The sequence below is a fragment of the Ranitomeya imitator genome, chromosome 2 (assembly GCF_032444005.1).
Source record: "Ranitomeya imitator isolate aRanImi1 chromosome 2, aRanImi1.pri, whole genome shotgun sequence".
NCBI classification, from domain to species: Eukaryota; Metazoa; Chordata; class Amphibia; order Anura; family Dendrobatidae; genus Ranitomeya; species Ranitomeya imitator.
This window is the reverse complement of record NC_091283.1, coordinates 386,839,495-387,107,359: the sequence shown is the minus strand read 5'-3', so window position 1 is coordinate 387,107,359 and position 267,865 is coordinate 386,839,495. Positions and strand designations below refer to the sequence as shown.

General features: G+C 43.6%; 5 protein-coding genes and 1 long non-coding RNA gene across 16 annotated transcripts; 2 read left to right on the top strand and 4 right to left on the bottom strand.

Annotated features, from left to right (window-relative positions):
- Positions 1–26,199: 26,199 nt before the first annotated feature.
- Positions 26,200–156,449, bottom strand: LOC138664128 (oocyte zinc finger protein XlCOF6-like). The gene is made up of 9 exons (XM_069750564.1): positions 156,396–156,449; positions 135,710–135,854; positions 135,405–135,584; positions 135,207–135,330; positions 135,027–135,127; positions 133,852–133,942; positions 94,829–95,317; positions 40,911–40,916; positions 26,200–29,586 (listed from the first exon to the last, which is right to left on the bottom strand). The coding sequence occupies exons 2-9, from the start codon at positions 135,785–135,787 to the stop codon at positions 28,868–28,870; spliced, it is 1,788 nt and encodes a 595-aa protein (XP_069606665.1). The 5' UTR covers positions 135,788–135,854; positions 156,396–156,449; the 3' UTR covers positions 26,200–28,867.
- On the bottom strand, positions 43,315–64,498 carry LOC138667880 (uncharacterized). Its single transcript, XM_069755961.1, has 7 exons — positions 64,445–64,498; positions 46,308–46,452; positions 46,003–46,182; positions 45,713–45,928; positions 44,234–44,324; positions 43,627–43,709; positions 43,315–43,443 (listed from the first exon to the last, which is right to left on the bottom strand). The coding sequence occupies exons 2-7, from the start codon at positions 46,383–46,385 to the stop codon at positions 43,315–43,317; spliced, it is 777 nt and encodes a 258-aa protein (XP_069612062.1). The 5' UTR covers positions 46,386–46,452; positions 64,445–64,498.
- LOC138664123 (uncharacterized) lies at positions 86,328–92,254 on the top strand. Of its 11 annotated transcripts, none has more exons than XR_011318296.1 (4): positions 86,328–88,235; positions 90,934–91,553; positions 91,625–91,703; positions 91,808–92,254. XR_011318296.1 is itself a non-coding variant. In XM_069750559.1 (4 exons), exons 3-4 carry the CDS (start codon positions 87,495–87,497, stop codon positions 90,946–90,948), a joined length of 756 nt encoding a protein of 251 aa, XP_069606660.1. In that variant the 5' UTR covers positions 86,328–86,653; positions 86,725–86,803; positions 86,908–87,494; the 3' UTR covers positions 90,949–92,254. The 11 variants fall into 11 exon arrangements, 5 of the variants coding, with proteins under 5 accessions (XP_069606660.1, XP_069606657.1, XP_069606658.1 ...); XM_069750559.1 differs by having other exon boundaries at positions 86,328–86,653; positions 86,725–86,803; positions 86,908–88,235; positions 90,934–92,254; XR_011318292.1 differs by having other exon boundaries at positions 90,934–91,241; positions 91,321–92,254.
- Positions 110,521–113,353, bottom strand: LOC138664129 (uncharacterized). Its single transcript, XR_011318298.1, has 3 exons — positions 113,217–113,353; positions 112,506–112,870; positions 110,521–112,159 (listed from the first exon to the last, which is right to left on the bottom strand). It is a non-coding gene; the product is annotated as an uncharacterized lncRNA (long non-coding RNA).
- Positions 144,529–155,945, bottom strand: LOC138667878 (uncharacterized). The gene is made up of 5 exons (XM_069755960.1): positions 155,862–155,945; positions 147,324–147,547; positions 147,069–147,187; positions 145,693–146,093; positions 144,529–144,952 (listed from the first exon to the last, which is right to left on the bottom strand). The coding sequence occupies exons 1-5, from the start codon at positions 155,943–155,945 to the stop codon at positions 144,875–144,877; spliced, it is 906 nt and encodes a 301-aa protein (XP_069612061.1). The 3' UTR covers positions 144,529–144,874.
- Positions 156,450–204,470: 48,021 nt separating the features above from the next.
- LOC138664111 (zinc finger protein 182-like) lies at positions 204,471–231,066 on the top strand. Its single transcript, XM_069750538.1, has 12 exons — positions 204,471–204,566; positions 205,143–205,290; positions 205,856–206,005; positions 206,135–206,314; positions 206,397–206,520; positions 206,604–206,701; positions 209,225–209,374; positions 209,504–209,680; positions 209,764–209,887; positions 209,973–210,070; positions 219,409–219,499; positions 228,711–231,066. The coding sequence occupies exons 3-12, from the start codon at positions 205,928–205,930 to the stop codon at positions 229,991–229,993; spliced, it is 2,403 nt and encodes an 800-aa protein (XP_069606639.1). The 5' UTR covers positions 204,471–204,566; positions 205,143–205,290; positions 205,856–205,927; the 3' UTR covers positions 229,994–231,066.
- The last annotated feature ends 36,799 nt before the right edge of the window (positions 231,067–267,865 follow it).

Below are 267,865 nucleotides of genomic sequence, written 5' to 3'. Positions count from 1 at the left end.
ACCATTGACACCAGCCAATTTTGCGTTCGAAACATCAAACAGTGTTCCCTCCCTTCTGAGCCCTGCCATGCACCCAAACAGTGGCTTTCCCCCACATACGGGGTATCGGTGTACTCAGAATAAATTGCACAACAAATTTTGTGGTCCATTTTCTCCTGTTACCCTTGTGAAAATAAAAAAGTTTTTTTTTAATGAAAAAACTTAAATGTTAATTTTTTCCTTCCACATTGCTTTAGTTCTCGTGAAGCACCTGAAGGGTTAATAAACTTCTTGAGTGTGGTTTTGAGAACCCTGAGGGGTACAGTTTTTAGAATAGTGTGACTTTTGGGCATTTTCTGTCATACTGATCCCCAAACTCACTTCAAATGTGAGGTGGTTCCTAAAAAAAATGGTTTTGTAAATTTTGTTGGAATAATGAGAAATTGCTGGTCAACTTTTAACCCTGATAAAGTCCTAACAAAAAAATTATGTTTCCTAAATTGTGCTGATGTAAAGTTGACATGTGGGAAATGTTATTTATTAACTATTTTGCGTGACACGACTCTGATTTAAGGGCACAAAAATTCAGTTTGGTAATTGCAAAATTTTCAACATTTTTGCCAAATATCACTTTTTACATAAATTAAATACAAGTCATATCAAAGAAATTTTCCCACTAACATGAAGTACAATATGTCCCGAAAAAGCATTCTCAGAATCAGTGGAATCCGTTGGAGCGTTCCAGAGCTATAACCTCATAAAGTGACAGTTGTCAGAATTGTAAAAATTGGCTTGGTCATTAAGTACAAAATTGCCTCTATCACTGAGGCTGTGTGCCCACGTTGCGTTTTTTAGGCATTTTTGCCACGTTGTTCCGCTGCGAAAATGCTTAAAAAACTCTTACAAAATGCATTCCATTATTTTTGATGGCATTCCACAATTGTTGTGGCCATGCTGCATTTTTTTTCGCAGCGGAAACGCATTGTGGAAAAAAAACGCAGCATGCTCATTAATTTTGCAGAATCATGGCGATTTTGCCGCTATAGACTTGTATTTAGACGCAGGACAAAAAAAAAGGCATGAAAAACGTGATAAAAACGCGACAAATATGCAAAAAACCCAGAAAAAGCTAGAAAAATGCAAGCAGATTTCCTGGCAAGGGAGTCCGGTTTTGATGAGGAAAATTCTGCTTACATTCTGCAACGTGGCCACATAACCCCTTAGGCTAAGATCTATTTTTCTATAGTCCCATCAGTAGCAGATGGTTTCCTCCCTATAATATTCCTTGCCTGCTAGTAAAAGTGTAAGATACACAAAGGGGTTAAGTTTGTGGCACTTTATATAGTGCTTCGGTATTAATTAAAATTTCCACCTGTCCTATCTGCAGGTGAAGAATTTCCCTTTGTTCTATGATACTGACAGGACTAACAAAATAGATTTATGTTACAGATCATCACTTTTGAATCATATCATGGTCCATGGAATTCTACCTGCCCTATTTCCGTACAAAATCTTCTATTTTGGACTCCCTTCCTAAGTCCAAGCTGGACTATCAAGTCGAATCCATACCTTAGAAAGCCAACACAAACAAGATCTCGATGCCATTACGTTCGCACACCTTTCCACAGCAAGACAGGAACTGCTTTTCCATAATAGATCAGAAATCACGATGCCTCAGAGAACGACTTATGATTCGCTTCTATCAATCCGGAAATAAAAGCGGCACATTATTGGCAAGAGCTATTAATCCATGTGCCCCTAACACATATATCCCTTTTATTAAAAGCAAGGAGGGAAGGAAGGTACACAACACAAGAGATATTCTTTCAAGCTTTAGTGACTATAACAGAGCTCTATACAACATAGCGGGTCATTATAAAGATTTACCGATCCTGTCACTACTCAATAAAATCAAAGCATATCTACAACAGAACAAAATAACCTCAATTTCAGAAGATAATCTGTTGGATCTAGAGAAAGCTTTCACACTGGAGGAAGTTTCTGAAACCATAAATGATCTAAAATAAGGGAAAACCCCTGGACCATATAGGTATTCATCTGGCATTTATAAGCAGTTTGCAACACTGCTGGGTCCGTTATTTCTTACAGTGTGCAACTTCATATCATCGGGAGGTTCCTTCCCTCCTTAGGCTCTCACTGCCCACATTACAGTGCTCCCCAAACCTGGCATGGATCTCTCCTCTTGCTGTAGCTACCACCCAATTTCCCTAATAAATTTAGATATCAAGATATATGCAAAGATGATTGCAAAAAGGCTGTGCCCGCTCCTTCCAGGATTGATTGATCAAGGCCAGGTTGGTTTCGTCCCGGGACGGGAGGCAAGAGATAATACTATTCGGACTATTTCAGTAATAGAGCAGGTAGGGAGAGGGACCCCATGTGCATCATGTCGATTGATGCTGAAAAAAGACTTCGACAGGGCGCACTGGGAATTTATATTTCAGACGCTAGAGGGAATTGGCTTGAAGGAAAACATGCTCCATAGGATTTCAGCATTATATACCTCCCCTAGCACGCAAGTTAAAATCAACGGCTTGCTATCAAACTCATTCCCAATTGGATTGGTACAAGGCAGAGTTGTCCACTTTCACCCCTCCTATACATACTAACAATGGAATATTTAGCAACTGCAATACGTAGCAACCTCTCAATTAACGATATAAAGCTTCAATCACAAGAGCACAAACTGTCACTTTTTGAAGATAATATCCTCCTATACATCACCTCCCCCACAATGAGTTTACCAAACATCTCGGAATAGCATACATTTTGCCTTTTAAGCAATTTTAAAATGAATTCCCACAAATCCGAGATATTAAACATATCACTACAACCATCCATGGTAGATCATCTAGCCACCTCATTCCCCTTCATATGGCGCTTTGAATAAATCTCCTATCTAGGAGTTAAAATAACAGCTAAAGTATCCCAGTTATATGAAGCAAATTTTAAGCCAGCCTGACACAAAGCTGAATTAGATCTAGAGAAATGGCATAAATTACAGTTATCATGGTTTGGTAGGGTAAAATGCAATTAAAATGAATTTACTAGCACATCTCTTATATTATTTCTAAGCAATTCCTCCATATCTACCCGCCTCCTTCACTCGCCTGAAAAAAAACGATTACTCGATTCGTCTGGTTGCATAATCGTGCACGCATTTCATATTTTTTATTAAGCCAACCTAAGAAAATTGGAGGTATCGACCTTCCAGACTTTGCATTGTATAGCTATGCTTCATTGGGAACATGCATTCTTGACTTATTCCATAACCAAAATAAGAAGTGGCTTGACTTTGAAAATTACCTTAACGGTCGTGAGTCTCAAATAATTCTCTTTTACACAAAAGGTAAAGAGCGTAGAAGCGCTTCGCTACCCTTCTTAACTAGAATCATTATATTACTCATCAAACAAAGAAATAGGGGTTTTCAAATCTCAATATCTCCTGGGCTACTGACTCCAATGTATAACAACCCAGCCTTTCACACAGGGGTAAAGAAGGTGAACTATTTAAACAAACATAGAAGTTCACAACCCATTATATGACTACGTAAATCAAACTGGAATAAAGTCTCCACAATAAATATTTCTAGGCGAAGAGCCACCTAGGGGTACTCAAAAGCTTTATCAATACTGTAGCTAAACAAACTGATATCAGTAGATACTTCTGTTGCCGGAGGATAGATCTAAGATCCTATTATTTACACTTCGGTCGTCGTTGTATTCGGTGTCACAGGAGAGGAGCTACAAGATTTTGTCAAGGTGGTACAGATGCCCCTCCATTGTCCATTCTATGTTCCGGACGACTCTGGATACTTGTTGGAGATGCCTAAAGGAAATAGGCACAATTATGGTTGCCAATTTTTGAACTTCACAACAAATTATCTATCTTGCAGATCCGACCTACAGCGGAGTTAGCTTTATTATCCTTAACCCCTTTACCCCAAGGGAGGTTTGCACGTTAATGACCGAGCCAATTTTTACAATTCTGACCACTGTCCCTTTATGAGGTTATAACTCTGGAATGCTTCAACGGATCCTGATGATTCTGACTGTTTTCTCGTGACATATTGTACTTCATGATAGTGGTAAAATTTATTTGATATTACCTGCATTTATTTGTGAAAAAAACACAAATGTGGCAAAAATTTTGAACATTTTGCCATTTTCCAACTTTGAATTTTTATGCCCTTAAATCACAGAGATATGTCACACAAAATACATAATAAGTAACATTTCCCACATTTCTACTTTACATCAGCACAATTTTGGAACCAAATTTTTTTTTGTTACATAGTTATAAGGGTAAAAAGTTGACCAGCAATTTCTCCATTTTTTTTTAGGGACTACATCACATTTGAAGTAACTTTGAGGGGTCTATATGATAGAAAAAACCCAAGTGTGACACCATTCTAAAAACTGTACCCCTCAAGGTGCTCAAAACCACATTCAAGAAGTTTATTAACCCTTCAGGTGTTTCACAGGAATTTTTGGAATGTTTTAAAAAAAATGAACATTTAACTTTTTTTTCACAAAAAATTTACCTCAGCTCCAATTTATTTTATTTTACCAAAGGTAACAGGAGAAATTGGACACCAAAAGTTGTTGTACAATTTGTCCTGAGTTAGCTGATACCCCACATGTGGGGGTAAACCACTGTTAGGATGCCTGACAGAGCTCGGAAGGGAAAGAGCGCCGTTTGAATTTTCAATACAAAATTGACCTGAATTGAGATAGGACACTATGTCGCGTTTGGAGTGCCCCTGATGTTCCTAAACATTAAAATCCCCCCACAAATGACTCCATTTTGGAAAGCAGACCCCCTAAGGAACTTATTTAGATGTGTGGTGAGCACTTTGACCCACTAAGTGCTACACGGAAATTTATAATGTAGAGCCTTAAAAATAAAAAATCATATTTTTTCACAAAAATGATCTTTTCGCCCCCAATTTTTTATTTTCCCAAGGGTAAGAGAAGAAATTGGACCCCAAAGTTGTTGTGAAATTTGTCCTGAGTACGCTGATACCCCATATGTGGTGGTAAACCATTGTTTGGGCGCATGGCAGAGCTCGGAAGGGAAAGAGCGCCGTTTGACTTTTCAGTGCGAAATTGACTGGAATTGAGACTGGACGCCATGTCGCGTTTGGAGAGCCCCTGATGTGCCTAAACATTGAAACCCCCCACAAGTGACATTATTTTGGAAAGTAGACCCCCTAAGGAACTTATCTAGATGTGCTGTGAGAACTTTGAACCCCCAAATGTTTCACTACAGTTTATAATGCAGAGCCGTGAAAATAAAAATAAATTTTTTTCCACAAAAATTATTTTTTATCCCCCAGTTTTGTATTTTCCCAATGGTAACAAGAGAAATTGGACCCCAAAAGTTGTTGTGCAATTTGTCCTGAGTACGCTGATACCCCAAGTGTGGGGGGGACCACCGTTTGGTGTTGGTAGAGCTCGGAAGGTGAGGAGGGCTGTTTGGAATGCAGACTTAGATGGATTGGTCTGCAGGTGTCACATTGCATTTGCAGAGCACCTGATGTACCTAAACAGTAGAAACCCCCCACAAGTGACCCCATATTGGAAACTAGACCCCCAAGGAACTTATCTAGATGTCTTGTGAGAACTTTGAACCCCCAAGTGTTTCACTACAGTTTATATCGCAGCGCTGTGAAAATAAAAAAATCCTTTTGTCCCACAAAAATTATCCCCCATTTTTTTATTTTCCCAAGGGTACCAAGAGAAATTGGACCCCAAAAGTTATTGTCCAATTTGTCCTGAGTATGCCGATACCCCATATGTTGGGGTAAACCCCTGTTTGGGCGCACGGGAGAGCTCGGAAGGGAAGGAGCACTGTTTTACTTTTTCAACACAGAATTGGCTGGAATTGAGTTCGGACGCATGTCACGTTTGGAGAGCCCCTGATGTGCCTAAACAGAGGAACCCCCCAATTCTAACTCCAACACTAACCCAAATACACCCCTAACCATAACCCGAACATGCCCCTAACCCTGATCCCAACCACACCCCTAACCCCAACACACCCCTAACCCTAATCCCAACCGTAATCACACCCTTAACTCCAACACACCCTAATCCTAATCCCAACCATAACCTAACCATACCCCTAACCCTGACACACCCCTAACCTTAATCTCAACCGTAAATGTAATCCAAACCCTAACCCTAACTTTAGCCCCAACACTAACCCTAACTTTAGCCCCAACCCCAACCCTAACTTTAGCCCAAACTCTAGCCCCAACCCTAACTTTAGCCCCAATCCTAACTGTAGCCCTAACCCTAACTTTAGGAGGGGTTTAATTTACTATTTATAGCGGGTTTTTTATAGTGGATTCTTATGATTAGCAGTTGTCACACACTAAAAGATGCCTTTTATTGCAAAAAATAGTTTTTGCATCTCCACATTTTGAGAGCTATAATTATTCCATATTTTGGTCCACAGAGTCATGTGTGGTCTTGTTTTTTGCGGGACGAGTTGACATTTGTATTAATACCATTTTTGGGCACATAACATTTTTGATCGCTTTTTATTCTGATTTTTGTGAGGCAGAATGACCAAAAACCAGCAATTCATGAATTCCTTTTGGGGGGGAGGGGGGGTGTTTATACCGTCCCGCTTTTGGTAAAATTGATAAAGCAGTTTTATTCTTCGGGTCAGTACAATTACAGCGATACCTCATTTATATTTTTTTTATGTTTTGGCGCTTTTATACAATAAAAAACTACTGTATTTTCCGGCGTATAAGATGACTGGGCGTATAAGACGACCCCCAACTTTTCCAGTTAAAATATAAAATCTTCTCAAAAGTCGGGGGTTGTCTTATATGGCGGGTGTCGTCTTATAGGGTGGGTGCGGAGCAATCTGCGGTCGACGTATATAGTGGGGGGGAGTGGTCCCGATGACGAGGTGAGGGAGCGCCTCACCAGGAAAGTGTAAGTGAAGCAAACTGTCAGCGTCTGGGATGCCAGGGGTATGTAAAAAAGAGAGAGCGGTGGTGTGCCTAGAAAAACACTCCTCTTTCACTCATCTGGCTTGCCCTTGTATCCTATTATCTCCTTCTCTGCCTCTGCTTCACTTACACCTTCCCGGTGAGGTGCCCCCTCACCTCGTCATTGGGACCGCTCCCCCCACAATATGCAGCGACCGCAGATTACTCCGCATCTGCTCTATAAGACGACACCTGGCGTATAAGACGACACCTGACTTTTGAGAAGATTTTCAGGGGTTAAAAAGTAATCTTATACGCCAGAAAATACAGTATTTTATGTAAAAAATAATTATTTTTGCATCGCTTTATTCTGAGGACTATAACTTTTTTATTTTTTCACTGAAGATGCTATATGGCGGCTTTTTTTTGCAGGACAAGATGACGTTTTCAGTGGTACCATGTTTATTTATATCCATCTTTTTGATTGCGTGTTGTTCCACTTTTTGTTCCGCAGTTTGATAATAAAGCGTTGTTTTTTGCCTCGTTTTAAATTTTTTTCTTTTATTGTGTTCACTGAAGGGGTTAACTAGTGGGACCGCTTTATAGGTCAGGTCGTTACGGACACGGCAATACTAAATATGTGTACTTTTATTTTTTTATTTAAAGAAATGTATTTATTGGAACAATTTTTTTTTCCTTTATTTAGGAATTTTTGTTTTTTTAAAAAAAGCAGGCGCTTGCAAGCCGCCTTCCTGCATGACCCAGAAGGAGCTCCGTGGCCATTTTGGATCTGGGGCCTGCAGGAAGGAGACTGAAGGAAACCCTCGGAACAACACGATCACATCGCGTTGTTCTGAGGGTCTCAGGGAAGCACGCAGGGAGCCCCCTCCCTGCACGATGCTTCCCTGTGCCGCCGGAACGCTGCGATCATGTTTGATCGCAGTGTTCCGGGAGTTAATGTGTCAGGAGTGGTCCGTGAAAGCTCATGGCACATAGCGCTGGATGTCAGCTGTAATAATCAGCTGACACCCGGCGGCAATCAGGGGCGCTCCCCCCGTGAGCGTGCCCGATCGCCTATGACGTACTATCCCATCCCTGGGAATTAAGTCCCAGGTCACCTCGACGGGATAGTACGTCTAATGGCAGAAAGGGGTTAAGTGATATATCGATATCCAAGTTTAAGAGGTGTCTTCTCAGACATTTTCTCACTGCCACCAGGAATTTGATTCTTCCATTCTGGAAGCAAGAGAAATCGCCTTCACATTCTGAATTCGTTGCGGAACTTAATGACAGAATGGTACAAATGATAGGTCAAGTTACGGGAGATTCTGATAAGATTTTTAGCACCAGGGCTCCCTGGATTGCTTTTAGAGAAACTCCAGATCTAGATTCTTGGCTGTGTGAATCTTAACTCATACCCATGAATAATTTGTGTGTCTTCATAACATGGTCAAAATGCATCTGGTTTGCGCCATCCAAAGAGAATTAATCATCTAGGTTTTCATCCCATCCTCTTTTTGGTTGGGAGGCTTGGGTCTGCTCGGTGGAGAAATCGAAGTTCCATATTCCCTATCCCACCTAACGTCATCCTATTCTCCTTCTCCTATTCCTTATCCTCTTTCTCCTACTTTCTACTTTTCCTCTCTATTCTATCTGAAACTCTGTTTTGCATATTCCGTTATGCAGAAATAAATATAGTTTAAGCTACTGTTGATATGTCATAAATTTTACTACATCTGATCTTATAACGCTAACAATTAATATTATTGAGGAGAACTTAAACAGGTTTAGGCCGGTTTCACACATCCTGATATTTCTAGTCCTGGAAAAACAGGTACCGGAGATACCCGTGTCATTGTGTGTAATACTTGCGGCACACGTGTAGCAACCATGTGCCGCATCAGTACCACATGGACAGCAGCCGGGAAGAAGCGCCGCTACAGTAAGCGCTGTTCCCCGCAGCAGGTGCTGAAGACAGCTCTCATCATTCTCCCTTGTTCTGCCAGCGATCGGCGCGAGCAGAGGAGAATGATGAGAGTTTTGCATGGTTGGTTAACGAAAATAGGGGGGAAGCCACGCTGGGTTTTTCATTCATTTATTTCATTATATCGCAGGTGGCGTCTGAGGAATACCCCGATCATCCGCTCCTGCTGTCACTGTTATTAGCAGCAGCAAGTGTCGAATGATGGGAGTAATAGTCCCAAAAGCCCCCACCTTCTGTCATCATTCTGACTTTAATATAACTCTTATCATTCTCCTCTGCTTGCACCGATCGTTTGCAGAGCAGGGGAGAATGATGAGAGCAATCTTCAGCATCTGCCGCCGGGGAACAGCGCTTACTGTAGCGCATCTTCCCTGGTGCTGATGCGTGTCACACAGATGACATCAATTTGTGTACTCCGTGTGCATTTGCTGATGGTAAAAAACAGACACACGGTCTGTAGAAACACACTGACATGTGCACAGACCCATTCATTTAAATGGGTCTACGTGTGTCATTGTCTCAGGTACGTGTGAAAACTGTGACCACACGTACCGAAGTCACAGATGTGTGAAAGAGGCCTTATTGTGGAGGAGGGTAAATGGTAAATATGGTAAGGGGGATGGCAAGTAATAATAAAACAAACAGTATTCACATTTTACACATATATATGGAATTAGTTAAGGATTTGCAGTTAACTTGAAGGACAGGGATGAAACTTTCCCTTTAAATGGCAACAAACACTCTCAGCTAAAACTGCTTAATTATGAATGGCTGCAGCCTCAGAAAACAACACATTTCATTGTTGGGGCCCAGTTGCCGCGGACGATGGAGCTCTTGAAGACTTTGTTGGTGCACATAGCAAAAAGCTAAACCGCCTACACAGATAGTCCTATTACAGTTGTGGCCAAAAGTATTGATACCCCTGCAATTCTGTCAGATAATACTCGGTTTCTTCCTTGCAAACACAAATTCTTTGTTATTATTATCTTCATTTAATTTGTTTTAAATGAAAAAACACAAAAAGAATTGTCCTAAAGCCAAATTGGATATAATTCCACACCAAACATAAAAAGGGTGGACAAAAGTATTGGCACTGTTCTAAAAATCATGTGATGCTTCTCTAATTTGTGTAATTAACAGCACCTGTAACTTACCTGTGGCACCTAACAGGTGTTGGCAATAACTAAATCATTTGTACTCATAAGTAAGAAAGTGTGCGGCACTCACCCCAAATTCTGCAGTGGAAAGCGTGAATTTTAATGGAAAACTTCAACAGATAAACATCCGTTACAACATAAGGTAAGCAGGAGGGTGCGGTGTTGGAGCTTGGACGACGGCCGTTTCGCACAGCAGGTGCTTCAACGGGTCCAGATGGTAGATTGCTACACGTCATTTCCTTATAAAGGTTTCTTGACGTGCAAGCGTTATTCAGAAAGTGAAAAATACATACATATCAAATGTGTGAAATAGTGACAAATTATAACATAATCTACATAAACAGAACCTGCAATATCAAGGATTAATGCAATTAGTATTTTATACAACATTAAATATTAAATATTCTTATTAGTAATATTGCTTTTTATATTTTACTTTTTAAGAGCTATATTTATAGTATTTTTCCGACCTATAATATTATAAAAATATAGACATGTCAAGCCTGTCGTTTAATCCTATCGGACCTTGTGCGTTAGCATTTAGGATCCATTTGGCTTCTTTTTGTAATAGTAGCCTATCTTGATCACCTCCCTGCGGGGGAAATTTAACTATTTCAATGCCTGCAAAACTGAGCAACTCAGGGTTGGTTTCATGTTTCTCTCTCATATGTTCTATTAGTCTTAGACAGCCTTTTCCCGTTCTAATTGAGTTATAGTGCTCTCTGAACCTCACAATCAAAGGTCTTATTGTCTTGCCGATATAGAAATACCGGCACGGACAGAACAAAACATATATCACATATTTGCTTTTACAGAAGATAAAATCTTTTACCCTATGTGTAATAGAACCTATTTTCAAAGGATTTTTTGTTACATGAAGGTGGCAGAATCTGCAATTGCCGCATTTATGGTTCCCTACAGCAGTATTACTAGTTAACCATGTATTTTTAGAAGACAATAATCTGTTATGCACCAATAAATCAGACAAATTGTGGGCACGCTTATATGCAAACTTTGGAGCATTTTTATATATTGATACAAGATCTTTATCTGTTTGTAATATGTGCCAGTTTTTTCTGATGGAGGCATGAATAGCCTTATCCATATTACTGTGCTTAAAACAGAATGAAAAATTACTGTCAATTTTTTTACCTTTATTTTTTCTTTTTAGAAAATCGGATTGAGTATATTTATTTATCCGAGTTTCGGCTTCTTTTAGTAGCTGTAAAGGGTAACCTCTTTTTAGGAAGCGGGTTTTTAATTCATTTACCTGTTTATTAAATGTTATATCGCTGTTATTAATTTTACGCAATCTCGTCATTTGGCTGTATGGCAGTCCTCTTTTTGTGTGCAAGGGATGTGCACTCCCGAAATGAAGAATATTATTGGTAGCAGTTTGCTTCCTAAATACTTTGGTAAAAATATTTCCTTCTATAATTTCCATTTTGACATCCAAATATTCGAGATTGTCATTCCCAAAACAATAGGTAAATCTCATATTTTCACTATTAGAGAGATTCAAATACTCCACAAATTCCTTAAACTCTATTTCATTACCATCCCATATGATCATAATGTCATCTACAAATCTAGTATAGAATCGAATATGCTTCAAGAAGGGGTTATTGATATTATTGACATATGTATCCTCAAATACTGCTAGGAACAAATTTGCATATGTACAAGAGATGGGCGTACCCATTGCAGTTCCAATTAGTTGTGTATACCATCTATCCATAAATTTAAATGAATTATTTGATAATATAAAATCCAAACTGTCTAATATAAATGCGATGATATCTGGATCTAATTCCCTTTTGAGTAGAATTGTTTGAATGGCCTGTATACCTTTTTCCTTTGGGATTCGGGTGAATAAATTCACTACATCAATAGATGCTAAAGCAAACGTAGGTTGCCAATCTACCTCTTTTAAGATTGATACTAATTCTCCCGAATCTTTAATATATGAAGGAATTGTTTGCAATAATGGTTTTAATAACCAATCCATATATTGAGACAGTGCTTCGGTTACAGAATTGATCCCTGAAATTATTGGGCGTCCTGGGGGTTCTTTTATATCTTTATGCACTTTTGGTATACTGTACCAATGGGGAAATTGCGGGTGTTCTAACAGTAAACTCTCTGCACGCTTTTTTGGAAGGATTCCTTTCTCAACATATTTCCTCAACAGCGATCTTAGTTTAAGTGTATATTTGTGGGTGGGATTATTTGGCAAAGCACAATAGGTGGTCTGGTCATTTAATTGTGTATATGCGTCTTTTATATAATACTCTTTATCTAACACAACAATATTACCTCCTTTGTCAGCTCTCCTGATAACGACATCGTCCCATTTTTGCAACTCTTTCAGAGCTATCAATTCGTTATTGCTAAGATTATTTATTGGGGCAGGATAAAGAACTGCTTCTACATCTTTTATGACCAAATCTTGGAAGAGATCGATGACGTTACCAGGAGAGGTAGGAGGCATAAATCGGGACTTAATACCGCCTCTAAATGATTTCATTTTGTCCATATTTACAGTCTGTGTGCCAGATGTATCATTTAGACTCAGTAGTAATGCGGCATCTTTGCTATCTTCATCTATTGCCGCTGGATATACCATAAATCCTAAAGCTCCAATCTCATTCTCTGCAAACATCGATGTTTCATGTAATATTTGGAAGTCAGATGTAGATGACACATATTTTTTATCTTTTTGGAAATATTTATGAAGATGGAGTTTTCTTATACTTTTATATAAATCAATCTTGAAACCTGTCAGATCAAATGATTCCGGGAGGCAATAATTAAGCCCTTTAGATAATAATGCTATATGGTCTGCATTTAAAGTTCTTTTTGACAGGTTTAAAACCTGCAGTCCATCTGTTGTTTCTTCTGTATCTGTCAAGTTTATCTCTTCCACGAAACTTGTTTTCGTTTTCCTTTGGGCATTGCGGTTTTTTCCTCCTCGTCTGATCTTTCTTCTAAAGGGATTGAACCGCTTGCTTTTACTGAAGTAATGGACTTAGGTTCACCTGTGTCCTCTGCAGCACTTGATTCGGAATCCGTAATCCAGCCGTCTTGCCTTTTCTTCTTATAGGCTTTTTTGCTTTTTTGATTGCGATTTTTATTGTAGTATGCAGATTGCTTTTTATTTTTGTTCCAATTAAAAATAGCTCCCATGTCGTAATCGGTTTTATCCCTTAAGAATTTTTCTTTCTTTTGTTGTTTAATTTCTATTTGCAGTAATGTTAATTTTCTTTCCAGTTTATTGTGAAAATTTTTGTTTTGATTATCTGTCACTCGGGAAGATAATTCTTTTTTGGCTTTCTCTAATTCTTGACATAAGATTGTATATTCTTTCTCATTTTGGGAAGTTACCAACAATAATAAACTGCGAGAGCACTGCAAATGAATTTTTTCCCATTCCTCTTGGAACGAACTGTCATGTTGAAACTGGGAGATTTCCTTGAAAACACGCAAACCTCTGGGCACTCTGTCACAGTCTATATATGATTTCAAAGATTTAATAGTCCAAAAAAGCCGCATCTCCTTTTCGGCAAGCACGCTAATTTTGGTTTCCAAGGTCTTCGTACTAATAATTTGAAGCTCATCCTTTAAATTGCAGTCTGCAAAAAACTCCACCGCACCCTCTCGCCCTGCTAAAATACCAAGGTTTTCCGATCCTGTATTCTCAGTGGAATCCATCTTTTCCGTATTATCATCCATGATTATTATTAGTCCTCAATGCAAAAACTTTTTAAGTATAAACTTGTATCAATCAAATCTGTGCTCTGTCCATCAACATGAAATTGATAATCCACATAGAGCTATAGAATAGGACGGCACTAGAGCGATACCATATACAGCAGTCAGGACTTGAGATGGGATCCAGAGTATTAGGCGTCACGCTTACTACGGGGTACTAGGTGCTCAGCAGCTGAAAACTAATAGTTCATTTGTACTCATAAGTAAGAAAGTGTGCGGCACTCACCCCAAATTCTGCAGTGGAAAGCGTGAATTTTAATGGAAAACTTCAACAGATAAACATCCGTTACAACATAAGGTAAGCAGGAGGGTGCGGTGTTGGAGCTTGGACGACGGCCGTTTCGCACAGCAGGTGCTTCAACGGGTCCAGATGGTAGATTGCTACACGTCATTTCCTTATAAAGGTTTCTTGACGTGCAAGCGTTATTCAGAAAGTGAAAAATACATACATATCAAATGTGTGAAATAGTGACAAATTATAACATAATCTACATAAACAGAACCTGCAATATCAAGGATTAATGCAATTAGTATTTTATACAACATTAAATATTAAATATTCTTATTAGTAATATTGCTTTTTATATTTTACTTTTTAAGAGCTATATTTATAGTATTTTTCCGACCTATAATATTATAAAAATATAGACATGTCAAGCCTGTCGTTTAATCCTATCGGACCTTGTGCGTTAGCATTTAGGATCCATTTGGCTTCTTTTTGTAATAGTAGCCTATCTTGATCACCTCCCTGCGGGGGAAATTTAACTATTTCAATGCCTGCAAAACTGAGCAACTCAGGGTTGGTTTCATGTTTCTCTCTCATATGTTCTATTAGTCTTAGACAGCCTTTTCCCGTTCTAATTGAGTTATAGTGCTCTCTGAACCTCACAATCAAAGGTCTTATTGTCTTGCCGATATAGAAATACCGGCACGGACAGAACAAAACATATATCACATATTTGCTTTTACAGAAGATAAAATCTTTTACCCTATGTGTAATAGAACCTATTTTCAAAGGATTTTTTGTTACATGAAGGTGGCAGAATCTGCAATTGCCGCATTTATGGTTCCCTACAGCAGTATTACTAGTTAACCATGTATTTTTAGAAGACAATAATCTGTTATGCACCAATAAATCAGACAAATTGTGGGCACGCTTATATGCAAACTTTGGAGCATTTTTATATATTGATACAAGATCTTTATCTGTTTGTAATATGTGCCAGTTTTTTCTGATGGAGGCATGAATAGCCTTATCCATATTACTGTGCTTAAAACAGAATGAAAAATTACTGTCAATTTTTTTACCTTTATTTTTTCTTTTTAGAAAATCGGATTGAGTATATTTATTTATCCGAGTTTCGGCTTCTTTTAGTAGCTGTAAAGGGTAACCTCTTTTTAGGAAGCGGGTTTTTAATTCATTTACCTGTTTATTAAATGTTATATCGCTGTTATTAATTTTACGCAATCTCGTCATTTGGCTGTATGGCAGTCCTCTTTTTGTGTGCAAGGGATGTGCACTCCCGAAATGAAGAATATTATTGGTAGCAGTTTGCTTCCTAAATACTTTGGTAAAAATATTTCCTTCTATAATTTCCATTTTGACATCCAAATATTCGAGATTGTCATTCCCAAAACAATAGGTAAATCTCATATTTTCACTATTAGAGAGATTCAAATACTCCACAAATTCCTTAAACTCTATTTCATTACCATCCCATATGATCATAATGTCATCTACAAATCTAGTATAGAATCGAATATGCTTCAAGAAGGGGTTATTGATATTATTGACATATGTATCCTCAAATACTGCTAGGAACAAATTTGCATATGTACAAGAGATGGGCGTACCCATTGCAGTTCCAATTAGTTGTGTATACCATCTATCCATAAATTTAAATGAATTATTTGATAATATAAAATCCAAACTGTCTAATATAAATGCGATGATATCTGGATCTAATTCCCTTTTGAGTAGAATTGTTTGAATGGCCTGTATACCTTTTTCCTTTGGGATTCGGGTGAATAAATTCACTACATCAATAGATGCTAAAGCAAACGTAGGTTGCCAATCTACCTCTTTTAAGATTGATACTAATTCTCCCGAATCTTTAATATATGAAGGAATTGTTTGCAATAATGGTTTTAATAACCAATCCATATATTGAGACAGTGCTTCGGTTACAGAATTGATCCCTGAAATTATTGGGCGTCCTGGGGGTTCTTTTATATCTTTATGCACTTTTGGTATACTGTACCAATGGGGAAATTGCGGGTGTTCTAACAGTAAACTCTCTGCACGCTTTTTTGGAAGGATTCCTTTCTCAACATATTTCCTCAACAGCGATCTTAGTTTAAGTGTATATTTGTGGGTGGGATTATTTGGCAAAGCACAATAGGTGGTCTGGTCATTAAATTGTGTATATGCGTCTTGGTACAGTATACCAAAAGTGCATAAAGATATAAAAGAACCCCCAGGACGCCCAATAATTTCAGGGATCAATTCTGTAACCGAAGCACTGTCTCAATATATGGATTGGTTATTAAAACCATTATTGCAAACAATTCCTTCATATATTAAAGATTCGGGAGAATTAGTATCAATCTTAAAAGAGGTAGATTGGCAACCTACGTTTGCTTTAGCATCTATTGATGTAGTGAATTTATTCACCCGAATCCCAAAGGAAAAAGGTATACAGGCCATTCAAACAATTCTACTCAAAAGGGAATTAGATCCAGATATCATCGCATTTATATTAGACAGTTTGGATTTTATATTATCAAATAATTCATTTAAATTTATGGATAGATGGTATACACAACTAATTGGAACTGCAATGGGTACGCCCATCTCTTGTACATATGCAAATTTGTTCCTAGCAGTATTTGAGGATACATATGTCAATAATATCAATAACCCCTTCTTGAAGCATATTCGATTCTATACTAGATTTGTAGATGACATTATGATCATATGGGATGGTAATGAAATAGAGTTTAAGGAATTTGTGGAGTATTTGAATCTCTCTAATAGTGAAAATATGAGATTTACCTATTGTTTTGGGAATGACAATCTCGAATATTTGGATGTCAAAATGGAAATTATAGAAGGAAATATTTTTACCAAAGTATTTAGGAAGCAAACTGCTACCAATAATATTCTTCATTTCGGGAGTGCACATCCCTTGCACACAAAAAGAGGACTGCCATACAGCCAAATGACGAGATTGCGTAAAATTAATAACAGCGATATAACATTTAATAAACAGGTAAATGAATTAAAAACCCGCTTCCTAAAAAGAGGTTACCCTTTACAGCTACTAAAAGAAGCCGAAACTCGGATAAATAAATATACTCAATCCGATTTTCTAAAAAGAAAAAATAAAGGTAAAAAAATTGACAGTAATTTTTCATTCTGTTTTAAGCACAGTAATATGGATAAGGCTATTCATGCCTCCATCAGAAAAAACTGGCACATATTACAAACAGATAAAGATCTTGTATCAATATATAAAAATGCTCCAAAGTTTGCATATAAGCGTGCCCACAATTTGTCTGATTTATTGGTGCATAACAGATTATTGTCTTCTAAAAATACATGGTTAACTAGTAATACTGCTGTAGGGAACCATAAATGCGGCAATTGCAGATTCTGCCACCTTCATGTAACAAAAAATCCTTTGAAAATAGGTTCTATTACACATAGGGTAAAAGATTTTATCTTCTGTAAAAGCAAATATGTGATATATGTTTTGTTCTGTCCGTGCCGGTATTTCTATATCGGCAAGACAATAAGACCTTTGATTGTGAGGTTCAGAGAGCACTATAACTCAATTAGAACGGGAAAAGGCTGTCTAAGACTAATAGAACATATGAGAGAGAAACATGAAACCAACCCTGAGTTGCTCAGTTTTGCAGGCATTGAAATAGTTAAATTTCCCCCGCAGGGAGGTGATCAAGATAGGCTACTATTACAAAAAGAAGCCAAATGGATCCTAAATGCTAACGCACAAGGTCCGATAGGATTAAACGACAGGCTTGACATGTCTATATTTTTATAATATTATAGGTCGGAAAAATACTATAAATATAGCTCTTAAAAAGTAAAATATAAAAAGCAATATTACTAATAAGAATATTTAATATTTAATGTTGTATAAAATACTAATTGCATTAATCCTTGATATTGCAGGTTCTGTTTATGTAGATTATGTTATAATTTGTCACTATTTCACACATTTGATATGTATGTATTTTTCACTTTCTGAATAACGCTTGCACGTCAAGAAACCTTTATAAGGAAATGACGTGTAGCAATCTACCATCTGGACCCGTTGAAGCACCTGCTGTGCGAAACGGCCGTCGTCCAAGCTCCAACACCGCACCCTCCTGCTTACCTTATGTTGTAACGGATGTTTATCTGTTGAAGTTTTCCATTAAAATTCACGCTTTCCACTGCAGAATTTGGGGTGAGTGCCGCACACTTTCTTACTTATGAGTACAAATGAACTATTAGTTTTCAGCTGCTGAGCACCTAGTACCCCGTAGTAAGCGTGACGCCTAATACTCTGGATCCCATCTCAAGTCCTGACTGCTGTATATGGTATCGCTCTAGTGCCGTCCTATTCTATAGCTCTATGTGGATTATCAATAACTAAATCACACTTGCAGCCAGTTGACATGGATTAAAGATGACTCAACCTCTGTCCTGTGTCCTTGTGTGTACCACATTGAGCACAGAGAAAAGAAAGAAGACCAAAGAACTGACCAAATTGTGAGGAAGCATGATCAATGTCAAGGCTATAAGTCCATCTCCAAAGACCTAAATGTTCCTGTGTCTACTGTGCGCAGTGTCATCAAGAAGTTTAAAGCCCATGGCACTGTGGCTAACCTCCCTAGATGTGGACGGAAAAGAAAAATTGACAAGAGATTTCAACGCAAGATTGTACAGATGTTGGATAAAGAACCTCGACTAACATCCAAACAAGTTCAAGCTGCCCTGCAGTCTGAGGGTACAACAGTGTCAACCCGTACTATCCGTCGGTGTCTGAATGAAAAGGGACTGTATGGTAGGAGACCCAGGAAGACCCCACTTCTTACCCCGAGACATAAAAAAGGCAGGCTGGAGTTTGCCAAAACTTACCTGAAAAAGACTAAAGAAGAATGTTCTCTGGTCAGATGAGACAAAAGTAGAGCTTTTTGGCCAAAGGCATCAACATAGAGTTTACAGGAGAAAAAAAGAGGCATTCAAAGAAAAGAACACGGTCTCTACAGTCAAACATGGCGGAGGTTTCCTGATGTTTTGAGGTTGCTTTGCTGCCTCTGGCACTGGACTGCTTGACCGTGTGCATGGCATTATGAAGTCTGAAGACTACCAACAAATTTTGCAGCATAATGTAGGGCCCAGTGTGAGAAAGCTGGGTCTCCCAGCGGTCATGGGTCTTCCAGCAGGACAATGACCTAAAACACACTTCAAAAAGCACTAGAAAATGGTTTGAGAGAAAGCACTGGAGACTTCTAAGGTGGCCAGCAATGAGTCCAGACCTGAATCCCATAGAACACCTGTGGAGAGATCTAAAAATGGCAGTTTGGAGATGGCACCCTTCAAATATCAGGGACCTGGAGCAGTTTGCCCAAGAAGAATGGTCTAAAATTCCAGCAGAGCATTGTAAGAAACTCATTGATGGTTACTGGAAGTGGTTGGTCGCAGTTATTATGGCTAAAGGTTGTGCAACCAAGTATTAGGCTGAGGGTGCCAATACTTTTGTCTGGCCCATTTTTGCAGTTTTGTGTGAAATGATCAATGTTTTGCTTTTTACTTCATTCTCTTTTGTGTTTCTTCATTTAAGACAAATTAAATGAAGATAATAATAACAAAGAATTTGTATTTGCAATCATTTTCAGGAAGAAACTGAGTAATATCTGACAGAATTGCAGGGGTGTCAATACTTTTGGCCACAACTGTATAGCTTCAAATGTGTGTGGAACTACCAGTGTCAGCAAGGCTCCCTTATAGAAAGTTTTTATTTATGTCTGTCCACAGTGGAACCACAAACCCCAGCAAGCTACTCGTTCTTTGAAGTAGCTGGTCTGTAGTCACACCGTTTTTCAGCCTTCGGTTTCAGGATTCACTCTCTTAGGAATGGGAGGCAGAATTCTCCTTTCTGTGAAGCCGGGTGGGGGGCATTCCCAGACCATCTGGCCAGTGTAGGGCTCTAATGCAATTACAAGGCTCACAGTCCTTCCACAGGGATTAGCAGAAGCATCCGTCTGCACACACTGGACTCTTCTCCTGTGGTGTTCTTGTCTCTCCTCAGTAATGGCTGACCGCCCACATGTTCCCTGGTCTCCTCTCATCCTCCTTTCTTCCTCAGCCTGCTCCCCCAATCAGTCTCTTCCTCTGCTGCTCCTCCTCCCCTATGATGCAGAGAGGAGCAATGTCTACTGGGAGTTGTAGTCCAGGGTAGTGCAGCAAGAGATTCATTAAAGGAAACCTGTCACCCCCAAAATCGAAGGTGAGCTAAGCCCACCGGCATCAGGGGCTTATCTACAGCATTCTGTAATAAGGAGGGCCCGGAGGAAACCCGTGCAAACCCGGAGAGAACATACAAACTCTTTGCAGATACTGCAGAATGTACGCTAGTGTTCGGTCACAGAACTCTACCCCAAGGACAGGGGGTTAGAGTCCCTCTAGACCCACTGGCGCACGGCACCACACCTGCGGTGCCAGGAAAAATGAAATAAATTTAGCGCACTTAGTGTGCGCAGCATTGCTTTGGCGAATGCCACTAACCACCCTAACTAGGCAGAGGAAAGCACAATAGTTGCGCATGGCGCTGCACTCGCGAACGCTGCTATTTTGACGCTGGAGAATCATGCTCAGTGCTGGTATGCACTTATCTCGCTTTATTTCAACTCCAATCACCCAGGCTCATGCAACAGTGATGTGGGTTTTTAGAAAATATATTGACGAGCATATGAATTTGTTTGGTGAGCAATCAACTTTGGGACTTCTGGGGTAATGAAAATTTGAATAAAATCAAAGGGAGTAAAATTAGCTGTATCAATTTTTATACCAGGGGCTGCTAAAAAAGGGGGAATTTGCGGGGAAAAGGTATCGCATACCACAGGATACCACAGTGAAGGGGGAACTATGGAACTTGGTCTGTCAGATCCGTGGAGGAATAGTCATCATTGCCTGAAAGGCAGATTATGTTTCAATGCCGGAGCATAGCAGGGTGAACGCCTACTCCACGGTGAACGTTCTGCAGGCCATTTTTATACTGTATATGCCTGCCTAACAAAAAGCCCAAACCTAATAGAACACTACTAGACTAAACCTAATTTAACACTACTAGACCTACACCTTTTTCAAACAAATTTTATTAACATTTTCGAATTTTACACACAAACAAGTTTACACACAAATTTGGAACAATCTTAGCAGTAGTATTAATATCAGTTTAACTATAGTTGCACCATTTCACACAATTAGTGGTTCATCAGGATAAAAGAGGATTCTAGAGAGAAATTGGTCAAGGTGTACAGATGTGCTGAAAAGTTTACACACCCCGGCAGAATTTTTGCTTTCTTGGCCTTTTTTTTAGACAATATGAATAACACCAAAACTTTTTCTCCACTCATGGTTAGTGGTTGGGTGTAGACATTTATTGCAAAACTACTGTGTTTTCTCTTTTTAAATCATAATGACAACCCAAAGCATCCAAATGACTCTGATCAAAAGTTTACATACCATGGTGATTTTGATCAGACACCAAAACCCAATATTTTACGACTCTGGGGCAATGAGGGAATAAGGCCCCTTAGCGACAACCGTTATAATGCGTATCGGCAGTCATTGAGGGGTTAAAATGAGGCACAAGAAGAAATATTTTGATAAAAATACATTTCTGTATTGAAATTTGTTAAATATTTAGTGAGATCAAACAATATTATTAGTCTTCAACACCGTACAAGGCTTTACTCCTTTAAGAAGGTTCTGCCAATGAAAATATAAATCCACACGTAGCTTGAGAGGATGGTAGCATCATAAAATAGGACTCAGCATGCTATAGATGGACAGCAGATGGTTGGTTTTAGCATATACATATAACATTGAATAAGAATGAGGGGGCTGCTCTTCCGGACAATCGCAGCCACACACAGTCTTCACAAATCTTCACCTTCCATTGACTCATGAAAAGATGGGTGAATATTCTCTACAACTGATTTAATGCACTGAAAATTATTGTTGGACCACTTAACAATAACTTCTTCAAGTATTCTGTATTTTTCTATAAGAACTACTTTATGAACACAACTCAATAAACCGCTATATTTTATATAAGAATTATCGCGAAGTCCTCCTGATGTACCAGATGGGGAATAAAAAATATTAAAAGAAATGTAAAGACTATCTCCTAAAAATATATATGTAATGCATATTTTTAACGGCCTTTGGCTTAATCTCGAGTCATGGCGGCTTTATGGATGAGAGATCTGTAGGAAGATTGAGCTTATGCAAGTCTAGATAGGTCCCCCAGGGTCTTCTCCACCATTATATTGATCGTATCAAGCCATTGGGTTGCTGGTCTTCCTCTTGGCCTTTTTCCTTTCATTCTTCCGACCATGAAGTCCTTCCCCAGTGATTGCTCTCTTTGTATGATTTCTCCAAAGTAGGCTAATTGTACTTCGGTGATTCTTGCTTTAAGTGACATGTCTGGCTTGATTTGTATTGCATATATTTAAGAAAAATATCACGACTCTGTTGGCTGTGCTTGGTTGCTGTCAAACCCCTCCCCGTGAAGCTCAGCTTACCCTTCAGATTGGTGGTGTTGGTCACGACTGGTGGACATACAGGAAAAATCATAGTATTTGGCATCTAAGGAGTTAACTTTTAAGTTTTGGTGTATATTATTAGGTATTTTTCACTGGGGGCGTGTACTTCTTCTACCTGTATGTTGACCAATTGACCAAAAGTTGACCAAAGTGCTGCTGAATTTAGCTGGGCCACATTACAAACCCTTCTAGCTCTCCTCCTTTCCTAGCAATGTCTGTTGTAGTCAGGGTGGATTTGATTTAAATCTAACTGATTTAAATCACGATTTAAATCACTAGTCAGTAAGGCTTGATTTAAATCAGTGATTTAAATCAAAGTTTCTACCTAAACTAGTTCTTGCTACTTTAACATGCAAGTAGATGAAGATTTTTAGAATCACTTTTTATATTACTTTTTTCTCCCCAGTTTAATGGGTTAACCATTCATATTTGGACACCACTGTTCTGTTAATAATAATTTAATGATTTAAATAGATTTATTCAACTGAAACAATAACAACATTACAGCATAAGTTATTTGCTTAAACAAACATCCATGTTTGTTAACTAATTTGGCTAAACAAAATATATATATATTATAAGAAACTTAGACTGTCAGCCCAGCCAACACATGAAAAACTTAAATACTACTGTCCCTGCTGTCCTCTGTAGCTCACTTGTCGTCATCTTCATCATCATCTTCTTCTTTGTTCCTATTCATAATCTGGAAAAGAAAAAACAAGCTTTCCTGCTTTATTGGGTCCCAACTGATTTCTCAATTTAGAATGAATGAGTCCAAAGGAAGAGAATATTCTTTCAACGCCTGCAGAAGAAGCTACTGCTGTTAAAAGTGAAATCATTACTTGAACAGTCTCTAAATCCAAGCGCTTAAGTGACTTCCACCAGTTTACTGGTGTGACCTTCCTTAAAATATCTTCAGCAAACATATATTTCTTGAATGGTTCCCCCTTAGCTCAAAGTTTCACTTTCATTTTCTTGTCTGCTTGCGCTTCCTCCTCCTCACACTTAGATTCACATTCTTCTTGTGTTCTGCAGATCTATTCCACTCCAAACAATCAGAAACATATTGTCTAACTTCTTGGACTTGGCACTGAAGGGGTTGATTCTGTATTCATAGGTTTGTAGAACAATAGGATTAAGGTCTTTTTCTCAACTCTGTTCATGTTGTAGCATTTTTGCCGTGAAGAAGAGGCTGGGACCTCTGCGGAGTCAAATTCAGTTTTGAGAACTGCGGAAGTAAAGCGAGCGTCTGTGATAATATAGGAGAGAAACTGCCCACTAATCCTACAGAAACCTCTGGAAGAGCATGGCATTGTGAATGTTACACATATACAGCCTTTATTCTACTGAGTTAAACAACTTAGCTTTATCTCATGATGGAAGAACCTTTGGATGGTAAAATATTTTCCTCAAAAAGCAGTTTATTGAAAAAAAAATCTGATTTAAATAAAAAAAATCCGATTTAAATAAAAAAAATCCGATTTTTTTTATTTAAAAAAAAAAAAACATTGATTTTTATCCATCCTGGTTGTAGTGCACCTTTTCCAACACTGCCTGTCCAGAGAAGAGTCACGCATCTGTCTGCTGTGTTCACAGCGTCTTGTAATCGTTCTGCAGGGAGAGCAGAGCTGGCTGTCATTACATCTCACAAATGAGAAGCTTGTTGTATCCTCACTGCAAAGAGATTTCAAGTAGCCCTGAGCACAACAGATATAAGTGTGACTCATCTCTGGACAGACAATGTGGCGAAGGGGAAGTACAGCAGAGGTTACCATGCTAATACAGGAAAGCTGTTGGAAGCGATTGTAATGTGACTGGCCCTCACTCAATATGGCAAGACCTCACTCCTCTCATTTATGAACAACTTCCTCTTGCAGCATCTCACTACTTTCATAGATCCATCCTGTAGAACCTCCCTCCTCTCATCTATGCACAACTTCACCTTACAGAACCTCACACCTATGCACAGCCTTATCCTGCTGTAAATCACTCCTTTATATACAACTATCTTACGACATCTCACTTATCTAATCTATACCCAGCATCATCATGCAGAATTTCAGTCCTCTCATCTGGGCACCTAGGTATTGTTTTTGTACTCTTCTCCTGACTAATATCATTCTACAATGAGATCCCTTTGCTGGGTCATAAGCGGTTTATGGACCATGGCTTCTGCTGTAAAATGGAACAAAAAAAGTCAGGAAAATAATAGTAGAACAGCAAAACTTTATATGGGGCTTATTGAAATCACTGTCACTAATGGCAACAGTCATGTTTTATCTTGAAAGCTGACGACTTTTTATTGTACTACTGGTTGAAGAAAGTGTTAGCTGAAAACTGGCAGTAGGTTTAGGAATTTATTTTTAGGAATTGCTTTTTTAGTCTATCTTCAATCCAAAAAGAGCCAAGTAGCTCATCTTTAATAATACCAGCCCATAGCAGTGCCCACCCCCAGCATACTGGCATTTGAGTCGAAGTGGATGTCTGTGTTCATTACTGATCCAGCCACGGGCCCATCCATTTGGTCTGTCAAGAGTCATTCTCATCTCATCAGTCCATAAAACTATTGAAAAATTTGTATTCAGATATTTTTTGTCATTTCAACTTCTGTGACTTGTTCACTGGGGTTCAGGTTTCAGCCTTCTTTACCTTGGCCATGTCTCTGATCCCTGAACACCTTGTACTTCTATGTCTATAGAGAGGTTGCAGTTCTGGACTATGACAGCACTGGAGGATAATGACTTCATGGTCGCTTCACGCTTGGTTCTTCTCAAATCTTTGGCCTTGGCAATTAATTTATATTTTTTCATATAAACATAGTTTTTGCGACCCTATTGACTATTTACAACAAAACTTTTTTTGGTTCTGTGATCATGTCCTAATATTTTACAAATTTCAAGAGTGCTACATCCCTCTGTAAGACTTGTAACAATTTTTAACTTTCATAGTCAGTTAAATCTCTTCTTTGATCCAGTTTTCTTGAGGAAGACAAGCTGACAAGGAGCTAACTACCTGTCTGTTCTGCCTGACTGCGATCTCTATTGGTTCAGAGTGGTCATGGCCAGCCCGTGTCGCAATTGTGCAGCTTCTGGTGATGTCACATCAACAAAGCAGTTCCTCCTCTTCCACCATTCCCTGTGGAAGGGGAGTCACTGCCGATGTCATGATCATTGACATCTGACTCACAGCTGCCTAACTGCAAATATATAGTGGTCAATCAGCATGACATCACCAGCGTAGCTCTGTTGACACGAAGTAAAGCAAAGCAGCGGATGCACTGCCAGAAGCAATCTGTAAATGCTCAGAGCCGGAAGAAATTGGTACTTAGGTAGGTCCACTATTTCAAAAATTGCTTAAGTTTTGGTGCTTTTTCATGAGACTATCCTGAAAATCGTGTGGCAGAGTAAAATCATCAAATGAAAAAAGATCCTGTGGACATAAACATTTCGACAAAAAGGATCAGAGTAAGATGTTGAGAATCATTCCAATGAGCAGGCAAAGCGCATTCAAGCAAATGGAAGCTTTATTTTTTTTGTAGTTTTCAATGACACCATTCACTTTCCTATACAAAATGTAGTGAAAATTGGGAAAGCAAATTCTAAATGTGATGGAACTACAAAAATACCCTGCAATTCCAATAATAGTTTCCAGTGCTTAATTTATTTTACTCAATTATATAGTGTTATTATTGCCGCAGCGCTTTAGACACATCATTATTACGGTCACCATTTGTGACTCACAATCTGCAGTTATGTACAAAATAATAACAGTGTATTGGAAATAACTGAGAAAAAGCTCAATCCCCATAATAGCATTTATTTCCATGTACACAAAGGCACTGGGAGCACCGCACATTCATTTCCAAAGGAAAACAAGAACAAAATATAAATTTTGAAATTTAAAATGAAGAAAAAAGGAATAATAGGCTGCTAAAAAAATAGCAGTTTCATTTACAAACTTGAATATTTACAGTATAAATTGAAATTTATTTCCAGACTTCGCTTTTCTGTTAATCACTGAACTAATATTTAGTTGTATAACCTTTCTATCTAATAACTGCTTTACATCTGTGTGGCATGGAGTCAACTAACATCTGACACCTGCGAACAGATATACCAGCCTAGGCTGACTGAACTACATTGGACAGTTGTTTTGCGTTCTTAGGTTTTGAAAAACAGCATTTTTGATGTCACTTCACAAATTTTTAAGTTGGGCTGAAGTCTGGACTGGCCATTTCATATCATCAATCATGCTGGTCTGGAACGAACCAGTATATTGCCCGCTTGCTGGTGTGTTAGGGGGTCATTGTCCTGTTGAGACAATTTCAAGGGCATTTCTTCTTCAGCATAAGGCAACTTGATCTTTCAGTGTTTTGATATATTCAAACTGGTCCACGGTGCCTGGTATGCAATAAATGGGCCCAATTCTACAGTATGAGAAACATCCTCCAAACCATTATGCTTGCACCTTCATGTTTTACAGTCTTCACAGTGTACTGTGCCTTGAATTCAGTGTTTAGGGTTGTCTCACAACTATCTGTGTTCTTTATACCCAATAAGAACAATCTTGCGCTCATCTGTCGATAGAATGTTGAGACACTTCTCTGTAGGCCGGTCAATGTGTTCTGGCAGGCAAACTGTAACCTTTTCAACACGTCTTATTTCAACAATGGTACTTTACGAGAGTTTCATGCAAATAGTTTGGCTTCTCGTAGGCATGTTCTGATTAATGAATTGTGAGTCCTGTGAGGGTATGTCCACACGTTCAGAATTGCATTAGTGTTGCTAGACTGCTGTTGTTTCTCACATAACCGTACATTCACTATCAGTATGTCTTTGGAATGTGGAGAACACAGAAGAAACCCACACAAACACGTGAATCACATACAGCTGTGGCAAAAATTAAGAGACCATCACATCAAGAGGATGATGTATAGTCACAAGCCATCAAACAAAGAAGAACTGCTTACATTTTTGCGCCAGGAGCAGTGTGAAAGACTGGTGGAAACGTGCCAAGAAGCATGAAAGCTGTGATTAAAAATCATGGTTATTCCACAAAATATTGATTTCTGAACTCTTCCTGAGTTAAAACATTAGCATTGTTGTTTCTAAATGATTATGATCTTGTTTTCTTTGCATTATTTGAGGTCTCAAAGCACTGGTTTTCTTTCTTAATTTTGACCATTTTTCTTTGTAAGAAAAAAAATACAAAATGTATTGCTTGGAACTTCGGAGACCTATTGTGAGAAGTTTATAGAATAAAAGAACAATTTACATTTTACTCAAAAATATACCTATAAAGAGAAAAATCAGACAAACTGAACATTTTGCAGTGGTCTCTTACATTTTGCCAGAGCTGAAGAAAGTCCTGGCAGATGTTGTCCTTGGTGGGATTTGAACACATGATCCCATCGCTGCAAAGCAACAGTGCTAACCACCAAGCTGAACTGTGATCATTGTGCAGTAAATATGATCTGGTATCATGATTCTTCATCAGTACAATTACATCAATACTGATCTAGTCTACTGGTCTAGTTTTATATTATTTTACGGGTAAAAAAAAAAAATCTTGTTTATGTTGTCATTTTCTGAAGTCCTCATTTTTATAGCCAATCTGGTTATTTTATTAATACCGTTTTGGAACAGAAAATATTTGTTTGCTTCTTATTGCATTTTGTTGCTGAGTTGTGGTGAACGAAAAACCACAATTCTGGCTTTTCAACAGCACTCTGTAGTAACCCATTGGTTCCAGGACAATGGAGGGGGGATGGGCATGGGGAACGGCACAACCAGTTTGTGCACTTTATCTGTCACTCTGAGTTTCACTGCAGTATTTAAGATAGCAGCAGGCAGGGGCATTCACTGACGTTGAAGGCAGCTGATGGCTGAATGACACAGCCATCATCTGCTGGGAATAGGGCATTACATTTGTAGGTAAAACTTTCCCCACATTCAAGTCTATGTGACTTGCAACAAAACTTAATGTATTTTAAAAAAACATTTCCCATATTTTGAGCAACAAATGATTACAATTCTTAATGTATACATTTTTTAACAAACATTTTCAATTGTGTATCATTTCTCCTATAGATATGTGACTTTACTATACCTTGTATGTTTTTCATATACATGTTATTAATAAACAAAAAAAGAAAAAAATAATAGCTACTTTGCTGTGTGAGTTCTCTCATGTCTAACAAGACTTAGTTTCCGATTAAAACATTTCCCACAATTTGAACAGAAAAATGGCTTCTCCCCAGTGTGAATTCTCTGATGTCTAACAAGAACAGATTTATCTGTAAAACATTTCCCACACTCTGAACAAATAAATGGCTTCTCCCCTCTGTGAATTCTATGATGACCAATAAGAGTTGATTTTGATGTAAAATCTTTCCCACATTCTGAACATGAAAATGGCTTCTCTCCTGTGTGATTTCTCAGATGTCTAAGAAGTGTTGATTTGTCTTTGAAATATTTCCCACATTCTGAACATGAAAATGGCTTTTCCCCTGTGTGAATTCTCTGATGTTTAACAAGATCAGATTTTGTAGAACAACAATTCCCACATTCTAAACATGAAAATGGCTTCTCCCCTGTGTGAATTCTCTGATGTTTAACAAGATCAGATTTTGTAGAACAACAATTCCCACATTCTGAACATGAAAACGGCTTTTCCCCTGTGTGAATTCTAAGATGTTCAACAAGATATGATTTCTGTGTAAAACTTTTATCACATTCTGAACATGAAAATGGCTTCTCCCCAGTATGAATTCTATGATGTGCAACAAGATATGATTTCTGTGTAAAACTTTTCCCACATTCTGAACATGAAAATGGCTTCTCCCCTGTGTGAATTGTCTGATGTCTAGCAAGAGCTGATTTGTCTGGAAAATATTTCCCACATAATGAACATGAAAATGTCTTCTTTCTCATGTGTGTTCTTTGATGTCCACCATCCCTTTTGTCGAAACATTTATTTTGCTTATCATTCTGTAATGAATCAGTGTTTAGAATCTTTTCCAAAGGATCAAATGATAAATCTTTAGTGTGAAGGACTGAGGGTATATCTGATATATTAGCATGGCCTTCATATATATCTGATGTGATATTATGATCATCTGCTTGAAAATCTGAAAAAAAAAAACATTTTTTTTTCAAAAACACTTCTTTGAAAATATATTAATTCAAATATATTACTAAATACTTTATAGCATAAAAATGTCTACAGTTTGTACTGCGCACATTGCATCTTCAGAGAGCAAGAGGTCTTGATCTCTAGTGCCAAATATTGGAATTAGCAGTCCAAAAAGTCAATATTGACCCTTCAATGAGCTTTTTCTACTTAGCCAAATCAGAATCTCTATTTGCACACATGTTTCAGGGTGTTGCCCCTCCTTAGTGCAAAGCAAGAGGTCCGATTTAGCTCTATGAGAAAACCGACTGGAGCCTAAGGGGTAACATCTCTTCTTGTGGAGAGTGAGATATGCATCTGACATGTCAGAGTAAAGAGACTTATAAGCCATGCAACGCTCCTCTGGGAAATTAAATATGCAAACTGTTCCTACAGAGAGGAAGAGGACCTCTAGTATCACCTATTGGAAGTAGCTATTCTTAAAGTCAATATTGATCCTATTATGAGCCTTGCCACATGACTTAGGATAAAGGCCAAATCAGAATCTCTATCCAGTCAGAGGCCTCATACATCCAAATCAGATCTCCTGCTTTGCGCTGACGAGGAGCAACACCCGAAACACGTTTCTGCAAATACAGATTCTGGTTTGGCTTTTACTCCAAGTCATGTGGCTTGGCTCGCTTTAAAAAATGATTGATACGGATATAAAAGCATGTTGCCAAGTGAGGTATCTCCATAGTTTATTTAAGGAAGAGCAAATCAGGGAAAACAGAGCTACCTGGTGGTCATGTAGGGGCTGTTATTCCTATGGCATTCAGAAATGTAATTCATGTAAATTATTGAAAAAAAAAGTGTTGACAGTGATCAGAAGACAATCTTTATGGCCAAGTGCACACAATCCAGAACTAGCAGCGCTTTCGACGCAGCATCCAAAGCGCTGCCGTCTATTGAACGCAGGTGACTATGCATGTGTTCATTGAACCGTGCGGATTAACAGCGCTCAATACATTCTACAGGAGAAATTTTTCTTGCAGAGACCAACGTCTCCACAAGAGAGATTGATATGCTGCGGTCTGGAAAGACACGCTGCACGTCAGTCTCCGCGGGCGAGTCTCGGGCGTCTGTGGATGCATACTGAGCATGGCATTTCTTGAAATCCCATCCACTATGCTGAAACATCTGTCCGCTGCGAGTTGGAGGCTGCATAAGTATGCAATGTCAAGCCTGCCGCGATTATTGATTGTCTGCACATACCCTTATAAATTGTAATACCGCCCACTTGGTGTAGCTAATGAGATGTGGGACTTGCGATAAAAAATATATCATCCGTTATACACACTACTAGAACTCTAAAGAAAAGAGTGTCCGAGAACACATCAGGGGCTCAATCAAATAACACAGTGTCTATCCATTTTCGCTGGGTGGAAAAGAGCCTCATCATTTCTTGATAAGTTAACACTAGCAATGTGTCTAGGTTAAATGTAATTGACATAAAAATGTTAACAAGCCCTCATGAGCAGAAGACTGGAAAAGAATGCGTCCATTACTAAAGGCAAAATGGACATTAGATCTTGATACACGAGTACCAAAAGGTATAAATGATAAGACGGATCTCCCTCTATTAGCATTTTATTATATTATTCTTTTCTTAATATTATGTCTTTCTGTGCTGTTCCAGTCTCTTTCCTACTGTGGGATAAGTGATTATTCACGCATTATGTAATCTACCAGCTTGTAATGTTCCCCACTTTTTGGGTAAAGGCGATGAACAAGCACAAAATGCTTTAGTTGTACAACCATACATATGTGTTTTTCTGTAGCACATACCTGCAATGAAATAATATAGAGTGACTAATACTAACATTTCAACCTTTCTACGTGACGATGGATTATGGCTATACAAATTTTTACTCCAAATATCCTCCAAAATCTCATCCTGTGGACCTGCAGGCCCATCCTATAAGGGGTGAATTTAACATACTTACCTCTTCTGAGCGGACACTTCTGAGTCATAGATAGGGCTAGGGCATATTATTATTTATTGACCCTCAGCTCCATCTCGAGCCATGGCAACTTGATGGTTGAACTCTCTGTAAGATTGATCTTGTGCAAACCTAAATAGATCCACCACTTCTCCGCTGTTATCTTGATTGTATCAAGCAATCAGGTTGCTAGTCTTCCTATTTGCATTGATCCTTCTATTCTTCCGACCATGATCTCCTTCTCCAGTGATTCCTCTCTTCGTATGACGTGTCCAAAGTCGGCAAGTCATAGATTCGTGATCCTTGCTTCAAGTGACATGTCTGGCTTGATTTGTTCCAAAAATGATTTGTTTTTCTTGCCATCCATGGTATTGATAACATCCTTTTCCAGCACCACATTTCCAAGGTGTTTATTTTTCTTCTGTCTTGTTTCTATATCATCATCATGACATCATGCTGACACTCCATAGTAAGTCCTTCATTCCATCTACATTTGTTGCTATCAATGTTGTGTCGTCAGTGTATTTAAGATTGTTGACGGTTGGCTTAGCAATTTTGAGTCCTTCTTTTTAGGCAAGTCCAACCTTCCTAAAATAGCTTCTGCATATGAATTGAAGAAAAATGGTGACACAATACAATGAACCATGCCTTGTCGCCATGTATCGTTCGGACTGTTGCTTCCTGGTCGATGTAAAGGTTCCTAATGGGGCTAATCAGATGGTTCAGCGCACCCATATCCTTCATGGTATTCTTAAGTTTCTGATGATCAACACAGTCAAAGGCTTTGCTGTAGTCCATGGAGCAAAAATAGATCTTGTTGTATTCTTTGGCCTTTTCCATTACCCATCTAATGTTAGTAATTACATCTCTTGTTCCCCTGCCTTTTCTGAAACCTGCTTGTTCCTGTGGCAGCTGTTTGTCAAAGTAAGGTTGTAGCCATCTTTGTAGGATCTTCAGTAGTAGTTTGCTGGAATAAGGTAGAAGCTCAATAGTCCGATTGTTTCCACAGTCGGTAGCATCTCCCTTCTTTAGAATAGGAATAATCTTGTCCAGTGCTTGGGCCACTTACCAGCGATCAATATCTGTTAATACAGGCACGTGAGGACATCCACTGCTGCTTCAGAAGACTTTATTAGCTCTCTTGGAAAATTGTCGAATGCAGGCGCTTTGTTATTTGAAAGAAGCTTTATTGCAGTAACAACTTCATCTTTCAAAATCAAAAAGAAAAACAGATTGCCGCACCAACCGCTAGTGAAAACACCTGTACATGTGTGTGTCAGATATCCAGCGTATATGCCACTTGCAGAACTTGGGTGCTGCCACAGAAATATAATCCATGAAATAGCAAAAAGTTTTTTCTTTTTGCTTTGAACTTGCCTAGCACACTGCGTAGTAGTGAGACACCGTATTAAGACACATTTGGTGTGGTATTGTCAGTGAACAATATTCCATAATGGATACAGAACCGTTGCCATTATCCACAGCACTTTTAGCAGGCAGGGAGAACGTGAATTCCTACTTCTCTGAGATTGAGCAGCAGGATGAAATCTTGTCATTAAGCACCAAATCTCTGGAACATAAATTGTTTAACCTGGCGGAAAGAGAGGTGAATCTCTTTTGGACGAACAATTCCCTGAAATCCTATGCGGACTGTGGCAGGGTCACACGGGGACTAAGAGTTTATAAAGATTTGTCCCAGTTCAGAGATAACACACAATTTGTGAAAGCTTGGGAATCAATTTTACTTAAATGTTCCCAAGACCTCTTACAGCTAGTATTGCAGCAAAACATCACTAATTATGATATTGTGAAGTCGGAGTTTATCAAAACTAAGGAAGAAATAAAAACTCGTTTAACGGAAAACCAATGGACTACTCTGGATAAGAAATTGGACAATAAGATGGTGGCAATCCAAGCGGATATAAAACAGCGTAAACGTGATAAATTTATACGCGACAAGACAGACTTTGATCAAGGACTGGTATTCTCTTGGAATAAAAATAGAAACGCACAAAACCACTGGAGATTTTCCAGACAAAGATCCAACAAGAATAATAAGTATAACAACAAAAAAAATCTTCAAAAGAGATTATTTTACCACAGACTTGGATTCTAGTAACGCAGAGGAACCAGTAGCAACAACCAGCAGGAATCCCCAGGATCACTCTCTGCTACCAGCAGCCCCTTTAGACGCAGGACGCGCCGAGGGGGTAGGAAGTACAGATCAAGAGAATCTAAGGAAAAGGAAACAAGTTTCGTGGAAACGACCCTCCCAGCAGCTGCACCAATAACAACGATTATCAATTTGACTTCTCATGAACTCAATGCGGCACATCAGTCACTTTTATTGAAAGAGTTAAATTTCGGTTTACGAGGAAAATTTGACATTGTCGAGTTTAAGATTGATTTGTTTAAGGCTGTAAGAAAAATTCACCTGTATAAGTCGTTTGCAACTTCATCTAGTATAGATACAAAGGTACACCCGGGGGAGGTTCCATGCACGGTGGGCCCTTTGGGGTTCATGGTAGATCATAACTCAGTTGACGATATTAGTAAAGATGCACAACTATTGCTCAGTTTAACTGATCCGGATGTGACAATGCGTATATCTACACCCTATACTAATACACCCTTCACAGGAGGAGTGCAATCTACGTATATGCCTCAAGTGACCCCTGGTAATCTCATAGATGTCTTTGAGAGACAAGTTCTACAGGAGGTGGAAGCCCTTATTTACCGTGAATCAATCCCTAACTTAACTCAAGCAGAACAGAGAGCATTAATGGACATAAAAAGTTGGTCGGACGTGGTTATCCGCACTGCGGACAAAGGAGGTGTGAGGAAAATGTATATCATAAGGCCATGTTCACACCATCCTTTTTTTAATGCGGAACCGCCGCGATTTTCCCGCTGCGGGTCCGCAGCTGTTTTCCATGCAGGGTACATTACAATGAACCCTATGGAAAACAGGAACTGCTGTGCCCACATTGCGGAAAATCGCGAAAAAAGCCGCGCTGAATAGCCGCGGTAAAAAAGAAGTACCATGTCACTTCTTTTTGCAGAACTGCAGCGGTTCTGCACCCATAGACCTCCATTGTGAGGTCAAACCCGCAGTAAAACCCGCAGATGAAAAAAATATCTGCGGGTTTTCTGCGGTTTGTGGTGCAGAACCGCTGCAGTGTCACCCCCCGTGCTCCGACGCCCCCCCTGTGCCCTCATCTCCCCCCTTATACTTACCCGGCCTCCCGGTGTCCGTCCGTCCGTCTTCTCCCTGGGCGCCGCCATCTTGCAAAATGGCGGGCGCATGCGCAGTGCGCCCGCCGAATCTGCCGGCCGGCAGATTCGTTCCAAAGTGCATTTTGATCACTGAGATATAACCTATCTCAGTGATCAAAATAAAAAAAATAGTAAATGACCCCCCCCCCCCCTTTGTCACCCCCATAGGTAGGGACAATAAAAAAATAAAGAAATTTTTTTTTTCCACTAAGGTTAGAATAGGGTTAGGGTTAGGGGTAGGGTTAGGGTATTTTCAGCCATTTTAACCCTAAAAAACTTCCTAGAAAACACACAGACTCTGCATAGAAAACTGCATCAAAAAACGCACTAAAAAAACGCATCAAAAAACGCATCAAACGCATGCGTTTTCTGCCAAGAGCTGCGGTTTTTAGTGCAGGGAAATCAGGAACGTGTGAACATGGCCTAAGTTAGTTTTCTTGCTAGCCTGCGTGGGCTAAGCCCCCCTTCTTGGAGTGATGCTGCAACAGTTTGTAGCTTCTCTTGCTCAAGGCTGTGGGCTAACAAGCCCCCCTTCCCTTTCACCCAGCCAAGAGCTGATCTGCCAATGTATGGGGAAAGAGAGGTTTTATTGCCGAAAGGAATTTACGACCGGCATTTCCTGTGTAAGCTCTTGTTCAGCTATAAGTGAAGTAGAAACTGCGAGGATCCATGAAAGATTCTTTGTTTAGTTTTTGTTAGATATTAGGCAAACGATTTAAGCTAGACATACGAAAATATGTATTCTTATTCTCACTCGGTGTACCTACCCATCCCTTGAAACTCGGGCTTCTAACTCCGTCTGGTAAAGAAGTAGGGTTTTCTCTGTAAATATGTATCCCAGATAGGACATATTTGATCTCATTAGAATGCTCACGTTAATCCGAGATGATTGATGGGTTTGTTAGAACTATAGTTAGTTAGTTAGTAAGTAAGGCCGAAAAAAGACATTTGTCCATCCAGTTCAGCCCATATTCCATCATAATAAATTCCCAGATCTACGTCCTTCTACAGAACCTAATTGCATGATACAATATTGTTCTGCTCCAGGAAGACATCCAGGCCTCTCTTGAACCCCTCGACTGAGTTCGCCATCACCACCTCCTCAGGCAAGCAATTCCAGATTCTCACTGCCCTAACAGTAAAGAATCCTCTTCTATGTTGGTGGAAAAACCTTCTCTCCTCCAGACGCAAAGAATGCCCCCTTGTGCCCGTCACCTTCCTTGGTATAAACAGATCCTCAGCGAGATATTTGTATTGTCCCCTTATATACTTATACATGGTTATTAGATCGCCCCTCAGTCGTCTTTTTTCTAGACTAAATAATCCTAATTTCGCTAATCTATCTGGGTATTGTAGTTCTCCCATCCCCTTTATTAATTTTGTTGCCCTCCTTTGTACTCTCTCTAGTTCCATTATATCCTTCCTGAGCACCGGTGCCCAAAACTGGACACAGTACTCCATGTGCGGTCTAACTAGGGATTTGTACAGAGGCAGTATAATGCTCTCATCATGTGTATCCAGACCTCTTTTAATGCACCCCATGATCCTGTTTGCCTTGGCAGCTGCTGCCTGGCACTGGCTGCTCCAGGTAAGTTTATCATTAACTAGGATCCCCAAGTCCTTCTCCCTGTCAGATTTACCCAGTGGTTTCCCATTCAGTGTGTAATGGTGACATTGATTCCTTCTTCCCATGTGTATAACCTTACATTTATCATTGTTAAACCTCATCTGCCACCTTTCAGCCCAAGTTTCCAACTTATCCAGATCCATCTGTAGCAGAATACTATCTTCTCTTGTATTAACTGCTTTACATAGTTTTGTATCATCTGCAAAAATCGATATTTTACTGTGTAAACCTTCTACCAGATCATTAATGAATATGTTGAAGAGAACAGGTCCCAATACTGACCCCTGCGGTACCCCACTGGTCACAGCGACCCAGTTAGAGACTATACCATTTATAACCACCCTCTGCTTTCTATCACTAAGCCAGTTACTAACCCATTTACACACATTTTCCCCCAGACCAAGCATTCTCATTTTGTGTACCAACCTCTTGTGCGGCACGGTATCAAACGCTTTGGAAAAATCGAGATATACCACGTCCAATGACTCACCGTGGTCCAGCCTATAGCTTACCTCTTCATAAAAACTGATTAGATTGGTTTGACAGGAGCGATTTCTCATAAACCCATGCTGATATGGAGTTAAACAGTTATTCTCATTGAGATAATCCAGAATAACATCCCTCAGAAACCCTTCAAATATTTTACCAACAATAGAGGTTAGACTTACTGGCCTATAATTTCCAGGTTCACTTTTAGAGCCCTTTTTGAATATTGGCACCACATTTGCTATGCGCCAATCCTGCGGAACAGACCCTGTCGCTATAGAGTCCCTAAAAATAAGAAATAATGGTTTATCTATTACATTACTTAGTTCTCTTAGTACTCGTGGGTGTATGCCATCCGGACCCGGAGATTTATCTATTTTAATCTTATTTAGCCGGTTTCGCACCTCTTCTTGGGTTAGATTGGTGACCCTTAATATAGGGTTTTCATTGTTTCTTGGGAAACTATGACGTGTTTTGTAGTGAAGTTATAGAAATTAGAGAAAATAGTTTAAAGTTTAGGCAGAATGTAGAGAGAGGAGGGTCTGGATAAGCCAGCCTTTCTGTGATGTCACAGCCTTAATGTTTTAAGTGTCTGGCAGGCTCTGAGGAGTCGCTTTCTGCTTGATTTCTTGTCTTCTCCTGGAAGAGCCCTGCACACGTCCAAATGAGCTGGGACGTATGGTTGCCTGTCATGCTTTAAACATGTGAGTGTTTCTTTTTCTCATTTATTCCCTTTATGTTGTAATTACCCTTGTACATATTTGCAATTGTCTCATTTGTAACATCTTTGTAAAATATTTTGATAAAACACTGCCTGAAACTTTTGATGGGGTATATTATTTAATACCAGTTCTTTCTCCTGTTCTAAACCGTACCCTAAGTCTTCTGAAGGGTAATACGCTACTGTTGTGTTGGGTTAGCTTCGGACCCGGTTAATCGAAGCTGGTGGCAGTGATACCGATAGTGTGCAGACTTTTGGGTGATGCTGAAGTGGCTGCGGGGTTGATAATTATTGTTCCTGCCTGAGTGGGAGTAGTTATCGCGTCGCTGCAGCGTGCCCAATAGCCAGTACATAGCAGGCAGCTTTTCTGGCGACTAATTACCCAGGGTGCAGTACCTAATCTGACCTGAGAGTAAGGGGGCGCCAGAGAGCTGCAAGTGTTAAGTGGAACTGTAAGCGGGATATACATAAATCCCTGCAGTTTGTGGTATATTGAAAGCAGTGGGATACCTAGAATAAGCCCCTGCTGTAAACTAAGAGGTCAATAGCCCTGTGTGTGTTGTTTCATCACATTGTAGCAGTGGAGGGATAACTAAGATAAGCCCCCCTGCACATGTGATAGCCGTCTGCTGGCCTAAAGTCACCTCAATCCGTGACGTAGGGGTGACGGTCACGGTGGAAATCCTGACCAATTGGTGACAGCGGTCAGGGGAATCGTGACAGGAGGTAATACGGTTCTCCTTTCAAAGGAGTTGTACATGAGGGAAGCTAATAGGCAATTACTGCAAACCAATACATATCAGCGGTTAGAAAATGATCCTACAAATAAATATAAAAATGATCTACGCTCCTTGTTGAGAACACAAGTGGAGATAGGAACTTTATCCAAAAAACAAGCAGAAAAATTACTTCCTGAGATCCCTCAAAAGCCCATTTGGTACCACGTCCCAAAAATCCACAAGTCAATAACAGAGCCACCTGGCCGTCCTATATTGTCGGGAATAGGCTCTATAACGGAGCCTTTGTCGCGCTATTTGGACTGGCTACTCCACCCATTGCTCTCTGATATTCCTTCATACATAAAGGATACAAAACATTTTTTGGAGGTGCTTAGGGGGTTCACATGGCAAGAGGGCTTTAATCTAACATCAATAGATGTAGAGAGCTTATATACTCGCATACCACAACAGTTGGCAGTAGAAGCGGTAAAGGATATTTTGTCATACACAACAACAGATGAGAATACAGTGAGGTTTATTAGTGATGGCATTTTTTTTGTAATAACACACAATGCGTTCCGTTTTGACTCCAGGTGGTACCTTCAAACAGATGGTACCGCCATGGGGACACCGGTCGCATGTACATTAGCCAACCTGTTTTTGGCGGTTTTTGAAAATCGGTATGTGTATACGGAAAGCAATCCCTTCTTAAAACATATCAAATTATACCTCCGTTTTGTGGATGATGTATTCATAATTTGGGATGGGGACAACCATACTTTTAATAGTTTTGTTGAGCATCTAGAGCAGACTAATAACATGAATATGAAGTTCACTTCAGTTTTTGGGGGGTTAAATTTGCAATTTTTGGATGTGAAGGTCAGTGCAGAGGAGGGGAGGTTAAACACAGAAATTTTTCGTAAGATTACAGCCACTAACTCCTTATTGCACTATAGGAGCGCACATCCACATTATATGAAGGATTCCCTCCCCTTCAGTCAGTTTTTAAGGGTTAAACGAGTGAACAGCGATCCAGAAAAAAGCAGACAACAGACCCGTGAGTTATATGACAGGTTCAGTGCTAGAGGTTATCCCCGGTCAACTTTAGATAAAGCCTTAAGGTACCTTCACACTCAGCGACGCTGCAGCGATACCGACAATGATGTCGATCGCTGCAGCGTCGCTGTTTGGCTGTGCAGGAGAAGTGCAGAGAAGCAGAGCGCCGGGGACAGACAGCGGTAGGTAAGTATGTAGTGTTTGTTTTTTTTACTTTTACACTGGTAACCAGGGTAAACATCGGGTTACTAAGCGCGGCCCTGCGCTTAGTAACCCGATGTTTACCCTGGTTACCAGTGAAGACATCGCTGGATCGGTGTCACACACGCCGATCCAGCGATGTCTGCAGGGAGTCCAGCGACGAAATAAAGTTCTGGACTTTCCTCAGCGACCAACGATCTCCCAGCAGGGGCGTGATCATTGGTCGCTGTCACACAGAACGATTTCCTTAACGATATCGTTGCTACATCACAAAAAGCAACGATATCGTTAACGATATCGTTATGTGTGAAGGTACCTTTAGTCAGGGCAGACAAATCAGATGTCAAATCCTCACAGGGAGCACATAAAGATAAAAGGCAGAAAAGATTTACTTTCAGTTTTTCCTTCGGTCCCTTGGATTCAGCAATAAGAACAGCAGTCAGGAAGAACTGGCACATTTTAGAAAGAGATCCTGCACTAACTGAACTGGCCAGCAGAGGCCCCTTATTTGTGTGCCGTCGGGGTAAGAATTTAAAAGACATTTTAGTCCATAATAATATCAGTACAACCCGATCTAATTGGCTTCAGGATGGGACTCCTCAAGGTAACTACAAATGCGGTCACTGCAATTTTTGTGGGTATCACATGATTGACAAACTAATAAGGCTAGGTCCTGTCACACATAAAGTGCAGCAGTTTATTTCGTGCAGGACCACATATGTGGAATATGCCTTGTTCTGCCCATGTGGATTTTACTATATTGGGAAAACTATTAGACCGTTGTTTGTGAGGTTCAGAGAACACTTCAATTCGATCAGCACTGGTAAGGGTGTCCCTCGGTTAATATCACATATGCGTTCACATCATGGAGGGGATTCGTCAGTTTTGAGATTTGCGGGACTAGAAAGAGTAGCTCTGTCTGATCGAGGAGATCATAATAAATTACTTCTGAGAAGAGAGGGGAAGTGGATCATGAGGGTTAATGCTACAGGACCCTTGGGGTTAAACGAGAGACTGGATATGTCAGTATATTTATAATGGAGAGTTGGCAATATAATATGATGTTGGTTGCACAGTTCATGTTCAAGATTTCATATTTATGTAAGGTGCTTATTCTCACATTGTTTTTAATCACTTTTATGTTGTGATTATGCAGGTGAGTGAGTGGCCACCTGGTGGTGGTTTCTGCTACATAGAGTCCTCTCACTCACACTCTGTATCAAGACCCGAGGAAGCGCAGCAGCGTGATACGATCGTCGTCTTTTTATATCACGTTTCTCCCTGCTATTTCTGCATTTGGCATGTGGCACAATAAAGACTGAATATTAGCAGATGGTGAGTTCCCACTTTTTTCTACAGTTTTTGTCATCTTTCAAAATGTTTGGTTCCTATTTATTTCCAGTCTCGGTTTCTTCCCAGATCACTGAGCCGTTCTAGTAGAGGTGCTCCGTGTATTCTTTCCTTGATCGTGTATGAGAGAAGATGAGGAAACATTTGTGTGTGGAAGACGTCAATACTCAGGAATGTATTCAAACATGCTGTTTTTGTATTAAATAAAATAACGCATGATTGAATAAACTTCTGAATATAGACATCTTCCATACACAGCGGCGTGGGAGGTATCCACAAATTTTTCCATATCTTCTAATTCATTGGTTTGACTACCCGTGGATCTGCAGCAGCTGTACAATGATTTAAAAAAGTTTTTAAATCATGTATCAGGTTAGCATAATCTGATTAATAATTATCATTGTATGTCGGATAAAACCCTATTTGCACTACTTTCTCCCTAGTGTTTCATGTTGGTGCATGAGGCACTCCCAATATACATAGCTGCCAAGTACGTGGCCTTTTTCTTGTTAGATATTATTAATTTTCTGACAATCTTCCTTGGTCTCGGGCTTTGTGCAAGATCAATCAGCTCAAAACTACGTGGTCAATGACCTGAAAAGAGCTGGGACCACAGTCTCAAACATTACCATTAGTAACACACTACGCCGTCATGCATTAAAACCTTGCAGGGCACGCAAGATCTCCCTGCCCACACCAGCACATGTCCAGACCCATTTTGAGGTTCACCAATTACCATGTGGATGACCCAAAGGAGGCAAGAGAGAAGGTATTGTGGTCAGATGAGATCAAGATAGAACTTTTTAGTATCAACTCCACTTGCCGTGTTTGGAGGAAGAAGGGCGAGTATGACCCCAAGAACACCATACCAACTGTAAAGCATGGTGGGGAAAACATCATACTTTAAAGGGCACCTTTCTGCTATGGGAACAGGACGACTGCACCGTATGGAAGGGAGGATAGATGGGGTCATGCATCGCAAGATTTTGGCCAATAACCTCATTCTCTCAGAAAGAGCATTGAAGATGTGTCATGGCTGGGTCTTCCAAGACAATGACCTAAAATACACAGCCAGGGAAACTAAGGAGTGGCTGTGTAAGAAGCATTTCAAGATCCTGGAGTGGCCTAGCCAATCTCCAGACCTGAACCCAATAGAAAATCTTTGGAGGGAGCTGAAATGCAACATTGACAAGTGATAGCCCCGAAACCTGAAAGATCTGGAGAAGATCTGTATGGAGAAGTGGGCCAAAATTCCTGCTGCAGTGTGTGCAAACTTGGTCAAGAACTACAGGAAATGTCTGACCTCTGTAACTGCAAACAAAGGTTTCTGTACCAAATATTACGTTCTGTTTTTCTATTGTATCAAATACTTATTTCATGCAATAAATTGCATATTCTTCTCTCCCCTACTTCCCTCCCCCTTCCGACTTTCGGTTTGTTTTCCTTTTGAATCAATGCAATTAGAACTGTAATAGGTATTTTGCTACACATCATCTCATAACCGCATACCAAGCATATGATAGTAGGCTTTGTTTAGTCTTTGTCATTAGTATGTATGCTTCCGGCAATATTTGAATTTATGTATGTAAAGATTTTATTTTTAATTCAATAAATACAAGGTTTAAAAATGCAAATTAATTATGTAAAAATCATACAATGTGATTTTCTGCATTCTTAAAGAGAATCTTTCACCACATCTGTCGCAGATTAAGTAACCTGTATAAGCCATAGCAGAGTGGTTTAAGAGAATAGTGGATAATAGTATAAAATGTAAACCACTAATCTAGCAAACAGTGATAAGGAGAGCTATACATGAATACTAGAAAAATCTATACACTAAATTATATAGCTAAAATATAGTGAATAATTATATATCTTTATTTCAAAAAAGGCATAAACGTAGGCACAGTGAGCTAGCTAGGGTGACAAAGCAGCAGGAAAGGTATTAGTTTCTAGGCAAAAAGATCCCATGTATAAACCTAAAAACCTGATATGCATTTGTCTTCAAACTAGTCGGAGTGCATTACACATACAATAAAACAGTAAAGTTGAAAAGACAGTGTTAATACCTGTGGTCATCTCCTCCTGCTGGACTGGTGCCAGATCCCAACACGTGTTTTGGCACGTTGCCTTCGTCAGGGGGTGTCACAGGTTGGAGACTGCTGAAGAGTCCTATCTCCTTATCAGATGCCTTGTTGTGGATAAATCATGTTTTATCACTTCATATTAATAACCTCTTCCAGGCTATAGGGTGGATGCTGCCTGAAAGATAACTCTCCAGAGCTTATTTTACATAAAGGAGGAGTACCAGTGTGATGTGTAATGGCCGCTCTCTGTTCTCCTGATCTCAATGCAGAGCTGTGTGCGATTATACCTGACACATCTGCATGTTCCTCTCAGCTTCAGTTTCCATCTTGCAGGCATACAGTTTTGCAATATTGTTGCAATACAGCAGAGCTGAGAGAGAAGCAAAAAATGTGTCTGCAAACACACAAATTAAATTTCTCTGATTCTGTGTTAGTTACTTGTGTTAGTTACTTGTCTCGCACTGGTATCACTGCCTTTCATTTAAAATAATCTCTGGAGGCAGAGATTTCTTCCAGGCAACATCCTCCACAGAGCCTGGAAGAGCTCATCTATATAAAGTGATAAAAGATGATTTCTCAACAACAAGGCATCTGAGATGAGGCATACAGGTATCACTCTCATCAGCATTCTATAACCTGTATGCCCATATTAATAGTTAAGGTAGGTCAAATGTGGTGACAGATTCCCTTTAACACTAGAAGTCCCAGAGAGGGGTCATTTAACATTTCTACCTTTGGAACCTTTGGAGCTCGAAATTTCTGGGACTTCTAGTGTTAAATTCCACATCACAATACTTTCTACGAGCAAACCCTAAAAAAATTCAACACCTAATTATACGGGCCTGTGATTGAGGAAAACCTGTGACGTCTCAGCATTTAGTGGCTACTACTCACCTGTGCAGTTATCTGCAGTAATCTCCTTTTTACACCGCTCATCACCCCTCACAAATGTCTCTGTAGAATTAATATGGGACAGGTATTTACCCTGAAAACAAATAAGTCACAGACAGATGAAGTTGTTTGAAGAACAAAAAAGATCATAAATGAACATGACAAAACTGAAGTAACAGCAGTAGTTATTGCATAGCTGCAGGTCTTATGTTTAAAGTGAACCTGTCAGCAGTTTTGGAAGATATAACCATCACCATTCAGGGCTTATACACAGCATTCTATAATGTTGTATATCTGCCCCAACTCGACCTGGAAGAACTGAAAAATAACTTTTATTATATTCACCTGCGGGGCGGTCGGGTCCGATGGGTGTCGCTGGTCTTGGTCCAGCGCCTCCCATCTTCTTATGATCGCCGTCCTCCTGCTTGCTTCTTGTGGATGGCGCGACCCTGCTCCCCGACATTATGCTCCTGTGCAGGCATACTTCTCTGTCCTTTTGAGGGCAGAGCAAAGTACTGCGGTGCGAAGGTGCCTGGGCTCTTTGACCTTTCCCTGCACCTGTGATCTGCAGTGCTTTGTGGGCGGCGATCATAAGAAAATGGGAGGCGCTGCACCAAGACCAGCGACATCCATTGGACCGGATGGGTGTCACATTATAGAATGCTGTGTATAAGCGCTGAAAGTTGGTGACCACATCTTATATCGGCCAAAACTGCTGACAGGTTCCCTTTAAATTCATCACAATTTCTGGTTGGCACTCAACAATAGTTAGAAGACTTTGGTGTTCTGTAGTAGTGGATGCCCCTCAAAATAATAGTGCAAAATACCATGGCACGCACTTAGGAAATTAAAGATTTGTTGGCAATTTAGCATATGGAAGTGATCAAGTCAGAGACAGGCCAAAACATTGTCCATCCTTTCCAAATCCTGTATAAACCCAACCTGTAGGCTCATAATGATAAATGAGGAGTCTCCATGATCAGAAAATGGTGAGAAGATCCAGACAACATCTAATGTCTATGATCAGCTTTATTCTCTCATCTCCACCAAGTATACAGCAAGTTAGATGTGCTTGGTTCTTACAGCTCCTACAAATTCTCCAACCAGCCTGAAATGTTGACACCCGAGAGGATGGTACATGTATTTAGCTTCTACCAAATTGCGACCTGCCCATCTACAAACTGAGGATTCATGGAAAACGAATCAGTTAATTAATTTTAACTGATCCGTTAAGGTCTAATTTATATATAGGAAAATATAAACTTTGGACAGGGCTGGTGAATCAAAGAAACTCAGTGTATAATACTGGTCGATAGAACAAGACTGAACACAAGACCTTCACACCCTGCTACCCATCATAAGGGAGATTTCATGACACCTTCTCTCCATCTACCTGATGATCCTGAGGAACATTGGGATATTCTTGTTTATAGTCCTGTGGAAGAAGAGGACGGGGACATCTCTCTGGTGTTGTCCTCTCACTGGATAGAACTGGAGGAAACACATACAGGGACTGAATTCATTATTTGCATACAGATAATTATACGCTTTGTACATTTTGTCTTGTCTATTACCTGGTGATGTGAGGGGCTGGGACATCTCCATCATGATGTCCTTGTATTGATTTTTGTGTCCTTCTAAATACTCCCACTCCTCCATGGAGAAATAGACGGTGACATCCTGACACCTTATAGGAACCTGACACATACAATGATATTATCATCCCCCCAATCCCTTCATAATGTTACAGTATAATGTCCCAGCAGTGTCACCTCTCCAGTCAGCAGCTCAATCATCTTGTAGGCGAGTTCTAGGATATTCTGGTAATTGATATCCTCATGTATCAGGGGGTGAGGTGGAGGCCCCATGATAGGGCTTAGGGGTCTTCCCCATCCCTCAGTCACAGGGGTCTGACAAAGCACATTAGAGGTCTTCTTCACTACTGTGTAATCCTAGTTATGGAGAGACACATTAATAAGTCTTACTACAGACATTTCCAGACTCCTCACCTCTCAACTTCTGTCTGTTATTCCCATAGATAAGAATGATGTAATGTGACGTCATCAGAATTTCTCACCTCTCCAGTAAGCCGGAAGAGGATCTCTAGGGTGAGGTGTAATATTCTCTCCATCATCTTGTCCCTGTTGCTATCCATATTTGACTGGTCTATTAGTACAATTCTCTGGAAGATCTCAACTGAGACGATCAAATATTGTAGGGACCTGAAGGGGGAAAAGATGAGGCAATGTAATAAAGATCCCATGCAATAATACAATTAGTGGAGCTAATAGGGGAAAACATATGCTGAGACACAATGTTTAGATCAGGGGTCTCAAACACGTGGCTTCTGAGGCTCTTTATGAGACCCACAGGCACTTTAGACCCATTGATGTTACTGGCACTGTTCAGGCATGTCAACACTTTCTTTCAGTTGAATGTGCTCTCTACACAATAATATCAATGCCAATCAGAAGCCAGCAGCTGACATGTGGTGACGGTGTATGATGTCATTGGTGTTCGTTTGGCTTTAGGCCATCTCCTCAGCACTCCTCTCTGTTCTCAGGCCATCTTAAGGCTGTCTGCTCAGCACTCATCTCTCTCCTGAGTCTGTCTCCTCGGCGTTTCTTTCTGCCCTCAGGCCACCTCCTCAGCGCTCCTCTCTGCCCTCAAGCCACCTCCTCAGCGCTCCTCTCTGCCCTCAAGCCGCCTCCTCAGCGCTCCTCTCTGCCCTCAGGCCACCTCCTCAGAGCTCCTCTCTGCCCTCAGACCACCTCCTCAGAGCTCCTCTCTTCCCTCAGGCCACCTCCTCAGAGCTCCTCTCTTCCCTCAGGCCACCTCCTCAGCGCTCCTCTGCCCTCAGGCTACATCCTCAGTGTTACTTTCTGCCCTCGACATGCCCCTGATGTGCCTAAACAGTGGAAACCCCCCTCAAATGACACCATTTGGGAAACTAGACCCCTTAGGGAACATATCTAGATATGTGGTAAGCAACTTGACCTCCCAGGTGCTTCACAGAAGTTTAGAACATTGATCAGTGAAAAAAACAAAACACATTTTTCCCCCAAAAAAATCTTTTTTTGCTTCCAATTTTAGCATTTTGATAAGAGTAACAGGAGAAAAATCGATACCCAATATGTGGAGGAAAACAACTGTTTGGGTGAATGACAGGGTTTGGAAGGGAAGGAGCACCATTTGACTTTTTTAATGCAAAATGTGCTCGAATAATTAGCGGACGCCATGTCGCACTTGGAGAGCCCTGATGTGCCTAAACAGTGGAAACCAGCCACAAGTGAAACCATTTTGGAAACTAGACCACTTAGGGAACTTATCTAGATGTCAATTGTCTATTGATCACCCCCTGGTGCTTCATAGAAGTTTGTAATGTTGAGCCTTGGAAAAAAAACAAAAACTTTTCCCACAAAAATCTTTATTAGCTCCAAATTTTGTATCTTCTCAAGAATAACAGGAGAAAATGGACCCCAAAATTTGTTGTGCAATTTCTTCTGAATTAACAGATAACCCATATGTGTTCGAAAACTATTTTGAGGCACAGTGCAAAGCTCAGAAGGGAAGGAGCACCATATTACAGTGCAGATTTTGCTGCACTGGTTTGAGGGTGCCATGCTACATTGGCAGAGCCCCTGAGGCACCATAACAGCAGAATCCCCATAAGTGACCCTATGTTACAAACTAAACCTCTTAATGAATTAATTTAGGCGTGCATTGATTATATTGATACAACAGGTGTGTTTTATACCACTGGGCAGTGAATAAAAAATAATTTATAATACTACCACCAAGATTGTGCATTAGCCCCAAGTTTTACATTTTCACACTTGGAAATGAGTAAAAATGGCACCAAAATTTATCCCACCATTTCTGCTAAATATTGAAATACCCAACATGTGGTACAGTACTGCTTAGCCACATGGCGAGACTTGTGAAGGCCCGGAGCGCTGTTTGCCTCTTGGAGCGCAAATTTTCATAGAATAGTTTGCGGACTCCACATAAAGAGTCCCTAAGTGCTAGAAAGCAGAATCTCCCCTCAATCAAACACATTTTGGAAATTATACCCCTTTGGGAATTTAGCTACAGGTGTAGTGACGATTTTGACTCCATGGGTGTTTTCCAGAAACAGGCAGTACTGGATGTTGCTGAGTGAAAATTGCAAATTGCCATTGTAGTGACCAGTATGCTGTAGTGACAAGTACGTTGCAGTCACCAGTACATTATGCCCAGCTCATGCTTCTCGAGACACACACCTGTAAATTAAGCGGCCTCTCATCACTACAGAAATGCCAAACATTTGGGCGCTAAATGTGGTTTAGACACACTGGGGCTCAGAAGGGAGGGGGTCATTTGGATTTGGGAGTGCAGAATTTACTGAATTTTTTTTGGGGGACGAGGAGCCATTTCGCTTTTGTGCTGCCAGTAACGTGGAAGCCCGCTATATTTCCGTTAACAGATAACGGACCTGCATGAGGACTTGCTTCTAATGTGGATTGAACTGACAGATGAAACCCCCCAGGGATCCATTCACTGTAATAAGGCAGCAGAGTAAGGGCAGTCTCACACGTCCAGATAATTCCGGTACCGGAAAAATCGGTACCGGAATTATCCGTGTCCGTGTGCCCCTGCGTTTCTGTGGCACATCAGTGTGGCACACGTGCGGCACACGTGTGCCGCCCGTGTGCCCACTGGGTACCACACGCACCGTGCAGGAGACAGCGCTAGAGATAAGCGCTGTCCCCCCCCACTGGTGCTGAAGCCGCCATTCATATCTTCTCGACAGCAGCGTTTTCTGTAGAGAAGATATGAATAATCGTGTTTAAAATAAAGATCCATGTGCCCACCCCCCTCCCACCCCCTGTGCGCCCCCCCCCCCCTCCTGTTATTAAAATACTCACCCGGCTCCCTCGCTGGCTGACGCTGCTTCCTGTCCTGGCCGCACCTTCTACTGTATGAGCGGTCACGTGGGAGGTGGAGCCGCATATTCATGACTGTAATCGGCGTCCCCACGTGACCGCATACAGGAGCTGCGGCCAGGACAGGAAGCAGCGCCAGCCACCGAGGGAGCCAGGTGAGTATTTTAATAACAGCGGGGGGGGAGGGGGAAGCGCACAGGGGGTGGGCACATGGATCTTTATTTTAAACACGATTATTCATATCTTCTCTACAGCAAACGCTGTGTGCGGTACGTGTTTTACACGGACCCATTGACTTTAATGGGTCCATGTAATCTGTGCGCTCCCACGAACACTGACATGTCTCCGTGTTTGGCACATGGAGACACGGTCCGCAAAAAATCAATGACATCTGCACAGATGCATTGATTTCAATGTGTCTACGTGTGTCAGTGGCTCCGGTACGTGAGGAAACTGTCACCTCACGTACCGGAGCCACTGACGTGTGAAACCGACCTTACTGTGGACTCCGTCTGGTCTCTGTTCAGCTTTGTCCTTTTTTTCCAAAAGTGCACAAAACTGTGGTTGACCGCGCTTTTATAGTCGTCTAAAAAGACGAACACCACCGGATCATAGGCCGGATGGGTCCACATTGTCTCCATCTGCCTCATTATAGGGAATATTCCACCTGGGATTCTGTCTGAATCATTTATTTCAGAGATTTACATGGAAACCCTGGTGTAAGTGCTCAATGCAGAGTAAATGTGAGCCAAGACCTACTGTGATCTTTGGGAGGCAGAATTAAAAAATCAACAGCAGGTAAAATTGGTTTTATTTATTTTTTACGCCGTTCAAGTCAGTGCGATTACAGCGATACCGGATTTATATTGGGTTTTTGTTTGGCTGCTGTCACACACTAAAAGACGCTTTTTATTGCAAAAAAACAGTTCTCTAGTATAAGTACATATAATATTTCCATATTTCAACCGACAGAGTCATTTGATGGCTTGTTATTTGAGAGACAAGTTCATGTTTTTATTAGTACCATTTTTAGGCACATGACATTTTTTGATCGATTTCTATTCCGATTTTTGGGTTATACAAAGAACACAAACCAGGAATTGTTTTTTGGGATTTTTTTTATACCAATCTGCATGTGGTAAAATTGATAAGGCAGCTTTATTCTTCATGTCAGTACGATTACAGTGATAACCCATTTATAACTTTTTTTTATGTTTTGGCGCTTTTACACAATAAAAACTTTTATAGAAAAAAATAATTATTTTTGTATCGCTTTATTCTGAGAGCTATAGCTGTTTTGTATTTGTTCGCTGATGGAGCTTTAGGACGGCTTATTTTACGTTTTCAGTGGTACAATTTTTTTTACATTTGTCTTTTTGATCGCGTTTTATTGCACTTTTTGTTCGGCGGTATGATCATAAAGCATTGTTTACTGCCTCGTGGTTTTTTTTTTTATATAGTGTTCACTGAAGGGGCTAACTAGTACAATAGTTTTATAGAGCGGATCTTTATGGATGCGGTGATACCAAATATGTGCACTTTTCTTTTAACATAAATAAATGTATGTGTTGGAATAATAGGTTTTCATTTTATGGTGTTTATTTGGAGATTTAAAAAAAAATAAAAATTAAAAAGTGTAAAAATATTTTAACTGTTTTACATTATCCCAGGATGGCACATCACTGTATTGTGACAGATCGCTGATCTGATGCTCTGCAATGCTTCTGCACTGCAAAACATCGAGGCAGTGTCTGACAGGCAGGGATGGAGGCATGTCAGCTCCTGGTTTTTGCAGGCGCTCACAGTTCTCCTTCCCTGAAGGACCCCAAGGCCATCTTATGGACAGGGGTCTCCATGGAGACCATCAGGACAACGCGATCACATCATTTTGTGCCGATGAAAGCATACAGGGAGACCCTTCTTGTGCGATCTCCTCGATGTCACTGTCATTACTGACAGCAGCATCACAGAGGTTAAACGCCAGCGATTGATGCTAGCATCGATCGTGGGCATTGCTGCAGAGTGTCAGCCATCATACAGAGCTGTTACCCACACCCGACTGCGGCAACGTACATGTACTGCGCTTTATGGAAACACAGCTCTCTTAACATCAGTGTTTGTAAACCATAACCAGGAATGGGTGAAAAATGCAGAAGTCGTGAAATTTTTCTATTATACTTTTTCCTTGATTGTTCCACCCATGCTTTTGATTTCCAAATACTGATATAATATACTGAACATGTGAACGTGGCCTTAGGCAGAGACCTTATGATCATGTGTCCGCTGGGTCTAAAAAAAAAAAAAAAAGCCTCGGCTGTGTGAAGCTTCTGCTCAACACACAACGCTCAGGCCATGTTCACACAATCCTTTTTTTAATGCGGAACCCCCGCGATTTTGCCGCTGCGAGTCCGCAGCTGTTTTCCATGCAGGGTACATTACAATGTACCCTATGGAAAACAGGAACTGCTGTGCCCACATTGCGGAAAATCCCGAAAAAAGCCGCGCTGAATAGCTGCGGTAAAAAAGAAGTACCATGTCACTTCTTTTTGCGGAACTGCAGCGGTTCTGCACTCATTGACCTCCATTGTGAGGTCAAACCCGCAGTAAAACCCGCAGACGAAAAAAATATCTGCGGGTTTTCTGCGGTTTGTGGTGCAGAACCGCTGCAGCAGGAAGTGCGTGGGCGGAGTGTGGCTGTCCCCCTGTGCCCCAATCCCACCCCCCCATGCTCCGATGCCACCCCCCGTGCTCCGACGCCCCCCCCCCCCGTGCCCTAATCTCCCCCCCTTATACTTACCGGGCCTCCCGGTGTCCGTCCGGCCGTCTTCTCCCTGGGCGCCGCCATCTTCCAAAATGGCGGGCGCATGCGCAGTGCGCCCGCCGAATCTGCCGGCCGGCAGATTCGTTCCGGGCACATTTTGAGCACTGTGATAACCACACAGTGATCAAAATAAAAAAAAAGGTAAATGCCCCCACCCCCCCTTTATCACCCCCATAGGTAGTAACAATAATAAAATAAAGAATTTCCCCCCCCCCCCACTACAGTTAGAACTAGGGTTAGGGGAAGGGTTAGGGTTAGGGGTAGGGTTAGGGTTAGGATTAGGGGTAGGGGTAGGGTTAGGGTATTTTCAGCCATTTTACCCTAAAAAAATTTCCTAGAAAACACACAGACTCTGCAGAGAAAACTGCATAAAAAACTGCACTAAAAACCGCATCAAAAACCGCATCAAAAAACGCACCAAAAAGCACCAAAAAACGCACCTGCGTTTTCTGCCAAGAGCTGCGGTTTTTAGTGCAGAAAAAACAGCAGGGAAATCAGGAACGTGTGAACATGGCCTCACGGCGCTCTGAGCGAACAGGAGAGAAGACAAATAGTGGTGATAACCAGATTCTGTCTTCTCATCAGGGGACACTCTGTGCTCTGCAGTATGAACTCAGCTGGTCAGTGCTTATGCTGCACAGAGCTATACTAATGAGGGCAGTGCAGTGAACTTGGCTCACCGCCTTGGACAGAGGGACAGAGACCCAAATCTGGGACTGTCCACTGGATCCTGGATGGTTCGGAGCAATGCCTGGAGGTCGGTGACACTTCGTGCTGTGTCATTGTCAATGGGTCGCATTTGGGGGCAGGATTCTGCCTTATATTTCACTGATAACAGGAGCCGAAGGAGGACAAAGCAGGATACATGCCACAAAGATGGCCTGAGCGCTGTGTGCCTTATGTCTGTCCCCCAGAATCTGTCGTCTACATGAATAATGGTGAAGATTGTCACTACATAAACTACATAAGTCACAGGGACTCCAGAAATATGGCTGAAGAGTGATGTAACTGAGGTTGCCACGGTGGTAGCCATGGCCAGGGGCTGGCTGGCACTTTTCAGCCAGGGGGGCAATCACAAGGCCCACAGAAGCAAGCTGACTGCAAAGACACGAGACTGGAACTAAGATTACTACATACATAGGTGAACTGAAAGGAGCTTACTAAAGAGATATGGGAGCAGAACGAAGCTTACTACAAGGCTATGGAAAAAGAACGGAGCTTACTACAGAGATAAGGGAGCAGGGCCAAGCTTTCACTTACTAAGTCTACTACATAGATAGAGCAACAAAACCAAGCCTCCTACGTAGATATGGGAACAGAAACAAGCTTACTGCATACTTATAGTACCTGAATCTATATTACTACATTAATACAGTACCAGAACCAAGCTTATTGCTTACATACGGTGCCATTACAAACATACCTACAACTCCAGAAACACGGACATGTAAAACACACAGTATGGCAGGGGCGTTGTTAGGGTCATAAAAGATCAGGGGCCCAAGCCCCAAAGTGCATTTCTCCCCATATGGCCATTTAAAATAGCATCTATACATGTATAATTAAAGTATACCACGGTTACTAACCAAAAACACACAATGCAATGACCAATATTATAAAATTACTGTTATAAAATGCCAAAATAATACGGCTACACAATGTCCACCACCATAACCACTACACAGCGAATACATAATATTATATTACCATTACCTCTACATAAAATACTTTATACAAAGTCCAATGATACCACCATGCACCTTCTACTACATAATGACTGAAACACATTACACTGTTACTAAATAAAAAAAAAAAGGAAAAAACGCTACTAAAGAGCAATAATAGCACCTTGTAGTAACAGTATATTGGTAGATCCCAGCCCTGCACATACATGTGATTACAGTACAGTCATATATAGTAACTTACAGATAACGTTCTTTCTGATTCGGGTGCCCCGAAAACTATTAATGTCCCCATTTATAACAAATAATGTCCTGAGTGCCCACCCAGCTCTGTATACAGTGGGTACAGAAAGTATTCAGACCCCTTTAAATTTTTCACTCTTTGTTACATTACAGCCATTTGGTAAATTCAAAAAAGTTATTTTTTCTAATTAATGTACACTCTACACCTCATCTGGACTGAAAAAAAAATTTAATAATTTTTGCAAATGTATTAAAAAAGAAAAACTGAAATATCCCATGGTCATAAGTATTCAGCCCCTTTACTCAGTATTGAGTAGAAGTACCCTTTTGAGCTAGTACAGCTATGAGTCTTCTTGGGAATGATGCCACAAGTTTTTCACACCTGGATTTGGGGATCCTCTGCCATTCTTCCTTGCAGATCCTCTCCAGTTCCGTCAGGTTGGATGGTGAACATTGGTGGGCAGCCAATTTCAGGTCTCTCCAGAGATGCTCAATTGGGTTTAGGTCATTGCTCTGGCTGGGCCAGTCAAGAATGGTCACAGAGTTGTTCTGAAGCCACTCCTTTGTTATTTTAGCTGTGTGCTTAGGGTCATTGTCTTGTTGGAAGGTGAACCTTCGGCCAAGTCAGGTCCAGAGCACTCTGGAAGAGGTTTTCATCCAGGATATCTCTGTACTTGGCCGAATTCATGTTTCCATCAATGAGAACCAGTCGTCCTATCCCTGCAGCTGAAAAACAGCCCCATAGCATGATGCTGCCGCCACGTTTCATTGTTGGGCAGGTGATGAGCAGTGCCTGATTTTCTGCACACATACCACTTAGAATTATCACCAAAAAGGTCTAACTTTATCTCATCACACCAGAGAATCTTATTTCTCATAGACTGGGAGTCCTTCATGTGTTTTTTTTTTAGCAAACTCTATGTTGGCTTTCATATGTCTTGCACTGAGGAGAGGCTTCCGTCGGGCCACTCTGCCATAAAGGCCCGACTGATGGAGGGCTGCAGTGATAGTTGACTTTGTGGAACTTTCTCTCATCTCCCTGCTGCATCTCTAGAGTTCAGCCACAGTGATCTTGGGCTTCTTCTTTACCTGTCTCACCAAGGCTCTTCTCCCATGATTGCTCAGTTTGGCTGGACGGCCAGGTCTAGGAAGACTTCTGGTGCTCCCAAACGTCTTCCATTTAAGGATTATGGAGGCCACTGTGCTCTTAGGGTATGTGCACACGTAGAAATGGTCCACTGCGGATTTTTCTGCAGCGAATTTGATAAATCCGCAGGCCAAAAACACTGCAGTTTTCCTGCGGATTCCACTGTGGTTTTACCCCTGCGGTTTTCTATTAGGGAGCAGGTGTAAAACTGCTGCGGATTCCGCACAAAGAATTGACATGCTGCGGAATGTAAACCGCTGCGTGCACTGCGGATTGCGTTTCCCGTAGGTTTACATTGTACTGTAAACGCATGGGAAACCACTGCGGACCCGCAGCTGTGGAAACACTGTGGATCTGCAACAAAATCCGCAGCATGTGAACATAGCCTTACATAACTAAGAGGGTCCCGGGGAGCGGCCAAGAGGGAGACTACAGGAGTCATTAATTATAACTGCAGCAATTATAAATATCGCTGATAGAAACAAGTCCGGTGTATAGAACCGCAGAGAGGTTTCCCCAGGAGACCCGTGCACTTCTCTCTATTCATCGTCTATGGCATACCTCCCAACCGTCACTCATTGTGCGGGACTGCCCCGATTTTGATGCTTGCCCCGGCTGTCCTGCACGGGACGCAGAGCTTCCCGCAGACAGAACAGTTGAATCTGCTGTCACACGCCCCCTTTTGTTAGGTCACGCCCCTTCCTCGTCGGTATGTTCCTGAGTCTTCCAGTGTGCCTCACAGTTCAGAGAGAGAGGGGACACCTGAGGTGAACATAACACAGCCGGACACAGCCTGGGTGCCGGCGGCAATGTAAGCAGCAGACCATGAGTGGACTGGAGGCTGCTAATGGGACAGATGCAGAGAGATCAGTGAGTAGTGGATGTCACAGAGATGACTCACTCCGTCCAGTGCATTGCGGAGGAGGAGCAGCAGCAGCTCCCTGGGAGAGAGTGACAACACTATCAATGTGGCTGCTTTATTTCCCCAGGCATAAAAGGGTTAAGCCCCTATGACAGTCAGTCACTGTATCATCATGTGCTAATTACAAGCTGCAGCTCCGCTCGGTACACACACGCGGCTGAGGCTCCGCTCAGTACACTTCGTACACAGACACACACACGCGGCTCCGCTCGGTACACTTTGTACACAGACACACACACGCGGCCCTGTTCGGTGCACCTCGTATACACACGCGGCTCCGCTCGCTGCACCTCGTACACACACGCGGCTCCGCTCGGTGCACCTCGTACACACACGCGGCTCCGCTCGGTGCACCTCGTACTGTGAAAGGTGTGCGGAGCGGAGTCGTGTGTAAGAGGTGTACGGAGCCAGGTGTACGGAGCACAGCCGCGTGTGTACGAGGTGTACGGAGTGGAGCAGCATGTGAAAGGAGTACGGAGCGGAGTCGTGTGTAAGAGGTATACGGAGCCATGTGTACGAGGTGTACAGAGCACAGCCGCATGTGTACGAGCTGTACGGAGCACAGCCGCGTGTATAAGAGGTGTACGGAGCCCAGCCGCGTGTATAAGAGGTGTACGGAGCGGAGCAGCATGTAAAAGGTGTACGGAGTGGAGTCGTGTGTAAGAGGTGTACGGAGCCGTGTGTACGAGGTGTACGGAGCACAGCCGCGTGTGTACGAGGTGTACGGAGCACAGCCGCGTGTGTACGAGGTGTACGGAGCACAGCCGCGTGTGTACGAGGTGTACGGAGCACAGCCGCGTGTGTACGAGGTGTACGGAGCGGAGCAGCATGTAAAAGGTGTACGGAGTGGAGTCGTGTGTAAGAGGTGTACGGAGCCGTGTGTACGAGGTGTACGGAGCACAGCCGCGTGTGTACGAGGCGTACGGAGCGGAGCAGCATGTGAAAGGGGTACGGAGAGGAGTCGTGTGTACAAGGTGTACGGAGCACAGCCGCGTGTGTACGAGGTGTACGGAGCACCGCCGCGTGTGTACGAGGTGTACGGAGCGGAGCAGCATGTAAAAGGTGTACGGAGTGGAGTCGTGTGTAAGAGGTGTACGGAGCACAGCCGCGTGTGTACGAGGTGTACGGAGCGGAGCAGCATGTGAAAGGTGTACGGAGCAGAGTCGTGTGTACGAGGTGTACGGAGCACAGCTGCGTGTGTACGAGGTGTACGGAGCTGAGCCGGGTGTGTACGAGGTGTACGGAGCGGAGCAGCATGTGAAAGGTGTACGGAGCGGAGTCATATGTAAGAGGTGTATGGAGCGGAGTCGTGTGTAAGAGGTGTACAGAGCCGTGTGTATGAGCTGTACGGAGCACAGCCGCGTGTGTACAAGGTGTGCGGATCAGAGCAGAGTGTGAAAGGTGTATGGAGCGGAGCCACGTGTGTACGAGGTGTACGGAGCGGAGCCACATGTGTACGAGGTGTACAGAGGAGAGCCACGTGTGTACGAGGTGTGCGGAGCAGAGCCATGCGTGCACAAAGTATACGGAGCGTGTGCAATGTGTATAGAGCGGAGCCGTGTGTGTACGAGGTGTACGGAGTAGTACCGTGTGTGTACGAGATGTATGGAGAGGAGCCGTATGTGTATGAGGTGTACGCAGCGGAGCCGTGTGTGTGCAAGGTATACGGAGCGGAGCAGCGTGTGCAATGTGTATGGAGCGGAGCGGTGTGTACGAGGTGTACGGAGTAGTGCCGTGTGTACGAGATGTATGGAGCGGAGCCGTGTGTGTATGAGGTGTATGGAGCGGAGCCATGTATGAGGTGTATGGAGCTGAGCTGAATGTGTACAAGGTGTACGGAGCGGAGCCGTGTGTGTATGAGATGTATGGAGTGGAGCCGTGTGTACGGAGCGGAGCCGTGTGTGCAAAGTGTACGGAGCGCAGCCGCGTGTGTAGGAGTAGCTATGTGTGGCCATTATACGGTACGAAGTATCATGTGCAGCCAATATACAGTATGGAGCATCATGTGCAGTCATTATACAGTATGGAGCATCATGTGCGGTCATTATACAGTATGGAGCATCATGTGCAGTCATTATACAGTATGGAGCATCATGTGCGGTCATTATACAGTATGGAGCATCATGTGCAGTCATTATACAGTATGGAGCATCATGTGCAGCCAATATACAGTATGGAGCATCATTTTAGAACACCTCATGAATACGCATATCACAGTAATAATAACATAGATTTTAAATATTTAAATAACTGTGATAGCTTCTGGACATAATAAGGAATGTCGCAAGATTGAATAGAACACAACAGAGAAAAAGCACACGACAAAAAACTTCCAGAAGTACAATATATAAACAAAATACTAATTTTATTAATAAAATCCAATATAGGTAACACACGGAGGAGGGGAACAGAACACCCACTCGCAAGTGTCCAGAACAAGACGCCCACAATAACGCAAATAGTAGATAAACATACACTATCACAAATAATGGCATCCTTCTATTGCGCACTTAACCCAATGGGTCCATAGCATAGCATTCCCCACACACGGTATGATAGCCACATAAGTTGGAGCAGCCACAATAGCTGAATAATTACCTATGCAGTTAGTAAATACTGCGGGCGTCCTCCCCGACGCGCGTTTCGGCGATTTGTAGCCTTTCTCAAGGGGTGACGAAAGAACAGGAAGAGGGAGTTTAAAAAGCCCCGAGGACCAATCACAACCCGATGTATTAATTCCCAAATCTGGCACAGGTGTAGCGGCCAGTAGCTAGCCGCTGAATGCATCACTGCGCGTCTTACTGCAACTTCCTGTGACGCGCGCGATGCCATGGTAACTAGATGCCCCAGCAGAGTGTTTTGGCAATATTTGCATTTTTACTATGATATTATTGTTCTTATGCTTTCTTATCTAATAATGCCTGTACTCATGGGAAAGTTCGACTCTGTATGGTCTCTGAATGATTTAAATGCATATACATGGTTGGCATGTTGTTTAAACATCAATACAGTGAGCTGCCGTGTTGGTATTACCTTAATTATATGCACCTCGCTGTGTCTATTCTTTCTTACCAGCATCAGTACGCACGCGCGCCATGATCCTGGCTCCCCCGTCGGCCTGCGGCGTCTTTAGTGCCATGGTGACGGTCATGTGATATGACGTCACGCGGCACGTGACGCCGCCGGGGCATCTAGTTACCATGGCATCGCGCGCGTCACAGGAAGTTGCAGTAAGACGCGCAGGGATGCATTCAGCGGCTAGCTACTGGCCGCTACACCTGTGCCAGATTTGGGAATTAATACATCGGGTTGTGATTGGTCCTTGGGGCTTTTTAAACTTGCTCTTCCTGTTCTTTCGTCACCCCTTGAGAAAGGCTACAAATCGCCGAAACGCGCGTCGGAGAGGACGCCCGCAGTATTTACTAACTGCATAGGTAATTATTCAGCTACTAGATTGTGGCCCGATTCTAACGCATCGGGTATTCTAGAATATGCATGTCCCCGTAGTATATGGACAATGATGATTCCAGAATTTGCGGCAGACCGTGCCCGTCGCTGATTGGTCGAGGCAACCTTTATGACATCTACATCGATACTGTGCCCGTCGCTGATTGGTCGAGGCAACCTTTATGACATCATCATCGCCATGCTGTGCCCGTCGCTGATTGGTCGAGGCCTGGCGGCCTCGAACAATCAGAGACGCGGGATTTCCAGGACAGACAGACGGAAAAACCCTTAGACAATTATATATATAGATTGTGGCTGCTCCAACTTATGTGGCTATCATACCGTGTGTGGGGAATACTATGCTATGGACCCATTGGGTTAAGTGCGCAATAGAAGGATGCCATTATTTGTGATAGTGTATGTTTATCTACTATTTGCGTTACTGTGGGCGTCTTGTTCTGGACACGTGCGAGTGGGTGTTCTGTTCCCCTCCTCCGTGTGTTACCTGTATTGGATTTTATTAATAAAATTAGTATTTTGTTTATATATTGTACTTTTGGAAGATTTTTGTCGTGTGCTTTTTCTCTGTTGTGTAGTATGGAGCATCATGTGGGGTCGTTATACAGTATGGAGCATCATGTGCGGCCATTATACAGTATGGAGCATCATGTGTGGCCATTATACAGTATTGAGCATTATGTGCGGTCATTATACAGTATGGAGCATCATGTGCAGCCATTATACAGTATTGAGCATCATGTGTGGTCATTATACAGTACTGAGCATCATGTGTGATTATACAGTACTGAGCATCATGTGTGATTATACAGTACTGAGCATCATGTGCGGTCATTATACAGTATGGAGCATCATGTGCGGTCATTATACAGTATGGAGCATCATGTGCGGTCATTATACAGAATGGAGCATCATGTGTGGCCATTATACAGTATGGAGCATCATGTGCGGTCATTATACAGTATGGAGCATCATGTGCGGTCATTATACAGTATGGAGCATCATGTGTGGTCATTATACAGTATGGAGCATCATGTGCGGTCATTATACAGTATGGAGCCTCATGTGTGGTCATTATACAGTATGGAGCATCATGTGTAGTCATTATACAGTATGGAGCATCATGTGGGGCCATTACACAGTATGGAGCATCATGTGCGGCAACTATACAGTATGGAGCATCATGTGCGGCAATTATACATTATGGAGCATCATGTGGGGCCATTATACAGTATGGAGCATCATGTGCGGTCATTATACAGTATGGAGCATCATGTGTGGCTATTATACAGTATGGAGCATCATGTGGGGTCATTATACAGTATGGAGCATCATGTGCGGCAACTATACAGTATGGAGCATCATGTGCGGCAATTATACATTATGGAGCATCATGTGGGGCCATTATACAGTATGGAGCATCATGTGCAGTCATTATACAGTATGGAGCATCATGTGTGGCTATTATACAGTATGGAGCATCATGTGGGGTCATTATACAGTATTGAGCATCATGTGGGGTCATTATACAGTATGGAGCATCATGTGCGGCAATTTTACAGTTTGCAGCATCATGTGTGGTCATTGTACAGTATGGAGCATCATGTGCGGTCATTATACAGTATGGAGCATCATGTGCGGTCATTATACAGTATGGAGCATCATGTGCAACAATTATACAGTATGGAGCATCATGTATGGTCATTGTACAGTATGGAGCATCATGTGCGGTCATTATACAATATGGAGCATCATGTGCGGCCATTATACAGTATGGAGCATCATGTGTGGCTATTATACAGTATGGAGCATCATGTGGGGTCATTATACAGTATTGAGCATCATGTGGGGTCATTATACAGTATGGAGCATCATGTGTGGCTGTTATACAGTATGGAGCATCATGTGTGGTCATTGTACAGTATGGAGCATCATGTGCGGCCATTATACAGTATGGAGCACCATGTGTGGTCATTGTACAGTATGGAGCATCATGTGTAGTCATTATACAGTATGGAGCATCATGTGTGGCTGTTATACAGTATGGAGCATCATGTGCGGTCATTATACAGTATGGAGCATCATGTGTGGCTGTTATACAGTATGGAGCATCATGTGTGGTCATTGTACAGTATGGAGCATCATGTGCGGTCATTATACAGTATGGAGCGTCGTGTGTGGCTGTTATACAGTATGGAGCATCATGTGCGGCAATTATACATTATGGAGCATCATGTGGGGCCATTATACAGTATGGAGCATCATGTGCGGTCATTATACAGTATGGAGCATCATGTGTGGCTATTATACAGTATGGAGCATCATGTGGGGTCATTATACAGTATGGAGCATCATGTGCGGCAACTATACAGTATGGAGCATCATGTGCGGCAATTATACATTATGGAGCATCATGTGGGGCCATTATACAGTATGGAGCATCATGTGCAGTCATTATACAGTATGGAGCATCATGTGTGGCTATTATACAGTATGGAGCATCATGTATGGTCATTGTACAGTATGGAGCATCATGTGCGGTCATTATACAATATGGAGCATCATGTGCGGCCATTATACAGTATGGAGCATCATGTGTGGCTATTATACAGTATGGAGCATCATGTGGGGTCATTATACAGTATTGAGCATCATGTGGGGTCATTATACAGTATGGAGCATCATGTGCGGCAATTTTACAGTTTGCAGCATCATGTGTGGTCATTGTACAGTATGGAGCATCATGTGCACTCATTATACAGTATGGAGCATCATGTGCGGTCATTATACAGTATGGAGCATCATGTGCAACAATTATACAGTATGGAGCATCATGTATGGTCATTGTACAGTATGGAGCATCATGTGCGGTCATTATACAATATGGAGCATCATGTGCGGCCATTATACAGTATGGAGCATCATGTGTGGCTATTATACAGTATGGAGCATCATGTGGGGTCATTATACAGTATTGAGCATCATGTGGGGTCATTATACAGTATGGAGCATCATGTGTGGTCATTGTACAGTATGGAGCATCATGTGCGGTCATTATACAGTATGGAGCGTCGTGTGTGGCTGTTATACAGTATGGAGCATCATGTGCGGCAATTATACATTATGGAGCATCATGTGGGGCCATTATACAGTATGGAGCATCATGTGCGGTCATTATACAGTATGGAGCATCATGTGTGGCTATTATACAGTATGGAGCATCATGTGGGGTCATTATACAGTATGGAGCATCATGTGCGGCAACTATACAGTATGGAGCATCATGTGCGGCAATTATACATTATGGAGCATCATGTGGGGCCATTATACAGTATGGAGCATCATGTGCAGTCATTATACAGTATGGAGCATCATGTGTGGCTATTATACAGTATGGAGCATCATGTGGGGTCATTATACAGTATTGAGCATCATGTGGGGTCATTATACAGTATGGAGCATCATGTGCGGCAATTTTACAGTTTGCAGCATCATGTGTGGTCATTGTACAGTATGGAGCATCATGTGCGGTCATTATACAGTATGGAGCATCATGTGCGGTCATTATACAGTATGGAGCATCATGTGCAACAATTATACAGTATGGAGCATCATGTATGGTCATTGTACAGTATGGAGCATCATGTGCGGTCATTATACAATATGGAGCATCATGTGCGGCCATTATACAGTATGGAGCATCATGTGTGGCTATTATACAGTATGGAGCATCATGTGGGGTCATTATACAGTATTGAGCATCATGTGGGGTCATTATACAGTATGGAGCATCATGTGTGGCTGTTATACAGTATGGAGCATCATGTGTGGTCATTGTACAGTATGGAGCATCATGTGCGGCCATTATACAGTATGGAGCACCATGTGTGGTCATTGTACAGTATGGAGCATCATGTGTAGTCATTATACAGTATGGAGCATCATGTGTGGCTGTTATACAGTATGGAGCATCATGTGTGGTCATTGTACAGTATGGAGCATCATGTGCGGCCATTATACAGTATGGAGCACCATGTGTGGCTGTTATACAGTATGGAGCATCATGTGTAGTCATTATACAGTATGGAGCATCATGTGTGGCTGTTATACAGTATGGAGCATCATGTGCGGTCATTATACAGTATGGAGCATCATGTGTGGCTGTTATACAGTATGGAGCATCATGTGTGGTCATTGTATAGTATGGAGCATCATGTGCGGTCATTATACAGTATGGAGCATCATGTGTGGTCATTGTACAGTATGGAGCATCATGTGCGGTCATTATACAGTATGGAGCGTCGTGTGTGGCTGTTATACAGTATGGAGCATCATGTGTGGTCATTGTACAGTATGGAGCATCATGTGAGGTCATTATACAGTATGGAGCATCATGTGCGGTCATTGTACAGTATGGAGAATCATGTGTGGCCATTGTACAGTATGGAGAATCATGTGTGGCCATTGTAGAGTATGGAGCTTCATGTGCGGCCATTATACAGTATGGAGCACTGTGTGGCCATATTTTTTGTTTATAATTATTCTTTATGAACAGTGTGATCAGCAGTGCTAAATGGGTGTGGTTGGGACGTGGATATGGGTGTGACTAGTGAATGGGTGTGGTCAGAGGCGTGGCCTAAAATTTGCCGCGGCGCGCTCCGCAAACTTTGTCCCTCTTTCCCAGCTTCAAAAGTTGGGAGGTATGTCTATGGGACGGCAGAGAACCGAGCCCGGCTCTGATTGCTGACAATGCAGGAGGCGACTTATAAGGAGACGATAAGGGAATAAACCTCATTAATAATTTATATGTTCCCAGAACCTTCTATTAAATCCGACCCATAAATATCCCACATACGGCGACATCAGCGGGAAACAACAGAAGCTCTGGCTCCAGAGAAGGAGAAGAAACGGCCGTCAGTAAGTTATATGGGAGCGAGACTAGGAATGTCACCAGCACTGAGGGGGTTAATGTCCCCTGCCCCCAGTAATGGGGAATCTCCAGCACCTACCTCCACCTGCAGAGCCGCACACCACATATATGGCTGTTCTGTGCGCACAGGACCTGTGATGAGGTCACAGCAGGGGAGGAGTCAGGGGTCACATGATCAGGGGCCTCAGTGTATGCAGGACTCTGCTGTGCTGGTTGTCATGGTGCTGGATGAAGGGAAGTTTATGTGTGGGGTCAGGAGGGATGTACAGGGTGGATGTAGCAGAGCCGTGTGTGTACGAGGTGTACGGAGCAGAGCCGTGTGTGTAGGAGGTGTACGGAGCAGAGCCGTGTGTGTACGAGGTGTACTGAGTGGAGCCGTGTGTGTACGAGGTGTACGGAGCAGAGCCGTGTGTGTATGAGGTGTACTGAGCGGAGCCGTGTGTGTACGAGGTGTACGGAGCGGAGCCGTGTGTGTGCGAGGTGTACTGAGTGGAGCCGTGTGTGTACGAGGTGTACGGAGCGGAGCCGTGTGTGTAGGAGGTGTACGGAGCGGAGCCGTGTGTGTACGAGGTGTACTGAGTGGAGCCGTGTGTGTACGAGGTGTATGGAGCAGAGCCGTGTGTGTATGAGGTGTACTGAGCGGAGCCGTGTGTGTACGAGGTGTACGGAGCGGAGCCGTGTGTGTGCGAGGTGTACGGAGTAGAGCTGTGTGCGTACGGAGCGGAGCCGCGTGTGTATAAGGGTGCGCAAAGCGGAGCTGCATGTGTGCGAGGTGTGCGGAGAGGAGCCGCGTGTGTACTGAGCGGAGCCGCGTATTTATTTATGGTGTTCATAGAGTGGAGCCGTGTGTGTATAAATTGGACAATGACACTCCTCTTCATGTTCAATTCGTGTTAAGGTGAGGACAGTAGATAAATAGGTCAGGATTGGTGCACTCTTTAATAAAGAATGGTGCTCGAAGGAAAAAATTGCAATATAAGAGAGAAATAACCTCCGGCACTCAACAAGTCCACACTCAAATGTCCTTAATGAAGATAAATTTATTCATGGATAGCCAGAAAAAATGGATGACAGACAAAAACTCCAATGTTTCGGCGTATCGCCTTTTTCAAGGAAGTCTGTATAAAATTATGAATAAATCACATGTCAAACGCTGGCTTCCCTGTTATGTTGATCCTTCCACACTAGCGGTTATTGACATGTGATTTATTCATAATTTTATACAGACTTCCTTGAAAAAGACGATACGCCGAAACGTTGGAGTTTTTGTCTGTCATCCATTTTTTCTGGCTATCCATGAATAAATTTATCTTCATTAAGGACAATTGAAGGTGAGGACAGTGCCACCATTGCTGATTGGGCGCCGGGCTCACGTGTCACAACAACCGCACGAGAGCCTCGGGACCGCGAGTGCCGAACAGTATACAGTGTGCCCAGTGTGTGAGGACTGTGTGCGATATACAGTGTGCCCAATGCATGAGGACTGTATGGTATACATTATGCCCAATGCGCGAGGACTGTGTGCGGCACACAGTATGCCAATGCATGAGGACTGTGTGCGGTATACAGTATGCCCAGTGTGTGAGGGCTTGGCATTACAGGATGCACAGGACTATGCCAAATTGAAAATTGAAATCTTGGCACACGCTGGAGTGACTATGTCAGTCAGAGCACACAGGGTTCACCACTGGGCATATTATGGTGACAAATCCCCTCAATTCTCAATTCTCAAATTCTCAAATGTTTGACTTACTGCATCTTGGCCCAAGTGCTTCTATATTTACTAATATTGGGGCTTTTGATCACTGCAATAGCGTCTATCACAGTAATCAAAAGTCATCAAGCAATGAAAAAAAAATCCCTGCTGTTGCCAGGTGCAGGGAGGCAGATCTTGGATGGGGCATTGCACATGCGCGCTCCATTTTCTTTGAGCAGAAGGAAGGGGGCCAGGGGAATGTCAAATCCAGTACAAAGGTATCATGGAGGGCTCGGAAACATCATTCCTCTCTCCTTTGATAGAGGAGAGAAATTATTTTTTAAACAGGAATACACTTGGGAGGCTAGAAGATGGCACAACTGGATTGGCTCAGCTACCTAGCAGCGATCATCAGATCGCTCCTATGCAGCTGAATTACAGGCTTGCTATGAGTGCCGATCACAGGGTGGCGCTCACAGCAAGCGGCATCAACAACCATAGAGGTCTCAAGGAGACCTCTGGTTGTTATGCTGATGCATCGCTAACCCCAGATCACATGACGGGGGTCAGCGATACGTGCATTTCCGGCCCGATGGCCAGAAGAGGTAGTTAAATGCCGCTATCAGCGTATGACAGTGACATTTAACTAGTTAATAGCGGCGGGTGGATCGTGATTCCATCTGCCGCTATTGTGCGCACATGTCAGCTGTACAAAACAGCTGACATGTCGCGACTTTGATATGGGCTCAGCGCCGGAGCCCACATCAAAGGGGGAGACACGACATGCGCCGTACTAGTAAGGCGCATGTTGTGAAGGGGTTAAGAGTTTGATAATCCTCTCCTTTGTTTCAATTGACATCTCTCCTGTTGGAGCCATGATTTGTCAGTCCACTTGGTGCAACAGCTCTCCAAGGTGTGATCACTAGGGTTGAGCGAAACGGATTGTTCATTTTCAAAAGTCGCCGACTTTTGGCAAAGTCGGGTTTCATGAAACCCGACCCGATCCCTGTGTGGGGTCGGCCATGCGGTACGCGACTTTCGCGCCAAAGTCGCGTTTCGTATGACACGCTTGGCGCCATTTTTTCAGCCAATGAAGGAGCGTGGGCAGAGTGATGACATAGGTCTTAGGGGCGTGGACGCCTATCGTCATCTTGTCGCTTGTGCGCTGTAGCGATTTGCAATGTGTAACACCAGCTTTTCTGTTCAGGGACGGAGGAGAGAGGGAGAGAGAGAGAAGAAAAAAAATAAAAAATCCCATTGACTTTGCATTGGGTTTCGTGTTTCGGTCGATCCCCGACTTTTTGCCATAATCGGCCGATTTCACTCGACTCGACTTTAGAGATAGTCGGGTTTCGCGAAACTCGACTCGACCCTAAAAAAGTAAAAGTCGCTCAACCCTAGTGATCACTCCTTTTTAGATGCAGACTAACGAGCAGATCTAATTTGATGCAGGTGTTATTTTTGGGTATGAAAATTTACAGGATGATTCCATAATTTTTTCCTCAGAATTGAGTGATTCCATAATTTTTCCCCTATGCTTGGTTAAAAAAAGTAACCATTACTGACTACCACATTTTTTGTTCTTGATTTCTTTTAGCATTTCTTAAAGCCAGAAAGCTGCCATTTGAAATGACTTTAGTTTTGTGCCATGTCTGTGATCTGCTTTTTTTCTACAAAATTAAACAACTGAATGAACATCCTCCAAGGCCGGTGATTCCATAATTTTTGCCAGGGGTTGTAGATGTCTGTATCTATACATATTGTCGTAGATCGGCTCAATCGGCTGTACACAGAGGTAGGCACAGGAACGCTGTCTCTTTAAGTCTTTCACGGGACTCACTCTTTGAAGTAGCTGATCTGTAGTCACACCGTTTTTCAGCCTTCGGTTTCAGGATTCACTCCCTTAGGAATGGGAGGCAGAATTCTCCTTCTTTCTGTGAAGCCAGGGGGAGGAGGGCATTCCTGGACCATCTGGCTAGTCTGGGGTTCTGGTGCAATTACAAGGCTCGCAGTCTTTCCACACGGATTATCAGAAGCATCCGTCTGCACACTGGTCTCTTCTCCTGTGGTGCTCTTGTCTCTCCTCAGTAATGGCTGACCGCCCACGTTCCCTGGTCTCCTCACCTGCTCCCTTCTTCCCAAGCCTGCTCCCTAATCAGTCTCTTCTTCTGCTGCTCCTCCTCCCCTACGATGCAAATTCATCAAGAACTCGTGGTCTGCAATATTTTGCTCTTGGGTGTGTGAATTTTTTTTGTTTTAGGAGTTTGTTCAGATGGTTGTAGTTGGGGTCAGTTCTTGGGAATTGTCACTAAAATTAAATCTCAGGAGGGTTTCATAGCGGACATGAGAGCTGCAAGTACAGAGGTGCTGAGGACAGATTTTGTTGCTCAGTAGGAGCGGAGCGTCTTTTTTTTTACTAATCTCATGCTCAGAGTAATGCCTAAAAATGTTTTTATTTGTGGGGATCCAGTAACAGGAATGAAAGAATGTGGGTTTTGGGAAAATATATTGACGAGCATATGAATTTGGTGGGCAATCAATTGTGGGACTTGTGGAGTAATTAAAATTTGAATAAAATCAAAGGGAGTAAAATTAGTTACATCAACTTTCATATCAGGGGCTGCTAAAAAAGGGGGAATTTGAAGGGAAAAGGAGTTGTCGGGATACTACAGTGAAGGGGGAACTGTGGAACTTGGTCTGTTGGATCCCATGGAGGAAGTGTCGTTGTCATTGTCTGAAACTGCTCTGCTTCAGAGGCAAGGTGAACGCCCGCTCCGCTCCGAACGTTCTGCAGGCCATTTTTATATTGTATATGCCTGGCTAACAAAAAGCCCAAACCTAATAGAACACTACTAGACTAAACCTAATTTAACACTACTAGACCTACACCTAATCTAACACTAGTATTTTTTAAACTATATATATATATATATATATATATATATATATATATATAAATATATATTTTGACTACTGTGATAGACACAATTACAGTAATATATATACATATATATACTAGCTATTGAACCCGTTCTACGCCCGGGTGGCGAGCATTTATATTGGTATATGGTCTCCATCCTGGTATGTGCTGCTCCATCCTGCGTCCCCATCCTGTCATGTGCTGCTCCATCCTGCGCCCCCATCCTGTCATGTGCTGCACCCATCCTGCGCCCCCATTCTGGCATGTGCTGCTCCATCTTGCGCCCCCATCCTGTCATGTGCTGCACCCATTCTGGCATGTGCTGTGCCATCCTGCGCCCCGTTCTGACATGTGCTCACATCCTGCGCCTCCATTCTGTCATGTGCTGCTCCCATCCTGCGCCCCCATCCTGTCATGTGCTGCTCCCATCCTGCGCCGCCGTTCTGTCATGTGCTGCTCCCATCCTGCGCCCCCGTTCTGTCATGTGCTACTCCCATCCTGCACCCCCGTTCTGTCATATGCTGCTCCCATCCTGCGCCCCTGTTCTGTCATGTGCTGCTTCCATCCTGCACCCCCGTTCTGTCATGTGCTGCTGCCATCCTGCACCCCCGTTCTGTCATGTGCTGCCCTATTCTGTCATGTGCTGCTCCCATCCTGCGCCCCCGTTCTGTCATGTGCTGCTCCCATCCTGCGCCACCGTTCTTTAATTTGCTGCTCCCATCCATATGCCCCATACGCTGCTCCATAGTATATGCCCCGTATCAGGTGGCGTAAGTAACAAATAGCTGTGGCATGAAGTGCCACAGCCTCATGCCACAGCAATTTGTTACTTGCGCCACCTGATTCCTTTCTGCCGCCATTTTCTTGGTCCTCCTGCTGGCGGAATCGGCGCCTGCACAGTCCGCGCTTTCCGGCGCCATATTCTTGAAGACACACTGCAGTGTGTCAAGAAAATGGCACAGGAAAGCGCAGACTGCGCAGGCGCCGATTCTGGCAGCAGGACCAAGAAAATGGCGGCGGAAAGGAATCAGGTGGCGCAAGTAACAAATTGCTGTGAGGTCGGGAGCAGGGGGACACCGTGCACATATTTGCGCCCAGATTATGCTGTGGCACTTCATGCCACAGCAATTTGTTACTTACGCCATTCCTTTCCGCCCATTTTCTTCGTCCTCCTGTTGCCGGAATCGGCGCCTGCGTAGTCCACGCTTTCCGGCGCCATTTTCTTGAAGACACACTGCAGTGTGTCTTCAAGAAAATGGCGCCAAAAGCGCAGACTGCGCAGGCGCCTATCCCGGCAGCAGGAATTGGCACCTGCGCAGTCTGCGCTTTCCGGCGCCATTTTCTTGAAGACACTGCAGTGCGCAGGCGCCAATTCCGGCAGCAGGACAAAGGAATCAGGTGGCGTAAGTAACATATTGCTGTGGCATGAAGTGCCACAGCTTCATGCCACAGCAATTTGTTACTTACACCATTCCTTTCCACCCATTTTCTTTGTCCTCCTGCTGCCGGAATCGGCGCCTGCGCAGTCCACGCTTTCCGGCGCCATTTTCTTGAAGACACACCTGCAGTGCCACAGCATAATCTGGGCACAAATATGTGCACGGTGTCCCCCTGCTCCCGACCCCTTGCTCCCGGCAGTCCGCGCCTTCCAGTGCCATTTTTTTTTTTCCTGACACTCTATAACGTAACACTAGGAGCGTCGCACCTGCGCAGTCTATAAAGGCTTCGGACAGAGTGACGCTCCCAGCGTTATATTATAGATATTAGTTTTTTTTAACTGTAAGCCTAAACCTAACAAGTCTAACCCTATCCATAACTGCAAAGAATGAAAGAAATATAATTATATTTAAACAAAATGCAATCTGACAAGGTGGATGACGCCTGGTGGGGGGCGGGGGTTGATCAAGGAGGTGATTAAAAGATTCTGGAAGGATTTACTAAGACGGAGCTATAAATTAGATATTTTTTTCTCTGACAGGACAGCACTTGGACGTAGCGTATCTCTCTTCTCTCCCAGAACAACTACAAGGAGAGAAGAGGGAGGCACAGCCCAAGTGCTTCCATATTTACTAATATTGGAGCTTTTGATCACTGAAATTGCGTCTATCACAGTAATCAAAAGTCTTCAACCAATGAAACATATCCCTGCTGTTGCCGGGTGCAGGGAGGCAGATCTTGGGAGGTGCACCGCGCATGCGCCCTCCATTTTCATTGAGCAGAAGGAAGGGGGCCAAGGGAATCTCAAATCCAGTACAAAGGTATCATGGAGGGCTCGGAGATATCATTCCTCTCTCCTTTGATAGAGAGAAATTATTTTTTAAATAGAATCACACTTTTTTTTACGTGATCGCCGATATTTATTGAATAACGATGACCACATGATCAGAGAACAGAAAATCATCCCAGATCATGTTCTCCAGGGTCTCCTATCCCTGGTAGCTAAAACCTAAGATTTTCCAACTCTGAGGTGATGAGGGAATAAGGCCCCTTAGTGACAGCTGTTTTAATGCGTATCGACACTTGTTAAGGGGTTAAAATGAAGCACAAGAAGAAATATTTTGATAGAAATACATTTCTGTATTGAAATTTGTTAAATATTAAGTCAGATCAAACAATATTATTAGTCTTCAACACCGTACAAGGCTCGACCCCTTTAAGAAGGTTCTGCCAAGGAAAATGTAAATCCCCACTTAGCTTGAGTAGATGGTAGCATCATAAAATAACACTCAGCATGCCATAGATGGACAGCAGATGGTTGGTTTTAACATATACATGTAATATTACATGAGAATGAGGGGGCTGCTGCTCTTCCAGACAATCACAGTCACACACAGTTGTCACAAATATTCATCTTCTATTCAGGACTCATGGAAAGATGGGTGAATATTCTCTACAACTGATTAAATGCAAGAGAGCTTGGCTGAGTAGATTACACAAGAAGGAAAACACACAGCAAGTCAGCAGGATCTAGGAGCAACATGGCAGATGTGACAACCTACATGGTGAGCTGCAGCATGTGCTACATGTTCACAGATCGACCAGAAGAAGAATCCAATTTCACCTGTCAGAAGTGTAGACTAGTGGCCCTTTTAGAAGAAAAGGTGCGGGGTCTGGAAGAAAGAATAGCAACTTTGAAACTCATCAAAGAGAAGACTTTCTAGACAGAACAGAAGCATCTCTACTGGTCACAGAAGGTGCAAAAAGTGTCAGAGAACCTCCAAAAGCAGATGAGTGGAAGCATGTGACCAAAAGAAGCAAGAAGACCATGGAGAAATCACCAACCACACAACTGAAGAACCGATATCAAATCTTTGTAGAGGATGAAGATGGCACACCTAAGAATGAAGCAATACCAGCAAGCAAAAAAGAAAAGGGCACACAGCAACAAGTGACAGCAAAAAGTACAGCCAAGAAGCAACGAAGAGTGGTGGTGGTGGGAGACTCACTACTGAGAGGCACCGAAGCAGCCATCTGCAGACCGGACATAACTGCAAGAGAAGTATGCTGCCTTCCAGGTGCGATGATCAAGGATGTGACCGATAGGATACCAAAGCTCTTCAGCTCCAAGGACGTCCACCCATTTCTTCTGATACATGTTGGCACCAATGACATGGCAAGGAAGGACCTACCGACAATCTGCAAGGACTTTGAAGAGTTGGGGAAGAAAGTAAAGGAACTGGATGCACAGGTAGTTTTTTTCTTCTATCCTTCCAGTAGACGGGCATGGCACCAGGAGATGGAACAGGATCCTTGATGCAAACAACTGGCTAAGACGATGGTGCAGACAACAAGGATTTGGATTCCTGGACCACGGTGTGAATTACTGGTATGATGGACTCCTCGCCAGAGACGGACTACACCTCAACAAACCTGGGAAACACACATTCGCCAGAAGACTCGCTACACTCATCAGGAGGGCGTTAAACTAGAAGAAGAGGGGACGGGAAGAAAAACATTAGACTCGAACAAAGACGACCCAGGAAAACATACTCAGAAGGGAGGTAAGAACATTTCTAAAACAATCCACAGTGAGGAGATTGGAACAAAACAAAATCCTCTAAACTGCATGCTCGCAAACGCCAGAAGCCTGACAAACAAGATGGAAGAACTAGAAGCAGAAATATCTACAGGTAACTTTGACATAGTGGGAATAACCGAGACATGGTTAGATGAAAGCTATGACTGGGCAGTTAACTTACAGGGTTACAGTCTGTTTAGAAAGGATCGTAAAAATCGGAGAGGAGGAGGGGTTTGTCTCTATGTAAAGTCTTGTCTAAAGTCCACTTTAAGGGAGGATATTAGCGAAGGGAATGAGGATGTCGAGTCCATATGGGTTGAAATTCATGGAGGGAAAAATGGTAACAAAATTCTCATTGGGGTCTGTTACAAACCCCCAAATATAACAGAAAGCATGGAAAGTCTACTTCTAAAGCAGATAGATGAAGCTGCAACCCATAATGAGGTCCTGGTTATGGGGGACTTTAACTACCCGGATATTAACTGGGAAACAGAAACCTGTGAAACCCATAAAGGCAACAGGTTTCTGCTAATAACCAAGAAAAATTATCTTTCACAATTGGTGCAGAATCCAACCAGAGGAGCAGCACTTTTAGACCTAATACTATCTAATAGACCTGACAGAATAACAAATCTGCAGGTGGTTGGGCATTTAGGAAATAGCGACCACAATATTGTGCAGTTTCACCTGTCTTTCACTAGGGGGACTTGTCAGGGAGTCACAAAAACATTGAACTTTAGGAAGGCAAAGTTTGAACAGCTTAGAGATGCCCTTAATCTGGTAGACTGGGACAATATCCTCAGAAATGAGAATACAGATAATAAATGGGAAATGTTTAAGAACATCCTAAATAGGCAGTGTAAGCGGTTTATACCTTGTGGCAGTGGCGTAGGAAGGGGGGTGCGGGGGGGGCGGTCCGCCCCGGGCGGCACAATGCTGGGGGCGGCCGGCGCTGCAGGAGAAGAAGATGGAAAAAAAAAAAAAAGACGCCCCTTTAAATCTTCGGGCGGCGCCGTCCGCCGCCACGACCAGGGCCAGCTCCCCCCACCCCCGGGTCCCGCCCCCGCCCCCGCCCCCCCCGCTCTATACTCACCTCTCCTGGTTCCTGCGGCGCCGGCAGCTGCAGCGTCCTCTGACTCTGCGACGTCTCAGAGCAGAGGGCGCGATGACGTCACTACTGTGCGCGCCGCTCTGCCTCTCTGTCCTGAGCGTCGCAGAGCCGGAGAGACGCTGACTGCACCGGACCTGCGCTGGGAACGGGAGAGGTGAGGATTTTACTTTTTTTTTTTTTTTCTTTATGTCTGACTGTCTGGGGCTGGGGCAATGCTGGACACACTGGGGCAATACTGGAGACCATGGGGCAGATTGCTGGACACACTGGGGCAGTACTGGAGACCATGGGGCAGAATGCTGGACACACTGGGGCAATGCTGGAGACCATGGGGCAGATTGCTGGACACACTGGGGCAGTACTGGAGACCATGGGGCAGATTGCTGGACACACTGGGGCAATACAGGAGACCATGGGGCAGAATGCTGGACACACTGGGGCAATACAGGAGACCATGGGGCAGATTGCTGGACACACTGGGGCAATACAGGAGACTATGGGGCAGATTGCTGGACACACTGGGGCAATACAGGAGACCATGGGGCAGATTGCTGGACACACTGGGGCAATACAGGAGACTATGGGGCAGATTGCTGGTCACACTGGGGCAATACTGGAGACCATGGGGCAGAATGCTGGACACACTGGGGCAATACTGGAGACCATGGGGCAGAATGCTGGACACACTGGGGCAATACTGGAGACCATGGGGCAGAATGCTGGACACACTGGGGCAATACTGGAGACCATGGGGCAGATTGCTGGACACACTGGGGCAATACTGGAGACCATGGGGCAGATTGCTGGACACACCGGGGCAATACTGGAGACCATGGGGCAGAATGCTGGACACACTGGGGCAATACAGGAGACCATGGGGCAGATTGCTGGACACACTGGGGCAATACTGGAGACCATGGGGCAGAATGCTGGACACACTGGGGCAGTACAGGAGACTATGGGGCAGAATGCTGGACACACTGAATACTGGAGACCATGGGGCAGATTTCAGGACACATTGAGGCAATGCTGGAGACCCTGGGGCAGACTTCTGGACATACTGGGGCAATACTGGAGACCATGGGGCAGATTGCTGGACACACCGGGGCAGTACTGGAGACCATGGGGCAGATTGCTGGACACACTGGGGCAATACAGGAGACCATGGGGCAGAATGCTGGACACACTGGGGCAATACAGGAGACCATGGGGCAGATTGCTGGACACACTGGGGCAATACAGGAGACTATGGGGCAGATTGCTGGACACACTGGGGCAATACAGGAGACCATGGGGCAGATTGCTGGACACACTGGGGCAATACAGGAGACTATGGGGCAGATTGCTGGTCACACTGGGGCAATACTGGAGACCATGGGGCAGAATGCTGGACACACTGGGGCAATACTGGAGACCATGGGGCAGAATGCTGGACACACTGGGGCAATACTGGAGACCATGGGGCAGAATGCTGGACACACTGGGGCAATACAGGAGACCATGGGGCAGATTGCTGGACACACTGGGGCAATACTGGAGACCATGGGGCAGAATGCTGGACACACTGGGGCAGTACAGGAGACTATGGGGCAGAATGCTGGACACACTGAATACTGGAGACCATGGGGCAGATTTCAGGACACATTGAGGCAATGCTGGAGACCCTGGGGCAGACTTCTGGACATACTGGGGCAATACTGGAGACCATGGGGCAGATTGCTGGACACACCGGGGCAGTACTGGAGACCATGGGGCAGATTGCTGGACACACTGGGGCAATACAGGAGACCATGGGGCAGAATGCTGGACACACTGGGGCAATACAGGAGACCATGGGGCAGATTGCTGGACACACTGGGGCAATACAGGAGACTATGGGGCAGATTGCTGGACACACTGGGGCAATACAGGAGACCATGGGGCAGATTGCTGGACACACTGGGGCAATACAGGAGACTATGGGGCAGATTGCTGGTCACACTGGGGCAATACTGGAGACCATGGGGCAGAATGCTGGACACACTGGGGCAATACTGGAGACCATGGGGCAGAATGCTGGACACACTGGGGCAATACTGGAGACCATGGGGCAGAATGCTGGACACACTGGGGCAATACTGGAGACCATGGGGCAGATTGCTGGACACACTGGGGCAATACTGGAGACCATGGGGCAGATTGCTGGACACACCGGGGCAATACTGGAGACCATGGGGCAGAATGCTGGACACACTGGGGCAATACAGGAGACCATGGGGCAGATTGCTGGACACACTGGGGCAATACTGGAGACCATGGGGCAGAATGCTGGACACACTGGGGCAGTACAGGAGACTATGGGGCAGAATGCTGGACACACTGAATACTGGAGACCATGGGGCAGATTTCAGGACACATTGAGGCAATGCTGGAGACCCTGGGGCAGACTTCTGGACATACTGGGGCAATACTGGAGACCATGGGGCAGATTGCTGGACACACCGGGGCAATACTGGAGACCATGGGGCAGAATGCTGGACACACTGGGGCAATACAGGAGACCATGGGGCAGATTGCTGGACACTGGGGCAATACTGGAGACCCTGGGGCAGATTGCTGGACACACTGGGGCAATACTGGAGACCCTGGGGCAGACTTCTGGACACACTGGGGCAATGCTGGACACTGGGGCAGATTGCTGGACACACTGGGGGTAATATACTGGACACACTGGGGCAATGCTGGACACTGGGGGTAATATGCTGGACACACTGGGGCAGACTGCTGGACACACTGGGGAAAGGCTGGACACTGGGGCAGATTGCTGGACACACTGAGGGCAGATTGCTGGACACACTGGGGGTAATATGCTGGACATACTGGGGCAGATTGCTGGACACACTGGGGGTAATATGCTGGACACACTGGGGCAGATTGCTGGACAACATGGGGGTAATATGCTGGACACACTGGGGCAGATTGCTGGACAACATGGGGGTAATATGCTGGACACACTGGGGGCAGGACTTGAGGCATGGGCAGAATGTAGATACGGGGCATGATTGGAGACACGGGGCAGGATTGGATCATGGGGCAGGACGGATACGATGGAGGCTGGTGGGGCAGGATGGGGAGATCATATGGGGTAGAATGGATACTCATGAGGGCAGGATACGACAACATATGGCTGGAGCCAGGAATGAGATAAACGGGGCCAGGGTGGGGAATATTATTACCATAGGGGATAATTAAGGGATATTATTACTGCAGTGATGTATTTATTTTATTTTTTGAGTATACTGTTTTAAATGGGGGGGCGGTCCTGTTACTGTGCAGAGTGACACTATATCACCTTTTTTTCTTCATGTGGTGTAATGTAGAAGTTGTGAAAAATTAAGTAATGTGTTCTGCAAGCGGAGCTCGAGATAACTGTGTTATTTCCTGCAGAAACGAGTCCTGGCTGGAAGGAATGATGGCGGTCTGTGCTGGATGAAAGATGAAGGACTTCACCTAGAGACGTCACTGGTGAGTCAGTGTTACCTATACACTGACACTATACACTGTATACTATATAGAGGTCCTGTGTATAATGTCACCAGTGATCTCTGTATTACCTCTACACAGACACTGCATACTAAGTACAGATCTCCTGTGAATACTGGCACTTATGGTGATAGTATTGTGGTTTTTTTTTATTACTGATCAGTATTGTAGTATTCAGTCACTGTGGTGGTAATATGTGGTCTGGAAATGGTGCGGTGGTATTTGTCCCTTGTATGTAGTATTATTCGGTCACTATGTGGCCTGGTCATGGTGTGGTGGTATTAAGTCACAGGTGTGGCATGTGGGGGTGACACCATTAGGCCCAGTTTAAGTTCTACAAAACAGGAAAACCATTTTTGGTAACCTTTGTCTGTATTGAGCTGGGGGAGGGGGGGAGGGGGGGGGGGCGCCAAACTCGGGATCAGCCCCGGGCGGCAAAAGCTCTAGCTACGCCTCTGCCTTGTGGGAATAAAAGGACTAGAAATAGGAAAAACCCAATGTGGCTAAACAAAGAAGTAAGACAGGCAATTAACAGTAAAAAGAAAGCATTTGCACTACTAAAGCAGGATGGCACCATTGAAGCTCTAAAAAACTATAGGGAGAAAAATACTTTATCTAAAAAACTAATTAAAGCTGCCAAAAAGGAAACAGAGAAGCACATTGCTAAGGAGAGTAAAACTAATCCCAAACTGTTCTTCAACTATATCAATAGTAAAAGAATAAAAACTGAAAATGTAGGCCCCTTAAAAAATAGTGAGGAAAGAATGGTTGTAGATGACGAGGAAAAAGCTAACATATTAAACACCTTCTTCTCCACGGTATTCACGGTGGAAAATGAAATGCTAGGTGAAATCCCAAGAAACAATGAAAACCCTATATTAAGGGTCACCAATCTAACCCAAGAAGAGGTGCGAAACCGGCTAAATAAGATTAAAATAGATAAATCTCCGGGTCCGGATGGCATACACCCACGAGTACTAAGAGAACTAAGTAATGTAATAGATAAACCATTATTTCTTATTTTTAGTGACTCTATAGCGACGGGGTCTGTTCCGCAGGACTGGCGCATAGCAAATGTGGTGCCAATATTCAAAAAGGGCTCTAAAAGTGAACCTGGAAATTATAGGCCAGTAAGTCTAACCTCTATTGTTGGTAAAATATTTGAAGGGTTTCTGAGGGATGTTATTCTGGATTATCTCAATGAGAATAACTGTTTAACTCCATATCAGCATGGGTTTATGAGAAATCGCTCCTGTCAAACCAATCTAATCAGTTTTTATGAAGAGGTAAGCTATAGACTGGACCACGGTGAGTCATTGGACGTGGTATATCTCGATTTTTCCAAAGCGTTTGATACCGTGCCGCACAAGAGGTTGGTACACAAAATGAGAATGCTTGGTCTGGGGGAAAATGTGTGTAAATGGGTTAGTAACTGGCTTAGTGATAGAAAGCAGAGGGTGGTTATAAATGGTATAGTCTCTAACTGGGTCGCTGTGACCAGTGGGGTACCGCAGGGGTCAGTATTGGGACCTGTTCTCTTCAACATATTCATTAATGATCTGGTAGAAGGTTTACACAGTAAAATATCGATATTTGCAGATGATACAAAACTATGTAAAGCAGTTAATACAAGAGAAGATAGTATTCTGCTACAGATGGATCTGGATAAGTTGGAAACTTGGGCTGAAAGGTGGCAGATGAGGTTTAACAATGATAAATGTAAGGTTATACACATGGGAAGAGGGAATCAATATCACCATTACACACTGAACGGGAAACCACTGGGTAAATCTGACAGGGAGAAGGACTTGGGGATCCTAGTTAATGATAAACTTACCTGGAGCAGCCAGTGCCAGGCAGCAGCTGCCAAGGCAAACAGGATCATGGGGTGCATTAAAAGAGGTCTGGATACACATGATGAGAGCATTATACTGCCTCTGTACAAATCCCTAGTTAGACCGCACATGGAGTACTGTGTCCAGTTTTGGGCACCGGTGCTCAGGAAGGATATAATGGAACTAGAGAGAGTACAAAGGAGGGCAACAAAATTAATAAAGGGGATGGGAGAACTACAATACCCAGATAGATTAGCGAAATTAGGATTATTTAGTCTAGAAAAAAGACGACTGAGGGGCGATCTAATAACCATGTATAAGTATATAAGGGGACAATACAAATATCTCGCTGAGGATCTGTTTATACCAAGGAAGGTGACGGGCACAAGGGGGCATTCTTTGCGTCTGGAGGAGAGAAGGTTTTTCCACCAACATAGAAGAGGATTCTTTACTGTTAGGGCAGTGAGAATCTGGAATTGCTTGCCTGAGGAGGTGGTGATGGCGAACTCAGTCGAGGGGTTCAAGAGAGGCCTGGATGTCTTCCTGGAGCAGAACAATATTGTATCATACAATTATTAGGTTCTGTAGAAGGACGTAGATCTGGGTATTTATTATGATGGAATATAGGCTGAACTGGATGGACAAATGTCTTTTTTCGGCCTTACTAACTATGTTAAATGCACTGAAAATTATTGTTGGATTACTTAAAGGGAAACTGTCACCGGGTTTGGCCAATACGAGTTATGACCACCCCCTTTCAGGGCTGAAATACAGTGATATAGAAGGGTTAATGTTTTTCCTTTAATTGGTAGAATTAGTTCTAATAATGTAGTCGTCTTATAGTCTCCGTTCAAGGATTTTATACTTCTTATGTTATATGAAAGGTTTTCAATAGTCAGCAACAACATGTTCCGGGTACATGGTAAATAAAGCATGACCCTGGGTAACTGGAGGCTACATGACTTACATTTGCTGTAAATGGTATAAAAATGCTGCCTCTTGTATGATCAAACCAGAAGAGTGATTTGCTCACATCCTGTGTGCATTCCTTTCTCCATGCGCTTGTAAATCTTGAGGGCGTAACCTCTTAATTTGGCCTCACTGGTGATCTGGCATATCTGACTTTGGGTCAGAACGCAAACAGCTACAACAGCATTATATAATGATGTACATCTGGCCCCAACCAGATCTGTAAGAGAAGAAAAATAGCTTTTATTATACTCACCTGAGGGCGGTCCGGTCCCATGGATGTCACAAGTCCTGGTCCAGCACCTCTCATCATCTTACGATTCCCATCCTCCTGCTTTCATCATGTGGATGACTTGTCCCTGCATTATCCCAGGGTCGCCATCAGGGCATTCTTGCCCTGAATGGCGTATGGGGCCCGATGAGCAGAGGGGGCTCGCACCGAGACGCAAGTTCAGTTAAACTCTGTTGGGAGACACGGGGGCAGGATGGAGACATGGGGCAGGATGTAAACACATGGTGCAAAATGGAGACATGGCGCAAAATGGAGACATAGTGCAGAATGGAGACATGGGGCAGAATGGAGACACGGTGCAGAATGGGAGACACGGGGGCAGGATGGGAGACATGGGGGCAGGATGTAAACACATGGGGCAGAATGGAGACAAGGGGCAGAATGGAGACACAGGGGCAGGATGGGAGACATGGGGGCAGGATGGGAGACAAGGGGCAGGATGTAATCATGTGGTGCAGAATGGAGACATGGGGCAGAATAGAGACATGGTGCAGAATGGGACATGGGGAAGAATGGAGACAAGGCAGAATGGAGACACGGGGCAGGATGGAGACAGATTTGGCAGGATCATGGGGCAGGATGGAGACAGATTGGGCAGGATGGAGACAGATGGGGCAGGATCATGGTGCAGGATGGAGACACAAGGTGCAGGATCATGGGGTAAGATGGATACAATGGAGACAGATAGGGCAGGATCATGGGACAGATGGGGCAGGATGGAGACAGATGGGGAGATCATATGAGGGCAGAATGGATACTCATGAGGGCAGGATGGGAGAAACAAGGGGCCAAGATGCGGAATATTATTACCATAGGGGCTAATTGATGGATATTATTACTGCAGTAATGTATTTATTTTTTGAGGTTACTGTTTTAAATGGGGGTCGGTCCTGTTGCTGTGCAGGGCGACACTATGTCACTTTTTTTCTTTATCTGGTGTAGTGTAGAAGTTGGGAAAAAATTAAGTAATGTGTTCTGCAAGCAGAGCTCTAGATAACTGTGTTATTTCTTGCAGAGATGAGCCCTGGCTGAAAGAAGTGATGGCGGTCTGTGCTGGATGAAGATGAAAAGCGAAGATGGACTTCACCTAGAGACACCACTGGTGAGTCAGTGTGTTACCTGTATACTGACACTATATGCTATATACAGAGGTCCTTTGTACAATGTCACCAGTGAACAGTGTATTACCTTTACACTGACACTACATATAGAGCTCCTGTGTATATCACTGGTGATCACTGTGTTACCTGTACACTGACACTATACACAGAGCTCCTATGCATAATGTCACTGGTGATCACTGTATTACCTGTAAACTGACACTATATACAGAGCTCCAGTGTATAATGTCACTGATGATCCCTGTACTACCTGTACACTATATACAGTACTCCTGTGTATAAGGTCACTGGTGATCCCCGTTACCTGTACACTGACACTATACAGAGCTCCTGTGTATAATGTCACCAGTAATCACTGTATTACCTGTAAACTGACACTATATACAGAGCTCCAATGTATAATGTCACTGATGATCCCTGTATTACCTGTACACTATATACATTGCTCCTGTGTATAAGGTCACTGGTGATCCCCATTACCTGTACACTGACACTATACAGAGCTCCTGTGTATAATGTCACCAGTGATCACTGTATTATCTGCACACTGACACTATATACAGAGCCCCTGTGTATAATGTCACTGGTGATCACTGTATTACCTATACACAGACACTGCATACTAAGTACAGATCTTGTGTATAATGGCACTTATCGTAATAGTATTGTTTTGATGCTGATATTGGGGCAGAGATGCTGGACACTGGGGGCAGAGATGCTGGACACACTGGGGGCAGGATGCTGGCCACACTGGGGGGGGCAGGATGCTGGACACATTGGGGGGGGCAGGATGCTGGACACTGGGGGCAGAGATGCTGGACACTGGGGAAGAGATGCTGGATATTGGGGGCAGAGATGCTGGACACACTGAGGGCAGGACTGGAGACAGATGGGGCAGGAATGGAGACATGGGCAGAATGAAAGACATGGGGCAGGATTGGAGATAGATCGTGCAGGATCATGGGGAAGGATGGATACGTTGGAGACTGAAGGGGCAGGATGGGGAGATCATATGGGGCAGGATGGGGAGATCATATGGGGCAGAATGGGTACTCATGAGGGCAGGATGGGAGAACATATGGCTGAAGCCAGGAATGAGATACATGGGGCTAGGATGGGGGCTATTATTATTACCATAGGGGCTAATTAAGGGATATTATAATAATAGAAGTTGGGGAAAATTAAGTAATGTGTTCTGCAAGCGGAGCTTGATAACTGTTATTTCCTGCAGAGATGAGCCCTGGCTGGATGAAGTGATGGCGGTCTGTGCTGGATGAAAGACTTCACCTAGAGACGTCACTGGTGAGTCAGTGTTACCTATACACTGACACTATACACTGTATACTATATAAAGAGGTCCTGTGTATGTCACCGGTGATCGCTGTATTACCTGTACACAGACACTGCATACTATGTACAGATCTTGTGTATAATGGCACTTATGGTGATAGTATTGTTTTTTTTTAATGATCAATATAGTAGTATTCAGTCACTATGTGGTGGGAATGTTGTCCGACCATGGTGTGGCTGTATTTGTTCCTTATATGTGCTATTATTTGGTCCCTATGTGGGGTTAATATGTGGTCTGGTCATGGTGTGGTGGTATTGGTCCCTTGTATGTGCTGTTATTCAGTCACTGTGTGGTTGTAATATGTGGTCTGGTCATGTTGTGTTGGTACTTGTTCTTTGTATGTGGTTTTATTGGTCTCCATGTGGTGGTAATATGTGGTCTGTACATGGCACAGTGGTATTTGTTCCTTGTATGTGATATTATTCGGTCACTGTGGTGGTAATATGTGGTCTGGACATGGTGAGGCGGTATTTGTTTCTTGTATGTGGTATTATAGGTCACTATGTGGTGGTAATATGGTGTCTGGTCATTGTGAGGTGGTATGTAATTTTGAAAATTAAAAAAAATAAATAAAAATACACCTAAATTGTTTTGCATATTTTAACAAATGTTTAATGTTAGAGTAGATTAGGGCCCAGCCAAACGTCTATCTTGTTGTGGTGGCAGATTAAAAAAAAACTTTTGGCCAAAACAAGAGCTGCAGGCTATATGTGTGATCTGGTGATGGGAACTGTTATGTGTGACTGGTGAGAAGTGGAGTTTTTCCAAGAGAGAGCAATGGGACTGTGGACAGTTCGATAGGTGGAGACGGGACTGGGGTGGAGCCTGAGTAGAGTCTCAAGGGGGCCCAAAAAATTTTGCCAGTATGGGGCCCCAAAATTCCTAGTGGCAGCCCTGCATCATCCACACAGGCTCCCCAGCATCGTGCTCCTGCACACTTATCTGCCCTGTTGAGGGCAAAGCAAAGTACTGCAGTGCCCAGGCCCCGGGAAAGGTCAGAGGCCCAGCACCTGCACACTGCAGGAATTTGCTCTGCCTTCAACAAGGCAGATAAGTACACCAGCGCATGAGCGTGATGCTCACGAGCCTGTGAAACAAGCAGGAGGGCAGCATTGCAAGAAGATGAGAGGCGCCGGACCAGGACCTGCAAAACCCATCGGACCGAACCGCCTTAGGTGAGTATAATAAGTTATTTTTCTTCTCTTATATACAGCATTATAGAATGCTGTAGATAAGCCTGAAAGGTGATGGCTATATCTCGTATCAGCCAAACCTGGTGACAGGTTCTCTTAAATTATAACTTCTTCATCTATTCTGTATTTTTCTATAACTACTTTATGAACACAACTTATTAAACCACTCTATTTTATATAAGAATTATTGTGAAATCCTCCTGATGTATCAGATGGCGAATAAAAAATATTAAAAGAAATGTTAAGACCATCTTCTAAAAATATATATGTAATGCACATTTTTATTTTTAACGGCCTTTGGCTTAATCTGGAACCATGGCGACTTCATGGATGAACGATTTGTAGGAAGATTGAGCTTATGCAAGTCTAGATAGGTCTACCAGGGTCTTCTACACCATTATGTTGATAGTATCAAGCCATCGGGTTGCTGGTCTTCCTCTTGGCCTTTTTCCTTTTATTCTTCCGACCAGGATGTCCTTTCTCATGATGTCCTTGATCTATTAGTATGATATCTCCAAAGTAGGCTAGTTGTAGATCAGTGATTCTTGCTTTAAGTGACATGTCTGGCTTGATTTGTATTGCATATATTTAACAAAACTATCACGACTCTGTTGGCTGTGCTCGTTCGCTGTCAAACCCCTCTCCATGAAGCTCAGCTTACCATTCAAAATGGTGGTGCTGGTCACGACTGGTGTACACACAGCAAAAATCGAATTTGGACAAAATTATTTGATGAATCAGCCATATGTGTAATGTGTCGTGAATAGCATTAATCAATTGAATTGCACTTTTATTAATAGTAAATAGAAATCCAGAAGTTTGCATACCTTTGTCCAGCAGCCTCTTCATCAAGATTACTATGGCCATTCCAATGTAAGTATAATGACCTAAATAAAAAAGAAGGTACCAAAACAACTCCAATCCTGGAAATACGTTATTATACTTAATTAGTATTAAAGAGAACATTTCACCAAATTCTTCTTGTTGAATTGGATACACAATGTAATAGTTGCTGCAGAGCGGAATAAAATGTTTTTGGACTTTTTCATTTCACATCTCTGTTGCAAAGATATTAGCAATCAAAGTATTTGGCATCTAATGAGTTAACGTTTGTTAAGTTTTAGTGTATGTTATTAGGTATTTTTCACTGGGGGCGTGTACTTCTTCTGCTTGTATGATGTTGACCAAAGGGCTGCTGAGTTTACCTGTGCCACATTACAAACTCTTCTAGCTCTCCCCTCCTAGCAATGTCTGTTGTGCTGCACCTTCCCCATCACTGCCTGTCCAGAGGAGAGTCACACATATGTCTGCTGTGCTCACAGTGTCTTGTAGTCGTTCTGCAGTGAGAGCAGAGCTGGCTGTCATTACATGTAAGGAGCTTGTTGAATGCTCACTGCAAAGAGATTTCAAGTTGCCCTGAGCACAACAGATATAAGTGTGACTCATCTCTGAACAGACAATGTGGGGAAGGGGAAGTACAGCAGAGGTTACCATGCTAATAGAGGAAAGCTTACACAACCTACAAGAAACAAAATGAGCAAAACCCTGCACGGTGCTGAGGTGGGATGGCTTTTATGCTATTTTTTTTTTAATCAAAAACTAAGAGGGAAGTGCACGCTATCTGTATAAGAAAAGTAAATTGTATGGGGGATGCCACCCTGCACTGCTATAATAGAGAGCGTGCAGTGTCTGGGACTTACCAGCCTGATGAATGGAGGGAGCACGCAGTGTCCACTGCAAGTGCAGGCTGGGGAACGGAGCACCAGGGACCTCCTTATATAGTGGGGAAGAGGAATGGTGTGTGCATAGTGTTGCCGGAGAAGTGAGGCTGGAGGGGGCGGGGTGTGGTGACATAAGTGTCACATGACCGCAGGGGGCGGTGTACAATACGTTCCACTGTGAGGAGAAAGAGGTGGAAGTGCTTTCCAAGGCAGTGGATTAGCTGGTGCAGAGGAATAATACGGTGGTCCCAGAGTATCACAGAAGGGTAGATTCAAAGCGGCCGATTCTGTAAAGGAGAGGGAGAGGATTAGCAAGAGAACAACCAACACTATAAATTATGGAGGTCCCTGGTGCTTCATATTTACTGGGTGGGTAAGTCCTGTGTACCATATACCTTCACCATCTAGTGGCTCACTAGCGCCATCTATGTCATATCATACCTATCCCTCCTGCAGATAGTGTCACCTGTGACACACTACCCTGCATCAGCAAATTGCTTCTACAACCTGGGATCTATATAGCTTCAGGCTTTCCTCTGGTATGTACCATACTCCTATATTATCTAGTAGCTCACTGGCACAATTTATATCATACCTATTTCCCCTGCAGATAGCGCCACCTGGGACATACTCCCCTGCGTCTATGTACTGCTTCTACAACCTGAATTCTATATAGCTTCAGGCTTCCGGTATGTAACTATTTTACATGGCACCATAAGCCCTATAGTATTACGTATGGTCCATATAGGCACGTACAGGGTTATCTCTACATGCACTTTATTTTTCCCTTCAGATGCATCTTAGTTCTAACTTGTGGGGCTCCTCCAACATACTAGTAATCTAGGTAGGTTTACCTTTTCACCCATACCTCACGGTAAAGTGTGTCTCTCATCATCACCTTTTTCATACCTCCATCCCCTAGTTCCTTCTTCTTTCTTGGCGCTTCACCATACCTTCACGTACACGTTCAATTTTTTCCAGCATGAATATCTCGGAAATCTTGTTTGATGGTCCCCTAATGGGGTTATTACTCATTTCTGTATCATGACTTTTGTGTTGTATATACTTTTGTTTATTTTGATTGTGTTTTGTTTATGTTTATTTTCTGTATTTTGTTCCTTTATGCTTTGGATATCACTCTCTTTGTATATTTTCCTTTAGCACACTGATGAAGGTCCAGTTACGACCGAAACGTTTGTGTTTACTGTATGTATAATAAACCCCCTATTTTGCATCACAACACGTCCGGAGTGTGCCAGTCACTGGTTATTTACACATTGAGGCTTGGGAACCTATGACCGTGCACCTCCTCCCTTCGGCTGTGCTGAACATTTTCTATATTACCAGTATTACCCTTATGATCAGCACGCCTTTCTTGTCATGTCATCCCTAACTTTCTCCTATAACCCCGAGGAGACATCGAACATCATTGCCTTGTCCAAAATCCCAAGTGATTTTCTTAAAATCCCCCCTTGTGAAACACGGGGTAGGGACTGGGAGCGTGAACTCCGACGCTGCACTAATTTAGAACTGCACGGGGCCACTCTGACCGAATACCTTAAAGCACAGAGAATTCCCCGGGGCCTGCGGGTTTCACTTCGTCCCACTTTATTCAGCAATTCCCCAGAGTTTTGCACTAAGTTCGAACATATCTTGAATAAATGCTCTTTTGATCTCATGCTTTTAACGCTAGAGCACCTGCACAAAGAAATCTCCTCCACGCAGGAACAGATTAAGAACATTGAAAGCCAACTGTCTTCAACTATATCCGTGGACGACTTTGACGCTCTTAAAAAGAAGATTGATACCAACATCAGCCAGCATCGCCGCGACATCGAACTCAAAAAAAGGTCCAAATTCCAGAGGGATCTCGAGGATTACGAGTCCAACCGGGTCTACCAATGGCAGGACAAGTCCTCAACCAGAAAGCCCTTCAGACAGGATGGTCATCACTCATCAGTGGACTACACAACTTCCGACTCGGACCCAGAGAGATCCGCCAGACATCCATACCCAGCTCGTTTTTTAGGCCGACAGAGAAGACAAGGGAAAAGAAGAGGACTAGACGGGGGCTCAACAGGTCCCAGAAACATGGACTTCGCCCGGGTCACCAGATCTCAGGTACACAACCATTAGTTGTCAATATCTCCTCAAAATCTTTAGGGATAGCTGAACACAGTGCTCTACAGAAAGGGCTTTCTTTTTGTCCCAGTTATAGACACAATACGTTCCAGATGGAGATGGACTTACAAAAATTCTACAGGTCCCTAAGATTGAGGGTACACTTCACAGAGATTAACCCGGCTGCACCCCCCATTGCACAAACTCCCCCTATAGGTATTACTGCGGCCAGTCTTGGCCTTAGGGAGAGGAGCACATATCAACCTCCTAAGGGCTCACATCCCCTAGAAACCTTTATTCAATTTATAGACCATTCCTTCCAACAACTTCACACAGAGACAGACAGAGGCAGAATTCACTATCCTCCTAACCTCTCGGCATCAGAGAGACAGGCCCTAAAGTCCCTACAACAGGATAGGGACCTAATCATAAAACCAGCCGATAAGGGTGGGGCCATAGTGGTTATGGACAGAACTCAATATAGGAATGAAGTACTACGCCAACTTGGTGATACTTCTACTTATAAAAAACTCCCCCATAACCCTATCGCTGGTATTCAGAACACCATTAAAACCACACTTGAGGATTTCTGTATACGGGGTATACTCGATGGCAAAACGCGTGAATTCCTCACTAAAAAACACCCGATCACACCTGTGATATATATCCTTCCAAAAATCCACAAAGATCTTCAGAATCCACCAGGCAGACCAATTGTGGCTTCCACGGACTCCGTGTTAGCTCCTATTTCTATTTATTTAGAAAAAATCTTAACACCTCTGATTAGAAACACTCGCTCTTTTCTACTGGATACTGGAGCCTTCCTCCAAATTATCAAGGATATCACCCCCGTCCCTCCAGATACCATCCTGGTCTCTTTTGATGTAAAGGACCTATACACGTCAATACCACACTCAAACGGCATCCAATCCACCCGCTGGCTACTCTCCAATAATAACATGAGCCCTGATTTAATAGATTTTTGTTGCGAACTCCTATCAATCATTCTAAATAACAACTTTTTTCTTTTTGAGGATACCTATTATCTTCAAATCAAGGGCTCGGCCATGGGCTCAAACGTGGCACCTCCTTATGCCAATGCCTATATGGCCCACTATGAGGACACGTCAATATACACCCATGAGCTCTTCCACAACCATGTCTTGACGTGGAAACGATATATTGATGATGTTTTTTGCATCTGGAGGGGTGATGTCGATGCTCTACAGGCCTTTTTTCAATTTTTAAAAACTACGTGGCCGGGTCTTGATTTTACTGTTACACACGATCTCTACCAGATTAGTTTCCTTGACACATTGGTCAAGAAGGATATCAACGGTAATTTGACCACTGATCTCTACTCCAAACCTACGGACCGCAACAGCTTGTTGCATTTCAATAGCTTCCACCCGCTAAACATGAAAAAGTCCATCCCAAAATCCCAACTCAGCAGGGTAACTAGAATAGTTTCTGATCCCGACCTGAAAGACCATCGAATATCTGAAATGAAATCTAAATTTTGTGAGAGGGGCTACCCGCCTAGGATTCTAGAGTCCTCTACTACAGACCTTGCACGTAGAGATAAAATTCCTGCCACATCACGTATCCCATTTGTTCACCAATATCACCCTGCTGCTTACAGACTACATAAATCTATCCGCCAACATTGGCATATCCTCCATACAGCATACCCATCAGTCAGGGAATTTCAGCAACCCTTCCTACCGTGTTTCAAAAGGCCCCGTAACATCAAAGACTGTTTAGTCCGTGCCGATATAGGCCCTACGCAACCCCAGATCACTCAAAGGTTTTTAAGTAACCCCAAAACAGGAACCTTCCCCTGTCTCAGTTGCAACCAGTGCAATAACGTCCTTAAGGGCAATATCATCCACCATCCACACACAGGCAAGAGATACCCCATTGACGGTTTTTTCACCTGTAACACCAATTTCGCGGTATATCTCATCAAATGCCCCTGCGGTCTTCTGTATATTGGGGAGACCACCCAATCAGTTAAATCTAGGATATCCAAACATAAATCGACAATAAGGTGCAAGAATCTCCTACTTCCTATACCATCACATTTCATTGAAAAAGGCCACAATGTATCCCAGCTCAAATTTCAGATAATAGAGCAAATCACACCACCTCGCCGGGGTGGAGACCGCGTTTCTATTCTCAAACGGAGGGAGGCTTATTGGATACACGAGCTGAACACATTGCACCCCAGGGGACTCAACAGGGACTACGAGCTATCATCATTTATTTAAAGTCCCTGTCATAATGACAATTTTACATTATATCCACGGGTCCTGCTATGCTACATCGCCTCCTAATGATGTAATTGTATGTGTCAATTTTATTTTTACATTATTTTTACATGACCATTTATCATTTTTTCAGCACGAAACCTCCCTGACTCAATGTTTCATTGCTGTCCTTTATGTGATGCCTAAACAGCCAGGTGTTCTTTATATATTACGTTAATGTACAGCTGGGCACATCTGCTCACTTATCTGTTGTTTAATCAGCAACCATGTGCTACCCTCTCCTCCAATTACGTTTAATGCGGTTTTCAATGGGTAGATGTACACTTATTTTACCGGCACTAGCGCACTTAGTATATAAAAGATCTTTATGTATTCATAATTTATAGTGTTGGTTGTTCTCTTGCTAATCCTCTCCCTCTCCTTTACAGAATCGGCCGCTTTGAATCTACCCTTCTGTGATACTCTGGGACCACCGTATTATTCCTCTGCACCAGCTAATCCACTGCCTTGGAAAGCACTTCCACCTCTTTCTCCTCACAGTGGAACGTATTGTACACCGCCCCCTGCGGTCATGTGACACTTATGTCACCACACCCCGCCCCCTCCAGCCTCACTTCTCCGGCAACACTATGCACACACCATTCCTCTTCCCCACTATATAAGGAGGTCCCTGGTGCTCCGTTCCCCAGCCTGCACTTGCAGTGGACACTGCGTGCTCCTTCCATTCATCAGGCTGGTAAGTCCCAGACACTGCACGCTCTCTATTATAGCAGTGCAGGGTGGCATCCCTCATACAATTTACTTTTCTTATACAGATAGCGTGCACTTCCCTCTTAGCCCTTAACAGCGGTGACACCGCGTGGCTTCATATTTACTGGGTGGGTAAGTCCTGTGTACCATATACCTTCACCATCTAGTGGCTCACTAGCGCCATCTATGTCATATCATACCTATCCCTCCTGCAGATAGTGTCACCTGTGACACACTACCCTGCATCAGCAAATTGCTTCTACAACCTGGGATCTATATAGCTTCAGGCTTTCCTCTGGTATGTACCATACTCCTATATTATCTAGTAGCTCACTGGCACAATTTATATCATACCTATTTCCCCTGCAGATAGCGCCACCTGGGACATACTCTCCTGCGTCTATGTACTGCTTCTACAACCTGAATTCTATATAGCTTCAGGCTTCCGGTATGTAACTATTTTACATGGCACCATAAGCCCTATAGTATTACGTATGGTCCATATAGGCACGTACAGGGTTATCTCTACATGCACTTTATTTTTCCCTTCAGATGCATCTTAGTTCTAACTTGTGGGGCTCCTCCAACATACTAGTAATCTAGGTAGGTTTACCTTTTCACCCATACCTCACGGTAAAGTGTGTCTCTCATCATCACCTTTTTCATACCTCCATCCCCTAGTTCCTTCTTCTTTCTTGGCGCGTCACCATACCTTCACGTACACGTTCAATTTTTTCCAGCATGAATATCTCGGAAATCTTGTTTGATGGTCCCCTAATGGGGTTATTACTCATTTCTGTGTCATGACTTTTGTGTTGTATATACTTTTGTTTATTTTGATTGTGTTTTGTTTATGTTTATTTTCTGTATTTTGTTCCTTTATGCTTTGGATATCACTCTCTTTGTATATTTTCCTTTAGCACACTGATGAAGGTCCAGTTACGACCGAAACGTTTGTGTTTACTGTATGTATAATAAACCCCCTATTTTGCATCACAACACGTCCGGAATAAGCTGTTTATGGACCATGGCTTCTGCTGTAAAATGGAACTAAAATATGTCAGGAAAATGCTACTGGAATAGAAACACTGTCACAAATGGCAGCAGTCAAGTTTTATCTTGAAAGATGACAACTTTTTGAAGAAAGTGTCAGCTAAAAACTGGCAGTAGGTTTAGGGTTTGATTTTTAGTCCATCTTCAATCCAAAAAGAGCCAAGTAGCTCATCTTTAATAATACCAGCCCATAGCAGTGCCCACCTCCATCTTACTGGCATTTTAGTCGAAATGGATGTCTGTGATCATTAATAATCCAGCCACGGGCCCATCCATTTGGTCTGTCAAGAGTCACTTATCTCATCAATCCATAAAACTATTGAAAAAAACAGTATTCAGATATTTTTTCTCATTTCACCTTCTGTGACTTGTTCAGTAGTGGTCAGGTTTCAGCCTTCTTTACCTTGGCCATGTCTCTGATCCCTGAACACCTTGTACTTCTGTGCCTATAGAGAGGCTGCAGTTCTGGAATATGACAGCACTGGAGCATAATGATTACATGGTCGCTTCAGGCTTGGTTCTTCTCAAATCTTTGGCCTTGGCAGTTAATTTATATCTTTTCATATCAACATAGTTTTTGCGACCCTATTGACTATTTACAACAAAACTTTTGTTGGTTCTGTGATCATGTCCTAATATTTTACAAATTTCAAGAGTGCTACATCCATCTGTAAAACTTTTAACAATTTTTAACTTTCACAGTTAAATTTCTTCTTTGACCCATTTTGCTAGAGGAAGACAAGCTGACAAGGAGCTAACTACCTGTCTGTTCTGCCTTACTGCAATCTCTATTGGTTCAGAGTGGTCATGGCCAGCCTATGCCACAATTGTATCAAAAACAGGTTGTGTATCAAAAACAGTATTTTTGATGTCCCTCCACAAATTCTTAAGATGGATTGAAGTTTGGGCTGGCCATTTAATAACATCAATCATATTGGTCTGGAATGAACCAGGATATTGCCCACTTGTTGGTGTGTTTGGGCGTCACTGTCCTGCTGAAACAACAATTTCAAGGGCATTTCTTCCTCAGCATAAAGCAACATGACCTCTTCCAGTGTTTTGATATATTCAAACTGGTCCACGGTGCCTTGTATACGATGAATGGGCGCAACTCCATTGTATGAGAAACATCCCTAAATCATTATGCTTGCACCTCGATGTTTTACAGTCTTCACAGTGTACTGTGGCTTGAATTCGGTGTTTATGGGTTGTTTCACAACTGTCTGTGCCTCATCTGTCCATAGAATGTTGCGCCACTTCTCTGCAGTCCAGTGAATGTGTTCTGGCAAACTGTACATTCCCTATCAGTATGTCTTTGGAATGTGGAGAAAACAGAGGAAACCCGCGCAAACACGTGGATCACATAGAATGACCTGGCAGATATTGTCCTTGGTGGGAATGGAATACATGATCCCATCGCTGCTGCAGCAACAGTGCTAACCACCAAGCTGAACTGTGATCATTGTGCAGTAAATATGATCTGGTATCATGATTGTTCATCAGTACAATTACATCAATACCAAACTGGTCTAGTTTTATATTATTGTACAGGTAAAATAAAAGTAAAAAAAATCTTGTTTATGTTGCCATTTTCTGAAGTCTGTAACTTTATTTTTCTGTTGATTGGGACGGACTCTTTTTTTTGTAGCCAAGCTGATTATTTTATTAATACCATTTTGGAATAGATAAAGTATTTGAGTGCTTCTTATTGAATTTTGTTGCCTAGTTGTGGTGAACGAAAAACTACAATTCCGGTGTTTCAACAGAACTCTGTATTAATCCATTGGTTCCAGGACAAGGGAGAGGGGATGGGCATGTGGAACGGCACAAACGGTTTGTGCACGTTAAATGCCGCTCCCAGAGTTTCACAGCAGTATTTAAGATAGCAGCAGGTAGAGGCATTCACTGATGTTGAAGGCAGCTAATGGCTGAATGACACAGCCATCTGCTGGGAATAGGGCATTACATTTGTAGGTAAAACTTTCTCCACATTCTGAACAAGTCTGTGTGACTTTTAACTAAACTTAATGTATTTGAAAAACATTTTCCATATTTTGCACAACAAATGGTTACAATTCTTATTGTATATATTTTTTAATAGGCATTTAGAATTTTTAATTGTATATCCTTTCTCCTGTAGACATGTGACTTTACTATACCTTGTATTTTCTCTTGTACAAGTTATTAATGAACAAAAAAAGAAAGAAAAATAATAGCTACTTTGCTGTGTGAGTTCTCTCATGTCTAACAAGACTTAATTTCCGATTAAAACATTTCCCACAATTTGAACAGAAAAATGGCTTCTTCCCAGTGTGAATTCTCTGATGTCTAACAAGAACTGTTTTATCTCTAAAACATTTCCCACACTCCAGACAAGAAAATGGTTTTTCCCTGTGTGAATTCTCTGGTGTTTAACAAGATCAGATTTTGTATAAAAACAATTCCCACATTCTGAACATGAAAATGGCTTCTCCCCTGTGTGAATTCTAAGATGTTTAACAAGAACAGATTTTGTAGAACAACAATTCCCACATTCTGAACATGAAAACGGCATCTCCCCTGTATGAATTCTCTGATGTTTAACAAGATCAGATTTAGTATAACAACAATTCCCACATTCTGAACATGAAAATGGCTTTTCCCCAGTGTGAATTCTATGATGTGCAACAAGATGTGATTTCTGTGTAAAACGTTTCCCACATTCTGAACATGAAAATGGCTTCTCCCCTGTGTGAATTCTCTGATGTCTAGCAAGAGCTGATTTGTATGGAAAATATTTCCCACATACTGAACATGAAATTGTCTTCTTTTTCATATGTGTTCTTTGATGTCCACCATCCCTTTTGTCATATTTATTTTGCTTATCAGCCTGTGAAGAATCAGTAGATAGGACCTGTTTCAAAGGATCAAATGATAAATCTTTAGTCTGAAGGACTGAGGGTATATCTGATATAATAGCATGTCCTTCATATATATCTGATGTGATATCATGATCATCAGTCTTAAAATCTGAAAAAAAAAAAGAAATACATTTTTTTCAAAAGCACTTCTTTGAAAATATATTAATTCAAATGTATTACTAAATATGTTATAGCATAAAAATGTCTACAGTTTGTACTGTGCACATTGCATCTTCAGAGAGAAAGAGGTCTTGATCTCTAGTTCCACCTATTGGAAGTAGCAGTGCTAAAAGTCAATATTGACTCTTCAACTAGCCTTGCTACTGAAGATAAAAGCCAAATCAGATTCTCTATTTGCAGACATGTTTCTGGGTGTTGCCCCTCCTTAGTGCAAAACAAGAGGTCTGATTTAGCTCTATGAGAAAACGGACTGGAGTCTAATGGGTAACATCTCTTCTTGTGGAGAATGAGATGCTTGACATGCCACAGTAAAGAGACTTATAAGCCATGCAATGCTCCTCTGGGAAACTAAATATGCAAATTGTTCCAACAGAGAGGAAGAGGACCTCTAGTACCACCTATTGGAAGTAGCTATTCTAAAAATCAATATCGATCCTATAACGAGCCTTGCCACATGACTTAGGATAAAGACCAAATTAAAATCTCTATCCAGTCAGAGGCCTCTCATACATCTAAATCAGATCTGCTGCTTTGCACTGAGGAGGGTAACACCTGAAACACGTTTCTGCAAATAGAGATTCAGGTTTGGCTTTTTTTTCCCCCAAGTCATGTGGCTTGGTTTTGCTTTAAAAATGATTGATACGGATATAAAAGCATGTTGCCATATGAGTTATCTCCATAGTTTATTTAAGGAAGAGCAAATCAGGGAAAACAGCTACGTGGTGGTCATGTACGGGTTGTTATTCCTGTGGCATTCAGAAATGTAAATTATTGCTGCCATCTATTGAACACAGGTGACTACGCATGTGTTCACTGAACCGTGCGGATTCACAGTGTTCAATACATTCTACGGGTGAAATTTCTCTTGCAGAGACTAGTGTCTCGGCAAGAGAAATTGACATGCTACGGTCTCGAAACATACGCTGCATGTAAGTCTTCGCGGGTGAGCCGCAGGCATCTGTGGACACAGACTAGGCATGGGATTTCTTGAAATCCCATCTACTATGCTGCAACATCTGTCCGCTACGGGTTTGAGGCTGCATAAGTATTTTATTATATTATTGTTTTCTTAATATTATCTTTCTGTGCTGTACTGGTCTATTTCCTACTATGGGATAAGTTATTAATCATGCACCATGTGATCTACCAGCTGGTATTTTTCCCGTTTTGATTAAAGGCTATGAACAAGCACAAAACACGTCAGTTGTGCAACCATACATATGTTTTTCTGTAGCACATACCCACACAGATGGAAGGTTTTATAGAGTGACTAATACTGACATTTCCACATTTCTACGTGACGATGGATTACCGCTATACAAATGTTTATTCCAAATATCCTCCAAAATCTCATCCTGTGGACCTGCAGGTCCATCCTGTAAGGAGTTAATTTAACATACTTACCTCTTCTGAGTGGACTCATCTGAGTCCTGGTTAGGCCTGGTGCATGTTATTATAATTTAGTGACCCTCAGTTCCATGTCGAGCCATGCCGACTTGATGGTTGAACTCTCTGTAGGAAGATTGATCTTGTGCAAGCCTCTATAGATCTACCAGGGTCTTCTCTGCTATTATCTTGTTGTATCAAGCAAATGGGTTGCTATTCTTCCTATTTGCCTTGTTCCTTCTATTCTTCCGACCATGATGTCCTTCTCCAGTGATTGCTCTCTTCATATGATGTGTACAAAGTAGGCAAGTCATAGATTCCTGATACTTCCTTCAAGTGACATGTCTGTCTTGATTTGTTACAAGATTGATTTGTTTTTCTTGCCATCCATGGTACTGATAACATCCTTTTCCAGCACCACATTTCCAAGGCGTATATTTTTCTTCTGTCTTGTTTCTTTATCATCCATAATGACACTCCACAATAAGTCCTGCATTCCACCTACATTTGTTGCTATCAATGTTGTGTCGTCTGTGTATTTAAGATTGTTGATGATTTGTCTAGCAATTTTGATTCCTTCTTTTTTGCCAAGTCCAACCTTCCTGAAAATAACTTCTGAATATGAATTGAGGAAAAATGGTGACAAGATGCAATTTTAAGTAAACAAGGCAGCACACTGTAGCGCTGAAACATGCAAATATGAAACACGAAAATTGAACTGCATTACTGCACTAGAAATATGAAAAATGAGAGCGTTTAGCGCATAAAAATGGCCAATTTTATGTGTACCTGGTAGCCCCCGTTTTTGAAATAAGATGCAATTTTGTCTGACGTCTAGCTCTACTTTGAACCATGCCTTGTTGCCATGTTTTGTTTGGACTGTTGCTTCTTGGTCGATGTAAAGGTTCCTAATGAGGCTGAACAGATGGTTCACTCATATCCTTAATGGTATTCTAAAGTTTCTGGTGATCAACCCAGTCAAAGGCTTTGCTGCAGTCGATAGATCTTGTTTGGCCTTTTCCATTACCCATCTAATCTGCTTGTTCCTGTGCTAGCTTTGTCAAAGTAAGGCTGTAGCCATCTTTGCAGGATCTTCAGTAGTAGTTTGCTGGCATGAGGTAGAAGCTCAATAGTCCAATAATTTCCACAGATGGTAGCATCTCCCTTCTTCAGAATAGAATTAACCAGCAGTCCATATCTGTTGATACGGGCATGTGATGACATCAACTATTGCTTCAGAAGACTTTATTAGTGCTCTTGGAAAATTGTCACATTCAGGCGCTTTGTTGCTTGACAGAAGATTTATCGCAGCAACAACTTCATCTTTCAAGATGTTCAGTTCATTACTATTTTCAGTCTTAGTTTCTTCCCATATCACTGAGCCGCTCTTGTAGAGGTGCTCCGTGTATTCTTTCCATCTTTCCTTGATCTGTTCGTGTTGGTGCATGAAGGAAGATTAGGAAACATTTGAGGATATCTCCAGCGCCGCTATGTGTGGAAAATGTCAATACTCAGGAATTTATTCAAACATGCTGTTTTTTTACTGAATAAAAATGCATGCTTGAATAAACTCCTGAATATAGACGTCTTCCATATACAGCGGCGTGGAAGGTATCCACAAATTCTTCCATATCTTCTATCTCATTGGTTCGACGACCCGTAGATCCAGAGCAGCTGTACAATGATTTAAAATTATTTTTAAATCATGTATCAGGTTAGCATAATCTGATTAATAATTATAATTGTATGTTGAATAAGACCCTATTTGCACTACTTTCTCCCTAGTGTTTCATGCTGGTGCATAAGGCACTCTCAATCTACATAGAGTACAGACCGAAAGTTTGGACACACCTGCTCATTTAAAGATTTTTCTGTATTTTCATGACTATGAAAATTGTAAATTCACATTTAAGGCATCAAAACTATGAATTAACAGTTTGTTCAGGTGATCGTAGTTGGGGTCAGTTGTTAGGAATTGTCAATAAAATTAAATCTCAGGAGGGTTTCATAGCAGACATGAGAGCTGCAAATACAGAGGTGCTGTGGACAGATTTTGTTGCTCAGTAGGAGCGGAGCGTCTTTTTTTTTTTTACTAATCCCATGCTCAGAGTAATGCCTAAAAATGTTTTAATTTGTGGGGATCCAGTAACAGGAATGAAAGGATGTGGGTTTTTGGAAAATATATTGACGAGCATATGAATTTGTTTGGTGGGCAATCAATTGTGGGACTTGTGAAGTAATTAAAATTTGAATAACATCAAAGGGAGTAAAATTAGTTACATCAACTTTTATACCAGGGGCTGCTAAAAAAGGGGAAATTTGAAGGGAAAGGAATTGTTGGGATACCACAGTGAAGGGGGAACTGTGGAACTTGGTCTGTTGGATCCCATGGAGGAAGAGTCGTTGTCATTGTCTGAAACTGCTCTGCTTCAGAGGCAGGGTGAACGCCCACTCCGCTGCGAACATTCTGCAGGCCATTTTTATATTGCATATGCCTGGCTAACAAAAAGCCCAAACCTAATAGAACACTACTAGACTAAACCTAATTTAACACTACTAGACCTACACCTAATGTAACACTAGTATTTTTTTTTATATACTGTATATATATATTGATTACTGTGATAGACACTATTACAGTAATAATATGTATATATACAGTACAGACCAAGAGTTTGGACACACCTTCTCATTTAAAGATTTTTCTGTATTTTCATGACTGAAAATTGTACATTCACACTGAACGCATCAAAACTATGAATTAACACATGTGGAATTATATACTTAACAAAAAAGTGTGAAACAACTGAAAATATGTCTGATATCCCAGGTTCTTCAAAGTAGCCACCTTTTGCTTTGATGACTGCTTTGCACACTCTTGGCATTCTCTTGATGAGCTTCAAGAGGTAGTCGCTGGAAATGGTTTTCACTTCACAGGTGTGCCCTGTCAGGTTTAATAAATGTGATTTCTTTCCTTATAAATGGGGTTGGGACCATCAGTTGTGTTGAGCAGAAGTCTGGTGGATACACAGCTGATAGTACTACCGAATAACAGAAGGACGTGTGCACAACAACCGAGAGGTGCTCGTGTAGGTTCCCAAATTGTAATCAAACAAAACAGAACCCAGCACTCAACTTTTGCGGTGAGGTTAAAGGTAGATTTATTCAATCCTAGTATCTACCTTTAACCTCACCGCAAAGTTGAGTGACGGGTTCTGTTCTGTTTTGTTAGTCCTACTGAACAGACTGTTAGAATTTGTATTATGGCAAGGGAAAAGCAGGTAAGTAAAGAGAAACAAGTGGCCATCATTGCTTTAAGAAATGAAGGTCAGTCAGTCCGAAAAATTGGGAAAACTTTGAAAGTGTCCCCAAGTGCAGTTTCAATAACCATCAAGTGCTACAAGGAAACTGGCTCACATGAGTAGTGCCCCAGGAAAGGAAGACCAAGAGTCACCTCTGCTTCTGAGGATAAGTTTATCCGAGTCACCAGCCTCAGAAATTGCAGGTTAATAGCAGCTCTGATTAGAGACCAGGTCAATGCCACACAGAGCTCTAGCAGCAGATACATCTCTACAACAACTGTTAAGAGGAGACTTTGTGCAGCTGACCTTCATGGTAAAATAGCTGCTAGGAAACCACTGCTAAGGACAGGCAACATGCAGAAGAGACTTGTTTGGGCTAAAGAACACAAGGAATGGATATTAGACCAGTGGATATCTGTGCTTTGGTCTGATGAGTCCAAATGTGAGATCTTTGGTTCCAACTACCGTGTCTTTGTGCGATGCAGAAAAGGTGAACGGATGGACTCTACATGCCTGGTTCCCACCGTGAAGCACGGAGGAGGTGTGATGGTGTGATGGTGTGACGGTGCTTTGCTGGTGAAACTGTTGGGGATTTATTAAAAATTGAAGGCATACTGAACTAGCATGGCTACTACAGCATCTTGCAGCGGCATGCTATTCCATCCGGTTTGCGTTTAGTTGGACCATCATTTATTTTTCAACAGGACAATGACCCCAAACACACCACCAGGCTGTGTAAGGGCTATTTGACCAAGAAGGAGAGTGATGGGGTACTACGCCAGATGACCTGGCCTCCACAGTAACCAGACAGGAACCCAATTGAGATGGTTTGGGGTGAGCTGGACCGCAGAGTGAAGGCAAAAGGGCCAACAAGTGCTAAGCATCTCTGGGAACTCCTTTAGGATTGTTGGAAGACCATTTCCGGTGACTACCTCTTGAAGGTCATCAAGAGAATGCCAAGATTGTGCAAAGCAGTCATCAAAGCAAAAGGTGGCTACTTTGAAGAACCTAGAATATAAGACATATTTTCAGTTGTTTCACAGTTTTTTGTTAAATATATAATTCCACATGTGTTAATTCATAGTTTTGATGCCTTCAGTGTGAATTTACAGTTTTCATAGTCATGAAAATACAGAAAAATCTTTAAATGAGCAGGTGTGTCCAAACTTTTTGTCTGTACTATAGCTGCCAAGTCCTTGGCCTTTATCTTGTTAGATATTATTAATTTGCTGACAATCATCTTGCTCAAGGGTTCCATACAAGATCAGGAATTAGCTCAAAATTACATGGAAGGACCTGGTCAATGACCTCAAGAGAGCTAGGACCACAGTCTCAAACATTACCGTTAGTAACACACTATGGCATGTAGAAGGTCGGCTCACTTAGTTGCTCCTCGAGGTAGACACAGGCACACGTGGGATTAAAGTCTCTGGGTGGTTTACTGCATCATAAACCAAAAACCCCAAATGGTAACAGAAAAACAACCTTTCTGTCTTTCTGTCTCAAAAGAAAATAAACAGTTCATATACAGTTCTGCCCACTACTTCTGGGACAACACATATGGCAGCTTTCACAGGAGCTTCAGTATGGAGACTTCCTTGTCTCCACACAACACAGATCGAGGTAAAAAAAATGGCTGGACATTTATTTCCCCAGCCACACCCTTGAGGTGGAGATATGGTGAGTAGGCATCCAGCCCAACTCACCTAAAAACTTGCCCATAACATGGCGGCTTAACTCTTTCAGCATAGCATGCGGAAAAGAAAATTATGGGTTTCTAGATCATGGAGATACATGAAAGATATATATCTTGGTACCGTTTTAGCCAGTAGATATAAAAATATTTAGAATTGAGAGTTATCAGTTATTGATACCTTTTATTGGCTAACTGAAAAGATGGTAACAAATTGCAATCACTCTCCCATAATGACAGTTCTGTGCTGTGTTGTGTATAAATAAGTGATTCTTCAGATGTTGTATTAGTCTATGCCTGATGAAGAAGTCTGAGTAGTCTCGAAAGCTTGCAATTTGTTACCATCTTTTCAGTTGGCCATTAAAAGGTATCAACCACTGAGGACTCTCAATTCTAAATATTTTTTTAGATCATGGAGGAAAGCAATCTCCGTGATACATATCTCCCTTCACATACAGTGCCAGTGACCCTGTCACAGCCGTCATGCATTAAAATCCTGCAGGGCACGCAAGGTCTCCCTGCCCACCCCAGCACATGTTCAGACTCGTTTTGAAGTTCACCAATTACCATCTGGATGATCCAGAGGAGGCATAGAAGAAGGTAATGTGGTCAGATGAGATCAAAAAAGGACTTTTTAGTATCAACTCCACTTGCCGTGTTTGGAGGAAGAAGAAGAGTGAGTACAATGCCAAGAACACCGTACCAACTGTGAAGCATGGTGGGGAAAACATCATACTTTAGGGGCGTCTTTCTGCCATGGGGACAGAATGACTGCACTGTATTGAATGGAGGATGGATAGGGTCATGTATTGCGAGATTTTGGCCAACAACCTCCTTTTCTCAGTAAGAGCACTGAAGATGTGTCATGGCTCAGTCTTCCAGCATGACAATCACCTGAAACACACAGCCAGAGAAACTAAGAAGTGGCTGTGTAAGAAGCATTTCAAGATCCTGGAGTGGACTAGCCTCCAGACCTGAACCCAATATAAAATCTTTGGAAGCAGCTGAAACTCAACATTGCCTAGCGACAACCCCAAAACCTGAAAGATCTGGAGAACATCTGTATGGAGGAGTGGGCCAAAATCCCTGCTGCATTGTGTGCAAACTTGGTCAAGAACTTCCGGAAAAGTCTGACCTCTGTAATTGCAAACCATGGTTTCTATATTAACCCATTACTGACCTCGAATGGAATAGTACATCCGAGGTTAGTACTCCTGCTTTGAGATGGGCTCCGGCGGTAAGCCCACCTCACAGCTGCGATGTCAGCTGTTTTCAAAAGCTGACATGTATTTACAATAGGTGCAGGCGGAATCGCAATAAGCCCGCACCTATTAACTAGTTAAATGCCACCGTCAAACTCTGACAGCAGCACTTAACAAGCGCTTCCGGCCATCGGGCCGGAAATGCTCGCACCGATGACCCCGTCACGTGATCGGGGGTCAGCGGTGCATTGGCATTACAACCACAGGTCTCCTTGAGACCTCTATGGTTGTTCATGCCAGATTGCTGTGAGCGCCCCCCTGTGATCGGCGCTCATAGCAATGCTGTAATTCAGCTACATAGGGGCGATCTGAGCATCACCTCTATGTAACAGAGCCGATCAGGCTATGCCAGCTTCTAGCCTCCCATGGAGGCTATTGAAGCATGGCAAAAGTAAATAAAAAATGTTTTTAAAAATATGAAAAAAATTAAAAATATATAAAAGTTTAAATTACCCCCTTTTTGTCCCATTCAAAATAAAATAAAAAAAATCAAACCTAAACATATTTGGTATCCCTGCGTTCAGAATTGCTCGATCTATCTCATAAAAACAAATAATTAACCTGAACGCCAGAATTACGTTGTTTTGGTCGCCGCGACATTGCTTTAAAATGCAATAACGGGCGATCACAAGAACGTATCTGCACCGAAATGGTATCATTAAAATCGTCAGCTCGGCATGCAAAAAATAAGCCCTCACCAGACCCGAGATCACGAAAAATGGAGACGCTACAGGTATCAGAAAATTGCACAATTTTTTCTTTTACTTAGCAAAGTTTGGATTTTTTTTTTACCACTTAGATAAAAAATAACCTAGACATGTTTGGTTCTATGAACTTGCAATAACCTTGAAAATCATAACGGCAGGTCAGTTTTAGCATTTAGTGAACCTAGCAAAAAAGCCAAACAAAAAACAAATGTGGGATTGCACTTTTTTTTGCAATTTCACCGCACTTGGAATTTTTTCCCCGTTTTCTAGTACAAGACTGTTGTGAATTCTGTGGCCAAGCTCCCTCCTGTGGTCGTGAGTGGTACTTCGGCTGGTTCTGTCTATGAACTTCCTTTGGTGGATGAGAGTGGTACTGCGGCTTCTGAGTTTCCTTCCTCAGGTGATGAGGTTAAGTCGTTAGGTGCTGCTCTATTTAACTCCACCTGGTGCTTTGATCCTGGCCTCCAGTCAATGTTCTAGTATTGGTCTTGCTTCCTCCTGGATCGTTCCTGTGGCCTGTCTTCCTGCATAAGCTAAGTCCTGCTTGTGTTACTTTTGTTTGCTATATTTTTCTGTCCAGCTTGCTTAATTGGTTTTTCTTGCTTGCTGGAAGCTCTGAGACGCAGATGGAGCACCTCCGTACCGTTAGTCGGTACGGAGGGTCTTTTTGCCCCTCTGCGTGGTTGTTTGTAGGTTTTTGTGTTGACCGCAAAGCTATCTTTCCTATCCTTGGTCTATTCAGTAAGTCGGGCCTCACTTTGCTAAATCTATTTCATCTCTGTGTTTGTATTTTCATCTTTACTCACAGTCATTATATGTGGGGGGCTGCCTTTTCCTTTGGGGAATTTCTCTGAGGCAAGGTAGGCTTATTTTTCTATCTTCAGGGCTAGTTAGTTTCTCAGGCTGTGCCGAGTTGCATAGGGAGCGTTAGGCGCAATCCACGGCTACCTCTAGTGTGGTGTGATAGGATTAGGGATTGCGGTCAGCAGAGTTTCCACGTCTCAGAGCTTGTCCTATGTTTTTGGGAATTGTCAGGTCACTTTGTGTGCTCTGAACTTCAAGGTCCATTGTGGTTCTGAATTACCTGTTCATAACAGTACTGGAGGCCCAAAGTACTAATGCTTCTCAATAGAGGGAAAAGAGAAGTTCTGAGACCATTTTTTTTTCTTTGCACTGTGTTCTGTCTTTCTTTTCCCCTTTACATCAGGGTGGTTCAGAACACAGGTGTGGACATGGACATTCAGGGTCTGTTCTCTTTGATGGATAATCTCGCTATAAATGTACAGAATATTCAAGATTTAGTGGTTCATAATCCTATGTTAGAACCTAAAATTCCTATTCCTGAGTTATTTTCTGGAGATAGAACTAAGTTTTTGAATTTTAAAAATAATTGTAAACTATTTCTGGCTTTGAAACCCCGCTCCTCTGGTGACCCAGTTCAACAAGTTAAGATCATTATTTCTTTATTACGTGGTGACCCTCAAGACTGGGCATTTTCCCTTGCGCCAGGAGATCCTGCATTATGTAATATTGATGCGTTTTTCCTGGCGCCCGGATTGCTGTATGATGAACCTAATTCAGTGGATCAGGCAGAGAAAAATTTGCTGGCCCTGTGTCAGGGTCAGGATGAGATAGAGATTTATTGTCAGAAGTTTAGAAAGTGGTCCGTGCTCACTCAATGGAATGAATGTGCGCTGGCAGCTATTTTCAGAAAGGGTCTCTCTGAAGCCCTTAAGGATGTCATGGTGGGATTTCCTATGCCTGCTGGTCTGAATGAGTCTATGTCTTTGGCCATTCAGATCGGTCGACGCTTGCGTGAGCGTAAATCTGTGCACCATTTGGCGGTATTATCTGAGCATAAACCTGAGCATATGCAGTGCGATAGGACTTTGGCCAGAGCTGAAAGGCAAGAACACAGATGTCAGAATGGGCTGTGTTTCTACTGTGGTGATTCCACTCATGCTATCTCCGATTGTCCTAAGCGCACTAAGCGGTTCGCTAGGTCTGCCACCATTGGTACGGTACAGTCGAAATTTCTTTTGTCCGTTACTTTGATCTGCTCTTTGTCTTCCTATTCAGTCATGGCATTTGTGGATTCAGGCGCTGCCCTGAATTTGATGGACTTGGAGTTTGCTAGGTGCTGTGGGTTTGTCTTGGAGCCCTTGCAGTGTCCTATTCCATTGAGAGGAATTGATGCTACGCCTTTGGCCAAGAATAAGCCTCAGTATTGGACCCAGCTGACCATGTGCATGGCTCCTGCGCACCAGGAGGATATTCACTTTCTGGTGTTGCATAATCTGCATGATGTGGTCGTGTTGGGGTTGCCATGGCTACAAGTCCATAACCCAGTATTAGATTGGAAATCAATGTCTGTGTCCAGCTGGGGTTGTCAGGGGGTACATGGTGATGTTCCATTTCTGTCTATTTCGTCATCCACCCCTTCTGAGGTCCCAGAGTTCTTGTCTGATTACCGGGATGTATTCGATGAGCCCAAGTCCAATGCCCTACCTCCGCATAGGGATTGTGATTGTGCTATCGATTTGATTCCTGGTAGTAAGTTTCCTAAAGGTCGACTGTTTAATTTATCTGTACCTGAGCACACCGCTATGCGGAGTTACGTGAAGGAGTCTTTGGAGAAGGGTCATATTCGCCCGTCATCGTCGCCATTGGGAGCGGGGTTCTTTTTTGTGGCCAAGAAGGATGGTTCGCTGAGACCTTGTATTGATTACCGCCTTCTTAATAAAATTACGGTCAAATTTCAGTACCCCTTGCCGCTGCTGTCTGATTTGTTTGCTTGGATTAAGGGGGCTAGTTGGTTCACCAGGATAGATCTTCGTGGTGCGTATAATCTTGTGCGTATTAAACGGGGCGATGAATGGAAAACAGCATTTAATACGCCTGAAGGCCATTTTGAATACCTGGTTATGCCATTCGGGCTTTCTAATGCTCCATCAGTGTTTCAGTCCTTTATGCATGACATCTTCCGAGAGTACCTGGATAAATTCCTGATTGTATACTTGGATGATATTTTGGTCTTCTCGGATGATTGGGAGTCTCATGTGAAGCAGGTCAGAATGGTGTTCCAGGTCCTGCGTGCTAATTCTTTGTTTGTGAAGGGGTCAAAGTGTCTCTTTGGTGTTCAGAAGGTTTCATTTTTGGGGTTCATTTTTTCTCCTTCTACTATCGAGATGGACCCTGATAAAGTTCAGGCCATTTATGATTGGACTCAGCCAACATCTCTGAAGATTCTGCAGAAGTTCCTGGGCTTTGCTAATTTTTATCGTCGCTTCATCAATAATTTTTCTAGTATTGCTAAACCGTTGACTGATTTGACCAAGAAGGGTGCTGATGTGGTCAATTGGTCTTCTGCTGCGGTGGAAGCTTTTCAGGAGTTGAAGCGTCGTTTTTCTTCTGCCCCTGTGTTGTGCCAACCAGATGTTTCGCTTCTGTTCCAGGTCGAGGTTGATGCTTCCGAAATTGGAGCAGGGGCTGTTTTGTCACAGAGAAGTTCTGATTGCTCGGTGATGAAACCATGCGCCTTCTTTTCCAGGAAATTTTTGCCTGCTGAGCGAAATTATGATGTTGGCAATCGAGAGTTGCTAGCCATGAAGTGGGCATTCGAGGAGTGGCGTCATTGGCTTGAAGGAGCTAAGCATCGCGTGGTGGTCTTGACTGATCATAAAATCTTGACTTATCTCGAGTCTGCCAACGGTTGAATCCTAGACAGGCTCGTTGGTCGCTGTTTTTCTCCCGTTTTGACTTTGTGGTTTCGTACCTTCCGGGTTCTAAAAATGTGAAGGCGGATGTTAGGAGTCGAGTTTCCTCTGCTGCACAGGGGGAATCTCGATCCGTCTCCGCTGCGGTCTCCCATTCTCCTCCAGCCGCAGTGGAGTCTGCTCAGCAGGGACGTCGCTCCCAGTGTCTTGCTCGCTCTCACTCTGTACAGAGAGTTACTGCTGCTTCTTCAGCTCCTGCCATTAAAGTCAGTGCTGGTCAGCGGCGAGCGGACTTCCCTGGGACTAAGTCCTTGTTTGCGCACACTGAGCATGCCCAGAGCAAGATCTCCCGTTGGAGATCGAGGATCATGTGCTCTGGCTCTGCAGCGCATTCCATTGGTCCTCTTGGCAGGCCCTGGAAGGGCAAAGTTTCTGTGGCCACTTCCTGTCCTGCAATTATATAAACTGCGCATGACCGCACGGCCATGCGCTAGTGTACATTTGAATACGTGTGTTTGTTGTGAGTGCAAGTCGTTCATTAAATACCCCTACCCTATTGTATGACTGTTCGCGTATGGAGTAAGGCTGCTATCTAGCGCCCGACAAATCACTCAACGTGTCACACACATATCAGCGTCTATTGCTGTGACCGCCAGTGCGGCGCCACGCGCCAGTAGTGCGCTTCCTGACCCACGTCTGGGTGCTTAGTGGTGCCTGCCAGCACGGCACAGTTCGCACTTCGGTGCTCTAATTATAAGATTTGCCTAACACACCCTGTTGCGGTGTTGTGTCAGCAAGTGGTCTAATCGGACTTCAATCCTAGTTGGGATTAAGTTCGCTGACTGCTTGCTCGCCTTCTATGTGCGGTACCGCGATCCTGTGACGCAACAGGATCGCTTCCTTCACGTTGGGTGAAGTTTAACCCACGCGAGTATACTTATGAGTACCGCCATATAGTCCGTCATTACTCAGCAGCAGGTTCCATCTCTGCACGGTGGACCCCGGGCTACGAACGCACCGTACACTATCAGTCTTATTATTTGGTGCATTCCGCTAGCCCTAACAGCGGATGCCCTGTCTAGGAGTTTTGTGCCCGATTCTCCGGGTTTGCCTGAGCCGGCGGGTATTCTCAAAGAGGGGGTAATTTTGTCTGTCATCTCCCCTGATTTGCGGCGGGTGCTGCAAAAATTTCAGGCTAATAAACCTGACCGTTGCCCAGCGGAGAAACTGTTTGTCCCGGATAGGTGGACGAATAAAGTTATCTCTGAGGTTCATTGTTCGGTGTTGGCTGGTCATCCTGGAATCTTTGGTACCAGAGATTTGGTGGCTAGATCCTTTTGGTGGCCGTCTCTGTCACGGGATGTGCGTTCTTTTGTGCAGTCCTGTGGGATTTGTGCTCGGGCTAAGCCCTGCTGTTCTCGTGCCAGTGGGTTGCTTTTGCCCTTACCAGTCCCGAAGAGGCCTTGGACACATATCTCTATGGATTTTATTTCGGATCTCCCCGTCTCTCAAAGAATGTCGGTCATTTGGGTGGTTTGTGATCGCTTCTCTAAGATGGTCCATTTGGTGCCCTTGTCTAAGTTGCCTTCCTCCTCTGATTTGGTGCCATTGTTTTTCCAGCATGTGGTTCGTTTACATGGCATTCCAGAGAACATCGTTTCTGACAGAGGTTCCCAGTTTGTTTCGAGGTTTTGGCGAGCCTTTTGTGCTAGGATGGGCATTGATTTGTCTTTTTCCTCGGCTTTCCATCCTCAGACAATTGGCCAGACTGAACAAACCAATCAGACCTTGGAAACATATCTGAGATGTTTTGTTTCTGCTGATCAGGATGATTGGGTGTCCTTTTTGCCTTTGGCTGAGTTCGCCCTTAATAATCGGGCCAGCTCGGCTACTTTGGTTTCGCCGTTTTTCTGCAATTCTGGGTTCCACCCTCGTTTCTCTTCAGGGCAGGTTGAGTCTTCGGACTGTCCTGGTGTGGATACTGTGGTGGATAGGTTGCAGCAGATTTGGACTCATGTAGTGGACAATTTGACTTTGTCCCAGGAGAAGGCTCAACGTTTCGCTAACTGCAGGCGCTGTGTGGGTCCCCGACTTCGTGTTGGGGATTTGGTTTGGTTGTCATCTCGTTATATTCCTATGAAGGTTTCCTCTCCTAAATTTAAGCCTCGTTTTATTGGTCCATATAGGATTTCTGAGGTTCTTAATCCTGTGTCTTTTCGTTTGACTCTTCCAGCTTCTTTTTCCATCCATAACGTGTTCCATAGGTCATTGTTGCGGAGATACGTGGCACCTGTGGTTCCATCTATTGATCCTCCTGCTCCGGTTTTGGTTGAAGGGGAATTGGAGTATATAGTGGAGAAGATTTTGGATTCTCGTGTTTCGAGACGGAAACTCCAGTATCTGGTTAAGTGGAAAGGTTATGGTCAGGAGGATAATTCCTGGGTCTTTGCCTCTGATGTCTATGCTGCCGATCTGGTTCGTGCCTTTCATGTGGCTCATCCTGGTCGGCCTGGGGGCTCTGGTGAGGGTTCGGTGACCCCTCCTCAAGGGGGGGGTACTGTTATGAATTCTGTGGCCAAGCTCCCTCCTGTGGTCGTGAGTGGTACTTCGGCTGGTTCTGTCTATGAGCTTCCTTTGGTGGATGAGAGTGGTACTGCGGCTTCTGAGTTTCCTTCCTCAGGTGATGAGGTTAAGTCGTTAGGTGCTGCTCTATTTTACTCCACCTGGTGCTTTGATCCTGGCCTCCAGTCAATGTTCTAGTATTGGTCTTGCTTCCTCCTGGATCGTTCCTGTGGCCTGTCTTCCTGCATAAGCTAAGTCCTGCTTGTGTTACTTTTGTTTGCTATATTTTTCTGTCCAGCTTGCTTAATTGGTTTTTCTTGCTTGCTGGAAGCTCTGAGACGCAGAGGGAGCACCTCCGTACCGTTAGTCGGTACGGAGGGTCTTTTTGCCCCTCTGCGTGGTTGTTTGTAGGTTTTTGTGTTCTGAAACAAGAAAAGAGCTGACGCACTCTAATACCACATACTGATATGAAGAATGGGGGTGCGAACCAAGGTGGCTGAAATAGCATAGAAACAAAGAGAAAAAAGAGGCCACCAAAACATATTCGCACACCACCAATAATACATATCAAAAAGGAACAACTTTATTGGAAGTATAATTAAAAACAGTTAAAATCAGTACAAACAACAGCTGCCTCCACCCACATATAAAGCCTGAACAATGCTGCAAATACTGCAGAAATGGCGCCAAAGTGATAGAGAATAGTTATACACAATATATATATATTAGGAATACAATACACAAGATCAAAGCCTGCTACTGGGCAAGGGTACATCCACAAATAGGGAGCATCAGAATATGATAGACATAATAGATAAATGGTCCTTCATAACCCTATTTGACCAGGAAGTAGGCACATATAAGGGTCAAAACATAATAAAGTTGAAGCCGCCCATGCCACCTCTACATAGAGGCGAAAGCCCAGAGCACTACCATAAGGAAAAATATCCCAGACAAGGCAGAGTGTAGCCCAGACACCCAATAGTCACCTGAAATAGAGAGGGTTAAAACGGCAACCAAACAATGTCACAGGCCCGGGAGGCAGCTGAGCCCAACGCGTATCGCGGCAGAAAAGAGCCGCTTCGTCAGGGGAAATGCTTACCTCCATAAGTGCACTCCTTTTATAGTTAACTGCAGTTGTCCCCAGACGCCGGCGTGTGCAACGCCGCAGACCGGAAACCAGAAGACCGGAAATGACACATACAAGCGCAGGGCAGTACGCAGCTGCGCAGTCGACCTAGCATGCATGAAGTAGGCAGACGTCTCTGCCCACATGGATCGAATGCTCACGCGCCGGCACGAAAGCCAGCGGTCCACATCAGAACCAAAGAGGAAAATGCGCACGCCCCGGTAAGGTGGCCAGCGGTCCGCATTTTAACCTCTTCAGGGAAGATGACGCCCGTACAAGGGAAAGGGGCTGTTGAGGTTGTAGTAAAAGGACACATTGATGTTATATCGCAAAATAGAGCAGCAGACCAACTGACCCAACTAAAGCACACAAACCCTTTAAATACTAAAAAAACTCAAAAATACAAACATACTGATACCACATAGAATATTAACAAAAAAATAATAAAATACAATAACCAACAAATACAAAACATGCAGTGAAAATAGGGCTGGCTATCCCAAAATAGGGATTTAGTCGCTGATACGATCAATATCTTGTCAGCTCTTGTCATGTCCGGTATTATTGATGGAGGATCCACTGAATCATGAAAGCATAGATCCAATACCTCATCTTCCAGTAATATATAATCCAGTATCCAGACCCCTTACTGGAAACATGAAGCAACTCCAATGCACAAAACTGCCACAACATGCCCCCCAGGAAAAACAGTTTAACCCAAGAAGCCCGTAAATAGCAAGTCCTCATTGATCCCCTGAGGTGCTGTAGAATGGAGAGAATAAATCCACCGTGACTCAGTCTGTAACAGTCTTTTGTGTAGGGAACCACCTCTGCCCGAGCTCCTGATATGTTCCAAACCAATTATCTTGATGTTAGCACAGCTGCCTCCATGTTGTAGAAGAAAGTGAGAGGCAACCGTGCTGAGCGTCTTGCCCTTCCGTTTGTCCACTGCTGCCGTGTTGATGGTAGAAAGATGACTTTGAATCCTGCGTCGTAGTTCTTGTGAAGTCTGGCCTACATAGATGCAAGGACATGGACAGATCAAGGCATAGACAACATTGGTCGTTTTGCAGTTTATGTAAGCCTTCAATTTATGTTGTGTTTGATCAACAGGGTCGCAAAAGACATCGCGTGTAGGATGCATAAACTGGCAAATGCTGCAATCACCGCATGGAAAGGACCCCCTAATGATAACCCCGCGATTCAATCTCTGTGTAGGCCTCCTATAGTGGCTCTGCGTGAGTATATCCTTAAAATTTGGTGCCCTCCTGGCCGTAATTAATGGCCGAGTGCTGATGATTTGAGATGTTTGTGTATCAGAAGTCAGAATCCTCCAATGTTTATTGAGAATCCTACTCACCTCAGACCAATGGGTATGATAGCCCGTAATGAATCGTACAAGGCCATCAGGTTTCCTTTTCCTGGCAACCAATAAAGAATCCTGCGACTGTTGATTAGCCCTCTGGAATGCACGAGAAATACATTTTTTGGGATAATTCCTGGTTTTAAACCTGCTCGTAAGATCCTGAGCCTCTCTCCTAAAGTCCACATCCCGAGTACAATTACGCCTGGCTCTAAGAAATTGGCCAGTCGGCACTCCATCCCTCGTGTGCCTGGGGTGAAAACTCCGATAATCCAAAAGCCCATTAGCCGCTGTAGGCTTACGGTAAAGGCATGTTGAAAGTGTGCCGTCCTGACACCCAATCTCCAAATCCAGAAAGTTAACTGAAACGGAAGAGAATTGATAGGTCAAAAAAACATTGATAAAATTGTTGTTAAGAAGGTCCATAAATTGACACAGTTCCTCCGATGGACCTGACCAAATGAAAAAAACGTCATCAATGAAGCGTGACCACTGCCGCACCCTCTTCCTAAAGTAATCAGAAGCAAAAACAATAGTAGCTTCCCACCACCCTAAAAAAAGATTTGCAAACGAGGGGGCACATCGCGCCCCCATCGCCACACCAGATGTCTGTAAATAATATATCCTGTCAAATAAGAAAAAATTATGCCTTAACGCAAAATCAAGTAAATCAGTAATGAAAGAATCATGTAATCTATCGGAATTTACCTGTAGGTCCAGAAAGAATAGAACCGCTTTCATGCCGTCATCATGATCAATATTAGAATATAACGCCTCAACGTCGCATGTGACCAGGAGGTCCCCCGGATTCAGCCGAACCCCTTTATGCATGCTAATGAAGTGGGAGGAATCCCTGATATATGAAGGGAGTGTAGTGACCAAAGGCTGTAGAAAGAAATCTATGTAAGAACATGCCTTTTCACATAAACTCCCAATGCTGGAAACTATTGGGCGACCAGGAGGCTTACTCGTGCATTTATGAACTTTGGGTAGCATATAAAAAGTCGGCGTAATAGGTTGGTCTACCCAAATAAAATTCCGCTAAATACAGAAAAAACTCAAAAATACAAACATACTGATACCACATAGAATATTAACAAAAAAATAATAAAATACAATAACCAACAAATACAAAACATGCAGTGAAAATAGGGCTGGCTATCCCAAAATAGGGATTTAGTCGCTGATACGATCAATATCTTGTCAGCTCTTGTTTTGTATTTGTTGGTTATTGTATTTAATTATTTTTTTGTTAATATTCTATGTGGTATCAGTATGTTTGTATTTTTGAGTTTTTTCAGTATTTAAAGGGTTTGTGTGCTTTAGTTGGGTCAGTTGGTCTGCTGCTCTATTTTGGCGATATAACATCAATGTGTCCTTTTACTACAACCTCAACAGCCCCTTTCCCTTGTACGGGCGTCATCTTCCCTGAAGAGGTTAAAATGCGGACCGCTGGCCACCTTACCGGGGCGTGCGCATTTTCCTCTTTGGTTCTGATGTGGACCGCTGGCTTTTGTGCCGGCGCGTGCGCATTCGATCCATGTGGGCAGAGACGTCTGCCCACTTCATGCATGCTAGGTCGACTGCGCAGCTGCGTACTGCCCTGCGCTTGTATGTGTCATTTCCGGTCTTCTGGTTTCCGGTCTGCGGCGTTGCACACGCCGGCGTCTGGGGACAACTGCAGTTTACTATAAAAGGAGTGCACTTATGGAGGTAAGCATTTCCCCTGACGAAGCGGCTCTTTTCTGCCGCGATACGCGTTGGGCTCAGCTGCCTCCCGGGCCTGTGACATTGTTTGGTTGCCGTTTTAACCCTCTCTATTTCAGGTGACTATTGGGTGTCTGGGCTACACTCTGCCTTGTCTGGGATATTTTTCCTTATGGTAGTGCTCTGGGCTTTCGCCTCTATGTAGAGGTGGCATGGGCGGCTTCAACTTTATTATGTTTTGACCCTTATATGTGCCTACTTCCTGGTCAAATAGGGTTATGAAGGACCATTTATCTATTATGTCTATCATATTCTGATGCTCCCTATTTGTGGATGTACCCTTGCCCAGTAGCAGGCTTTGATCTTGTGTATTGTATTCCTAATATATATATATTGTGTATAACTATTCTCTATCACTTTGGCGCCATTTCTGCAGTATTTGCAGCATTGTTCAGGCTTTATATGTGGGTGGAAGCAGCTGTTGTTTGTACTGATTTTAACTGTTTTTAATTATACTTCCAATAAAGTTGTTCCTTTTTGATATGTATTATTGGTGGTGTGCGAATATGTTTTGGTGGCCTCTTTTTTCTCTTTGTTTCTATGCTATTTCAGCCACCTTGGTTCGCACCCCCATTCTTCATATCAGTATGTGGTATTAGAGTGCGTCAGCTCTTTTCTTGTTTCAGATTTCAGATTCTGAACATCCCTTTGATGTTCTTTCTTGCTTGGCAGCACCGGGTTTATTAGGACCAATTGTTTATATTATTTCTTTACATTTATATATTTTTGTGCAGTGTTGGGCCAGACGCTGTCTGGCGTGTGCATCATGGATTAGGATACCAGAGAGGCCGCATGGAGGGCTTCGGCTTCTACAGCCTTCATGGATAATGTACAAAGTGGCCCCGATTCGGACTTTGCACGTGTTTCCTCAAAGCTTATGGCGGCCCAGAAGCAGGGGATTAAACTATTATGGAATATCAGATGCTTGGAGGAATACCTCAAACTGAAATTGGTGCCCAGGGGCTTGAGAATCCCTATCTTCCCTGCTTGGGAACCATCTGATAGCTTTCGGGCCACTTGGGAAGGAGGGCTTCTGCAGTGCTCGCAGATTTTGATCAATTTATTGGTGTCACATGACAGGGACCTTTTGGGTCAGGTAAAAATGGAGATCAAGAGTCTGGAAAGTGATCTCAGTAAATTTGATGAAGTCTCGCAAATCCAGCCTTTTAAAGTCAAAATAAAAGAAGTTCTGGATAAATATGATCGAGAAATTATGGACAAAAAGAGGTCCAAATTCATGAGAGATAAATCTGACTATGACCGAAATATGGCTTATAAGTGGAAACATCAGGGGAATCAAAGGCGGGGTCGTGTAGCTAAAACCCATGTCGGTGAGCCAACTGTCAATGGCTCAACTCTTGAGAGACAATCATCTAGCGATTTTTTATCCTCCACGGAAAGCGAGCCAGAAGGAGGGTCAGGACTAGGCGTGGGCGGAGGAGACACAAATCTCTTCACCCGGATCACCAGGAATGGAGGTTACAGGCCGGTTCATCACAACCAACGGAAGAAGAATCGCTAGTAACTCCTGAAACCACCGATGACGCCCGTGAGTATGATAATTCTACAATTAATGATCCTTTACAAATTATAAACCTGTCTGAACATCAGCTAAGTCCTATTGAAATATCAGTGCTGAGGAGAGGCTTGACTTTTTCACCATCACAGGGGATTGATAAATTCACTTTGATCAAGGACCTTTTTCTTTTTTGTAGAAAAATTATTCTACAAGTTCTACACAACCAATCAGGCCCCGTACCAACTCCTGATCAGATTGAACAAAGAGTTCTCCAGGATCTTCTTGATTTGCTACAAGATGAGGATTCCGTCAGAGGTAGGCCACAATTTCCACATAGGAATAGATCAATGGTGTGCCCCCCTTTGTCTACAGTGCCTGCAGTAAAGATTTTCTTTGACATGGTCAAACAGGACATTGAGGCATTATCCAGCCGGCCTCATATTGGTGTCAATCTTACCAATCAAGAGCGCAAGGCGCTTTATGACCTGCGAAATAATCAGGATTTTGTAATTAGAGAGGCGGATAAGGGGGGTAACATCATCTTATGGCCCCACCAGATGTATGTGGAAGAGGCTCATAGACAGCTTGAGAATGTGCGCTTTTATCGCAGGTTGCCTTCGGATCCGACAGGGGTTTACTCTAGCAAATTGAGAGCATTGTTGGATAGAACTTGTGAACTGGGGATCATAAATGTGCATGAGCGGAATTTTATTTGGGTAGACCAACCTATTACGCCGACTTTTTATATGCTACCCAAAGTTCATAAATGCACGAGTAAGCCTCCTGGTCGCCCAATAGTTTCCAGCATTGGGAGTTTATGTGAAAAGGCATGTTCTTACATAGATTTCTTTCTACAGCCTTTGGTCACTACACTCCCTTCATATATCAGGGATTCCTCCCACTTCATTAGCATGCATAAAGGGGTTCGGCTGAATCCGGGGGACCTCCTGGTCACATGCGACGTTGAGGCGTTATATTCTAATATTGATCATGATGACGGCATGAAAGCGGTTCTATTCTTTCTGGACCTACAGGTAAATTCCGATAGATTACATGATTCTTTCATTACTGATTTACTTGATTTTGCGTTAAGGCATAATTTTTTCTTATTTGACAGGATATATTATTTACAGACATCTGGTGTGGCGATGGGGGCGCGATGTGCCCCCTCGTTTGCAAATCTTTTTTTAGGGTGGTGGGAAGCTACTATTGTTTTTGCTTCTGATTACTTTAGGAAGAGGGTGCGGCAGTGGTCACGCTTCATTGATGACGTTTTTTTCATTTGGTCAGGTCCATCGGAGGAACTGTGTCAATTTATGGACCTTCTTAACAACAATTTTATCAATGTTTTTTTGACCTATCAATTCTCTTCCGTTTCAGTTAACTTTCTGGATTTGGAGATTGGGTGTCAGGACGGCACACTTTCAACATGCCTTTACCGTAAAACCTACAGCGGCTAATGGGCTTTTGGATTATCGGAGTTTTCACCCCAGGCACACGAGGGATGGAGTGCCGACTGGCCAATTTCTTAGAGCCAGGCGTAATTGTACTCGGGATGTGGACTTTAGGAGAGAGGCTCAGGATCTTACGAGCAGGTTTAAAACCAGGAATTATCCCAAAAAATTTATTTCTCGTGCATTCCAGAGGGCTAATCAACAGTCGCAGGATTTTTTATTGGTTGCCAGGAAAAGGAAACCTGATGGCCTTGTACGATTCATTACGGGCTATCATACCCATTGGTCTGAGGTGAGTAGGATTCTCAATAAACATTGGAGGATTCTGACTTCTGATACACAAACATCTCAAATCATCAGCACTCGGCCATTAATTACGGCCAGGAGGGCACCAAATTTTAAGGATATACTCACGCAGAGCCACTATAGGAGGCCTACACAGAGATTGAATCGCGGGGTTATCATTAGGGGGTCCTTTCCATGCGGTGATTGCAGTATTTGCCAGTTTATGCATCCTACACGCGATGTCTTTTGCGACCCTGTTGATCAAACACAACATAAATTGAAGGCTTACATAAACTGCAAAACGACCAATGTTGTCTATGCCTTGATCTGTCCATGTCCTTGCATCTATGTAGGCCAGACTTCACAAGAACTACGACGCAGGATTCAAAGTCATCTTTCTACCATCAACACGGCAGCAGTGGACAAACGGAAGGGCAAGACGCTCAGCACGGTTGCCTCTCACTTTCTTCTACAACATGGAGGCAGCTGTGCTAACATCAAGATAATTGGTTTGGAACATATCAGGAGCTCGGGCAGAGGTGGTTCCCTACACAAAAGACTGTTACAGACTGAGTCACGGTGGATTTATTCTCTCCATTGTACAGCACCTCAGGGGATCAATGAGGACTTGCTATTTACGGGCTTCTTGGGTTAAACTGTTTTTCCTGGGGGGCATGTTGTGGCAGTTTTGTGCATTGGAGTTGCTTCATGTTTCCAGTAAGGGGTCTGGATACTGGATTATATATTACTGGAAGATGAGGTATTGGATCTATGCTTTCATGATTCAGTGGATCCTCCATCAATAATACCGGACATGACAAGAGCTGACAAGATATTGATCGTATCAGCGACTAAATCCCTATTTTGGGATAGCCAGCCCTATTTTCACTGCATGTTTTGTATTTGTTGGTTATTGTATTTTATTATTTTTTTGTTAATATTCTATGTGGTATCAGTATGTTTGTATTTTTGAGTTTTTTCAGTATTTAAAGGGTTTGTGTGCTTTAGTTGGGTCAGTTGGTCTGCTGCTCTATTTTGGCGATATAACATCAATGTGTCCTTTTACTACAACCTCAACAGCCCCTTTCCCTTGTACGGGCGTCATCTTCCCTGAAGAGGTTAAAATGCGGACCGCTGGCCACCTTACCGGGGCGTGCACATTTTCCTCTTTGGTTCTGATGTGGACCGCTGGCTTTCGTGCCGGCGCGTGCGCATTCGATCCATGTGGGCAGAGACGTCTGCCCACTTCATGCATGCTAGGTCGACTGCGCAGCTGCGTACTGCCCTGCGCTTGTATGTGTCATTTCCGGTCTTCTGGTTTCCGGTCTGCGGCGTTGCACACGCCGGCGTCTGGGGACAACTGCAGTTTACTATAAAAGGAGTGCACTTATGGAGGTAAGCATTTCCCCTGACGAAGCGGCTCTTTTCTGCCGCGATACGCGTTGGGCTCAGCTGCCTCCCGGGCCTGTGACATTGTTTGGTTGCCGTTTTAACCCTCTCTATTTCAGGTGACTATTGGGTGTCTGGGCTACACTCTGCCTTGTCTGGGATATTTTTCCTTATGGTAGTGCTCTGGGCTTTCGCCTCTATGTAGAGGTGGCATGGGCGGCTTCAACTTTATTATGTTTTGACCCTTATATGTGCCTACTTCCTGGTCAAATAGGGTTATGAAGGACCATTTATCTATTATGTCTATCATATTCTGATGCTCCCTATTTGTGGATGTACCCTTGCCCAGTAGCAGGCTTTGATCTTGTGTATTGTATTCCTAATATATATATATTGTGTATAACTATTCTCTATCACTTTGGCGCCATTTCTGCAGTATTTGCAGCATTGTTCAGGCTTTATATGTGGGTGGAGGCAGCTGTTGTTTGTACTGATTTTAACTGTTTTTAATTACCGTATATACTCGAGTATAAGCCGACCCGAGTATAAGCCGACCCCCCTAATTTTGCCACAAAAAACTGGGAAAACTTATTGACTCGAGTATAAGCCTAGGGTGGAAATGCAGCATTTACCGGTGAATTTCAAAAATAAAAATAGATCATTATTTCCCCATAGCTGTGCCATATAGTGCTCTACACCATTCATATTTCCCCATAGCTGTGCCCCATATAGTGCTCTGCACCGTTCACTGTGCCCCCTAGCTGTGCCATATACAGTGCTCTGCACCGTTCATTGTGCCCCATAGATGTGCCATATACGGTGCTCTGCACCGTTCACTGTGCCCCCTAGCTGTGCCTTATACGGTGCTCTGCACCGTTCATTGTGCCCCCTAGCTGTGCCATATACGGTGCTCTGCACCGTTCACTGTGCCCCCTAGCTGTGCCTTATACGGTGCTCTGCACCGTTCATTGTGCCCCCTAGCTGTGCCTTATACGGTGCTCTGCACCGTTCACTGTGCCCCCTAGCTGTGCCATATACGGTGCTCTGCACCGTTCACTGTGCCCCCTAGCTGTGCCTTATACGGTGCTCTGCACCGTTCACTGTGCCCCCTAGCTGTGCCATATACGGTGCTCTGCACCGTTCACTGTGCCCCCTAGCTGTGCCATATACGGTGCTCTGCACCGTTCATTGTGCCCCCTAGCTGTGCCTTATACGGTGCTCTGCACCGTTCACTGTGCCCCCTAGCTGTGCCATATACGGTGCTCTGCACCGTTCACTGTGCCCCCTAGCTGTGCCTTATACGGTGCTCTGCACCGTTCATTGTGCCCCCTAGCTGTGCCTTATACGGTGCTCTGCACCGTTCATTGTGCCCCCTAGCTGTGCCTTATACGGTGCTCTGCACCGTTCATTGTGCCCCATAGCTGTGCCTTATACGGTGCTCTGCACCGTTCATTGTGCCCCCTAGCTGTGCCTTATACGGTGCTCTGCACCGTTCACTGTGCCCCATAGATGCTCCACATTAATCTGTGCTGCCGCTGCTACTGCTGCAATAAAAAAAAAAAAACACATACTCACCTCCCTTGATTGCAGCTCCCAGCGTCTCGTTCCGGCGCCTCCATCTTCCCGGCGTCTCTGCTCTGACTGATCAGGCAGAGGGCGCCGCGCACACTATATGCGTCATCGCGCCCTCTGCCTGAACAGTCAGAGAGCGCAGACGCCGGGAAGATGGAGGCGCCGGCCGGGAAGATGGATCGGCGCCCGGCGGCTGGAACGAGGACAGGTGAATATAACATACTCACCTAGTCCTGGCGATCCTCGCGCTGTCCCCTCCTGTCTTCGGCGCTGCAGCTTCTTTCTCTATCAGCGGTCACCGGCACCGCTGATTAGAGAAATGAATAAGCGGCTCCGCCCCTATGGGAGGTGGAGCCGCTTATTCATTTCTGTAATGAGCGGTCCCACGTGACCGCTGAAGAGAGGAAGAAGCTGCAGCGCCGAAGCCCGTGGGACGGCAGGGACAGCGCGAGGATCGCTGGGACTAGGTAAGTATACCTCAGCGCCCTCAGCCCCTCACCTGCCGACCCCACCGCTACCGTGACTCGAGTATAAGCCGAGGGGGGCACTTTCAGCCCTAAAATTTGGGCTGAAAATCTCGGCTTATACTCGAGTATATACGGTATACTTCCAATAAAGTTGTTCCTTTTTGATATGTATTATTGGTGGTGTGCGAATATGTTTTGGTGGCCTCTTTTTTCTCTTTGTTTCTAGGTTTTTGTGTTGACCGCAAAGCTATCTTTCCTATCCTCGGTCTATTCAGTAAGTCGGGCCTCACTTTGCTAAATCTATTTCATCTCTGTGTTTGTATTTTCATCTTTACTCACAGTCATTATATGTGGGGGGCTGCCTTTTCCTTTGGGGAATTTCTCTGAGGCAAGGTAGGCTTATTTTTCTATCTTCAGGGCTAGTTAGTTTCTCAGGCTGTGCCGAGTTGCATAGGGAGCGTTAGGCGCAATCCACGGTTACCTCTAGTGTGGTGTGATAGGATTAGGGATTGCGGTCAGCAGAGTTTCCACGTCTCAGAGCTTGTCCTATGTTTTTGGGAATTGTCAGGTCACTTTGTGTGCTCTGAACTTCAAGGTCCATTGTGGTTCTCAATTACCTGTTCATAACACAAGACATGGTAAAACCAATGGAGTCGTTCAAAAGTACAACTCGTCCTGCAAAAAATAAGCTCTCACATGGACATTTTGACGGAAAAATAAAAAAGTTATGGCTCTGGGAAGGAGGGCAGCAAAAAACGAAAACGCAAAACCGAAAAAAGCTCCGTGGGTTAAGCGGTTAAGCTCTGCTCTTCCATTGTATCAAATACTTATTTCATGCAATAAAATGCATATTCTCTCCCCTCCTTCCCTCCCCCTTCTGAGTTTTTGGTTTGTTTTCCTTTTGAACCAATGCAATTATAACTGTAATTAGATGGTGGCCCGATTCTAACGCATTGGGTATTCTAGATTATTATTATTATATGTAGATTATTTATGAAGTTTTCAGAATAATGCAATTTATACACAGGATTCGGCCGGCCGGGCGCGACCAATTAGCGAAGCGTGGTTCAAATTCCGCGCCAATTCGTGGAGGGCTGCGCCTGTCGCTGATTGATTGCGGCCGGGAATGACCAATTAGTGAAGCCAGGGCCTGCTCCAGGTTTTTAAGGGCCCCGGGCAAAAGAGTCTCAGTGGGCCCCCTCTTTAACACATACTATGATTCATGATGCACAGATACAGCAGAGAAATATACCATAGCCAAGTAGCATATAACACAGCCCACGTAGCATATAACACAGCCAACTTAGCATATAGCACAGCCACGTAGCATATAACACAGGCCACGTAGTATATAGCACAGGCCACGTAGCATATAACACAGCCTACATAGCATGTAACACAGCCCACGTAGCATATAGCACAGCCACATAGCATATAGCACAGGCCACGTAGTATATAGCACAGGCCACGTAGCATATAACACAGCCCACATAGTATATAACACAGCCACGTAGTATATAGCACAGGCCACATAGCATATAACACAGCCCACATAGTATATAACACAGCCCACATAGTATATAGCACAGCCACATAGTATAAAGCACAGCCACGTAGTATATAGCACAGCCACGTAGTATATAGCACAGTCCACGTAGTATATAGCACAGTCCACGAAGTGTATAACACAGCCCACGTAGTGTATAACACAGCCCACTCAGTATATAACACAGCCCAAGCAGTGTATAACACAGACCACGCAGTGTATAGCACAGCCCACGTAGTAAATAACACAGACCACGTAGTATATAACACAGGCCACGTATTATATAACACAGGCCACGTAGTATATTGCACAGCTACGTAGTATATAGCACAGCCCACGTAGTATATAACACAGCCACTTGGTATATAGCACAGCCCACGTAGTATATAGCACAGCTTACGCAGTATATAACACAGCCACGTATTATATTGCCCAACCACGTAATATATTGCACAGCCACGTAGTATATAGCACAGAGACGTAGCATATAACACAGCCCACGTACTATATAACACAGCCCACATAGTATATAGCAATGTGGGCACCATATCCATGATAAAAAAAATAATTAAAATAAAAAATAGTTATATACTCACCTTCCAGCCAGCGGCCCCCGGATCCAGGCGAGGCGTTTAGCCATGCTCTGGTCCCAAGAATGCATTGCGGTCTCGCGAGATGATGACGTAGCAGTCTCGTGAGACCGCTACGTCATCATCTCGCGAGACCGCAATGCATGGCCTGGGGCGTCGCGAGGAGCGTGAAAGGCGCCGGAAGGTGAGTATATAATGATTTTTTTTTTTTTTTTTAATTATTTTTAACATTAGATCTTTTTACTATTGATGCTGCATAGGCAGCATCAATAGTAAAAAGTTGGTCACACAGGGTTAATAGCAGCGTTAACAGACTGCATTACACCACGGCAGAACGCGGTGTAGCGCAGCCATTAACCCTGTGTGAGCGCTGACTGGAGGGGAGTATGGAGGGGGCACTGACGGAGAGTAGGAAGGGGCGAATTCGCGGCCGGACTGTGCCCAATCAGTGACACAGGATTTCTGTAACAAACAGACAGACAGACAGATGGAAGTGACCCTTAGACGATTATATAGATAGGTATTTTGCTACCCACCATCTCATAACATCATACCACGCATATGATAGTAGGCTTTAGTTAATCTTTGTCATTAGTATGTATGCTTCAAGCAATATTTGCCCTGATATATGTAAAAGATTAATTTTTTTATTCAATAAATACATGGTTTAAAAAAATGCAAATTAACCTCCTCCCGACATGCGCTGCACATATACTGCTCTGTGAGAGGTACATTCCTGCAAAGAGAAGTATATGTACGGCGTTTCTATTGCGCGGCCTCATGCTGAGCAACGCGGCGATTGGGTGCAAGCTGTATGCTGACACCTCGCAGCAACGCCCACGATCGGTGCTTGCACTGATCGCAGGCATTTAACGCCTCTGATGCCGCTCTGAGTAGTGACAGCGGCATAGAGGAGCATTGCGCAGGGAGCCCCAAGATGGCCGCGGGGCCCTTCTGGGTCCTCCAGGGAAGGTGGCTTGTGAGTGCCTGCTGAGAGTAGGTGCTGACATGCCTCCTTCCCGCCTGTCAGATTCTGATCTAATGCTCTGCAGTGCAGAGTGTCAAATCAGCCATCTGATGTAGCATAGTAGTCTCCCATCCTGGGACAATGTAAGAAAGTAAAAAAAATAATAATTATAAAGACTAAAAAAAAATTTATTTAAAAAAAATCCCTAATTAACCCCTTAGCGACCGCCGATACGCCTTTTAATGGCGGCCGCTAAGGGTACTTAAACCACAGCGCCGTTAATTAACGGCGCTGTGGAAAAAGTGAATAGCACCCCCCAGAGTCGGATTTTCTCCGGGGTCTCGGCTGCCGGGGGTAGCCGAGACCCCAGAGAACATGATTCGGGGGTTTTTAACCGACCCCGCATTTGCAAAAAAACCCAAAAAACGCGATCTCTTTTTAATTTCTCTGTCCTCCGATGTGATCGCACATCAGAGGACAGAGAAAAGGGGTCCCAGATAGCCCCCCGATACTCACCTATCTCCCCCGGTGCTCCTCGTGGCTCCCGATGGGCACCGCCATCTTCAAAATGGCGGGCGCATGCGCAGTGCGCCCGCCGGCCGGCCCCGGGAGAATCTTTGGGGTCTCGGCTGCCGGGGGTAGCCGAGACTCCAAAGAGCATGATCGGGGTCAGTGTTACCGACCCCTGTTTTGCGATCGCCGGTAATTAACTGTTTACCGGCGACCGCAAAAAAAAAAAAAAAGTCAAAGTGTAATTCTCTGTCCTCTGATGTGATCGCACATCAGAGGACAGAGAAATTGGGGGATTCGGGGACCCTGCCATACTCACCTGTGTCCCTGGGTCCTCCTGCTGCTCCTCCTGGCCGCCGGCAAAAGAAAATGGCGGGCGCATGCGCAGTGCGCCCGCCATCTGTCTCCATCTGCCGGCCGGCAGGAGAACAGCAGTTGGGGCTAAAATTAGGGTTAGGGCTAGGGTTAGGGCTAGGGTTAGGGCTAGAGTTAGGGCTAGGGTTAGGGCTAGGGTTAGGGCTAGGGTTAGGGTTGGGGCTAAATTCAGGGTTAGGGTTCTTTCACACTTACGTCGGTACGGGGCCGTCGCAATGCGTCGGCCCGACATACCGACGCACGTTGTGAAAATTGTGCACAACGTGGGCAACGTATGTAGTTTTTCAACGCATCCGCTGCCCAATCTATGTCTTGGGGAGGAGGGGGCGGAGTTACGGCCACGCATGTGCGGTCAGAAATGGCAGACGCGACATACAAAAAAAACGTTACATTGAACGTTTTTTGTGCCGACGGTCCGCCAAAACACAACTGATCCAGTGCACGACGGACACGACGTGTGGCCATCCGTCACGATCCGTCGGCAATACAAGTCTATGGGCAAAAAACGCATCCTGCGGGCACATTTGGAGGATCCGTTTTTTGTCCAAAACGACAGATTGCGACGGATGCCAAACGATGCAAGTGTGAAAGTAGCTTTAGGGTTAGGGTTGGGGCTAAAGTTAGGGCTAGGGTTGGGGCTAAAGTTAGGGTTAGATTTGGGATTAGGGTTAGGGTTTGGATTAGAGTTGGTATTAGGGTTAGGGTTGGTATTAGGGTTACGCTTGGGATTAGGGTTAGGTTTGGGATTAGGGTTAAGGTTAGGGTTGTGATTAGGGGTGTATTGGGATTAGGGTTAGGTTTGAGGTTAGGGTTGAGATTAGGATTAGGGTTGTGTTGGATTTAGGGTTTGATTAGGGTTATGGTTAGGGTTGACATTAGGGTTGTTTTGGGGTAAGGGTTAGTGATTAGGATTATGGATTGGGTTGGGATTAGGGTTAGGGGTGTGTTGGGGTTAGGGTTGGAGCTAGAATTAGGGTGTTTCCACTGTTTAGTTACATCAGGGGGTCTCCAAACACGACAGCCAATTTTGCGCTCAAAAAGTCAAATGGTGCTCCCTCCCTTCTGAGCTCTGCCGTGCGCCCACACAGTGGGTTACCCCCACATATGGGGCATCAGTGTACTCGGGATAAATTGGACAACAACTTTTGGGGTCCAATTTCTCCTGTAACCCTTGTGAAAATAAAAACTTGGGGGCTCAAAAATCGTTTTTGTGGAAAAAATTTTTTTTTTTTATTTTCACGACTCTGCATTCCAAACTTCTGTGAAGCACTTGGGCATTCAAAGTTCTCACCACACATCTAGATAAGTTCCTTGGGGGGTCTAGTTTCCAAAATGGGGTCACTTGTGATCAGGGGCTCTGCAAACGCAACATAACGCCCGCAGACCATTCTATCAAAGTCTGCATTCCAAAACGGCGCTCCTTCCTTCCGAGCTCTGCCGTGCGCCCAAACAGTGGTTTACCCCCACATATGGGGTACCAGCCTACTCAGGACAAATTGTACAACAACTTTTGGGGTCCGATTTCTCTTGTTACCCTTGCGAAAATAAAAACTTGGGGGCTAAAAAATCTATTTTGTGGAAAAAAAAATATTTTTTATTTTCACGACTCTGCATTCTAAACTTTTGTGAAGCACTTGGGCATTCAAAGTTCTCACCACACATCTAGATAAGTTCCATGGGGGGTCTAGTTTCCAAAATGGGGTCACTTGTGGGGGGTTTCCACTGTTTAGGCACATCAGGGGCTCTCCAAACGCGACATGGCGTCCAATCTCAATTCCAGACAATTCTACATTGAAAAAGTAAAACGGCACTCCTTCTCTTCCAAGCTCTGCAGTGCGCCCAAACAGTGGTTTACCCCCACATATTGGGTATCGACGTACTCAGGAGAAATTGCACTACAACTTTTGTGGTCTGATTTCTCCTGTTACCCTTGTGAAAATAAAAATTTGGGGGCAAAAAGATCATTTTTGTAGAAAAAATGCGATTTTTTATTTTCACGGCTCAACGTTATAAACTTCTGTGAAGCACATGGGGGTTCAAAGTGCTCACCACACATCTAGATAAGTTCCATGGGGGGTCTAGTTTCCAAAATGGTGTCACTTGTGGGGGGTTTCCACTGTTTAGGCACATCAGGGGCTCTCCAAACGCGACATGGCGTCCAATCTCAATTCCAGACAATTCTACATTGAAAAAGTAAAACGGCACTCCTTCTCTTCCAAGCTCTGCAGTGCGCCCAAACAGTGGTTTACCCCCACATATTGGGTATCGACGTACTCAGGAGAAATTGCACTACAACTTTTGTGGTTTAATTTCTCCTGTTACCCTTGTGAAAATAAAAATTTGGGGGCAAAAAGATCATTTTTGTAGAAAAAATGCGATTTTTTTATTTTCACGGCTCAACGTTATAAACTTCTGTGAAGCACATGGGGGTTCAAAGTGCTCACCACACATCTAGATAAGTTCCTTAAGGGGTCTAGTTTCCAAAATGGTGTCACTTGTGGGGGGTTTCCACTGTTTAGGCACATCAGGGGCTCTCCAAACGCGACATGGCGTCCGATCTCAATTCCAGACAATTCTACATTGAAAAAGTAAAACGGCACTCCTTCTCTTCCAAGCTCTGCGGTGCGCCCAAACAGTCGTTTACCCCCACATATTGGGTATCGACGTACTCAGGAGAAATTGCACTACAACTTTTGTGGTCTGATTTCTCCTGTTACCCTTGTGAAAATAAAAATTTGGGGGCAAAAAGATCATTTTTGTAGAAAAAAATGCGATTTTTTATTTTCACGGCTCAACGTTATAAACTTCTGTGAAGCACATGGGGGTTCAAAGTGCTCACCACACATCTAGATAAGTTCCTTAAGGGGTCTAGTTTCCAAAATGGTGTCACTTGTGGGGGGTTTCCACTGTTTAGGCACGTCAGGGGCTCTCCAAACGCGACATGGCGTCCGATCTCAATTCCTGCCAATTCTACATTGAAAAAGTTAAACGGCACTCCTTCACTTCCAAGCTCTGCGGTGCGCCCGAACAGTGGTTTACCCCCACATATGGGGTATCAACGTATTCAGGAGAAATCGCACAACAACTTTTGTGGTCTAATTTCTCCTGTTACCCTTGTGAAAATAAGAATTTGTGGGCAAAAAGATCATTTTTGTGTAAACAAATGCGATTTTTTATTTTCATGGCTCTACGTTATAAACTTCTGTGAAGCTCTTGGGGGTTCAAAGTGCTCACCACACATCTAGATAAGTTCCTTAAGGGGTCTAGTTTCCAAAATGGTGTCAGTTGTGGGGGGTTTCCACTGTTTAGGCACATCAGGGGCTCTCTAAACGTGACATGGCGTCCGATCTCAATTCCAGCCAATTCTGCATTGAAAAAGTCAAACGGCGCTCCTTCACTTCCAAGTTCTGTGGTGCGCCCAAACAGTGGTTTACCCCCACATATGGGGTATTGGCGTATTCAGGAGAAATTGCATAACAAAATTTATGGTTACATTTCTGTTTTTACACTTGTGAAAATAAAAAAATGGTTCTGAATTAAAATGTTTGCAAAAAAAAGTTAAATGTTCATTTTTTCCTTCCACATTGTTTCAGTTCCTGTGAAGCACGTAAAGGGTTAATAAACTTATTGAATGTGGTTTTGAGAACCTTGAGGGGTGTAGTTTTTAGAATGGTGTCACACTTGGTTATTTTCTATCATATAGACCCCTCAAAATGACTTCAAATGTGATGTGGTCCCTAAAAAAAAAAGGTGTTGTAAAAATGAGAAATTGTTGGTCAACTTTTAACCCTTATAACTCCCTAACAAAAAAAAATTTTGTTTCCAAAATTGTGCTGATGTAAAGTAGACATGTGGGAAATGTTATTTATTAACTATTTTTTGTGACATATCTCTCTGATTTAAGGGCATAAAAATACAAAGTTTGAAAATTGCAAAATTTTAAAAATTTTCGCCATATTTCCGTTTTTTTCATAAATAATCGCAAGTAATATCGAAGAAATGTTACCACTAACATGAAGTACAATATGTCACAAAAAAACAAACTCAGAATCAGCGGGATCCGTTGAAGCGTTCCAGAGTTATAACCTCATAAAGTGACAGTGGTCAGAATTGCAAAAATTGGCTCGGTCATTAAGTACCAAATTGGCTCTGTCACTAAGGGGTTAAAGAAAAAAAAAGAAATATTTTCTAAAAAATACATTTATGTAAATAAAAAAAAAAGCAATAAAAGTACACATATTTGGTATCGCACCATCAGTAACAACTCGCTCTATAATACTGTCAGAATAAAGTGATGAAAAAATATTTTTTTCTTTAAAATAGTTTTTATTGTGTAAAAGCGCCAAAGCATAAAAAATAATAAATCAGGTATTGCTGCAAACGTACTGACCTGAAGAATAAAACTGCCTTATCAATTTTACCACATACGGAACAGTATATAAAAAAACAAAACACAAAAATTAATTCCTGAATTGCTGGTTTTTGTTCATTCTGTCTCCCAAAAATCAGAATAGAAAGTGGTCAAAAAATGTCATGTGCCCGAAAATGGTACCAATAAAAACGTCAGCTCGTCCCGCAAAAAAATAAGCCCTCACATGACTATGTGGGCGAAAATATGGAAAAATCATAGCTCTCAAAATGTGGTGATGAAAAAACTAGTTTTCGCAATGAAAAGCGTCTTTTAGTGTGTCAGCTATCAAACATAAAAACCCGATATAAATCTGGTATCGCTGTAATTGCACCGACCCGAAGAATAAAGTCGCCTAATCATTTATACCGCACGAGGAACAGCGTAAAAATAAAACCAATTCTTCACTTACTGTTAATTTTTTCATTCTGTTTTCTAAAGATCGCAGTGAGGCTCAGCGCACATATATCCTGTGCTCTATGCTGAGAGCTTACACCGGAGATTCCGTGTAAATCTCTGAAATACGTGATTCAGACAGAACGCCCAGTGGAAAATTTCCTATAATAGGGCAGATGGAGGCACTTTGGGCGCCGTCTTACCTGTGTTCCGGCAGTGTCCGTCTTTTTACGATTGCATAAAAATGCCATCGGCCACAGTTTTGTGCACTTTTGAAAAGGACACCGCTGAACAGAGGCCAGATGAAGTCCAGAGTAAATCTGCTGCTTCATTATAGTGAATGGATACCTCGGGGTTTCATCTGTCACAACACTCGGAGATTTAGGCTACTTTCACATATCAGGTTTTTTGTTTCAGGCAGAATCCGGCTAATGTTACAAAAAAATGGATCCGTGAAAAAACTGATGCAACGGATCCGTTTTTCTGCCGGATCCAGTTTTCTATTTTTAACATGGATTTACAATGACTTCCTGGAAAGAAAGAGAAAGAGAAAAAGAGAGAAAATGTTCACAATAAAAGCATCAACTCAATCCACAAAAAAGCAAGCCCCCACTCAGATTTGTCATCTGTTAATGGAAATATAGGGGGCCTCCAAGTTACTGGTAGCATAAAGGCTCTGGAAAAGCGAAATAGCTCCCAAATCCAAATGCCCCCCTCCCTTCTGAGCCACAGTGTGCCTAAACCACATTTAGCGCCCACATGTTTGGCATTTCTGTAGTGATGAGAGCCTGCCTAATTTACAGGCGAGTGTCTCCAGAATCATGAGCTGGGCATAAAGTACTGGTGACTACAACATAGTGGTCACTACAGCGTACTGGTCAATACAACGACAGTTTGCAACATCCACTGCTGCTTGTTTCTGGAAAACACCCATGGAGTCAAAATCATCACTACATCTGTAGATAAATTCCCAAAGGATTATTATTTCCAAAATAGGGTCACTTGAGGGGGGATTCTGCTTTTCTAGCACTTAGGGGCTCCTTATTTGTAATCCGCAAACTCCAAGAGGCAAACAGAGCTCCGTCCATCCCGAGTCACTCTGTATGGCTAAGCACTACTGAATAGCAACATATAGGGCATTGCTACATTCAGCAGAAATTGTGGGACAAATTTTGGTGCCATTTTTACCCATTTCCCAGTGTGAAAATGTAAAACTTGGGGCTAGCACACAATATTGGTGGTAAAAACGTAAATTATTTTTTCTTCACTGCCCAATGGTATAAAATTCTGTGACACACCTGTGGTGTCAATATAATCATTGCACCCCTAGATGAATTCTTTGAGAGGTTTAATTGGTAAAATAGGGTCTTTTATGGGGGGGTTCTGCTGCTCTGGCACCTCAGGGGCTCTTCCAGTGTAACATGGCACCCTCAAACCAGTGCAGCAAAATCTACACTGTAATATGGAGCTACTTTCCTTTTGAGCTTTGCACTGTGCCTCAGAAGTAGTTTTCGACCACATATGTGGTATTGGTGAACTCAGAAGAAATCGCACAACAAACATTTGGGTCCATTTTCTCCTTTTGTCCTTGTGAAAATACAAATTTGGAGCTAAAAAAGATTTTTGTTGGAAAATGTGATTTTTTTTTATTTTCACGGCTTAAAATTATAAACTTCTGTGAAGCACCTGTGGGTTCAAGGTGTTCAATACATATCTAGATAATTTCCCTAAGGGGTCTAGTTTCCAAGATGGTGTCACTTGTTGGGGGCTTCCCTTTTTTAGGCACATCAGTGGCTCTCCAAATATGACATGGCGTTCACTAACAATGCCAGCAAATTTTACATTCAAAAAGTGAAATGGCGCTCCTTCCCTTCCGAGCCTTGCCATGTGCCCAAACAGTAGATTTCCCCACATGTGAGGTATCGGTGTACTCAGGAGAAATTGCACAACAAAATGTATGGCTTATTTTCTCCTGTTACCCTGGCGACAGTAAAAAAAATTAGGTATAAATGAAAATTTTTGTGAAAGAAAAGTAAATCTTTATTTTTTTCTTCCACATTCCAAAAACTCCTGTGAAGAACTTGAAGGGTTAATAAACTTCTTGAAAGTGGTTTTGAGTACCGTGAAGGGTGCAGCTTTTAGAATGGTGTCACTTCTGAGTATTTTCTGTCATATAGTCCCCTCAAAGTCACTTCAAATGTGAGGTGAAGGTGGTCCCTAAAAAAATGGTTTTGCAAATTTTGTTGTAAAAATGAGAAATTTCTGGTCAACTTTTAACCCTTACAACTTCCTAACAAAAAAAATGTTACCAAAATTGTGCTGATGTAAAGTAGACATGTGGGAAATGTTATTTATTAACTATTTTGTGTGATATGACTCTCTAATTTAAGGGCATAAAAATTAATAGTTTGAAAATTGCGAAATTTTCCAAATTTTTGTCAAATTACTGTTTTTTCACAAATAAATGCAAGTTGTATCAAAGACACTTATCTACTAACATGAAGTACAATATGTTACAAGAAAATAAAACTCAGAATCACCGGGATCTGTTGAAGCGTTCCAGAGTTATAACCTCATAAAGGGACAGTGGTCAGAATTGTAAAAATAGGCCTGGTCAGAAAGGTGAAAAAATGCTTCGGGGGTAAAGGGGTTAAATATGTAAAATCATACAATGTGATTTTCTGTTTGTTTGTTTTTTATAGATTCTGTCTCTCACAGGTGAAGTGTACCCAAGATAAAAATTACAGACCTCTCCATTTTTTGTAGGTGTGAAAACTTGAAAATTCGTCAATGTATCAAATACTTATTTTTCCCACTGTATCTGTATGGCCAGAACAGAAAGTACAGAGATCGGCACTGTATATTCTACATGGAAAAAAATATTTCTGTCCTTAAACGGAATCTGTCACCACATCTGTCACAGGTTAAGTAACCTATATCAGCCATAGCAGAGTGGTATAAGAGAATAGTAATACTAATATACTAATACTAATATATATATTAGTATAAAATACAAACCACTAATCTAGCAAAAAATGATAAGGAGAGCTATACATGAATACTAGAAAAATCTATACACAAAATTATGTAACCAAAATACAGTTAATAATTTATAAATTTTTATTTGAAAAAAAAGTCTAAACATAGGCACAGTGAGCTAGCTAGGGTGACAAAGCAGCAGGAGAGGAACATGTTTATTTACAAAGAACTGCATAACAGGTAAATGTAAAGGTATTGGTCTCCAGGCAAAAAGATCCCATGTATAAACCTAAAAACCTGATATACATGTGTCTTCAAACTAGTGCATTACACATACAATAAAACAGTAAAATAGAAAGACAGTGTTAATACCTGTGGTCATCTCCTCCTGCTGATGGACTGCTGTCAGATCCCAACATGTGTTTGGGCATGTGACGTTATTCAGGGGTCGTCACAGGATGTAGACTGCTGAAAAGAGTCCTATCTGAATGCCTACTATCAGGTGCCTTGTTGTGGATAAATCATGTTGTATCACTTTATATAACTGACCTCTTCCAGGTTATGGGGTGGATGCTGCCTGGAAGATAACTCTGCCTCCAGAGCTTATTTTACATGAAGGGGCGTACCATGGTGATGTGAAATTGCTTCTCTCTGCTCTCCTGATCTGACTGCAGAGCTGTGTGCGATTATACCGGATACATCTGCAGGTTCAATATTGCAATATTGTTGCAATACAGCAGAGCTGAGACGCAAAAAACGTGTTTGCAAACAGACAAATTGACTTTCTCTGATTCTGTGTTAGTTACTTGCCTCACACTGATAACACTGCCTTTTATTTAAAATAACCTCTGGAGGCAGAGTTTTCTTTCAGGCAACATCCTACCCAGAGTCTGGAAGAGCTCATCTATATAAAGTGATCAAAGATGATTTCTCATCAACAAGGCATCTGGTATGCCCATATTAATAGTTTAGGTAGGTCAAATGTGGTGACAGATTCCCTTTCAATTCCACATCACAATACTTTCTACGAGCAAACCTTAAAAAATTCAACACCAAATTATATGGGCCTGTGATTGAGGAGAACCTGTGCCTTCTTGGCGTTTAGTGGCTACTACTCACCTGTGCAGTTATCTGTAGGAATCTCCTCTTTACACCACTCATCACCCTTCACATATGTCTCCGTAGTATTAATATGGGGCAGATCTTTACCCTGAAAACAAATAAGTCACAGCCAGATGAAGTTGTTTGAAGAACAATAAAGATCATAAATGAAATGACTAAACTGAAGTAACAGCAGTAGTTATTACACAGCTGACAGTCTCCAGTTTAAATTCATCACAATTTCTGGTTGGCACTCAACAATAGTTAGAAGACTTTGGTGTTCTGTAGTAGTGGACGTGCCTCAAAATAATAGTGCCAAAAAAATATGTCATGCACTTAGGCAATTTAAAGATTTGTTGGCAATTTAGCATATGGAAATACAGCCCCTGTATTTCCTATGAACCACAGCACATAGGCCGTGATCAGGTCAGGGACAGGCCAAAACGTTGTCCATCATTTCTACTTCTTTCCAAATCCTGTATAAATCCAACCTGTAGGCTCCTAATTATAATGAACAGTCTCCATGATCAGAAAATAGTGAGAAGATCCAGACAACATCTAATGTCTATGATCAGCTTTATTCTCTCATTTCCACCAAGTATAAAGTGAGTTAGATATCCTAGGTTCTGTCCTAGGTTCCGCCTGAAAGGGTGGATACATGGAGAGGATGGATTCAGCTTGTACCAAATTGTGACCTGCTTATTAGCATGGTTAATTATCTGCTGAACTCCAGGGTCACGGGTCTAATTTTTATATAGGAAAATATAAACTTTGGAAAGGGCTGGTGAATAGTATGCTCGTTACTCGGGTTTCTCCAAGCATGCTCGGGTGGTCTCCGAGTATTTCAGCGTGCTCGGAGATTTACTTTATGTCGACGCAGCTGCATGATTTGCGGCTGCTAGACAGCTTGAATACATGTGGGGGTTGCTTAACAAACAGGCAATCCCCACATGTATTTAAGCTGTCTAGCAGCTGCAAATCATGCAGCTGCGTCAACATAAACTAAAGCTCCAAGCACGGCGAAATACTCGGAGACCACCTGAGCGTGCTCAGAGAAACCCGGGTAACGAGCATACTGGCTCATGACTACTAGTGAATCAAAGAAACTCAGTGTATAACACTGGTCGATAGCACAAGACCTTAACATCCTTCTACCCATTATACGGGAGATTTCATGACACCTCTCCATCTACCTGATAATCCTGAGGATCAGTGGGATCTTCTTCTTTACAGTCATGTGATGGAAGTAGAAGACAGCGACATCGCTCTGGTGTTGTCCTCTTACTGGATAGAACTGGAGGGAACACATACAGGGACTGAATTCATTACATACAGATAATTATACGCTGTGGACATTTAGTCTTGTCTTTTACCTGGTGATGTGAGGGGCTGGGACATCTCCAGCATGAGGTCCTTGTACAGCTTTTTGTGTCCTTCTAAATACTCCCACTCCTCAGTGGAGAAATAGACGGTGACATCCTGACACCTTATAGGAACCTGACACATACAATGATACTGTCATTACTCTGATCCATTTATATCGTTACTGTATAATGTCCCAGCAGTGTCACCTCTCCAGTCAGCAGCTCAATCATCTTGTAGGTGAGTTCTAGGATATTCTGGTTATTGATGTCCTCATGTATCAGGGTGTGAGGTGGAGACCACGTGATTGGGCTCAGGGGTCTTCCCCATCCCTCAGACACAGGGTCGTGACAGCGCTCACTAGAGGTCTTCTTCACTACTGTGTAATCCTGGTTATGGAGAGACACATTAATAAATCTCACTACAGACATTTCCAGGGTCCTCACCTCTCCAGGTTTGTCTGTTATTCCGATAGATAAGAATGATGTAATGTGACGTCATCAGAATCTCTCACCTCTCCAGTAAGCCGGAAGAGGATCTCTAGGGTGAGGTGTAATATTCTCTCCATCATCTTGTCCCTGTTGCTATCCATATTTGACGAGTGTATTAGTACAATTCTCTGGAAGATCTCAACTGAGTTAGTCTGATATTGTAGGGACCTGAAGGGGGAAAAGATGAGCCAATGTAATAAAGATCCCATGTAATAATACAATTAGAAGAGAATTAGAAGAGATAATAGGGGAAAACATATGCTGAGACATAACGTTTAGATCAGGGGTCTCAAGCACGCGGCTCCTGAGGCTTCATGTGGCCCGCAGGCCCTTTAGACCCATTGATGTTACTGGAACTGTTCAGGCATAGCAGCGCTTTCTTTGTATGTGCTCTCTACACAGCAATATCAATGCCAATCAGAGGCCAGCAGCTGACATTTGCATGTTGGCATATGTCATTGGTGTTCTTTTGTCTTTAGGCTGTTTCCTTAGTGCTCCTTTCTGTTCTCAGACCATCCTGTCAGCACTCATATCTCATTAGGCTGTTTCCTCAGGGCTTTTCTTCAGCGTTCACCTCTGCTTTCAGGCTGTCTTCTCAGTGATGTTTTCTATCCACAGGCTGTCTCCTTAGTGCTTCCCTCTGCCCTCAGGCCACCTCCTCAGCGCTTCTCTTTGCCCTCAGGTCATCTCCTTGGCACTAATTTCTGCCATCAGACCATTTCCTCACCGGACATATCTGCCTTCAGGCCATCTCCTCAGTGCTCCTTCCTGTCCTTGGGCTGTCTTCTCAGCTTTCCTCTCTGCTCTTGGCCTGTCTCCTTAGCGTTCCTCTGAGCCATGGGACTGCGTTCTCAATGTTCCTCTCAGTCCTCAGGCTGTCTCCTCAGCTTTGGCAAGGGTGTTGTATTTCAATCCTGTAATTAAGCCAGGAGCCAAAACACCCTTCTCGATCACTGTCCATCTTGTAAGCCACAGACCACTGTAGACCTGCGGTTTACAAGATGCCAACAAACCCAAGCAAACGGCGCAATGAGGTCATTACATAGCGCCGCCTCTGCAGCCCCGCTGTAAAAGATAGAAGAGGAGACAGAGTCTATGATGCCAGATGTCAGGATTAGGGAAGTAACATCTTTATTGTAGTTACTGTATCAGACAGACAGATAATATGATGGACTGATAGATATGTGATAGATAAATATGTTATAAGCTAGATACATATGTGATAAGTTTTTTTTTAACATAATTTGTAACCAAGAGCTCATATACTTCTTTTTTGTTTGTTGTACATATTTTCGACTGTAGCTGAAACATCTCTAGGAGCCCCAGTTACAGGGAAAAAAGCTCAGAGTTGATCTGGATGAGCTAGGACCCAGTAGCTCTGTGTGATGCCACGTTCACAGGTGCAGCATTTCGTCAGTATTTATCCCCCTTCAACTCAAAACCTGTTTTTACCATCCTGACCAGGCCATTTTTTTTTTTAAAGGGAACCTGTCACCTGAATTTGGCGGGACTGGTTTTGGGTCATATCGGCGGAGTTTTCGGGTGTTTGATTCACCCTTTCCTTACCCGCTGGCTGCATGCTGGCCGCAATATTGGATTGAAGTTCATTCTCTGTCCTCCGTAATACACGCCTGCGCAAGGCAAGATTGTAAGGAAAGGGTGAATCAAACACCCAAAAACTCCGCCCATATGACCCAAAACCAGTCCCGCCAAATTCAGGCGACAGGTTCCCTTTAATTCTGATTACCGACATTTTATGAGATAACTCTGGAACACTTCAGTGATTCATAGTGATTCTGACACTTTTCTTGTGACAAATTGTACTTCATGATAATGGTAAAATTTCTTCAATATGACTGAGTTCTGTCACACAAAATAGTTAATAAATAACATTTACCACACAATTTTGGAAACAATTTTTTTTTTGTTAGGAAGTTATAGGGAAGGAGCGCTATTTCACTTTTTGAATGTAAAATTTGCTGGCATTATTAGCGGACGCCATATCGCCATGCCACTGTGCCTAAATAGTGGAAACCCCCCAAAAATGACACAATTTTCCCCACAAAAATCTTTCCAGCTCCAAATTATGCATTTTGATAGGGGTAACAGGAGAGCTTGGTCCATACAAATTATTGTGCCATTTCTCCTGAGTAAGCAGATACCCAATATGTGGAGGAAAACAACTGTTTGGGTGAACGACAAGGCTTGGAAGGGAAGGAGCGCCATCTGACTTTTTGAATGCAAAATTTGCTGGAATAATTAGCGGACGCCATGTCGCATTTGGAGAGCCCCTGATGTGCCTAAACAGCGGAAATCTCCTACAAGTGAAACCATTTTGAAAACTAGACCCCTTAGGGAACTTACCTAGATGTGTATTAAGTACCTTGACCCCCCTGGTGCTTGACAGAAGTTTATAACGTTGAGCCATGACAAAAAAAACAAAAAAGAAAAAAAACACATTTTTCCCACAAAAATCATTTTTAGCTCCAAATTTTGTATTTTCACAAGGGTAACAGGAGAAAATGGATGCCAAAATTTGTTGCGCAATTTCTCCCGATTTCACAGATACCCCACATGTGGTCAAAAACTACTTTTGAAGTATAGTTCAAAGCTCAGAGGGAAGGAGCACCATATTACAGTGCAGATTTTGCTGCACTGGTTTGAGGGTATTTAATTCACATAAAGTTGCCCACAAATAGGAACATCCCTAAAAAAAGGGAATAATCTACCACCAACAAGAAATATATTTCACGGTTTTGGTGATCAAAATGAAATTAATCCCAAATAGAGTGGAAATTTGATCTAAAATAGTTTTTATTAACAACAAAGTTAAAATACATACAATAAGAAAAAGGTGCTAGATCCAATTGTAGAGGACTGAAGTGCCATAGGATATTCCAAATTAATGGCCAAATATAAAGTAAGCATCTATAAGAGGGTATAGCAATAACCAACATACAAAAACCTCTTAATACAAATTGCACAGCAAGGGGAATACCAAACAATAATCCCTGGTGATTAAACTAAATGTAAGCTGCTATAGCATGCTACACTATTGTTGGGGACACAATGCAGTGTCACTGCAGAAACAGTATTATAATATACACTTCAATTACATCTTGTTTTGTCTATTTATATTCATTGGCGTCACTATGGACACAGTTTAATTATAATATATAGCTATAGCGGCCACCGGAAGCTATGACACATTGTATCCTCCTTCGTCACACTACGTCCAATGAGCGCGGCACCCATTCATATTTAAACTGGCCTTTCCCCTGCCTAGACACGCCTCCCGAAGAAGCATTGCAAAACGTGCGTCGAGGCAGAGGGACGCCAAGGATGTCCACACGGCCGACATAAGGTAATGTGTAACACATACTTTATTTTATTGCGGTATCGCATTCATACTTACCTTGAATTGCCTTAGGGGCTTAGGTTTCCATGCTTTGTGTCCCCAACAATGGTGTAGCATGCTATAGCAGCTTACATTTAGTTTAATCACCAGGGGTTATTGTTTTGTATTCCCCTTGCTGTGCAATTTGTATTAAGAGGTTTTTGTATGTTGGTTATTGCTATACCCTCTTATAGATGCTTACTTTATATTTGGCCATTGATTTGGAATATCCTATGGCACTTCAGTCCTCTACAACTGGATCTAGCACCTTTTTCTTATTGTATGTATTTTAACTTTGTTGTTAATAAAAAACTATTTTAGATCAAATTACCACTCTATTTGGGATTAATTTCATTTTGATCACCAAAACTGTGAAATATAGTGGTTTGAGGGAGCAATGTTACATTGGCAGAGCCCCTGAGGTGCCATAACAGCAGAACCCCCATAAGAGACCCTATTTTACTAACTAAACCTCTCAATGAATTCATCTAGGCGTGTCACAGAATTTTATACCACTGGGCAGTGAAGAAAAAATAATAATAATAATTTATAATTTTACCACCAAGATTGTGTGTTATCCCCAAGTTCTACATTTTCAAACTTTGAAATGTGTAAAAATGGCACCAAAATTTATCCCACAATTTCTGTTAAATGTAGAAATACCCCATATGTGGTACAGTACTGCTTCGCCACACAGCGAGACTTGGGAGGAACGGAGCGCAGTTTGCCTCTTATAGCGAAATTTTTTGTAGAATAGTTTGTGGACTCCATATAAAGAGTCCCTAAGTGCTAGAAAAGCAGAATCACCCCACAAGTAACCCCATTTTGGAAATTATACCCTTTTGGGAATTTATCTACAGGTGTAGTGATGATTTTGACTACATGGGTGTTTTCCAGAAACAAGCAGTAGTGGCTGTTGCTGAGTGAAAATTGCAAACTGCCATTGTAGTGACCAGTACGCTGTAGTGACCAGTACGTTGCAGTCACAAGTTCATTATGCACAGCTCATGCTTCTCGAGACACACACCTGTAAATTAAGCGGCCTCTCATCACTACAGAAATGCCAAACATGTGGGCGCTAAATGTGGTTTAGACACACTGGGGCTCAGAATGGAGGGGGGGGGGGGGGGGAGGGTGCATTTGGATTTGGGAGTGTAGAATTTTCCGAATTTCTTTTGGGGGGCGAGGAGCCATTTAGTTTTTCCAGAGCCTTAGTGCTGAAGAAAAAACAAATTTACAATTTTACCACCAAGATAGAAACCACCAGGGTACTAAGCAGAGGGGGACATCACTTTGGGCGGGGTGAACCTTTAACTCCTGCAGTTTTGTTTGTATAGCAGTGTAGATTTTAAGCAAGAGTGATGTTGTTTTAAGACGAAGGAGCATAGTATGCCTGTGCCTGGTGTGTTTGTGAGGGAGCGCCAGGGCCGTAGTCATGGCGGAGACTAATGGCTTTTGCGCACCCTGGTCTCCCATCACATACAAACAATGACCTTCTGTCAATGTGCTTGCCTCTCCGCTCTCTGCACCTTCAGGGTCTCCTCTGAGTTGCTCAAGACCCCTCCATACGATTGCGCATATGCAGAGACACAGTCCAAGTTCAACTTAAATCTTCGCTTTCCCTGTACTCTTCCCTACGCTTTCCAGTAGGTGCCGGGGTCGTACCGTTCCATCCGGTACCACAGCGTGCTCCCTGTTCAGCTTTACACATTTTGAAATTCCCTTGACCGCTTCACCCCAGACAAGAGGGCATCTGCCCATGAAGTAAGCTGCCACATGATGAGCGACCTGTGTTCCTTTACTGCTGCGGCTTTGGCCACAGCGTCTGTTCCCACTGCTGCTGGCACTGCTGCCCTTCTGAACCCTTGATGGCTGGGCTTCTTGCTTCAAACATTGCGAAGATAACTGCACTGTACGGTGTTGTGAATTCTGTGGTCAAGCTCCCTCCTGTGGTCATGAGTGGTACTGCGGCTGGTTCTGTCTATGAGCTTCCTTTGGTGGATGTGAGTGGGGCTGCGGCTTCTGAGTTTCCTTCCTCAGGTGACGAGGTTAAGTCGTTAGGTGCTGCTCTATTTAACTACACCTAGTTCTTTGTTCCTGGCCTCCAGTCAATGTTCCAGTATTGGTCTTGCTCTCTCCTGGATCGTTTTTGTGGCCTGCCTTCACTGCATAAGCTAAGTCTGCTTGTGTTACTTTTGTTTGCTATTTTTTCTGTCCAGCTTGCTATATTGGTTTTTCTTGCTTGCTGGAAGCTCTGGGACGCAGAGGGAGCACCTCCGTACCGTTAGTCGGTGCGGAGGGTCTTTTTGCGCCCTCTGCGTGGTTGTTTGTAGGTTTTTGTGCTGACCGCAAAGCTATCTTTCCTATCCTCGGTCTATTCAGTAAGTCAGGCCTCACTTTGCTTAAACCTATTTCATCTCTGTGTTTGTATTTTCATCTTTACTCACAGTCATTATATGTGGGGGGCTGCCTTTTCCTTTGGGGAATTTCTCTGAGGCAAGGTAGGCTTATTTTCCTATCTTCAGGGCTAGCTAGTTTCTCAGGCTGTGCCCGAGGCGCCTAGGTCTGGTCAGGAGCGTTCCACGGCTACCTCTAGTGTGGTGTGATAGGATTAGGGATTGCGATCAGCAGAGTTCCCACGTCTCAGAGCTCGTCCTATGTTATTAGTAACTATCAGGTCACTTTGTGTGCTCTTAACCACCAGGTCCATTGTGTTTCTGAATCACCAGTTCATAACAGTACGGGCTCTAAGGCCCTTCTGACTAAAAATCAGAAAAAGAAACCTTTCTTATTCACGGTTGTCTCAGTCTACATAACTATATATCCTAATGTGCCCCTATCTAGTGTTCGAACTGAGGTACTGCACTTTCCCTTAAATACAACCATATACACAGAGTTTAACAACATTACAAGGCGACAATATACTTACAAGGCAATACATGCAGAAAGGGAGTGGGGCATCACACGGTACCGATGCACCCCTCCCTTTAACAATGGTCGTCCCTGAAAATTCCCTTGTAAAACTTTATTATGTACATAGTATACTCCACGCAGGGAGGTAGTTGAGGTAGAAATATACTGCTCAACATAAGCAAAGTCTCTTTTGATGTCGCATGAGAGTCCTTTCTCTCTTGAGGGGTGCCTGACATACAGTCCTTCAGGTAACCCTCACAGTCCTTCAAATTCCGGTCTTGTCCACCGGTATCAAACATATTCTACAATTATGTGATCTATCCATTGATTCAACAGTCCTTGGGGGAAGGAAGGCAGGGACGCAGAACAGTCCCGTATATTCATTTATTATTTTTTCAGGGTGCAACAAGCAAAACTTTTTTTTTAAAGTTCCATATAGTTATACAATGATGGGAATTAGGGGGGCCGTGCATACCAGGATGGGGATGAGGGGGCCGTGCATTCCATCATGGGGATGAGGGGGCCGTGCATATCAGGATGAGGATGAGGGGGCCATGCATACCAGGATGGGGATGAAGGGGCCGTGCATACCAGGATGGGGATGAGGGGGTCGTGCATGCCAGGATGGGGATGAGGGGGCCGTGCATCCCAGTATAGGGATGAGGGGGCCATGCATACCAGGATAAAGGATATTAAGTACAGAATTGACCACATTTTTTGCTTCCATTTTTTTTCTCCTCTAAAACCTAGGAGCGTCTTACAGTCCAGTGCTTCTTGTAGTTAAAAAAATACGGTACATACGACATAATACACCTCAGCTGCTGTAGAATCTCAGGCTATAGTGATGGATGAGGGAGGGAGGAAGGGAAGGATGAGTGAAAGAGTGAGGGATGACTGAGGGAGTGAGGGATGACTGAGGGAGGGAGGGATGACTGAGGGAGGGAGGGATGACAGAGAGGGAGAGATAACTGAGAGAGGGAGGGATGACTGACTGAGGGAGCGATGAAGGGATGAGTGAGGGATGGATGGATGGATGAGGGAGAGTTGGATGAAGGAAGGAGAGATGGATGAAGGAAGGAGGGATGGATGAAGGAGGGAGGGATGTATGCATGAGGGATGGATGGATTTTCCTTCTTGGTTTGCCCAATCATCTGATTCATTTCCCTGCTGCCTCCCACTGTGAGCTGCATAGGAAGGCTGGAACACTAGCTCGGGGGAGGGTCTAGCAGAGGCTGAGGATGGCGTCTGTTGTGATATTACTGACCAGTCCTCTGCCAGACAGGAAAACGCTAGTCGGGGAGTGAGCAGACCTTCCAGAATCAGGAGACAGCTGCTTACCAGACTAAGCAGGATACCTAGGACACTACGCAGAATGCTCACAGGGAGTATATTACACAATGTCAGCATTCTGCACCCTAGATGCACATACAAATTATATAGCAAGCCCGGACAACTCCTTTAACATCAGTGTTTGTAAACCATAACCAGGGATGGGTGAAAAACACAGAAGTGGTGAAGTGTTTCTATTATACTTTATCTCCTAATTGTTCCACCCATGATTTTGATTTCCAAATACTGATGTAATATACTGAACATGTGAATGTGGCCTTAATGATCATGTGACCACTGGGTCTAAAAAAAAAAAAAAAAAAGCCTTGGCTGTGTGAAGCTTCTGCTAAAGATTCTGAGGCTTGGCATGCACTCGGTCAGTTGTCGAGGTGCAGGTGTAACTTGGAACATGACCCCAAAACTTGAAGTAAGAGAAATTTACCGCACATTCTTTATTTCAAAAGTGCAAAAAAGTTTATTTGTGGGAGCGTGTAAAGACCGTTATAGCTCTGGGTTTGAGCTAAAAAGTTAAGACGTTTCAACCCCACGAGGGTCTTTTTTGCTATGTCTTTTAAGTGGATGGCGCAAGAGAAAAGGAATTTCTTAAGAGTGGGCCATTGCACAAGGCATGTGCAGCACTATGTTGCTGGTGCTTGATTCGGCGCTCCCGTACCTGTCTGGCTATCAGAGCTCTGTGCCAACGGGAGAGAAGACAAATAGCGGCGATAACCAGATTCTGTCTTCTCATCAGGGGACACTCTGTGCTCTGCAGTATGAGCTCAGCTGGTCAGTGCAGTGAACTTGGCCCACCGCCTTGGACAGCGGGACAGAGACCCAAATCTGGGACTGTCCACTGGATCTGTGATAGTTCGGAGCAATGCCTGAAGGTCCGTGACACTTGGTGCTGTGTCATTGTCAATGGGTCGCATTTGGGGGCAGATTCTGCCTAATATGTCACAGATATCAGGAGCCGAAGGTAGACAAAGCAGGAAACATGCCATAAAGATGGAGCGCAGCCTGAGCACTGTGAGCTTTATGTCTGTCCCCCAGAATCTGTCGTCTACATGAATAATGGTGGAGACTGTCACTACATAAACAGAAAAAAGAGAAAAAAGGAGCCACTATATATATATATATATATATATATATATATATATATATATATATATATGCACACCACGGACATATGAAAGAATAACTCATAAAGTAACAAGAATTTTATTGGCAAGAGAGAAAAACCCTGAGCCAGGTGTGGAGGCAGTAATGCGCGATATGTAAGAATAGAACAATACGACAGTAATCTGTCCGGTCAGGAGCACCTGAATAGCCACCACATATAAGAATGAAAAATACAGAATACATCATATATGGGCAGGGCCACCACATCGGTATGTACAAACCACCATAATACCAAAGCCATACAGAGAATGAATACAAAACACGTATAGTCATCGTCCAAGTGGTAATGGATATGAAGAGTGTATAGATGCACCCAGGTGTGCTGAAGAGTTGGTGGAAGGCAACCAATGCGTGATTTTCTTAAAAAGTTTTAATCCCAGATCAACATCGGCATATTCCTCCATAATAGATTCCAAGTAGATCCACCCAGGTAGGTCCTATATAACACCTAGAGAATGGGAAGAAGAGAGAACACAGGCAATTAGCCCAGAAAACCCGTAAACAACAACTCCTCATTGAGACCCGCTGGGGCCACCGACCCCAGATCAAAGATCCATCGGGCCTCGGATCTGAGGAGACGGGGCTTAATAGGACCACCCCTGTTGGAACAGTTGATCCTTTCCAGCCCCTCCACTTGTGTATTGGACACACGACCTGAGTGATGGGCCAAAAAATGGGCCGCCACAGGAGTGAGGGTCCTGCCTTTGGCCAGATCAGCTGCGGCCAAGCTGATCGTGGAGAAGTGATTCTGCACCCTGCGTCGCAACTCCTGCGAAGTCTGACCCACATATACCAGCCGGCAGGGGCAGACTAACGCATAAATAACACAGGTGGTCTTACAGTTTATGTAGGACCGTAATCTATGCCAACTCCCATCCCGGGGGGTTGGTAAAAAAAAAAATCCCTCGTCGCACCTACATGGGCACAGACATTACAACTCCCACACGCAAAGGAGCCATTGAGCCTAATCCCCTGGTTTGTCCTGATGGACTGTCTCACATAGTGACTTCTGGTTAGGAGACCCCTAAAATTTGGGGCCCTTCTGGCAGTAAGCAAAGGACGCTCCCCCACTATTTTGGACGTGCTCAGGTTAGTAGTTAGAATCCCCCAGTGTCTCCGTAGAATGGCACCCAGACTATCCCAACTGTTATTAAAGGTCGTAATAAATCTGGGCTTGTTATCACATACCCTAGTCCTTGGTTCCAGAAGAGAGTCCTGCGTATGGGCACTGGCCCGCTGATATGCCCTGGAGATGCTTCCACGGGGATAATGCCGATTCTTGAAACGAGTCGTGAGCTCCCTTGCTTCCCTTTGGAAATCCGAGTCGTCTGTACAATTCCTTCTGACCCGCAGGAATTGACCCGTTGGGACCCCCATCCTGGTGTGTACTGGGTGGAAGCTCCTATAATCAAGCAGGCTATTTGTAGCTGTAGGTTTCCGGAATAGTTTTGTAACAATTGATCCATTCTCCAGGATGTCTTGCAGGTCCAAAAACGTCACTGTCGATGATGACATGGAGTGCGTAAGAAAGATGTTGTGGATGTTGGTATTCAGGAAGTCAATAAATTGACAACACTCATCCGTAGTCCCTGTCCAAACGAAAAACAAGTCATCAATATATCGTGACCAGTGACACAAATTACTCCTGAAGGCCAACGATGTAAAAACCTGCGTGGCCTCCCACCAACCTAAAAACAGGTTAGCCAGGGCCGGGGCACATCTCGCCCCCATGGCCACCCCGGATACCTGTAGATAGTAAACTCTATCAAATAGAAAAAAGTTGTGCCTAAGAATGAAGTCCAAGAGGTCTACAACTAGGGAGTCATGCATTCTGTCTGAATGGCCCAATTGATCCAGAAAATATAAGACTGCCGTAATCCCATCTTGATGACTAATATTTGAGTAAAGTGACTCTACGTCACACGTCACTAAAAGGGCCCCTGAAGGCAATGAGAGGCCCCGGCAGATCTTGATAAAGTGGGCTGAATCCTTGACAAATGAAGGCAAGGTTTTAACAAGGGGTTGTAGAGAAAAGTCCACATAGACACATGCCTTCTCACAAAGGCTACCAATACTGGCCACAATGGGCCTACCCGGGGGCTTGAGGAGGCATTTATGCACTTTTGGTAACATGTAAAAAGTGGCCGTGACCGGGCACTCGACCCACAGAAACTTAAATTCATGATGGTCAATAATGCCCAGATCTCTACCCTTCTCCAGGAGTTGTCTATATCTAACCGCAAATACCTGAGTGGGATCAGAGGGCAACTTTTTGTAGAACCTGGTATCACCCAATTGGCGTGATGCTTCTTCCAGATAGAGGGCATGCGGCCATAAGACCACATTGCCCCCCTTATCCGCCTCCTTGATAAGAAACATCTTGTTTTGACGCAACCCAAAAAGGGCCCGTTTCTCCTCTTTACTTAGATTATTGGGGACCAAGGCTCGTGATGATAAGGTCATGATATCCTTTTTAACAAGCTCAAAGAACACCCGGATGGCTGGTACCAAGGAAAATGGAGGTGTCACACTGGACCGACTCCTGTGAGGGAAGCGGTTCCTACCTTTGTCGGGTTCATTCTCTTGGAGCAGCTGGATTAAATCTTGCAGTGTCTGTTGATCGGTTTGGTCAGAATTTCCCAATAGATGAGACCGATTATGTAGAACCCGGAGAACAAGATTTCTACAAAACAGGTATAAATCTTTAATTAAAGTGAACTTATCGGCAGTCTGAGCAGGAGAAAAAGTAAGACCCCTCTGTAAAAGCTCAGTCGCCGGAAGCTCATAGTCAGTGAGATTAATAACCTGCAGATTGTTACCTGATGCCATGATTACTCCAGAGACTGTTTCCGAAGCTGTAAGTGCTAATATTTGCGGTGATTCCTGTAGTGTTTCTGCGCCGGCGGCCGACGCCCTCCAAGCCTGGTGGTCCGCATAGATACCAGAGCGGTGCCTGCACCCCCTTCGGGTACGGCGTCTGGCTCGCTCTCTGCTGAAGATAAAAAATCACTTCCAGAGGTATAGCCCATGCCCCTGGGGGTCTCTTGTGTCATGTCCCTCATTTTTTGAACAGGCGGGACCTGCCTCTGGTTACCTTGATGCTTCCATTTGAAAGCCCTAGAGGACTCAAAATCAGTTCTATCTCTAAAGAATTTAGACTTTTTCTTATTCATGATATCCCGATCATATTTGTCCAAATTCTCCTTCAGTTTAATTTTAAAGGGTTGCACTTCCATGATCTCATCAAATTTTGATAGTTTAGTATCCAAATCCCTGATGTTAGCCCTTGTAGCGGCCAACAATTCCCTATCATGCTCCAACAACATGTTGATAATAATGTTGGAGCATTTCAGCAGCCCCTGTTCCCAGGTGGTCCGAAAGGTTGAGGAGGGCTCCCATGCAGGATAGATGGAAACTCTTAGACCCCGGGGTACAATATTAGCTTTGACATATTCCTCTAGGCTACGGATATTCCACCATAGCCTTATACCAGTCCTGTGGGCTGCTGTTAACTCTGTAGAGAGTCTTGGAAAGTCCGAGTCTGTGGTAATTGTCATGATTCCAATGGCAGGGAATCACAAAAGGACAAGCACCAACGAGCTCTAGGGTGATGGAACCTGAGCTGACCGCGACCCTAAACCTGAACACACAAATAACAATAGCCGGGGAACGTGCCTACGTTGATCCTAGACGTCTCGCACCAGCCGAAGATCTAACTTCCCCTATTAGAAGAAACACAGACCTCTCTTGCCTCCAGAGAAACTCCCCATAGAAATAGCAGCCCCCCACATATAATGACGGTGAAATGAGAGGAAGGCACATACACAGTATGAAAACAGATTCAGCAAAATGAGGCCCGCTAAAACTAGATAGCAGAGGATACAAAAGTAAACTGTGCGGTCAGCAAAAAACCCTTCAAAAAACCATCCTGTAATTACTTGAACTCATGTTCCAACTCATGGAACATGAGGAGCAATTACAGCCCGCTAGAGCAACCAGCAGCAAAGAAACACGTCAATGCAAGCTGGACAAGACAAAAATAAAGCAAACGTGGAACAAGAAAATCAAAAACTTAGCTTGTCCTGAAGATTACTGAGGCCAGAAGCTGAGGTAACAAAACACTCTGATAACCTTGATAGCCGGCCAGGAAATGACAAGAAGGCCCGGTTAAATAGGAAACTCCCAAATCCTAATAGAACAGGTGGACACCAGAGACAGCAGAACACAAATCACCCAGTACCATCAGTAACCACCAGAGGGAGCCCAAAAACAGAACTCACAACAGTACCCCCCCCTTGAGGAGGGGTCACCGAACCCTCACGAGAACCACCAGGGCGACCAGGATGAGCCCTATGAAATGCACGGACCAAATCAGCAGCATGAACATCAGAGGCAACCACCCAAGAATTATCCTCCTGACCATAACCCTTTCACTTGACCAAATATTGGAGTTTCCGTCTGGAAACACGAGAATCCAAGATCTTCTCCACAACATACTCCAATTCTCCCTCCACCAGCACCGGAGCAGGAGGCTCAAGCGAAGGAACAACAGGTACCTCATACCTCCGCAACAACGACCGATGGAACACATTATGAATAGCAAACGATGCCGGGAGATCCAAACGAAACGACACAGGGTTAAGAATTTCCAAGATCCTATAAGGACCGATGAACCGAGGCTTGAACTTAGGAGAAGAGACCTTCATAGGAACAAAACGAGAAGACAACCACACCAAGTCCCCAACACGAAGTCGAGGACCCACGCGGCGACGGCGATTAGCAAACTGCTGAGCCTTCTCCTGGGACAACTTCAAATTGTCCACCACATGACTCCAAATCTGATGCAACCTATCCACCACCATGTCCACTCCAGGACAATCAGAAGGCTCCACCTGACCAGAGGAAAAACGAGGATGAAACCCCGAATTACAAAAGAAAGGAGAAACCAAGGTAGCAGAACTAGCCCGATTATTAAGGGCAAACTCGGCCAGCGGCAAAAAGGTAACCCAGTCATCCTGATCAGCAGAAACAAAACAACTCAAATAAGTTTCCAAGGTCTGATTAGTTCGCTCCGTCTGGCCATTCGTCTGAGGGTGGAATGCAGACGAAAAGGACAAATCAATGCCCATCTTAGCACAGAACGTCCGCCAAAATCTAGACACAAACTGGGATCCCCTGTCAGAAACGATGTTCTCCGGAATCCCATGCAAACGAACCACGTTCTGAAAAAACAGAGGGACCAACTCAGAGGAGGAAGGCAACTTAGGCAAGGGTACAAGATGAACCATTTTAGAAAAGCGGTCACACACAACCCAGATGAAGGACATTTTTTGAGAGACAGGGAGATCCGAAATAAAGTCCATGGAAATGTGCGTCCAAGGCCTCTTCGGGATAGGCAAAGGTGACAACAATCCACTGGCTCGAGAACAACAAGGCTTAGCCCGAGCACAAACCTCACAAGACTGCACAAAAGAACGCACATCCCTCGACAAGGAAGGCCACCAAAAAGACCTGGCCACCAAGTCTCTAGTACCAAATATTCCAGGATGACCTGCCAACGCAGAAGAATGGACCTCGGAGATGACTCTACTGGTCCAACTATCCGGAACAAACAGTCTCTCAGGCGGACAACGATCATGTTTACCCGCCTGAAACTCCTGCAAAGCACGTCGCAAGTCTGGGAAGACAGCCGACAAAATCACCCCATCCCTAAGGATACCAGTGGGCTCAGAATTTCCAGGGGAGTCAGGCACAAAACTCCTAGAAAGAGCATCCGCCTTCACATTCTTTGAACCTGGCAGGTATGAAACCACAAAATTGAAACGAGAGAAAAACAGTGACCAACGAGCCTGTCTAGGATTCAGACGCCTGGCAGACTCAAGGTAAATCAGATTCTTGTGATCAGTCAAGACCACCATTTGATGTCTAGCACCCTCCAGCCAATGACACCACTCCTCAAATGCCCACTTTATGGCCAAAAGTTCCCGATTACCCACATCATAATTTCGCTCAGCGGGCGAAAATTTTCTAGAGAAGAACGCACATGGCTTCATCACCGAGCAATCGGAGCTTCTCTGTGACAAAACCGCCCCCGCTCCAATCTCGGAAGCATCAACCTCAACTTGGAAAGGAAGCGAAACATCAGGCTGACGCAATACAGGAGCAGAAGAAAACCGGCGTTTAAGTTCCTGAAAGGCCTCCACAGCCGCAGGAGACCAATCCGCAACATCAGCACCCTTCTTAGTCAAATCCGTCAAAGGCTTAACAACACTAGAAAAATTAGTTATAAAATGACGATAGAAATTAGCAAAGCCCAAGAACTTCTGTAGACTCTTAAGAGATGTAGGCTGCGTCCAGTCACAAATAGCCTGAACCTTGACGGGATCCATCTCAATAGTAGAAGGGGAAAAAATATACCCCAAGAAAGAAATCTTCTGGACTCCAAAGAGACACTTTGAGCCCTTTACAAACAAGGAATTAGCCCGCAGGACCTGAAACACCTTCCTGACCTGCTGAACATGAGACTCCCAGTCATCAGAAAAAAACAAAATATCATCCAAATACACAATCATAAATTTATCAAGATATTCACGGAAAATATCGTGCATAAAGGACTGGAAGACTGAAGGAGCATTAGAAAGTTCGAAAGGCATTACCAAATACTCAAAATGGCCCTCAGGCGTATTAAATGCGGTTTTCCACTCATCACCTTGCTTTATTCGTATAAGATTTTACGCACCCCGAAGATCAATCTTAGTGAACCATTTAGCCCCCTTAATGCGAGCAAACAAATCAGTCAACAAAGGCAAAGGATACTGATATTTTACGGTAATCTTATTCAAAAGACGATAATCTGTACAAGGCCTCAAGGACCCATCTTTTTTGGCCACGAAAAAAAAACCTGCTCCCAAAGGGGACGAAGATGGACGGATATGTCCCTTTTCCAAGGACTCCTTAACATAATCCCGCATAGCAGTATGCTCTGGCACTGACAGATTGAACAAACGACCTTTAGGAAATTTACTACCAGGAATTAAATCTATAGCACAATCGCAATCCCTGTGAGGAGGAAGCGAACTGAGCTTAGGCTCCTCAAAAACATCCCGATAATCAGACAAAAATACAGGAACCTCAGAAGGAGTAGATGAAGCGATAGAAATCGGAGGTGCATCATCATGAACCCCCTGACATCCCCAGCTTAACACAGACATTGTTTTCCAGTCAAGGACTGGATTATGAGTTTGTAACCATGGCAGACCAAGTACTAGAACATCATGTAAATTATACAATACCAGGAAGCGAATCACCTCCTGATGAACGGGAGTCATACGCATGGTCACTTGTGTCCAGTACTGAGGTTTATTCATAGCTAAAGGTGTAGAGTCAATTCCCTTCAAAGGAATAGGGACTTCCAGAGACTCAAGACTAAACCCACATCGCTTGGCAAATGACCAATCCATAAGACTCAGGGCAGCGCCTGAATCTACATAGGCATCGACGGAAATGGATGATAATGAACAAATCAGAGTCACAGACAGAATGAACTTAGACTGTAACGTACTAATGGCAACAGACTTATCAACCTTTTTTGTGCGTTTAGAGCATGCTGATATAACATGAGCTGAATCACCACAATAAAAGCACAACCCATTTTTCCGCCTATAGTTTTGCCGTTCACTTCTAGACTGAACTCTATCACATTGCATTGTCTCAAGTGCCTGTTCAGAAGACACCGCCAAATGGTGCACAGGTTTGCGCTCCCGTAAATGCCGATCAATCTGAATAGCCATAGTCATAGACTCATTCAGACCTGTAGGCGCAGGGAACCCCACCATAACATCTTTAATGGCCTCAGAAAGGCCATCTCTAAACTTTGCAGCCAGGGCGCACTCATTCCACTGAGTAAGCACTGACCATTTCCGAAATTTTTGACAATATATTTCTGCTTCATCTTGCCCCTGAGAGAGAGCTAATAAAGCTTTTTCAGCCTGAATCTCTTGGTTAGGTTCCTCATAGAGCAAACCCAATGCCAGAAAAAACGCATCCACATTAAGCAACGCAGGATCCCCTGGTGCCAATGCAAATGCCCAATTTTGAGGGTCACCCCGCAGGAAAGATATAATAATCTTAACCTGCTGAGCAGGGTCTCCAGAAGAGCGAGATTTCAAAGAAAGGAACAACTTGCAATTATTCCTAAAATTCAGAAAACTAGATCTATCTCCAGCAAAGAACTCTGGAATAGGAATTCTAGGTTCAGACATAGGAGCATGTACAACAAAATCTTGTATATTTTGAACCTTAGCAGCAAGATTATTCAGGCTGGAAGCTAAACTCTGAACGTCCATGACAAACAGCTAAGGTCAGAGCCATTCAAGGATTAAGAGGAGGAAAAAAAAAAAATCAGCCAGGCTGCAATTAAGGCTAGGCAGCAACCTCAGAGGAGAAAAAAAAAAAAAAAAAAATTCCTCAGACTACTTTTCCTCCTACTTCAGCCCAAACTTTGTGGCCGGCTATACTGTCATGATTCCAATGGCAGGGAATCACAAAAGGACAAGCACCAACGAGCTCTAGGGTGATGGAACCTCAGCTGACCGCGACCCTAAACCTGAACACACAAATAACAATAGCCGGGGAACATGCCTACGTTGATCCTAGACGTCTCGCACCAGCCGAAGATCTAACTTCCCCTATTAGAAGAAACACAGACCTCTCTTGCCTCCAGAGAAACTCCCCACAGAAATAGCAGCCCCCCACATATAATGACGGTGAAATGAGAGGAAGGCACATACACAGTATGAAAACAGATTCAGCAAAATGAGGCCCGCTAAAACTAGATAGCAGAGGATACAAAAGTAAACTGTGCGGTCAGCAAAAAACCCTTCAAAAAACCATCCTGTAATTACTTGAACTCATGTTCCAACTCATGGAACATGAGGAGCAATTACAGCCCGCTAGAGCAACCAGCAGCAAAGAAACACGTCAATGCAAGCTGGACAAGACAAAAATAAAGCAAACGTGGAACAAGAAAATCAAAAACTTAGCTTGTCCTGAAGATTACTGAGGCCAGAAGCTGAGGTAACAAAACACTCTGATAACCTTGATAGCCGGCCAGGAAATGACAAGAAGGCCCGGTTAAATAGGAAACTCCCAAATCCTAATAGAACAGGTGGACACCAGAGACAGCAGAACACAAATCACCCAGTACCATCAGTAACCACCAGAGGGAGCCCAAAAACAGAACTCACAACAGGTAATGTCCTCCTTAGTGGAGAAGATATTGGCAGATTGGGCCTGCCAAGCCGCCTCACGGGCCTCCCAATCCATGTTCCGTGCAAAAACACTCCTTAATCAATACAATGAAAAGAGAAAAAAGGGGACAAAGAACAAAAAAAAATATATAAAAACATCAAGAACAGAGCCTTATAGGTATGGGCGCATAGCCCCACATGCCAGGAACACCTGCCCACAAATCTCTACCATCCGTAAGGGAATGAGACCTGTATCAAATAACTATACAGGGCCGATGTGAACTACAATAGAGTCACACCATATAATAAACCCACAATGAGGCGTGTGCTGCTCAGTAAGAAAACCCTATAATGAGATAAGGCAATGACCAGAGTGAGAAACCAAAAAACACCAAGCGCACAACTAATAAATTGTATAAAATAGGTGTCAGCCGGGGTGCAAAAAGTGGCCAATGTACAACCAGAAAAAAGAGCCACTATATATATGCACACCACGGACATATGAAACAACAATAACTCATAAAGTAACAAGAATTTTATTGGCAAACCACACAAAAAAAATTAAAACAATGCATATAAACAACTTGGTCCATCTGTTATTATAAACATATAGTGTTACAATACACAATCATATGCCTGCAAAACAATGTAAAGGGAAAACCTATCCCCTGGCTCATGAGGTCAAAATGGGGACATACCCAAAACCTGGACACAAATACTGACCGCCCTGAACCACCAAACTGATGGAAAAGTGCATGCAAAAGAGCGGAAGCAGTAGCTAACTGCATAACAACATAGTGACCTACAAGCGATCACTCATAACAGACACATGGGGGAAAAACCCCAAACAAGAAATAGGCAGTAAGACAGTGCCCAGTACGATTAGCGGGTTAAATAAACCCATAATAGAGCCAAGAGGTGCAGTATTACCCAGAGGAGTAACAGAGGACAAAATCCCCATGTGCAGGCACACCGGCACCAAGGCAATGCGACCCCACGCGTATCGCCCTCGGAATAGGGCTTTGTCAGGGGAAGATGTGGTGTGGACGCCAAGTCCTGTTAATATAGCAACTAATGATACAGACCTGATGAAGATCAGGTGAGCAGGAGCGTGGAGGGGACGGCAATAAGCTGTGTTCACCATTGCACATGCGGCATATTGAACAGCCCCGTTCTGACGTACCTCCCTGCAGAGCAGAAAAAGAGCCTGGCAATAACAGTGCACAGGCGCAGTGTGGCAAGAGGCGCCAATGGGCATAGAGTGGGCAATAGTAAAATGCAGTACTTGTTGTGCCTGCGGACATAATGTCAAAGACAGATGACAAGCTACCGTCATTTTAGGGAGCACAGAAAGACTCAGGATGTGGGCAAGCTTGTGCAGCCCAACCAGGGAAATAGGGCAAAAGAAGTCAAATGACATGAAAAATGTCTAGATCATAATGGCAAACCCCCCACTGATGAAAATATATGGGGGGGAAAAAGGCAAGATAGTGTGAATAGGAAAAAGGGATAAATTGTCAATCCCTAACCCATGTATACACCAACACATAAGCCTAGATTTATCATTCATAAACATACAAGCCACATTCAGCCCCCGGGGGTATTAAACACATACAGCATGTATAATTCACATATACGCATCATAAAAAATTTTTTTTTTTTATGTATTATAACACTATATGTTTATAATAACGGATGGACCAAGTTGTTTATATGCATTGTTTTTAATTATGTTTTAATTTTTTGCGTGTGGTTTGCCAATAAAATTCTTGTTACTTTATGAGTTATTGTTGTTTCATATGTCCGTGGTGTACATATATATAGTGGCTCTTTTTTTCTCTTTTTTCTGGTTGTACATTGGCCACTTTTTGCACCCCGGCTGACACCTATTTTATACAATTTATTAGTTGTGCGCTTGGTGTTTTTTGGTTTCTGTCACTACATAAACTGCTCAAGTCACAGGGACTCCGGAAACATGGCTGAAGAGTGATGACACTGTGAGGTGGCCAGGGTGGTAGCCATGGTGATGGGCTGATGTGTTCCGCACCCTGCAAAGAAATTATAATGTTCTGTCTATGGTGTGTCTAGCATGAGGAACAGAACACTCACTTTAATCTCTGGGATCTGCTCCGGTCCGGTTACCTCGGTTCCAGTTCCAGAGTCCACAAAAACGATTCCAGGCTTAGGATTCATTTGCAACAAATCAACTTTACTCACACACAGGAGTTCCCGTACAAATACAGTACAGTCTGTTTTCTGATAGTATTATGTCGCTTGAAGAAACCGCGACAGACACAAGTCCGGTGTATAGAACCGCGTGCGCTTCTCTCTATTCATCGTCTATGGGACGGCGGAGAACCGAGAGCGGCTCTGATTGCTGACAATGCAGGAGGCGACTTATAAGGAGACGATGAGGGAATAAACCTCATTAATAATTTATATGTTCCCAGAACCTTCTATTAAATCCGACCCATAAATATCCCACATACGGCGACATCAGCGGGAAACAAAAGAAGCTCTGGCTCCAGAGAAGGAGAAGAAACGGCCGTCAGTAAGGTATATGGGAGCGAGACTAGGAATGTCACCAGCACTGAGGGGGTTAATGTCCCCTGCGCCCAGTAATGGGGAATCTCCAGCACCTACCTCCACCTGCAGAGCCGCACACCACATATATGGCTGTTCTGTGCGCACAGGACCTGTGATGAGGTCACAGGAGGGGAGGAGTCAGGGGTCACATGATCAGGGGCCTCAGTGTATGCAGGACTCTGCTGTGCTGGTTGTCATGGTGCTGGATGAGGGGAAGTTTCTGTGTGGGGTCAGGAGGGGTTTACAGGGTGGATGTAGCAGAGCCGTGTGTGTACGAGGTGTTCGGAGCAGAGTTGTGTGTGTGTGTACAGAGTGAAGTCGTGTACGAGGTGTACATAGCTGATCCGCATGCGTACGAGGTGTACAGAGCAGAGTCGTGTGTAAGGTGTATGGAGCGGAGCCGTGTGTACGAGGTGTACAGAGCAGAGACGTGCGAGGTGTACAGAGCAGAGCCGTGTGTGTACGAGGTGTATGGGGCAGAGCCGTGTGTACGAGGTGTACAGAGCAGAGACGTGTGTGTACGAGGTGTACGGAGCGGAGCCGTGTGTGTACGAGGTGTATGGGGCAGAGCCGTGTGTGTACGAGGTGTATGGAGCAGAGCCGTGTGTATGAGGTGCGAAGCCCTGCGTGTACGAGGTGTACAAAGCGGAACCACGCGTGTACGAGATGTACGTAGCAGAGCCGTGTGTGTATGAGATGTACGGAGCAGGACCTCATGTGTACTAGGTGCATGGAGTGGAGCCCTGCATGTACGAGGTGTACGGAGCGGAGCCGTGCGTGTACGAGATGTACGTAGCAGAGCCATGTGTGTATGAGGTGTACGGAGCGGAACCGTGTGTGTACGAGGTGTACGGAGCGGAGCCGTGCGTGTACGAGGTGTACGGAGCGGAGCCGTGCGTGTACGAGGTGTACGGAGCGGAGCCGTGCGTGTACGAGGTGTACGGAGCGGAGCCGTGCGTGTACGAGGTGTACGGAGCAGAGCCATGTGTGTACGAGGTGTACGGAGCAGGACCGCATGTGTACTAGGTGCATGGAGTGGAGCCCTGCGTGTACGAGGTGTACGGAGCGGAGCCGTGCGCATTCAAAGTGTACAAAGCGGAACCACGCATGTACGAGATGTACGTAGCAGAGCCGTGTGTGTATGAGGTGTATGGAGCAGAGCTGTGTGTGTGTACGAGGTGTACGGAGCGGAGCCGCATGTGTACGGAGTGGAGCCCTGTTTATGATGTTCATAGAGTGGAGCCTGTGTGTATAATTTTCACAATGAGACTCCTCTTCATGTACAATTCGTATGAAGGTGAGGACAGTGACGCCATTGCGGATTAGGCGCCAGGCTCACATGTAACAACAACCACACGAGAGACCTGGGACCGCGAGTGCCGACACCGCTGGAACAGAGCCAGCACAGGAGGTAACTATAAACTTTTATTTTATCAGGGCCAAACATTTAAATCAAGAAGGGGTTGTCCTAGTGGTGGACAACCCCTTTAAGGATGAACTGGAGAGGTGTGAACATGGCAGGCCTTAGCTATGTGCGATAGTACAGGGTGCCAGCTGGCAGACTTCAGTGGGGTCAGATCGCTGTGACCACCAGAGAGAGGGGCAGGGCACCTGCGTGGCACTGAGGAGTCTCTCGCTCCTCCCATGCAGTCCCAGTGCTGTTCTGCTCTAGCGCCACAGAGACGGGAGACCTAAATGAAGGCAGCACTGATTGGCTGAACATTGGCCGGTCAGTGCTAGCCTTGATTTCTGCTGTAGACCTTGAGTTCTGCTAGTTTAAGCTGCCAGCAGCTGGGGCGGCCTCAGTCAGGGAAAGTGCTGAACCAGATGTTATATTTGGCACAGGGGCAGCGATATATTGCAGAGAAACTCGGAGGAGTTGGCCGGGCATTATGTAAGGGGAATGGCTTAGATGGAGCAGGCAAAGTCTCAAGCAGAGATGTCTATGGCCTGTAAGACTATGGTAATGGGCGCTGGACCAGTGAACAAAGTTCAGGCACTGGCCACTTTGGGACCAGGGGACGAGTTTCAGGCATTGACCTCTCTGGGACCAGGGGACAAGTTTCATGCACTGGCTTTTCCGGGACTAGGAGACAGGGTTAAGACACTGGATGCTCTGGGACCATTGGATGAGGTTCAGGTTCTGGCTGCTCTGGGACCAGGGGATGAGTTTCAGGATCTGTCCGCTCCAGAATAAGGGGACGAGGATGCAGGACTGGCCACACTGGGACCAGGGGATAACTTTCAGGCTCTGGCCACACTGGGACAAGGGGTCCACACAAGTCACTAGCAGTACACCTTACTATCAAATTATTCACTATGTTGCTTGGCAACTCTCAAGGGTAGAGGGAGTCTTTTATGCAAGAGGGCTCCAAGCCATTGGCTGGGAGACATTTTGCAGGTGTACTACTCATACTAAATCCTCTTCACGTCCAGCTTCCACTATTCGTGGTATACCGATTGGCCAATTAAAGGGAATCTGTCACCCCAAAATTCGCCTATAAACTGTGGCCACCGTCATCAGGGGCTTATCTACAGCATTCTGTAATGCTGTGGATAAGCCCCTAATGTAACCTGCAAGATAAGAAAAACAGGTTAGATTATACTCACCTAGGGGGGGTCCCGCTTCTGTTCGGGTCCGATGGGAGTCACGGTCCGGCGTCTCCCATCTTCATACGATGACGTCCTCTTCTTTTCTTCCTGTCCCGGGAAAAGTCAGAGAGGCCCGGCGCCTGCGCAATGCAGTACTTTGCTCTGCCCTCAACAGGGCAGACAAGGTACGCCTGCGCCGGAGCTGCGTCAGGAAGAAAAGATGAGGACATCATTGAATGAAGATGGGAGGAGCCAGACCCAGACCGCGACTCCCATCGGACCCGAACAGAATCGGGACCGCCCCTGGGTGAATATAATATAACCTGTTTTTATTATCTTGCAGGATACATTGGGGGCTTGCAGTTTCTAGGCGAATTTGGGGTGACAGATTCCCTTTAAACATATATGTTCAGACCAACAACTCTTTGAAAATCAATCTAAAGATCTGAGTAGGAGATTGAAAAATAGAGGATATAATCCAAATCAAATCTGGAATGGGTACAATAGAGACCGAAACATCATTGGAGAAGAGCTCCAATACAACGATAGAAACAGCAGGGCTGGAAATACCAACCCGATTCGACTGATTACCACGTCCAATAACCAATAGTCAGATTTTGTGAACATCATTCACAGACATTAGCAAGTCCTATTGGCTGATCCTATCTTGAAAAATGCTTACCGGAAACCCCAAAAATATCCGCCAGGAGATCGAAAAATTTGAAATACCTACTTGTACACAGTCACAATGAACCATCTAAAGACCACACGCAAAATTTGTTGGCGATTAAGAGATTTTTTTTCCTTGTGGCCACTGCAAAGCCTGTCCTAACATGATCAAAAGTTAGACATGGTCTTTTTGGATATCAGATCAGACACCTTTAGGCTTTTTTCACGATAAAAACGCTATAAAAATTCATTAAAAACGCATACATTATGCATCCTATCATTTAGAATGCATTCTGCATGTTTTGTGCACATGATGCGTTTTTTCCGTGAAAAAAACGCATCGCGGTAAAAAAAGCAGCATGTTCATTAATTTTGCGGATTTTCTGCGTTTTTCCCGCTATTCTATGCATTTGGGAAAAAACGCACAAAAAACGCACCAAAAACACGTCAAACGCATGAAAAAAACGCATGCGGATTTCTGGCAGAAATGTCTGGTTTTTGTCAGGAAAATTTCTGCAAGAAATCCTGATGTATGCACATACCCTTAAAGGTGTCATATACTGTGCAGATTGTCCTTGTGGAAAAATCTATGTGAAGCTACCAGAGAGCTTTGGACACGCACTACGGAAAACATCAGAGACATTGAAAAGGGTGCCACGGCTGAAGATCCTACTGTCCTCAAAACCTTACCTAGGCATTTTTACTTACACCATCAAAATAACTCCAGCCTACTTGGGGGGATGTTTTATATCATTTTATTGATTTGAACCTTTGCTGTTTGTCTTTAAAGCTTTATCTGAGATTTGAGTTGATGCCCAACTTGGAACATTGTCCATTCTCTTGATCTACTCACGTGATATGATCCTTAGTACAGCTCTACAGTTTTTTGAGACTATCAACTGTGGTTTCGTTGGTTCTTCTGGATGGCAGCGTCAACATACCTTTTCACGTTTCTTTCATAAGAATATTCTACATATCCAGTTGGGCTTGTGACATACTGTATCTTCTACAGGATTATGGACTATATACCTCTCCTCTATAGAATTTTCAATGTAATGTTATATATATTGGTATGACACTATCTATTTCTATTTGCCTTTAAATATAGAAATCGTATTCTATTTCTCTGAAATAATTTTTTGTCATTCTTTAGAGCAGGGGTGAGGAACCTCAGGGCCATTTACAGCCCTCGATGAACTTTTATCAGGCACCCAGGCAGATTCTCAGGGATCGCAATTTCTTCTTGCTCTGTTAGCACACATACACAGTATTCACTACTGAACATTGAAGGGCATGCAATGAAAGATTACGTCCTGACACCAGTGCCAGAGTCAGGATGTACTTTGTGGGCGGAGTTTGTATGGCCCCCGAAGGATGTATAAATATCCAAATGGCCCTTGGCAGAAAAAAGATTCCCCACCCCTGCGTTAGGCCGGGTTCACATTGCATTAACAGCAGCCCGTTCAATACATGCGTTAACGGGCTGCTGTTAACGTAGGTGCCGATGTGTGATCACGCTAGCGCAGATAGAGCTAGCAGATGCTCTATCTGCGCTAGCACTGACGGACCCGGAAACGCTGCAGCCCGGGTCTCAGGGTCCTTCACTCAATGACGGCACATTGTGGGCGTGCGCTAGCGATGCGTCCGACATAGGACATAATGGCGGCGTTAACGGACTGCGTTACACCGTGTGTAACGTAATCCATCTAACGGACGCCACAGACGCAGTGTGAACCCAGCCTTAGAGTGAAGATCTGCTATAAAATTGGTTTTAGAGTTCTGTTTCCATATATGAATTCACACCTGTTTTTGATGTGCTCACATATCTACTAATAATTGTCTAAGGGGTACTTCCGTCTTTCTGTCTGTCCTTCTGTAACGGTTATTCGTTCGCTGATTGGTCTCGGCAGCTGCCTGTCATGGCTGCCGCGACCAATCAGCGACGCGCACAGTCCGGAAGAAAATGGCCGCTCCTTACTCCCCGCACTCACTGCCCGGCGCCCGCATACACCCCTCCAGTCTGCCCTCACACAGGGTTAATAGCAGCTGTAACGGAGTCAAAGGCTTTTTTAACCCCTTAATCCCATATGACGTACTATCCCGTCGAGGTGGGGTGGGCCTCACGGACCGCTCCCGGCACATTAACCCCCGGCACACCGCGATCAAACATGATCGTGGTGTGCCGGCGGTACAGGAAAGCATCGCACAGGGAGGGGGCTACCTACGTGCTTCCCTGAGACGATCGGTACAAGGTGATGTGCTCACCTTGTACCGAGCGTCTTCTCCCTGCAGTCCCCGGATCCAAAATGGCCGCAGGGCTGCATCCGGGTCCTGTAGGGAGTACTTCCGGGTCAGGATCAGGCTGCAGCTGCAGCTCTGTAAGCCTGCAGCGATGAGTGAGATCGCCGATCTCACAGAGTGCTATGCAAACTGTGAGATCGGCGATCTGTGATGTCCCCCCTGGGACAAAGTAAAAAAGTTAAAAAAAAAAATTCCACATGTGTAAAAAAAAAATTAAAAAAAAATTACTAAATAAATAAAAAAAATATTATTCCCATAAATACATTTCTTTATCTAAAAAAAAAAAAAAAAACAACAGTAAAAGTACACATATTTAGTATCGCCGCGTCCGTAACGACCCATCCTATAAAACTGTCCCACTAGTTAACCCCTTCAGTGAACACCGTAAGAAAAAAAAAAAAGCCAAAAAACAACGCTTTATTATCATACCGCCGAACAAAAAGTGGAATAACACGCGATCAAAAAGACGGATGTAAATAACCATGGTATCGTTGAAAACGTCATCTTGTCCCGCAAAAAACGAGCCACCACAAAGCATAATAAGCAAAAAAATAAAAAAGTTATAGTCCTGAGAAGAAAGCGATGCCAAAATAATTATTTTTTCTATAAAATAGCTTTTATCGTATAAAAGCGCCAAAAGATAAAAAAAATGATATAAATGAGATATCGCTGTAATCGTACTGACCCGACGAATAAAACTGCTTTATCAATTTTACCAAACGCGGAACGGTATAAACGCCTCCCCCAAAAGAAATTCTTGAATAGCTGGTTTTTGGTCATTCTGCCTCACAAAAATCGGAATAAAAAGTGATCAAAAACTGTCATGTGTCCAAAAATGGTACCAATAAAAACGTCAACTCGTCCCGCAAAAAACAAGACCTCAGATAACTCTGTGGACCAAAATATGGAAAAATTATAGGTCTCAGAATGTGGAGACGCAAAAACTTTTTTGCTTTTAGTGTGTGACAGCTGCCAATCATAAAAATCCGATATAAAAGTAAATCAAACCCCCCTTCATCACCCCCTTAGTTAGGGAAAAATAATAAAATTTAAAAAATGTATTTATTTCCATTTTCCCATCAGGGCTAGGGTTAGGGCTAGGGTTGGGGTTAGGGTTGGGGCTAGGGTTAGGGTTGGGGTTAGGGTTCAGAGCTAAAGTTAGGGTTAGGGTTGGGGCTAAAGTTAGGGTTAGGGTTGGGGCTAAAGTTAGGGTTGGGGCTAAAGTTAGGGTTTGGATTATATGTACGGATGGGATTAGGGTTGGGATTAGAATTAGGGGTGTGTCAGGGTTAGGGGTGTGGTTAGGGTTACCGTTGGAATTAGGGTTAGGGGTATTGTTGGATTAGGGTTTCAGGTAGAATTGGGGAGTTTCCACTGTTCAGGCACATCAGGGGCTCTCCAAACGCGACATGGCATCCGATCTCAATTCCAGCCAATTCTGCGTTGAAAAAGTAAAACAGTGCTCCTTCCCTTCCGAGCTCTCCGGTGCGCCCAAACAAGGGTTTACCCCAACATATGGGGTATCAGCGTACTCAGGACAAATTGGGGTCCAAGTTCTCTTGTTATCCTTGGGAAAATAAAAATGTGGGGGGCTAAAAATAATTTTTGTGGGAAAAATAAGATTTTTTTTATTTTCGCGGCTCTGCGTTGTAAACTGCAGTGAAACACTTGGGGGTTCAAAGTTCTCACAACACATCTAAATAAGTTCCTTGGGGGGTCTAGTTTCCAATATGGGGTCACTTGTGGGGGGGTTTCTACTGTTTGGGTACAGGGGCTCTGCAAATGCAACGTGACGCCTGCAGACCAATCCATCTAAGTCTGTATTCCAAATGGCGCTCCTTCCCTTCTGAGCTCTGCCATGTGCCCAAACAGTGCTTCCCCCCAACATATGGGGTATCAGTGTACTCAGGACAAATTGGACAACAACTTTTGGGGTCCAATTTATCCTGCTACCCTTGTGAAAATACAAAACTGAGGGCTGAAAATTCATTTTTGTGAAAAAAAAATTTTTTTTATTTTCACGGCTCTGCGTTATAAACTATAGTGAAACACTTGGGGGCTCAAAGCTCTCAAAACACATCTACACAAGTTCCTTAGGGGGTCTACTTTCCAAAATGGTGTCACTTGTGGGTGGTTTCAATGTTTAGGCACATCAGGGGCTCTCCAAACGCAACATGGCGTCCCATCTCAATTCCAGTCAATTTTGTATTGAAAAGTCAAATGGCGCTCCTTCTTTTCCGAGCTCTGCCATGCGCCCAAACAATGGTTTACACCCACATATGGGGTATCAGCGTACTCAGGACAAATTGCACAACAACTTTTGTGGTCTAATTTCTTTTCTTACCCTTGGGAAAATAAAAAAATGGGGGCAAAAAGATCATTTTTGTGAAAAAATATGATTTTTTATTTTTACGGCTCTGCATTATAAACTTCTATGAAGCACTTGTTGGGTCAAAGTGCTCACCACACATATAGATAAGTTCCTTAAGGGGTCTACTTTCCAAAATGGTGTCACTTGTGGGGGGTTTCAATGTTTAGGCACATCAGGGGCTCTCCAAACGCAACATGGCGTCCCATCTCAATTCCAGTCAATTTTGCATTGAAAAGTCAAATGGCGCTCCTTTCCTTCCGAGCTCTGCCATGCGCCCAAACAGTGGTTTATCCCCACATATGGGGTATCAACGTACTCAGGACAAATTGTACATTAACTTTCGGGGTCCATTTTCTCCTGTTACAATTGGTAAAATAAAACAAATTGGAGCTGAAATAAATTTTGTGTGAAAAAAAGTTAAATGTTCATTTTTATTTAAACATTCCAAAAATTCCTGTAAAACACCTGAAGGGTTAGTAAACTTCTTGAATGTGGTTTTGAGCACCTTGAGGGGTGCAGTTTTTAGAATGGTGTCACACTTGGGTATTTTCTATCATATAGACCCCTCAAAATGACTTCAAATGAGATGTGGTCCCTAAAAAAAAAAAACTTTTAACCCTTATAACTCCCTAACAAAAAAAAATTTTGGTTCCAAAATTGTGCTGATGTAAAGTAGACATGTGGGAAATGTTACTTATTAAGTATTTTGCATGACATATCTCTGTGATTTAAGGGTATAAAAATTCAAAGTTGGAAAATTGTGAAATTTTCAAAATTTTCACCAAATTTCCGTTTTTTTTCTCAAATCAAGTTATATCGAATAAATTTTACCACTAACATGAAGTACAATACGTCACGAGAAAACAATGTCAGAATCGCCAAGATCCGTTGAAGCGGTCCAGAGTTATAATCTCATAAAGGGACAGTGGTCAGAATTGTAAAAATTGGCCCGGTCATTAACGTGCAAACCACCCTCGGGGCTTAAGGGGTTAATATCAAGCGATAATAACATGCTTGGTAAATTGCGCTGTCTGCAATGATGCAGCAGGTGAGAGACTCGTCTTATGTTATCTGATGCTTGTCTATTGGGAACGAAACCCACCTGATCTCTATGTAGTCCCTAGCCCCGAGTTTAACCGTTGAGATAGGATTTTAGCTAATATTTTAACGTCTATGTTAATTAGAGATATTGGTCTGTAGTTGGACCATGCTAATTGATCAGAATTAGGCTTAGGTATCATAGACACTGCTGCTATCAACGATGCTTCTCCGGGTTTATTTCCGTCTCTCAATGAATTAAAATAATTAGTAAGGTGGGGTATCAAGAGTGGGGCATATTTTTTATAGTATAAGGCTGTAAAACTGTCCGGGCCGGGTTTTTTATTGACTTTCAATTGTTGAATAGCTAACTCTATGTCGTTGGAAGAAATAGGTTGGTTTAACAAGGCAATCAGACCTGGTCCCAGCGCCGGGAGTGGGACAGAGTCCAAAAAGGCATCCAGCTCTCTGGAATCGACGGTTGAAGTGGCGCTATATAGTTGTTTTAATTTCTTCTGGAACAATTGGGTAATCTTCAATGGGTTGGACGTGATTCCTGAGGGAGTACGTAGTCTTACTGAGGGGCGGGGTTGAGGTAAACATTTTAGCCGTCGCGCTAGGTTAGAATTATTTTTATTATTGAGGGCATAATACCATTGTTGGGACCAGTGTAAGGCTCGGTCAGTGTTTTCAGATAGACAGAGGTCAAGTTCAGTTCGGGTGTGAGTGAGATTTCTGTATATGTCCGGGGATGGCGAATTTTTCAATTGAGTCTTCCAATTCAGCCTCTCTCGCAAGTCTCTTTTTTTTCCTGCGGGAGGCCGCTTGAATACACAGGCCTCTCAATACTACCTTGTGCGCTTCCCACAAAGAAATCGGAGAAGAGGCTGATTGAAGATTGAGAGAAAAATATTCCTCTAGGTGGCCTTTTAATTTTAAAGCGATCTCAGGATAGGAGAGCAGAGAATCATTCAGGGTCCAATTATATGAATATGGTTTAGGGTGCAGCGCAGAACATATAAGCAAGATTGGGGAGTGGTCAGACCACGGGGTGGAGAGGATGGAGATGTTAGAGATGTTAGGGATGAAGGAAGGATAGACAAATATGTGATCTATTCTAGTGTGGACTAGATGTCGCGGGGAAAAATACGTATAATCCCTTTGAGAGGGATGCAAGTCCCTCCACAGGTCTACCCACTGGTATTGGGAAAGGAGTTTATTAAGGGAGGGCGAGTCCGTCGATGGGAGTGGCGATGGGATAGTAAGGGATTGTGCGATAGTTGACCTATCCAAATGGGGTTTGAGTGTACAGTTAGAGTCACCGCAAAGTATCGTGGCTCCCTGGGCATGCTCGGTGATTAGTTCACAATTGAGAGAAAAAGGCGGTTTGATGGGTGTTAGGGGCATAGTATGAGACGATGGTGACCAGTTCATCTGAAATAGTGCCTGTAACTATCAAGTAACATCCTTCCTTATCAGCTACTAAGGATTTAAAGACGAAGGGAACGGACCTCTTAAAACAAATGGCCACACCTTTAGTTTTATTAGGGGCGGTGGCTAAATAATATAATGGGTAGGAAGCAGATAAGAACTTTGGATAAGAACTGGCCGAGAAGTGTGTCTCTTGAAGACAAACCACGTCAGCCCGCTGAGACCTATAATAGCGAAAGGCCTTGGTACGTTTGTGTGGAGAATTCAAACCTCGAACATTGTGTGAGATGATCGTTAGGGGCATGATAAAGGGATATGGGGTTCGCCTATGTTAGCTATCACTCGTGCCTCCGTGCTAGGAAAGAGGGAGTTTTCCTGGCTCAGGCGAGATAAGCTGTATTTACTCGGGTGAGGGGGAAGGATTGGGCAGTCAGGACATCACTAGTAAGGAGAGTCGGGTACAACAGGGGTAAAAGAGTAACAAAGGAAACTATACCATTTGCTGAGCACAACATGCTGAGCTGCAGTGTATAAGGACACTGTAAGGGCATAAGAACAGTTCAGGGACAACGCAATTTAGAGTAAGCAGATACAATAATCAGTAAGCATCTAATACAGTAAGTGGCCGAGAGCATGGTCAGAATATACCAAAAGAACTCTCCCTATCATCAAGCAAATACGTATAAGCAGGAGTGTCGCTCCCAAATACAAGTATACTACACCAGCGAATAAAAGGGGGAGTATCGACACCAAAATGGGTAGACAAAAGATAACAATATTTTATTGATACATAAATACAACGGAAATAACAAACACATAAAAAAGCATGATAGACTGTAACAAAAATTCCACCATGCAGAGAGGAGGAAAACCAACCAGTACACTAATGGTAAAGCACACAGATGCAAAATAAGACCTGGGTAGGTATCAGAAAAATTAATTTAAGTGATCACGGATATTAAAGTATCTGCCATGAGGGATAATCCCTCCGGTGCCACAAAGGCGCCATAAGGTAGTTAAAGGTCATATAATCCTGGATATGCACGTATCACCAACATACTGTATACTTACCCATCATGAGTCTGCATCAGCGTGGCCTTCCCACTACCCCTGAGGCGCGTTTCGCGTTCGTAGCTTTTTCAAAGGGGGAGTGTTACACTTATTTTGCATTTGTGTGCTTTACCATTAGTGTACTGGTTGGTTTTCCTCCTCTCTGCATGGTGGAATTTTTGTTACAGTCTATCATGCTTTTTTATGTGTTTGTTATTTCCGTTGTATTTATGTATCAATAAAATATTGTTATCTTTTGTCTACCAATTTTGGTGTCGATACTCCCCCTTTTTTTCGCTGGTGCAATTTAGAGTAAATCTAATAATTAGGTGTGTAGGAAGGGTAGGGTAGATGGGGGGAAAGCTGGGTATGTGAAACACCAATAAGGCCTAGCAGTATATCAGGGCTATATTTGTGTTGCTAACTATGCCGGCCTTGTAGTGACGGCTATGAAGGGAGAACCCACAGCCACAATAACTCACCAAAAACAATACATGGTGGAAAGTCCATATCAGTAACCTGAAAATATGAATAAAATACAAATAAAATAACTGAACATTGCAAGAAAAATAGACCTTCCCTGGCGTTCATAGCTGGTGGAATAACAATTCGGAACTGAATTCCAACAAAACGATCAATAGGGGCCATAAACACCAAAGAGTCATAGAAAGGAAGCTGAAAAACAACCTTAAAATGTAAAGTGATGAAACACTAAGATGCATCAATATTATTAACACGAACTTTCTGTCTGAAAACAACCTTAAAATGTAAAGTGATGAAACACTAAGATGCATCAATATTATTAACACAAACTTTCTGTCTGCTATAAAACAGCCAAAAGAAGGAAAAAAATTGTCTAGGTATGGAACCAAGCTCTATGTAAAGCTATAGTAATCAATGAGTCTCAAGGGGGGCCCAATGAGGCCTTCGGCTCCGGTCGTCTATCCCCTGACCGCGGCAATGATGATGGCGGCAGTGAGGCAGGTGAGGGGGGATTCATAAGTTGTAGCTTGGTGAGGCATCGGCTTGCTCCTTCTGGGGAAAGGACCGTATGAACCATCTCACCGTGGGTAAACATCAGCTTAAAGGGGAATCCCCAGCGATACTTAATGGTTTTGGAGCGTAAAACTTCCAAATATGGTCTCATTGCCCGTCTTTTCGCAATAGTAGTGGGGGCCAGGTCCGGGAACAGTTCGTAGGAGTGCCCCTGGAAAACCAAAGAAGTAGAGTTTCTAGCGGCTTGGAGAAGTTGATCTTTAGTTTTATAATAATGTAGCTTTAAAATTATGTCCCTCGGGGGGCCCTTGGGGTTTTTTCTGGTTAAGGCTCTGTGAATACGGTCCATCTCAAGGCGTTCGATGGAAATGCCTGGTAGGAGTTCTTGGAACAGAGCTGTAGCTGTAGATTGAAGGTCTGTGATGGTTTCTGGCAGGCCTCTAATTCTATTATTGCCTCTACGAGCTCGGTTCTCAAAGTCCTCAAGCTTATTATTGAGGGTATAAATCTCCTCATGAAGCGCCTCTATGTCATATTCATGGGTAGCAATGTTGGCGAGAGTCGAATCCATTTTGTCCTCCAAGTCTGAGGTACGAGATCCCAGCTCCCTAATTTCCTTTGTTAAGTCTTTAGTCAGTTTGTCAGACATTTTGGATAGTTCCATATGTAAAATAGACTGAAATTGAGAGAGTAGAGCACTATGGTCTGGAGCTGGGGTACTTGGAGTCCTAGTGGTAGAGGCTGGGATTGTTTCAGACTCTGCTACATCTATTATGGAGGAGTTGGAGGATTTGGACTGGGAAAGTGGTCCTGAAGGCATATTACCGGTATCCTCTAGATCGGACAGCGCCTGGAATCTATTGCTAGCATACTTAGGATTATTTCTGCGCTGCTTAGTCATGGGAGCGGTTGGAGTAGATAGAGAACCACAGTTTTATACGACCAGCTTGAAGAAGTAGAGTCAAGGATGATGCATACTGTGCATTGTCCCTTACTGGGATTGGGGGGGAGCTGAGTTCAGGCCATTAGAGTGGCCTCAGAGAGGCCTAAAATTAGAACACCACAGTCCATGCCACCTGATAATGAAGTGTCAATAATGTCTGGAGAGCTGTCAGGGCTAGGGTTGTTGGGCCCGTAAAAGTGTTATATGGGCAGAGGCTTACAACTGTCCTGGCCAGGGTCCGCCGCACAGAGCACTACGGCAGGACAGTCTAATGATCAAAGCCCCTCAAAATTGTCATGGAGGAGCTTAACTCCACTCTGCCTTGTACGTGGACAGGCAGGGGAGGGGTGCTGATAGTGCAGCCGAGCTGGATACCAGGGATGCAAGCAGCGGGGCCTGCAGGTCGGCTGTGCCATACTCACCAGGGACGAGGCGCCGGCTGACTGCCCCCTGTGGTTGTTCCAGGCCTGCTCCGTAAGGCTAGCCCGAGGTCCGCAGCTGCCGGTGTGTCTTCTCTGCGGGGCGCCTCTGTATGTGCAGTCCCGGCTCCAGGTCAGGGGAGCACCTGACTTCAGCGCTCTGGATCTGTCTGGCACCGCTTTGCCGGCTTCCGGCGCCTCACAGCCAGACGCCGCAGGGACCGCTCCACCGAGGATGCCGCAGGTGCATGTGCCCCTCACCAAGGGGTTACCTGAGGGACCCCATTTCCGACGGTGTGTGTGCCGCTGAGCACCTCCGTCCCAGGCGCCGTCTTTCCAGCCGGTGCGGGTATCGCAGGGGGCCGCTGAAGCGATGGAGGATAGGGAGGGCGGGAAAGCTGCTGCACGTGCGCCTAAGCGCCAATCTTCCCCCGACGGTCTCTTCCTCACGGCGGCACCAGATCACCCGCAGGGGTCCCAAATCACGGGGGCAATCTTCACCGCGGCCCCGCGGTATGAGATCTCCAACTTAGGGGCCCGCGAATAGCAGGGAACCACGCGCCGTCGCAGGCTTCAGGCCTGCAAGTAGGCCTCTGATGTTTCTCACGCCCACTCACAAATATGGCCAATATGGTCCAAATAAGTGGCCGGGGCCCGCAGGCAGGTGTGTGGAGCTTTTAAAACGAGCAGATTGCGTCTCTAGATAGGGAGATTAAGCAGATTACATCTGCAATACGAGGAGCTCAGAGAATGTGCGTCCTGCTTCTCCTGCGGCTAGCCAGGCTCCCGCCATTTTCATCCTTTTTCATTAATTCACACACAACCTTTTTTCAATTATGATATCATTAAGAACAATCAAACATTTTTACTTATAATTTGTGAAGTCACGCTTCAACAACATCACATACCGTTATATCATCACATATGGTTTTTATTGATATATTTTTCACTGACACTCAATTTTTATATACTTATTTATTTAAATTCTAATTCTCCAGTCACCTTTGACATAGGTTAATTAAGCTCACATTATAAAATTATGTTATTACGGACTCCTTTCTTTCACACACTCAATAATTGTAATTACTTCATTAAATCATATCTTCATTTTCACTTCACATTTACATATTTCTTTGCATCATCCCTAACATGCTAAGCCTTTTTAGGCAAATGCATAACTATTTCATCCTGTGACTTGAGGCAGTAGTTTGGGTTGACTTGGACTGTTTCCAGCACATCACACCCGGTGGCACACACTGCCTTCATTCACTTGACTGCACTGATGGCTTGCAAGTCACCGACCGAAAGCAGAGTCATGTGACAAGGGCAGACACATGATGCATTGCGCCCGATTGTCCTGACCACAATGCTGCATAAGCCACTCCCTCCATCATGTGATTAAATATATCATGTTCTGATTGGACTTCCACCCTTCTATAACATCCTGAACCCCCCTCCCTGACACGCCCCCTGAAGAAGTGTGCTCGTAATGCGCGTCGTGGTAGAGGGACATCTGACAGCCCTGACCATTGCACTGCACCAGCTCATGCCACGGGTAATATGTCTCACCTATATAATCTTGTTTAGCAAGCTTTTTCTCTTGATGAACTGACACTTTATTAGAGGAATATCTTAGTTAACTTCAAATCCACTTACATCTTCTATAATTTCTGCCCCAATAAGACATTATGGTGGGATAGATTAATTTTGTTATTAAAAGCAAACACTTTATATGCATTGTTAGTGTGAGAACATTACTGTGAATTGATGATGAATATATACTTGCTCCCCATGTACTTCATTTGAGCTATTATTGTTATTATTTATTTATATTTATGGCCTTACTTGGTCTTATATGTAAGTCAGTCTCTCACATTTGAGGCACCTCTGTTATTCCTGTATTTATTTTGTTTATTTAACTTGTATTTAAATAAAATTGATATTTGAATTATCTCTAGTGTTCACTATTGATTACCTACCATCGCAGATGTGTGTTTGGAGATAGCAAGATTGATTTCTTATACTAAATGTCTCTCAGCAACCGGCTAATAGCATTTAACATAATGAGTGCTGCCCCTATTAAGAACAGGAAAGCACAGGCATGGTGTACTAGACGCGCCACTGAACTGTGGAAGTGACAGGGAGGGCAGGAGAAACTCGCTGGGAGACAACATAGCTGGGCTGGGGCTGTGACTAAGCTGGCGTCCCTGCATGGAGGGGGAAGGGGACACCATGCAGGGGCGCCGGCAGCAGCATTACATAATGGAGACATTATACTGTAATAGAGTCACATTGGGGCACCATACAGTATTGGGGAGAAAAGAGGTGACATTGTACTACCGGTATATTGGGGGAAACTGTGGTATCCTCATATTTTACTGGGAATACTTTTTGGGACTATTACTTTATTGTCGGGGCAATATAACGTGTGAGGGAAGACTATGGGGGCTTCCACTCTAGGAGCACCATACTGTTTCGGGGAATGCACCATGAATGACATCAAACTGTGCATGAGGGTTGGTACTATAGGGGTAAATTGTGTGTGGGAATTAACTGTGGGACAATACTACTGTATAGGTGGCATCTTTGGGGACCTCATACTGTGTGGACACTATATAAGTGCTATTGTATTTGGAGACTCAGAGGTATCGGTAGGTACACTATTTATGTGTTGCTACAATACATTTCCCTCTCCTGTCTTTAAACGTTGACAGTTAGGACCTTCCATGAACACCTACCTTGGCAATAATTGGTTTTTGATCATGTATAGCAACATCTCTCCATTGCTAATATCAAATCTGATGGAAGAAAGATATACACTATACAGTATATAAAATGTTAAACATTTTATACATCTGGTTTCTACATACTGTAGGTGTATTAATTGGATTCTAACTGCTTTTCAATAACAAATGGTTACAATTCTTAATGTATACATTTTTAATAAGAATTTAGCATTCTCAATTGTGTATCCTTTCTCTTGTAGACATGTGACTTTACCATATCTGATATTTTCTTGTACGAGTTATCAATAAAAACCAAAAAAATAAAGAATAATATCTACTTTGCTGTGTGAATTCTCTCATGTCTAACAAGATTCATTTTCCGATTAAAACATTTCCCACAATTTGAACAGAAAAATTGCTTCTCCCCAGTGTGAATTATGTGATGTCTAATAAGATCTGTTTTCTCAGTAAAACATTTCCCACATTCTGAACATGAAAATGGCTTCACACCTTTGTGATTTCTTTGATGTGTAACAAGTTTGTATTTCTCACTGTAACATTTTCCACATTCTGAACATGAATATGGCTTCTCTCCCGTATGAATTCTCTGATGTCTAACAAAAACATGGTGATGATAAAAACATTTTCCACATTCTGAACATCAAAATAGTTTCTCCCCTGTGTGGCTTCTCTGATAAGAAATAAGATTTTCCTTCTGATAAAAACATTTCCCACATTCTGAACATGAAAATCGCTTCTCCCCTGTGTGAATTCTTTGATGAGTAACAAGATTTGTTTTTTGATTAAAACATCTCCCACATTCTGAACATGAAAATGGATTTTCTCCTGTCTGAATGCTATGATGTGGAACAAGGTTTGTTTTCCTTTTAAAACATTTCCCACATTCTGAACAAACGAATAACTTTTCCCCTTTGTGAGTTCTCTGATGTGCAACAAAATCTGATTTCTCTGTAAAACATTTCTCACACTCTGAACATGAAAATGGCTTTTCCCCTGTGTGAGTTCTCTGATGTCTCAGAAAATCTGATTTGTGTGCAAAACATTTTCCACATTTTGAACATGAGTATGTCTTCTCCCCATTTTGAACATGAGTATGTCTTCTCCCCTATGTGAGCTAATTGATGTTCAACAGCTCTTCTGTGACATTTGTTTTGCACATTGGTCTTTGATGAAGCAGAAGAAAGGACCTCTTGAAAAGGTTCAGATGATAGATTTTTACTTGTAAGGACAGGATGTTTATCTTGGATAATGGCATGTTCTTCACATGTATCTGTTGTTATACAATGATTATTATCTGTACAATCTGAAAATGTTAAGCTTCCATTTGAGCTTCTGGTACAGTCATCTGACAAGAATAAAACAGATTTAATTATTTTTCAATAGCACTGCACAGGAATTCTATAAATATTTATATTCTATATCAAATTTTCTAACAAATTGTAATACAATTCAGTTATAGACTAAGACAGTAGACCACAAAAATTATGATATTATTAAGATATCAGGTTGTGCTGTTTCCCTTCTCTTTTGAAGTCTTCTCCACAGGTACATGTTTTATTGTACTCGATAACATTCGGTTCCAGTTACATATTTAGTAGACTCCTAAAGCAGAGGGTAAGTCAGTGCTATTACTTGGTGTCCCTGACATCTACATGAAGTCTATCACAAAGCAGGTAACATGAGAGCAGCAGTATAGTCATGTAGACAAAGTCATGGCAGTGGAGCAAGTTTAGGATTTAGTAATTTATTAGTGCAACTATGCAATGGATATATGAAGGGAGAACAAGTTCTTTACCATTCATGTATATATTATGGAAGCCAACAGCAACATTGTCTTTCATCACAAATATACAAAAATGGGACCATCGAAGGATCAGAAAATGTATTTCTAGCAGTGTCCTCTACATGCAATTTTTGCCAGTTTGAATTTTTTCATAGATCACCTACTTACCTTAAACGCTTTGAACACCTCTGTGCACAAAAAAATAAACATATAATGTGACTAAAGACCCTCGTACACATTAGACTAATGTCAGCTCAATGCCTAGATATTGACGGGTTCGGCTGATAGTCTAATGTCAATGGAAATGTTGATTTGGCATGTCCTATTTTGGACTTCCGATAACATTGTTCTCCCAATTAGCAGACAGTCAACATGATAGGCTTTCTCACAAAGAACACAGGAGCACTCAGCTGAGCGAGTGATCCTGTGTTCCTGTGTCTTGGAGAGTCACCCACCAAACATTTGATGTTCATGATTGGCTCAAGGCACTACAGTTAATAAAGTTACACTTACCATATTTTTTGGACTATTAGACGCACTGGACCATAAGACGCACCCCAAATTTTGGGGTGTAAATTAGGAAAAAATGATTTTTATAAAATGGGGGTCCATCTTATAGTCTGAATTTAAGGTATCTTACCTGGGGGCCCGGCGGAGGCGGAGCTGGGTCACGTGAGGCATGGTCCCTTCCTCAGGAAGCCAGAGGCAACAGAAGTGGGACAATGCTGTGGGCCCTGGGTGGCAGGAGGGTATATCCCAGCAATGTGATGCTGCAGGCTCTGTGTCGGCAATGAAGCAGAGCATGTTATGTGAAGCAGGGTTCCATCCTAAGGAAGGCAGAAGTGTGGTGATGCTGCAACCCGGTGTTTTCCAGACATTTTCCTGAAGCCGTGGGCTGTCGAAGGCTGAGAACCGAGATCTCAGTCTGCACACGCGCGGCTTCCAGCGGCCATTTCTCTGAAGCCTCAGGAAAATGGCCGAGATCCCAATCTGCACACAAATGGGCACAGGGAAACCAATGATGTACTCTGCTTATCGCCGGCACCAGGCTGCAGCATCTACCGCCGCCAGCACCTTGAGGGACCCTGCTCCGCCAACGCCGCAACCCCCTGGTAAGTCTGAATTCAAACTATAAGAAGCAATCTTCATTTTCCTCCCAAATTTTGGTGAGGAAAAAAGTGCATCTGATAGTCCGAAAAACACGGTATCTGTCATTTTGCACTGAGCTTTGCTTCCCATCAGAAAATTTCTCAGTTGTATTTCATGTTCAAACTCATTCGACTGGCACTGATTATATTTTGATTTCTAATGAACTAGAACAGCGCAAACTCTGTTCCCCCTTCCTTCTTTACTTCCTAAGGTTGTTTCACATAAACTCACCCACACACTGCCAGACCAGTATAAGATGCAAATCTAGATTCAAACACAAAATCAAACAATTCTAAAATTTATAAAAGCAACTGGCACAATCTTTGACATGGATGTCTAAACCCAGCCTTATCAAACTCAATGCGTCTGGCAGAGTCACACTGCATCTCTGTCAAAATTCATGTGGTGGCCCAAGGTAGAGACAGAAAAGCACTTAAAAAACAGTGTGAACAGCCCCTGACCTATCGTATCTCTGCCTCATTGGACTACGTTGCCTCACTAGACTGAATGGACACGTCAGGGGAACATCTGTATACCATTTATGTGCATAAAGTTGTAACTACCAGACAGAGCATTCAGCAAGTAGGACTTCAGAAAATGAACTGAGCCTTAAGTTTCAAAAAATACAGTATAAAAATATAGTTTTTTCAAAGCCTCTTATATCAACTGTTCAGTGAAGAACAGACAGCACTCAGATGACACACAGATGGCACTGTGAATACAGATGTTTCACATCTGCAGCAGGTCAGAAGTGAAGAGCTGGCCGTAAAAAATAGTAGAAAAAAATGTGGTTTTAGTGCTAAATCTTTAAGCATAAAATTAGTATCAAAAACTCTGTGAACAAACTCTAAAAATTCAAGTCATAATTGTACTAACTAATAACTAAGTAAAATGTTTGCATTTATTGGTCACTACTCACCTCTGCGGTTAACTGTAGGAATCTTCTCTTTACACCGCTCATCACTCCTCACATGTGTCTGTAGTATTAATGTGGGTCAGATCATTAGCCTGAAATAAATATTGTAGAAGTCACAGACAGAGAAGATTATACATTAACTAGATGGTGGCCCGATTCTAACGCATCGGGTATTCTAGAATATGCATGTCCACGTAGTATATTGCTCAGCCACATAGTATATTGCCCAGTCAAGTTGTATATTGCCCAATCACGTAGTATATTGCCCATCGACGTAGTATATTGCCCAGCCACGTAGTATATTGCCCAGCCACGTAGTATATTGCCCAGTTACGTAGTATATTGGCCAGTGACGTAGTATATTGCCCAGTTACATAGTATATTGCCCAGCTACATAGTATATTGCCCAGTCACATAGTATATTGCTCATCGACGTAGTATATTGGCCAGTCGCATAGTATATTGCCCAGCCACGTAGTATATTGCCCATCGACGTAGTATATTGCCCAGCCACGTAGTATATTGCCCAGCCACGTAGTATATTGCCCAGTTACGTAGTATATTGGCCAGTGACGTAGTATATTGCCCAGTTACATAGTATATTGCCCAGCTACATAGTATATTGCCCAACCACGTAGTATATTGCCCATCGACGTAGTATATTGGCCAGTCACATAGTATATTGCCCAGCCACGTAGTATATTGCCCAGTTACGTAGTATATTGGCAAGTGACGTAGTATATTGCCCAGTTACGTAGTATATTGCCCATTTACGTAGTATATTGCCCAGCCACGTAGTATATTGCACAGTGACGTAGTATATTGCCCAGCCTTGTAGTATACAGCACAGAGGCACGTAGTATATTGTCCAGTGACGTACTATATTACCGAGCCACGTATGTCACAGGTTAAAAAAATAAACATACTCACCTAACGATCCCAGGGCCCTTTGTAGTTGAACATACTCACCATTGTGGTCGCTGCTCCTCAGCGTCCCGTCTCTCCGCTTCCTGGGATCCAACGGCACTGTGCAGATGGGCGCGCGGCTGCCGCCATCTTGCGTTCCCAGGATGCTTTGCGAAATTACCCATATGACTTAGTGGTCTCGCGAGACCGCTAGGTCTTATGGGTAATTTCGCAAAGCATCGGTGGGAAAGGAAGATGGCGGCAGGCGCCAGCGGCTCAGCGAACAACGGAGGGTGAGTATAGCAGGTTTTTTGTTTTTGTACTATTTTTAACATTACTTTCTTTTACTATTGATGCCGCATAGGCAGCATCAATAGTAAAAGGTTGGGGACACACAGGGTTAATTGCAGCAGTAACGGAATGCGTTACCGCCGGCATTAACCCTGTTAGCGGTGACCGGAGGGGAGTATGGAGCGGGCGCCAGAGACACTGACTGCGGGGAGTAAGCAGCGGAGCGCCGGGGACACTGACTGCGGGGAGCGGAGCGCCGGGGACACTGACTGCGGGGAGCAGAGCGCTGGGGACACTGACTGCGGGGAGCAGAGCACCGGGGTCACTGACTGCGGGGAGTACGGAGCGGCCATTTTCTTCCGGACTGTGCCCGTCGCTGATTGGTCGTGGCTGTTTTGCGGCGACCAATCAGCGACTTGGATTTCCATGATAGACAGAGGCCACGACCAATGAATATCCGTGACAGAAGGACAGACAGACGGAAGTACCCCTTAGACAATTATGTATATAGATAAGATGGGCAAAATGACAAAAGCAGTTATCACATAGCTGCAGGTCTCCTGTATAAATCCAACCTATAAATACAAACATACAATGAATGGCCACCTTATTAGAGAAACCCCTTTATTATTGTGGTTGGTCGCTTTTGGCCCTGAGAACTTCAGCAGTCCACTAGGTGAAGTACTGCAGGAAGACTGGCCAATGCCAACCGGATAGCTTCTTGCTGCTGCAGCAAATTAAATGGAGGTCCTGACATGCCTTGAACAACCAATTCTACTGCATCCCAAAAATTCTCTACAGGATTAACTTCTGGAGACTGTGAAGGCTGGGGAAGAAAGAAAACCCTGCTGTCATGTAATTGAAGGAACCTATGACTATTCGATCATTGTGACCTGGTGTGTTGTCCTTCTACCTTAGGGTAAACAGCTGCCACAAACACATTAACTTGGTTGGCCAAAATGTTTAGGTAAGCCCTAGTGTCCAAACATCCATTCACAGACATTAAAGGACCAAGCATTTTTCCACTTCCACTAGCCTGAAGTGTTGGTGTTTGAAAGGAAGGGTACATGGATTCATGCTGCTGAAACAAAAGTAGAATCTCACGTTAATTAGCACCTTTAGAAATATATTTACTTAGAAAATGAGTGACATAGTCAATTCTTATTTCACCCCTTGTACATATATATATTAATGTTGATATCCAATTCTCATGTAGTTAGTCGCCTTCCTTCTAGCCCTCAGGCACTACTGGTAGTGTCCTCATTAAAATATTTAGGAATTTACATGAATAAAGATCACGCTCTGTTTCCGGGTTAGGAACTTGACTGCACTTATGAACTTTGCTGTATCCATACTTAAAGCCTAGGCCAAGCTACTGCTTTTTGTGGCGGGTTGTATAAATTTAACAAAGATAGTACTACTGGCCAAATGCTTATATGTCCTAAAAGGGTTTTTTAAATGTGATCCAATCCATGTTAACCACTTTTATGTGCGGCTCTGCATGACTCAAACTTAAATTCTCACCTGCACAAACCAAAGATCTGTGTGGGAATGGCACTATCAAATTATCTGGCGGCCAGTTTCGAAGCATCATGTGAAACATTATGGCTTGCTTCAATCTTCCCCTATGCCTCTGGCAAATTTTTTCCTGGCGATCCAATAGCTGCTAGTGCGCAGGCGCGGATGGCGCCATTTTGAGACAGACTTCTTTTTAATGAATTTATGTATAACATCAAATAATAGTATTATATTGCACATTATATGTGCTCATGCTGCAGCTAAGACATACAGGTCCCAAGCTTGGTTTGGAATACCGAGACGCGAAAGTTCCTTGAAATTCAGAACCTTGGCCTCCGCTGTCAGGTCCCAACAAAGGAGTGTGGAAACTCACATTGAAAATGAGGTTAGGATGAAAAAGAAGAGGTCACAGAGCGGGTTTACCTCAGTCCGTAGCTCTAGGGATCACTGAAATGCCCTTCACATTAGCCTGCTGGAGAGTATAAGGGAGGGAGGAAAGGCGAAGAGACTACTCCCCTGCATCCACAGGATTTTACATGAAGCATCATGTGGCACACCAGTATTACTTTGGGATGATTTACATAATACTTTATGATAATGTTTTTATTTTTGAGTGTTTACTGTACGGGTTAATTAATGTGATAGTTTTATAGCTTCAATTTTTCTTGCCATGGTGAATTTTTATTTTGTTTATTATTGCTTTCGCATAAAAACTCTTTTTAATGGCAAAACAATTACCTGTGATTTTTTTCAAGCCTCATTATTATCATTTTTTTTACATTTTTACAAATTTTATTGAACTGTTTCTTTCTGCTTTTATATTTAGTCCCAATATGTGAATTTGAACTGTCAGTTTCACACAGGCCATTATAGTTTGTAACAGGGTGACCGGGACGATCATGTGCTTCTGCCTTGATTAGAAAGATGATTCTAACCTGTGTACACGAAAAAGCATTTTATTATGCATAGAACCTAATAGGCACCAAAGTGCACGGTTAATGTATTGCTATAATATATGGATGATTCAATGTGTTCTGATGAATGTATTTGATATAGGGAAAGGATAAGATTAGTACATAGGACTTAGGTTAAGATTTAAGTATAAAATAGGACTGGGTATAGATCAGTGGCGGGCACAATAAGTTTAGGAAGTAGACAGGTTTAGGATAGAAACAGTTAATGTGTTCAGGAACAGACCCAGTGTGGGAGAGGCAGGGCCAGTAAACAAGAGGAACATGTCCTGATTAGAGCAGTCAGACTAAGAGATTAGATGGAGAGAGAGCAGCTGTTGGAGGTCTGAGGAGCATGGGCTGTTCAGTAGCAAAAGAAGGTCAGCCATAAACTTGGAGCAGACATTCCTAGAACGTTCGGGGCCTACAGTCCAACTGAGGCACTGAGAAGCGGGTCTCCATATCTTCCTAAGAAAAGGATGTCGGGCAGGGAATTGCATATGGGAATTAGGACAGGACTCATGGAAGCTGCAGAGCCAGACAAAGTATCCCAGGGGTCAGAGGTGCCAGAGATGAAAGGGATAGCTCAGGACGAGCGAACAGCGGATATCAGAATGTGCTGTGCTATGGACTTTGAAAAGTTTGTGCCCAACACTGCATGTTTCAATATGACGAAAATGGACAGTTAAGTAAACTTATCTATCATAAAACGAATTCGATGTCCCCTAATGTGTGTGCGGACGTTCCTGAATCTGAAGAACCAGAGAAAGCAGTGGTCTGCGACCAAAACATATGTGTTACCTACCATTTGTAGGGTGCCAGGGCATGAGAACACAGCAGCCCCTCGGCCATGACTACCGCCCTGCGCACCTTACAAGCTGGCAGAACCAGAGGCCATTGGCTCGAGGGCGTGCAAATGGGGTGATGGTGGGAGACTCTCACAATTAGGGCTCCTTCTCACTTGCAAGAAATACCGCCGAGTCTCGCAGGTTAAAACCCTGCTCTGGCGCCGGCACTCCAGAGCGGAGCGTGCGGCTCCATGTATTGCTGTGCGGCTGCACGCTCCGCTCTGGAGTGCCGGCGCCAGAGTAGGGTTTTAACCTGCGAGACTCGGACGTATTTTGCCCCTGAGGAAGCCAGTTTACTGGCGATACGCGTTGGGCACTTGTGCCTGGTGTCACCCTCTTATTTCACCACCTTCTATTGCTTTAACCTCTGATATGGGGACTCTACCTGGGGAACCTGGTACACTTTATCAGGTAATATAGGACGCCCCATACCTGGCTTTCTTCAGCCATAGGGGGGCTGTATATCTCTTCATTTCCTTATCCCTTAGGTAGTATTTAGGGTGACACTTTGGTTTGACCTTATTATTGGTCTGGTTTGTACTATGCTGCTTTGTCTATGCAATTTTAATTGTGCTGTGTAGTGCTCATTATATGTGTGGTTTGTAATAAAATTGTTATAGTTTGGATATACCTTTGTGGTGATCCCATTTATATACATGCTACCCTTTCTCTTTGGTTGTTTACTCGGACGTATTTCTCGCAAGTGAGAAGAAGGAGCCCTTATCTAGGTTCTGCTGCTGGTGGATATTATCACTTGTAGTAAAGCCAAGTAGGACTGTGATAAATCCTAGCTCTGCAGGATTTGATTAAATGCACCTGCTTAGCTTTTTACAAGAAAGGAAGTAAGTTCACTGTTTGTCAGTCTGCTGGATGTTAAGCAGAGTGCAGTGTGTTGAAGCTGGTAAGTGACCGCCAAAATGTTAACTTTAGCTGTGAGAGAGAAAAGCAAGAGTCTCAGTCTGAGTGGAGACTGCACGGGTCAGCTAGAAAAGCTGAGCAATCTGTCTGTTGGAGCTGTTGAGTAACGTGGAAGCTGAAACCTGTTCAGTATGAACTTTGCATGTGTTACACCAGCAGCCACTCACACACCTTCTAAGCGCTGCCCAACTCACCACGCATTTCGTTCGGCTCCATCCAGCACCTGAATATCACTTTGAGCTGCCTTGTGAAATATCCAGCTCAGCTGTTTGGAGTCATAGGGAACTCTGCAGTAATTTGAACCCATTCTGTCCTGCAGAGATTTGCTTCCCAGTCCTATCACATATCAACAGATGATAAATCAGGCAACCTCACCCTCCATTCCTCGTTTGAACTTAGGTACTTAGTACAGTAGATCTGTTTCTACTTTCTGTACTGGTGTATTCTTGTTTTGTCTCATCTGTTATTGACCTGGCTTGCCTTCTCGTTTATCCTGATCTCTCCTAACCTCTGCTACAAATTCTGAACCTGTGTTGCCTACCCCCGACTTCGGACCATCTGATCTCGCCCACCTGTAACCGAGTCTCTGACCCGCCGGTTAGCTGCTCTAGACCTGGGAACTGCCCTGCAGTGGAACCTGGTGTCTACAAGAGTCCCAGTCTATCCTCACCATCAGAGGCTTTCGTAAATATCTGATACACACACCTCCAGGGTAAGCCTGGCCCGTGGACCACTGGGTCCACACCCACCAGTGAGAACATGGAGTTCAATACTTCTGTTTGGTGCTGGAAGCTGCTGGAGCTCGACCTGAAGGAGATACTGAGACATGGTAGAACCATACCTCTTCTTTGTACAAAGTTTGCTCCAGTAGAAAGGACTGTAATCTGTTCTGGGGAGTCCGCACTGACATATATGTGCCGGCATAATGAACTGTTTATTTGCTGCTATACCTTGTGCCCAGAAGAGGCTATTATGGTTTTGAATCCCTGGGAGATTTATGCAATCAATAAAACTGCACATGTTTGGACTAAATCTCATTGTCTGTGTGAACGCTATCTAATGCCTACCCGAGAGCCTAAATCCCTACACACTACATAAGCTGCTCACAGGGACTTCAGAAATATGGGGAGACTGGCAAAAATAGAAAGAGCGATGACACTCGGGGGGTCACGAAGAGCAACCATGAGGAGGATTACAGGAGTCATTAATTATAACTGCCGCAATTATACATGTCGCCTGAAGAAACAAGTCCGGTGTATAGGACCGCAGAGAGGTTTCCCCAGGAGACGCGTGCGCTTCTCTCCATTCATCGTCTATGGGACGGCGGAGAGCCGAGCGCGGCTCTGATTGCTGACAATGCAGGAGGCGACTTATAAGGAGACGATAAGGGAATAAACCTCATTAATAATGTATATGTTCCCAGAACCTTCTATTAAATCCGACCCATTAATATCCCACATACGGCGACATCAGCGGGAAATAACAGAAGCTCTGGCTCCAGAGAAGGAGAAGAAACGGCCGTCAGTAAGGTATATGGGAGCGAGGAGAGAAATGTCACCAGCACTGAGGGGGTTAATGTCCCCTGCGCCCAGTAATGGGGAATCTCCAGCACCTACATCCACCTGCAGAGCCGCACACCACATATATGGCTGCTCTGTGCGCACAGGGCCTGTGATGAGGTCACAGTCATGTGATCAGTCACGCGGTGGGGTGGAGCCATTCTAGGGTTTGTAGTAAGTGCCAGAAGATGATGGAGACACTGAGTTCACTGGTGATCGGTAATGATGGCATCAGGGTCGGACTGGCCTGGCGGGGTATCGGGGAAGTCCCCAGTGGGCCCTTGCCTCTGGGGGCAGGAGAGGAGGAGATGGAAAGAAAAAAAAGTACTTTTTTTTAGAGGCACAGGCCCTTTAAAAGCGCAGGCAGAGTATTTGCAAGCATGCACGCATGCAGTGTTCATTACCTGAACCGCCGCGGCGCGCATCCTGATCAATACTGAACAGTGATAGTGTCATGCGCCGCATGCGACGTGCGCTATGTCTGCGGCCATTTTTCTATGTGCGCACTGGACCTGCAGAGGAGGAGGACGAGGACGTTGCATGGCACTGGGAGCGCAGGAAGTTAAGAGGAATCTTTTTTTTTTTCTTCTCTATATCTCTAAGTGGCCAGGATGGAGACACATGAAAAGGGGGGACCAGGATGGAGACACATGGGGGGACCAGGATGGAGACACATGGGGAGGGGGGACCAGAATGGAGACACATGAGGAGGGGGGACCAGGATGGAGACACATGGGGGGGACCAGGATGGAGACACATGGGGAGGGGGGGGACCAGGATGGAGACACATGGGGAAGGGGGACCAGCATGGAGACACATGGGGAAGGGGGACCAGGATGGAGACACATGGGGAAGGGGGACCAGGATGGAGACACATGGGGAAGGGGGACCAGGATGGAGACACATGAGGAGGGGGGACCAGGATGGAGACACATGTGGGGGACCAGGATGGAGACACATGGGGAGAGGAACCAGGATGGAGACACATGGGGGGACTAGGATGGAGACACATGGGGAAGGGGGACCAGGATGGAGACACATGGGGAAGGGGGACCAGGATGGAGACACATGGGGGGACTAGGATGGAGACACATGGGGGGCCAGGATGAATACATGGGGGCAGGACAAGGGGCCAGGATGGATATATGTGGGGGCAGGACATGTGGCCAGGTTGGATACATTATGGTAGAGCAAGGATGTATATATATATATATATATATATACTGTATATGGGGGGCCAGGATGGATATATGGGGGCCAGGATAGATACATGGGGGTGCCAGGCTGGATATATATGGTAATATCAACAAAAGTCCCTACATGTACCAACAAATATGGCACTTCGCTCAATGCACTAACACAAGTGGAGTTACTAAACCAGTAGTCCAAAGAAGCGAACCATAATATAAAAAAAAACAAGTTTTTATTAGAAATCAAAATATACACAACAAAAAATAAAGCAACAGGAATGTCCATAGGGGGGGCTCTAAAACGGCATCAATAGCTATACATCTCCAAGATAGTAAATATAAAGCTCCAATGTATCACTGGGGAGGATTTCTATCCTCTTGAGATGGTTTAGTGAATCCTGCATTCAGCAGGGGGTTGAACACAATGACCCTGGAGGTCCCTTCCAACATTCTATGAACCTCATCTGCAGAGTGCCATTGTTGTCACTCTCCAAAGACTTGCCATTGTATGTGGACTTGTCCACTCTCCAGTTCTCTGCAGCTTCCTTTTGACTCCATGATTTTTGTGCTCCCTATTATCAATTCCTATCCTGTGTGAACCTAAGTTGGCATTGTGTCACGCTCGCGCCCAGACTGGTTGGCACGGGCGTGTGGGGATGTGGCCCCACTGGACCACAGACCAGACTACCCTGGAAGGGGCGTAACGGAGTCGCGTCCTTCGTGTTCGCTGGAGCCTCTGATGGTGAGGTCAGGCTTGTGCAGCAGGTAGCTACCAGGTGCTACTCCAGGGTGGTGTCTGGCTGTGGCTGCTGATCCCACCGGAGAACAGAACATAGACAGGCAAGCGGGCATGGCTGGCACTCTGGCAGATAGGCAGGCACGACACATGCAGGTGGACGGGTACAACAGAGACACAGGCAGGCGGGCACGGCTGGCTCTCTAGTAGGCTGGCAGGTGCGGCTGGCTCTCTGGCAGGACAGGCGGACAAGGCTGGTACACTGGAAGAACTGGTAGGGACCGGTCTGCAGGCAGGTATGTAAAACAGGAAAGAACATGTTCAGACAGGAGGACTTAAGAATAGGTAGAGAAAGACCGCAAGAGTGGATGCAGAGTGAAAGCACAGGAGCTAGAGCCAAGAACAGAGACGCAGGAGGCAGAGCCAGGAGAAGGAGCCAAGTGCGGAAACGCAGGAGGCGGAGCCAAGTGCAAAAAACACAGGAGGCGGAGCCAAGAGCAGGAGGCGGAGCCACGTGCAGAAACGCAGGAGGCAGTCAAGAGCAGGAGGTGGAGCCACGCGCAGAAACGCAGGAGGCGGTGCCAAGAGCAAGAGACGTAGAACTGCAAGGAGCGGAGCCGCAGAGCAAAGCCACAGAGTGCAGAGAAAGGTCAGAGTGCAGAGCAAAGTAACAGAGTAGAGCTGAGGGCAAAGCCACAGAGTGCAGAGCTGAGAGCAGAACAAAGTCACAGAGTGCAGAGCCCAGAGCAAAACCACAGCGAGCAGAGCAAGGTCACAGAATGCAGAGCAAGGAGCAAAGCAAGGTCGCAGAGAGCAGAGCCAAAAGCAGAGCAAAGCAAGACACAGAGTACGCACAGCAGGGAAAGGAAACCAAGGCAGGGATATAAACAGACACAGGAACAGGGCTAGGCTAAGACAAAGTCAGGAACAGGACTAGACACAGAGACATGGACACAAGCCAGGGTACGATGCCCCTCTGGGTGGCGAACATAGGCCAGGGTACGAAGCCCCACTGGGTGGCTACACAAGGACACAGACCAGGGTACAACGCCCCCCTGGGTGGCGGACACAAGAGTCACAGAGACAGGACCTGGCACCTCAGCAGCTAAGAACTGACTAAGGGAGTAAGTTGCACAGGCCCCTGTTATGATCTAGTGGCCTAGGAGCAGCATGAGACGGACTCTGGAGAAGGTGGTCCCTGTACTGACCGCAAACCCTGAACCTAGCAGCGCAACTAGAAGTAGCCGTGGGGGGTACCTAACACTCCCTAGACCCCTCGACACAGCCTATGAACTAACTTCCCCTAAAGACAGAAACAGAAAACCTATCTTGCCTCAGAGAAAATCCCCAAAGGATAAATAGCCCCCCACAAATATTGACTGTGAGAGGAGAGGGAAATAACATACGCAGACATGAAATCAGAATTTAGCATAGGAGGCCATACTAGCTAAAAAGAAAGAATAGAACAGAGTACTATGCGGTCAGTATAAAAACGCCTTGAAAAACGAGAATCCAAAATCTTCTCAACCACATACTCCAACTCCCCATCAATCAACACCGGAGCCGGAGGATCAACAGAGGGAACAACGGGCACCACATACTTCCGCAACAAAGATCTATGGAAAACATTATGGATGGAAAAAGAGGCTGGAAGGGCCAAACGAAAAGACACTGGATTGATAATCTCCGAAATCTTATAAGGACCAATAAACCGAGGCTTGAACTTAGGGGAATAAACCTTCATAGGAACATGACGGGAAGACAACCAGACCAAATCCCCAACCCGAAGCCGGGAACCAACACACCGTCGACGGTTAGCAAAACCCTGAGCCTCCTCCTGAGACAACACCAAATTGTCCACCACATGAGCCCAAATCTGCTGCAGCCTGTCAACCACCGAATCCACACCAGGACAATCAGAAAGCTCAACCTGCCCTGAAGAAAAACGAGTATGAAAACCAAAATTACAAAAAAAAAAGGCAAAACCAAGGTAGCAGAACTAGCCCGATTATTAAGGGCAAACTGTTATGATCTGGTGGCCTATGAGCAGCATGAGACGGACTCTGGAGAAGGTGGTCCCTGTACAGACCGCAAACCCTGAACCTAGCAGCACAACTAAAAGTAGCCGTGGGGGGTACCTGACACTCCCTAGACCCCTCGACACAGCCTAAGATCTAACTTCCCCTAAAGACAGAAACAGGAAACCTATCTTGCCTCAGAGAAAATCCCCAAAGGATAGATAGCCCCCCACAAATATTGACGGTGAGAGGAGAGGGAAATAACATACGCAGAAATGAAATCAGATTTTAGCATAGGAGGCCATACTAGCTAAAAAGAAAGAATAGAACAGAGTACTATGCGGTCAGTATAAAAACACTAGAAAATATCCACCACAGAAAATACGAATCACCACATCTGACTAAAGACATGGGGGGTATATCTGCATCTCCAGAGATACAGCTTAGCTGCAAAAAATCCTTCACAGACAAAGCTGAACAAGACAAAAACATGAATATGCACAAAACTTTAAGGTCCACAGCAGGTGGACAGCAAAAACAAAGCCAGGACTTATCTTTGTAGAAAAGCACAGCAAACTGGAGAGACCAGCAGGGAAGTGAATGCTTCAAAAACAATGGACAACTGGCAGGGACTAAAGAGTCCAGCAAGGCTATATACCTCAGTCAGTTTTGCAATTAGTACATACACTTGTCCAATCCTGCAGTCCAGTCACAACTGCATTACCCTCTACAACCACCGGAGGGAGCCCAAAAGCTGAATTCACAACACAAACTCGGCCAATGGTAAGAAAGCCACCCAATCATCCTGATCAGCAGACACAAAGCATCTCAAATAGGTTTCCAAAGTCTGATTAGTTTGCTCGGTTTGGCCATTTGTCTGAGGATGAAATGCGGAAGAAAAAGACAAATTAATGCCCAGCTTAGCACAAAAGGCCCGCTAAAACCTAGAAAGAAACTGGGAACCTCTATCAGACACAATATTCTCCGGAATGCCATGCAAACGAACCACATGCTGAAAAAACAACGGAACCAAATCAGAAGAGGAAGGCAATTTAGGCAAAGGTACCAAATGAACCATCTTAGAAAACCGGTCACAAACCACCCAGATAACAGACATCCTCTGGGAAACCGGAAGCTCTGAAATAAAATCCATAGAAATATGCATCCAAGGTCTCTCAGGGACCGGCAAAGGCAGAAGCAACCCACTAGCGCGGGAACAGCAAGGCTTAGCCCGCGCACAAATCCCACAGGACTGCACAAAAGAACACACATCCCGCGACAAAGAAAGCCACCAAAAGGACCTACCAACCAAATCTCTGGTACCAAAAATGCCAGGATGACCGGCCAACACAGAACAATGAACCTCAGAAATCACTTTACTAGTCCATCTATCAGGAACAAACAGTTTCCCCACTGGACAGCAGTCAGGTTTATTAGCCTGAAATTCCTGAAGAACCCGTCGTAAATCAGGGGAGATGGCAGAAAGAATAACCCCTTCCTTCAAAATGCCAACCGGCTCAAGAACCCCAGGGGAATCAGGAAAAAAACTCCTAGAGAGGGCATCCGCCTTAACATTCTTAGTACCAGGAATGTATGAGACCACAAAATCAAAATGGGAGAAAAACAGGGACCATCGAGCCTGTCTAGGATTCAGCCGTTTGGCAGACTCGAGGTAAATCAGATTCTTATGATTGGTCAGGACCACAATACGGTGCTTGGCCCCCTCAAGCCAATGACGCCACTCCTCAAATGCCAACTTCATAGCCAACAACTCCCGATTGCCGACATCATAATTGCGTTCCACAGGCGAAAACTTCCGATAAAAGAAGGCACACGGTTTCATCAAGGAACCATCAGAATTCCTCTGAGACAAAACGGCCCCTGCCCCAATCTCAGACGCGTCAACCTCAACCTGAAATGGAAGAGAAACATCCGGCTGACGCAACACAGGGGCAGAAGTAAATCGGCGTTTAAGCTCCTGAAAGGCAGAAACAGCCGCAGAGGACCAATTCGTCATATCAGCGCATTTCTTCGTCAAATCGGTCAGAGGTTTAACCACACTGGAGAAGTTGGCAATGAAACGACGATAAAAATTAGCAAAGCCCAAGAATTTCTGAAGGCTCTTCACAGATGTGGGCTGAATCCAATCATGAATGGCCTGAACCTTAACCGGATCCATTTCTATAGATGAGGGAGAAAAAATGAAGCCCAAAAAAGAAACCTTCTGCACTCCAAAGAGGCACTTCGACCCCTTCACAAATAAAGCATTATCACGGAGGATCTGAAATACCATCCTGACCTGTTTCACATGAGACTCCCAATCATCGGAAAAAATCAAAATATCATCCAAATATACAACCATGAATTTATCAAGATAACTCCGAAAGATATCATGCATGAGGGGCTGGAACACAGATGGGGCATTAGAGAGTCCGAATGGCATCACTAGGTATTCAAAATGGCCTTCAGGCGTATTAAATGCAGTTTTCCATTCGTCACCCTGTTTAATACGAATAAGATTATATGCCCCTCGAAGGTCAATCTTAGTAAACCAGCTAGCCCCCTTAATCCTAGCAAATAAATCAGTAAGCAAAGGCAAAGGGTATTGAACTTTGACCGTGATCTTATTGAAGAGGCGATAATCAATACACGGTCTCAAGGAGCCATCCTTCTTGGCAACAAAAAAAAAACCTGCTCCCAATGGTGAAGAAGATGGCCGAATATGCCCCTTCTCCAAAGACTCCTTAATATAGCTCCGCATGGCAGCATGTTCTGGCACAGACAGGTTGAAAAGTCGGCCCTTAGGGAACTTACAACCTGGAATCAAGTCAATAGCACAATCATAGTCCCTATGTGGTGGAAGGGAACTAGATTTAGGCTCATCGTATACATCCTGGAAATCTGACAAAAACTCAGGAATTTCAGAAGAGGGGGAAGAGGAAATTGACATCAAAGGAACGTGATCATGAACCCCCTGACAACCCCAACTAGTCACAGACATGGATTTCCAATCTAACACCGGATTATGTAGCTGTAACCATGGAAAACCCAGCACAATATCATCATGCAAATTATGCAACCCCAGAAAACGACAATCTTCCTGATGGGCTGGTGCCATGCGCATGGTCAGCTGTGTCCAAAACTGAGGTTTATTTTTAGCCAACGGTGTAGCATCAATCCCCCTTAAAGGAATAGGGTTCTGCAAAGGCTGCAAGGGGAAACCACAACGTCTGGCAAATTCTAAGTCCATTAAATTCAGAGCGGCGCCTGAATCCAGAAATGCCATGACAGAAAATGACGATAATGAGCAGATCAAGGTCACAGGTAACAGAAATTTAGGTTGTACAGTACTGATGGTAACAGAACTAGCGATTCTCTTGGTACGCTTAGGGCAATCAGAAATAACATGAGCAGAATCGCCGCAGTAAAAACACAACCTATTCTGATGCCTAAATCCTTGTCGTTCAGCTCTAGACAAAATCCTATCACACTGCATAGGCTCAGGGCTCCTCTCGGAGGACAACGCCACAGTGTGCACAACTCTGCGCTCGCGCAAGCGCCGATCAATCTGAATGGCCAGAGATATAGAATCACTCAGACCAGCAGGCGTGGGGAACCCCACCATAACATCTTTAACGGATTCAGAAAGACCCTTTCTGAAAATTGCCGCCAAGGCATCCTCATTCCATTTAGTCAGTACAGACTATTTTCTAAATTTCTGGCAATACGATTCTGCCGCTTCTTGACCCTGACACAGGGCCATCAAGATCTTCTCAGCTTGATCCACAGAATTAGGCTCATCATACAATAACCCCAATGCTTGAAAGAAAGAATCAACATTAAGCAAAGCAGGATTGCCAGATTCCAGGGAAAATGCCCAATCCTGTGGGTCACCACGCAGCAAGGATATGATGATTTTAACCTGCTGAATGGGATCACCAGAAGAACGGGGTCTCAATGCAAAAAAAAGTTTACAATTATTTTTGAAACTCAAATATTTGGATCTGTCACCAAAAAACAAATCAGGAGTGGGAATCTTAGGTTCTAAGGCAGGAGTCTGAACAATATAATCTGAAGTACCCTGTACCCTAGCAGCAAGCTGATCCACCCGAGAAACTAACTCCTGAACATTCATGTTATTACTAGGTTCCGTAGCCACCCAGAGATTAAGAGGGAGGAACAGAAAAAACAGGCTAAGGAAAAAAAAATGGCTCAAAACCTGTCCTCCCTTCTTCTGAGATGCAATTAACTCATTGTTGGCCAGTTGTACTGTTATGATCTGGTGGCCTAGGAGCAGCATGAGACGGACTCTGGAGAAGGTGGTCCCTGTACTGACCGCAAACCCTGAACCTAGCAGCGCAACTAGAAGTAGCCGTGGGGGGTACCTAACACTCCCTAGACCCCTCGACACAGCCCAAGAACTAACTTCCCCTAAAGACAGAAACAGGAAACCTATCTTGCCTCAGAGAAAATCCCCAAAGGATAGATAGCCCCCCACAAATATTGACTGTGAGAGGAGAGGGAAATAACATACGCAGACATGAAATCAGAATTTAGCATAGGAGGCCATACTAGCTAAAAAGAAAGAATAGAACAGAGTACTATGCGGTCAGTATAAAAACGCTAGAAAATATCCACCACAGAAAATACAAATCACCACATCTGACTAAAGACATGGGGGGTATATCTGCATCTCCAGAGACACAGCTTGGCTGCAAAAAATCCTTCACAGACAAAGCTGGACAAAACAAAACATGAAAATCGAATAAAAGAGAGAAAATAGCATATGGATGGCACTGCCCCAACTAAATCCATAATCTTCAGGAAAGCCGGTACTAGAAAGCTATATCATGTCAGCAACAGCCATGGCAAAAAAAGATATCGGGTGCAAAACCATGAAATAACATATGTGTCCCAGGTAGCAAAAGAAAAAAGCAGGATGCACTCACCAATCTTCAAAGTAGCAAATTTTATTGAGTCTTCACAATTAAAACTTCATGGCCGGGGGAGAAGAAAAGGAGCTCGTGCGAGCAGGGGAGACGACGGCCGTTTCGCGCGGTCCTTGCGCTTCAACGGGTCTGCATGAGTGAGGGCAGAGTGGTGGATGGGATATGGTGGCCAATAAGCCCACCCCCAACATGAACCCGCCCACACACCTACAACCTCACTCATGTCAAGAAATACAAACTAAAAACATGCACTCGGGTGACATCCGAGTGCAGCCTGAATAAAAACAAGATAAGTTATATACTATTAATCCACATAAATTATGTTTAGGGAAAGAAGAAAAGTTTTTTTTACAACAAACAGCAGCGATATAAACAATTGTAAGATATCCTACAGTCGGTAAATTAGTCAGAAATAGAATTGTTCCTAACAATAATAAGAATTGGCTAAATTCCGGTATCCCCAAGGGAAATTTTAAATGTGGACATTGTTCATTTTGTAGTCAGCATAACACGGAGCGGTTACTGCATATGGGAGGCATAGATCACTGTGTAAAAGATTTTATAACCTGCAAAACCGATCACGTTGTCTATGTTATTTTTTGTCCCTGCAAGTTGTTTTATATAGGGAAAACTATTCGTTCCCTATATATTAGATTTCGTGAACATTGCAGGTCGATAATTACCGGGAAAGGTGTCCCTAGGCTGATTTCACATATCAAAGATGTACATGGAGGTAACGCCGCTGTACTTACATTTGCAGGAATTGAACGAGTGAATGCTCCGGCCAGGGGAGGTAATTGGGACAATCTCCTTCTGAGGCAGGAAGCCAAATGGATTATGCGAACCAATGCTGTGGGACCATTAGGATTTAATGATAGAATAGATATGTCCATTTTTCTGTGAAGGCTCTTTATTATTTATTTTAGAGAGTGAGTTATTGTGTTGCATATATTTATATAAAAAAAAAAAATTTTGCATAAAAAAAAAAAAAAAAAAAAATCTTTTTTGCATAAAGCTTAAAATACCGACTGTAGGATATCTTACAATTGTTTATATCGCTGCTGTTTGTTGTAAAAAAAACTTTTCTTCTTTCCCTAAACATAATTTATGTGGATTAATAGTATATAACTTATCTTGTTTTTATTCAGGCTGCACTCGGATGTCACCCGAGTGCATGTTTTTAGTTTGTATTTCTTGACATGAGTGAGGTTGTAGGTGTGTGGGCGGGTTCATGTTGGGGGTGGGCTTATTGGCCACCATATCCCATCCACCACTCTGCCCTCACTCATGCAGACCCGTTGAAGCGCAAGGACCGCGCGAAACGGCCGTCGTCTCCCCTGCTCGCACAAGCTCCTTTTCTTCTCCCCCGGCCATGAAGTTTTAATTGTGAAGACTCAATAAAATTTGCTACTTTGAAGATTGGTGAGTGCATCCTGCTTTTTTCTTTTGCTACCTGGGACACATATGTTATTTATGGTTTTGCACCCGATATCTTTTTTTGCCATGGCTGTTGCTGACATGATATAGCTTTCTAGTACCGGCTTTCCTGAAGATTATGGATTTAGTTGGGGCAGTGCCGTCCATATGCTATTTTCTCTCTTTTATTCGTTTTTGATATTCTTTTTTCTATTGGACTGAGCACATCGGACTATATTCCATTGAAAAAAACGCCTAATTACATTGATACAAACAGGTGTTTGGAAACCGGTTTTTCAGCTATTTGCAGCATGGAACAAATGGACCTAACAGCCATGCAGCCTAGTTCAGGCTTACAAGCAGGCCGGGAGGACTTTGAAAATTACTTTAAGGAGTGCGAGCAGGAGGAAGAAATACATTTGTTAAGTATTAAATCATTAGAACATAAATTAACTAATCTGGCGGAGAGAGAAATAAGATTATTCTGGACTAACAACTCCCTTAAATCTTACGTGGACAGTGGCAGAGTTCCACGAGGACTGAGGGTATGGAAACATATGTCACAGTTCAGCGATAACGTTTCCTTCAGCAAGGAATGGGAGAGCATTATGCTTAAATGTTCTAAAGATTTATTGGATTTGGTACTAAGAACCAATTTATGCAATTATGAAGTTGTAAACACAGAACTTAATAAAGCTAAGGAAGAATTAAAACAAAGATTGACAGCTAGTCAATGGAATAATTTTAACAAAAAATTGGACAGCAGATTAATCCCGATGCAAGCAGATATAAAACAAAGGAAAAAGGACAAATTTATTCGTGACAAAATGGACTTTGAAACAGGACATATTTTTTCTTGGGGCAAACGAAATATGAGATATGAAGATGCCTCTATGGGAACAAATAATAAAAGCAGACAGAGGAAGAAACGTTTCTTTAAAAAGAAAAATCCGGGAGAAAAACGAGACTATATAACAACAGAATCTGATTCCAGTTTTAGTGAAGGGGCTGCAGCCTCAACGAGCTCCTGTGAACAATTACCGGCAGAAACACCTAGCAACACAGAGATATTACTCCCTTTAGGCGAAAAATCAGGAGGGGGAGAAGAAAGAAACGCAGTGGGTCGTCCCCAGAAACGGAAACATGTAGCTTGGACACGGCGTTATTAGCGGTTTCTAAAAAAGAAGCGGTTCTCAATCTTACTGCACATGAATTGACTGAAGCACACCTTTCTTTGTTGTCTAAGGGCTTAAATTATAGCATTCTAGAAGAGTTTGACCTAATAGAATTTAAAATTGATCTGTTTAAGTCTATTAGGAAAATCCATCTCCATAAAGCATTTATAAATCAATCGCAGTCTGTAGCGGTCCCAGAAGGTGAGACACCATGTCAGATTGGCCCATTGGGGTTCATGGCAGGTATGGGGGCATTAGCAGATATGAGAGAAGATGCAGAATTACTGTTGGGTATATCTGATAGCCCTCACATGCCTGATGATAAAGATATTGCACATGTGAAACCTTTTATTGGAGGTGTACCATCTAAGTATATGCCATCGATTTCACCGGGGAACATGATCGATTTATTCAAAGCACAGGTAATTAGAGATGTTGAGGCTCTTATATACAATAATGCCCCCTCCAATCTTACAGCGGCAGAAAGTAAAGCTATGGAAGAAATAAAAAAATGGGATGATACAATAATAAGACCTGCTGATAAGGGGGGGTAAAATTGTTTTGCTCCCTAGGATAATGTATATATCAGAAGCCTCAAAACAATTGTCAGATGATAAAGTATATAAACCTTTGTCCAGTGACCCCACGCATAAACATAAAATCGAGTTGATGACTTTTTTGCGGAAACAGGTAGAACGAGGAGTGATCTCGCAGAAAAACTGCTGCCTGATTACCCTATTAAGGCACATTGGTACTGTAACCCAAAGGTCCACAAATCTATAGACCACCCTCCTGGGCGACCAATTGTTTCTGGGACAGGCTCATTAACTGAGCCTTTGTCCCAGTACATAGACTGGTTATTGTGCCCATTGCTTAAAGACGTACCGTCTTATTTAAAGGATACAAAAGCCTTTTTGAGTAACATACGCAATTTTCAGTGGCAACAAGGTTATTCTTTGGCGTCAATAGACGCAGAAAGTCTTTATACGAATATCCCTCATGACAAGGGGGTTGACGCCATCAGACAAATATTGGGCTCTACAGGTAATAGTGCACATTTCATTGATTTTGTATGTGATGGATTAAATTTTATCTTATCTCATAATGCTTTCACTTTTTTGGACAAATGGTTTATACAAGTAGTTGGTACAGCGATGGGCACGCCAGCTGCATGCACATTCGCTAACTTATACTTGGCTTTTTTTGAAGAAAGGTATATCTATTCTGACAGAAATTGTTTTTTAAAACACATCAAATTATTTGCTAGATATATCGATGACATAGTGATCATATGGGATGGTACAGAAGCACTATTCAATGACTTTGTGCTTTTTTTGAACAAAAATAATGACATGAATATGACATTTACATCTGTATTTGGTGGGCAGTCATTGGTTTTTTTTAGATATATTTGTTGAAATAAAGGAAGGAGTTATCTGTACCTCTCTGTATCAGAAACCAGTAGCCACAAATGCTATGTTACACTTTAACAGCTACCACCCTAGACATGTAAAAAATGCATTACCCTATAGTCAATTCCTCAGAGTTAGGAGAGCGAATAACACTGACGAGGGTTTTTCTAGACAATCTTTGGAGATGGAAAAGAGATTTAAACAAAGGGGGTACCCTGCAAAATTGATTCAGTCAGCCCGAAATAGAGTCATGGAGGGTGGAAATACAGGGTCAATATGCAGTAATAGTGCTAACGATACGGGTAAAAATAAAGAGAAGAAATTTACTTTTTGTTTCCGTTTTAGCACAATGGACAGTCATATTCGTTCCTCTATCAGGAAAAATTGGCACTTGTTGGAGCGCGATAAAGACATAGCTGATATCGCTAAAAAAGGTCCCTTAATCGCTAATAAACGCAGTATACGTCTGAGAGATAAATTAGTCAGAAATAGAATTGTTCCTAACAATAATAAGAATTGGCTAAATTCCAGTATCCCCAAGGGAAATTTTAAATGTGGACATTGTTCATTTTGTAGTCAGCATAACACGGAGCGGTTACTGCATATGGGAGGCATAGATCACTGTGTAAAAGATTTTATAACCTGCAAAACCGATCACGTTGTCTATGTTATTTTTTGTCCCTGCAAGTTGTTTTATATAGGGAAAACTATTCGTTCCCTATATATTAGATTTCGTGAACATTGCAGGTCAATAATTACCGGGAAAGGTGTCCCTAGGCTGATTTCACATATCAAAGATGTACATGGAGGTAACGCCGCTGTACTTACATTTGCAGGAATTGAACGAGTGAATGCTCCGGCCAGGGGAGGTAATTGGGACAATCTCCTTCTGAGGCAGGAAGCCAAATGGATTATGCGAACCAACGCTGTGGGACCATTAGGATTTAATGATAGAATAGATATGTCCATTTTTCTGTGAAGGCTCTTTATTATTTATTTTAGAGAGTGAGTTATTGTGTTGCATATATTTATATAAAAAAAATATTTTTTGCATAAAAAAAAAAAATCTTTTTTGCATAAAGTTTAAAATACCGACTGTAGGATATCTTACAATTGTTTATATCGCTGCTTTTTTTTGTAAAAAAACTTTTCTTCTTTCCCTAAACATAATTTATGTGGATTAATAGTATATAACTTATCTTGTTTTTATCTTGTTTCGGATGTCACCCGAGTGCATGTTTTTAGTTTGTATTTCTTGACATGAGTGAGGTTATAGGTGTGTGGGCGGGTTCATGTTGGGGGTGGGCTTATTGGCCACCATATCCCATCCACCACTCTGCCCTCACTCATGCAGACCCGTTGAAGCGCAAGGACCGCGCGAAACGGCCGTCGTCTCCCCTGCTCGCACGAGCTCCTTTTCTTCTCCCCCGGCCATGAAGTTTTAATTGTGAAGACTCAATAAAATTTGCTACTTTGAAGATTGGTGAGTGCATCCTGCTTTTTTCTTTTGCTACCTGGAAAACATGAAAATGCACAGAACAATATGGTCCACAGCGGTGGACAGCAAAAACAAGGCCAGAACTTATCTTTGAAGAAATGAACAGCAGACCAGGAGAGACCAGGTATGGATGTGAATCCTCCAAAAACAATGGACAACTGGCACTGACTAAAGGATAAAGCAGGACTTAAATAGCCCAGCCCAGATTGCAAAAAATGGATACACCTGATAAATGCTGCGATCCAACTACTGCAGCACTACCACTCATAGCCACCGGAGGGAGCCTAAGAGCAGAATTCACAACAGGCCCCCACCAATGAGTGGGGATGTCTTAAATACAGGAAGCCTCATGGCAATTGGCCAGGGACACCTTAGCAGGTGCACACAGTCTCAATAAGACACAGGAGTTGCTGGCGCCGCCCCCCTATGCACACAGACAGAGCATGCACAGAGCAAGCAGCAGACAGGAGGCACACAGCATGGAGCTGGCAGCAGAGAGAAGTCATAGCAAGGCCCAGAGAAGTAAGTGAGTTTGAGTGTAATGCAGGTGGGGGATGGGAGGCCATGCAGTGATGCCAGCAGGGTTGTTACACATTGTTTGGGTTGGTTGGTGAAGAACTATGAAGAAGTTCTATGATAAACTATGATAAATAAAAATACCAATCATATAAATATCCACACATAAGCAACAGAGATAAACACCGGGGAATGGAAGAGGGGGTTAAACCAAAGTATGAGAAAAAAGGGAATTATCACACACTCAAAACCTAGCAACAGTCTCAGATAAATCCACCTAACGCCTTTTAATATAATAGCCAACAACAACCTTCAGCTATGCGCAAAAGCTAGCTCTAACAATGAGTGATAGCCAGGACCCAGTTTGTATGGGAGAGGCTAACAGTGCACAGGTGAGAGTCTTCCAAGAGCTCTCAACTGAGCAGATTAACCCCTGCACTGCTAAAATAAATTTTCACAGTTTAATATGAAGGTGAAGTGCTTCTTATCAGTGCAGGAGTAGGAGAAAGCAGACGCTGCGGTCTTCTGGCTCCTCTCTGTCGTGGTAAAACCATGACATTAGGTCTCTAATCAGTCCAGATGTCTTATTCAGATGTCTTATTCAGATGTCTTATTATGGAGGGTATGCTCCATCTAGTTGGTCAGTGTTCAGGCTGTAATAATACTCTATATGTCCGCCTGTTTGATTTGTATATGCTTTGTGTTTTTTATTGGTGTTTCTTTTAACATGTTAAATAAAAAGAATTAGAAAAGAAAGATATGGATTCATATGACCAGGCAGTATTTTTCCACTGCTTAGTGATAATTTTGCACTGAACTTTTCCCCTTTCTGCCTCTCTTGAGGCGGAATAGCACTGGAATTTGTCATCTGGTGCTATAGCCCTTCTGGAGTAAAGGAACCATGAGTACATTCAGAATGTTAGTTGAGATCCAAGGAGAATCATTTCTCCTTGCGGAAAGTGACATGTCAAGCATGCCGAGATGAGGAGACTTTCAAGCCGCAATGCTCCTCTGGGAAATACGCAAATTGTCTCTTCAGAGAGGAAGAGAACTGGAACTATAGTGCCACTGAGAATGTTATTTGGAAATTAAAGTTGTGCACCGTATGTTTCTCAGGACTATTTCCCTTTGATTAGATGTATTTCATTCTCAGTATAATCTTGACACTCTAACACTCTATGATATTAGCAGTTATTAAAATACTGACCCTGGCTAATGTATAACCTATCACTATGCCTTATTTAAAGGTGCTCAAATAGCTTGATTTTCCTATTGTAATATATATTCACACTAAAAACTAATCACTTCATGTTAGACACAGTCACAGGTCTACTTTCCATGGAGGAGAGCTTCAATCAGGAAAGGACCACTGTCTCTAATATTAAATTGTCCATTGAGCGTATAATACTGGTGGATAAAATAAGATAGAACACAAGACCTTCACAGCCTTCTACATATTATATTGAAGATTTCAAGCACCACTTGTTTTCATTGCACTGGTATGGTGCTACTAATATAAGTCCCGTGCTCTTTGTTCCCAGCAATCATCTTAATCTGTTCCTGGCGCTGATCTTGACTGTCTCCAGCAGTTTGTGACTTGCCGGATTGCCCCAGTGTTTGCTGGAGTTATACAGAAGTCATAACTCAATGTACGTCTACGAGAGCCCTATTCTGGCTCATTGAAAAGATGGCGGCGCGAGACAAGAGAATCATCGGGAAGTATATGAATACGGGCAGGGAATTTAGATTAGTAGCAGCACTCCAACGTTGAAAAAAAAAAGTTGGAGTGATGCTTTCATGACACCTCCATCTACCTGATGATCCTGAGGAACATTGTAATTTTCTTGCTTACAGCTCTGTGGCGTAAGAAGACAGGGAAATCTCTCTGGTGTTGCCCTCATTGCAAACTTTTTGGGTACTTCTAAATAATTGCACTTGTCCATGGAGAAATATACCATGATGTCCAGACTTTATTGAAAACTGACACACACAATGATATCATCATACTCCCAATCTCTTTATAGCGTTACTGTATAATGTCCCAGCATTCCCAGCAGTGTCACCTCTCCAGTCAGTAGCTCAATCATCTTGTAGGTGAGTTCTAGGATCTTCTGGTCATTGATGTCCTCATGTATCAAGGGGTGAGGTGGAGGCCCCGTGATTGGGCTCAGGGGTCTTCCCCACCCCTCAGACACAGGGTCCTGACAGCGCTCACTCGAGGTCTTCTTCACCACTGTGTAATCCTGGTTATGGAGAGATACATTAATAAATCTCACTACAGACATTTCCAGAGTCCTCACCTCTCTAGTTCTGTCCATCTGTTATTCCCATAGTCCATAGATAAGAATGATGTAATGTGACGTCTTCTGAATCTCTCACTTATCCAGTAAGCCAAAAGAGGATTTTTTTCCCCAAAATATTATTTTATTTTAGCCCCAAGTTTTTAATTTTCAAAAGGGTTAATAGGAGAAAACATACATACACACATAATTTGTTACTCACTTTCTTCTGAGTACCCCAATATCCCATATGTGATCAGAAACAATATTTCAGCCACAGTACAAAGCTCAGAAGGGAAGAAGCCATATTGGAGAGCAGAAATTGCTTGAATGGTTTGCAGGTGCCATGTCACATTGGCAGAGCCTTGAGGTGCCAGAACAGCAGAACTCATTTTACAAATGACGCCCTTCAATGAATTTATCTAGGGGTGCAGTGAGCAAAATTACATATGTTACGAAAGGTGTGTTTCAGAATTTTATACTATTTGGTGATGAAGAAATAATAATTACCGTACCTTTTTACCACTAAAATGTTGTTTTAGCCCCAGATTTTTCGTTATCACAAGAAAAAATGCAAAAATGGCCCCAGAATGTACTACACAATTTCTCTTGAATGTAGCAATATCCCATTTGTGACTGTGCAATAATGTTTGGCCACATGGCGAGACTTGGGAGGGAGAAAAAGCTATTTGACTTTAGGGGCGCAAATTTTCCTAGAATAGTTTGCAGACTCCATTTGCAGAACTCCCAAGTGCCAGAACAATAGAAATCCCCCTCAAGTGACCCCTTATTGGAATGTACACCTCTCTGGGAATTTACCTCCAGGTGTAGTGACTATTTTGACTACTTAGGTGTTTTCCAGAAACAAGCAGCAGTGGATGTTGCCAAGTGAAAATTTCAAATATGCCATTGTAGTACTCAATACATTATGTGCAACTTGTGCTTCTGGAAACCCAAACCCCGTAGATGACGTGGGCTTTCGTCACTATAGTAATGCCAAACGTGAACGTTAACTGCGGTTTAGTCACACTGTGGGCCTCAGAAGGGAGTGAGGCATGTGAATTTGGGGGTGCAGATGTCACTGAATTACTTTTGGGGGAGCCATGGCGCTTTTCCAGAGCCCTTGTTCTACCAGTGTCATGGGAACCCTCTATTTTTCAGTTACGTGATAACCGAGCCCTGGCTGTAACAGACAGGGCAGGTGCGGTACAACTCCTATGCCCATATAATCGCCATTACGACTAACTGTAATTCAATTTGCGAGAACCCGTTCCCAAAACCCATTCCGTTACGTCATATGTCGTTAATCGCTGGTCTAATACACAGCAATACTTTTTACCTGTTAGTTTCACGCAGGCCACTATAGCTGGAAGGACAACGAGAGGCAATCAGGTTTCGGGGGGGAAATTGGGTGATAGTGGGTGCCCTCTCACAATGCCGCCACCTGCGGAGCCACAAGCTAGATATATGGCTATTCTGTGATGATGTCACAGTCATGTGATCAGTCTAATGGAGGGGAGGAGCCATTCTAGGGTTTGTAGTAAGTGGACAGAAGATGCTGTAGACACTGAGTGCACTGGGGACTGGTAATGATGGCACCGAGAATGGACGGGAACAGACTGTGTGGGATAACGGGGAACATAGACAATCCTGGTGGACGAAGGAAGCAGGTCCTTTAGCCCACTAAGATTTAGCGTCTGAATTGAAATTCCCGTGTGGGATCAGGAGGGATTTACAGTGTGGATGTAGAAGAGCCGTGTGTGTATGATGTTTACAGAGCTGATCAATGCAAGTATTATATAGTATGTATGGTGCAGGGTCGTGCGATTACAAGTGTACAGCTGTGTACGTGTATGACGTGTGCACGGTGCAAAGCCATATATGTGTACACGCAGTGGAACCATATACGTGCACATCCTGTACATGAAGCATGCTTATGATGTATGTATGGTGCGTAGCAATATGCGCGTATGACGTGTGAACAGATTGGAGCGGCATACATGTATGATAGGTGTGCAGAGTAGATCTGTGCATGATGAGACATGTAACCTTGTAGCCAGACTGTGTAACAGAATTGTGTGTGATGTGCTCTGTAATCCAGTTAGTATTGAGTGAATCTTCTGAAATTCAAATTTGTCAGCTTTACAGAATTTCGATAGGTAGTTTAGTAAGTAGCAAATTGATTCACCTTGAATTGAAAGTTCTGCAATCCTCCAATTGCCCTGAAAAGTTGAGTATAACACTCTCAGGTCTCCTATAGTCAGCCCCTTTTAAGATCTTTAGCCTAAAGATACTTAGTTCAGTAAAAGTGACATCAACATGTGGGTATGGTGAACAGATTGTATCTGGCGATAACAATTAGTTTGATGAATAAGACACTGTGCTGAAGAACTTTTCATGTGTTTTAAAATGAAAAAAGGTCCAAAAATGTTCCCTTTTTTTGGGATCAGGCAAACATTTATCTCATTTGTAAGTCCAGGAGAGTGGTTGTAATTTAATTTACATTTTTTTTAAGTTCACAATAATTTTTACATTTTTCAAATAACAATAACAAATTATTAGTGATGATCAAGCACTAAAATGTTCAAGTGCTCAGTACTCGAATCGAGCAGGTTGGATGCTCGGATGGGCTTGACTCGAGTACCGAGTATAATGGAAGTCAATGGGAAACGCAAGCATTTTTCCAGAAGACCCCATGGTAATAACATACAAACTCCTTGCAGATATTGTCATTGGTGAGATTCAAACCCAGGACTCCAGTGCACCAAAGCCGCAGTGCTAACTATTGAGCCTTCCTGCTGCCATGAATCATGATCCTCTGCTAACCATGAGTCCTGTGTCATGTCTAGAGTAAAATATCCTGAGACCATTCGTGTGGGGGAACTTTTCATCCATGGAGGAGTCTCACTCACAATTTTGCCATGAATAAAGAATGGGATCTAGAGAGCAACTTCTTCCAACCATCCAGGAGCAATGAGGTGATGAATAATAAATGCTTTTCCATCATGTTGGAGACCATGTCACAAGGCAAAAGTAATAGCTACGTGGCTCGGTGAACAAAACATTAGGATTTTGGCTGCATGGCCAGGAACCTCCCAAGAGACCATGTAGTCCAGGGGTGTCAAACTGCATTCCTCGAGGGCTGCAAACAGGTCATGTTTTCAGGATTTCCTTGTACTGCACAGGTGATAATTTAATCACCTACACAAATAATGAGTTGGTGATTAAATTATCACCTGTGCAGTACAAGGAAATCCTGAAAACATGACCTGTTTGCAGCCCTCGAGGAATGCAGTTTGACACCCCTGATGTAGTCAATCTTCAAAAAGCAGGTGGATAGCCAAAAACAGAGAAATTGAGATCATCTTCAAGCACTGATTAGGCAAAAACGGGCCTTCAGTCAGGATTTGGCCCAGAACCTGATAACCAGCTGTCAGGCGGCTGTAGTAACCCTATAAATTAATCCCTCAACCTGTCACACAAGATACAGAGGGAAATATATGGCTGTTCTGTGCTTCCAGGACCTGTAGTGAGGTCACAGGAGGGGAGGAGAAGGATGGGAGCTTGTAGGAAGTGAAGGGTTTTCTCTTTAGAAAGGAAGCTGGCAACATGTAAGAGCAGAAGCTGGAGGAGCTGAGTGTCAGGTAATGATTGCATGGAGAATAAGCAGGAACAGAATGTGTGTGATAAAGGGGAACATGACTGAATCCTGGTGAATGGAGGGAGCATATCCTTACACTTACTAGGATTCAGTCAAAGCCAAATATGTGGTGTGCGGCTCTGCAGGTGGAGATATGTGCTGGAGATTCCCCATTACTGGGCGCAGGGGACATTAACCCCCTCAGAGCTGCGGTCACATTCCAGGAGACAGAACGTGTTCCCGTCTGTGTCACTGTATCAGGGTCTCTGTATTGGATTACATTGGGTCACTTCCCTCCTGACTTCGCTCGCTGCTCTGTTACTGTACAGTCTCCATTATGGCCGTCGCCCGCTCCATGTTGTCACTATCAGGAGATATTAATGCTCTATCATTGTGTGTTACTGCCGTCCCCGGTTCTGCCGTCCCGATCTCTGTGGATGTTCGCTGCACTTTATAACTTTGTGTCTTGTTTTAATGGAATATTTACTAAAGATTCAGATATTTTAGATTTGTTCTGTGTTTTTGGTGCTGGATTGAAGATGTGATAAGTAATAATAATTATAATAATTTTTTTTCATAGCACCATCATATTTCGCAGCACTTAACAATTTTAGAGGAGACTTGTTCAGACAATACATCACAGAATAACACATAAGTCAACAGACACCAGGAGTGAGGACTCTGCTCGGGCGCTTACAATCTATGAGGAAAAAGGGGAGACATGAAAGGTAAATGGTAAAATCTGCTTGTATTGTACGGTCCAGCCATCAATGTTATAAATAGGCAAAACGGGAATAGTTAGATAATTGGGGTGAGGCAATAGGCCACTCTAAAGAAATGCAGTTTTCAGCCCACGCTTAAAACTGTAGGTATTGGGAATCACCATCATCAAATTGTCCTGTGTAGTGTGTTCCAAAGAATTGTCGCAGCATGCAAGAAGTCTTGGAAAGGGAGGTTTGGATTATTGAGGATATTAGTTTTAATTCATTAGCAGAACAGAGGGCACGGGCAAGTTGGTAAACTGAGACAATGGAGGAGATGTAGGGAGATGCTGAACCATGCAGAGGTTTGTAGGTGACAGTGAAAAGTTTATATTGTAGTGGATGGACAACCAGTACAATGACTGACTCAGGGTAGAGGCATCTGTATGTGACTATAATCGTATTGTGTGTTATAATGGGGGCAGGACGGGGCCATTACTGGATGGAATGATCATGTGACGCCGGTAACTTCTCCGGAGATTTCTTACATGGGATCTTTATGATGTTACATCGTCATTTTCTCCCCATTCAGGTCCCTACAATATCGGATCCTCTCAGTGGAGATCTTCTATATAAGAGAATTCTCCTGAGTGACCCTACAAGGATGGATAGGGACAGGGACAAGATGGCGGAGAGGATATTACACCTCACCCTAGAGATCCTCTTCCGGCTTACTGGAGAGGTGAGAGATTCTGATGACGTCACATTATGTCATTCTTATCTATGGGAATAACAGATGGACAGAACTGGAGAGGTGAGGACTCTGGAAATGTCTGTAGTGAGGTTTATTAATGTGTCTCTCCATAACCAGGATTACACAGTAGTGAAGAAGACCTCTAGTGAGTGCTGTCAGGCCCCTGTGTCTGAGGTATGGGGAAGACCCCTGAGCCCAATCACGGGGCCTCCACCTCACCCCCCGATACACAAGGACATCAATGACCAGAAGATCCTAGAACTCACCTACAAGATGATTGAGCTGCTGACTGGAGAGGTGACACTGCGGGGAATGCTGGGACATTATACAGTAACGCTATGGAGGGATCGGGGGATGACGGTATCATTGTATGTGTCAGGTTCCTATAAGGTGTCAGGATGTCACCATCTATTTCTCCATGGAGGAGTGGGAGTATTTAGAAGGACACAAAGATCTGTACAAGGATGTCATGATGGAGGTTCCCCAGCCCCTCACATCACCAGGTAATAGACAGGACTAAATATACATGGCTTATAATTATCTGTATGTAAAGAATGAATTCAGTCCTTGTATGTGTTTCCTCCAGTTCTATCCAGTAAGAGGACAACACCAGAGAGATGTCACCGTCCTCTTCTTCCACAGGACTGTAAACAAGAAGATCCCAATGTTCCTCAGGATCATCAGGTAAATGGAGAGAAGGTGTCATGAAATCTCCCCTATTATGATGTGTAGAAGGCTCTGAAGATCTTCTGTTCAGTCTTGTTTTATCCCCTAGTATTTTACCCTGAACGGACTATTTATTAGAGAAACTTTAACACTCGCATCTGAAGCCAAGTAGACACATGTCCGTGTAGTGCAGCACATAATGAAGTGTTCAGATTTCAGAATATGCACATTGGGTGATCTGAACGATTTAGAATACGGTCACTAATGCTAGATTAGCCAGGACCAGTATTTGGAAAAAATTGCCAACTTGATCATTTAGGTATCTGCAGCTGAATACAATGATGGTGTTCATCTAATGTATTAGAAAGCAGTTATCATTCCTCAGCACAGATGAGCTACAGCAGCAGACAACCAGTTTCAGTGTCATTACTGACCAAGGGAAACAAAAAGAAATACAATTTAATTGAACAAAAGAGAGCAAGAATGATATCACTCAGCAGTGGAAAACCTTGTTTAGAGGAATCCAGGTTGCTGTTGCATCCTGATGATGGAAGGGTCAGAATTTGACACGAGCAACATGAATCCTTCATGTCACGTGTCAAACTTTCAAACTTGTGGTGGGGATGTGATGGTGTAGGGATTGTTGGACTTATCCTGGGTCTTCTGATACCTGTAGATGGATGTTTGGAAACTAGAGCTTACCTGAGCATTGTTACAGACCAAGTTCATCCCTTCACGGCAGCTTATTATTGTTTGGTAGAAGGACAATGACCCTTGCAATAAGGGTCATGTAGTCATGGATTTTTTCCAGTGTAAGGGCCACATGGTCCAAGGTGTCTTATTATGATCCTAGACACCATTGAAATGGGTTTAGATGACACAGGAACCCCAGATTTAATGTATGGATAAGGAAAGATTCAGTCCACAATATGAAAATAAACAGAATTTTACTGATAGATGTACAATTGATAGAGAGTATCAGGTACATGACTTGTCAATCAAATGTTCTGTTACCAACAGAGGGACATATTTAAGTTTTATACAGAGGTATATAACTTACTGTATATACTAACAGTGACATTCATTCATTTTCTTTGGCCCTCCATCTTTCTGACTCTTTTTCCATTCTGTCCACTCCCAGTGTACAATACATGCCCCGGTTTGGCTAGCTAGACTTTTTTAAACTCCCAAGTCCATGTTGCACGTAGCATTTGTCTTTGCAATGTTACAGTCCATAAAAACTGGCAGATACCTTTCTGTTCTTCCAGCTCAGTACCACTGAGGTTGATTTTTCTTCTTCCCTACTGAATCATTGATCTGGTGCCAAGTCTTACCAGCTGTACTCCAATGTCTCAGCCATGTATCAGTATCGGGGTCAGTTTAAAAACACGCTGTCCTCATCCTTTCTTATTACAAACCCTAGTCCAGCCTTCTCATTGCCTGTCGTCAGTCTCTGTCTGCTCTCTTCCACTCTAAATTTCCATCTAAATTCTAAAAAACAAGTGAACAAAGATATCCACAATGCAATCCAGCACTTCCTTTAAAATGCTCCAAAAAACTTCTTTCTTTCTTATCCAATTAACTGACATACAGACTGACACCAAAGCTACATGTTTTTAACTTTACTAGTAGGGATGAGTGAACCCAAATTGTAAAGTTTGGGGTTCGTACTGGACACCTATGTCTGGTACTAAACTCCGAACACTGACTTTGTCCCGGAGGTCCTGTTTAATATTTGGGTTCTGTGCCAAATAAAGTTTGTTGAAAAACTGCAGCTCAGCCAATCAAGCTTTTATACTGTGTTCAGTTCTGCAGCCATCGCAGCCATGAGCCACTTTTTTTACTCGGCACCCATGTCTGTGGGAGTACTGTGTGTAAAAACAAATTGTTCTACTCTGCACCCATGTCTGTGGGAGTAGAATGCCTTTAAGCCACTTTTTTTAAAATCTTCACCGGTGTCTGTGGAAGTACTGTGTGCAAAAACACATTTTTCTATTCTTCACCTGTCTGTGGTAGTACCGTGCATAAAAACAAATTGTTCTATCCGTGTCTGTGAGATAATTGTGCATAAAAAAAATTCTACTCTGCACACTTCTCTGCAAAAAAAAAAGCCTCTGTGTGGTGTACTCTGCAAAACGGCCTGCTCCGTTACTGTACAGTCTCCATTATGGCCGTCGCCCGCTCCATGTTGTCACTATCAGGAGATATTAATCTTCTATCATTATCTGTTACTGACGTTCCCGGTTCTCCTGTCCCGATCTCTGTGGATGTTCCCGACACTTTCTAACTTTGTGTCTTGTTTTTATGAAATATTTATTAAAGATTCAGATGTTTAGATTTTTCTTGTTCTGTGTTTTTGGTGCCGGATTGCAGACATTCTATGATAAATCTCTGTATGTGACTATAATCGGAGTGTGTGTTATACCGGGGGCAGGACGGGGCCATGACTGGATGTAGTGATCATGTGACGCCGGTAACAGCTCCGGAGGTTTCTTACATGGGATCTTTATGATGTTACATCGTCTTCTTCTCCCCATTCAGGTCCCTACAATATCGGATCCTCTCAGTGGAGGTCTTCTACATAAGAGAATTCTCCTGAGTGACCCTACAAGGATGGATAGGGACAGGGACAAGATGGCGGAGAGGATATTACACCTCACCCTAGAGATCCTCTTCCTGCTTACTGGAGAGGTGAGAGATTCTGATGACGTCACATTACATCATTCTTATCTATGGGAATAACAGATGGACAGAACTGGAGAGGTGAGGACTCTGGAAATGTCTGTAGTGAGGTTTATTAATGTGTCTCTCCATAACCAGGATTACACAGTAGTGAAGACCTCTAGTGAGCGCTGTCAGGCCCCTGTGTCTGAGGGATGGGGAAGACCCCTGAGCCCAATCACGGGGCCTCCACCTCACCCTCTGATACATGAGGACATCAATGACCAGAAGATCCTAGAACTCACCTACAAGATGATTGAGCTGCTGACTGGAGAGGTGACACTGCTGGGAATGCTGGGACATTATACAGTAACGCTATGGAGGGATCGGGGCGATGACGGTATCATTGTATGTGTCAGGTTCCTATAAGGTGTCAGGATGTCGCTATATATTTATCCATGGACGAGTGGAAGTATATAGAGAGACACGAAGATCTGTACAAGGACGTCATGATGGAGGTTCCCCAGCCCCTCACATCACCAGGTAATAGACAGGACTAAATTTACACATGGCCTATAATTATCGGTATGTAGAGAATGAATTCAGTCCCTGTATGTGTTTCCTCCAGGTCTATCCAGTGAGAGGACAACACCAGAGAGATGTCCCCGTCCTCTTCTTCCACAGGACTGTAAACAAGAAAACCCCAATCTTCCTCCGGATCATCAGGTAGATGGAGAGAAGGTGTCATGATCTCCCCTATGATGTGTAGAAGGCTGTGAAGGTTTTGTGTTCAGTCTTCTTTGATGAACCATAATAATATACAGAATGACCAATTCATTAAAGAAACTTTCACAGTTGCATCTGAAACCAAGTAGACACATGTCAGTGTAGTGCAGCACATAATGAAGTGATCATCTTTCAGAATATGCAGATTGAGTGATCTGAATGATTTCGAGCAAGGAGACTGGTGCTAGATTAGCCATGGTCAGTATTTCAAAATTTGCAAACTTGATCATTTAGGTATCTGCAGCTCAATACATTGATAGTGTTCATCTAATATATTAGAATGCAGCCATCATTCCCAGGCACAGATGGGCTGTACCAGAAGACAACCAGTTTCAGTGTCATTACTGACCAAGGGAAACAGAATGAAATACAACTTAATTGGACAAAGAGATAAAAAATTAATATATCACTGAGCAGTAGAAAACATTGTTTAGAGGATTCCAGGTTGCTGTTGCATCCTGATGATGGAAGGGTCAGAATTTGACACGAGCAACATGAATCCGTGTATTCTTCGTGCCAGATGTCAACCTTCCAAACTGGTGGTGGGGATGTGATTGTGTGGGGAATGTTATTGGACTCATCCTGGGTCCCCTGATGAATGAATGGATGTTTGGACACTAGAGTTTTCCTCAGCTTTGTGACAGACCAAGGTCAGCCCTGCATAGCATCTGTGTACTGTATGGTAAGACAATGACCCATACCATGAGGGTCATGTAGTGATGGATTGTTTGCACTGTAAGGGTCACATGGGCCGAGGTGTCTTATTTTGGTTTTAGATATCAGTGAAATGGGACCAGATGACACAGGAACCCCAGATGTAACATGTCAACAAGGAAAGATTCAGTCCGCAATATGAAAGTAAACTGAATTTTACTGATTAATGTACCATAGATAGAGAAGATCAGGTACATGACTTGTCGATCAAATGTTCTGTTTCCAACAGAGGTACATAGTTATGTTTTATACAGCATTATATAACTTATATAGTAACAAGCAGTTACATTTATTAGTATTCTTTGGCCCTCTATCTTTTTTTTTTACTTCTTTTCCATGCTGTCCACTCCCTGGTCCGGCCTTCTCATTGCTTCTCAGTCTGTGACTTCTTCTCTCTTCCACTCTCAATCTCCATCGAAATTCTAACAACAAATGAAAGATTCCAACAACACAATTCAGCATTTCCTTTAAAATATTACAAAAAATCTTCATTCTTTCTTATCCAATAAAATAACATCCAGACAGATACCAAAGTGGGGTAGGAAAACACCTATATGTTTTAAACTTTACTAGTACTTCTTCATGGTATAATGTGAACTTACAAAGTGTGAACATTTAAAAACAACAATCATAGCAAACCTCACCCATCTACATTAGTTCTTAACCCCTCTGTGACCTTAGACGTACTATCCCGTCGAGGTGCCCTGGGCTTATCTGACCCTGGACGGGATAGTACGTCATAGCCGATCGGCCGCGCTCACGGGGGGAGCGCGGCCGATCGCGGCCGGGTGTCAGCTGCTTATCGCAGCTGACATCCGGCACTATGTGCCAGGAGCGGTCACGGACCGCCCCCGGCACATTAACCCCTGGCACACCGCGATCAAAGATGATCGCGATGTGCCGGCGGTGCAGGGAAGCACCGCGCAGGGAGGGGGCTCCCTGCGGGCTTCCCTCAGCCCCCCGCAGCAACGCGATGTGATCGCGTTGCTGCGAGGGTCTCACCTCCCTCCCTCCCTGCTCGAGCCCCGGATCCAAGATGGCCGCGGATCCGGGTCCTGCAGGGAGGGAGGTGGCTTCACAGAGCCTGCTCAGAGCAGGCACTGTGAAGCCTGCAGCGCTGCATGTCAGATCAGTGATCTGACAGAGTGCTGTGCACACTGTCAGATCACTGATCTGTGATGTCCCCCCCGGGACAAAGTAAAAAAGTAAAAAAAAAATTTTCCAAATGTGTAAAAAAAATTAAAAAAAATATTCCAAAATAATGAAAAAAAAAAATATATATTATTCCCATAAATACATTTCTTCATCTAAATAAAAAAAAAAACCAATAAAAGTACACATATTTAGTATCGCCGCGTCCGTAACGACCCGACCTATAAAACTGTCCCACTAGTTAACCCCTTCAGTAAACACCGTAAGAAAAAAAAAAAAAAAACGAGGCAAAAAACAACGCTTTATTAACATACCGCCGAACAAAAAGTGGAATAACACGCGATCAAAAGGACAGATATAAATAACCATGGTACCGCTGAAAGCGTCATATTGTCCCGCAAAAAACGAGCCACCATACAGCATCATCAGCAAAAAAATAAAAAAGTAAGGCTAAGTGCACACGTTCAGGAATTCATGCAGAAAATTCCTGTGAAAAACCAGACATTTTCTGCATGAAATCCGGAAGAAAACCGCATGCGTTTTTTGCCGCGGTTTTGACGCGTTTTTGTCGCGTTTTTTCCGCGGTTTTTTCCGGACACTTCCCAATGCATTTTGCAGTGGGAAATCCGCATAAAAACCGCAAAAAGAATGAGCATGTCCGGATTTTGTGCCTGATGCGTTTTTCATGCGGAAAAAAACGCATCATGTGCACAAAACATGCGGAATTCATTCTAAATGATGGGATGCTTCTTGTATGCGGTTTTTTTGCGGTTTTATAGCGTTTTTATCGGGAAAAACCGCGAAAAAACCGGAACGTGTGAACGCAGCCTTATAGTCCTGAGAATAAAGCGATGCAAAAATAATTATTTTTTCTGTAAAATAGTTTTTATCGTATAAAAGCGCCAAACCATAAAAAAATGATATAAATGAGGTATCGCTGTAATCGTACTGACCCGAAGAATAAAACTGATTTATCAATTTTACCAAACGCGGAACGGTATAAACGCCTCCCCCAATAGAAATTCATGAATAGCTGGTTTTTGGTCATTCTTCCTCACAAAAATCGGAATAAAAAGCGATCAAAAAATGTCACGTGCCCGAAAATGTTACCAATAAAAACGTCAACTCGTCCCGCAAAAAACAAGACCTCACATGACTCTGTGGACCAAAATATGGAAAAATTATAGCTCTCAAAATGTGGTATTGCAAAAAATATTTTTTGCAATAAAAAGGGTCTTTCAGTGTGTGACGGCTGCCAATCATAAAAATCCGCTAAAAAACCCGCTATAAAAGTAAATCAAACCCCCCTTCATCACCCCCTTAGTTAGGGAAAAATAAAAAAAAATGTATTTATTTCCATTTTCCCATTAGGGCTAGGGTTAGGGCTAGGGTTAGGGTTAGGGTTAGGGTTAGGGCTAGGGTTAGGGTTAGGGCTAGGGCTAGGGTTAGGGCTAGGGTTAGGGCTAAGGTTAGGGCTAGGGTTAGGGCTAGGGTTAGGGTTGGGGCTACAGTTAGGGTTGGGGCTAAAGTTAGGGTTAGGGTTTAGATTACATTTACAGTTGGGAATAGGGTTGGGATTAGGGTTAGGGGTGTGTCAGGGTTAGAGGTGTGGTTAGGGTTACCGTTGGAATTAGGGTTAGGGGTGTGTTTAGATTAGGGTTTCAGTTATAATTGGGGGGTTTCCACTGTTTCGGCACATCAGGGGCTCTCCAAACACGACATGGCGTCCGATCTCAATTCCAGCCAATTCTGCGTTGAAAAAGTAAAACAGTGCTCCTTCCCTTCCGAGCTCTCCTGTGTGCCCAAACAGGGGTTTACCCTCACATATGGGGTATCAGCGTACTCAGGACAAATTGGACAACAACTTTTGTGGACCAATTTCTCCTGTTACCCTTGGGAAAATACAAAACTGGGGGCTAAAAAATAATTTTTGTGGGAAAACAAAAAGATTTTTTATTTTCACGGCTCTGCGTTATAAACTGTAGTGAAACACTTGGGGGTTCAAAGTTCTCACAACACATCTAGATAAGTTCATTGAGGGGTCTAGTTTCCAATATGGGGTCACTTGTGGGGGGTTTCTACTGTTTAGGTACATTAGGGGCTCTGCAAACGCAATGTGACGCCTGCAGACCAATCCATCTAAGTCTGCATTCCAAATGATGCTCCTTCCCTTCCGAGCTCTGCCATGCGCCCAAACAGTGGTTCTCCCCCACATATGGGGTATCAGCGTACTCAGGACAAATTGGACAACAACATTTAGGGTCCAATTTCTCCTGCTAACCTTGGAAAAATACAAAACTGGGGGCTAAAATATAATTTTTGTGGAAAAAAAAATATTTTTTATTTGCACGGCTCTGCGTTATAAACTGTAGTGAAATACTTGGGGGTTCAAAGCTCTCACAACACATCAAGATGAGTTCCTTAGGGGGTCTACTTTCCAAAATGGTGTCACGTGTGGGGGGTTTCTACTGTTTAGGTACATTAGGGGCTCTGCAAACGCAATGTGACGCCTGCAGACCATTCCATCTAAGTCTGCATTCCAAATGGCGCTCCTTCCCTTCCGAGCCCTCCCATGCGCCCAAACGGTGGTTCCCCCCCACATATGGGGTATCAGCGTACTCAGGACAAATTGGACAACAACTTTTGGGGTCCAATTTCTCCTGTTACCCTAGGGAAAATACAAAACTTGGGGCTAAAAAATAATTTTTGTGGAAAAAAAATTTTGTTTTATTTTTATGGCTCTGCATTATAAACTTCTGTGAAGCCCTTGGTGGGGCAAAGTGCTCACCACACATCCAGATAAGTTCCTTAGGGGGTCTACTTTCCAAAATGGTGTCACTTGTGGGGGGTTTCAATGTTTAGGCACATCAGTGGCTCTCCAAACGCAACATGGCGTCCCATCTCAATTCCGGTCAATTTTGCATTGAAAAGTCAAACGGCGCTCCTTCCCTTCCGAGCTCTCCCATGCGCCCAAACAGTGGTTTACTGCCACATATGGGGTATCAGCGTACTCAGGACAAATTGGACAACAACTTTTGAGGTCCAATTTCTTCTCTTACCCTTGGAAAAATAAAAAATTGGGGGCAAAAATATAATTTTTGTGAAAAAATATGATTTTTTTATTTTTACGGTTCTGCATTATAAACTTCTGTGAAGCACTTGGTGGGTCAAAGTGCTCACCACACATCTAGATAAGTTCCTTAGGGGGTCTACTTTCCAAAATGGTGTCACTTGTGGGGGGTTTCAATGTTTAGGCACATCAGGGGCTCTCCAAACGCAACATGGCGTCCCATCTCAATTCCTGTCAATTTTGCATTGAAAAGTCAAACGGCGCTCCTTCCCTTCCGAGCTCTCCCATGCGCCCAAACAGTGGTTTACTGCCACATATGGGGTATCAGCGTACTCAGGACAAATTGGACAACAACTTTTGGGGTCCATTTTCTCCTGTTACCCTTGGTAAAATAAAACAAATTGGAGCTGAAGTAAATTTTTTGTGTAAAAAAGTTAAATGTTCATTTTTATTTAAACATTCCAAAAATTCCTATTAAACACCTGAAGGGTTAATAAACTTCTTGAATGTGGTTTTGAGCACCTTGAGGGGTGCAGTTTTTAGAATGGTGTCACACTTGGGCATTTTCTATCATATAGACCCCTCAAAATGACTTCAAATGAGACGTGGTCCCTAAAAAAAAATGGTGTTGTAAAAATGAGAAATTGCTGGTCAACTTTTAACCCTTATAACTCCCTAACAAAAAAAAAATTGGTTCCAAAATTATGCTGATGTAAAGGAGACATGTGGGAAATGTTACTTATTAAGTATTTTGTGTGACATATCTCTGTGATTTAATTGCATAAAAATTCAAAGTTTGAAAATTGCGAAATTTTCAAAATTTTCACCAAATTTCCGTTTTTTTCACAAATAAACGCAGGTACTATCAAAGAAATTTTACCACTATCATGAAGTACAATATGTCACGAGAAAACAATGTCAGAATCACCAGGATCCAAGCGTTTCGGAGTTATAACCTCATAAAGGGACAGTGGTCAGAATTGTAAAAATTGGCCTGGTCATTGACGTGCAAACCACCCTTGGGGGTAAAGGGGTTAAAGTTTCAAGACCTGAATAAGTTTATCACATTTCTAAAAAAATTAATATAAAAATACAAAAGAAAACATACTTTTTGTAGTTCCTGTAAAAAAATATATTATTATTATTAATAATAATAATAATAATAATAATAATAATAAAATATATACAAAATCATATGTAAAAAAAATCATGCAATTTCATTTTTATTAGTGATGAGCGAATATACTCGTTACTCGAGATTTCTCGAGCATGATCGGGGGTCCTCAGAGTATTTTTTAGTGCTCGGAGTTTTAGTTTTTCTTGCCGCAGCTGAATGATTTACATATGATAGCCAGCATAAGTACATGTGGGGATTCCCTAGCAACCAGGCAACCCCCACATGTACTTATGCTGGCTATCAGATGTAAATCATTCAGCTGCGGCAAGAAAAAAAAACCTCCGAGCACTAAAAAATACTTGGAGGACCCCCGAGCGTGCTCGAGAAATCTCGAGTAACGAGTATATTCGCTCATCACTAATTTTTATATGAATACTGTTTGAAATATGATATATTAATTTAGGTCTTGTAACTTTAACAACTAATTAATAAGTTTGTGGTTTGCTACGATCGTTGCATTTAAATGTTCGCACTTAGTGTCACACCGCTCCCTCATACTTACCTCTCTTCGGCTTCCCGTCGTGTCTCTTGACCTGGAGCGCGCCACTCAGCGTCCTCACTTCCAGTCTTGCAGCCAGCTCTGGGATATCGTGACATGCACACGCACACCACACAGCTTAGACCGCGGCCGCGCGCACCTGTGGCTCCTTATGCCACAGGAGGGCCTTGACCCGGAAGCTTTGCGGTACGTACCGGGTATATCAGGCAGCCTCTTCCTGTAGGAGGTGCCTAATTACCACTTGTGCACCCTTGTGATTTAGGCCCTTCTATGTTCCCTGCATCTCCGTATGTTCTGATTCCCTGCTCCCTATGTGCACCCGGCATTACCTAATTCCGTTTAACCTTTCTCCGTACATTCTTGTGTTCCCTCCAGTGCCCGTCTACTCCAGTTCTCGCTAGTCTCCTGCTCTCTTCCCCATACCTTTCTGGTGTGCTCTGCTTGGTCCTTCCTGGCCATTCCGTTTGCATCCTGTACCCTGCCTTACTTTGGTTTTGCCCTCTCTCCCCAGGAAGCCCTAACCAGTTCTTCTTCATGTGTCTCCAACGGGCGGGCTGTTCCTTGGTACCGGCCGTCGCGGTGATAGTCTCCCCTGAGCCTGCACCTGACGCTCTCTGTAAAGAGGGCGGTCCTCACTAGGTTAGCTCACCCGGGGGAGGTTCGTCACCGCGATCCAGTGGGTTCACCCTAAGAGTTTTGCAAGTTGTCACACTTAGTAAATTCACATTATATCATGAATAAGAACTAGTTAAGTTGGAAATGCGTAGGTTTTCTTTTCCTACCACACTTTGTGTCTGTATGTCCTTTTATTGGATATGAAATTAAGTTAGCTTTATAAAAAACATTTAAAGGAAGTGCTGGATTGTGTTGTTGGACTCTTTCATGTTATTGTGTTATCTCCTCCCTAGCCTGTAGGTTTTTTCCACTCTGACTTACTAAACAAAACTAAAACAATGTTGGAGACTACTAAAGGAAGTGGGCCTACTTATGGAGTAAACCTCTCTCCTTCGTCCAGATTTTTATGCACACCTAATATCACTCCTCAAGAGCTGTAAATGTTGCCACAACTTCACTCTTCAGAGCCCCACATAGGAAACGGGGGGAAGAACAACTTTGGTCTATTGTGTATACAGTGAAACATCTAGTAATCTCTACCAATACTCCTCCCAGATGCAGGGCTGACCCCTTTTAGCTCTCCCCTGTCCTACTGCAGGGCTGACCCTCTGTAACTTTCTCCTGCCCAGCTACAGGACTGACCCTCTGTAACTTTCTCCTGCCCAGCTGCAGGACTGACCCTCTGTAACTCTCTCCTGCCCAGCTGCAGGGCTGACCCTCTGTAACTCTCCCCTGCCCAGCTGCAGGGCTGACCCTCTGTAACCCTCCCCTGCCCATCTGCAGGGCTGACCCTCTGTAACTCTCCCATGGCCAGCTGCAGGCCTGACCCTCTGTAACTCTCTCCTGCCCAGCTGCAGGGCTGACCGTCTGTAACTCTCCCCTGCCCAGCTGCAGGGCTGACCGTATGTAACTTTCCCCTGCCCAGCTGCAGGGCTGACCGTATGTAACTTTCCCCCTGCCCAGCTGCAGTGCTGACCCTCTGTAACCCTCTCCTGCCCAGCTGCAGGGCTGACCATCTGTAACTCTCCTCTGCCCAGCTGCAGGGCTGACCCTCTGTAACTTTCCCCCTGCCCAGCTGCAGGGCTGACCCTCTGTAACTCTCCCCTGTCCAGCTGCAGGGCTGACCCTCTGTAATCCTCCCCTGCCCAGCTGCAGGGCTGACCCTCTGTAACTCTCCCCTGCCCAGCTGCAGGGCTGACCCTCTGTAACTCTCCTCTGCCCAGCTGCAGGACTGACCCTCTGTAACTTTCCCCCTGCCCAGCTGCAGGGCTGAACCTCTGTAACTCTCCCCTGTCCAGCTGCAGGGCTGACCCTCTGTAATTCTCCCCTGCCCAGCTGCAGGGCTGACCCTCTGTAACTCTCCCCTGCCCAGCTGCAGGGCTGACCCTCTGTAACTCTCCTGCCCAGCTGCAGGGCTGACCCTCTAACTCTCCCCTGCCCAGGCGCAGGGCTGATCATCTGTGATTATAACCTGCCAAGCTGCCTTTTCTCTCATAATTTTCACATAAAATGAATTACAATGAACCATGGTTTTAACCATATAATCACAATAGTATGGTCCTGTAATAACATTATATCCTGCGCCACCACAAATTAAACTTTGTCACATAGTAATTATCTTCAGGAGGTGCCAGGATCTTCCATTTCTTTACACAAGGAACATTACATTACTTTTCATTGCTTCCACATCCTCCACAGTCCTCAGAACTTAATCCTGTGAAGTTTCTATAACAAGGTAGAATAGGATGTTCAATGCTTGTCAGCACCTCCATCTAATTTTCTGCAAATGCAAGAAGCTTTCAAGTCCCCATGGTCCTATAATCTTGCAGAACTATTTAATTACCTATCTTTAACATGATAAATAGCTGAGTTCCTAAAGGCCAAATTAAATCTAACCTGCTACTAGATGGATGTCTCTAATAAGGTGACCATTCAGTGTATGTTTTATACTTGGTGGAGATGACAGATAAAGCTGATCATAGACATTAGACGTTGTCTGAATCTTCTCAAGCATCTTTATCTGTCTGTGATTCTTACAATTATTGTTTCAGGGTAAAGATTTGCCCCATATCAATACTACAGAGACATATGTGAGGGGTGATGAGCGGTGTAAAAAGGAGATTCCTACAGATAACTGCACAGGTGAGTAGTGACCACTTAATGCTGAGAAGTCACTTGATTCTATAATAACTACACTGCTCAAAAAAATATAGGGAACACTAAAATCCCAAATCCTAGATATCACTGAATGAAATATTCCAGTTGTAAATCTTTATTTATTACATAGTGGAATGTGTTAAGAACAATAAAACCTAAAAATGATCAACGTAAATGACAACTAATATCCCACGGAGGTCTGAAGTTGGATTGATGCTCACAATCAAAGTGGAAAATGAAGTTACAGGCTGATCCAACTTCAGTGGAAATGCCTCAAGACAAGGAAATGATGCTCAGTGCTGTGTGTGGCCTCCACGTGCCTGTATAATCTCCCTACAATGCCTTGGCATGCTCCTGATGAGGCAGCGGTTGGTCTCCTTATGGATCTCCTCCCAGACCTGGACTAAAGCATCTTGCCAACTCCTGGACAGTCTGTGGTGCAACGTGACGTTGGTGGATGGTGCGAGACATGATATCCCAGATGTGTTCAATCGGATTCAGGTCTGGGGAATGGGCGGGCCAGTCCATAGCTTCGTCTTGCAGGAACTGCTGACACACTCCAGCCACATGAGGTCTGGCATTGTCCTGCATTAGGAGGAATGCAGGGCCAACCGCACCAGCATATGGTCTCCAAGGGGTCTGAGTATCTCATCTCGGTACCTAATGTCAGTCAGGCTACCTCTGGTGAGCACATGGGGGGCTGTGCGGCCCTCCAAACAAATGCCACCCCGCACCATTACTGATCCACTGCCAAACAGGTCATCACTCTCCATGGTGTCTCCAGACTCTGTCACGTCTGTCACATGTGCTCAGTGTGAACCTGCTTTCACCTGTGAACAGCACAGGGTGACATTGGCGAATTTTCCAATCCTGGTGTTCTGTGGTAATGCCAAGCATTCTGCACGGTGTTGGGCTGTGAGCACAACCTCCATCTGTGGATGTTGGGCACTCGGACCATCCTCATGGAGTCGGTTTCTAACCGTTTGTGCAGACACATGCACATTTGTGGCCTGCTGGAAGTCCTTTTGCAGGGCTCAGGCACTGCTCATCCTGCTCCTCCTTGCACAAAGGCTGAGGTATTGGTCCTGCTGCTGGGTTGTTCCCCTCCTACGGCCCCCTCCACTTCTCCTGGTGTACTGGCATGTCTCCTGGTAGCGCCTCCAGCCTCTGGACACTACGCTGACAGACACAGCAAACCTTCTTGCCACAGCTCGCATTGATGTGCCATCCTGGATGAGCTGCACTACCTGAGCCACTTGTGTTGGTTGTAGAGTCCGTCTCATGCTACCATGAGTGTGAAATCACAACCAACATTCAAAAGTAACCAAAACATCAGCCAGAAAGCATTGGTACTGAGATGTGGTTTGTGGTCCCTGTTATGAACTGGTGATTCAGAAACACAATGGACCTGGTGGTTAAGAGCACACAAAGTGACCTGATAGTTACTAATAACATAGGACGAGCTCTGAGACGTGGGAACTCTGCTGACCGCAATCCCTAATCCTATCACACCACACTAGAGGTAGCCGTGGAGCTCTCCTGACCAGACCTAGGCGCCTCAGGCACAGCCTGAGAAACTAGCTAGCCCTGAAGATAGAAAAATAAGCCTACCTTGCCTCAGAGAAATTCCCCAAATAAAAAGGCAGCCCCCCACATATATTGACTGTGAGTAAAGATGAAAATACAAACACAGAGATGAAATAGGTTTTAGCAAAGTGAGGCCCGACTTACTGAATAGACCGAGGATAGTAAAGATAGCTTTGCGGTGAACACAAAAACCTACAAACAACCACTCAGAGGGCGCAAAAAGACCCTCCGTACCGACTAACGGCACGGAGGTGCTTCCTCTGCGTCCCAGAGCTTCCAGCAATCAAGAAAAACAAATATAGCAAGCTGGACAGAAAAAATAGCAAACAAAAGAAACACAAGCAGAACTTAGCTTATGCAGGGCAGACAGGCCACAAGACGATCCAGGAGAGAGCAAGACCAATACTGGAACATTGACAGGAGGCAAGGAACAAAGAACTAGGTGGAGTTAAATAGAGCAGCACCTAACGACTTAACCTCGTCACCTGAGGAAGGAAACTCAGAAGCCGCCAGAGGAAGCTCATAGACAGAACCAGCCGAAGTACCACTCATGACCACAGGAGGGAGCTCGACCACAGAATTCACAACAGGTCCCCACCTGCAGAACCACTCCTTTATTGAGGGTGTCTTGATAATTGCCAATAATTTCCATCTGTTCTCTATTCCATTTGCACAACAGCATGTGAAATTGATTGTCAAACAGTGTTGCTATCTAAGTGGACAGTTTGATTTCACAGAAGTTTGATTTACTTGGAGTTATATTCTGTTGTTTAAGTGTTCCCTTTATTTTTTTGAGTAATGTATATATGTTGGAATTTTTTTACATGAAATATTTGATGTGGATTTTACGCTTAAAAATTTAGGGTCCGCTTTTTTAACACTGCGCTGTTCACACCAGTCATAATGAAGGGAAGTAGTGAAGTAAAATGTATTAAGAGGCAAATGCCAATTAAAGAAGCACTCCAAACAAAGTTTTTATCCTCTTATATATTGCAATCATCATATTATATAGCATTGTGTACTTACAATGGCTCATTGTGTCCTTCTATCCAGTAAATCCTTCTGTTTTCCGTTAGGACTAGCTTAATCCTTCTAAGCCCTATGTAGAAACAGGAAGTCTTTTTTCCCTGCATGAGTCATCATTAGAACTACAATCCTATGTTACTGATAAAAGGAAATGGAAATAAGAAAGAGACAAAAGCAAGGGGAGTAAGAGCAGCTGGGTCAGATGTTGAAGATGAAGGGGAAGCTGGACTAGCCAGGGACTTTTCAGTGATTTAAAATTGTAGTTTGACTTAGAGTGATGTTTGAAAGTTTGCGAACCCTTCCGAATTTTCTATATTTTTGCATATATTTGACCTAAAACTACATCAGATTTTAACATACGTCCTAAAAGCAGATGAAAGAAACAAATCAAACAAGTGAAAAATATAAGACTCCGTAACTTTTTAATGATGAAAAATAAGTTAATATTACTTTAATATACTGTATAATGTAGGAATCCATACTATTTGGTAGCCAGTAGCATACACACAGTTAACGTCTCTGGTCCAACAAGACGAAGTTTATTAATTTTATAAACTCCCTTTATCCAAATGGAAGCCGGGTGGATCTTCTGGTTGGAGTCAGTCTATCCGGGAGACGTTAACGAATAGCTTAGTTTGGTCAGCTATAATTATGCGGTGTATATCATATGGCCCTAATGATACAGAATAGCACCCTGTAGCGTATAGATCTTAATATAACTGCGCTTTTTCAATATTCAATATTGATGAATAAGGGATTGCTCCTTCTTAACCCATCAGGTATCTGGCAAGTGTCTGTGGCACTCCAGTCTACTATGAGGTCTGCCGATAGACATTTATTTTCATCATATGTAGATATCTAATGTTTTCCCATGTGTGCCATATTACATTTGTATATGTACATGTTTTTCACCCAAGAGCATCATTTTAGCTCTGAATGATTCTTTCCTGGTATTCAGTATATCTGTGGAACGCATTTATGTTCCAAGATTAGCTCTCTTTGATGACGCACTTCCGTATCTGGTCTTGTGCAACACATCCTGCACTCCACTAGCACACAGATGTCACTTCCGGTGATGGACTTTTGGTGACGCGCTGCCTGATGTCCCTGCAACGCAAGAGAACGCCCCTACGGCGATAATTAAAAATACTGGAGTTTATGCTGCTTTTCTCTTCTCATCATTTACTGCTTAGAAAGTGGTTGAGTCTATTACAGCACCACTTGTTTTTTTCCGTCCCCACTGCGGGATCCCCTGATGAACCCCTTTGATTATCAAAAAAAGCAAGGGGGAAACGTATTGGAACTATGCTACAATATGTATAAGCTAAACATTTTCTTCTAGCTCCACAGGGTTTGGTCTATTTGAATGGCTATCACCAATCTTTTATATTGCGTATATGTTTAGTTATGTTTCATACTGATTTAGAGGTATATATTATTCTCATTGACACCCAACATTTACTATATGTGGATGGATTTTCGTGATATATCCTCTTACAGTGACATCCTCTTTCCATTTTAGTACACGTCTAGTTTTTCCCCTGTGAACAGTATGGACACCTGGGTTGAATTGTCTGGCAATTAGGCTGGGTTGATTTTTCAGGGAGGGTCACTGAATGGAGGCTTACTGTTTGGGTTTGGATGTCAAATAAAGTTTGTTGAAAGTCTATAGCGCAGCCAAAATAAAGGTTGTTGAAAGTCTATAGCGCAGCCAATCAGCAAGTTTCTAGGCTGTGGGCACTTTGGAGGCATCACAGCCGTGCCAGGTATTGGCACCACCATGTGACCCTGCCTGTAAAGGCCAGATCACGAGTGTGTACTCTGCACCTATATCTGTCATTGTATTGTACCATTAAACCGCTGTGTGTACTCTGCACTTGTTTTAGTGGGAATACTGCGCCAAAAAGCCACTGTGTGTACTCTGCACCCATATCTGTGAGAGTACTGTGCCTTTAAGCCTTTGTGTATACTCTGCACCCCTGCCTGCAGAAGTACTGTGCCTTTAAGGCTCTGTGTTTATCCTGCAGCCGTGTGTGTATGAGTCGTGGACCTAAAATTATAATTATACTCTATCGCTGTGTCTGTACAAGTTGTGGCCAGGCATGAAAAATAATTTTACTCTTCCGCTGTGTCTGTACAAGTTGTGGCCGGACCTAAGAAATAATTCAACTCTACTGCATTGTGTGTGCCATTTATGGACCTAAAAACAAATTTTACTCTGCTGCAGCGTCTGTACATGTTGTGGCCAGGCCTAAAATATACTTTTACTCTACCGCTGTGTCTGTACGAGTAGTATGCCTAAAAAAATTATTTTACTCTACCGCTGTGTCTGTGCCATTTGTGAACCTAAAACCAAATATTCTCTGTGTGATTCAAACCCTGATTTAATGTACTCCAAGGAAAAAAGCATGTATTCGAACAGCATGGGAGGGGGGGGGGGAGTCACGAGGCAGAAATAGGAAAACAGGAGATGAGGAATCTGGGCCCCTGAACTGCCCCTCGGGTTAGGGGAAGCCCTGTCTTTCCTTAACTTGGGGGTACCATTGAAGGTAGGGAGGCCCAAGTCACCGACCTGTCCCTGTCTCCTGTTAAACCCTGAACTAAACCCCCAACCACCACCCCAGGGGGTGAATAGTGTAAACAGCACCAGAAAGCAAATAAACAGGAATAAACAATATAAGAGTGAGGGGAACACGATACCAAAAGGTGAATGCACAAACTACAAAATAACAAAACTCAGAACTTAGCTTGTGCACGCCGCTGCAGACTCCACAACAAAGATAGTTCAGCAACTGAGCTCCAAACACCAGACTTGGGTGACACCAGGGAGCTGCTACTGCAAGGTTGGACTCCTGAAAGGAACTGTATAACCAACAGTCAGCTGATGCACCAGGTGACCTTATAAAGGATGGTGGGAGTGGTCACAAACATCAGCTGACCCAGGGTCTGAAGAGAGAGCGGCTCGCTGTGCGGGCAGTTTCAGAAGTGGCGGGCGGAGAGAAAACACCACTTGGCACGATGAGGTGAATGGCAATGCACAGGGTTGCTCATTTAGAGGATTGAGAGTGTGAGGACGTATGTGATGCCTCTGTCAGGCTTAGACCTGCCTCCACTACGAGGGGTTCTTTTTTGGTGGATTATATGTTATTGTAAGTCATTTCCCTATCCAATTTTGTTATCAGGGCACTTCTTTTTGCAGCCGCTTAGCCCTTACTATGAACATTTTACAGCCATTTTAAAGTACCGAAATTCAAGTCGCCATTGACTTCTATGGGTTTTGGGGTCAAAATCGTGGTCAAGTTTGTGTACCAAATCAATTTTTGAGCACAAGTTTGGCCGAACCCGAGGAACCTGAACATCCACGAGTTCACTCATCCCTAGTAGGGAGGAATGGGTTAAAATTTCTTCAAGTCAATGTGCAAGAAAAATCAATAATTACTATAACCATTTCAATTAAGATATTGCTGCACAAGGAAATCACAACAGACACCGAAGCTAAAGTTTCTAACACTTTTGACACTCAACATCCTGTAATATTGGTTAATTTTCCTGAATTAAAAAAGAATAAATCTATTTTTTTAACTCATTTGTGTCTCTTTAGCTTGTTTTATTCTGAAATCTGATGTAGTTTTAGGTCAGATTTATGCAGAAATGAGGAACATTTTGAAGGGTTCACAAATTTTCAAACACCACTGTAAGTTTAGGTAATGTAGAAAAGAATAAGGGACTGGCAATCATGGCTTGTAGAGGACACTGCTGCAAAAAAATTCAGATTCTGCAGTGCTCACATATTTGTATTTAAGGGCAGTGGTTCTATTGGCTTGCATGACATATAAAAGAATATAAAGGACTTGTTCTCCTTTCTTGTATCCACTGCTTAGTTGCATTTACCAATAATACAAAATCTTACACTTCCTCCAAAGTGATGGCTTATGAATACATGGCCAATATGTTCTTCAAATGTGCTGGTCCAATGAGAGTGTAAGTAGTATATAGTGAGCTGTAGTCTCCTAATAAAACTAATTGCAGGCCCTTTACTGCATTTTCTCTGAACACATAACTTGAAACATTTGGTGACAGGCCCAGTGAAACATGATCCTACAGAGAAAGAGGCTACAATAAAGAAGAGAAAATTTGAAGAACATAATCTATCAAGCCATTTTTTGTGGTCCACTGCCTTAATCTCTTAATAATTGAATTGTATTATGGTTTGTATGGAAATGTTATAAAGTACTATCATGGCAAAAAGTGTTGGCACCCTTGAAATTGTTCCAGAAAATAATTGCAATTACACATGTTTTGTTGTACATATGTTTATTTCCTTTGTGTGTAGAACAACACAAAAACCGTAGAAAAAAATACAAATTGGACATAATTTCACACAAAATCCCAAAATGGGCAGGACAAAATTGTTGACATCTTTCCAAAATTGTGGGTAAGCAACTTTGTTTCATGGAACTGATTCTTGTTCAAATTCACCTGCGGCTAGTAACAGGTGTAGGCAATATGACACCCTGAAAACAGATAAAAAGGGGAGAAGTTGACTCAATCTTTGCAGTGTGTGTCACACTAAGCATAGAGAACAGAAAGAGGAGAAGAAAACTGTCTGAAGACTTGAGAATAAAAATTGTTGAACAATATTAACAATCTGAAGGTTACAACTCCAGATATCTTGATGTTCTTTTGTCCATGGTACGGAACATAATCAAGAAGTTTACAACCCATGGCTCCATAGCTAATCTCCCTGGACATGGATGGCAGAGAAAAATTGATGAAATGTTGCAAGGCAGGATGGTGGATAAGCAACCTCAGTCAAATTCCAAAGAAATCCAATATGTCCTGCAGGCTCAGAGTGCATCAGTGTCAGCGAAACTATCTGTTGACGATTGAATTAAATAAAAGCTATTGCATGAGATTGAAACCCTCTGCTGACATAGAGACATAAAAAAAAGCTAAACTGCAGTTTGCCAAAACATATGCGAGTAAGCCAAAATCCTTCTGGGAATCTTGTTGATTGTTGAGACAAGATAGGAGAGCTTTATGGTGAAGCACATCATTCTACTTTTACTTTAAACAAAATGAGGCCTACAAAAACAGAACACAGTACCTATATTTAAATATGAATGAGGTTCAAAGATGTATTGGGGTTGTTTTGCTGCCTCTGCACTTGATGCTTTGAATGTATGCAAGGCATCATGAAATGTGAAGATTACCAGAGGATTTTGGGTCACAATTTAGTGTCAGAAAGCTGGGTTTGCATCCTAGGTCATGGGTCTTCCAAAAGAACAATAACCTCAAACATATTTCAAGAAACACCCAGAAATTGATGGAAACAAAGTTCTAGAGAGTGGCCAGCAATGAGTTCATATCTAAATCCCATTGAACACCTTTGGATAGAGCTGTTATGATCCGGTGACTTTGGAGCTGCATGAGAACTTTCACTGGAGATAGTGGCTACTGTACTGACCGCAATCCTGAACTTAACACCGCAACTAGAAGTAGCCGTGGAGTGTACCTAACACACCTAGACACCTCGTCACAGCCGGAATACTAATTACCCCTAAAGATGGAAAGAGGAATACTATCTTGCCTCAGAGAAAATCCCCAAAGGATAGACAGCCCCCCACAAATATTGGCGGTGAGTCGGAGAGGAAAAAACATACACAGGCAGAAAAGAGAATTTAGCACAGGAGGCCGTACTAGCTAGATAGGACAGGAAAGAACAGAGTTCTGTGCGGTCAGTAAAAAAACCTTCAGAAACATCCACAGCAGAAATTACAAAACTTCCTACATCTAACTAATAGATGCAGGAGCGTAAATCTGCAACTCCAGTGAATCCTACAATCAGGGCAGGAAAAAAACAGAAACACGCACACAGCAGAGTGCCACAGATAAAAGAACCAAACACTTATCTTTGCTGAATTTGGCAGTAGGCAGGAGAAGCCAGAAAGTGATCCATCACTTAACAAAAAACATTGACAACTGGCAAGGGCTAAAGGATCCAGCACATCTAAATAACCCAGTCCGAATTGTAATCATCAGATACACCTGGCCAGGACTGTGACTCAGAGACAACTGCATTCCCACCTACAACCACTGGAGGGAACCCAAGAGCAGAATTCACAACATAGAGCTTAAAATTACTTTTGGGAGAAGGCACTCTTCAAATATGAGAGACCTAGAAGAGTTTGCAAAAGAAGAGTGGTCCATAATTCCAGTTGAGAGGTGTGAGGAGCTTGTTGATGGTAATAGGAAGCAAATGATTGCAGTTATATATTCCAAAGGGTGCACAACCAAATATTAAGTTGCGGGTGCAAACAATTTTGTCTGGCCCATTTTGGGGATTTTGTGGGAAATTATGTACAACTTGCCTTTTTTCCTTTGTTTTATGTGTTGTTCCACCTAGGAAAAATGAAATAAACAGATATATAACAAAACATGTGTCATTGAAATACTTCATTTTCTGGAACAATTTCAAGGGTGTCAACAATTTTGGCCATGACTGTATAGAATAATATAAATATTAATATAATTCCAATGCAGTGTTATTGAAAATAAATACAATCAATGTTATTCTTGGCAGATGACTGTACCAGTAGCTCAGAAGGACATCTGATATTCTCAGATTTTGCAACAGATGAATGTGAAGAACATGTTATTACACCTCAAGTCAAGGTCCTTTCTTCTGCTTTATCAAAGACAAATAGGCAAAACAAAAGTCACCGAAGGGCTGTTGAAAATGAAATCGCAGACATAGGAGAGAAACCATTTTTATGTTCAGAATGTGGGAAATGTTTTAATCAGAAAGAAAAACTTGTCAGACATCACAGAACTCACACAGGGGAGAAGCCATTTACATGTTCAGAATGTGGGAAAAGTTGTTCTAAGAAGTCTATACTTGTCATACATCAGAGAATTCACACAGGAGAGAAGCCATTTTCGTGTTCAGAATGTGGGAAATCTTTTTCTAATAAGTCTATACTTGTTATACATCTGAGAATTCACACAGGAGAGAAGCCATTTTCGTGTTCAGAATGTGGGACATGTTTTAACCAGACAGCAAAACTTGTTAGACATCAGAGAACTCACACAGGTGAGAAGCCATTTACTTGTTCAGAGTGTAAGAAATGTTTTACTTTGAAATGTCATCTTCTTAGACATCAGAGAACTCATACAGGGGAGAAGCCATTTTCATGTTCAAAATGTGGGAAATGTTTTTCTGCAAAAGGTGAACTTGATGTACATCTGAGAATTCACACAGGGGAGAAGCCATTTTCATGTTCAGAATGTGAGAAATGTTTTTCTAGGAAAAATGAACTTGTTAAACATCAAAGAATTCACACAGGGGAGAAGCCATTTTCGTGTTCAGAATGTGAGAAATGTTTTTCTTTGAAGTCTCATCTTCTTATACACCAGAGAACTCACACAGGGCAGAAGCCATTTTTGTGTTCAGAATGTGGTAAACGTTTTTCTACCAAAGGTAATCTTGTTACACATCTGAGAATTCACACAGGGGACAAACCATTTTCGTGTTCAGAATGTGAAAAATGTTTTTCTAGGAAAAATGAACTTGTTAAACATCAAAGAATTCACACAGGGGAGAAGCCATTTTCGTGTTCAGATTGTGAGAAACGTTTTTATAGAAAATCTCATCTTCTTAAACATCAGAGAATTCATACAGGGGAGAAGCCATTTTCGTGTGCAGAATGTGAAAAATGTTTTTCTTGGAAAAATGATCTTGTTACACATCAAAGAATTCACACTGGCGAAAAGCCATTTTCGTGTTCAGAATGTGACAAATGTTTTTCTACAAAAGCTCATCTTCTCAGACATAAGAGAATTCATACAGTGGAGAAGCCATTTTAGTATTGAAAATGTGAGAACTGTTTTAAAGAGAAGTCACATTTTTCTACACTTCATATAAATCATGAAGGTAGAAAAAAATCAGTTTTAGTGATCCATGAAATAAGTAACACAGGGCAGAAGCTATTTTCATGTTCAGAATGAGGGAAACATAATGTGAAATGTAAACTGTAGCACATCAGATAAGTCACACAGGAGAGAAGTCATTTTTATGTTCAGAATGTTTTAATTGCAAAGATAGGTATATCACTATGTAGCTGCATTTTGGTGTGAGCTATGCTTTTTTATCCTGATGAAGTCTGTAGTACCGTATATACTCGAGTATAAGCCAACCCGAGTATAATCCGAGACCCCTCATTTTGCCACAAAAAAATGGGAAAACTTAATGACTCGAGTATAAGCCTAGGGTGGAAATGCAGCAGCTCCCGGTAAATGTCAAAAATAAAAATAGTTACCAATAAAAGTAAAATTAATTGAGACAGCAGTAGGTTAAGTGTTTTTGAATATCCATATTGAATCAGGAGCCCCATATAATTCTCCATACAGTTCATGATGGGGCCCCATTTACTGTAATGCTCCATACAAAATACGCCCCATATAATGCTCCATACAGTTTATGATGGGCCCCATAAGATGCTCCATATCAAAATATGCCCCATATAATGCTGCAAAAATGTTGATTATGGCCCCATAAGATGCTCCATAGAGATATTTGCTCCATATAATGCTGCACATGGCCCCATAAGATGCTCCATAGAGATATTTGCTCCATATGCTGTTGCTGCGATAAAATAAAAAATCACATACTCACCTCTCGTCGCTCAGGCCCCCGGCACTTGCTATATTCACCTGTCCCCAGTTCCACCACCGAGCGCCGCTGTGTCTTCTGCGTCCTATGGCTGTTCAGGCAGAGGGCGGCGTGCACACTAATCGTGTCATTGCGCCCTCTGACCTGAGCGTCACTGCAGAGGACACGGAAGACGGAGTGGTGCCGACGATAGAACGTGGGACAGGTGAATATGCCCCCGTTATACTCCCCTGCTCCTGGCGCGGTCCCTGCAGGTCTCTGGTTCTCCGAGCGCTAACAGCTTCTTCCTGTATTGCGCAGTCACATGGTACCACTCATTACAGTAATGAATATGCAGCTCCACCCCTATGGGAGTGGAGTCGGGTCCATATTCATTACTGTAATGAGCGGTACCATGTGATTGCTCAATACAGGAGGCAGCTGTCAGCGCACGGAGAACCAGGGACCTGCGTGGACCGCGCCAGGAGCAGGTGAGTATTATTAGACAGCTGCCGCTCCCCCTTCCCTGCCGACCCCTGGGAATGGCTCGAGTATAAGCCGAGGGGCAATTTCAGCCTAAACAATTGGGCTGAAATTCTCGGCTTATACCAGGCATGTCAAACTCAGGGTACCCCGAGGGCCAAATGCGTAACAAGAGGTTGTTGCGAGGGCCGCACACAGCAGCTAATGTCACACACGTATTTTAACAGCAGTCAATGAAAACAAGATATGAAGTAGTAATATGTAACAGCAACATATATTTGCAGTGCGCAACAGCAACTAATATATTTAACAAAAATACAGCAACCCTAACCCTAGTTCTAACCCCAACCTTAGTGGGGAAAAAAAAAATCTTTATTTTATTATTGTCCCTATCTATAAGGGTGACAAAGGGGGGAGGGGCATTTACTATTTTTTTTATTTTGATCACTGTGATAGGTAATATCTCAGTGATCAAAATGCACTTTGGAACGAATCTGCCATTTTGGAAGATGGCGGCGCCCATGGAGAAGACGGACGGACCCCGGGAGGATCGGTAAGTATGATGGGGTGGGGGTGAGCACCGGGGGGTGGATCGGAGCATGGGGGGGTGGATCGGAGCGCGGGGGTGGATCGGAGCACGGGGTGGATCGGAGCACGGGGGGGTGGATCGGAGTGCAGGGGGGTTGGATCGGAGCACGGGGGTGGGATTGGAGCACGGGGGGAGCGGACAAGGGCACGGGGGAGCGGAGCACAGGACGGAGAGGAGCGGGGCAGTGTGCAGGACTGATCGGTGGCTTTGGGGGGGCGATCGGTGGGGTGGGGGGGCACATCAGTGTTTCCAGCCATGGCCGATGATATTGCAGCATCGGCCATGGCTGGATTGTAATATTTCACCAGTTATAATAGGTGAAATATTACATAGTAACATAGTAACATAGTTAGTAAGGCCGAAAAAAGACATTTGTCCATCCAGTTCAGCCTATATTCCATCATAATAAATACCCAGATCTACGTCCTTCTACAGAACCTAATAATTGTATGATACAATATTGTTCTGCTCCAGGAAGACATCCAGGCCTCTCTTGAACCCCTCGATTGAGTTCGCCATCACCACCTCCTCAGGCAAGAAATTCCAGATTCTCACTGCCCTAACAGTAAAGAATCCTCTTCTATGTTGGTGGAAAAACCTTCTCTCCTCCAGACGCAAAGAATGCCCCCTTGTGCCTGTCACCTTCCTTGGTATAAACAGATCCTCAGCGAGATATTTGTATTGTCCCCTTATATACTTATACATGGTTATTAGATCGCCCCTCAGTCGTCTTTTTTCTAGACTAAATAATCCTAATTTCGCTAATCTATCTGGGTATTGTAGTTCTCCCATCCCCTTTATTAATTTTGTTGCCCTCCTTTGTACTCTCTCTAGTTCCATTATATCCTTCCTGAGCACCGGTGCCCAAAACTGGACACAGTACTCCATGTGCGGTCTAACTAGGGATTTGTACAGAGGCAGTATAATGCTCTCATCATGTGTATCCAGACCTCTTTTAATGCACCCCATGATCCTGTTTGCCTTGGCAGCTGCTGCCTGGCACTGGCTGCTCCAGGTAAGTTTATCATTAACTAGGATCCCCAAGTCCTTCTCCCTGTCAGATTTACCCAGTGGTTTCCCGTTCAGTGTGTAATGGTGATATTGATTCCCTCTTCCCATGTGTATAACCTTACATTTATCATTGTTAAACCTCATCTGCCACCTTTCAGCCCAAGTTTCCAACTTATCCAGATCCATCTGTAGCAGAATACTATCTTCTCTTGTATTAACTGCTTTACATAGTTTTGTATCATCTGCAAATATCGATATTTTACTGTGTAAACCTTCTACCAGATCATTAATGAATATGTTGAAGAGAACAGGTCCCAATACTGACCCCTGCGGTACCCCACTGGTCACAGCGACCCAGTTAGAGACTATACCATTTATAACCACCCTCTGCTTTCTATCACTAAGCCAGTTACTAACCCATTTACACACATTTTCCCCCAGACCAAGCATTCTCATTTTGTGTACCAACCTCTTGTGCGGCACGGTATCAAACGCTTTGGAAAAATCGAGATATACCACGTCCAATGACTCACCGTGGTCCAGTCTATAGCTTACCTCTTCATAAAAACTGATTAGATTGGTTTGACAGGAGCGATTTCTCATAAACCCATGCTGATATGGAGTTAAACAGTTATTCTCATTGAGATAATCCAGAATAACATCCCTCAGAAACCCTTCAAATATTTTACCAACAATAGAGGTTAGACTTACTGGCCTATAATTTCCAGGTTCACTTTTAGAGCCCTTTTTGAATATTGGCACCACATTTGCTATGCGCCAGTCCTGCGGAACAGACCCTGTCGCTATAGAGTCACTAAAAATAAGAAATAATGGTTTATCTATTACATTACTTAGTTCTCTTAGTACTCGTGGGTGTATGCCATCCGGACCCGGAGATTTATCTATTTTAATCTTATTTAGCCGGTTTCGCACCTCTTCTTGGGTTAGATTGGTGACCCTTAATATAGGGTTTTCATTGTTTCTTGGGATTTCACCTAGCATTTCATTTTCCACCGTGAATACCGTGGAGAAGAAGGTGTTTAATATGTTAGCTTTTTCCTCGTCATCTACAACCATTCTTTCCTCACTATTTTTTAAGGGGCCTACATTTTCAGTTTTTATTCTTTTACTATTGATATAGTTGAAGAACAGTTTGGGATTAGTTTTACTCTCCTTAGCAATGTGCTTCTCTGTTTCCTTTTTGGCAGCTTTAATTAGTTTTTTAGATAAAGTATTTTTCTCCCTATAGTTTTTTAGAGCTTCAATGGTGCCATCCTGCTTTAGTAGTGCAAATGCTTTCTTTTTACTGTTAATTGCCTGTCTTACTTCTTTGTTTAGCCACATTGGGTTTTTCCTATTTCTAGTCCTTTTATTCCCACAAGGTATAAACCGCTTACACTGCCTATTTAGGATGTTCTTAAACATTTCCCATTTATTATCTGTATTCTCATTTCTGAGGATATTGTCCCAGTCTACCAGATTAAGGGCATCTCTAAGCTGTTCAAACTTTGCCTTCCTAAAGTTCAATGTTTTTGTGACTCCCTGACAAGTCCCCCTAGTGAAAGACAGGTGAAACTGCACAATATTGTGGTCGCTATTTCCTAAATGCCCAACCACCTGCAGATTTGTTATTCTGTCAGGTCTATTAGATAGTATTAGGTCTAAAAGTGCTGCTCCTCTGGTTGGATTCTGCACCAATTGTGAAAGATAATTTTTCTTGGTTATTAGCAGAAACCTGTTGCCTTTATGGGTTTCACAGGTTTCTGTTTCCCAGTTAATATCCGGGTAGTTAAAGTCCCCCATAACCAGGACCTCATTATGGGTTGCAGCTTCATCTATCTGCTTTAGAAGTAGACTTTCCATGCTTTCTGTTATATTTGGGGGTTTGTAACAGACCCCAATGAGAATTTTGTTACCATTTTTCCCTCCATGAATTTCAACCCATATGGACTCGACATCCTCATTCCCTTCGCTAATATCCTCCCTTAAAGTGGACTTTAGACAAGACTTTACATAGAGACAAACCCCTCCTCCTCTCCGATTTTTACGATCCTTTCTAAACAGACTGTAACCCTGTAAGTTAACTGCCCAGTCATAGCTTTCATCTAACCATGTCTCGGTTATTCCCACTATGTCAAAGTTACCTGTAGATATTTCTGCTTCTAGTTCTTCCATCTTGTTTGTCAGGCTTCTGGCGTTTGCGAGCATGCAGTTTAGAGGATTTTGTTTTGTTCCAATCTCCTCACTGTGGATTGTTTTAGAAATGTTCTTACCTCCCTTCTGAGTATGCTTTCCTGGGTCGTCTTTGTTCGAGTCTAATGTTTTTCTTCCCGTCCCCTCTTCTTCTAGTTTAACGCCCTCCTGATGAGTGTAGCGAGTCTTCTGGCGAATGTGTGTTTCCCAGGTTTGTTGAGGTGTAGTCCGTCTCTGGCGAGGAGTCCATCATACCAGTAATTCACACCGTGGTCCAGGAATCCAAATCCTTGTTCTCTGCACCATCGTCTTAGCCAGTTGTTTGCATCAAGGATCCTGTTCCATCTCCTGGTGCCATGCCCGTCTACTGGAAGGATAGAAGAAAAAACTACCTGTGCATCCAGTTCCTTTACTTTCTTCCCCAACTCTTCAAAGTCCTTGCAGATTGTCGGTAGGTCCTTCCTTGCCGTGTCATTGGTGCCAACATGTATCAGAAGAAATGGGTGGACGTCCTTGGAGCTGAAGAGCTTTGGTATCCTATCGGTCACATCCTTGATCATCGCACCTGGAAGGCAGCATACTTCTCTTGCAGTTATGTCCGGTCTGCAGATGGCTGCTTCGGTGCCTCTCAGTAGTGAGTCTCCCACCACCACCACTCTTCGTTGCTTCTTGGCTGTACTTTTTGCTGTCACTTGTTGCTGTGTGCCCTTTTCTTTTTTGCTTGCTGGTATTGCTTCATTCTTAGGTGTGCCATCTTCATCCTCTACAAAGATTTGATATCGGTTCTTCAGTTGTGTGGTTGGTGATTTCTCCATGGTCTTCTTGCTTCTTTTGGTCACATGCTTCCACTCATCTGCTTTTGGAGGTTCTCTGACACTTTTTTGCACCTTCTGTGACCAGTAGAGATGCTTCTGTTCTGTCTAGAAAGTCTTCATTCTCTTTGATGAGTTTCAAAGTTGCTATTCTTTCTTCCAGACCCCGCACCTTTTCTTCTAAAAGAGCCACTAGTCTACACTTCTGACAGGTGAAATTTAATTCTTCTTCTGGTCGATCTGTGAACATGTAGCACATGCTGCAGCTCACCATGTAGGTTGTCACATCTGCCATGTTGCTCCTAGATCCTGCTGACTTGCTGTGTGTTTTCCTTCTTGTGTAATCTACTCAGCCAAGCTCTCTTGCAATAATGTCCTACAGGCAGGTTTGGTGATGCTTTCGAAGCAGCTGGTCCCGGCTGTACCCAACGATCTTCTAGCTTAGGGAGACTTCGCTTCTCCCAGAAGGCACCTGGAATATGCAAATTAGCCTCCTGAAGCTTGAATCCCTGGTTTGGTGATGCTTTCGAAGCAGCTGGTCCCGGCTGTACCCAACGATCTTCTAGCTTAGGGAGACTTCGCTTCTCCCAGAAGGCACCTGTAATATGCAAATTAGCCTCCTGAAGCTTGAATCCCTGGTTTGGTGATGCTTTCGAAGCAGCTGGTCCCGGCTGTACCCAACGATCTTCTAGCTTAGGGAGACTTTGCTTCTCCCAGAAGGCACCTGGAATATGCAAATTAGCCTCCTGAAGCTTGAATCCCTGGTTTGCAATTACAAATCGCTACAAATTACAAATTACAAATCGCTCTGATTGGCTGTTGAAAGCGAAACTGCCAATCAGAGCGATCGTAGCCACGGGGAGGGGGGGTGAAGCCACCCCCCCTGGGCTGTACTACCACTCCCCCTGTCCCTGCAGATCGGGTGAAATTGGAGTTAACCCTTTCACCCGATCTGCAGGGACGTGATCTTTCCATGACGCCACATAGGCGTCATGGGTCGGATTGGCACCGACTTTCATGATGCATACGTGGCGTCAAAGGTCGGGAAGGGGTTAATGGTACCGTTACATACAGGAGGGCCACTCACTTACTTGGACTTTGCCTGTGCGGCAGTGGGTCCCTTCTTCCTCGGTCACAGTCACTCTCAGCCTTCCTGACTTAGGACGGTGATCAGCAGCCACGCGAGCCGCAGATGTACAAAACTCACGATCAGCACTTCCGGGTCGTCATTCATTGGCCCATATCCCTGCATATGACCTGCTTACGTGATCAGCAGCCGACCAAAGTACACAGGTCATGGATTGACACGGAGCTAGTTGGTCGGCTGCTGATCACGTAAGCAGGTCATATGCAGGGATATCGGCCAATGAATGAAGAGCCGGAAGTGCTGATCGTGAAGTTTTGAGCATCTGTGGCCCGCACAAAAGTCTCAAACTTTGTGTTTAGAGACAAAGTTTGAGACTTTTGTGCGGGCCGCAGATATGCCTGTAAAGGGCCGCATGCGGCCCACGGGATGCGTGTTTGACATGCCTGGCTTATACTCAAGTATATACGGTACTTTGAAATACCTAGACTAAATAAAGAACAAACGCATGCGCTTTCTGTCTGTATTTGGATTTATTATATGGGATACCAGCAGCGCACATTATCCACAAATCCTCCTTATCTGTGTTTTCACTGTCAAAAAAATCATAATGAGCAAAACGCATAATTATCTCATTATGATTTTTTTGACATTTTTAATTTTTGGCATTTATCATCTGACGTATTTGTTATGTTTTCATTTTTTAGAAAAACCCTTGAAAAAGGCCATAAAGGCTGAAATGTTGGGGATAATGTTTTCTGTTATATTCAATTTTTTCAGCTGTGAATTCCAATCAACCTTGCTTCTTTTCATCATATTGACTATGACTTTTTGAGTGCTTGAGGTTACCTACACTATATTGATTTTCATCAAAGGACCAACCTTAATTTTTGGAGTGCAATAAAAGCTCTAATCTAAGCATTTGTTAAAAGCACAGCTGAATGAATCGTATATAAATTGTATGACATATATATGCATCATATGTCAGCAAATATTAGCAGCCTGGTATGAGTAGGAGAAAATAATCAATAATAGTTTTAATAAGTATTAGTAATGTGCTTAAAATATAGGACTATTAAATATGGTAATGCACCAAATTTCGTGAATTATATAAAAAAAATGTGAATAAAGAACCAATAACATAGAACATGAAATGTGATAAAAAAATATATATTTTTGTTAAAAAATTCCACCGTAATATGAAGTATAATACAGTAAAGCCAATGTATGGAACTATATGTCCGCAGTGTCCTCTGCACTCCCCGCACCCTCTGTTAACTCCTGATATGTGTCAAATATAATCTACATCATGGATTAAAGGCACATTAAAGACATTCATTCAGCAAACTGGTGAGTGCCGCCGTCTTTTATCTCTTTGTGATATAATAAAACTTATTTTTCTTATCTTTCAGGTCTGATCGGGAGCTTATCTACAGCATTATAGAATGCTGTAGAAAAGCCCTGAAAAGCAGTTGCCGTATCCTATATCAGCCAAACCTGGTGACAGGTTCCCTTTAAATGACTGCGCAATAAAATATATGTATTGTTTATGTTAATTATAAAAGATCGATAACTAGACATGAATGGATGCAAAAATTACTATATATAAGACATAATGCATATAATGCTACAAAAGCATAATAAGTGATAGTGCAATCAAATCGTAGTGCAAAAAAAATTAAAAAAAATGTATATGAATAATTATTATATCTAGTGCATGTGTGTCAATAATAAAAATAATACATATATTACGTACAGTGGTGTGAAAAAGTGTTTGCCCCTTTCCTGATTTCCTATTCTTTTGCATCTTTGTCACACTTAAAAATGTTTCAGATCACAATTTAAATATTAGATAACACAAGTAAACACAAGATGCAGTTTTTCAATTAAGGTCTTTATTATTAAGGGAAAAGAAGTCCAAACCTACTGGGTCCTGTATAAAAATGTGATGTCCTCCCACTTAAAACATAAATTAAGTGTGGTTTATCACATCTTTGGAAAGCTGATTTCAAATTTCCTTGCCACACCCAGGCCTGCTTGCGGCCACATCGGTTCTCAAGCAAGAAATCACGTAAATAGGACCTGCCTGACAAAGTGAAGTCAACCCAAAGATTCTCAAAAGCTAGACATTATGCTGCTATCCAAAGAAATTCTGTAACAAATAAGAAACAAAGTAATTGAAATCTATCAGTCTGGAAAATGTAATAAAGCCATTTCTAAAGCTTTGAGAACCACGGTAAGAACCATTATCCACAAATGGCAAAAACATGGAACAGTGGTGAACCTTCCCAGGTGTGGCCCGCCAACCAAAATTACCCCAAGAGCGCAGCAACAACTCATCCATGAGGTCACAATAGGGCCTACGATAACATCCAAAGACCTGCATGCCTCAATTGCTTCAGTTAACGTCATAACAAAGACAATGGGAAAAAATGTACCATGATATATCACATTGGTAGATATATGCAATGGGGAAAACAAGAAGAGATGTGGGATAGGTTCCCACGCGTATCGTCGCAAGAATTGCGGCTTCCTCAGGGATAGAATAGCTATTTTTTCCCACATCTCTTGTTTTCCCCATTGCATATATGGATCCGGCTTGAGCCTTTGGACTTTGAGCACAGGGATACATTGAACTCTGGGCATAGGGACAAATTGGTCTGATTATCAGGTCTGTTCTCCCAAAAAAACATAGAACTTTTCTGCACTTCTGCCAATTTTTAAGTCTTTGTCTTTGGTGTTTTGGAATAGGCACATATTTTGTGCCAGGACAATCTTGTGTCCCTCTTGGGCCTATATGGTACTGTAATATTGGTCTGGTTATATATGTATATATTGATACTGTTTGCTCTGGCTCGGTTATATACATCAACTTTATTGTAGGAGCCACATTACATTGTATTGCATTGCATTTTATTGCTTTGGGGAATCCAGATGTGGGTTGTCATTGCTCCTATATGAGGGCATGACTCAAGTATAGGTCTGTGTTGCATGTTGCAATTTTAGTGTTCTTAACCCTTTGTGTGTTTTTTGTCTTGCATATGTACAGTATGTATTTTTTGCTACCTACTAATAAAATTATACACTATATATTCTGCATTTGTTGAGGTGTTCCCGCATATGTGGGCATGATATTTTTTCTTCTCTTGGTTGCTATGTTCAATTAGAAGCCCATGGTGAGCCCTCATGCTTTTAAATAATGTGCGGTGCCATCCACCTTCTTTGAATCACTACAAATCTTCCCACACACAATAAATAACCCCATCTCCATCCAGATCTCCCCCCACACATTAAACACCCCCATCCCCACTCCAACTCTCCCCACACATAATAAATCCCTCCATTCCCACTCCAATTCTCCCCACACATAATAAATCCCCCCATCCCCACTCAAATTCTCTCCACACAATAAATCCCCCCATCCCCACTCCAATTCTCCCCACACACAATATATCCCCACTACATTAAACACCCCCATCCCCACTACAATTATCCCATTATTATCCTCTCTCCCACCCCATCATTGCCCTCTTCACACCTCCATCATTGCCATCTCCACCACCACTAAAATTGCTTTCTCCCCCACCACCCCATTTCATTGCCCATTCCACCACCTCCATCATTTCTTCCTCCCCCACCACTCCATCATTGTCTTTTCCTCCCATCATTGCCCATCTACTTCCATAATTTCCTCCTTCCCCACCACACCATCATTGTATTTTCCACCACCACTCCCATCATTGCCCATTCCACCACCTCCATCATTTCCTCCTCCCCCATCAAACTCATCATTGCCCTTTCCACCACATCCATCATTTCCTCACCCCATCATTGCCTTCTCCCCATCTTCTCCATCATTGTCCTCTCCTCCCCTTACACACACAGACACACACACCATTCACCTCTTCACATATTCCCTGCAGCGCTACACACACAAACACACACACTCACCACACACACACACTCACCGCTCTGCTGCAGCATCTCCATCGGCAGCTTCCTCTCTCTGGCACAGTTGGCCGAATGATTGTCATCCAGCGGCGCTGCTGTTTGCATGAGAGGAAGAGCGGGGGGGGGGGGGGTGCAGCTTCTCTGTGCTGGCTGTCAGTTTGACAGTCGGCGAAGAAAACAGCTGACTCTCAGTCCGGAGGGCGGCAGAATGCAGCCACCGGGGGAGACACTGCAGACTCCCGCATTAGGTGGCCTGACTGCGCCCAGGGCACATGCCCCGGCTGCCCCCTCCTAGATATGCCTCTGATGGCCAGCGTGATGATGTATTATTTATTTTCTGAAGACCAAAATTCCGTAGCATTATCCGCATTTGTGCATGAAATACATTTTCCACATGAGGAACAACTCCAATGTTGAAATAGCTTGGATGATAGAACTGGTCAACACAAAAAATCATCAGCAAAGATAATATGTCTGTTTTATGGAGTTTGATATGCTGATTCAAAAATATGCTTAGTTTTGCTCTATCACATAACGTTTCTAAGATAGAAGTATTTTGTTATTACTAGGGATGGGCAAACCCAAACTGTAACGTTCTGGATCCATACCGAACACATAGTATTTGGTCACAAGATCCCGAACACGGGTTTCCATGGGAAACCCTTGATACAGTTCAGGTTCAGTTCGGGTCCAGGGTCTGTAAAAGAAAGAATAAAATTAATAATAAACATTATAAATATTTAAATGTTACCCCACTGCATGAACACTGCCGGAAAAAGCCAAAGACTGCCAAGTGCAGTGAATACCGCCAGAAGGTAATGAGCGGCCCCGGAAGCAGATGCGGCTGGGAGACAGCGGAACGGGAGGACAGGTAAGTAAAATTATGTTTATTATTAATTGTATTCTTTCTTTTACAGCCCCCCGCCCCATCCCAAATCTGTAAAGTCCAAATTCGAGGTTCGGACGCAAGTTCGCTATCATCTCCGGCCCCAAATTCAAACTTTACAAAAAAGTTGGGCAAACCCGCCAATCCTGATCATTGCGGGGTTTGCTCATCACTAGTTATTACGTTATTTCTGCATTTTCAATGTATGTGGTTTTTCCTATGTTATTCCAATTTTTTTCCTTATCTTAATTGTGAATTTTCTTACAGGGACAACATAAGTAAAGGTTTTAGTGAGTTTTTTGGGAAGGAGTATGTTATGAACTGGTGATTCAGAAACACAATGGACCTGGTGGTTAAGAGCACACAAAGTGACCTGATAGTTACTAATAACATAGGACGAGCTCTGAGACGTGGGAACTCTGCTGACCGCAATCCCTAATCCTATCACACCACACTAGAGGTAGCCGTGGAGCGCTCCTGACCAGACCTAGGCGCCTCGGGCACAGCCTGAGAAACTAGCTAGCCCTGAAGATAGAAAAATAAGCCTACCTTGCCTCAGAGAAATTCCCCAAAGGAAAAGGCAGCCCCCCACATATAATGACGGTGAGTAAAGATGAAAATACAAACACAGAGATGAAATAGGTTTTAGCAAAGTGAGGCCCGACTTACTGAATAGACCGAGGATAGTAAAGATAGCTTTGCGGTCAGCACAAAAACCTACAAACAACCACGCAGAGGGCGCAAAAAGACCCTCCGTACCGACTAACGGCACGGAGGTGCTCCCTCTGCATCCCAGAGCTTCCAGCAAGCAAGAAAAACCAATATAGCAAGCTGGACAGAAAAAATAGCAAACAAAAGTAACACAAGCAGAACTTAGCTTATGCAGAGCAGACAGGCCACAAGACGATCCAGGAGAGAGCAAGACCAATACTGGAACATTGACTGGAGTCCAGGAACAAAGAACTAGGTGGAGTTAAATAGAGCAGCACCTAACGACTTAACCTCGTCACCTGAGGAAGGGAACTCAGAAGCTGCAGCCCCACTCACATCCACCAGAGGAAGCTCATAGACAGAACCAGCCGAAGTACCACTCATGACCACAGGAGGGAGCTTGACCACAGAATTCACAACAGTACCCCCCCCCCCTTGAGGAGGGGGTCACCGAACCCTCACCAGAGCCCCCAGGCCGACCAGGATGAGCCAAATGAAAGGCACGAACCAGATCGGCAGCATGAACATCAGAGGCAAAGACCCAGGAATTATCTTCCTGACCATAACCCTTCCACTTAACCAGGTACTGGAGTTTCCGTCTCGAAATGCGAGAATCCAAAATCTTCTCCACTATATACTCCAACTCCCCCTCAACCAAAACCGGGGCAGGAGGATCAACGGATGGAACCACAGGTGCCACGTATCTCTGCAACAATGACCTATGGAATACATTATGGATGGAAAAAGAAGCTGGAAGGGTCAAACGAAAAGACACAGGATTAAGAACCTCAGAAATCCTATACGGACCAATGAAACGAGGCTTAAACTTAGGAGAGGAAACTTTCATAGGAATATAACGAGACGACAACCAAACCAAATCCCCAACACGAAGTCGGGGACCCACACAGCGCCTGCGGTTAGCGAAACGTTGAGCCTTCTCCTGGGACAATGTCAAATTGTCCACTACATGAGTCCAAATCTGCTGCAACCTATCCACCACAGTATCCACACCAGGACAGTCCGAAGATTCAACCTGCCCTGAAGAGAAACGAGGATGGAAACCAGAATGGCAGAAAAACGGCGAAACCAAAGTAGCCGAGCTGGCCCGATTATTAAGGGCGAACTCAGCCAACGGCAAAAAGGACACCCAATCATCCTGATCAGCAGAAACAAAACATCTCAGATATGTTTCCAAGGTCTGATTGGTTCGTTCAGTTTGGCCATTTGTCTGAGGATGGAAAGCCGAGGAAAAAGACAAATCAATGCCCATCCTAGCACAAAAGGCTCGCCAAAACCTCGAAACAAACTGGGAACCTCTGTCAGAAACGATGTTCTCCGGAATGCCATGTAAACGAACCACATGCTGGAAAAACAATGGCACCAAATCAGAGGAGGAGGGCAATTTAGACAAGGGTACCAAATGGACCATCTTAGAGAAGCGATCACAAACCACCCAAATGACCGACATCTTTTGAGAGATGGGGAGATCCAAAATAAAATCCATAGAGATATGTGTCCAGGGCCTCTTTGGGACCGGCAAGGGCAAAAGCAACCCACTGGCACGAGAACAGCAGGGCTTAGCCCGAGCACAAATCCCACAGGACTGCACAAAAGAACGCACATCCCGTGACAGAGACGGCCACCAAAAGGATCTAGCCACCAAATCTCTGGTACCGAAGATTCCAGGGTGACCAGCCAACACCGAACAATGAACCTCAGAGATAACTCTACTCGTCCATTTATCAGGGACAAACAGTTTCTCCGCTGGGCAACGGTCAGGTCTATTAGCCTGAAATTTTTGCAGCACCCGCCGCAAATCAGGGGAGATGGCAGACAAAATTACCCCCTCTTTGAGAATACCCGCCGGCTCAGGCAAACCCGGAGAGTCAGGCACAAAACTCCTAGACAGGGCATCCGCCTTCACATTTTTAGAGCCCGGAAGGTGCGAAACCACAAAGTCAAAATGGGAGAAAAACAGCGACCAACGAGCCTGTCTAGGATTCAACCGTTTGGCAGACTCAAGATAAGTCAAGTTCTTGTGATCAGTCAAGACCACCACGCGATGCTTAGCTCCTTCAAGCCAATGACGCCACTCCTCGAATGCCCACTTCATGGCCAGCAACTCTCGATTGCCAACATCATAATTACGCTCAGCAGGCGAAAACTTCCTGGAAAAGAAGGCACATGGCTTCATCACCGAGCCATCAGAACTTCTTTGCGACAAAACAGCCCCTGCTCCAATCTCAGAAGCATCAACCTCGACCTGAAACTGGAGCGAAACATCCGGTTGGCACAACACAGGGGCAGAAGAAAAACGACGCTTCAACTCCTGAAAAGCTTCCACAGCAGCAGAAGACCAATTGACCACATCAGCACCCTTCTTGGTTAAATCAGTCAACGGTTTAGCAATACTAGAAAAATTATTGATGAAGCGACGATAAAAATTAGCAAAGCCCAGGAACTTTTGCAGACTCTTCAGAGATGTCGGCTGAGTCCAATCATAAATGGCCTGAACTTTAACAGGGTCCATCTCGATAGTAGAAGGGGAAAAAATGAAACCCAAAAATGAAACCTTCTGAACACGAAAGAGACACTTTGACCCCTTCACAAACAAAGAATTCGCACGCAGGACCTGGAACACCATTCTAACCTGCCTCACGTGAGACTCCCAATCATCCGAGAAGACCAAAATATCATCCAAGTATACAATCAGGAATTTATCCAGGTACTCTCGGAAGATGTCATGCATAAAGGACTGAAATACTGATGGAGCATTAGAAAGCCCGAATGGCATAACCAGGTACTCAAAATGGCCCTCGGGCGTATTAAATGCTGTTTTCCATTCATCGCCCTGTTTAATACGCACAAGATTATACGCACCACGAAGATCTATCTTGGTGAACCAACTAGCCCCCTTAATCCGAGCAAACAAATCAGACAGCAGCGGCAAGGGGTACTGAAATTTGACTGTGATTTTATTTAGAAGGCGGTAATCAATACAAGGTCTCAGCGAACCATCCTTCTTGGCCACAAAAAACCCTGCTCCCAATGGCGACGACGACGGGCGAATATGACCCTTCTCCAAGGATTCCTTTACGTAGCTCCGCATAGCGGCGTGCTCAGGCAAAGACAAATTAAACAGTCGACCCTTAGGAAACTTACTACCAGGAATCAAATCGATAGCACAATCGCAATCCCTATGCGGAGGTAGGGCCCTGGACTTGGGCTCATCAAATACATCCCGGTAATCCGACAAGAACTCTGGGACCTCAGAAGGGGCGGATGACGAAATAGACAGAAATGGAACATCACCATGTACCCCCTGACAACCCCAGCTGGACACAGACATTGATTTCCAATCCAATACTGGGTTATGGACTTGTAGCCATGGCAACCCCAACACGACCACATCATGCAGATTATGCAACACCAAAAAGTGAATATCCTCCTGATGCGCAGGAGACATGCACATGGTCAGCTGGGTCCAGTATTGAGGCTTATTCTTGGCCAAAGGCGTAGCATCAATTCCTCTCAATGGAATAGGATACTGCAAGGGCTCCAAGAAAAACCCACGGCGCCTAGCAAACTCCAAGTCCATCAAATTCAGGGCAGCGCCTGAATCCACAAATGCCATGACAGAATAGGATGACAAAGAGCAGATCAAAGTAACGGACAAAAGAAATTTCGACTGTACCGTACCAATGGTGGCAGACCTAGCGAACCGCTTAGTGCGCTTAGGACAATCGGAGATAGCATGAGTGGAATCACCACAGTAAAAACACAGCCCATTCCGACGTCTGTGTTCTTGCCGTTCAGCTCTGGTCAAAGTCCTATCACATTGCATAGGCTCAGGTTTATGCTCAGGTAATACCGCCAAATGGTGCACAGTTTTACGCTCACGCAAGCGTCGATTGATCTGAATGGCCAAAGACATAGACTCATTCAGACCAGCAGGCATAGGAAATCCCACCATGACATCCTTAAGGGCTTCAGAGAGACCCTTTCTGAAAATTGCTGCCAGCGCACATTCATTCCATTGAGTGAGCACAGACCACTTCCTAAACTTCTGACAATATATCTCTACCTCATCCTGACCCTGACACAGAGCCAGCAAATTTTTCTCTGCCTGATCCACTGAATTAGGTTAATCATAAAGCAATCCGAGCGCCAGAAAAAACGCATCAATATTACATAATGCAGGATCTCCTGGCGCAAGGGAAAATGCCCAGTCTTGAGGATCGCCACGTAATAAAGAAATAATGATCTTAACTTGTTGAACTGGGTCACCAGAGGAGCGGGGTTTCAAAGCCAGAAACAGTTTACAATTATTTTTAAAACTCAGAAACTTAGTTCTATCTCCAGAAAACAAATCAGGAATAGGAATTCTTGGTTCTAACATATAATTCTGAACCACAAAGTCTTGAATATTTTGTACTCTTGCAGTGAGATGATCCACACAAGAAGACAGACCTTTAATGTCCATCACTACACCTGTGTTCTGAACCACCCAAATGTCTAGGGGAAAAGAAAGACAAAACACAGTGTAGAGAAAAAAAAATGGTCTCAGAACTTCTCTTTTCCCTCTATTGAGAAGCATTAGTACTTTGGGCCTCCAGTACTGTTATGAACTGGTGATTCAGAAACACAATGGACCTGGTGGTTAAGAGCACACAAAGTGACCTGATAGTTACTAATAACATAGGACGAGCTCTGAGATGTGGGAACTCTGCTGACCGCAATCCCTAATCCTATCACACCACACTAGAGGTAGCCGTGGAGCGCTCCTGACCAGACCTAGGCGCCTCGGGCACAGCCTGAGAAACTAGCTAGCCCTGAAGATAGAAAAATAAGCCTACCTTGCCTCAGAGAAATTCCCCAAAGGAAAAGGCAGCCCCCCACATATAATGACGGTGAGTAAAGATGAAAATACAAACACAGAGATGAAATAGGTTTTAGCAAAGTGAGGCCCGACTTACTGAATAGACCGAGGATAGTAAAGATAGCTTTGCGGTCAGCACAAAAACCTACAAACAACCACTCAGAGGGCGCAAAAAGACCCTCCGTACCGACTAACGGCACGGAGGTGCTCCCTCTGCGTCCCAGAGCTTCCAGCAAGCAAGAAGAACCAATATAGCAAGCTGGACAGAAAAAATAGCAAACAAAAGTAACACAAGCAGAACTTAGCTTATGCAGAGCAGACAGGCCACAAGACGATCCAGGAGAGAGCAAGACCCATACTGGAACATTGACTGGAGGCCAGGAACAAAGAACTAGGTGGAGTTAAATAGAGCACCACCTAACGACTTAACCTCGTTACCTGAGGAAGGGAACTCAGAAGCCGCAGCCCCACTCACATCCACCAGAGGAAGCTCATAGACAGAACCAGCCGAAGTACCACTCATGACCACAGGAGGGAGCTTGACCACAGAATTCACAACAGGAGTATTGACAGTGCAGTCAACCAATGACTGCTTCTCAGAAAGTCACATTTTATGGGGAGGAGCTAGCTGTTATGAGGCAGTAAGATTTGAATCAGTCAGAAAAGGATGGTGATGGCAGCAAGGACTGGTATGTGAGACTCTGACAGGAGACAGGCCTCTACAGGGATCTGAGGAGATAGAAGGGAAGGCAGTGGACAGCTGCCATTGTGAGATGATTTTCACTGCATTTCTGGGAGGGTAAGTCACCTCAGAGGGAAGAAAACAGCTCAGACACTGAGGTGTAACTGAGTGATGGTCTCTACAAAGAGAACCTGAAAGCAGCCAATATCACACTGAGAAACTGCCCGTCTGCAAAGGTTCATCTGTAAGGAATAGGCTGACCCCTTTACCTCACATCTGTATATAGTTATCAACCAGATTACTTCCAGTAAAATCAGTTCTAAATACAAGCTGCCTCTGTCATCTTTGGGGAAATATCTACATATAGTCGGTCGGCTCATCGTTTATTTTTTTTTTGTTTGTCACCACTATTGAACTGAACTTACTCTACTGTTTGATCTGATTTAAAGGAGAAAAATGCCCTGACAGTGTATCAATCATCCGAACAGATTCTGCTATGTGGTTCTTTTATACCAAAAGGCCATGTATATTCAAACACTCATGATATTAAAAAGATGAACCAGATGTACTTTAAGTGTCCACTTGGAGATCAAGACAAAAGCTGGGTCCCTCATTAATATGATCAAGTTGTTCAAATGGTCTTCGTGTCTGGTTGAATATGAGGAAAGTGGCTATGCCATTTGCTGTTCCCATGATTTGGAGAGAACCCAAAAATCATAGTGATGACTGCTACTTTTGTTTTGTCACACTGAAGGGCTTTTCTACAAAGAACAAAGATAAGATTAATCACCCTGAACTTGAATCTGCAATTAGGCCAGTTCCACATGATGGTACCTTGCCAGTTCCTGTACCACCGTTGTCTGGACTGGATGAAAATGAAGTAGAATATGAAGACTATGGAGCTGAAGCTACTGGCGAAGACGTGGAGACCTCAAGTCAAGATGAGTATGTACCTGATGGAGCAGCTGAGCAGCCAGAACACTTTACTCAACATAAATTAAATGATCTCAGAGACCTTTCATTGTCAAAAGATAAAGCTGAACTTCTTGCATCTAGGTTGAAACAGAAGAATCTTCTCCATGATGATGTCAAAGAATGCTATTACCGAAGCAGAAGTAACACTTTAACACAATTTTTCACAGTTGATGGACCAATGGTGTACTGTAAGAATGTGAATGGCCTCTGAAGAACTGAATCAAGAGTATTTTGTTGCAGATTGGCTATTGTTTATTGACTCTTCCCAGAGAAGATTGAAAGCAGTGTTGCTTCACAAAGGAAATATGAAACCATCAATCCCTACTGCTCACTTATGTCATCTAAAGCAGAGGTCCCCAACCGCCGGTCCGCGGACCAGGACCGGGCCGTTGGGGTTTTTCAGCCGGTCCGCGGCGCCGCTGACAGCTAGCTTCGTGGCCCTGCGCCTGGTCAGAGCACGCTCTGTGACAGCTCGCAGCTCCCGGCAGAGAACATTATGCAGGACGGGGCGGGGCGTCAGGCGGGTCTTAGTGACACAGCCCTCCTGCGCAGCATGGTGTGTTCCTGACGGGGTGGGGCGGCAGGCTCTCCTCACTGACACGCCCAGTGGCGTATCTAGGGGGGCGCAGCCGGGGCGCAGCCGGCAGGGGGGCGCAGTCGGGCCGCCTCATTCGGCGGTCCGCAGTGTCTCCCCCGGCGGCTGCATTCTGCCGCCCCCGGTCAGGGAGTCAGCTGTTCTCTGTGCCGACTGTCAAGCTGACAGCCGGCACAGAGAAGCTGCAGAGCGCCGGCTCCCAACAAGTGCAGAGGTGGAGGGGAGCCCCTGCAGGGTGGCTGTGACGGGCAGGGAGAAATCCCTGCAGCTCCACTGCCCAGCGATCTGTCTTCCTGCTTCCTCTCACACAGACGCGCCGCTGGATGACGTCATCATTCAGCGGCCGGCTGTGTCAGAGGAAGGCAATGAGATGCTGTGGGAGAGTGCGAGGAGAGGTGAGAGGGGTGTGTGAATGTGTGTGTGAGAATGTGTGTGTGAGAATGTGTGTGTGAATGTGTGTGTGTGATTGTGTGTGTGAGAATGTGTGTGTGTGAGAATCACATTCTCATTATAAATGTCATAATTATATGATAAGTATGCACTAAGCTCCACCCCTCCATAACTCCACCCCCATATGACCAGAGCCCCGCCCCTGCCCCACCCCCACCCCACCGGGCCATGGAAAACTGGTCTTGCTTAAAGCCGGTCCCTGGTGCAAAAAAGGTTGGGGACCTCTGATCTAAAGGAAAGTTATGAAAATCTGTCAGTTTTTTTGGATGCTATACAATATAAGCATCATCAATGGAATATCTGTGGAGATTTGAAAGTGATTGGTCTGCTAATGGGAGGTTTCACAAAATATTGTTGCTTCTTGTGTTTATGGGACAGTAGAAATACAGTAAAACATTATGTTCATCATGATTGGGGACATAGAAACCTCTATGCTCCAGGTAGAGACAATGTTCAGCATAATCCTTCAGTTGCTCCAACAAAAAACTTTCTTCCTCCTATACATATAAAGTTGGGATTGATTAAAAACTTTATGAAAGCCATGGCAAATGCAAATTCAAAGAGTTCAAGTACATTTTCACAGAAATTCTCCAGCATTTCACCAGCAAAACTGAAGGAACAGGGATTTGTTGGTCCTCAGATCAGAGAGCTTATAAGAGATGATGTGTTTGAAGGAACTCTAAATGATAAGGAATTGAGATCTTGGAAAAGCTTCGAGTGGATCTGTGAAAACTTCTTAGGAAAACAAAAATTTCCAGAATATGTTGAAGGTGTTGAACTGCTAAATGCATGTCTTGGACCTCGCATGTCTCTGAAAATTCACTTTTTGCATTCACATTTAGATTTGTTCCCTAAAAATCTTGGGGATGTAGGTGATGAACAAGGCAAGTGGTTTCACCAGAACTTTAAAGTGATGGAACACCGCTACCAGGGCTTTTGCAATGACTCAATGATGGCAGATTACTGTTGGATGTTATATAGGGACAACCCTGAAAAATCATATCAACCACAGTCTAATGTCAAGCAGTTTTTTTTTAATTTCTGCTCATATTTTGGTTTCTTTTTTGCATGCGAAATTATTTTGGTTTAATTCAAACTGTTTTGTAAGGTGAAGCATTTTTTTCTAATATGTAGATTACTGTTTTCTTAAAGCCGCCGGTATATTTCCTAAACCTTATCATAATGATACTGCTCGATAGAAACTATACGTGTTTACAGAAAAACACATTTTTTAAATCAGGACAATTTTTAGATGGTTGAGAAAAGAATGTTTAAATTAAATTATCATTAAATACATGGTTTTCCTTCCCCCTCCATGCAAGGACACAGGCCTCCGGTCACCGAGGCTCCTTTCCCAGCTGGGCTTAACTGCTGTGACATTGGTGAAATCACCCCTAGCACCGTGAGAAAACTCCCTGAGGTCACGGCAGTCAAAACCGGCTGGGAACAGAGCCTCAGTGACCGGAGGTAACATCTATAATGTCACCACCGGTCACTGAGGCCGCATTCCCAGCAGCTAATTCACCAGTGGTTCTCAGCCTGGACGGTCGCATCTTGGCACTGTCCAGGTCGAAAACTGTATATCCCCCAGACATGGATTACGGCGTGGGGCAGAACAACAGACAGGTATGGTATATTGTTGTTTTTTAATTTTTGGTTTATTACAGGAGATCAAGGGCTTCGGTGGAATTAAGTGTTAGGTGAGTATAACTGTGTATGTTATTTTTAAATAAAAATGTGTTTTGTTTTATTTCTAATAAAGGACTTTATTCTGGCTGTGTGTTTATATACAATACAACTATAGGATTAGTAATGGATAGGTGTCTTACAGACACCTCTCCATTACTAATCACTGTGCTTGATGTCACCTGATAATACAAAGGTGACATCAACCCCACAAACATGAACCCCACTTGCCACCACTTCAGGGCAAGTGGGAAAAGCCGGGCAAAGTGCCAGAATTGGCGCATCTAATAGATGTGTCTTTTCAGGGCAGCTGCGGGCCGCTATTTTTAGGCTGTGGTGAGCCAATATCCATGTCCCCTTACCAGCCTGAGAATACCAGTCCACAGCTGTCTGCTTTAGCAAGATTGATTGTTAAAAATGAGGGTGACCTCATGCTGTTTTTTAAAATTCTTTATTTAAATAATTTAAAAAAAACAGCGTGCGGACCCCTCTATTCTTGATAACCAGCCTTGTTGAAGCTGACAGCTGAGGGTTGCCTGGCTGATTATCAAAAATACAGGGGAACTCACACCATTTTTTTTTTTAATTATTTACTTACAGTGCAGGAGCGGCTGATGAATACTCCCATCCACTGCTCCTGCTCTCACTGCTACTAGCGGCTGCAGGTGTCGGATGATGGGAGCAGTAGTAAACTTCATACCTCCGATCACAGCTGAGCGCTCATGTTGTCTTTTGACAGAACAGGAACTGCGGCTCTCTGACCGGTGGGGATGATTTCACAGATCAGAAGCAGTGATATGGACATGACAGCGCGACAAACACACGGTGTTCGGGTAGCCGAACACGAACAGTAACACGGACTTAATGGTGAAGTCCATGTTCGGTGTTCATGCCTGAACAGTAGGTGTTCAGTACGAACGCCGACGCCGCACTTTATTTGTTCAGGTTTGCCCATCTCTGCTAATGAGAACGCCAGAAGCATCTTATCTGGGACAAGAAAAAAAAATAACTGGACTGTTGCTCTGTGGTCCAAGGTGATGTTTTCAGACAAAAGTAAATTTTGCATTTCATTTGGAAATCAAGGTCCCAGAGTCTGGAGGAAGACTGGAGAGACACACAATCCAAGCTGCTTGAGGTCTAGTGTGAAGTTTCCACAATCAGTGATGGTTTGGGGATCCATGTCATCTGCTGGTGTAGGTCTACTGTGTTTTATCAAGACCAAAGTCAGCGCAGCCGTCTACCAGGAAATTTTAGAGCACTTCATGCTTCCCTCTGCTGACAAGGATTTTGGAGTTGGAAATGTAATTCTCCAGCAGGACTTGTCACCTGTCTAAACTGCTAACAGTACCAATATCTGGTTTAAATACAAGAGTATTGCTGTGCTTGATTGGCTAGCAAACTCGCCTAACCTTAACCCCATAATCTATGCGGTATTGTCAAGAGGAAAGATGAGAGACACCAGACCCCAAAGGCATATCTAGGAGGAGGCGGCTGGGGCATGTGCCCCGGACGCAGCCGGCAGCAGGTGCAGTCGGGCTGCGTATTGTGGCGGTCCTAAGTGTCTTCTCCTCTAGCAGCAGCATTCTGCCAACCCCCGGACTGGGAGTCAGCAGTTCTCTGAGCTGGCTGTGAAGCTGACAGCCGGCACAGAGAAGCTGCAGCATTCTGGCTCCCAGTGTTCAATTGTACTCACGTCTTATAGTACAAAGCGATGCCAGCAGCGTGATCGGGGGCATGTGATCATGCTGCTGACTTCACTCTCTGGCACCCAGAAGCGCAAAGAGCATCAGTGGTAAGTGCTCCACTGTGGAACTGAGAACACCAAAGATTAAATGTGGGGGGGATTTATTCTGTGGGGAGAGTTTATTATGTGGGGAATTTATTCTGTGAGGAGGATTTATTTTGTGGGGGGATTTATTCTGTGGCAGGGAAGATTTATTTTGTGGGGGGAGATTTATTCTGTGCAGTTTTTATGGGGGAAGATTTACTCTTGGGGGAATTATTCTGTTGGGGGGATTTACTCTGTGGGGGGATTTATTCTGTGAAGAAGATTCATTCTGTGAGGGGGATTTATTTTGTGAGGAGAATTTACTCTGTGAGGAGGATTTATTCTGTGGGAGGAAGATTTATTTTGTGGGGGAAAGATTTACCATATTTTTCAGACTATAAGACATACCCCAAATTTTCAGAAGGAAAACAGGCATGTTCGGTGGTGCACTGTGATGCGGTATTTTGTGAAAGCCCGAAGGCCCCCATGCATCCATTGCTGCAATGCAGTGGCCTCTGGGAAATCCCATCCCAGGCTGGCATGGCAGGTTCGCTGGTGCTCTGTGGTGCGGGGGGGCTCCGACGGCACTTTATGACAGACCGGAGACCCCTGCACACCCATAGCTGCAATGCTGTGGCCTCTGGGAGAATGGCGGCCTGGGGCGGTGCATGGTTAGATAGAGATCTCAGCAACAAGATCTCATCCCGAGATCTCGTCTCCTGAGATCTCGAGACAAGATCTCGTTGCCGAGATTTCAATCTGCTGTGATGTGGTGACCTCCGGGAAAATGGCCGCTCAAATTGAGATCTCGTTGCCGAGATCTCATTATGAGATTTTTGGATGAGATCTCCTTGCTGAGATATCAATCTGAGCATGCGCCGCCCCTGGCGGCCATTTTCCCGGAGGCCACGGCATCGCAGCAATGAATGTGCGGGGGCCTCCATAAAATGCCGGGGGAGCCCCCCAGCACCTCTGAGCACCGACGAATCCTTCCCACCAGCCTGGGAAGGGAGTGTGATCATCGCCCTGCAGCGTTGGACCGTGACCGCCGCAGAATTGCCCGACTCCTGCTGCAGTCACACTATTTGTAAGTATATTCCGACTATAAGATACACACACATTTTCTCAAAAAACGTTTGTGGAAAAAAATGAGTCTTATAGTCCAAAAAATACGGTAGTGTAATGGAAGGGGGAAAATTTGAGGACACAAGTTTGGGTAGCAAGGGTGGTACAGGTGCAGACACAATATGTAAAACGGAAAGATTTGAAACCACAGTATGAGCGGCAAGTGGGGAGATGGGAGGCATGTATGAGGAAACATTATGGAGGGGATCGGTGCATTCACAGTATAGTGATTGGGAGAGATGGATATAGGGAGTTGGGGATTGGTGCAGACATAAAGGGGGTAATGGTTGCAGAACAGTATGGGGAGTTAGAGAGATTTTGGAGGCGACAGTATGGTTAGCAGGGGGATGTGAGAGAATACAGCATGAGGAGGCACGGGGAAATGTATGAGGAGACTATTGAGGGGAATGAAGTGAGGAGACAGTATGGGGGAGTGTGAGTGGGCACATAATAAAGAATGAGAAGGGTGGCGGGGTAGCATGGGGAAAAGTGTAAGGTCACAGACATGGAGGGGGAGTGTGGCGAGGGGCCACAGTATTGAGACTGGCTACTATAGGATAGATAGATACTTTTATTCGGGAGCATTATAATGACACTGCTATCAGCATACTCAGAACAAATTGGACAACAACTTTTGAGGTGCATTTTCTCCTTTCACCCTTGGGAAAATAAAAAAATTGCTGCTGAAATATAATTTTTGTGACTAAAAAGTTAATTCTTCATTTTTTCCTTCCACGTTGTTTATGCTCCTGTGAAACACCTGAATGGTTAATAAACTTCTTCTATGTGGTTTTGAGTACCTTGAGGGGTGAAGCTTTTAGAATGGTGTCAATTTTGGGTATTTTGTGCCATATAGACCCCTCAAAGTGACTTCAAATGTGAGGTGGTCCCTAAAAAAAATGGTTTTGTAAATTTTGTTGAAAAAATGATTAATCACTGGTTATCCTTTAACCCATATAACTTCCTAATGAAAAAGAATTTTGGTTCCAAAATTGTGCGGATGTAAAGTAGACATGTGGGAAATGTTATTTCATAACTATTTTGTGTGATATATTTCTCTGCTTTAAGGGTATAAAAATTAAAAGTTTGCAAAATTACAAAATTTTCAAAATTTTCACCAAATTTCCATTTTTTACACAAATAAATGCAAGTTATATCGAAGAAATTTTACCACTATCATGAAGTACAATATGTCATGAAAAACAGTCTCAGAAACGCCAAGATCCGGTGAAGCGTTCCGGAGTTATTACCTCATAATTGGACAGTGGTCAGAATTGTAAAAATTGGCCCGGTCATTAACGTGCAAACCACCCTTGGGGGTAAAAGGGTTAATGGATCATATCAGAAGCTTATTACCTTACATGTGGCAGCTTCCTATGATCGAAAATGCTTCACTTGCTGCAAAGATTGTCCCCTCCCCACCATGTGACTGATCAAATTACTGTGACCTCATCATAGGTCCTGTGCGCACAGAACAGCCATATATGTGGTGTGCGGCTCCACAGGTGGAAGTATGTGCTGGAGATTCTCCATTACTGGGCACAGGCAGGGGACATTAACTTCGCTGTATCCTGTCTGACAGGATAAGGCATTATTTTATAGGATTGCCATCTCCTGGGACAGACCGGTAATCCAGGCCTATGATAATACAGTCCACAACAATGAGGTTTGATGCAACTCACCACAACCAAGTATTTATTACTTTGCTTGGAAAAAAAATTAGAAAACTATACAAAATAAAATCATCGGCCTCCTCGCAGCTAGATATCAGCTTCTGGGACAAATTCTCACTGATGGACCATTCTTGCCTAAACAGTGCTTGGAATTGATCACTTTCTGTTGTTTAGTTCTCCACCTGCTTTTTGAAGATTTGCCACAGGTTCTCTGGGAAATTTCCTGGCCATGGAGCCAAAATTCCAAAGTTTTGTTCACCAAGCCACTTAGTTATCCATGTTGCCTTGTGACATGGCCTTCATCATGCTGGAAAAAGAATTGTTCATCACCAATTTTCTCCTGTATGGTGTGGAGAAGTATGGCTAAGGATTCGGTAAGCCAAATCTCTGACTCCTCAATTTCCTTGATTCCCAACTCCGTCTCCACAGCACTGTCTCACTAATGAGCATCTACATAAAGTGCAGCACAGATTCATCTCAACTAAAAGCCGAAATTCTTAGATCAGGAACAGAACAGACATTTATAGGACATTTCATAACTTTCCCAAATTATTATGAAAGCATTTACAGCACATCCTGCATTGTGCTACTGAACCCAATGTATTATATATTTTAGGAGTTGGAGTCGGTCCATTTTATAACGACTATGATTCCACCAAATGGACACCGACTTCACAGCCTTCTGATGAAGTTGCTGTTGAGGAAATTTAGATCCCATCCGTACTGTTCTTTGGCAAAATTGTGAGCAAGCCCCATCCATTGGTATAAAGTCCCACACACACAAATACTTCAAATACTTTACTGCTGGTTCTACATGGGACTCAAGCTAGTGCTCACCTTTTCTTCTCTGGCCAATCATTCTTCCAGATGTCCTAAATAGTCTGAAGGGAGCTATATAAGAGAAAACAACTTTACCCAAGTCTTTTGCTGTCCAATCCCTGAACTTCCTGCAGAATTTTAGTCTGTCTTTTAGGTTTCTGTTGTAGAGACTTCTTTACTACCTTTATTGACACCAGGACATCCTCTAAAACCCTTCATCTCACTAAGCGTGCAGATGCGTTGATACCTGCCTGCTGCTATTAATGAACAAGCTCTGTACTGGTGTTGAAGACAGACCTAGGACTTACTGAATTTTATTGCATACCCTGAAACCTTCTCCACAGAAAATGAACTTTCTTTGACTCTGATAATGATCTGACAAATGGTTGATTTAGGGGCAATCTTGCAAACAGCAATGTCCTTCCTAGTAAATACCTTTCAATGTAAAGCAGTGATGGTTGCAGATTGGTTACACCTTGGACGAAACCATGGTTATCAGAAGAAAAACCATTATTTCAAGCACCAGCCCAATTTTACAGCATCCAGTCTGCTCTTATAATTCAATTAAGCAAAGTTGCTTCCAGGTCATCTGATTTGCAAAGAATATTCACTATATGCATTTGTACCATTTATGTTCTGGCTATTGCAATCACTCACATCTACTATCATTTCACAAACTCTGCACACTCCATCCATATCAACCCTTCTCTTCTTCTATGTACAGCTCTCATGCTCTCTTCACAATGTTAAACCACACAGATCCATTCATTCCCACCATACAACACAAGAGACACTCTCCCTATTTTCCTTCTCCTAGCCGCAGGAGATCTCTCTCCTAATCTAGGCACTTCTTGTAATAATAAGACTAAAGGTACCGTTACACTAAGCGATGCTGCAGCGATATAGACAACGAGCCAATCGCTGCAGCATCGCTGTTTAGATCGCTAGGAGACGTCAAACACCGGCAACAGCAGAACGATGCAGGAGCGATCCAGTGACGTACTTATCGTTCTCGCTGGTTGTTAGCTCCATGTAAAAACGTTGCTGGCGTCGTTGCTTTTGATGTCAAACATGACGAATCACGCCGACCTGACGACCAAATAAAGTTCCGGACTTCTAGCTACGACCAGCGATGTCACAGCGGGATCCTGATCGCTGCTGCATGTCAAACACAACGAGATCGCTATCCAGGACGCTGCAACGGCACGGATCGCTGTCGTTCTCGTTCTAAAGTTGCTCAGTGTGAAGGTACCTTAAGGCCTCTTTCACACTTCTGTCGGCAGTGTCCATTCTAATGCGTCGGGAAGACGTACCGACAGACGTGTAGAAAATAGTGTTAAAATGTACGGAACGCATCCAGTGTTATGACGAATGCGCAGCCTGAGTCTTTGTAGTGTAGATTTGGGATTTCTTATTCTGGGGATGAGAGTGAGAGACTTTTCCCTGGTTGGAATATGCTTCCAGGCATGCTCAGGTGTAAAAAACTGCATCAGTCACTGGATTCCTGCGTTTCACAGTGTGCCCAGGATCCAGTGTCCATAGGCTCCCATTCTGTGGAACAACGTATGCCGCAGGAGGCGTCGGGGAACGTTTTTCCACTGCAGACAAAAAGCATGGAACGTTTTTTGGAAAAGACGGGCCGTCAAATTCCGCAGGATCCAGTGCACGGCTGACGAAACGTGTGGCCATACGTCGCTAACACAAGTCTATGAGAAAATGCAGGATCCTGCAAATTATTTTGCAGAATCCTGTTTTCTCAAAAAACTACGTATCTCGACAGGACTACAAAGACGGAAGTGTGAAAGAGGCCTAACTTTTTTCCTGTTATACTCAGAAACCCCGCTAATCTCATTAATATCCCTTGCATACCTTCTGTCTCTTAGTTGTTCCCTTTTGAATGCGCCATCAGTGTGTAACAAACTCTCCTACATCCATGAGTTTTTCCTTTAAAATCCCCTTAATCGTCTGGCTCTTACTGAAACCTGGATCCAACAGTTGGATATCACCGCCTCTGCTGCTGTTCTCCCTTATGGTGGCCTACACTATTCTCATATCCCGTTATGGTGGCCTACACTATTCTCATATCCTGACACCTGACAAAAGATCAGGGGGAGGTGTGGGCCTGCTCCTTTCAGCATCACCCCAGTACTCTCCTTTATCATCCCTTCTTTTGAGGTCCACGCTGTCAGACTTTGCCAGTCCGTCTCTCAGAGAGTGGTGGTTGTTCTACACCCTCCGGGCTCCTCCCATTAGTTCCTGGATCACTTTGACACCTGACTGTTAAACTTTCTGTCCTGTGACATCCCTCCTCTCATCATAAGGGACTTTAACATCCCCTTTGGTGATCCCTTCTTCCCATATGCCTCCTGCCTTTTATCGCTAACTTCCTCCTTCAGCTTTTCACAGCTTACTAACTCCCCTATGCATGAAGATGGTAATACACTCAACCTCATCTTCTCCCGGCTATGCTCAGTATTTGACCTCACTAACTCCCCTCTTCTACTCCCTTCCTACAACCTTCTTTCATTCTCTGTCAAGAATTGTCACACCGCGCAGGACACCCCCACTTTCCACACATAGAAATATATGTGCCATTAACACCCAGAAACTTATGAAGAATTTGCAGGCATCATTGACACCAATTCCCTTTCTATCATGTCCTGACTCTGCACTGAAACATAATGAAACACTGCAATGTGCCCTGGATGAAGATGCACATCCTACATTTAGCACAACTCTGCACAGATGGCATTAACCTTAGCACACTCTGCTCTAGGTGCGCCGAATGACTTTGGAAAAAATCCAATCTGGCTGAACATTTCATCCATTATAAGTTTATGCTTAAAACCAAGGCTGTGGAGTCGGAGACGTGGAGTCGTTGTCTATTTTGGTGCAGGATGTGCTGTAAATGTTTTCATAATAATTTGGGAAAATTATGAAATGTCCAATAAATATCTGTTCTATTCCTGATCTAAGAATCTAGGCTTTTAGTTGAGATGAACTTGTGCTGCACTTTATGCACATGCTCAGTAGTGAGGCAGTGCTGTGGAGTCGTAAGTCAGGGAAATTGAAGAGTCGGAGTCGGTAGTTTGGCTTACCAACTCAACAGCCCTGCTTAAAACATAAAACTCCACCCTTTACCTCTCCAAAGAAACCTAATTCAACACTTTCTTCGCCTTGCTATCCAATAATGCTAAAGACCCTTTGACATTTTTCACTTTCTCCTCAAACATACAACTCTGCCCTTCACCTCTCCAAACAAACCTATTTTAACACCCTCATCACCTCGCTGTCCAATAACCCTAAACGTCTCTTTGACACTTTCCAGTCCCTACTCAACCCAAGAGTGCAGGACCCAACCACAGATCTCCACGCTGATGATCTGGCCAATTACTTCAAAGAAAAAACTGACTACATTCGACAGGAAATTATCTCCCAATCCCTTCATACCATGCACTGTCCTCCCTCCCCCACTGCATCTAGTTCACTCTCTGACTCTGAACCAGTCACAGAAGAAGAAGTAATCAGGCTCCTTGCATCTTCTCGCCCGACCACTTGCACCAGTGACCCCATTCCATCACATCTCCTCCAGTCCCTCTCCCCAGCTGTCACCTCTCACCTAACAAAAATATTCAACCTTTCTCTCTTTTCTGGTATTTTTCCCTCCTCATTTAAGCATGCCATCATACATCCATTACTTTAAAAAAAATCCCTCGATCAAAACTGTGCCGCTAATTATAGACCTGTCTCTAATCTTCCCTTCATCTCTAAACTCCTCGAATGCCTGGTCCACTCCGTCTTATCCGCTATCTCTCAGATAACTCTCTTCTCGACCCTCTTCAATCTGGTTTCCGCTCTTTACACTTTACTGAAACTGCCCTCACTAAAGTCTCTAATGACCTACTAACAGCTAAATCTAATGGTCACTACTCCATGCTAATTCTCTTGGATCTCTCCGCAGCATTCGATACTGTGGATCATCATTTCCTCCTCACTATGCTCCACTCCATCGACCTCAAGAACAACGTTCTCTCCTGGTTCTCCTCCTATCTCTTTGACCGCTCCTTCACTGTATCCTTTGCTGGTTCCTCCTCCTCTCACCTTCCCCTTACTGTTGGGGTTCCTCAAGGATCAGTCCTAGGCCCCCTCCTCTTCTCTTTGTACTGTATACTGCCCCTATTGGACAAACAATCAGTAGATTTGGGTTCCAGTACCATTTCTATGCTGATGACACCCAATTATACACTTCTTCTCCTCATATCACGCCTGCCTTTTCAGAAAACACCAGTGATTGTCTTACCGCTGTCTCTAACATCATGTACTCCCTCTATCTGAAACTTAACCTGTCAAAAACTGAACTCCTCGTGTTTCTTCCCTCTACTAACCTACCTTTGCCTGACATTGCCATCTCCGTGTGTGGTTCCACCATTACTGCCAAGCAACATGCCCGTTGCCTTGGGGTCATCCTTGATTCCAAGCTTTCCTTCACCCCCCACATCCGATCATTGGCTCGCTCTTCTTATCTGCATCTCAAGAACATTTCTAGAATTCACCCTTTTCTTACTTTCGACACTGCAAAAACTCTTACTGTTTTACTCATTCATTCTCGTCTTGAGTATTGTAACTCTCTCTTAATTGGCCTCCCTCTTACCAAACTCCCTGCTCCAATCTGTCCTGAATGCTGCTGCCAGGATTATATTCCTCACCAACCATTACACCGATGCCTCTACTTTGTGCCAGTCATTGCACTGGTTACCCATCCACTCCAGAATCCAGTACAAACTTATTACCCTCATCCACAAAGCACTCCATGGCTCAGCACCACCCTACATCTCCTCCCTGGTCTCAGTCTGCCACCCTACCCGTGCTCTCCGTTCTGCTAATGACCTGAGGTTAGCATCCTCAATAATCAGAACCTCACACTCCAGTCTCCAAGACTTTTCACGTGCTTCGCCAATTCTTTGGAATACACTACCCAGGTTAATACAATTAATTCCAAATCCCCCCAGTTTTAAGCGTGGCCTAAAAACGCATTTGTTCAGACTGGCCTACCAACTCAATGCATTAACCTAACTATCCCTGTGTGGCCCATTAAAAAAAAAAAAAAAAAAAAAAAACATAATCGGGTTCCTCACATCATGTTCTCATACACTTCATGCAGTTAATAGCCCTCGTTGTCTGTACTGCTACATACTTAGGCTGATAACTGGTTCATGCAACTTTATATGAACACTCGATCCTTACACTATGGATGGTCCGAACAACGAAAGCAATTGCTACCATCCACCTCTGGTGTCTCCCCTTTTCCTCATAAATGGTAAGCTTGCTAGCAGGGCCCTCACTCCTCTTGGCATCTATTTTGAACTGTGATTTTGTTACGCTGTAATGTCTATTGTCTGTACAAATCCCCTCTATAATTTGTAAAGCGCTGCAGAATATGTTGGCGCTATAGAAATAAAATTATGTTTTTTATTATTATTATTATTAATAAATAGTCTCAGGCCCTGACCACCGACCTAAACGCTGATGATCTGGTCAATTATTTCAAAGAAAAAATTTACATTATCCAACAGGAAATTTTCTCCCAAAAGGATACTTTGGACATTTATTTTTTAAATCTTAAAATGCATAATACGTTCTTCTGTGCAGTGTGTTAATAATCAAACTACTAAGGGTATCTTTATGCTAAACATCTTAAATAGGGATGAATACCATTCTAGGAGACCTTGAAAGTGTTATACTCCACTTTTCAGGGCAATTGGAGGATTAGGGAACTTTCAATTCATGGCGAATCAATTCGCTGCCTATTGAACTACCTAGCAAATTCAACAAAGCTGACGAATTTGAATTTCAGAAAATTTGCTCACCACTACAGTAATGAAGAGATCACACGGCAAGTCACACACATCTGTTACATACACAGTCTGGATACAGCTGCATTACAAAGTTATAGCTCTTAACGTGCACATTATGCGCACTGCTCCGATCTGTAGACTCATTGCATAATCATACTGTTATGACTGAACCCTAACACTCACGTGGGGAAGAAAAACATAGACATTACTTTACATGTTCAAGACAGTTGCCAAGATACCCATCCAATCCCCAGCTTGTTTAATCTATTTAATAGATTGACTTGATAATTTGATGAAACCAGGGCGTCCTTAGAAATCATAGGGTCCAATGCAAAAGTCTGAGTTGATAGTACCTTCAACCATTCACCCCTAAATAAAACTATTATTTAGTGTGGTCATAAAACGTATAATTCACAATTTTTGAAGACCGTGTAGAAAGAAATGTATTTTGACATACAAAAGTAGTGATGCCACTTAGTATTCCACCCACTATGAAACATCTTCCATGTCATCCACAAAGTAAGACATTCCCACAATGGCCCTCCACATACTATAATGACCTTGAAGATGCGTCCCAGACAGTATAAGGTCACCATTACACATTTTACTCCTACCTTAATGCCCATACGCGCATTTCCTTACAAAATATAATTCCTCCCCATAGTTCCCACACACAAATTATGATGCTCCCACATTTCCCTCAATGCCGTATGAGGCCATCACTGTATTCCCAATACAGTATGAGGCTGCCACAGTATCCCCAATACAGCATAAGGCCATCATCTTTAGTGATGAGCGAACCTTTCAAGGTTCGGTTCGCGTCGCCAAATGTTAGACGTTCAACAAAGAGTTCGACGTACATACCCGAACACCTTTAAATTCAATGGGAAGCCAAACCAAATGTATGCACAACACCTTAAGGTGTGCCAAAAAGCTTCCCAAACAGATAAAATTATGGGCAGACACCATGAAAGGTGGCATCAAATGACTCACAGTAGAAATTAGCAAATGGCAGAGCAGCAGTCAGCCATGGGCTATGCATGAGGTATCAGGGTCTGGGCCAGTATTTAGGGCTTTGAATTGAAGTTCCAATTAAGACCTGGTAGTTATGGGAGCAGTGTAAGCCTTCTTTGCTGGGAACCCATATACCTCATGCAACAGCTCTAATTTGTTTTGGGTTTTTTTTCCAGCCACACTCAGGTGGCACAAACATCAGTTTGATAGAGTACTATTGGTAGAAAAATGTAAGGAAAGTAACACAAATAGTTGAGTGAAAGTGAGTCATGGCCTGCCTGTCTGGGAGCCCTACTTCTACAGGCAACATTTATGAAGGAGACCCAACTTGAGTTCTCCATATTTAAAAAAAATATTGTCACACCACTAAAGTGGTATCAATTTCCACAGAGTAGAAGCAGTATAATAGGCCTCTGACACACCTTCAACTAGAGGCAACCCAACAGATGGAGACCCAACTTGGAGCCTCCACATTTTAAAAATTTATTGTCACACAGCACAAAAGTGGCATCAATTTTCACAGAGTAGTACCAGTCTAATAAGCCTCTGACACACCTTCCACTACAGGCAACCCACCAGATGATGACCCAACTTCGAGTCTCCACATTTCAAAAAATTGTTTGTATCAACAGCAGCACTAACAATAGCAGGCACAGCAGCCACAACAAAGGTGGCACAGACTGCAATAACACAAGATCAATGCATGACACTAAAAACTACACCATCGTCTGTTAGGGGTCGAGTTCCTGCCTCTGCACAGGGGGAATCTCGAGCCATCTCCGCTGCGGTCTCCCATTCTTCTCCTGCTGCAGTGGAGCCTGCTCAGCGGAGGCGTCGGTCCCAGCGTCATGCTCAATCTGACACTGTGCGAAGGGTTACTGCTGTCCTTCCAGCTTCTGCCATTGTAGCCAGTACTGGTCAGCAGTGAGCAGACGTCTTTGGGACTAAGTCCTACTTTTCCCCTTCTGAGCTTGCCCAGGGTAAGATCTCTCATTGGAGATCAAGGGTCACATGCTCAGGTATTGCAGCTATTCCCATTGGTACTCTAGGAAGGTCCTGAAGTTGCTCAAGTTCTGTGGCAGTTTCCCATTGGTCCTTTTTTGGAAGGTCCTGTAGTTGCTGCAGCTATATAAGGTACGCATGACCGCACGGCTATGCGCTAGTATCTTTCTGAGTTATGTGCTTTGCGCCAGTGTGGTCATGTGAGATTGTATTCAGGGACCCGGCTGAAATAAGCCCCTAGAATACCGGCACCTCCGGTGAGGAGATTGTGTGTTTGACTGCATTCAGGGACCTAGCTGAAATAAGCCCCTAGAATGCTGGCACCTCCGGCGAGAAGTTTTGTGTGCATGCATGAGCACTGACTCTTCTCTGTTGGGCAGTTAGCCTGTGCTCCTGTGAAGTCTAACAGGGCACAGTGCTTTCCTTTCACGGCTTCTCTGTGAAGTAACAGAGCTAGTCTATACCGCCAAATAGTGCCACCATTTACTAGCAGCAGGTTCTCCTGCACGGTGGACTCCGGGTTGCGAACGCATCAATAATAATAAACATCTATATTTAATCGGTGCGTTCCGCTAGCCCTAACAGAATACTAGCACCAGGGTCTGCCTAGTAAATGGTGGATAAACAGCAATCCTTGCGGTACATCCAGCAGCTGGATGGTAGGTTGGCGGCTCTCAAGCGCTCAACCTCAGCTGTGGATGTTACCGCAGTTGCTGTTCAGGCTGTTAGCATGGCTGTAGCTACCTTGTCCACTGCCACCCCTGCTCCGATTCTGTCTCGCCTCCCGCTGCCAGATAAATTTTCTGGAGATAGTAAATCTTGTAGGGGTTTCGTGAGCCAGTGCTCTATACACCTCGAGCTTCTGGCCGCACGTTTCCCCACAGAGCGGGCAAAGGTGGGATTTATTGTGTCTCTCCTGTCGTACAGGGCGTTGGAGTGGGCTACGCCGCTGTGGGAGCGTGGCGATCATGTGGTGCAGAGTGCTCCGCTGTTCTTGAGCACTCTGAAACAGGTCTTTTTAGGGCCTTGAGTCACCCATGATACGGTGCTCCAACTGTTGGCATTGACTCAGGGCTCATCCTTGGTCAGCCATTTTGCCATACACTTCCGCACCCTAGCATCTGAGCTGGAGTGGTCAGATAAAGCCCTTATCCCTATATTTTGGAGGGGGCTAGCTGACCACGTGAAGGACGCTCTGGTCACAAGGGAGGCTCCCGCCACACTGGAGGAGTTAATAGCTCTGTCTACCCAAATTGACCTCCGTTTTCACGAGCGGAGGTTAGAGCGGGCTCAGTGTAGGCAGAGGTTTCGGCTGGCTCTCACATTCGCCAAACCTTTGGAATCTCCGGTCCTGGTTCCTGAGTCACATGAGGCCAAGGAAGTGTCACGAGCGGGATCTAAGTCCTGGACCGCTCAGGCACTCAAGGTCTGCCATGTTTGCCAGCAGTCAGGACATCTTGCCACCAGATGTTCACAGCGGTCGAGGAAACGTCAGCGTCTATTGGTAGTAGGTGGAGGTACACTAGACACGGCGACATTTGCCTCCAAATTGTCCTTTAAGGGGACAATTACAATAGGCTCATTCACTCACTCGGTAGAGCTCTGCGTGGATTCTGGGGCGGAGGGCAATTTTATGTCTTCTGCCTTCGCCCAACGTCATGCAATACCCCTGGTAATGCTAGCTCAACCAGTAACTGTACGAGTGGTGAATGGGTCGACACTGCCCTCACAGATTACACATCAGACCATCCCTTTCACTCTGTCCTTGTCGCCATCTCATCAGGACATTATATCTCTGTTCATCATTCCTGAAGGAATTGATGAGGTCCTGATAGGGATGCCTTGGCTACGGTACCACTCTCCTCATATCGAGTGGTCCACAGGCAGAATTTTGGGATGGGGTGAATCTTGTGGGGGTAGATGTCAGAGGGAGAGCGTTCAGGTTGCTACAACAGAGGTACCCACAGATCTTTCCTCTCTGCCCAAGCAGTATTGGTCCTATGCTGATGTGTTCTCCAAAAGGGCTGCGGAGACCCTTCCGCCTCACCGCCCCTATGACTGTCCTATAGACATCTTGCCTGGTGCTGAGCCTCCCCGGGGTCGAGTCTATCAGTTATCTCTCCCGGGGATGGAGGCAATGTCTCAGTACATCCAAGGAAATCTGGCAAGAGGATTCATTAGAAAGTCAGTGTCACCTGCAGGGGCTGGGTTCTTCTTCGTGCAGAAGAAGAGTGGAGAACTACATCTATGCATAGACTGCAGGGGACTTAACGCCATCACCCTTAAGAATAAATATCCTCTGCCCCTGATATATGAGCTTTTTGATAGGCTTCGGGGAGCAAGGGTATTTACTAAACTAGATCTGCGGGGTGCTTACAACCTGATTCGCATCCGTGAGGGGTACGAATGGAAGACGGCTTTTAACACCAGGGATGGGCACTATGAATATCTAGTGATGCCCTTTGGGCTCTGTAATGCCCCAGCCATTTTCCAAGACTTTGTAAACGATATGTTCCGGGATATGCTCTCCACCTCGGTCGTAGTCTATCTGGATGATATTCTCATCTACTCTCCAGATATTGACTCCCACCGGAGAGATATTTGAAGAGTCTTCGACCTCTTACGAACTAACTCCCTCTACGCCAAGTTGGAGAAATGTGTGTTTGAGCAGGAGTCTTTACCTTTCCTGGGCTATATCATCTCCGCCCAAGGATTGGCTATGGATCCCGCCAAACTACAGGCTGTGATGGACTGGCAAGAACCCCATTCCCTTAAAGAGGTGCAGCGCTTTATGGGGTTCATTAACTATTATCACCAGTTCATTCCTCATTTCTCAACTTTGGTA

Excerpts from the sequence above, each read along its gene's own strand:
- LOC138667880 (XM_069755961.1), bottom strand. The coding sequence starts at position 46,385 with ATGGATAGCAACAGGGACAAGATGATGGAGAGAATATTACACCTCACC. Across the intron at positions 43,710-44,233 it reads TACTGCAGATAACTGCACAG|CTCTGCTGTATTGCAACAAT; the intron begins GTGAGTAGTAGC and ends CTTCTCTCTCAG. Across the intron at positions 43,444-43,626 it reads GGAACATGCAGATGTGTCAG|GCATCTGATAAGGAGATAGG; the intron begins GTATAATCGCAC and ends ATCCACAACAAG.
- LOC138664123 (XM_069750556.1), top strand. The coding sequence starts at position 87,495 with ATGTCATCCCTAACTTTCTCCTATAACCCCGAGGAGACATCGAACATC.
- LOC138664128 (XM_069750564.1), bottom strand. The coding sequence starts at position 135,787 with ATGGATAGCAACAGGGACAAGATGATGGAGAGAATATTACACCTCACC. Across the intron at positions 133,943-135,026 it reads CTGATCCTCAGGATTATCAG|GGTAAAGATCTGCCCCATAT; the intron begins GTAGATGGAGAG and ends ATTTGTTTTCAG. Across the intron at positions 95,318-133,851 it reads TCCTACAGATAACTGCACAG|ATTTTAAGACTGATGATCAT; the intron begins GTGAGTAGTAGC and ends TTTTTTTTTCAG.
- LOC138667878 (XM_069755960.1), bottom strand. The coding sequence starts at position 155,945 with ATGAATCCTAAGCCTGGAATCGTTTTTGTGGACTCTGGAACTGGAACC. Across the intron at positions 147,548-155,861 it reads AGCAGATCCCAGAGATTAAA|AGACCCCCAGGGGCATGGGC; the intron begins GTGAGTGTTCTG and ends ACATGACACAAG. Across the intron at positions 147,188-147,323 it reads TGGAGTAATCATGGCATCAG|AAATCTTGTTCTCCGGGTTC; the intron begins GTAACAATCTGC and ends CCTGTTTTGTAG.
- LOC138664111 (XM_069750538.1), top strand. The coding sequence starts at position 205,928 with ATGGATAGGGACAGGGACAAGATGGCGGAGAGGATATTACACCTCACC. Across the intron at positions 206,702-209,224 it reads ATGTTCCTCAGGATCATCAG|GTCCCTACAATATCGGATCC; the intron begins GTAAATGGAGAG and ends CTCCCCATTCAG. Across the intron at positions 219,500-228,710 it reads TCCTACAGATAACTGCACAG|ATGACTGTACCAGTAGCTCA; the intron begins GTGAGTAGTGAC and ends TATTCTTGGCAG.